Genomic DNA, 277,208 nt, shown 5'->3' on the forward strand with positions numbered 1-277,208 from the left:
GCTGGAAGTAGCCTTCAGAAGATGGGCACACTGTAGTTGTAAAGGCATAGACATGGTTTGCAACAATACTCAGGTAGGTCGTGGTGTTTAAACAATGCTCAACTGGTACTAAGGGACCCACAAAGTGTGCCAAGAAAATATCCCCCACCTCATTACACCACCACCTTGAACCGTTGATACAAGGCAGGATGGATCCATGCTTTCATGTCGTTTACTCCAAATCCTGACTCTACCGTTTGAAAGTTGCAGCTGAAAATCGAGACTCTTCAGACCAGGCGTTTTTCCAATCTTCTATTGTCCACTTTTGGTGAGCTTGTGTGAATTGTAACCTCGGTTTTCTGTTCTTAGCCGACAAGAGTAGGTGGTCTTCTGCTGCTGTAGCCCATCTGGTTCAACGTGCATTCAGAGACAGTATTCTGCATACCTTGGCTGTAATGAGTGGTTATTTGAGTTACTGTTGCCTTTCTATCACCTCAAACCAGTCTGCCCATTCTCCTCTGACATCAAGGCATTTTCCTCATCACAACTGCCACTCACTGGATATTTTGTCTTTTTCTGACCATTCTCTGTGAAACCTTAGAGATGGTTGTGTTTGAAAATCCCACTAGATTAGCAGTTTTTGAACTACTTAGTTTTTGGCACCAACAACCATGCCACATTCAAAGTCACTTAAATTCTCTTTCTTCCCCATTCTTTTGAACTTCAGCAAATCATCTTCGCCATGTCTAAATGCATTGAGTTTCTGTCTTGTGATTGGCTGATTAGCAATTTGTGTTACCAAGCAACTGCACAGGTGTACCTAATAAAGCGGCTGGCGTGTATGTATGGGGGGGACCAATAGGCAGAGTTAGGAATCACTGAAAAATGACTGGCTCATGAAGGCTCAAAATGTGACAATCCAATTATACCAGGTAAAACCAGAGCAGGGGAGTTTTAATTAGCTTTATAGCCTATGTTCACTGCTTTGCCGGGTACTTCTACTTTCACTAGAAGATACTTTTTTCAAGGTTAGAATAACAGTTCATAACCGGTTGTTTTTTAAAGTTCCTAGTAAAAGATAAAATAGGATAATATGAGTACTGTACTAATGGTGACAATCACCGCAGAACAGGTGTATGCAAATAAAACCTCATTTGCATAAGCCATATACAAATACAGTTGAGTCTTTCAATTATTAGACTAGATACTGTTTTCTTTTATACTGGATGGAATTTGAGGGCATTTCTTATGCTATACTAAAGATGCAAATATAGGTAAGTGAACTTCAACCTCAAACCTAGCAACAGCAATGTCTAAACAGATTTCTGTTATTTCCTATCTTATAAAACCAGCGAGTGTTAAGTGTTCTATTCTTTTCTCTGTTGGAGAGTTTCTATTGATTCTTCCACTCCCATTTACAGAACTCCCAAGAGATAAATAAAACTGAACAGCTACTTGCCAAACATAACTTGACAGAATCCTAGTACATCTGATTTCTGAACAAGTTTACTTTTAGAAAAAGATAAGGGCCTGTGGTGGAAACAGACTGGTGACTATGGTTATGAATAAAATGGTTATGGTATATACGTTTACTTTGAAAGAGAAGTTGTGTCCACAAAACATTACTCACTCTCATACTATAAACTCTGGTCATACATCTCATTACATGAATGGTCACAATACTACAAGAGTCACCAATATTAAAGCATCTCTATGGATAAAAATGGTCTTCCCATGGAAGAGGAGAATCAGAAACAGTTTACTGAGGGACCGAAGAAAGGTCAATGGTTGTAATGCTGCAGAACGAGAGACATCGGCCCTGACAGACCAAGTTTTATTAACATATAAGACATTCTAACATGCACTTAAATGGGCTGTAAACCCTCACATATTCGCCAGTAAGGCCATGGGCTTCAGGTGATACACAGAGATGAAACAAATCCTCCTACATAAGTTGTACCTTTGTATCAGCTGTCTTCTCTTCGCTACATCTGTTCAAAGTCCAGAGTTTACAAAGTTTGTCTGAGATTTCAGAAAAAAGGGGACGGAGAGCTGAAACTACACACTGCAGAGCCAGTGATGAGAGTGCCAAGAGCTGATTGGAGGAAAGAGACACACCCCCCTCCATACAGCACACAGGAACAAAGCTGAGGCAGTCAATCTGTTGGAGATCCCTTTCCTGTCTCTTGGTGTCATGAAAGCTTGTCAGAAGTGACTCATGCTGATAGAGGAACAAAGTAGTAGACATTAATGACACAGTGCTCTTAATTGAGACAAGTACACACTGTAGAAGGATATGCTTTGCTCATATTTCATGTCTGAGGTTTATAAACACTTTAAAGGTGTGCCAAAGGGACCTTAGTCATTAAAATAGATTGTAATTTTAGCATGGCTTAAGTGGTTGATATGACTGAAGAAACCCAATCACAAAGCCTGGAGGGAGGGGCCGAGCCCGTGATACCACACCGCCTGTCCACTTAGGTGGCTAGTAGGCGTTTGACTATTTTGCACTGTGATCTTGGATTTAATGTAAGTGTGCTACTGTGTGGGGTAATAAAGTTGTTAAAGCCGACTACACTATGTTGGTACCTTTATCTTTTATGACCCATGTGTGGGAGCATAATTAGATTGGAGAAAGTGGAGGAGGTGGCTTCCTGCCAGCAGACTGAAGGAATAGGAAGCCGGTTCCTGAGAAGTCTATGACAAATGCAGGTCTCCTATACCTTTGAGGTGAGCAGGTTTTTCACTAGATAAACACAGGAGAGAAGTAATACAGAACGTACTGTGGTGTTTTTGAACACTGGATAATATATTGGACTTTGCGAGTTATATTGATTTTTGCATTAAAGATTATTATTGCGAATTAATTGGTTTACTGTATTTTTATAAATTGTGATGCAGGTGGGAATTAGAGTGCTGAGCTTCACTAATTCTACTCCAATCATCTATTTGTATTGGGATGTTAAACACACCTTTTAAGTGTTATAGCCAATTGCCGACGCTTGACGGCGTCAGAACGGCTCCCTTGCGCGAATCGCCGTAGCTGTACGGCGGCTGCTTCAAGGGGTATAGGGGGCACGCGCACTGCACTGAGGAGCCGCCGGGCACACGCGATCACTCCTGATAGGGCCAGAATGAGGATCTGTATGTGAAAAACACAAATCCACACTCTGACGGGTGAGAGGAGACAGAACGTGTGTTCCTGGTATATAGGAACAGCAATCAGTCTCCTCCCCCAGGTAGTCCCATTCCCCCCCCCCAGTTAGAACACACTGAGGGAACACGTTTAACCCCTTGATCGCCCCCTAGTGTTAACCCCTTCCCTGACAGTGACATTTATACAGTAATCAGTGTCTTTTTTTTTTAGCTCTGATCACTGTATAAACGTCAGTGGTCCCAAAAAATAAATAAAAAAAGTGTCTGATCTGTCCGCCGCAATCCCAATAAAATGGGAGAATATACGTGGTCTGGTAAGCTGAAGCAGAGAGATTGGAGTATAACAAATATCTGTTGTGAGGATTAGGATTACCAATCACTCCCTTTTCTCCACAGATAACTAAAAAGTTGTTTACTTTTGTAAGGAGCTGTGTGCAGGTAGCTATGCAAGTAAATGCAGATGCAGCAGCTACACAGACACAGCCACACATTCTAATTTGGAAGGCATGCAGGGGCTCTTGCATGGCCTTGAATGCAGGCAGTCTGCATTTGGGGGCCCACACTCACCCATGTCAAATTAAGACATGAGACTGTGTTCATATAGCTGCTATATCTGAATTCCCTTACATTGACTGCCTGTGCACAGAACCAGGCACAAACAAATGCCTCATTCACACTGTAAGGTTCTCAGTGCCCATGTGAACGAGGCTTTTGGCTAAGCTAGGCTACATAAGTTATTTTGAGTCAAACTAACCACCCATATCCATTGTTAAGAGCTGTAACAATTGACTTGGCACTGGTTACATACTAGAGTTGCACAATAGATGTAGCTATAAATGTGAAAGAAATCAAATGGACCTGAATTTAGGACACTGCTGCCTCTGCTAGTCTCAGGAGATTAAGAGTAAGATTTTGTGAAACCACTACATTGCTGCTTAAAGTTCTCCTTGTTGGAGTCAAGAAAAGCTCTACCTCTACCAATATGGTTGCCTTCATACAGAGAAACAGTGCAGAACAATGTATGGTTAATAATGCTCTCTGCACTGTTTCTCTGTTTTAGGTCATTTTCTTAGCCTTAGCAAAGACTTAAAAGCCTTATCCATTTGGTAATCCGACAATGTATCAAATAAACAAATAGCAGGATTTCATCTATTAGGTATATCACATTTTTTTATTTTTTTATTTGTTTTGATTTGTGCCCCAAATGGTCCACATGTGAAGCCCAACCCTGAGCAAATAAAAAACGATTCCCTGACGTGCAGCTGTGGAAGGGTAATCACTTGTTTATTTCTAAGGGTACATAAAAGGTCATTTACTTACCCGATCCTCCCTGCAGCGTCTGCACCACCACAGTTCACTGGCCTAGGATCCCGACATCAAGACCAATGCAGAACCACTACAGGGGATCGTTTTTTATTTCCCTGAACTTAGGTTTAACCATTTGTCTGCCAAAGAACATCTATAAATGTCATAGTAGACAAGTGGATAAAAGCTCTCCTGTACCACCGGGGAGCCCTGGGCCACGGGAAAGAAAGAAATTAAAAACATAAAGCACCCTGTCACACACACACACACACACACACACCTCATATAAAAAGCACAGCATCGGGCAAACACCTTTATGTAAACATCAATTGTGCCACATATGTAAGGTATCATCATGAACATTGGAGCAATTCTCGGGCCATAGTTAATGGTTAATAAACGAATGACCTGTAAAGTCTTTAAATGGAGAATTTTGGGATACCATTTGTCTTTGCAATTCCATGGGCACATGCAATTTTAAAGACTTTTAACACGTTTGGCATTTATTTACATGATGCAAGTTCATTTTAGTGTATTTTTTTCAAAAAATATGCATTTGATAAATAACTGCTGAAAATTTTTGAAACATAAAATTGAAACGACCGCCCTTTTATTCACTATGGTCTCCTTTATCTACCCATATTATGAGGGATGAGACACAGCAGCACACTGGTCTTCCCCGTGATAGGCTTTGCAGGTGGGGTGTGTGAGCAGAAGTCATTGGAAGAGAGCAGGCTGAGTTCCCAGCACAGCTAGAGAACTGACCATGCTTTGCTCTCATCCTTAGTGTAGCAGAGGTACTGGCAGGAACACCAGGGATTTCACACAAAGGAAGCAATACAAAGAGAACAGGATACTTTTTCATATAAGTACATGGTACAACAGGCACATATTAGGAATATGAAATGTTGGGCTTACATATTCTTTAAGTACCCTGTGACCATTTCAGTCCATTCTTGATCTGTAAAACATGACAATCTAGACCAGTAGTAGCGTTAGAGGGTCAAGATTTCAGCGTGGAAGTAAACCTGTACTTTTTCCAAAAGGGAAGAGCTAGGGGCCTCCTTGAAACCTTTTACTACAACTATGCATAATACCATGTGCAACTGTGTGCACCCCCGCTGACACTTAGATGGAACCATTGTGGCCATCATGGGACATGCAGAGGAATCATACAGGCAGCTGTAACAGGTTAAAGCGGTTCTTCACCCTAAAGGGGAAGTTTCGCTAATCTGATCCCTCCCCCCCTCCGGTGCCACAATCGGCACCTTTCAGGGGGGAGGGGGGTGCAGTTACCTGGATAATCCAGGTAACTGCACCCACTTCCGGCCAGACCGCCGCAGACCCCCGCAGATGCCCCGCCCCCCCCATTGTGTTCTGGGAAACACACAGTTCCCAGGACACAGCGGGGGACCAGAAGAGACGCGCAGCGCGACTCGCGCATGCGCAGTAGGGAATCGGGCAGTGAACCATCATGCGTCACTTCCCAATTCCCTGACAGAGGATGGCGGCGGTGGCAGCAGCGAGACGAGCGATCGCTCGTCATCTGCCGCTGACATCGCTGGACCCTGGGAAAGGTAAGTGTGATTTTATTAAAAGTCAGCAGCTGCAATATTAGTAGCTGCTGGCTTTTAATATTTGTTTTTTTTTTAGGTGCAGCTCCTCTTTAAATACTTGCAAAAAGCAATCTTGTTGCTTCCATCTTTGAACTAGAACTTCCCTGCAAAAGAAGAAAATGAATACATGATGAAAGTCTTCTCTGCCCTATGTGCCACTCCTACAAAAGGTACAACTTATGTAGGAGGAATTGTTTTATCTCTGTATCCCCGGAGGCCAGTCACTTCACTGGGTATCAGTGAGGGTTTACAACTAGTTTGAAGTCATACTAAACACTAATAAAATAAAAAAAATAAAAAAAAATAAAAATCAATCAAGTATGTACTTACTCAAAAAAAGTACCTTCTATTTCTCACAGCCCACTCCCAATTCCTTCCCCCCCCCCCTTTTTTTGCTGCTACGATCCAACTTTCTGTTAAATGGGGACTATGTTCATTCTACATGAGGCATGGCGAGCGAAGCGACCCCACGAGGGGCCCTGTTACTAAGTGCTACCATATGGCCACTTGCATGGTGGGATTTGAACCTGGACTCAGGGCAGAAGGTACTAGCAAGTGCGCAGGCGCCATTCATCTACGGAGACTTTCGGAGTCTCCTTGTCCTCAGTACTGTGCCAGCGCAGTACAAGGCCGACACTATCCGATGGGGGGGACAGTTTTTGGCAGAACACCAATAACCAGGCAGCGTCCATAAATATGAATCCTTTAATGACTCCATGGTGAGTATACAGCAGGGCTCAACAAAACCCGGGCGCCAGGTCGCATTTGCGACTAGAATTAGCGACCTGGCGCCTGGGGCAGCACAGCTGGGGGTATCCTGTCTCTGTGGACACCCCCGGCGTGATCGCGTCAAGCCGTTCCGCTGGCAGCCGGTAATTGAGGCCGCGGCTTTGAGGTCTTCTGCGGTCCCATGATTCCTTCTGGAATCTGGCGCCCTCTTATGGTGGCCGTTGGTATGACAACTAACAATGCTTCCTCTGCCTGCTTTTTTATTACCTGCCTACATTATATATATTTGTTGTTCCAACACCCTAGAGAATAAAATGGTGGTTGTTGCAATACTGTCTGTCACACCGTATTTGTGCAGCGGACTTACAAGCGCACTTTTTTGGGGAAAAATTATTTATTTAATAAAAAAAAATAAGACAACAGTAAAGTTAGCCCAATTTTTTTTATATAGTGAAAGATAGATAATGTTACGCCGAGTAAATTGATACCCAACATGCCACGCTTCAAAATTGCGCCCGCTTATGGAATGGCGACAAATTTTTACCCTTTAAAATCTCCATTTAAAAAAAAAAATTCTACAGGTTGCATGTTTTGAGTTACAGAGGAGATCTAGGGCTAGAATTATTGCTCTCGCTCTACCGATTACGGTGATACCTCCTATGTGTGGTTTGAACACAGCTTTCATATGCGGGCGGGACAGGGCGCGTTTAAAAAAAATTATTTATTTTTTCTTACTTTAACTTTTTTTTTTTTTTTCACTGTTCTTTAAAAAAAAAAATAATAATTTGTGTCACTTTTATTCTTATTACAAGGAATGTAAAAATCCCTCGTTATAGAAAAAGCATGACAGGTCCTCTTAAATACGAGATCTGGGGTCAGAGAGACCTCAGATCTCATATTTACACTAAAATGCAATAAAAAAAAAAGAAAAAAGTCATTTGAAAAAATAAATAAAAATAAATGTCCCTCTAAGAGCTAGGGACAGGTCCGGATCGCCGTTACCGACCTGGCTCCTAACATTTTAAGCTGGCTCCTAGATTTCAAGAAAATTTGTCAAGCCCTGGTATACAGCACAGAATTCCAACGCATTTTGGCTACACAGCCTTTCGGAACAAATAGAAGGTAGAAAAGGAGAGCTTCCATAGCTCACAGAGAATGTTACAAGGAGGCAGAAAAACACAGCAAGAAATAATTTCATGCAAATTATATTACAGGGCCAATAGGCAGGTGATGTGTATGGATTTTAGGAGAATAACTGCACCAAAAAAAAAAAAAAATAGAAACTAAAATTAAGGACTTTGACAGTACCACCTTAAATATAATGACATATCAAATGTTTATTATACAAGAATCAAAAACCTGTGAAAAGACTCATACCGATACAAACTTTACACATGTACAGAGTTGTATGATACTGTATGGTAGTTTCCTCATCATCCCTGCTAAAATTGGGCAATGGGTTGCTTGCATACAAGGATAAACGCAATAGTATTACGGCCAGACATTTTCCATTATCAAGGCCTGTTATTGAGCCTCGTACCGTGGCCTATGGTGACACAGTGGACATATGGCTGACGAACTGCACTATCTCTTATGAAAGTTGGCAACAACTGGTCGTAACTTATAAGATAGTGCTTGACTGTAGCTTCTTCCTGACGAAGCGTGCAGTGACATGTGAAACGCGTCAAAGTCATAGCAAGCAACCCATCGCCCAATTTTAGCAGGGATGATGGGGAAACCCACATCCAAATCGCATAAGCGTGAACCCAGCCTAAAGTGATATTAAAACAATTTTTAAGGAGATGTTTCTAGCAAGAATTACATGCCCTTGTTCCATAATGGCTGTCTCCAAGCATGTAGGTGTCCCTTGTTCCTGCCAGGACCTATGAATTCCTACTGGAAATCTCTGCTTTGTGCACGCTCCCATTTAGAACTACTGCAGCCATTCTCAATGCAGCACACACAGGCATGCAGAGAAAGATGCAAAACCTAAGCTACATCTCTCCCCTACGGCGGGGATAACCAGAGGCTACCGAGTCAGCGATTTTGCGTAGGGCACTGGTAGCAGCTGTACTTAGGTCTGTAGTTCTAAACAGTAGCATGCAAGAAGTAGAGAATCCACATTCATGCACTTAAAGAGGAAGTAAACCCTGATGAGTTTACTTCCTCTTTCATTCCCTGCAAAGGTAAAGCATAATGGACTACTATGCATCGCATAGTAGCCCATTATGTGTCACTTACCTGACACAGGAGCCAGCGAAGTCACCGCTGTCCCCTGTAGTCCGCCGCATCCATCTTCTCGGTGGGTCTCGCAGCTCCGCCGCTGTCATTCGGCGAAGCCGCGATGACGTCACTCCCGCGCATGTGCACGGGAGCCGAGACACGCGGCATCTTCGTCATCGACGATGCCACGCTCAGTGCGCCTGCGCGCCGCTGTCTACGGCGCATGCGCCGTAGACAGTGGTGCCCGTCTTCGGGCAAATATCTCCTAAACCGTATAGGTTTGGGAGATATTTCTTGGACCTACAGGTAAGCCTTAATCTAGGCTTACCTGTAGGTCAAAGTGGTTTGTAAGGGTTTACAACCACTTTAAAGGAACATACTTGGAGTCCGCCAGCATGGTCAGGGCACAGAGCAGAAAACGTGAAAAAGAATAGCAAGAGCATGCAAGTCCTGATAGGAGCATTACATTAAAACAATTGTTTTAAAGTCGGAGTTCACTCAAGAAAAAAAAAAAAATGCACATGTGCACATTTTGTGCAAAAAAAAAAAAAAAAAAGAAGAAATTGCATTTATTATTATTCCACAGGACCCTGCTCTGCGGTGGGAAGCAGATGCTTAGGAATATGTTAAACTTTTAATATTGCTTTCATTTAAATAATGAAATACATATTTTTTTTTAGCACATTGCTATAATCAGGGGGAAAAAAAACAACTCTCCAAAACGCTATTAATTATGCCTGAGCTCTATTAACCTTATATTAAAGTGGTTGTAAACCTCAGATGAAAAATTAATAAAGCACATCCTTTTATGGTGTGTACTAGCCTGAATCCAAAGCACTGAGTTTGGGATCCTCTCTGAGCTTAGTACGATTCATTTCTGACAGGGTTTCCCCACACAGCAGCTTAGAGGGAGACAGCCAACCGTGAACCCCACCCCTCCCCTTTTCCAACACTCTGCAGGCATAGCCTTAGCTCTGTGTATTTTTCTATGAGTCTGTAAGTCTGTGTAGAGGGGGATTGTCCCTTTCCTCCAATCATCTGTCAGATATCAGGGAACTCTGTGCTTCAAGCTTTGCCCTGAACTTGTATTGCATACACACAGCAGGACTTTTTCAGCCAACTTTCACCAAACCACGTGGTTTTTCTGCTCTTTACCGCCACCTTTGGTCAACTTCTGTATTGTTGTCTGATCTTTTGCATTGGTTCTGAACATGCCTGTTTGTACTTCGTACAAAAGTCCTATGGTTTTCTGTATACACGATCAGACTTTGCTCCATCGGACTTTTGTTGCCAGAAAGTTTGTCCGTTCGCACAGCCAACAAAAGTCAGATGAAAACCAAAAAAAAGTTTGTCCGATGGAGCGTACACACAGTCGGATGTTGCTCCAAAACAGCTAATTTGCATGTTTGTTGTCAAAAAGTCAGATCGTGTGTATGGGCCTTAAGAATGTACCTTTTATTTCTCGCAGCCCTTCCAAAATCCTTTTTTTGCTGCTGTAATATGCCTTTCCTGTTAAAGGGTGACTGTTCATTCTGCATGGTCCCAACGTATGTAGAAATGTAGCCACCCTCTCTTGCTCACTCCTGACATAAACTATAGGCTATGGGATGTGTAGTGCTGTACATAGGAATGAGCAGTGCACTGCACCAACAAACAGAAGTGGAAAGGGGAGGTTCAGGAGTTCATGGAGAACTTCACAAGGAGACATAAAAACACAGCAAGAAATTAGTTTTATGACAAATGGATTACAAGACCATTAGGAAGTGGTCGTGTTATTTTTGAAAAATATTTTTTAGTGCTGCTTTAACCACTTGCAGACCAGCCACAGTACATATACCGTGGCAGGTCGGCTCTATTCAAGCAAAACAACGTACCTGTTCGTCGTTTCATGCAATAGATACTGTGGGCACGTGCGCGGGTCTGGCAGACTCGATGTCCGCCGGCCACCTGTGATTGCAGTACAGAGAGTAAAACAAGGCAGATCCCAGGTCTAATAGGGGCAACATAGGAGATCCGATGTTCCTAGTGATCAGGAACAGCAAACTCTGTGTTGTCCCAGTGAGTCCACCCTCCACACAGTTAGAACACAGTTAACCCCTTGATCGTCCCCTAGTGTTAAGCCCTTCCCTGCCAGTGTCATTAATACAGTGATCAATATATTTTATTTTTTTTAGCACTGATCACTGTAATAATGTCACTGATCCCCAAAAAGTGTCACTTGGGGTCAGATTTGTCTGCCACAATCCCGCATCACAGGGGGTTTTTTCCCCATAATGCATTAAGGTGAGAAATAGGGGTGCAACGGATGGTCACCGGTCCATGATACGAACGGGTCACCCCGCTCGGATCGGCACATGCTGCACTCGGCGGAGCGCTCCGCGATCTCGGCCTTAGGAAAGGCCGCGGCTTCAGCCTAGCTCCGAAGCGGCGGCCATCTTTCTGGTGCGACAGAGTGATCACTTGTAAACAAACCGGCATCATGACATGAGCGGGGAGAGATCGGATGGAAGCAGCCATCCCTCCATACCCTGCCAATACCCAGCCATACTCTGCCAATACCCAGCCAATATTACAGTGGGGGAGATTGTGGATATTACATTGGGGACTATATGGTGGTGTAATTTTCACAGGTTTTTGCAAATTAACTTATTTGCTGATCCGAAAAATTATCCGATCCGTGACTCTGATCCGACCCGTGAGTTTTTTGATCCGTTGCACCCCTAGTGAGAAACCTTGAGGGTTTACAACCCCTTTAAGCCCAAAACCAAAAACCATCATATATTACAGTTTACCAATCATTGTATGTGGTGGCTGCATTAGTTTTCTTTTTTAGGCTTTTCTCACGGTTTTCGCCTGGTAATCTGGCCAGTTACACACCTCCTGTATTAGGCCTCTTTCACACAGAGGACTCTGAATAGATGCCCTGCTGACCAGAGCAGAGTGAGAGGATGTTCGCTCAGTTTATACACAGACCGAGCCGGCTCTACTCTATAGACCGGTGGGTGTAAGCCGACTCCGCTGTCCGGATCCCCTTCCATTTTTTGATTTTCTTTTAGCAGACCGGATTGAAGGTTGACAGGTGTAAACGGACACAAGTCAGGTTACACCCGCAGTCCATAGTGTTTACGATTGTTGGCAGGGGATTGTCTGTTGACAGACTGTTGTCCTAAAATCTTACCATTAGTACGCTCCTTTTGACCTGTTGTCCTACTTACGACCAACAAATGTTGGATGACAGGCTAGTAAATTTTCGGCGGACAACGGTCTGACAGCAGATTTTTGTGTAGTCAGTACACAAATCTGTCACACAAATTTCTAAAGTACAAACAGGCATGCTCGGAATCAATGCTCACCAAACACAAAATTAGCAGAAGGGGCACAAAGGGTGGCGCTCAAGATCTGAAATTCCTTGTAGTACTACGTCCGTGTTTGTGGCACAATTGTGTAACGTTAGTATGCAAGACAAGATCCTGGCACACGCCCCTTTGACAAAAGTCAGACGCTCGGTTGGCCAACGATCATATCGTGGGTATGAGGCTTTCGTGTGAAAAGGGCCTTGGATTGCCCTCATTCTGGATGAAGCAGAAACAGAGACAGCAGCATTGTCAGTCTAGGGGGATGGGAATGTTAGATGGACTAACAGATTTAGATACACAAAAAAAAATTAAATTGAAGCCAGCAGTTTTTCCTATTGGGGTAAAGTTTTTACATAAAAAAAAAAAAAAAGCGGATACACAGTGGGAGCCTGTCAGCACACGCGTCATAGCAGAACCCGATTAGCGGGCACCAGTCAATGGATGACAGTGGGCACCCGCTGATCGGCAAGGAGACTCATGAGACTGAGCTCTGCATACGTAAACAAGGCATTGCTCTGTCCTGTCAGCGGGGATGTGCTGGATTTTAAAAGCCAGCACATTCTTAAGGCCCCTTTCACATTAGGGCATTATTTTTGCGCGGGGGGGGGGGGGGGGTTAACCTCCGCTAGCGCCCGGAAAAAGGTTAAAACGACCTGCAAAGCACCACTGCAGCGGCGCAGGAGTGGTGTATACACCGCTCCAAAGATGCTGCTTGCAGGAGTTTATTTAATGTCCTGCAAGCGCATTCAGGCTTTCACACTGCAGAGACAGGAGAGGCTCTTTACAGGCGCTATTTTTAGTGCTTTAGCACCTGTAAAACGCCTCAGTGTGAAAGGGGTCTTAGTAAAAGCATCTGAAAGTAAACACAAAAACACTGGCTAGGCACACAGTTAACGTTTTGATTGCCCTCAATGTTAACCCCTTCCCAATCAGTAACAGTGCATATTTTTATCACTGTAATAGTGCCGGTTCACACAGGAGCTACGTGTCAGGCGCGCTCTGTTCCTTACTATGGAACCGTTCTAACAGGAGCGACTCAAGTCGCTCCAACTTAGAAAAAGGTTCCTGTACTATTTTTGCGGCGACTTCAGGCGACTTGCATTGACTTCTATACAGAAGTCGTTTTGCAAGTCGCTGCGGAAGTCGTGTGCAGGTCACGCTGCAAGTCGTGTCGCCCCTGTGTGAACCGGCACTTAGTCTCACTGGTTCCCACAAAGTGGCAGAAGTCACTGATCGCCGTAATTACTAGTATTAAAAAAAAATAATCGTGTGTGTGTGTGTGTGTGTGTGTGTGTGTGTGTGTGTGTGTGTGTGTGTGTGTGTGTGTGTGTGTGTGTGTGTGTGTGATATAGAGATATATATATATAGAGATATATATATATATATATATATATATATATATATATATATATATATATTTACACACACACACACACACACACACCATAGTTTGTAGACGCTATAACTTTTCAGTATATGCTTATTGTTTGTTTGTTTTTTACCAAAATGATGTAGTAGAATACATACTGGCCTACATTTATGAAAGCATTTGAATTTTTTTTTCTTTACATTTTTTATGGGATGTTTTATAGCAGAAAGTAAAAAAATATATTTTTTTTAATAGCACAAAAACTATAAAACCCAGTGGTGATTAAATACCACCAAGAGAAAACTATTTATGGGGGGGGGTGTGACATAAATGTAATGTATGTACAGTGTGACACGACAGCGCAATCATCAAAGTAACGCAGTGCAGAATTGCAAAAAATGGCCTGGTCAGGAAGGGGGGGGGGGGGGGGTAAAGTGGTGAATATTGCTTTAACTTCCAAGCTGATTACAAAGTGAAGTGTACACCCAACCAGCCAGTCAGTCACACCTGAGCAAAGCCAAGGAATCCTACAGGAGCTCAGGAAAACATGGCATGCATTGGAGGAATAGAACAATGTGAATAGCTGGCTTCAGCTCCAAACCCATCTTTTCTTAATGAATACATCCCACAAAACACATGAGAAGTCAACAAACTGCACATTAATTCAGTCAGTGGAAATAATGAGATATTAATTGCATGAAGTCCTGTACAGAGAAGTTTGTAAACAAGCAGAAGGTTAGTGCAGTGTTGGAGTGAGCTGACTAATACCAGATATGGAGAGGAGAGGAGAGGAGAAGAGATTCCCGGGTGTAATGTGTGAGGAGACAACTTACCGTGTGCAGTCCCCTCCGCTCCTCACAGATGGATGAAGTGACTACACAGCCGCCCGCTGACATTTACCTTCTCTTCGCCTCCCGCTGGACGGTCTGCGAACTGCACGACTCGGGCTGTATTTTTTTTCTCCTGTGTTCCCATCTTGGATTGTTTGTGAGCATCCTGTATATATCACAAACCAAAATGGGAATTCTTTCTGGAATGGGAAATGAGAAACTTATCTCAAGAGTGTTAGTTTTACTAGTAAACATTCATTGGTCATCTTATTTACTGCACTACTTTCACACACATGAATGCGTGAAAAGAAGAATAGACAATACTGAAGTCATTGCAGAAATATGGATGCCAGGAAATTGGTATTTTCAGGAAGAGACAGTAGTTATACTTCTTACTATAGGTGACCCTTAGGGCTCGTTTACACTTGCTTCAAAAGCATTGTTCGGACGCGCTTTTTTAAAGCTCTCTGAACTAGATATATGCAGTTTGTTTCACTCTGAATTTTCGTTATTCAGAGATTCGGATATATCTGAATACCAAATTACAATATAAACAAATTTTACCGATTGCTTTGAATACCAAAATTAAATTTGTCCGAATTTCAGAAATTCGGAATGAAATTCTAATCAAATTCTAACTGTACACATATTGCTGAATTCAAAGACTGTGTGTTATTTAGAGTACCATTTTGAAATAATGCCGTTTTAGTTAAAGCGAAAGTAAACCCTGGTGGGTTTTTCTTCCTTTCTAATTCCCTGCAAATTAAAAGGCATAATATGCTAGTACGATGTACATTGGCAGAATGGCATGGGCAGGAAGATGGGCGTACCTGTACGTCCCCGCTTCGCAGCAGGCGCCCCCCCCCCCCCTCCCGGTGCCTGCGGCGGTTGGAATCGCTTCAGGAATGATCCGTGCTGAGGGGGAGGCCACTAATTCACGCCCTTGGTGTCATTTGTGACTGTTATAAGTGGGCAGTTACTGGTAGGCCCCGTTAGGTCTAGGGTACCACCATAACCTAATAAAGTTTTAACCCATTGATCACCCCATCGCTGGTGTCACTAAGCGATCTTTTTTCTGATCACTCTATTTGTGTCACAGGTGACACTAGTTAGCCAGGTAAGTATTTAGGTTCAGCGTCAGCTTTTTATAGCATCAAGTACCCCCATATACTACCTAGTAAAGGTTTAACCCCCTGATTTTCCCCTAGTTAACCCTTTCATCATTGATCTCTGTATAACTGTTACAGGTGACGCTGGTTAGTTTGTTTTTTATAGTGTCAGGGCACCCGTCGTTTATTACCTAATAAAGGTTTAACCCCCTGATCGCCCAGCGGGTGATATAAGTTCGGTTTTAGGGTCAGATAGGGTCTGCATCGTCCCAGGCAGCGTCAGGTTAGTGCCAGTACCACTAACACCCACGCGCAAAGCAAACACCTCCCTTAGTGGTATAGTGTCTGAACGGATCAATAGCTGATCTGATCAGGTCTATACTAGCGTCCCAAGCAGATTAGGGTTCCCAAAAATGCAGTATTAGCGGGATCAGCCCAGATACCTGCTGACACCTGCATTTTCCACCACTCTGCCCAGCCCACCCAAGTTAAGTATCGATTAATCACTGTCACTTACAAAACACTAAACACATAACTGCAGCGTTTGCAGAGTCAGGCCTGATCCCTGCGATCGCTAACAGTTTTTTTGGTAGCGTTTTGATACAGTCGCTGACAGTCAGGAGCTTTTTTACCTGTGACTCTCACTAGTGTACCAGTAAATTTAGAGCCCAAAATGGCAAATCGAAGGTACACTAGTGAAGAGGCCTACACGTTTCTGAGCTTGACAGATAGTGAAGAGGAAGTCACTCATCTGTCAGATTCAGGTTCAGAATAGGATCCTGTAGACGACAGGGGCTCCATGACAGATAGCTCTGATGACAGAGTGGGGGTCCCTGGCAAGGTCAGGCATACCAGACCCCGATCTTCTTCTGCTGTGGAGGTGCACCACTTCTGCAGCACCCGTACTTCCCCCATTCACTGGCCAACCTGACATTCAGATGGAAACAGTTGATTTTATGTCACTTGATTTTTACTTGCTGTTTTTCACCAAAGATCTCTATAGATCTATTGCGGACCAAAGCAATTTGTATGCTGGGCAATACATTGCCACTACTCTCCAGTCCTCCCTTGCCAGAGATTGGAAACCAATTACGGTTTCTGAATTTAAGACCTTTCTGGGCCTATCCCTTGACATGGGCATAGTTAAAATGAGTACATTGTGGTCATATTGGTCCACTGACCCAATTTACCATATGCCCATGTTCTCTGCTTCCATGGCCAGGGCATGATACGAGCAGATCTTGCGGTTCATGCAATTCAACAACAATGAACTCTGTCGTCCTCATGGAGACCCTGGATACAATCGGCTCTACAAAATTCGGCCCCTCGTAAACCACTTCAACCAACTTTTGCAGACTTGTTTACTCCCCATCAAGTCTGCATTTATGAGTCCCTGATTACGTTTTCTGGCTGCTTGTCATTCAAGCAGTATCTTCCCAGCAAGCGTGCCAGATATGGGATCAAGATGTATAAGCTCTGTGATGGGGCCACAGGCTATACATGTAGTTTTAAGGTTTACGAGGGAAGAGATAGTTACGTAGAGCCAACAAACTGCCATGACTACATAGGAAGTGCTGGCAAGATTGTGTGGGATTTGGTGTCACCCTTATTCGGAAAGGGGTACCACTTGTACGTGGACAATTATTACAGGAGCGTGCCACTTTTTAGTCACTTGTTTGATCATCAGATTGGAGCATGTGGCACCGTGTGACCTAATCACCAAGGCTTTCCCCATTGGCTTGTAGATACCCATCTTAGGCTGGGGGAGAGAGCCTGCTTGAAGTGTAAGATCTTGCTCGCCATGAAGTGGAGGGATAATAAGAATGTTTTGGTTCTTACCTCCCTTCATGCAGACACGATGGTCCAAATTACTACGGCGATTGGTGTTGTGGGTGGGGGCTTATTGGAATCCGGGAGCCCCCTTTAATAAGGGGGCCCCCAGATCCCAGCCCCCCACCCTATGTGAATGAGTATGGGGTACATCATACCCCTATCCATTCACCTGAGGGAAAAAAAAGTGTCAATAAATAAAAAAAACACTACACAGGTTTTTAAAGTAATTTATTAGACAGCTCTGGGGGTCTTCTTCATACTTCGGGGGTCTTTTCCACTTGTCAACCTACCACTAATGCCCCCAGGGTTTACAGAGAATGGTCAGAAAAAGAGAAAATATCCAGTAAGCAGCAGTTATGTGGACGAAAGACTAAGTTAGACTTACCGGTGACGGTATTTCTAAGAGCCTTTCAGGACAACCCCGGAGAGAGTGTAGCTCCACCTTGTCATTAGGAAACACATGCCCACTTTAAAAACACCTCCTCTTCCTCCATGGCTTCAGTTATTGTGGCCTTTCGACACTGGAAAACAAAGCACAGAAAGCACAACACCATGGTAGAACTTAATACATTTACTAAGCATAACCTAGGGAGGGAAGTAACGGTTGTCCTGAAAGGCTCTTAGAAATACCGTCACCAGTAAGTCTAACTTAGTCTTTCTCAAATCGCCTTTCAGGACAACCCCGGAGAGGATAACCGAGAAACTTACCCTAGGGCGGGACTACTGCCTGCAGTTCCTTCCTGCCGAAGGCCTGATCTGCTGCAGACAGTAGATCTAACCGGTAGTGCTGGAGAAATGTCGAATAACTGGACCAAGTGGCAGCCTTGCAGATTTGTTCAGGCGTTGCACCGGCCCTTTCAGCCCAGGAAACTGCCGTGGATCTAGTAGAGTGGGCAGCAATACCTGAGGGAGGTATTTCTCCTTTTGCTTTATAGGCTTCTGTTATAGCCAACTTAAGCCACCTACCCAGCGTACTTTTAGAAGCTTTCTCCCCCTTGCGTGATCCAGAAAATATCACAAAAAGGGCGTTTGATTTTCTAAAATCTTTAGTCATTTTCAGAAACTGTAATAGACACCTTCTCACATCCAATGTGTGAAAAACTTCCTCTCCTGCATTCGCTGGGGTTGCAGAGAATGTAGGTAACACTATTTCCTGCGATCGATGGAAAGCTGAGGATACTTTCGGTAGGAATGCTGGATCCGTCCTCAGTACCACCCTGTCCTGATGAACTCTAAGGAAGGGTTCTGTAATAGCTAGAGCTTGGAGCTCGCTGACTCTCCTGGCCGAGGTGATGGCCACCAAAAAGATTGTTTTTAAAACCACCTTCTGTAAAGAAGCTTCTTGTAAGGGTTCAAACGGTGCTCCCGAGAGACCCTGTAAAACTGTAGACAAATCCCAACTGGGAAAGTCTTTAAGGGCTACTGGTCTACTTCGAGCAAGAGCCCTAAAAAATCTAGAAATTAAAGTTTCTTTAGATAAAGTCTTTTCAAAGAAAACTGATAAGGCAGCCAACTGAGTCTTCAGGGTACTGGCTGCGAGACCCTTCTCCATTCCCTCATGGAGAAACTCCAATACGGACACCGTGCTCTTGACCTTGAGTTCTCTAGAACTACACCAGGAGTTGAACTTTTTCCAGACTTTCATGTAAATTGCCTGTGTAACTGCCTTCCTGCTAGACAGCAGGGTCTTTACTACTTTATCTGAAAGACCTTTGGCTTTTAATAGGTCCTCCTCAGAAACCAGGCGGTTAGCTGTAGAAGTTCCACCTCTGGATGATTTACTGTCCACTGGGATAACAAATCTTTTCTGAGTGGTAACCTCTATGGGGGCTTCGAGGCTAGGTTTCGAAGACCCGCGAACCAAGGCCTTTTTGGCCAAAAAGGAGTGACTAGTATTAAGTCTGTCCCTTCTTCTCTGAATTTCCTCAGTACTAGTGGAATTAGAGGAAAGGGGGGAAAGGCGTAGCACAGCTGGTAATGCCAGGGGTGAGCAAATGCATCCAACCCTATTGCTGCATCTCCTCGGTGAAGAGAAAAGAATCTGTCCACCTTTGAGTTCTGCTGGCTGGCAAAAAGGTCTACCTGTGGAACCCCCCAGGCCTCGGAGATCATCAGGAACACTTCCTGATTCAGACTCCATTCTGCCTCTAGCAATTTGCGCCTGCTTAGGAGGTCCGCAAACAAATTCTGAGAGCCCTTCAGATGCACTGCCGATAGTGAGGCTGTGTTCTGCTCTGCCCAGGCTAACAACAGATTGGCCAGCTCCATCAAGCTCCTGCTTCTGGTTCCCCCTTGCTTCATAATGTAGGTAACCGCTGTTGTGTTGTCTGACAACACCTGGACATGGTGGCCTCTCAAACTCTGCTGAAAGGCCACTAATCCCAGAAAGATCGCCTTCAACTCCCTCCAGTTGGATGATCTTTGAGCTTCCTGTTTGGACCAAACCTCCTGAGATGTCTGACCATCCAGGTGGGCTCCCCAGCCCCAGGCACTTGCGTCCGTAGTAAGGCGCTTGTCCACAGGAAAGGTCCACACCAGGCCCCTTGAGAGGTTTGCCTGGTCTCTCCACCACCAAAGAGCCCTTTTCGTCCCTGACGAAATTTTTAGCTGTCTTTCCAAAGGAACCTGATGGGACCAGCTTGACAGAACCTCCCTCTGAAGGGGTCTGGAATGGAACCTGGCCCATTGAACAGCCGGGATTGCTGCCGTAAGCAGGCCCAGAACTGCCATAGCCGTCCTGACTGAGACTGTCTGGTTGCTCTGTATCCGCTGTACAGCTAGCTGCAACTTTTCCTGTTTCTCCAGCGGCAGGAAAACTTTCTAGAGAATCGAATTTAACGTATACCCCAGAAATTTCATTTCCTGTGAGGGGGTCAGGATTGACTTCTCCAGATTTAGAAGCCATCCCAGGCCCTCGAGGTGAGACTGGGCCCACTGGAGATTGATTAGGACCTGCTCCCTGGAGTCTGCAAAAAACAAAAGGTCATCCAAATAAGGGACGACTGGAATCCCCTTCAACTTCAGGGGCTCCAAAGCCTCTGCCATAATCTTCGTAAAGACCCTGGGAGAGGACGAGAGTCCGAATGGCAGAGCCCTGAATTGGAGGTGCCATACCGAACTCCCCACCTTCAATGCCAGGCGCAGGAACTGCTGCGATGCCTGATGAATGGGTATATGAAGGTAGGCATCCCTTAGATCCAGGGATGCCATGAAGCATTCTGGGGTCAACAACTTTGTGATGGAGAAAATTGTATCCATCCTGAAATGTTTGTACCGAATGAACCTGTTCAGAACTTTCAGATTCAGGATTAAACGGTACTTCCCTGAGGGTTTTTTCACCAGAAAAATATGTGAGTAAAAACCCCTGCCCTGCTGGTTTACTGGGACTTGAATCAGAACCTCTTGCTGTATCAGCTCCTGTAACAAAAGCTTCATTGCAGAGGCCTTCTCCTGATCCCTTGGCAATGTTGTCACATAAAACCTGCTCGGGGGTGGTTCTGAAAATTCCAACCTGTACCCCTGATCGACAATACCCTTCACGAACAGATTTGGAGACAGCCTGTCCCATTGTTCGCGAAAAGCTGACAGTCTCCCCCCCACTGGGGAGATATTGTCACTTGCTCTTAGGGGACTGCTCTGGGGGAGATCTAAAGAGGACTCCACCCTTGCCTTTGCCCTTCTGTGAACCCCATCTGCTCTTGCGATCCTGGTCTTTTTTATGGGACTGCTGAAAAGCACGAAAATTCTTTTTGGCAACCTGCTTTTTCTTAGCCGGAAAAGCCTTCTTTTTATCGGCTGTCCTATCCAGCACAGACTCTAAATCGGGTCCAAAGAGCAAGTCACCCGAGAAGGGGAGACCACACAGTTTGACCTTAGAAGCAGTGTCCCCAGACCATGTTTTCAGCCAAACTGCTCTCCTGGCTGAATTTACAAGAGCCGAAGACCTAGCGGCCAGTTTAACCGATTCTGCTGATGCATCCGCCATATATTTGACTGCATTCAGGATCAGTGGAAAGGACTCTAAGAGATCCTTGCGGGGAGTCCCCGCTTCAATATGGCTCTTCAGCTTCTCTACCCAACATTCCAGATTCCTGGCCACTACCGTAGCTGCCATAGCTGGTTTTAGACTGACTGACGCAGCATCCCAAGCCTTTTTAAGGATGGAGTCAGTTTTTTTGTCCATTGGGTCTTTAAGGATCCCCATATCCTCAAAGGCTAGATCCGTTCGTCTGGATACCTGCGAGAAAGCTGCATCGACTCTGGGTTTTTTGTTGAAAACCTCTGAGTCTTTATCTTCGAAGGGAAACCTTCTTTTGAGAGCTTTAGAGAAGAAAGGGGCTTTTTCTGGGTCCTTCCACTCTTTTCTCACCGAATCTGAGAGGACCCTGTGGACTGGAAAAACTCTCCGTTTTGTTTCGTCCAACCCCTGGTACATTTTCTCATGAATTGACAGTTGTACTTTTTCTTCTTGAATTTCTAGAGTAGTGTAGATTGCTTTAAGAATGTCATCTACTTCCTCTAGTGATAGCTTGTATTTAGAGCCCCTGCTATCTTCTTCCTCTTCCTCCTCCTCAGAATCCCTGAAGGAGATGAGAGTACTACCCCCTTCGTCTCCAGAATCCTCGGTATCCACCTGTCTGGACGACGACGCGCTGGGGCTGGGCGGTAAGTTCTGAGGCTCGGTCTGTGCGGGAGGGTTTTGTATCAGGATGGACCTGACTGAACTCAAGGAGTTTGTCAGTTCTTTAACCGAAGAAAACAAATCCTTATATTGCTGGGATGTTTCCTCTTCCACCAATTCTCTGATACAATTTCTGCACATTGCCTTCTGCCATGAATCTCTGAGGAGGGTCTTGCAAGAAGGACATTTTCTCTGACCTGGTCTAGCTTTTCCTAGTGATTTTTCCTGAAACGACATGCAGGTTTAACTCACTAAAAGCTCTCAACAACCAGTTGCTTAACACCAAGCCAGTGCAGAGACCCACCACCAAACAGACCATTAGTGAGACCCCAGAACCAGGCTGCAAAAGGTCAGAGCGAAGTCACCTCTGACCTGCAGCGACAGGCCCCCAAGAGGGGGGAACAGACAAAGACATAGCCCAACAGCGAAGCAGAGGGTGCCAGTGCACCTTACGTACCTGGGCTGGACCGGTGCTAGGGGCGCCTGTCTCCGCCATAGCTGGCTTACACTCCTCCATCGCTTGAGTAAGGCAGCTATCACAAACAGCTCCGTCATTTTTTAAATTTTCCCGGCCGCCGCGTCATCAGGGCCGGCCGGAAGCGGAAGCACACGGTCACCTGACCCGCCCCATGATCCCTGCGTTCCAGGCGCTTGAACCACGGCGCCACGCCCCCTCAGAGCGCCTGCGCGTCACCGTAAACGACGCTGTCGCCGCCCGGGACCCGGCGCCGAAAACGGAGCCACGCCGCTGACCTGCAGCGACCTCCGCCAGCGACAGAGCCCTCCCTGTGCTAAATCAGCGGACACCGGGCACCCGACGCCGGCACTCTGAGGGTCCTTACTCCCGTGAGACGGCGAGACCAGGAGCTCCAGGAGTCCTCCCCCCTTGGAGATGCTGCTGGGGGTCAAAAGAAGAAACAACCTGTAACGAAAGGTAAGCCTTACTCCCCTGCAGAGAGTGTAGCTCTCCCCTGGTTCAGGCACATGCTTCCTCCAAGGAGGAAACACAATAACTGCAGCCATGGAGGAAGAGGAGGTGTTTTTAAAGTGGGCATGTGTTTCCTAATGACAAGGTGGAGCTACACTCTCTCCGGGGTTGTCCTGAAAGGCGATTTGAGAAAATGCCTTGTTGATGTCAGAGGAAAATAGGCAGACTGGTTCGAGATATTAAAAAAAAGGCAATAGTAACTCAAACACTCCTTACAACAAAGGAATGCAGAATGCCATCTCTAAACACACAAAACATTGAACCTTGAAGCAGATAGGTGACAGGAGTGGCACTCAGAGTGGTCTTCTGCTGCTGTAGCCTAAGAACAGGAAACTAAGGTTACAATTTGCACAGGCTCACCAAAATTGGACAAAAGAAGATTGGAAAAATGATGCCTGGTCTGATGAGTCTCGAGAGCTGTGATATTCAGTTGGTAGGGTCAGATTTTGGTGTAAACAACATGTAAACTTGGATCCATCCTGCCTTGTATCAACGGTTCAGGCTAGCGGAGTAATGTTGTGGGGGATATTTTCTTTGCACACTTTGGGCCCCTTAGTACCAACTGAGCATTTGTTTAAACAGCTGGCCACAGCCTGGGGTGTGGCCTGATGAGGCATGTGAGCAGACCTGCTGCACGGAGCTCCCGCTGGTGATCCTGTGAAAAATCCTTTCCTCTCAATCGAATCTGTCCAGATTTTGCCACAAATACTGCCTGCTGACACCCTGACCCATCCGGACCCGCTGGCTACTCGAACTGAGCTGATGATAACCCGGGGAAACCGTGGAGACACACATGACTGCAGCACCCCAAGCTGGCCAAGATGGTGCCTGGCAGTCACAGCCTCCTAAAGCACCACAAGGCATAGAGAAGAAAACCGAGAAGGGGGGCAAGTTAAACAAACCCCCGAAGCCCAAGGAGCAGCTCAGGGACATGCTTTACTATACCTAGAAGCTGTCGGGTATTGCTGATTCATCCTTGAATGCTTCACAATTGCACACACACTCCCCTGAGCCTGCAGACGGGGAGGATGCAGGCCTGGTAGATGACACTGTGCCATTAGACTTCTATAATGACCCTATGCCTGATATATTTGATCTACCTTCAGAGGACAGTGCTCAACGCACACTTAGTGAGATCCTGCATGCAGTCGACAAGTGCGCTTCCTCTGTGGATGACCCGAAAGAGAAGTTTGGAGGGCTGAGGGAAACAGAGTCTCTCCTCCGCCAAGACCTGCAGAAAATCAGGGAAACCACAGCAGTGGAGGGTCGGGTGAGTGATGTGGAAGATCAGTTGCCCCCTCTGAATAGGGATGTTTGGCTACTCAGCAGGCATTCCAAGCCCTTAACAAAACAGATGAGATTGAGAACAGCCTGAGACCCAATAATGTTTGCGTAGTAGGGCTCCCAGAAAAGGTGGAGGTCAGGGACCCCATGGCATTTGTTGAAGGCTTCTCACCTATCTACACTGTGGAAGGTCACACAGGGTACCCCCGAGGTCCCTGCCACCTGGCAACCCTCCCGCTCAGTACTAGCCAGGCTTCTGAATTACAAGGATCAGGAGGGAGTGCTGCGCCTGGCCAGAGAGAAGGGAGCCTTTCACTACAACGTCACCAAAATCTCATTCTACCCGGATTTCTCAGCAGAGGTGCAATGCAGAGGATCGCAGTTTGCGAATGTCAAGAAGAGGTTACAAAGGCTGCAGTTATCCTGTGCTATGTTATTCCCAGCCAAGCTAAAGGGGAACAGCCAAAGGTCAGAATCAGTTTTTTGGAGCTAGACTCGCTGGTAGATGCCTCTGGCAGATTTGTATTTTTATACTGCAAACTGTTCACCATAACCCTGCTTCTAGCGTTTGTATACATTCCACCCCCGTTCTCACAGGTCGTGTTGCAGTTCCTGCTGTTGTACCTGGCAAACAAGCCTGATGTTCCAGTGTTGATTATGGGGGACATTAATTGCTACCTAGACCCTAGATTGGATAGACACCCACTGAATTACCCCCCCCCCCTCCAGGGGTGGCAGGGGTACAGCTCTCAGCCGCCTGCTCTCTGAGGTGGGCTGGACGGATATATGGCATATGCGCAACCCAGACACAAAACAATTTTCAGGTTTGTGCAAAACCCATGGCTCCCTGTCACGTATTGATCGGTGTGTAGGCACACCTAATATAGTTGACTATAAATGTAAAAAAATCAATAAATGGTGTTGCGCTACCAAATATAAATTTAAACTAAAGTGCCTAGTGCATGAATATAAGTAAATCACGTGTGATTATGCAAAACTATATTGCAGAGGTGCAAACCCCACTGAAATAAATGATGTCATAAATATGACAGTCCCTCAAAAAAGAAGTAAACACAAGTATACAAAAGTGCCTAGTGTCTAAACACAATAAAATAATAACACATTCACATATTCAAATCTGCAGATAAATAACAAACTCCATATGTGCAATGGTAAAGTGCAACAAAGTTTTAAATAGGCAAATCCAATCAAGTGCATTAAAGAACAAGTGAAATCAAATAGGAAATAGTAGATGAATAAAAAACGTGAGTCACACAGTGCAAACAAGCAAATAGATAGAGTCCATAAACAAACTGAAGTTTGCTGATATTCAGTGACTTGTTTGGTGCTTCTCCAGTAAAAGTATAGGTGAAGAAATAGTTAACCCTCCTGTGCCTCTCCAGTGTTCACAGCACACCAGGTGAAATAGCCCCTTACATTACTGCTGTAAGGTAAACAGCAGATTTAAAAAATCCAGGGAATATATCCCTATTCCTGGCAGATAGTAATATCCCACACGACTGGTGCTAATTCCTCGTTAATTTTCATAGAGATCTCAAAGAAAAAAAGGGGGCTCCAATGGTGAAGTACATAGATGCATTTATTTAAATTAAAATTGGTAAAAGGTACTCACAAATAGTGATGGACGAACTTCCGACGGGACGTTTCGCGAACGCGAAATGCGAACGGACCCAAACGTTCGCGAAACCGACCGTTCGCCGCGGGCCCCATTGACTTCAATGGGAGGCGAACTTTGCAAACCTTCATGTCGAATTTGCGGCCACGTGGTAATTATTAGGGGGTAAAACGTAGTCCCACCATCTGGACAATGACATAATACATGTATGAGGTGAATTTGGGATCGATAACTACAAGCATTTTTATTTTATTTGGGAAATTGTTCTAACAATTCAGGACTATGGAGCTAATGAAGGCAATGGAGGAGAGGGAAGGTCAGGGACCAGGGTAGGCAAAGAAGAGGGTGCAGGAGATGATCACCAGCAGCGTGACATACCGGAATGACACATGCACCGTGATAGAGGCATCTGACAGCAGCACCGTAATACAGAGCACTGACAGCAGCACCGTGACATACAGCGCTGACAGCAGCACCGTGACATACAGCGCTGACAGCAGCACCGTGACATACAGCGCTGACAGCAGCACCGTGACATACAGCGCTGACAGCAGCACCGTGACATACAGCGCTGACAGCAGCACCGTGACATACAGCGCTGACAGCAGCACCGTGACATACAGCGCTGACAGCAGCACCGTGACATACAGCGCTGACAGCAGCACCGTGACATACAGCGCTGACAGCAGCACCGTGACATACAGCGCTGACAGCAGCACCGTGACATACAGCGCTGACAGCAGCACCGTGACATACAGCGCTGACAGCAGCACCGTGACATACAGCACTGACAGCAGCACCGTAAGCAGCCCCAGGAGGAAGTCAGCACAGCACAGGGATGGTGTGATCCCCTCATAATAAGAACCCCCAGGAGGAAGTCAGCACAGCACAGGGATAGTGTGATCCCTTCATAATAAGAACCCCCAGGAGGAAGTCAGCACAGCACAGGGATATCATAAGCAGCCCCAGTAGAAATATGACACCGCTCAACCTCTTCAAAGAGGAGGGTAGGGGCATATAGTACGGTGTGCTTTTTTGGGTCAAGGAAGTGAGCCAAATGAATTAAGAAGGTCTGTGTGCTTGATTAAAAAAATAGTTTATAGACATATACATGGTCTACTGGTCACATGTGTTGAATTCCTCCGAGATCCATGCCTCATTCATTTTTAGAAATGTGAGGTAGTTAACACTGTGGTGAGCTAGGCGAGTACGCTTATCGGTCACAATCCCCCCTGCTGCGCTGAACGTCCTTTCGGACAGGACACTGGATGAGGGGCAAGCCAACAGTTCGATTGCAAATTGGGCAAGCTCTGGCCAGAGGTCAAGCCTGCCCACCCAGTAGTCTAGGGGTTCATCACTCCTCAGAGCGTCCACATCGGCCGTTAACCCAATGTAGTCGGACACCTGACGGTCTAGGCGTTCCCTGATGCTGGATCCGGATGACACCTGTCGATGGGTCGGCTGAAAGAATGACCTCATATCCGAAGTCACCAACACATCTTCAAACCGGCCTCTTCTTGCAGGCGCTGTTGGATTGGTACCCGCAAATCCTTCTCTGGGAGTGGGAATTGCTCCTCTGCCAGCGCACGCAAAAGCAGAATGCAGCATTTCTCGAAGCAAGGCCTGGAAGTGCTGCATTCTGACAGCCCTCTGCGACGGCGGTAACATTTCCGCCATTTTGTGTTTGTACCGGGGGTCTAAGTACGTTGCCACCCAGTACTGGTCCTTGACCCTCATGCTTTTTATACGGGGGTCCCTATTAAAACACTGGAGCATGAAGGCCCCCATTTGCACTAAAGTGGAAGCGGTGTGGTGGCCTGGCTCCTGCTCATCATCCAGGATAATGTCGTCCTCTTCATTCTCCTCTCCCCATCCTCGCACAACAGGGATCCCAGAAAGGTTTAAAGCATGCTCTTCTTGCTCCTGCTCATCCGCCCCGGCACCATCCTCCTCTGACTCCTCATCAGACTCCTGTTGTTGACTTGTCTCAGATAGAGTAGCCCCCCCTGGGAATTCATCCAGCATTGCGACTTCCTCATCTTCCCGCTCCTGCTCCTCCACAGCCTGATCAATGACACGACGCAATGCACGCTCCAGAAAGAAGGCATAAGGTACCATGTCACTGATGGCGCCATGGCTGCGACTGACCAGTTTGGTGATCTCCTCAAATGGCCGCAGAAGTCTGCATGTGTCGCGCATGAGCAGCCACTGGCGCGGTGAAAAAAAACCCAGCTCCCCAGAACCGTTTCTTTCGCAGAGTTCATACAGGTAGACGTTAACTGCACGTTTCTGCTGGAGCAGCCTATCAAGCATATAGAAGGTTGAGTTCCATCGCGTCGGGCAATCGCAAATAAGACGTCTGACCGGCAGATGGTGTCGCCGCTGAATGTCAGCAAGGCGAGCCATGGCCGTGTAAGATCTTCTGAAATGGGCCGAGATTTTCCTTGCCTGCCGCAAGATGTCCTGGACCCCAGGGTATTTGACAAGGAATCGCTGCACGACCAAGTTTAAGACGTGTGCCATGCACGGCACGTGCGTGATTTTGCCCTGTTTCAATGCGCTAAGCAGATTGGCACCGTTGTCACACACCACTTTACCAACTGTCAAATTGAGCGGTGTTAGCCACTCATCTGCCTGTGAACGCAAAGCTGAAAGGAGTGCCGGGCCAGTGTGGCTCTTTGCTTCCAGGCACAACAGACGCAGCACGGCATGGCAACGTCTCACCTGGCATGTGGAATAGGTTCTGGGGAGCTTGGGCGGTGCAGTGGAAGAGACGCTAGCAGCGGAAAAGGAGGAGGCAGCTGAGGAGGAGAGGGAGGAGGATGGAGTAGGAGGAGGAGAAGAAGAGTCAGGCCTGCATGCAATCCGTGGCGGTAAAACCAAATCTACACGGGTGCCACGGGTTACATGCTTGACGGCCGTCAGAAGGTTCACCCAGTGGGCAGTAAAACTGATATACCTTCCCTGCCCGTGTTTGCTAGACCACGTGTCTGTGGTCAGATGTATCTTGGCACCGACACTGTGTGCCAGAGATACATTCACTTGCCGCTGAACATGGCCATATAGCTCTGGGATGCCCTTCTCTGAGAAATACTTCCTTCCTGGGACCTTCCATTGTGGTGTTCCAATGGCCACAAATTTGCGAAAGGCCTCCGAGTCCACCAGTTTATATGGCAGTAGTTGGCGGGCTATGAGTTCTGACAAGCCAGCCGCCAACCGTTGGGCAAGAGGGTTATCCGGCATCATCATTTTTTTACGCTCAAACATTAGGCCCACGGAAGCCTGCCTTTTTGCAGAAAAATGTGAGCTTGGCGTGATGGAAGGTGGAGTGGAGGACAATTGTGAGGAGAGAGGAGAAGGAGAAGTAGAAGACGAGGCTGGACGGTGAGAGCCTGCAGTGTGGCTTTGTGTGTTCCGTTGCTCCCACTGGGCTCGGTGATGGCTGCTCATGTGCCTTCTTAAGGCGGTCGTCCCTAGGTGAGTATTGGGCTTACCGCGACTAACGCGTTGACTGCAAAGATTGCAGATGGCAACGCTATTGTCAGCAGCGGACACGTTAAAAAAAGCCCACACTGCGGAGCCATGTGCCGGTGTCCTGGGAGCGCCAGATGTGACCGTACATGGTCGATGACTCGCTCCTGATACATTTGCAGTCTGCTTTGTCCCTGCTGTGCAATGTAAGTCATTGCTGCTTCTCCTCCCTATCTGCTGGTCCATATCTCCCTCTGAACTCCCCTCCTCTTCCTCTCTTGTGGGCACCCACGTGACATCACTAGACACGTCATCATCAACGTCACCTTCCCCACCGCTATAAGTAGAGATCTCGGAGTAGGCAGCAACACCGGGGACCAACCTCCTCCTTGGGCTGATCTGGGTACTGGCGTCAGACTGCTGAGTAGCGCTTGTTGCTACCTCCTCTTCCTGATCCAATACCAAGAGTGGCTGCGCATCAGAAATGTCCTCTTGATATGGATCGGAAAATAATTCCAGTGACTCAAGCGGAAGGTATGTGGTGGTGGTGGTGGTGGTCGTGTTGTTGGTGGTAGTGTCTTTGGGGGTGCACATAGCAGAGAGTGAAGAAGAGGGTGCAGATCGAGAGGATGAGGAGGGTGCAGAAGAGTAAGGCTGAGCGAGCCACTCAACCAAGTCTGGTGCATCCTTTAAAGTAATTGAACGCACCTTCTGCAACTTCCCACTTTGGCTCAAGCCTGTTGCTCCTGCCCTACCCCTACCACCCCTGCGGAAGGGCCTGCCTCTTCCTCTGCATGTCATTTTTTAAATGACCCTGTGACAAAACTCTTAGTCCCTATACCGCTGAAGGACTGCTGCAGTATAGGTGAGCGGTCAGCAGTGGTGCACGTCAACCCTATCTATTGTGGACCTATAGCGGTCCTTACAGAACAGCAGACTGTACCGCACTCAAGCCTATGTACCGTAGCACCCTATACCAAGTTACCAGTCCTTATAAGAACTTTTGTGGACCAAGCAGGTTGTGTATTAGTGTTTAGCAGACTGTACGTCAGTCCCTATACCGCTGAAGGACTGCTGCAGTATAGGGCAGCGGTCAGCAGTGGTGCACGTCAACCCTATCTATTGTGGACCGATAGCGGTCCTTACAGAACAGCAGACTGTACCGCACTCAAGCCTATGTACCGTAGCACCCTATACCAAGTTACCAGTCCTTATAAGAACTTTTGTGGAACAAGCAGGTTGTGTGTTAGTGATTAGCAGACTGTACGTCAGTCCCTATACCGCTGAAGGACTGCTGCAGTATAGGTGAGCGGTCAGCAGTGGTGCACGTCAACCCTATCTATTGTGGACCGATAGCGGTCCTTACAGAACAGCAGACTGTACCGCACTCAAGCCTATGTACCGTAGCACCCTATACCAAGTTACCAGTCCTTATAAGAACTTTTGTGGACCAAGCAGGTTGTGTATTAGTGTTTAGCAGACTGTACGTCAGTCCCTATACCGCTGAAGGACTGCTGCAGTATAGGGCAGCGGTCAGCAGTGGTGCACGTCAACCCTATCTATTGTGGACCGATAGCGGTCCTTACAGAACAGCAGACTGTACCGCACTCAAGCCTATGTACCGTAGCACCCTATACCAAGTTACCAGTCCTTATAAGAACTTTTGTGGAACAAGCAGGTTGTGTGTTAGTGATTAGCAGACTGTACGTCAGTCCCTATACCGCTGAAGGACTGCTGCAGTATAGGGCAGCGGTCAGCAGTGGTGCACGTCAACCCTATCTATTGTGGACCGATAGCGGTCCTTACAGAACAGCAGACTGTACCGCACTCAAGCCTATGTACCGTAGCACCCTATACCAAGTTACCAGTCCTTATAAGAACTTTTGTGGAACAAGCAGGTTGTGTGTTAGTGATTAGCAGACTGTACGTCAGTCCCTATACCGCTGAAGGACTGCTGCAGTATAGGGCAGCGGTCAGCAGTGGTGCACGTCAACCCTATCTATTGTGGACCGATAGCGGTCCTTACAGAACAGCAGACTGTACCGCACTCAAGCCTATGTACCGTAGCACCCTATACCAAGTTACCAGTCCTTATAAGAACTTTTGTGGACCAAGCAGGTTGTGTATTAGTGTTTAGCAGACTGTACGTCAGTCCCTATACCGCTGAAGGACTGCTGCAGTATAGGTGAGCGGTCAGCAGTGGTGCACGTCAACCCTATCTATTGTGGACCGATAGCGGTCCTTACAGAACAGCAGACTGTACCGCACTCAAGCCTATGTACCGTAGCACCCTATACCAAGTTACCAGTCCTTATAAGAACTTTTGTGGACCAAGCAGGTTGTGTATTAGTGTTTAGCAGACTGTACGTCAGTCCCTATACCGCTGAAGGACTGCTGCAGTATAGGTGAGCGGTCAGCAGTGGTGCACGTCAACCCTATCTATTGTGGACCGATAGCGGTCCTTACAGAACAGCAGACTGTACCGCACTCAAGCCTATGTACCGTAGCACCCTATACCAAGTTACCAGTCCTTATAAGAACTTTTGTGGACCAAGCAGGTTGTGTATTAGTGTTTAGCAGACTGTACGTCAGTCCCTATACCGCTGAAGGACTGCTGCAGTATAGGGCAGCGGTCAGCAGTGGTGCACGTCAACCCTATCTATTGTGGACCGATAGCGGTCCTTACAGAACAGCAGACTGTACCGCACTCAAGCCTATGTACCGTAGCACCCTATACCAAGTTACCAGTCCTTATAAGAACTTTTGTGGAACAAGCAGGTTGTGTGTTAGTGATTAGCAGACTGTACGTCAGTCCCTATACCGCTGAAGGACTGCTGCAGTATAGGGCAGCGGTCAGCAGTGGTGCACGTCAACCCTATCTATTGTGGACCGATAGCGGTCCTTACAGAACAGCAGACTGTACCGCACTCAAGCCTATGTACCGTAGCACCCTATACCAAGTTACCAGTCCTTATAAGAACTTTTGTGGAACAAGTGAGTTGTGAATGTTTAGCAGACTGCAGCAGAAGGGCAGCAGTCAAGTATAATATCCTTTCTATATTTGGAAGAAAGAATATTATACATGTACAAGCCTATTACTGTACCACTGATACCAGTCCTGAAAAGAACCTTTGTGGAACTAATAATAACAGCAAGTCTTTAAAATTACCCTCACTGCCTGACAACACTGCTTCCTTCCTGTCCCTATACAAATTGGCAAAAAAAGAGAACGATTAGTGGTTACTGGAACAGCTCTTTTGTGGACCTTGATAGTAACAGCTAATGATGATGATGATGATGATGATGATGAAAGACTAATCTGGCTGTCCCTGTAGCATACACCGTCCTTTCCCTTTCTCTAAACTAACAAAAGACACTCAGGCTGCTGCAAGAATCAGCAGCACAGCAAACCTATCAACACCTAACACCTATACCAGTCCTGAAAAGAACTTTTGTGTACCAAATAGCTAGTGGTTTATCTCTCCCTACTCCACACAGGAACCTGTCCCTATCTTAACAGAAGAAAGAATGTAAAATGGCCACCGGATCGGGTGTATTTATAGGTTAGGGGGAATGTACAAGTGTCCATGTGCTGTCATGTCTCAATTGGCTGTCCTGTATCACATGATAAACGTGTCACCAAAGGTTAAAGTTCTTGTATACATTAAACACGTAAGTCCGCCGCGGCGAACGACGGAAAAAGGCGTTCGAACGTGCGGACCGCGAATGTCGGAAATTCGCCGCGAAACGACCGCCGGGCGAACCGTTCGGCCATCACTACTCACAAACAGCAGAAATAAGCATGCATAGAACAAACGAGCGCACCGCTCGTATTGCGAACGTCACTTCCGGTGTCCTAATTTCCTCGTATTCTTACGCGTATCGTCACCTAACTTCATCAGGGAATGGAATGCGGACATACGGAAGTGTCTTTTATACTGTAATGAGCGGCGGCCATTTTCCCAAAGCCGCCCATAGAATAACATTACCGCGGTCATTTTGCTGTGGATTGGACTACACCTGCGGCCATTTTTTATGTGTCCAAATATATTTATAGGTAATAACCTAAACACCACTCCTCCGCTGGCATACCCCATTACTGCTACGGTTTTTATAAAACAAAAGGGGGCCCTGCTATACCAACACGGCATACAGCAGAAATCTAAATTAAAAAACTAAAATTAATCATAATACCGCAAACGAACAGATAATTAAATCATACACACAGAAGAAAGGGGAAAAAAAACTTCCTTCAATTCTAATGACATAAATGCCCAAACTATAAAGGCATAAAAGCCACAGAACAGTCCTCATTGTAAACAACGTGGACCAATGGACTCCATGTCACCACTTGGTACCTAATACTTACGGTAACCAATATAATGGTAGACTCAAAATATATATGTATATACACTTGTTATGTAAAATTATATAAATTAAAAAAAAATGTATATATATATATATATATATATATATATATATATATATATATATAAAATGTAAAGATTTAGAAAGTTTAAAAAAATTTTTTTTTTTTTTTTATAGTTGACTATACCTCCAGGGTGGATTGCTTCCTGCGCGAGGAGTGTCTGACCACTCCCCCATGGCCCTATGGCTGATTACCCAGCCCCGCACTTCACTACCAAAGACCCTTTGGAAGCTTAACCCTTTCTGGCTCAAACTGTTCACCTCACCAGAATAGATAGCAGCCCAAATCAAAGGCATTTTCCAATCCCATAGCCAATACACCAATACAATACAAAAGTGGGAAACTTTCAAAGCATACCTCGGGGGGGTGGGTGTTCATTGCAGAAACCACAAATGTCAAACGTAACTCTTCCGCTCTGCTTGAGCTGGTGGGAGACCAGGTATGACAGCTGGAACTATCCTATGTTAAGACCCAACAGACTCTGCAAGGGAGGCATGGATGTCGGCCCAGGACTCCTTGGATCGCCTGAGATCCTCCACTGCAGAACACAAGAGGATCTTCACTAATCTTGCTTTCTACGAGGAGGGGGAAAAAAATGGGTTGCCTACTGGCAAGAATTTCTAAATCTCAGCAACAATCCCGGCTATCGGGGCAATCCGCTCTGCCAGTAGCCGAGTGGTTAATGATCCGGAACAAATCATATCTGAGCTGGCATCCTTCTACAGACCTTTAGTAATTCTCAAGATACGGATCTTGAGAATTGCCTCTCTGGTGTGAGTGCACGTTGGTGAGCAAGTACCTGTGTATTGTCTGGTTGAGTACCTGTGTATTGTCTTGCTGAGTATTAAATGTCAGGAAGCTAGTTGTTAGGTAATTTGGACAGGGTATAATCCCCAATCCTCATTAAATTAGTAGGTATGATGCCTGGTGGGTGTGGAGATGCGACTCGGGGTACATCTTGCAGCATGTATGCGTTCCTTAATCATCTGATCAAGTGCGAATACTGTGATGCAAAATGTAAGCACATAGAGGTTATTTACTAAAGGAAAATCCACTTTGTACTGCAAATGCACTTGGAAGTAAAGTCGCTGTAGATGCAAGGGGGACATGCAAGAAAAATAAAAAACAGCATTTTAGCTTGCACATGATTGGATGATAAAAACAGCAGAGCTTCCCCTCATTTCAGATCTACCCCTTAGATTTAGAGCGACTGCACTTCCAAGTGCACTTTCAGTGCAAAGTGGATTTGCCTTCTGTAAATAACCCCCATTGTTTCCCTGGAAGCCCAGGTTCTGAATCTGGGGAAGCAACTGCCAGTACTGAGACTACTAAAAGAGCCAGCAACGTTCACGGCAGGTGTCGGCAGGGGCCAGCACAAAGGCGATTGGAGACAAAGAGGTGCAGGCTCTAAGAAAGATTAGATGGGTGACAGTCAGGATAGGTAGAGGGGGAAGTGCCAGGGAGGCCAATCCAGGTCTGGAGCATCCCAATAAGTACGCTCCATTGAGTGACATTGGTTAAACCAGTTAGGGACCAGTACTGCTGGAGCTGAGGGGGAAGAACTCCTCCAGTGAGAATTGAGGGGAAACGGAGAAAAAGGAAAGACAGATTCTGGTGGTAGGGGACTCAATTCTTATAAGGACAGAGAGGGAAATCTGTAATAAAGACCTGAAGCACCGAACTGTATGTTGTCTATGGGGCGATCAGGTTCGTCACATCACGGATCTGGTGGAAAGACCACTGGGAGGGGCTGGGGAAAACCCAGCTGTCATTGTACACGTTGGCACCAATGACAAAGTCAGAGGCAGATGGAGTGTCCTAAAGAACGATTTTAGGATCTTTGGAGCTAAATTAAGGAAAAGTACCTCCAAGGTAGTATTCTCAGCAATACTACTGGTACATCGAGCCACATCAGAAAGGCAGAGGGAGATTAGGGAACAAGTGGCTGAAAAGCTGGTGTAGTAAGGAGGGTTCCTGGAGGACTTGACCGACTTTTCAGTCACTCACCAGTACTATAGAAGGGACAGACTACACCTAAATGAGGATGGTGCAGATCAGCTGGGAGTAAAGATGGCCAAAAAGTTAGAGGGGTTTTTAAATGGGGGAGGGCCCAGAGGTAGAGATAGTCAGCGCGGAACATATTCCAAAGGGTAGTATTGGGGGCATTAGTGGTAGGTTGACTAAAGCACATGAACCCAAGGTATAGTAACCAGTTGCAATCTCGAAACACACTTAATAAGAGGATAGTATGCGACCGGTCTAAACTACATGCCTTGTTCACCAATGCCAGGAGCCTGCCGGACAAGATGGGTGAACTAGAGATACTGTACAAGAAGAATTTGGGTTTTGTGGGAATTTCAGAGACTTGGTTCAACAGCTCTAATGATTGGTTGGCAACCATTCAAGGGTATACCCTTTATCGCAGGGATAGAGAGGGTAAAAAAGGGGGAGAGGTATGCCTATATATCAAGAATATTGTACCATTGAATGTGAGAGATGACATCACTAAGGGAGCTAGAGAGGAGGTGGAATCCTTATGGGTAGAGCTTCAAAGGGATGAAACCAAGGGGGAAATATTACTGGGAGTATGCCATCGTCCCCCTAACTTGAGGGAGAAGGGGGAGACAGATCTATCACATGTTGGATTAGCAGCAAGGATGGGAAGTGTTATAATGGGGGATTTTAATTATCCAGACAGACTGGACGCAGGGAAACAGACATTCGTCTAAGGCTCGCCAATTCCTAAATGTCTTGCAGGACAATTTCATGGTTCAGATGGTAGATGCACCAACTAGAAATAAAGCGTTACTGGACCTACTGATTACCAACAATACAGACCTGATCACGGATGTGGAAATACAGGGCAATTTAGGAAAATAGCGATCATAGGTCAATTGGCTTCAGTATAAATCACACAAATAGGAAACATAAGGGGAATACAAAGACACTGAATTTCAAGTTCCCTAAAATACGATCCTTGTTAGAAGGTATAAATTGGGATAAAATCTTAGGAATAAAGAACACGGAGGAGAGATGGGTTTGCTTTAAGAGCCTATTAAATAAGGGCATTAGCCAATGCATCCCATTGGGTAATAAATTTAAAAGAGCGAACAAGAGTCCTGGATGGCTTAACTCCAATGTAAAAACGCATATAAAAGCAAAGGAGAAGGCCTTCAAAAAATACAAGGTTGAAGGATCATCATCAGCATTCAGACTTTATAAAGAATGCAACAAGAAATGTAAGGTTGTAATTAGGGCAGCTAAGATAGAACACGAAAGACACATAGCGGAGGAAGGCAGAAAAAAACCCAAGAAATTCTTTAAGTATGTAAACAGTAAAAAAGTGAAGACAGACCATATTGGCCCCATAGAGAATGAGGAAGGACATCTGGTTATAAAGGATGGGGAGATCGAAAAGGTATTGAATTTATTCTTCTCCTCAGTCTTCATTAGGGAATCGGGGGGCTTCAGTAACCAAAACTGCAGTGTTTAGCCTTATGACACATCACAGAAAGCACCGCCATGGTTAACAGAGGACAGAATTAAAATTAGACTGGAGAATCTTAACATTAATAAATCACCGGGACCAGATGGCTTGCAAGTCAGTCAAATAAATGCCAGACCATAGTTCTTAATTTTTACTTTTAATTGTACCAGGTGATTGGAGAAAAGCCAATGTAGCACCAGTATTTAAAAAAGGCCCAAAATACATCCCTGGGAATTACAGACCAGTTAGCCTAAGGCCGCGTACACACGCGCGGACTGTTCGCCCAACCTTGTTCGGCAAACAGTTTGTCAAACAGTCCGCTCAAAATTTGCATGAGCGGACTTGCCCACACACGAGCGGACTGTTTGACGAACAAGGTTGGGCAAACAGTTCGCTCAACTTTTGAAATGAGCGGACTCGCCCACGTAAGGAGGAGGCAAATCCGCCCATTTCGAGCGCGTGTACAGGTAGGCGGGGCCCGCGAAGGAGACGTCGCGGGCTCCGCCGCCTGGAATGGGCTTAAAGGGGAACCCCAACGCCGAAAAAAATCGGCGTGGGGGTTCCCCCAAAGTCCACACCAGACCCTTGTCCGAGCACGCTACCCGGCCGGCCAGGAAAGGGGGGCGAGCGAGCGCGCCCCCCCTCCTGAGCCGTACCAGGCCGCGTGCCCTCAACATGGGGGGTGCCTTGGGGAAGGGGGGGGCCGCGCGGCCCCCCCACCCCAAAGCACCTTGTCCCCATGTTGATGAGGACAAGGGCCTCTTCCCGACAACCCTGGCCGTTGGTTGTCGGGGTCTGCGGGCGGGGGGCTTATCGGAATCCGGGAGCCCCCTTTAAGAAGGGGGCCCCCGGATACCGGCCCCCCACCCTATGTGAATGAGTATGGGGTACAATGTACCCCTACCCATTCACCTGTGAAATAAAGTACAAATAAAAACACAACACAGGGGGAAAAAATATTTTATTGCACAGCCGGGGGTCTTCCGTCTTCGGGGGTCTTCTCGCCGGACTCCTCCGCTATGTGTGTGTAGCTCTTTTGCCAGCGGAGGAGTCCGGCTTTCTTCCTCCCCGCCGCCGGCCTCTTCTCCCGACTTCGGGGGTCTTGTCCCCCTCTTCGGTTCTTCTGCCGGGCCACCGCGCCTGGTCCGGTGGCCCGGTCTTCTGTCGCCGTCTTCCGTTCTTCTGTCGCCGCCTTCGGTTCTTCTGCCGGGCCACCGCGCCTTCTTGTAGCTCTTTTACAGGCGGTGGCCCGGTCTTCTGTCGCCGTCGCCGCCTTCCGTTCGTGTTCTTCTTCTTGTTCTTCTTGTTCTTCTCCAGGCGATGTTGACACGTCGCTCCCTCCGGCCGGAATGCCAGAGCCGCCCTGCGCTGTGACTTATATAGTGACAATGGGGCGGGGTCACATGGTATATGTCACATGGGTTGATGTCACGTGGTGACCCCGCCCCCTTACGATGTCAGTCCCCATGTGACATCAACCCATGTGACCAACCCATGTGACATATACCATGTGACCCCGCCCCATTGTCACTATATAAGTGACCGCACAGCGCGTCCCCGGCATTCCGGCCGGAGAGCTCGTCGAGTCAACATCTCCAGGAGAAGAACAAGAAGAACAAGAAGAAGAACACGAACGGAAGGCGGCGACGGCGACAGAAGACCGGGCCACCGCCTGTAAAAGAGCTACAAGAAGGCGCGGTGGCCCGGCAGAAGAACCGAAGGCGGCGACAGAAGAACGGAAGACGGCGACAGAAGACCGGGCCACCGGACCAGGCGCGGTGGCCCGGCAGAAGAACCGAAGAGGGGGACAAGACCCCCGAAGTCGGGAGAAGAGGCCGGCGGCGGGGAGGAAGAAAGCCGGACTCCTCCGCTGGCAAAAGAGCTACACACACATAGCGGAGGAGTCCGGCGAGAAGACCCCCGAAGACGGAAGACCCCCGGCTGTGCAATAAAATATTTTTTCCCCCTGTGTTGTGTTTTTATTTGTACTTTATTTCACAGGTGAATGGGTAGGGGTACATTGTACCCCATACTCATTCACATAGGGTGGGGGGCCGGTATCCGGGGGCCCCCTTCTTAAAGGGGGCTCCCGGATTCCGATAAGCCCCCCGCCCGCAGACCCCGACAACCAACGGCCAGGGTTGTCGGGAAGAGGCCCTTGTCCTCATCAACATGGGGACAAGGTGCTTTGGGGTGGGGGGGCCGCGCGGCCCCCCCCTTCCCCAAGGCACCCCCCATGTTGAGGGCACGCGGCCTGGTACGGCTCAGGAGGGGGGGCGCGCTCGCTCGCCCCCCTTTCCTGGCCGGCCGGGTAGCGTGCTCGGACAAGGGTCTGGTGTGGACTTGGGGGGAACCCCCACGCCGATTTTTTTCGGCGTTGGGGTTCCCCTTTAAGCCCATTCCAGGCGGCGGAGCCCGCGACGTCTCCTTCGCGGGCCCCGCCTACCTGTACACGCGCTCGAAATGGGCGGACTTTCCGAGCGGGAACAGTCCGCTCATTTCGAAAGTACAGCGGACAGGCCCACACACGGGCGGACTGTTCGCTCAAACACAGTTTCAGCGGACAGTTTTTCGGAATTTCCGAAAGACTTTGTCCGTCCAACTGTCCGCTGAAACTGTCCGCTGAAAGCCCACACACGAGCGGACTGTCCGCCCAAACACTGTTCAGCGGACAAGGTTGGGCGAACAGTCCGCCCGTGTGTACGCGGCCTAACATAAATAGTATGCAAGCTCTTGGAGGGGATGATACAGTGCCTTGCGAAAGTATTCGGCCCCCTTGAACTTTTCAACCTTTTGCCACATTTCAGGCTTCAAACATAAAGATATAAAATTTTTATTTTTTGTGAAGAATCACCAACAAGTGGGACACAATTGTGAAGTGGAACAAAATCTATTGGATTTTTGAAACTTTTTTAACTAATAAAAAAATGAAAAGTGGGGCGTGCAAAATTATTCGGCCCCCTTGCGTTAATACTTTGTAGAGCCACCTTTTGCTGCGATTACAGCTGCAAGTCGCTTGGGGTATGTCTCTATCAGTTTTGCACATCGAGAGACTGAAATTCTTGCCCATTCTTCCTTGCAAAACAGCTCGAGCTCAGTGAGGTTGGATGGAGAGCGTTTGTGAACAGCAGTTTTCAGCTCTTTCCACAGATTCTCGATTGGATTCAGGTCTGGACTTTGACTTGGCCATTCTAACACCTGTAAGGCACTGTAAGGGGCTATATACAAGATGTTAGTAACGAGAACGCCGGTATCATTAGCAGTGATCAGCATGGATTCATAAAGAATCGTTATTACCAAACCAATCTATTAACCTTCTATGAGGTGGTGAGTTGCCATCTAGATAAAGGAAGGCCCATAGATGTGGTGTATCTGGATTTTGCAAAAGCATTTGACACAGTTCCCCATAAACATTTACTGTACAAAATAAGGTCCATTGGCATGGACCATAGGGTGAGTACATGGATTGAAACCTGGCTACAAGGGTGAGTTCAGAAGGTGGTGATAAATGGGGAGTACTCGGAATGATCAGAGGTGGGTAGTGGGGTCCCCCAGAGTTCTGCGCTGGCACCAATCCTATTTATTTTGTTCATAAACGACCTGGAGGATGGGGTAAACAGTTCAATCTCTGTATTTGCGGATGATACTAAGCTAAGCAGGAAATAACTTCTATGCAGGATGTGGAAACCTTGCAAAAAGATCTGAACATTAATGGGGTGGGCAACTACATGGCAAATGAGGTTTAATGTAGAAAAATGTAATAGTGTGTTTTTACGTGGCAAAAATATGACTGCAATCTATACACTGGGGGAGAACCTCTGGGGGAATCTAGGGTGGAAAGGGACCTGGGGGTCCTAGTAGATAATGCCAAGCTGCTGCTAACAAGGCAAACAGAATATTGGCATGCATTAAAAAGGGGATCAACTCCAGAGATAAAACGATAATTCTCCCGCTCTACAAGACTCTGGTCCAGCCACACCTAGAGTATGCTGTCCAGTTCTGTGCACCAGTCCTCAGGGAGGATGTACTGGAAATGGAGCGAGTACAAAGAAGGGCAACTAAGCTAATAAAGTGTCTAGAGGATATTAGTTATGAAGAAAGGTTGCAAGCACTGAACTTACTCTCTCTGAAGAAGAGAAGCTTGAGAGGGGATAGGATTTCAATTCATAAATACTGTACTGGTGACCCCACAATAGGGATAAAACTTTTTTGCGGAAGGGAGTTTAACAAGACACGTGGCCCCTCATTAAAATTAGAAGAAAAGAAGTTTAACCTTAAAGTAAGTAAAACGTTCTTCACTGTAAGAGTGGCAAGGATGTGGAATTCCCTTCCACAGGTGGTAGTCCCAGTGGGAAGCATCGATAATTTCACAAAACTATTAGGTAAGCACCTGAACGACCTCAACATACAGGGATATAAAATGTAATACTGACATACAATCACACACATAGTTTGGACTTGATGGACTTGTGTCTTTTTTCAACCTCACCTACTATGTAAATATGGTATTGACTTACCCTCCTTGCCTGAGGGGGCCAGACAACTGTTAGAAGCACCTCTAACTCTAACTTTGCAGGAGCTACAGGGGGCAGCAAGCTCCTTTCCCACATGCAAGGTCCCCGGTGAGGATGGTCTCCCTATGGAGGTCTTCATCCAATACAGTTAACAGGTACTGCCAAGGTTGCTGGAGGTGTTCAGTGCCTCCATTGGGAAGGGGCACGTCCCACCCTCAATGGACAGAGCTAATGTGATACTATTGCTTAAGCCTGGGAAGGATCCGGTTGACCTGGGTTCCTATAAGCCCCTCTCCTTCCTCCAGAGCGATGTTAAGATCCTGGCCAAGGTCTTGGTGCTCCAGGTCAATAGGATCATAGCCTCTATAAAACATCCTGACCAGGCTGGATTTATGCCATAAAAGTCCACAGCCACTAATCTCGGATACCTTTTTCTGAACATGCAAATACAGGCAGACAATGGGGGACACAGGGCTCTGCTGTCCCTTGACGCCAACAAGGCGATCAACAGTATTGGCTGGTTACACCTGTGGGTGGTGCTATCCAAATTTAGATTCGGACAGAGCTCATAGATTGGGTCAGACTGCTATATGCATCCCCACAAGCGACAATTAGGATGTCGGGCAGAATGTCTCACGCATTTGCTCTGGGCAGGGGTACAAGGCAGAGTTGCCCCTGTCTCTCCTGCTCTTTGCTCTCACCATAGATCCGCTGGCGGCACTGGTGGGGGCCAGCCCGAGGATTATGGTTGAGATTTGGTGATCTTCATGAGAAGATGATGTTGTATGCTGAGGATGTGATGCTATTCTTGGGGGACACCACTATCCTCTTTAACCAAAGTGATGGCTGTAATTTCAAGCTTTGGGCACTACTCCAGTCTGACCATAAACTGTTCCAAATCAGCCTTAATGGTGGTTGACGGGGATCGGGAGGTAGATCTGCCTGATTCTTGTCCAATCCCTGTAGTGACCTCATTCAAATACCTAGGAATAAAAATATCACCTAGACATGGAAAGGTATATCTATGAACCCAGGAGAAGCCCAGGTAGATAATCTGGTCACCATAGCTGAATACCCCTGGGCTAAGTCCCAGGGAACTGGTGATGTCCAGAATTTTACAGTGCCCTACAGGAGGACCCTAATGAGCTAGGGTTGTTCAACACCAGATGTAATGTATATGTGCTTCAGCATATTGTGGACTTGAAGGTCATGATGATTGGATTAAAGTTAAAGGCTCTAGGATAACCACAAAATGTAACTATAGATATTTGCAAATGCATTGTTTGTACATTGGAAACTGTCTAAACTTGTTCAATAAACACCTTTTTGAGTAAAAAAAAACAAAACAAAAAACAAAACAAAAAACACCACAGTCTACCTAAGTATTGTTGCTGACCATGTCCATCCCTTTATGACTACAGTGTACTTCTGATGGCTACTTTCAGAAGGATAATGCACCATGTCACAAATAGACATGTGCATTTCGTTTCGTTCCGAATCGAAATTCGGACGAATTTTCATTATTCGGACATTCGGATGCATCCGAATTATAATGCTAACGAATTTGAATCAAATTCGAAAAATGACCCGAATTTGGGGCCACGTATCTCGGCGCCACTTGTAGCTAGAAACACCAAATTTGGTATGCAAACACAGTAGAACTAGCACTACAACATCTCCAAATGTGTGGTTTCTAGCTCCATAATGACAATGACAATGAGTTCACTGTACTTCAATAGCCTCTAAAGTAACCAGATTTCAATCCAATAGAGCACCTTTGGAAAGTGGTGGAACGGGAGATTTGCATCATGGATGTGCAGCCGATAAATCTGCAGCAATTACACTTTTTGACAGCCCACATCACAAAAGCCAAGTAGTGAAAATCCCCCCGGATACCGTTTGACCTATTTAAGGCCAAGCTATCCTGGATAATGATCAATGAGAAATTCTCAGCCATCCTCAATGATTAATTCCACAGTTCGAAAAGATTTGGGAGCCTTGGATTAGCTACCTGTTTGGAGTATAATTTTTTTGCTCCAAATACCTTACTTACCCTTTACTTTTCCCTTTTTCTTTTTTCTTCTTCCTTGACTACACCCCAGACTGGTTATCTGGAGCCTGAGAATTCCCTTTATTTCAGAGGGGGGTAGGCGTAAAGACCTACTTTCCTGTTTTGAATGTTATCATTGGTTGATCTTGATGGATATTTGTATTTGTTTGATACGCACTACCTGAAATTTACCAATAAAAACTATTGAAAACTAAATTAAAAGTAAAAGAAAATCTTAAAATGTTGGGTTGTGCCCAGAAAAGTAAAAACGTAAAGGGGAGTACATTTTCTAATGGGGACAATAGTTCTGGTGACCTGGGGGTCCCCAAGGAATTCCATCAATTTGCACAGATTTCCTCTCCCTTCCCGTTTGGCTATGGGATAGTAAGTGAAGGGAAATCTCCGCATTGGGAAAAATATCTGATAGGGGTTCTAAACCTCCCTCGCTCTATCCAAAATGGATAAAAAAAAAAGGTCTGCCTATAATTCTACTTTAACCCAGCAAAGCCGGCACCTCCCGGCCTTTTAAGGAGTTTAAGATGACAGGAGGTGGGGGGTTTATGATCATGTGACCGTCGTGATTGGAGGTCATGACAGTCACAAGATCGGAAAGCTCCCGATAGGGAACTTGGATCATGGACACTAGGCCTCTGAATCTCTATATATGATTATCTGTCAGTTATCTGCCAGTTAAACCAGTGTTTCTCAACTGGGTGGTGCAGTCAACTCGCACCATAGGGTGCAGTTTTAGGTTCCCCCGGGATGCTGCAAGCACTGGACCTAATTAGTCCTGGATCAGCGTCATGAGTTGCCATGGTGTAGGCAGACCAGCTGCCAGCACCATAGCAATCAATGACAATCTAAGGCAGGACTCACAGCATAATATGTTGCTATGGTGTTAGTGACCGGCCTGGCTGTTCCATGGCAATGTTGGACGCTGATCCAAGGTTGGCAAAATTCACCTCCTCCAGAGCTGCTCCCACCCTCTGTCTTGCTGCTGGAACCAAAGGGTAGGGCTCTGATGTGAAAAGGGTACTGTGTGATTGGGGGACTCTGTATTTGATGGAGGGCCTTTGATGGGAAGAGGGTGACTCACATGAATGAGAGGATCTCTGATGTGAAGTTAATTTCATCAAAAAGGTTTTGTTCCTTGGCTCAGGTATCCCTTTGATAAATAACATTTATATTTTTTACAATTTAACCTAGGGTGCCTTAAGATGTTGTATACTTTTAAAGGGTGCCAAGACTGAAAAAATGATCTAAAGTTCAGATTACCTTGCTTGGGCTACAGCTAATTGCAGGTTTAATTTCACATATTAACAGCCTTCCTCCTTCAGCACTGCCTTCAGGGATATATGCTGCGCATGAACATTATAGCTTTTTTAAAGGCTTTGTCATGTACCATGCTACACAGTAAGTTTGACAAACTGTGGTGCCCTAAAAGATGATTGATTAGTTATTGCAATATATAGCATGCACCTTCGGATTCATATATTATCAGTGTATTTCAAGAGCAGCTTGGCAGCTGCATAGTTGCCAACATTGTCAAAAAGATTATAGGGACACTTTTTTATCTGTAGGTGGAGTCTTATAATTAGAGGGTGGGGCATTCATTTTTAGGTATGGTGTAGTGGGGAAAAGGAAAAAGTGGCGCCGAAAAATGGGCGTGGTTTGAACTAAATAATGGGTGTGGCTTACATGGAGCATGGCTCAAAGGGGGTGTGGTTTGAGTCTGATATGAACAAGGAATGGAGGGAGAAAGAAAGAAGTAGAGAGGGAAGGAGAGAGACGGAAGGAAAGAAAGAGGGATTTAGGGACAGCAGGCCCAGATTTTACACCACAATAGAAATATGTGTATGACATAAAGTTTAACAATCAGCAGATCAAGATACTCCAAAAACTTGGTGTTGGTGCTACAATCATCCTGGCACCATGGTTGTTATGGTGTCAGGATGATTGAAGCGCATTATTTATATTACACTGTGAAATAAATATTGGGTGGTTATGGATTCCCCCTATTAGAAATATGGATTAACTTGTCTATTCCTATAGTTGTCTAGTCTGGCAAAACTATGATAATGTTACTGGTGATAATAATAAGCTTAGCTATTAAAAATAAACTGCTTATATAAAAAAGGGTCTTATTTATTTTCCAAAAAAATAGGAATGCTAACATAAAAACACTAAAGGAAAATATTACAGAGCATATAAAAAGACAATATCAATGATACGTTATATAAGGTCTTCATTGAAATGTCTCGTCAGCTGGGCTCGCTGGCATGAGAGCCATGAGGCAAGAGAGATTTTCCATTCAGTGAGCACTTTTAAAATGCATTCAGACCCCACCCATACACAACACCCATCTAGTCTTCTGTCCAATGGAAAATTGATAAGAGGCAGTTCTTCTTAACCACTTGACCACTGGGCACTTAAACCCCTTTCCTAACCAGACCAATTTTCAGCTTTCAGTGCTTGATTCACACGAATGCATTTTTTGATGCATTTTTCAGAAATGCAGGGACATTTTTTAACATGAGTTCCTATGGAACATGTTCACATCAATGCATTTTAGTGCCTCTGCGTTTTTGGAAAAGGTCGCCGATTTTTTTTCCCTGCAAAATGCAGCGTTTTGCATGTAATAGAATTTAATGGACCCGCATCAAAAACACAAGTACTGCTTTTTTACCACGATTTGCATTTTTTTATTTCTTTTTTTTACATTGTATATATCTGGTTGCTAAGGAGAGGGCCGCCGCGTCCTTATCAGCCGATGAGTCAGCTGTCTTCCTGCTGAATGTAACATCGAGAAAAAAAAAAAATGGTGTGGGCCCCCACCCCAGAGCCATACCAGGCCTTTGGGTCTAGTATGGATTCGAAGGGGAATGTTCTGTTCAATCTGTTCACAAGGGATCAAGGAAAAATTATAGCTAGGGTTCACACTGATGTGATGCAGGAAATGCATAGGAATCACTGCATTTTCCACACCGCATAGCAATTGTACCGTGTTCACGTAATGTGCTGCAGGAGTCAATTAAAAGTTAACGACACCCCAAAAGTAGGTCACAGAACGCAGTGACTTTGTCTGAATTGGATTGCATGGGTATGAACACCCATGTGATCCAATTCCAGTGCAGCAAACAAAAAGGTGCCTCCATCTATTTTGTGCAGATGTGGTGTGATTTGAGGCATATAAAATGATGGTCTCAAAATGCACCGCACAGAATCGCATGCGATTTGCACAGGAATATGGTACGATTCCGGTGTGAATCACATGCAATGTGACAGTGCGAATTAGGGCTAAAGCTTACTTTTATATTTTGCACATAAAAGTTCATATTATATGACAAAAATAGCAGGGGTCATCTGGATTTACGCTCACAGAATGCAGTTCTGACTGTGTTTGTAATGCTATTCTAGAGCTGCTGTTTCGGATTAACTTGCTTAACAAAACTAGAACTCAAATTTCTTTCCTGTACTTGTTTATACAAAAAGGAAGCAAGCAACATAATGAACTGAACGATATTTGATAAATGGGGTCCTTCCAGGAAAACAAAAACCTTTTTGAGGTTAGGAAGTTGATGTGTACAAAGTGGAGTTGTTGGTCTCTTAGCTCAATATAGACTATACATTCCTGTCTGAGCTCAAGATTACTGCATCACCTTTGAAGATCAGAAGGAAATGCTTAAATATTGAGTCAGATATATGCTGTATTTTAGAAGAGCCACATTTTTAAAAGGTTTGAAGGCACAAGTAGCTGATCTCAGTAATCAAATTCATGCTTTAAAGTGAAGTGTTTTTTTGTTTTTTACTGAACGGTATTATTTATCACATACTGCATTGAATTTTACAGAAAATAACAGTAGTTGTAGATTGAAACGGAAAGGTAATTTGTAATAACAATAAATTATAATATGGCTTGTGTAGCAATTGTGTATGCTATATTTTTTATTGGTTACATTTTTTTTTTACCATGAAAGTGAAGTTATCCTTTAAAATAGTTGGGGACTGTGCAGCACTGCTTAGCAGCCAGCAACTGTTGTGCATTTTAATGCAAAGTATGTAATGCACGATGCCCAGAGGTAAAGAGTTTTAAAGCACAAAAGAGCAGGAGACAGTAGTATGTAATGCACAGAATGCAGGGGACAGAAATATGTAATGCACAGAGTGAAGAGAGCACAAGGTCTAAGAGTGTGTAATAAACAGATTGCAAAGATCAGAGTCATAATACACAGAGTGCAGAGGTCAGGAGTAAGCAATGCACAGAACACAGGGGTCAAGTCAATAGAAAGTAATGCACAATGTTCAGGGACAAAAAATGAGTAACGCACAGAGTGAAGGTGTCAGGAGTATGTAGGGCACACAGTTTAGGGATCAGGAGTACTTAATGCACAAAGGGCAAGTTTCATAGTTAGTCGAAAAAAGACAAAAGGCCCATCCAGTTCAACCAACAAAGGAAAAAAAAAAAAACATACTCTAATAGAAAACCTCCATATATACTGCCCAATACCCACAGCTGAGAAAGGGGAAAAAAACCAATACAGCATGATCCAATATGCTCCGGAGGGGGAAAAAATTCCTTCATGATTGCCACTTGGGCAATCTGATATTCCCTGGATCAAATTTACATATAAATATTAGCATCCAGTTATATTATGTGCATTTAGGAAAGAATCCAGTTCTTTAATTAGTATGTAACTTATAGATTGCAGGGGTCAAGAGTATGTAATGCACAGTCCATAGATAAAAGGAGTACAATGTGCACAAATTGCAGGGAATAGGATTATTTAATGAACAGAGTGCAGCTGACAAAAGAACAAAGCACTCAGAGCTCAGGGTCAGGAGTATGTAAGGCACAAGTGCATGAGTAAGGACTTTGGAGCACTTGACGATTCAGAAGTTGGACCCCATTATGTACAATGGAACCGTTCTAATTGGTGCAACTTGAGTATCTCCAACAGAAAAAGATTCCTGCACTACTTTTGGTCCGACTTGCATTGACTTCTGTTAAAGAAGTTGCATGCAAGCCGCGGTGAAGTTGCGCTGGGGTATGACTTTAAAGTCGCTTGACTTTGAAGTCATGTGCAGTGTGAACCCGGGCTTAGGAGTATGTACAGCACAGAGTGTAGGGGCCAGTAATGCTAATATTCAAAGGGCAAGGGTTAAAGCGGAGGTCCACCCTAAAGTGGACCTTCCGCTCATTGGAATCCTCCCCCCCCTCCGGCGCCACAATTGGCACCTTTTAGGGGGGAGGGGGGTGCAGATACCTGTACAGTACAGGTATCTGCACCCACTTCCGGGATGGCTCTCTGCGGAAAGGGGCGTAGATTACGCCCCTTTCCGAAAGTCCCCCGCTGCCTGCTGGGAAACACAAAGATCCCAGAGGCAGCGGGTCCATCCTTATTGCGCAGCGCGACTCGCGCATGCGCAGTAGGGAACCGGGAAATGAAGCCGAAAGGCTCCACTTCCTGATTCCCATACCCAAGATGGCGGCGGCAGCACCCGAATGACGATCGAGAGATCGGCTTCGGGTGCCGACATCGCGGGCGCGCTGGACAGGTAAGTGTCACTATTTTAAAAGTCAGCAGCTGCAGTATTTGTAGCTGCTGGCTTTTAAAAAAAAAACGCGGACTCCCGCTTTAAGGGTACATAGTGCACAAGCAAAGAGTCATGAGTATGACGCATAAAGTGCAGGGATCTGGCGTACATAACACACAAAACACAGGGGGTCAGGAGTAAATACGCACAGAGGACTAGGGCCAGCATTGCATAATGAAGGGTCAGAAGTGCATATTGCTCAGAGAGCATGAGTCAGGAGTATGTATTATACAGAACATGGGGACAGGAGTAAGTAACAAAGAATACAAAAGCACAGGTGTCAATGCATAACACACAAAACACGACGCAAAAAAATAAGTGACACACAGAACATAAGGGTCAAAAAAATGTAATGCACTAAACGCAGGAGACAAAATTATTTTCCCAAGCAAAACCCCCCTCCTCACAGGACAAAACAATCCCCAGCACAAATTTCTCCCTCCCTTAAATATACTCACTTTGGCATTGCTTTGTATCTGTTGCTGAGTGGCCAGGGTGACCGCCTGCAATCTTTTCTTTGTAACCCAATGATCATAACTTTATAAACTGGCAAATTTGCAGTCATTGCAGTAAAATTCCTTTTAGGTTTAATGTAGGAAAAGCATATCCTATTCTAAACCTCCCTGTTCGGTTTGCACCAGAACTCCCGAACAGAGAAAAATTTCTGACCCGAATGGTGAACCCTATTAAAGACTCATAGAAAGATTAAAGTCTATGGGACCCGAACTTGAAAAATCAAAAGTCACCATTTTGAAAGCTTGTATGCAAGTGACTGCCCATAAAAAGAGTATTGGGGTCTGGGTACTGCCCTGGGGGACATGTATCAATGCAAAGATTTTTATTTTTTTAACAAGATTGTTTTTTTACAGGAGCAGTGATTTTAATGATGTTTATAGTACAACAATAAAAATCAAAAATTACTTTAAATATAGTGCCTTGGAGGCCCCCTTAGTCTTCCTGTTAAGTGGTGCATCTGTAGCATGTATAGAACACGCTGCAGCAAAAATTACATTTCTAAAAGGAAAAAAAAATAAATTAAAGAATTGACATTTACATTTCCAGCAATACAATGCCATTGCCAGCAATAGAAAAATGTTAAACATTTTTTTTTTAAAAGGGCGTGATTCCCCCCCACCTCCAGTCCATACCAGGCCCGTCAGGATTTTATGGATTACGCGAAAAAGAAAAAAAAAACATGACGTGGGTTCCCTCTGAAAATCCATACGCGACCCTTATCCGAGCACAAAACCTGGCAGGCAGGAAGGGGGGGGGGGGGTGTTCAGGAGGGGACCTGGTATGGTCCCCTCCTGAACCATACCAGGCTACATGCCCTCAACATGGGGTCTGCAGGCAGAGGGCTTATTGGTATCTGGAAGCCCCCTTTAAGAAGGGGGCCCCTAGATTCTGTCCTCCCCTGTGTAAGTATGGGGTATATAGTACCCTACTCATCCACCAAAAAAGTGTTTGTTTTTTATTCAGCTGGCAGCGTGGAAGCCAATTGACAGCTGATGACTCATCGGTTAAGGATGCTGCGGCCAGCTTCCCGACCCGCTCCTTAACCTATTCACTGCAGACCAATCAGGGCTCAGAATGCACTGTGCAGCGCACAGTGCATTGTGGGGCAAACACCCGCTAAGCGCCCTGCAAAGTTGGGTGTTCGCCGAACGGGCAATGTTCAGGCCGAACTTTAGCTCAGCCCAAACCATAACTCTATGCCGTGGATTTGAGCCAGCTATACAAATCTTTATAGCAGACATATGAAGAGGGGTTGAGCTACAGTTCTTGACATCACCATGCACCAGCTGGTTGGCCTGAGCCACGGCTGTTTGGATGTACTGATCACCGTTTTTCTTGGATGTTAATGAATATGAATTTTAATACATTTTCAAGTGGATTACTGCACCGTGAAGCCTCTTCTTTTTACCTTATGATTTATTCCACTGTTGGAGATCACTTGGAGAAGGTTATTGCTGTCTCCTTGAGGAATATCATTGTATAGCCCGCTGCAGGAGAGAGGATCACTTTACTGGATGAGCCCATGGAGGTGGTTTCCTTAGCTGATGTAAACAAGCATTTCCCCATTCTTCCTAGTGACAGGACACTGATCACAGCTCCCTGCAGTGATCAGTTTCGTGTCACACGTAGCCTATCCCCCCTACAGTTAGAACACATCCCTAAGACACACTTAACCCCTGCAGTGCCCCCTACTGGTAAACCCCTTCACTGCCAGTCACATTTACACAGTAATCAGTGCATTTTTAATCGCACAGATAACTGTATAAATGTGAATGGTCCCAAAATAACACCAAAAGTGTCCCATCTGTCCGCCATAATGTTGCAGTCACGATAAAAAAAAAAAATAAATAAATAAAAAAAATCGCAGGCTTGCCACCTTTACTAGTAAAAAAAAAAAAATATATTAATAAAAATGCTATCCCCTATTTTGTAGACGCTATAACTTTTGCGCAAACAAATCAATAAACGCTTATTGCGATTTTTTTAACCAAAAATATATAGAATAATATGTATTGGCCCAAACTGAGGAAAAACTATTTTTTATATATTTTTGGGGGATATTTATTATAGTAAAAAATATTGCTTTTTTTTCAAAATTATTGCACTTTTTTGTTTATAGTGCAAAAAATAAAAGCCACAGAAGTGATCAAATAACACCAAAAGAAAGCTTTATTTGTGAGGAAAAAAAGGACGTCAATTTTGTTTGGAAGCCACGTCACACGACCTCGCAATTTTCAGTTAAATCGATGCAGTGCCGAATTGCAAAAAAACGCTCTGGTCTTTGGCCAGCCAAATGGTCCGGGGCTGTGGTTAATCATATGGTTTTCATCACTTTGTGTATAATCCTCCTTTTTTGCAATAAGGGAGTTATATCGTTTGGTTGCACACATTTCTATACACATATGAAGAGGCTAAACTGTGCAACATGAGGCATTCTACAGTCAGCAAATAATGGATTTAATTTAACTGCAGCTGCAGGAGTACTTCTTTCTCCCATTATGAAAGCATTCCACCCACTGCAGTCGGTCAAACCTGTAGCACAGAACCAAGGAGTAGTTCCAGAGCACTTGACTTGGCTCTGTGCTACAGGTCTGACTGGTGGCAGGCCAACAGGCAGGGAAGGAAGCCAGTAGCTGTCAAAGTAAACAACTATAGGAAAAAATGCAGGCAGTCACAACATAAGCACCCAGAGCACTTGCTAAAAGATGCTGGGGCACATGCTCTGGGTGCCTGACACTAGCAACACCCATGAAGGTAATGTAGATTAGAGAGGCCAGATGGACAGCTTAAATTGGTTGTAAACCCTTACAAACCACTTTGACCTACGGGTAAGCCTAGATTAAGGCTTACCTGTAGGTCGAAGAAAAATCTCCTAAACCTATACGGTTTAGGAGATATTTGCCCGAAGACAGGCACCGCTGTCTACGGCGCATGCGCCGTAGACAGCGGCGCGCAGGCGCACTGAGCGCGGCATCGTCAACGAGTCGGCTCCCGTGCGCATGCGCGGGAGTGACGTCATCGCAGCTTCGCCGAATGACAGCGACGGAGCTGCGAGAACCCACCGAGAAGATGGATGCGCCGGACTACAGGGGACAGCGGTGACTTCGCTGGCTCCTGTGTCAGGTAAGTGACACATAATGGACTACTATGCGATGCATAGTAGTCCATTATGCTTTACCTTTGCAGGGAATGAAAGAGGAAGTATACCCATCAGGGTTTACTTCCTCTTCAAAGCAGACCTTCAGTAATTTTTTTTCAACTTTCCATTTACTGAATTTCTTGTTATTTTAACTTTGGTTAGTAAAACATTTTTTTTCTGCCAGTAAATACATTATACAGTCCACTTCCTGTTTGTCTGGTAAAAAGCCTAGGCTTATGACATCATGCACAGCTCTCTCTCTCTCGTGAGAGTTGGCCAGGAAGGAAGGCGGATGAGTCATAAAAGGGCCGATGAGAGCTGCAGGGCTGCAGAGGTGTGAGTGTGTGTGCGTGTGTGTGTGTGTGTGTGTGTGTGTGTGTGTGTGTGTGTGTGTGTGTATCCAAGAAGTAAACAGGCAGCAGCTTCAGCTGTCCACAGTTAAAATTGATGCAGCCAGACTTAGTGGAAGGAGATTTCGCCAGCATATTTGGCAAGTACAGAATCAGAGTATATATAAAATATAATCCAAAGTGTTTGGAGGGAAACTTCAGAATGGCAAAGATGTTTTTATTACAAATTATGTGAGCAGACTGCAGTTCCTCTTTAACCAGTTGCCAACCAATGCACGCTGATTTACGTTGGCAGAATAGCAAAAGGGCGTACCTATACATCCCTTTAAACTTGTCGCCTAGCAGGCACGCGCCTGCTGCGTGCCCGCTGGTCCCACAAATTCGATGTTCACTGGTGGCCTGCGATTGCAGCGAGAAGTGGCAGAACAGGAAGATGCCTGTGTAAACAAGGCATTTCCCTGTTCTGCCTAGCAACATGACAAGGATCTACTACAATGATTGGGAGCAGTGATCTCTGTCATGTTGTGGTGAGCCCATCCCCCCCTACAGCTAGAAAATATCCAGAGAACACACTTAACCCCTTGATAGCCCCCTAGTGTTTAACCTCTTCCATGCCTTGATCGCTGTATACATGTCAATGGTCCCAAAATAGTGTCAAAAGTGTCCGATCTGTCCGCCATTACTAGTAAAAAAAAAAAAAAAAGACATAAATCTATTCCCTATTTTGTAGATGCTATAACTTTTGCGTAAACCAATATACACTTATTGCAATTTGTTTTACGAAAAATATGTAGAATACATATCGGCCTAAACTATGGAAGAATTTATTTTTTTTATATATTTTTTGGGGGGATATTATAGCAAAAAGTTAAAAATAGTTTTTTTTCAAAATTGTCACTTTTTTTTGTTTATAGTGCAAAAAATAAAAAACGCAGAGGTGATCAAATACCACCAAAAGAAAGCTGTATTTGTGGGAAAAATTGTTTGGGTACAACGTTGCACGTCCACGCAATTGTCAGCTAAAGCAACGCAGTGCTGAATTGCAAAAAATACTCTGGTCAGGAAGAGGGTAAATCCTTCCGAGGCTGATGTGGTTAAGTATCATTGGCCCTCTCACAGGCCAGTTGTAGACCTTTAAGCCCAGATGGGCAATTTGTTGTTGTAATTGACCAAGCAAGACTCTTTGGACTCGTCTTCAGTTTCAGCTTCTTTTCCCAGGCAGCAGTCCTGCGAAGCATGAACTGGAACTTTTTATTGTTGGAAAGAACATCATCATGGTTGCTACTAAACTGACAATACTATAGGCATTATACCTATCTGTGCAGCAGGTGGCGCTGCAGCATTATAGTGTGTGTTCTTTGGTAAGGTAGAGGAAATGTCATCCTTATTGTGTTATATGCACTTGTATGTGTTCTCTTCCTGTTTCATGTTTCTAATGCTGTAAGACATGTTCTGTAATCCTCTATAAAAGCAAAGCTATTGCTGCAAACAAGAAGCTTCCAGTGCATAATTTTAATAGCTAATATTTATAACTATACTCGAGCAGTTTTTACAGTCAAAAACCTGTGCACTTACACTATTCCCAGGGCACATATTTTCTGGGAGGCCAAGACTTGACCCTTCACACAACCACACATACTCTGCAAAGCATGGGAGAGAAAGACCTTTCTAGAAAATCTATAAAAAAATTTATCTCCCTTCCCAGTCCACATCACTGGCATAAGTTGTAAAGTGCTGAGCAAACTGTTGGCGCTATATAAAACCTGTATAATAATAATAATAAACCCCTGAGTGATAAGGCAGAATAAATATTTGGAACTCCATACATTTTATTTCCTTGCTCTATTTACTGGAGAACACCCCCCTGGAAGTAGACAAAAGCAAACAATGTCACTGGACTTAGGAGAAAGCCAACATACACAGAAAAGATAAAACAAGCCTCAGGCTGGCTATAACCTAGCTGTAAATACTAAAATTTAGACTAGGGGCACTCCAACTCATGGCAAGGTACCTGCATAGTCTTATCGTCACCTGACTAGAAATGTGCAAATTAGGTAAATCCCCACAAAGATTAGCCTGTGTATATCCACCCTAAATCGCCATGACTGTGCAGCACTACGAAGCAGAAAGCAAAGCAAAAATGGCTGCCCCAAATAAAAATATACAAATAATACACTGGAAAAAAAAAATATATTGTACACTTTAACAATCATTAAGAATATTACATTAAGCGATAACATTAGGAAAGACTGGGAAAGCTCCCTTTGAAGCAGTGGTAATGCAACACCATGATGGACGCAAGCTTAGATCCTTAAGAACAATGAGAGCTAATGGGCTTGGACCCCTTCTATGCTCTATCGATACCTCCACCCTGTATCAGCTAATAGCCTCCCATGACTTCCAATACTGTCTGTCTACTGACGACACTCAAATAAATCTTTCTACTCCTCAGTTCACTTCTGTCTTTGTGTGCATTGCTAATTTACTAACTGACATATCAGTATAAATGTCACACCACCACTTTAAACTCAACTTTACAAAACTGAGCTCATATTTCAGCCCTCCACCCCAACTTAAATCTGGACTCGGACCTCTCCCTTCAACCCCAAATCCAATCAGTGTCCACATCTTGCCTTCTTCACCGTCGTAGTCCTCAGGTACATGAAATAACTGCACCATTTGGAGACAGAGGTGAATGCCACACTATGCTGCTTCTCCAAGGGCTCCCTCGTCACTCATGTTCTCCAGCTGCCTTTTTTCCCTTGCATATAATCTGGCACACACAAGTATGCCCCCACACCAAATACTCTGTCCTCTGACATAGGTGGTCTTATATTGTTAGTCAGTGGTGAAGACACCCTTATAATTGTGGTCTGTGCAAGTCTCCCTCACACTGGTGCTCAATTAAAAAGGTGCCCCTTTACATTTATGGTATGTTGGAGAGGCCCTTCATTACATTGGTGATGGGTGGGGGGGAAGAATACCCCTTACTTTGATGTTCAATAGAAATAATATGGTTGCGTGGATGATCAGTTAGAAAAATGCCCTTACACATTGGTGGGCAGTGGAAGGAATGTTAAGTTACACCATTGGTCAGTGTGATTAATACCTCATACATTGGCGACTAGTGGGAGTAATGCCCCATACACTTCGGCCACCCTTACACACAGCTAAAAAGATCATTGAGACCAGTGGTTACTTATTTGTGAGACAAAGGGAGAAGTTCCTGTGGTTCAACTAAGTGATATTGGCCCAAAAAAAAACTATGCACACATCAGAAGGGAATCCACCCCAGCTCAAAGAATCCTTAGCAACCTCTGGAGGAACCCTAGCTGAGGAAGGCTACCTAGACACCAACAGTGATATCATGTTTTACAGTTTGCATTGTTTGCCTTTATCCACTTGCCTCTCTACAGATTTGTTTACATCACCCTCATATATACTTTAGAAATTATGCCAGTAGCATCCTGTGTTCTCCATTACATCAGCCTAAAAGCATTGGGTTCATATTTCTCCAAATAAGAACATGTCTCTTTCCTATTCTCTCCCAGGGTTTCTTCTGAATTTGCTTTGTGTTATCCTGGTGCTCATTAAACACTTGGCCTGTGCATAAAAACAGACTAGCAGCAATAGCAACAGACAGGGCAAGGGAGGTGATCAAACACGTGATAAATGTACTGTAGCTGTTAATCCAAATAAAGTGTGAAAAAAATAATTATGGTGTTTCCTTAAATCAGTATATATTGTTGCTATGCAGCAGTGTATGCTTTGAGGTGAGCTCTGCAAACAGACCTAGATCATAAAACTTCTCTATATATGGCAGAATTCAAGGCCAGTAAACTTAAGACAGAAATACAGTGCAGACAAAAAAAGTAACTTGATTGGAAACACAGATTGTCACTGTGAACATTTAAGACTAGGTTCACACTGCAGTGCAGAGCGCCTCACAGCAGGGGTCCAGTGCATCCCCATTCACTGTTTCAGGTTCGATTTCGGTCCGAATTCGACTCGAACATTGCCTGTTCTCCTGTTCGGTGAACAGTGAACAATTTGGGGTGTTCACTGCAAATTCGAAAAGCCGTGGAGCACCCTGTGCAAGTCTAAAAATCGAAAGTGCTAATTTTAAAGGCTAATATAATATAAGTTATTTTCCTAAAAAGTGTTTGGGGACCTGGCTCCTACCCCAGGGGACATGTATCAATGCAAAAAAAAGTTTTAAAAACTACAGTTTTTTCGGGAGCAGTGATTTTAATAATGCTTAAAGTGAAACAATAAAAGTGTAATATTCCTTTAAATTTCATACCTGGGGGGTGTCTATAGTATGCCTGTAAAGGGGCGCATTTTTCCCGTGCTTAGAACTGTCCCTGCACAAAGTGTAATTTCTGCAGGAAAAAAAGTCATTTAAAATCACTCGCGGCTATAATGAATTGTCGGCTCCCCGTAATACAGAGAACAGTCATTGAAAGTCATTGATAAAAAAAAAAGCCCAAAACCCCGAATTCAATTACCAGGCCCTTCAGGTCTGGTATGGATATTAAGGGGAACCCCGTGTCAAATTTTAAAAAAAAGTGACGTGGGGTTCCCCTTAAATATCCATATCAGACCCTTCAGGTCTGGTATGGATTTTAAGGGGAACTCCACGCCAAATGTAAAAAAAAAAAAAATGCATGGATTTCCCCCTAAAAATCCATACCGGACCCTTTATCCGAACACGCATCCTGGCAGGCCGCAGGAAAAGAGGGGGGGACGAGAGAGCGCCCTCCCTCCTGATCCGTACCAGGCCACATGCCCTCAACATTGGGAGGATGCTTTGGGGGTCTGTGACCCCTCAAAGCACCTTGTCCCCATGTTGATGAGGACAAGGGCCTCATCCCCACAACCCTGGCCGGTGGTTGTGGGGGTCTGCGGGCGGGGGGCTTATCAGAATCTGGAAGCCCCCTTTAACAAGGGGACCCCCAGATCCCCAGATCCCGCCCCCCCCGTTTGAAATGGTAAGGGGGTACAAAAATACCCCTACCATTTCACAAAGAAAGTGTAAAAGAATGTTAAAAAAGAAACACACACCTCCTTTATTAAAAATAAAAAAAATTAAAAAAGATTCCAACGGTGGTAATCCACTCTTGCTATCCAGCGATGGATGATCATCTCTCCAGGGTCCAGCGATAGAATCTTTTTTTAATTTTTTGTATTTTTAATAAAGGACTTTTGCAACAGTGTGTGTGTCTTTTTTTAACATTCTTTTACACTTTCTTTGTGAAATGCTAGGGGTATTTTTTTACCCCCCTTACCATTTCAAACGGGGGGCCAGGATCTGGGGGTCCCCTTGTTAAAGAAGGCTTCCAGATTCTGATAAGCCCCCCGCCCGCAGACCCCCACAACCACCAGCCATGGTTGCGGGGATGAGGCCCTTGTCCCCATCAACATGGGGACAAGGTGCTTTGAGGGGTCACAGACCCCTAAAGCATCCTCCCAATGTTGAGGGCATGTGGGCCTGGTACGGTTCGGGGGCCCCCCCCCCGTCTGCCAGGTTGCGTGCTCGGATAAAGGGTCTGGTATGGATTTTTAGGTGGAACTCCACGTAATTTTTTTTTTTAATTTGACAGGGGGTTCCCATTAATATCCATACTAGACCTGAAGGGCCTGGTAATTGAATTTGGGGGAACCCCAAACTTTTTTTTATAAATGACTTTCAATGACTGTTCTCTGTATTACGGGGAGCCGACAATTCATTATAGCCGCGAGTGATTTTAAATTACTTTTTTCCTGCAGAAATGACACTTTGTACAGGGACAGTTCTAAGCATGGGAAACATGCGCCCATTTACAGGCTTATTATAGACACCCCCCCCCCCCAGGTACGAAATTTAAAGGAATATTACACTTTTATTGTTTCACTTTAAGCATTATTAAAATCATTGCTCCTGAAAAAACGTCCGTTTTTAAAACTTTTTTTTACATTGATACCTGTCCCCTGGGCCAGGACCCAGGTCCCCAAACACTTTTTAGGACAATAACTTGCATATTAGCCTTACAAATTAGCACTTTAGATTTTGAACGTTCGAGTCCCATAGACTTTAATAGGGTTCTAAAGTTCACACGAAGTTTAGATCTGTTCTCAGGTTCTGGTGCGAACCGAACCGGGGGATGTTCGGCTCATCCTTATTTGTTGCTAAACAAATAAAAAAAAGATCGGAACTTTTAAAGAAAAATGTTTGTTATAAAATTTTGTAAAGAAGTACGTTTCCTCCTTCAATGATGGGCACTGATAAGGTGGCACTGATGGGGGGCACCAATGAGGTGGCACTGATAGCTGGCACTGGTATGCAGCACTGAAGGGCATTGATAGGTGACACTGAAAGGCTGCACTGATGGGTACTTATGGGTGGCACTGATTTATGGCACTGATAGGCATCACCGAGGAGGCACTTGCAGGCATTTATGATGGGCAATGATTGTCATCATTTACAGGAACTAATAGGCATAATTTATGGGCACTGATTGGCATCCCTGGTGGTCATGGGTGGGAATACTTGGTGGGCATCCCCGGTGGTCCTGGGTGGACATCCTTGGAGGGGAGGCTGCACGGATAATCAGTACAGACCCCATCAGGAGAGCAGCCTCCTATATTTCTGTCTGTCAGACACGATAGAGTAAAAGCCGATACATGGCTTTTGCTGTTTACACTTTGATCAGCTGTAATTGAACACAACTGATCATGTGGGTAAAGAGCCTGCGTCAGAGGCTCTTTACCTAGATCGGAGTTGCGGTGTGTCAGACTGACACACGTCCGGTCGCCGCGCGCCCCTGTGGGCGCATACTAGCTTATTATCTTGCTGTAAATCATATGAGGCCCAGTAAGGATAACTGAACCCCTTCCTGGCCATCATTCTCCTATAGGCCAGGCAGGAAGTGGTTAACCAATTCAATACAGGGCATTTTCACCCCCTTCCTGCCAAGGCCAATTTTCAGCTTTCAGCACTAACATTTTGAATGACAATTGCATGGTCATGCAACACTGTACCCAAATGAAATTATTTTTTTCCCCACAAATAGAACTTTCTTTGGTGGTATTTGATCACCTCTGCGTTTTTTATATTTTGCGCTATAAACAAAGAAAGAGTGACAATTTTGAAAAAAAAAAACACAATATCTTGCTATAATAAATATCCCAAATTTAAAAAGAATTTTTTTTTCTTCAGTTTAGGCTATGTATTCTTCTACATATTTTTGGTAAAATAAAAAACGCAATTCACGTATATTGATTGGTTTGCACAAAAGTTATAGCATCTAGTTTTTTTTTTTTTTTACTAGTAATGGCGGTGATCTGAGATTTTTATCTTTTATCTTTATATTGCGGCAGACTGATGGGACACTTCTGACACTATTTTGGGACCAGTGACACTTATACATTGATCAGTACTATAAATATGCACTGATTACTGTAGAAATGTCACTGGCAGGGAAGGAGTTAACACTAGGGAGAGATCAAGGGGTTAGCTGTGTTACCTAGGGAGTGATTCTAACTGTGGGGGGAGGGGACTGACTAGGGAATTAGACTGATAGATTTTACTATATACTAGGAACACAGGATCTGTCTCCTCTCCCCTGACAGGACATGGATCTGTGTGTTTACACACACAGATCCACATTCCTGTTCTGTCCCCAGCAATCGCGGGTGCCCGGCGGACATCACATGTGCCCCCTATACCACCAGGAAGCCAAGGACATCATATGACGCCTGCCTGGAGGGACAGTGTGTCCCCGTGGACGTCATATGCCAATGGGCGGGAAGGGAAGTGGTTAAAGAAGAACTATAGGCAACACTTTTTTTTTTTTGGGATAGAGCAAAGGGTTATAAAATTTGTCAGATTTTTCTTTTTGCCATCTGTATCCAATTTTTGAGATCTTGCTTCACTTCCTGTCCCATAGCCAAACAGGAAGTGAGATGAAATCCCTGCAAATTAAGGGTATCCCTCCCCAGGTCACCAGTACTAGTGTCCCCATTGGAAAATTTCCCCTCTAGTACTTTTCTTCATTTATCTTCCACAAATCTCTTTTTCACTCCTCTGATATCACCTGTTTGCAGGGAGATGGGCTTCCTCTATGCTGTTTAGTCTCTAACAACAACAAGAAACATCTTACTGCATTTACTGGCGACTGGGCCTATAAGAGGAGGCACACTATTTAAAACCATCAGATTTGATTTCAATAATCTTAATGAAAATGGTTATGACTTACCGGTACTTATCAGAACTCCAGGATCTGCAAAAAATCCCCTATTAGTACACCCCCCTACACAAAACACTAAAGTTATTACATTTGTGAAATTCCTTACCATTGAAGAGAAAAGTCCAATTGAATTTTCAGAAAGTCAGCTCTGTAGTTCAAAAAATGCATCATGTATTCTGCTAAGGAGGAGCTGTTAGAACAGTGATTACATCATATCCTCTCCTCTCTAACTACATTTCCCATGAATCCTTGGGGTTGGAGTGAATGTGGGAGGGTACATTAGGCCTGTAAATGTGAAGAAGCCCACGTAAACATAAATTACACCCCTCATGCTGCAGCCAGCCAGCCACACTACTCAGTAACACACAGAATAGATAGGTTATAGTCTTATAAATGCAAAGCATGTCTGTGCCCCTCCCCCCCCCCCCCCCCCAACCATTACATGCTTTATGTAATCATTACTGAACATGCCCATAATTATATATTATACACACTCTACTCTGCTGTAATTGAGTATTAAAAATACTCCTCCTCCTGCAGCTTTGAGATCTTTCTAACAGCAATCGGTGCTTGTATGGTGTAGGTGAGAACATCCCTAGCCACAACACAGAAAGAGCCGCGCCATGATGCTTTACATCAGCATGTGGTACAAGTAAATGTCGGCACTGGGAAAAACAGAAGCAAAAAACAGTTCAGCACTAACTTACTCAATAACCCAATAATGGTAGAACCCTCTAATGTATGAAAATTTCAATAAACTACATCAGTGCAGTCTCATCAGCGCCCATAAGTGCGGTCCCATCAAAGCCCATCAGTGCGGTCCCATCGGAGCCCATCAGTGCGGTCTCATCGGAGCCCATCAGTGTGGTCTCATCAGAGCCCATCAGTGCGATCTCATCTGTGCCCATAAGTGCGATCTCATCTGTGCCCATAAGTGCAGTATCATGACTCTGCAGTAGTGTTCATGACTGTTTGCCCACCTTTCTGTGGTATTCAGCTTAGATTCCAGTCGCTGTTCACCTGTAATCTTCCCTCAAGCATGGCTCCACCCCAGCCTCTGATTAGGAACACTATATTAACCTGTGCACTACAAGCCTTGCTGATCAATATTGTGTGTTTGGTCTCCGTATGCTCATTGCTGTGTGTCCTACATCTGATCCTGTTTACTGACCTTGGCTTGTTCATGACTGTCCTCGTCTGCTTCATATCCCAACCTTCGGGATGCCTTTGACTATCCCCATCTACTTGTTGCCCTGACCTTTTGGCTCAAATCCCGACTATCCTTATTGTCCCGGTCTGCTGCTTCCTTTCTATCCTTCAGTAGTCTACCTTGAGCGTGAGCTAGAAAACCCTGGGGGCCACGACCTGGAGCCAGACTGCAGTGAAGTCCATCCCCACCAGCAGGGGCCCTGGTGTACACCTGCTGGCTCTGATTCCACGTCCTGGGAAATCTCATGCTATAGCTCCCAGTGTGATCCTTGTTGGTGCTCCAGAGTACCTTTTCATGAACCACCTAGAGCTCCATACATAGCAGTCAGCTGTATGGTCCACTACCTCAGCGGTGCACTCTAATGGGATGTATCTGTCCCTTGGCCTCAGGTGACCTGTCTGTTTGATCAGCCATGGACCATGCTGATGTGTCGCTACCCGCAGATGATCCATTGCAGGGCATAGTCCATAGACTTGAGACCCAGGAATCTAATCAGACCCAGGTGATGCAATTCATCCAGGATCTGGCTTCCTGCTTCAGGCAGCTTCAGGCTTCCTTAGGAACCCTGATTCAGCAACCGGAATCGGCGGCTGTACCTATTCCGGTTGCAGTCGCAGCCACACACTCACCACAGGTGCCAGCTCCATACCATTTCTCTGGGGACTCCAAGGCCTGTAGGGGTTTCCTCTGCCAGTGAACCGTTCACTTTGAACTCCAGCCTTTAAACTTCTCGTCTGATCGGGCAAAGATAGCCTGTATTTCTCCCCTCGCCAGTGAGGCTTTAGCCTGGGCTGCCTCCCTATGGGAGAAGAATGATCCAGTGGTTTCTAGCCTGCCTGACTTCCTGAAGCTCTTTGAGGAACCAGGTCTGGTACTTCAGTGGCCAGTGCTCTTTTAAGTCTTAGCTAAGAGTCTTCTTCTGCGGGACAGTATGCTCTTCAGTTTCGCATACTAACAGCTGTGTTGAGCTGGAATAATGAGGCCTTAGTTGCAACCTTTTTACATGGCCTCTCTGAGCGAGTGAAGGATGAATTAGTGGGAAGAACCATCCGCGCCGGTCTGGACGATATCATCTCCTTATGTAACCAGATCAATATTTACCTTCAGGAGAGGTCCCTACAGAAAATATGCCAGCACTCACTTTTCCCTAGTCAGCCTGAGCTCCCCTCCCTTCGTCCCATGGAGCATCTTCTGCCAGCTGAGGAATCTATGCAGCTGGGCTGGACCAGGCTAACCCCTGAGGAACGTGCTAGGTGCAGAACTCCGGTGCCTCTATTGTGGGGGCAAGGGGCATTTTCATCGGGGAAACGCTTGGGTCTAATACATCTGGAAAGTGGAATATTGGACCCAGAAATATCACCTTCTCGTCTTCTTCTTTCAGTGTCCCTTCATTCCTCTCAATCGGTCTTGACATATCTGGATTCCGGTGCTGCTGGCAATTTTATGGACTGGAGAACTGCATCTTCTATGAAGCTTACCCTTTTCGCCCCTCACTACACCACTGGTGGTCTCGGTAATTGATGGCACTGTTCTTCCAGGGGACTCTCCCTGTTGTCGGTAGGGATACTCCACAAGGAGTGGATATCCTTCCTTATCCTACCTAAGGCCTCAGATCCCCATCGTAGTGGGCCTTCCGTGGCTACAGCTCCACTCGCCACATGAGGACTGGACATCTGGGCAGATCCTGGCTTGGGTTCCCTCCTGTTTCTCATCCTGCCTACTTAAGGTTGCCCCCAAGGAGAGACTTCCAGTTGCAACCGCATCTGTATCTTCTGCTCTTCCCGCTCTGCATATAGTGATTTCCGGTATGTGTTCTGAAAAAAATCATCAGAGGTGCTTCCTCCTCACAGGCCCTTTGACTGCCATCAACCTTGTTCCTGGAGCAACTTGGCCAAGGGGCCGTACCTACCCTTTGTCCATTCCAGAGACCCAGTCCATGTCAGAGTATGTCGCTGAGAATCTAGCGAGGGGGTTCATCTGGAAATCATCATCGCCTGTGGGAGCAGGGATTTTTTTCTTAAGACCCTACATTGACTATCGAAGGTTAAACACAGTGACCATCAAAAATCAATACCTCTTACCCTTAATATCTGAACTATTCGACAGGTTGACATTTTTACCAAATTGGATCTCAGAGGATACAATCTGATCCGGATACAGGAAGGTGATGAATGGAAAACCTCATTTAACACTAAGGATGGGCATTACGAATACTTGGTTATGCCTTTTGGTTTGTGTAATGCCCCAGCTGTGTTCCAAAACTTTGTCAACAACATTTTCAGGGATCTAATGTATCAATTTGTTGTAATCTATCTGGATGACAGATTTTTCAGAAAATCTGCTGGTCCACAGAATCCATGTCCGGATTGTACTTCAGCACCTTAGAGAGAACAATCTGTATGCCAAGCTGGAGAAATGTTCTTTTGAATGTTCTGAGGTCCTATTTTTGGGATACTTTGTCTCTAGTTTGGTTCTTCATATGGATCCTGGAAAGGTCTCAGCCAATACCAACTGGCCTCTTACTGCCAGCCTCAAGGTCACACAGCACTTTATTTGGTTCACAAATTATTATAGGTAGTTCATTAGGAATTTCTCTTCCACTGATGCGCCTATTATCGCCTTGACCAAGAAGGGTGCAAATGCCAAGGAGTGGTCCCCTGAAGCTGTCTCTGCATTTCACAATTTGAAACAGGGCTTTGTTTCTGGACCTCTCAGGGAGACCTAATCCTGGGGATCCATTTTTTGTTGAAGTGAACGCTTCATCAATGGGGGTGGGAGCTGTGCTCCTTCAGTCCTTTCAGTTCAGAAACGTCAACCATGTGCTTTCTTCTCCAAAGAATTCTCAGGCAGAGAAAAATGCTATTGATGATCGGAAACTTCTTGCAATTAAATTGGTGTTAGAGGAGTGACGTCATCTCTTGGCGGGTTCCCCTCACCCCATAACGATTTTCACGGATCATAAAATCTGAGGTAGTTACAGAATGCCAAACGTCTTAATTCCAGACAGGCCATGTGGAGTATTTTCTTCTTCCATTTAAATTTTACGATTACGTACAAACCTGGTTCCTGCAACAGTCGGGGTCATGCTCTTTCAAGGTCATTTGACACTTTGGATGAGGAGCCCAGGTGGCAGGTCATATTGGGTTCTTCTGATCCTTCCTGCTCATCAGTCACCACTACTGGTGGCCTACTCTCCGCTTGGATGCCAAGGACTACGTTAAGGCTTGTCATGTCTGTGCTCAGTCTAAATCCTTCACACAAGCTCCTGCTGGTCTTCTCATGCCCTTGCCCAAGGAGCCCTGGTCTCACATTGCCATGGATTTTATCACCGAAGTTCCACTGTCTGAGAATAAAATGGTCATTTGGGTGGTAATAGATTTAGGTTCTCCAGGATGGCCCATTTTGTTCCCCTTCCTGGTCTCCCTTCTGCTGCTTTGGTTCCCATTTTAATTCAAGGAATCATCCGCCTCCATGGGGTTCCTTCTCCTATTGTTTCCAACAGGGGTGTTCAATTTACTTCTCGTTTTTTGGAGAGTCTTTTGCAAATCCCTCAATAGTGTCTTGGATTTCTCCTCTTCTTACCACCCTCAGTCCAATGGACAGACAGAGGGTTAATCAGGAGTTAGAGGCCTTTCTCCGCACCTTAGTCTCTGCTCATCATGATGATTGGTCCTCTCTACTCCCATGGGCAGAATTCTCTCACAACAATCATACAAACACCAGTTTTCAGAAGACTCAAAAAATCTGAATATCATCCAAAAGTTAATTTACTTCAGTAATTTAATTCAAAAAGTGAAATTCATATTATATAGATTCATTACACACAGAGTGATATATTTGATGAGTAAGCAATTTTGATGATTATGGCTAACAGCTAGTAAAAACACAAAATGCAGTATCTCAGAAAAATTAGATTACATAAGACCAATAATAAAAAATAAAAAATAAAATTGAATATAGAAAAGTTGACTCAGGCGTTTTAGCACTAGAATTAGCCCCTAATGCCAGAAAACCTCCCCATTCATTTTAGTGTGACTTTGCACACTGGGGCGGTGCACTTGCGGGACATTCTAAAAAGTCCTGAAAGCAGCATCTTTGGGGCGGATTGGGGGCGGTGTATACAGTGCTCCCAAAATGCCCTGCCCATTGAAATAAATGGGCAGCGCTGCCGAAACGCCTGCAAAGTGCTTCAGCAGTGCCGCAATTTGGGCGCTTTTAACCCTTTCTATGGCCATTAGTGAGGGTTAAAAGAGCAGTGCTAGTTTTAGTGGTGCATTACCATAATTTTAGCTGCGCTTACCGCCGATGCCCGGCATTTTCAGTGCGAAAGTAGCCTTACTGAAAAGTATGTCCATGTACAGTATAGTATGCACTCAATACTTACTGGGTTCCTTTTGCATGAATTACTGCATAAACGCAGCGTGGCATAAAGGCGATTAGGCTGTGGTACTACTGAGGTGTTATGGAAGCCCGGGTTGCTTTGATAGTGGCCTTCAGTTCATCTGCATTGTTGGGTCTGATGTTTCTTATCTTCCTCTTGACAATACTCCACAGAAGCATAAAATGCTCTAGAATTTCATGGTAGAGGGCTGAACTGACTTTGGATTTGATAAAATACAGTGGACCAACACCAGCAGATGACATGGCTCCCCAAATCATCACTGACTGTGGAAAATTCTCACTGGGCCTCATGCAACTTGGATTCTGTGCCTCTCCACTTCCTCTAGACTCTGGGACCTTGATTTCCAAATAAAAATGCAGAATTTACTTTCATCTGAAAAGAGGACTTTGAGCAACAGTCCAATCCTTTTTCTCCTTAGCCCAGGTAAGACACTTCTGACGTCTCTGGTTCAGGTGTGGCTTGACACAAGGAATGTGAAAGTTGTAGCCCATGTCCAGGATACGTCTGTGTGTTGTGGCTCTTGAAGCACTGACATCAGCCGTAGTCCAAGCCTTGTGAATCTTCTCCAAATTCCTGAATGGCCTTTGCACCTTTTTCTACTACACTTTTTCCTTATGCCCCGTACACACGAGCGGACTTTTCGACATCCAAACTCCGACGGACTGAGTCCGGCGGACTATCCGATCGTGTGTGGGCTGCAACGGACTTTAGCGAAGCTAAAGTCTGACGGACTTTAGAAATGAAGCATGCTTTAAATTTTCCCGACGGAACTCCGCCGGACCCGGTCCCCTTTGAAAAATCCGCTCGTGTGTGTGCTACTCCGACGGACTAAAACCGACGCTAGGGCAGCTATTGGCTACTGTCTAGGAACTTCCTACGTCGAATCCAGTCGTACGTCATCACGTTCGACTCCGTCGGAGTTTGGTGTGATGGTGTGTGGTCAAGTCCGTTCGGTCGAAAAGTCCGCCAGAACTCCGTCGGAACTCCGGCGGAACTCCGGCGGAACTCCTTTGGAGGTCTGTCAGACTTAATCCCTCTCGTGTGTACGGGGCATTACACTCAACTTTCCATTAATATGCTTGGATACAGCACTCTGATCAGCCATCTTCTTTAGCAATCAACTTTTGTGACTTACCCTCCTTATGGAGGGTGTCAAAGACTGTCTTCTGAACAGCTGTCAAGTCAGCAGTCTTCCCCACGATTGTGTAACCTATTGAACCAGACAGAGACTATTTAAAGGCTCAGGAAACCTTTACAGGTGTTTTTCATTAATTAGCACATTAAAGTGTGATACAATGAGTCTACAATATTGAACTTTCACAATATTCAGATTTTCTGAGATACAGAATTTTGGGTTCTCACTAGCTGTAAGCCATAATCATCAGAATTAAAAGAAAGAAATGCTTGAAATATATCACTCTGTGTGTAATTAATCTGTATAAAATATGAGTTTCACTTTTTAAATTCAATTACTGAAATAAAATTAACTTTTTAATGATATTCACATTTTTTGAGATGCACCTGTATATGTAATGATATACTGTGGAAAAGGTACATACACCCTTGGCCTCAGAAGCTGGGTTTACCCTCCTTATCAGTAATGACTTCTTGTAGGTGTTTTGCATAATTGTTGACCAGTCTCTGACATTAAAGGTTTTTACCACTCTTCCATGTAAAATGTCTTCAATTGCAAGATGTTTGTGGGTTTCCTTACATTCATTGCTTTCATGGTCTACCTAAAGTTAAGCTTTAAAGAGACCGCACCATCTGCTTATTCTGGGCAGAGTGACAGCACATCCTGAGAGCCCACATTCCACAGCAAGGTATATTTACAGACTGTATATAAAACATAAAAATACATGGGACCCCCAGTCACCATTGAAAGCACACTGTGTTGTTGGGGTCAGGGGAACTGCGGACTCTGTCGTAAAAGGTGGCTGTGAGGAATTTGAGGTGAAAGGGAGCACTTAGGACTCTCGTGAAAGATGAGGGGAATTGAGGGATATGATGGGAAGGGGACTGACCACTTTTGGAGGGAACTGATTCTGAGTGAAAGGGGTGCACAGATATTGATTTGCTGGGGGGGGGGGCTCTGTTGTAAAAGGGGAGGGGACAATTCAGAGCTTTGATAGAAAAGAGGATAGGACTGATGTACTGAGAAATCTGATGTGAAAGGGGGGGGGAAATTGGGTCTCCAATGTGAAAGGGGGAAACTGAGTACTCTGACATAGGGGCCTGAGATCTAATGTGAAAAGGGGGACTGGAGTACCCTGATGTGAAGGAGGTGCAGGGGGCTCTGAAAAAGAGGAGGGCAAACTGATGTGAAGGGGGGGGGGGGGGCACTGATGACTCTGATGTGAAAAGGAGGGGGGGGGGTGGGCTGCGGACTAATTGAGAAACACTGCCCCAGAAGCTATCAATATGTCAGACTCTGAGCATTATTGCATGAAATTGTATGAACAGTCTTCAGATTCTGCAGACAAGCCCTGGCTTACCAATTTAAAGAGAAAAACTAACTGGGCAGATGATAGGCTAGTGCTAGGGATGTCTACTTAGTATAAACACCATCGCTTGATACAAATGCGCGCGTGCATGTTTAAGTTCCAGTCATTCTAAAGCCGCGTACACACGGGCGGACTGTCTGGCCTACTTAGTCCGCCGAAACACATTTCAGCGGACAGTCCGCTCGTGTGTGGGCTTCAGCGGACTTTTTCAGCGTGCAGTCTGGCGGACTAAGTATTTCGGAATGTTGGAAATACTGTCCGCTGGACTCGCATTTCGGCGGACAATCCGCCCGTGTGTGTGCCAGTCCGCCGTACTTTTGAAATGAGCGGACTTTTCCCGCCCGGAGAAAAGTCCGCTCATTTTGAGCGGGTATCCAGGTAGGCGGGGCCCGCGACGCAGACGTCGCTGGCCCCGCCGCCTGGTATGGACTTAAAGGGGAACCCCAACGCCGAAAAAAAATCGGCATGGGGGTCCCCCCCAAGTCCACAACAGACCCTTGTCCGAGCACGCTACCCGGCCGGCCAGGAAAGGGGGGCGAGCGAGCGCCCCCCCCTCCTGAGCCGTACCAGGCCGCAACATGGCTCTCAACATGGGGGGGTGCCTTGGGGAAGGGGGGGCCGCGCGGCCCCCCACCCCAAAGCACCTTGTCCCTATGTTGATGAGGACAAGGGCCTCTTCCCGACAACCCTGGCCGTTGGTTGTCGGGGTCTGCGGGCGGGGGGCTTATCGGAATCCGGGAGCCCCCTTTAATAAGGGGGCCCCCGGATACCGGCCCCCCACCCTATGTGAATGAGTATGGGGTACAATGTACCCCTACCCATTCACCTGTGAAAAAAAGTACAACAAAAAAACACAACACAGGGTTAAAATATTTTATTGCACAGCTCCGGGGGTCTTCCGTCTTCGGGGGTCTTCTCGCCGGACTCCTCCGCTATCTTCTTGTAGCTCTTTTGCTAGCGGAGGAGTCCGGCTTTCTTCCTCGCCGCCGGCCTCTTCTCCCGACTTCGGGGGTCTTGTCCCCCTCTTCGGTTCTTCTGCCGGGCCACCGCGCCTTCTTATAGCTCTTTTACAGGCGGTGGCCCGGTCTTCTGTCGCCGCCGCCTTCCGTTCTTCTTCTTCTTCTTCTTCTTCTCCAGGAGATGTTGCCTCGACGCTCTCTCCGGCCGGAATGCCAGGGACGCGCTCCGCTGCCACTTATATAGGGACAATGGGGCGGTGTCACATGGCTTTATGTCACATGGGTTGGTCACATGGTGACCCCGCCCCCTTACGATGTCATAGTCCCCATGTGACATCAACCCATGTGACATAAAGCCATGTGACACCACCCCATTGTCCCTATATAAGTGGCAGTGGAGCGCGTCCCTGGCATTCCGGCCGGAGAGATCGTCGAGGCAACATCTCCTGGAGAAGAAGAAGAAGAAGAAGAAGAACGGAAGGCGGCGGCGGCGACGGCGGCGACAGAAGACCGGGCCACCGCCTGTAAAAGAGCTATAAGAAGGCACGGTGGCCCGGCAGAAGAACCGAAGAGGGGGACAAGACCCCCGAAGTCGGGAGAAGAGGCCGGCGGCGAGGAAGAAAGCCGGACTCCTCCGCTAGCAAAAGAGCTACAAGAAGATAGCGGAGGAGTCCGGCGAGAAGACCCCCGAAGACGGAAGACCCCCGGAGCTGTGCAATAAAATATTTTAACCCTGTGTTGTGTTTTTTTTGTACTTTTTTTCACAGGTGAATGGGTAGGGGTACATTGTACCCCATACTCATTCACATAGGGTGGGGGGCCGGTATCCGGGGGCCCCCTTATTAAAGGGGGCTCCCGGATTCCGATAAGCCCCCCGCCCGCAGACCCCGACAACCAACGGCCAGGGTTGTCGGGAAGAGGCCCTTGTCCTCATCAACATGGGGACAAGGTGCTTTGGGGTGGGGGGGCCGCGCGGCCCCCCCTTCCCCAAGGCACCCCCCCCATGTTGAGGGCACGCGGCCTGGTACGGTTTAGGAGGGGGGGCGCTCGCTCGCCCCCCTTTCCTGGTCGGCCGGGTAGCGTGCTCGGACAAGGGTCTGTTGTGGACTTGGGGGGGACCCCCACGCCGATTTTTTTTCGGCGTTGGGGTTCCCCTTTAAGTCCATACCAGGCGGCGGGGTCAGCGACGTCTCCTTCGCGGGCCCCGCCTACCTGGAGACGCGCTCGAAATGAGCGGACTTTCCTCCGCGTGTGTGGGCGAGTCCGTTCATTTCAAAAGTAGGGCGGATAGTATGGCGGACTTAGTCCGCCGTATTAGTCCGCTCAAAAAGTGCCGTGTGTGGGCAAGTCCGTTCATTCGAAAGTATGACGGACTGTCCGTCGGATTGTCTGACGGACTAAGTTGCCCAGACAGTCCGCCACATGTGTACGCGGCTTAACTCTCCATTTTTACAACCTCCAACTCACATATGTGGGATCCTTAACCACTTCCCGACCGGCACGCGCCAATGTACGTCGGCAGAATGGCCCGGGCAGGCATATTGGCGTACAGGTACGTCCAGTTTTTAATGCCGCCCTGCCAACGCAAGTGCGCCACCGGCAGCGCCCTCGCATGCCGGTAGGGAGCTTAGTGACTTCATCGCCGCGGCCATACCCGCGATCATCTCACAGGGCTGCTGAACAAGGAGATGCTGCTGTAAAAAGCATCTCCCCATTCTGCCTAGCAACAAGTGACGCTGATCACGCTGAGCAGAGATCAGTGTTCATTAAAACAAAGCTCAGCCCCCCACAGTTAGTAACACACTCCTAGGAAGACTTAACCCCTACACTGCCACCCACTGGTTAACCCCTTCACTGCCAGTGTCATTTACACAGGAATCACTGCATTTGTATAGCAGTGATTGCTGTATAAATGACAATGGTCCAAAAAAGGTGTCAAAAATGTCCGATGTGTCCACCATAATGTCACAGTCACAATAAAAATTGCTGATTGCCGCCATTAATAGTAAAAAATAAATAATAAAAATGCCATAAAACTATCCCCTATTTTGTAAACGCTATAACTTTTACGCAAACCAATCAATCGCTTATTGCGATTTTTTTACCAAAAATATGTAGAAGAATACGTATCGCCCTAAACTGAGGGAAAAAATATGTTTTCTTTATATATTTTTGGGGATATTTATTATAACAAAAAGTAAAAAATTTGTTTTTTTTCAAAATTGTCGCTCTTTTTTTGTTTATAGCGCAAAAAATAAAAAACGCAGGGGTGATCAAATACCTCCAAAAGAAAGCTCTATTTGTGGGAAAAAAAAGTACGTCAATTTTGTTTGGGAGCCACATTGCACGACTGCGCAATTGTCAGTTAAAGCGTCGCAGTGCCGAATCACAAAAAGTGGTCTGCTCTTAAGCCAGCAAAATTGGTCGGTCTGAAAGTGGTTAATATTGCTCTATTGCCCACAGGCAGGAAATCTGAATCTGAAATAAGTAGAAAGATTAATGTTCAAGTTTTCCTATCAACAGCGAGGTGACAAATGCAAAACACACACATTTAAACCCACCACACCAAGCAGTTTTTGTTTGCATTCCCACTGGTCTCTGGTTACTTCATTTGATCAAAATGGATAAAATATTTTTCAGTTGGCTCTGGCCAAAAATGTATGCGCGAGCTTGCCAGAAGAGACAAATCAGTCCAAACTTGGACTCCAGCAGCTCAGTATAACGGAATGGAAAACCGTGTCTGCTGCAACAGAAAGCAGCTGTAGACACAATAGCTAGAAATGAACTGTTCCACCATGAATATGAATCGCAACTGTGACTCGGTTTAAAAGATAATTACATTATCTAAGTCAATAGTTAAAAACTAGATTTGCTCCTGGATTTCTAGTGGGGTCTAGGAGAATAGCAAGGATTTAGAAAAAGAGAGAAAAGTACTTTAAAGTATAACTAAAAGGCAAAACTTTTTTTTTAGTTTTGGATAGTTTTTTTTTTTTTTGTCTGTGCCACCGTTGAGATTCACTCTCTAGATGTCCTGTTTAACATCATCATTGAAAGTGAAAGAGAAAGACAATCCCACATTTTGGGCTGTCTACAAAAAAGTAATAGAGGGGAAATTTTCCAATGAAGACACCAGTTCTGGTGATCTGGGGGTCTCCAAGGAATTCTCTTAATTTGCACAGATTTCTTCTCACTTCTTGTTTTGGATATGGGACAGGAAGTGAAGGGAAATCTTCCGAATGGGACATATAGATTAAAAGTTTTGCCCATAGTTCTACTTTGAGCACAATCATCCATAGTTCATACTATATAGGGAAGAATAGCAGTAGTTCACATGCACAAAAGGGTAACAGTTCAAAACCAATTTGATAGAGAAGCAGATAAAATACATGTTCCAATGCAGAGGGGTAAAGGGAGGGAAGCTCCTTTATTCAGAACATTTTTCCTCTCCTGTTTGAAATTGAAGGCTCGCTTACAGTCCATTAGCATGATCATTAAGCTGCAGATAACACAAATAAACTAATCAATGTAGCATTCCCAATGAATTTACTATCCAAAAGATGATCATTTGTTACCACTCCATTGCTTATACAACAAAATTATTTTCAGAACTAATTATAGAGAGTGTAGATGAATGCATAAGGGATACAGACAGGGACTTCAGACAATGGTTAGTGGAAAGAAAGTCTCTTTCATTTGGCCACCAGGATTGCGATTCCCCAGGCCTTAACTTTAGTCTTACATATTTCTACCAGCTCCTGATTTCGCCACACACAGCAAGAATCTCAGTGTGCATTAGAAGCTGCAGCATGTCAGACAGTGCACCTCATTTTCTGCCTGGAGAATGTCCATCATCTAGCCATTCTCTCCCCAACCTTTAGTCATCCTGGCTGGCCCCTTTCATTCACTGGATTTCAGTTCTTACAGTCATGGAGGTTCAGCATCACATGTGGGTGCTATACAAGCTTCTTGATTTCAGGGTGCCTGAGATGGCTGTTTTTGCTGCACCCAACCCCACTCAGAGCAAAAAATGTTGCTTCAGGTGGTGGTAACACTACCTGTATGCATGTTTGTATGTGCTCTGTGGATGTTGAGTCTTCTATAAGTGCAGGTTCAGCATCACGGAGTAAAAGAGCCAGCCACTATGCTAATCACAAAGGCATGTGCAATGGCCAGCACAGGTGCAGCAACTGGCAAGGTAGCTCAGTAATGCTGAGCCTGTGGTTTTATTATGGTCAGCCTTACTACAGTAAACAGCGCTGGGATCAGAGTGTATCAGAGTGTATGGGTTGGCACTGCGACCTTAGTGCCCCCCCAGTTCTTCTACCACGGGTGCTGCCTAATCTAGCCTTACGGGATAATAGTAGGAACACTTATGTTTATTATCATGTTGATGAAGGGAAAAGGAAGAACCAGGCAAGGCAAAATACAAGCAGGTTAAGTATCAGCATTAAACATCTTAACTAACCTAACTTTTGAATAAGTGAATTACACAACTTATTACATTAACTTTCTGTGCATTTCCAGGGAGGTTCAGGATCCGAGTTATCAAGCTGTGATATTATTTATTACATGCTAAAATTGTAATCAGGTAAAAGTATTCATGTGATGCATGTATTTCATTAAAGTGGGGGGAATAACACTGCCTGGAATTTTTTTCCAATGCGTTTTTAATACCCAATTCAAAGCCTTTGTACTGCAAAAATAGTAATACATGAGAAGGGAATTCTACAGTGAGGATTCACAGAATTCACCACAAACATCACTCATTCTGATACATGTCTATTTTCACAAAGAAAGCTTTAGATATACTCTACTTCAGACGATGAGATTCACAAGTGCAGGTGTTAAAAAATAAAGCTGAACTCCAGCCAGATATCACAAAAACATAACATTAAATAAATAGATGTATTTTTTAATAGGTTTATAGAAAAGTGATACAAAGCCATGAGCAGCTACAAAGTGAACGTTAACATCCAGGATGCAAACATGTTTACAGAGTATTGAGCAACAGTAAAATCTGTAAATAAAATTTCAGAGGTGCTACTAAATACTATCCAGGGCAGCAAAGTAAGGGTCGAAGACTAGAGAGATAAACAGGAGCGTCAGATCGTTAAAGGTCATAATGTGGGATAACAGATAAATGCACAATAACTAAAAGGGAAAAGCAGTTTGTTGCTAAAATACAGTAGCAGATGGCTCCACTGGGCATAGGGTCTGTGGGTCCAAATAAAGGGAGGGTACATCTAGAAGCCACAACTCCCATTGTTTAAGACATTTGCAGACAGTCAGATGAGCTTTGGCAAACATGCGCTCCATGGCACAGTATTTATTAAGGGCATTGAGTACTAGTTGAAAGGAAGGGAGGTAGGGTTCTTCCAACAGCAGGCTATTGACAGCCTAGTGGCGTTTAAGAAGTGTGTAATCAGCAGGTGCAATGGCATGGGCCAGGTTTCTAGTCCCATACCCAGAAGGGCCATCCGCGGGGTTAGTGCAACAGCAATGCCATTGAGTGATTTAAGGCAGGCCTCCAATTGACCATAGAGGAATACAGGGCAGTCCCAAAAGATGTGAGGTGGGGATCCCTCCAAGGAGCAATTCCTCCAACAATTGGGCTAAAGTGTAGGGAAAAAATAATGGCCAACTTTGTAGGGGTGGAGTACCACCTGTGATGAATTTTCATGACAGTTTTCGAATGCCTAATGTTCTTGGGAAAAATTCAAGGTTTCTGAAAAGCTCTATGCCACAGAGCACGGGGGGGGGGGGGGGGGGGGGCGGAGAAGGGGAGAGAGGTTTCCCAATATATACATCAGATCAGATGAACTCTTAAGATGTCAGCATACCAAGACATTTTGGACAATTTCATGCTCCCAACTTTGTGGGAACAGTTTGGGGATGGCCCCTTCCTGTTTCAACATGACTGCGCACCAGTGCACAAAGCAAGGTCCATAAAGACACGGATGAGAGTTTGGGGTGGAGGGACTTGACTGGCCTGCACAGAGGCCTGATCTCAACCCAACAGAACAACTTTGGGATGAATTAGAGCAGAGATTGCAAGCCAGGCCTTCTCATCCAACATCAGTATCCGATCTCACAAAAATACTTCTGGAAGAATGGTCAAATATTCCCATAGACACACTCCTAAACCTTGTGGGCAGCCTTCCCAGAAGAGTTGAAGCTGTTATAGCTGCAAAGGGTGGGCCAATTCAATGTGTAGAGACAAGACAGGCGTCCCAATACTTTTGGCAATATAGTGTATATAAAAGTCTGTTAGGAATGTTGAAAGTCACAGATAGGTTCTTGAATGAGTCAAGCAGTATATAGACATCCAATATTGCGCACACCTACTTCACTCCAATGTCTTAGAGATGGGTCCTGAGTGAGCCACTCTAGGGTGGCTAGATGTAGATATGATAGAGTTTGATGTGATTGGCCTGAGTTCAGTTGCGGGATAGAGCAGCAAACTCTTATGCCGCGTACACACGAGCGGACTTTTCAACATCCAAAGTCCGAAGGACCGAGTCCGTCAGACTATCCGATCGTGTGTGGGCTGCAACGGACTTTTGATTCACCAAAGTCTGACGGACTTTAGAATATGGAACATGCTTCAAATTTTCCCGAAGGAACTCCGCCGGACCCGGTCCCCTTCGAAAACTCCGCTCGTGTGTATGCTACTCTGACGGACTAAAACCGACGCTAGGGCAGCTATTGGCTACTGGCTATGAACTTCCTTATTCGAGTCGGGTCGTACGTCATCACGTTCGAATCCGTCGGAGTTTAGTGTGATTGTGTGTGGCCAAGTCCGTTCGGCCGAAAAGTCTGTCAGAACTCCGTCGGAATTCCAGCAGAACTCCGACGGAACTCCTTTGGAAGTCTGTCGGACTTAAGTCCGCTCGTGTGTACGGGGCATTAGAGTTGCATTAGCAGTGGCTAGAAAAGATCTAGGGGGGCAATAGCGCAGCTAGGAGAAACACAGTACCAGGCCGAGGTCCTAAGCCAATATGTACCGCTTAATTTGCTGCCAGGCAGAGGTGATGTGAGGCAGCCACCAGGATTTAGCTTAGGTACATGCATTTTTAACTACCGCTAGTGGAAGTACTTAAATTGTCTTTACAGTCTCCTATACCTACTTGCACAACAGCCCTCAGCCTCTTGTGAAGCTCTCACAGGGGGTCACTAGCTCTCCACCTTGTCCACTTGTATTCTTTTCACAGAGAAAAATAGGACATAGGGAAACAATTATTAGGAGGTACGGTATTATTACAAAGCAATGGTAAAGATTTTTTTTTTGTGGAATTCACCTATAGGGCTGCTACCAGTACTTTCAGTGTGACTGGTATCAGGCCTTTATCCAGGCCAGCTTGTAGGAAGTCTAGAACCCTAGGAATATCCAGTGGTTTCAAAGAGTCAATTTGCTTTTCAGTCTGAAAAGTCCCCTAGGTATGAAGTCAATTCTGGAGGTATTCAGCTTTTTGCTGGGTCGCATAATGTAGTATATTGTAGATGTAATTTTATATTTACATACAGCCCCTGGGGCATTTTATAAACATTGGATAGTATAATTATAATTCATCAATACTGTGAGGGAGTACCCTCTGATGTATATTGTTAATCAGTTATATCACATGGTATGATCCACTGTTTGCTTCCCCTTCTTAGGTTCGATTCACACCTATGCATATTGCTTTTGAGCGTTTTTGCAGTGCATTTTGCGGTGCTTGCCGTGTTTATGGCCTCCCTTTTTTCCGCGTTTTTGCCGCGTTTTGCATTTTTTAAAAGACCAATTGTAAAACATTACTGCTTATATCACAGAATGTCAGATGACATTTGTACTTCCTGCTTCCTCCTTAGTCTTCTTGTGTTTTGGTGCTTAGATTATCATGGCTTCAATATCCTTTTTTCTAGCAGCAGCCACAGCTACTGCTGCAGTTTTGATGGAAGAGAAAGCCGAAGAAGAGGAACAAAGGAGAAAACGTAGATTTTGGGTGCATCCGGTGATTGCCAATAGGGAGCAGAGAGGGCAATTCTGGATCATTTACAACGACCTCCGAACCCATGAAGACAAGTTTATGGATTACACACGGATGTCTATTAAAAGGTGAGTTCAAGATTTTGTACCATTAACTACCCCTACTCTGGTTTAGAGTTAGGTTAGTTTTAAAAGTTGGGTTAGGGTTAGAAGTAAAAGTCGGATTAGGGTTAGAAGTAAAAGTCGGGTTAGGGTTAAAAGTCGGGATAGAAGTAAAAGTAGGGTTAGGGTTAAACATAACCCAAAATTTAAACCTAAAACTAATATTTAAAGTGAAATCTCCTGACTAAATAGGCTCAATGTAGGTCCTTGTATAGGTGATATTGTGCTTATGGTTTTATCAATGCGCTTTTTTCCCCACACAGTTTTGATGCTTTGCTTGGTTTACTCAGCACCAAGCTGCAACTACAGAACACATCCTTCAGGGACTGCATTCCACCAGTTGAAAGGCTAATTATTACATTGAGGTAATTGGTTACTTTTTATTTTATAATTTAACACACAAAGCGTTAATCAATTGAACAGGCACACGTGGTAAGTGTGCATTTTAACAAAAATATTTGTTATTTTCAGTTAGAATTTTGCAACAAACAGATAATATGTAGAACGGCTTCATTCTTACAAAAAAATGTTCATATCACAAAATAAGTAACTAAGTATTAGGCTCATCCCTATTTCAATATAAATTATTTTAGTTACGTTTCCAACATATTTTTAAAAATTCAAAACAAAAAAATAGGATTTTTAATTATAAAGTATCATAAGTAAATGGATTTTGAGATTGCTCACATTTGGTGCTCCAAAACTGGATCCTGGTGGCCCAAGTGCAGATGTTAGAGGAGGTTGTTGGTGATCAAGCCAAGTTGTGCTCTAGATGGGTATTGATTTCCTGGTCTGTAACTTTGTTGCATAGGCATCTGGTAATATAATGGGGGATTTGGGAAAGAAGCATAACTGGCTGTCTGCGTTGGTTGCAGTGGAAGATTTCTGTCCGTCTGGAAACTGGTTTGGGGACTGGGGAGATAGGATTTGATGCACTGCATCACTGAAATTTGCATCTCCAGGGCATCGGGCACCTGGTCAAAATAGGGCACAAGGGTGTTTGCAAATTGTTGGGAGAGAGACAATTGCCCGGTAAAACAATCAGTCAGATCCTTTAATAAAGTGTACATTTTCTCAGACTCTTTTTCATTTGCCCGTTTGGTGGCACCCCCCTTCTTAGTTGTGCGCCAATTGTGCACTGGTGCAGCAGCCCCCCCCCCTCCTGTTCCTCTTCTCCAGCTTGCTCAGCCATTTGCTTATTTAGAGATCCTGAGTTTGGCGGCTCCTGTGTTGGCGCTGATGAGTCTTCTGCAGCTTCATCATCCCAGCAGGTGTCTGTGCTGCAAATCACAAAACAAACCAGACCATTATTTTTAGGGGGCGGGTAACAGAAACGCAGATTAATTTTATCCTTTTTCTAAAAATTACTTTCGTATCTCCAGAATGGGTCTCAAAAATTCAAGGTCTTTGGAATAGGAGTATGGTGTGAAGGACTTTGTAGCCGAACCACTTCTCTGACTCCTTTCTTTTTTAACTGACTGTTAAAGCTATCCTTGGCGCTACGCCATCTGGTTTGCAAAGCTTTTACTAAAAAATAATGAAAACATCTTTTTGTTATAATTTCAGATACCTGGCAACTGGACACTCCATTTCTAGCCTGCATTTTCAGTTCTTGATTGGGAAATCAACTGCTAGCTACATAATCCGGGACACGTGCTCCATCATTTGGGACGTTCTTAAAGAGGTGGTCTTCCCAAAACCTACAACTGATGAATGGGCAAAGATAGCAGATATCTTCTGGCAGCACTGCAATTTCCCAAATTGTGTGGGTGCTATTGACGGAAAGCATATACACATCCAGAAGCCAGTGGCAGCAACTTTTAGAACTATAAAAAATATTTTTCATTTGTGCTTTTTGCAATGGCAGATGGCAATTACCGTTTTTTTAATGTTGATATCGGGTCCTACGGCAGAAGTTCAGACTCGAGTATATTTAGCCATTCAACCTTAGGGCATCTTATTCTTGACAATAGGCTGGGACTACCAGCCAATAGACCACTCCCTGGAACTAGTGGGCCTGCAATGCCATATGTCTTTGTGGCTGATGAAGCATTTGCACTAGGGGAACACCTTCTCAGACCGTATTCAAGCCACTCTTTGAGCCCCGAAAAAAGTTGTTCAATTATAGACTCACTAGGGCCAGGAGAGTTGTGGAATGTGCTTTTGGCATACTGGCAAACAAATGGCCTTTGTTGCACACACCACTCTATCTCAAAATGGAACATGGTATACAGGCTGTGAAAGCTGCTTGTGCTCTTCATAATTTTATTTGAGAGCATGATGGGTTCCAAATTGAGGACACCCTTGCCAATCAGGCTATGCCAAGAGCTGAAATAAGATCAACTCGAGGCAGCAGGAGTAGTGCTGCTTTCCGAGAACATTTCTGCTCATATTTTATATGTTCCACTAACGAGGAGGAGGGTGAGGAAAGCCCGGAGCCTGAAACGTCCTGATGCAGGAAGAGAAGATTTAAGGCCTCAAATATGTGTTTTGGAGAGATGTTGGAGATGGTGGACATATTGAACAGGACCGACTATTATGGGAAGTATGGACCTTACCCAAACCCAAATATCAGAAAGGCCAAGATCATGATTAAAGTTGTGAAGAGTCTTCAGAAGAATTTTGGGGTACGCCGATCCAAGGATCAACTGAGAAAACGCTGGTCAGACCTGAAACTGAGGGAGCACGATCAGTACAGAAGGATCAAGCGTGTTCTTCAAAAAAGTAAGTAGTTGTCGTGTGTTCATATCATTATTCTTGCTTGCATACTGCTCCATGTGCTTTGATTTCATGTTGTGCATTTTAAAATGGCCACTTTCAAAGTTCATGGTTTCATTCGTTCGTAAGAAACATCGTTCTGCAGGGAAGTATTCCAGCTTAACAAAGTGTCCCCAATAATGTTCTCACCTTGGAGCTTGGTCAAAAAAAAAAAAAAAATTGAACAACACTTCCAAGCAATGTTTCATATTCCTAATTCTGCCCTCTGTGTGCCAATTATTCTTTTTTTACATTCTCATAGGGGAGAGAAGACTCGGCAAGTATGAGGACACCAGGGACCACACCCCTCCCAAAGAAGGCCAAATACCAAAACCAGAAGCAGAGGAGCAGGAAGAGGAGGAGGAGGAAGGAGAGATTGTTGAAGTTGGACAAATTGTCACCACAACAGGTGAGTGTCGGAGAACACAGCTTCCGGTAAGCTCATCAATGTATATCACCATATTTTTACGAAATGTTGTGTTTTTTGGATTTTTTTTGTAGGTGACGTGGAAGAAGAATCGCATTTTACCAGTGAAAGTGCCCAGATCCTGATTGGGGAGATAATGGGGTGCAATCGGGATTTGGAAAATATACAGCAAAACATCAATGATGTTAAAAATAAAATGAAGAACATCATTGATGCTTTGGGGAGAGTGTGAAACAGCCCAAACTAGCTAGGGTTTTAGTTTTTGTATTTTAAACCACAACTTTTGTATTTTTCGAAAATCCAAATTTGGAAGATGCACAGAGTGTGTCAACATGCGCTATCTCACATCATGGGGGATCAATGTACGTGTTTTGTGTAAAGTGGCTGAGATGAAGGGGTTGCAGCCCCAAAACATGTACATTGATCCCCCATGATGGGAGATAGCACATGTTGACACACTGTGCGCATCTTCCAAATTTGGATTTTCCAGGAGTGACACCCCATGTGATGAAGGCAATATCAGCCCAGTTTGTACATACTCATGTCTGATATTGTCTTCACTTTTCAAAGTTGAACTTTGTAAGTTCCTGTGTTCTGTATGTTACGCTTTGATACATGCCTGTTTACACAAAAACACCAAGTAAACAAAAATTACCTGAAAGACTGTTTTTGATACACACAATTTGTTGGTTTGTTGTAAAAACCTTTTCTAAACACACATGTGAATGTGCTTGGATTAAAAAGTTAAATTATCATCAATGTATGGCTTCCTTTTTCATTGCGCCAAAGATGTATTTGGAGTAAAATTTTTGATTGCGGTGAGAATGGGTGTTATTTACTAAAGGAAAATCCACTTTGCACTCCAAGTGCAATTTCAGGTGTACTTTTGCAGTGCACTTGTAGTGCATAGTGGATGTGCCTTTAGAAAAAAACACCCACAGTGATGTGTTAATTTGGACAATCATGCCATTTTCCTGCCATGGTGCTGAAAATGAGCACGATTTTGGTCAGTAATGCACTACATACATTAGTTCCCAAAAAGGTGTGTGTGTAGCAGACCCACAACATAATAAGATTATCTGAAGAAGAGACTGTCCCCTCATCTCGCTCAGAACTTGGGTTTGCACTGTTGGTGAAAAAGGCACAACAAGAAAAAACCTAAATTTACCTAGGAGACACCTAAAAGCAAGCCAAGCAGTAAATGAAGGAGTTTAAAAAAAAAATGTATTGTGAAAATGCCGCTCAGACATAGTCTGGCATATCAATGGCCCCCCTACCCACAAAGTAGTCCATGTATTGGGTTCGAACCTCACGGGCGCTTTGGGGGGGGGGGGGCAAGCCAGGATGAGCAGGTTCAAGGCCCGTGAGGTTATTATAATTTTCCAGCAAGTCTGCTTCTTGTTGGCCAACTGAGACCGCATAGTTTGCAGAAACTCTTTTTAGAAAATTATGCAGAACACAGCACGCCAGCACTATGTGATTGAGTTTGTATTCCGCCCTGTGGATAGGCGTTAAAAAGGCGGAACCGGCTGGCCAGTATTCCAAAGGTGTTCACCACTCTTCGGGCTCTTGACAGGCGGAAATTAAAAATCCTCTGGTCTGGGGTGAGGGTCCTCATCGGGAAAGGCTGCAACAGATGGTTTTGCCAGGGCAAACGCCTCATCCGCGACGAATACAAACGGGAGTCCTTCCCGATTCTCCTCTGGGGGTGGCAAGCCCAGACTGCCACTCTGGAGACGCTAGTAGAACTCTGTCCGTGCGAACACTCCACCATCCGACATCCGTCCATTTTGCTCCACGTCCACATACAAAAACTCATAGGTTGCAGACACCACCGCCAACATCACGATACTATGAAACCCCTTATAATTATAATAGTACGACCCCGAGTTGGGTGGTGGGACGATGCGGACGTGCTTCCCATCAATTGCTCCTCCACAATTGGGAAAGTCCCAACAACTGGCAAAGTGGGAAGCCACAGTGTGCCATTCCTGTGGCGTTGAAGGACACTGTGGAGTGAAACAAGACCAAAAATTTGTAATTTTACAAATCAACATTGCTAGCAGATTAGACACAAACATTTTTGGCCAAGATTAGTATAACATTTTGGGAACTGAGTATTTAAAGCCTAAAGTATAAGGTCCCCTTATCAGAGTCATCACCCCCCCATCCCGCCCCATCTGATGGGCCCTTGCTAAAAAAATGAGGGGGGGATGTTTTGGACAGGTAACCCTCTCCAGTTGATTGAGAGCTGAATGTCTAAATAATGTGCGATACTTTGGGAAGCCCCTCCTTAATTACACTATTGGCAGCCCACCGAACAGGTAAGAAGTGTCATAATACCAAAAAGCAACCAAAATGGAAGCACATTTGGACATTCTGCTATTACATATCAAGATAATAATAGGAGAAAAAAAAAAAAAAAAACATTTGAAAGTATTGAGGCAAGCCCTTGCACTACATGCTTAGGTGAATTCATCCATAAATGTGACCATCAAAAAGGTAGGTATAGTGTGTATTGGGTTGGGTAAAGTCAGCAGATAGAGGATTGCTATCAGCTGAGCTAGCAGTTGGGGGGAGGGGGGTTCCTAATGAGTTTGGCACAACCAAAAAATAGAAATAAAATTTCACTCTGCACGAATTGAAGCACACGCATAACATTTGTATACATTATAGGGGGTGTTTAGGGGAAAGCAATACTATGGAGCTGACAAAAGACATTGCTAAGTGACTAGACTATAGTTTTATGAGCCAAGAAGAGCATGGTGGGGAAGTTAGTGAGGCAAATATGCCCGAGGACAAAGGGGCAGAGTATATGAATTAGAGCATATTGCAATGATGGTAATTAGGGAATGAGGAAAGAAATGCAAGACATTAGCAATCATTAAATACATATAATGTGATGTTAAAGGAGAAAACTTACCTTCATATAGTCCTTCTGCAGGACCTGAATGATGGCAGAACAGGTCTCTGGAATAATGATCCCCAGAGCCTGGGGGAGATGCCTGTAGAGAACTTGAGGTCCTGAAGGCTTCTCCCTGTCGCCAAGTAGCACAACGTGGCGATGAGCCTCTGCTCCGGAGTGATGGCTTACCGCATGCAGGTAACCTGCCTGCTGATATAAGGGGTCAGCAAAGCCAGCAGATGGTGAAAAACGGGGTATGTCATCCAGAGATAATTCCTGAAATCATCAGGATTATTCTCCTGGATCTCACGGAGCAAAGGCATGTGCGAGAACTGGTCACGCTGGCGCAACCAATTCTTGGTCCACAAACGCCTCCCCTCCTTGTTCATGGACTGGGCTTGTGTCCAAGATATAGTCCACAATGAGAAACAAATACTTACTGACTGCATGCACTGATTATCAGATTTGCAAAGACAAGCAGAAACTGAAGAGCAGTAGCGATCTGAATCACTAATCTAAAAAGCGCAAATCGTCTCTCACCAAACTTCTACTAACACGCGATAGACACGAGATCAGCAGGAGCCCAAAGGGTGCCGGATGTGGTGCTGAACTTCCCTTTTGTAGGCCCGCCATACACGGCTTACGTCACCGCGTTCTTGGCAACCAGAAATTCCGACAACTTGGTCCGACCATGTGTATACAACATCACTTCCGGACCTTGTCCGGAATTAATCAGTCAGAATAACTCAGATGGATTTGGTCGTGGGAATCTCCGACCGTGTGTACAAGGGCTTAGGGTTCCAGACACAGATGAAACACTGTGCCCTGTTGGAGGAGATCCCATTGTAGGTACAGGGTTCTGCCAACAGGCATTTTAGAAGTATGAACCAGGCTCATTTTGGCAAGTGAGGTGCTAGTAGAAGCGGGTATGCACTTTCTACCCAGATTTTCTTTACCACCCAAGGTAGCTAAGGTTGCAAAGGCATAATTTAGTTCCAAAAACTAGAAGAGAGCTTCTACTACAGAGATGGAGAAGCTCAGATTCAGTTAACTCCAAGGTTAACTCCACGATGAATATAGATTTGTTATTTTAATATTTAAGTTTCCAGCAGAAAATAGACACTTTCCACATCAATTGTCTTTGTGCAACGTATGCACTGTAAGACATCTGCAGGGATCACTGCATGAAAATAGGTTGTTTTCCAACTGTGCTGCAGACATTACAAGTACAAATAATAGGATTTTTAAAACAGCTTACCTGTAAAATCCTTTTCTTTGATGTACATCAGGAGACACAGAGCCATAGTAATAACTATGTGGGTTATATCGGACCATCAGGTGCTGGACACTGGCATGCCCCTTAAGGCGTGAACTTCCCCCATATAACCCCTTCCATTACTGGGAGTCCTCAGTTTTTTAGCCAAGCAATGAAAGTGTATAAGAAGAAGGGAGGGAGGGACCTCTGTGTCCCCCGATGTACATCAAAGAGAAGGATTTTACAGGTATGCCGTTTTAAAAATCCTTTTTTCTTTCTTTACATCAGGGGACATAGAGCCATAGTAACTCTGTGGAATGTCCCATAGCAATGGCAACTAAAGAGGGGGGGGGAGACAGAATCAAGGAAACAGGAGGCCAGAGGACTCATACTGCAGCCTGCAGTGTATGCTGTGCCCAAAGGCAATCTCCTCAAAAGCAATCTTGCTTTTTGCATCTTGCAGATTTGCACTACAGAATTTGTTCCATAGGACACCCTGTTGAATGGACTCCCAGGTGGGGGAGGTTCAAATGAACCCTATTAGAGGTAGATACCTCAAGAGCCTGTGGCAGGCAACAAAAAGGGTTAAGTAAGGGAGTAGACTAACACCTGACTTGTGCGGCTACTCCCTCCCCGTTAGGATCCTCTGAAGAGGAAAATAAGTATCTTCCAATATTTGGGAAGATCTACCTGATCCCAGCCTCCTGCACCTCAACAAAAGAGCCCAGAGGACTAGATGGGAATCTGCTATGTTTAGTCCTACTATGGAGAGACATCATAGCAATAATCTTTTAAATGGTAGAAGAAAAACCTGTTTGTATGAAATACAGGGACAGAAGTGTTCTACCTTTGACGGCTTCATCTGACTGGCCGTATTTTTCTTTTTACCTCCCAGGGAGGAAGACAGACATTCTTTTGGGAGGGTTTTTAGTTTGTTGTATACCATTAACCCCTTAGAACCATTAGAGGGGTTCCTGGTCCCTTTGTCAGTCATAGCTTACAGTACAAAGCAGAGGCAGTACCAGAAAAAGAATGTTTCACTTGCTAGGCAATAGTACAGCACAATAACTGCTATTAATCCTAGCTATACAATACAATATTGTCAATCAAAAGGGAGATCCCTGTGTCACCAAACCTGTCAGCAACCACTCTGCTCTGTCCCTCCACCGCCAGACTTCAGCTTTTCCTGTATAGCTTAAAATACTTCCTCCACGTGTGGCCAGCATCTGACGCCATTTAGCCATGCCCCCCCGCACAAAAACACCCCCCCTTCTCCTTTCAACTAGGGAAGTGTACGAGTGCTGGCAACATGGAGGCCAGCAGCGGGGGGGGGGGGGGTAAAACGTCCGTGATTTTCCCCAAAAACAAAACTTTTTTTCCTAAAAAAAAAAAAAAAAAAAAAAAAAAAAAAAAAAAAAAGGCAGCGGGCTGGCATCCAAAGGAACAAAAAACTGCCACTCTGGGGCCCCAGAAAGTGATCAGACCCCCCTTCATACCTGAGGGCCTGAGCTGGCTTGAACGGAGAGGAGAGTGAAAGCTTCTACTGTTTCCAATGTCAGAATGGTGAGTGCTCAATACAGCTCCCAGTGGTGACACAGACATGACAACATAAATACATGGAAGGAGAGATTCCTTTCAGAAAATCTCCCCTACCTTTCCGCCGCAGGGCTTTATCAGAGATAAAAAGCCCAATCTTCGCCCTTCACGGTAGGCTCTGAGACCTTGAAAGGAAACCTTCAGGAACAGGGGTACATCCAGGTAATCCCGCAATCCTGGACCTGCGAGAAGACCCTGCCAGTAAACTTTTATTTGCCTTACTACCAAAAAGTACTGGTTCCCAGGGCCCAGCTTAAAGCATTTACAAGCAAAACCTTGTGTCTTCGAATGACGAGGCCCGGGTACCATTCATTTAGTCCATTATGGAGACATCAGAACGGATCTGGTCAGGATGGCTGGCTCACATCAAAGGATTACTGCCCGTGGAGCTCAGTACACACATCCTTACACGTGCCCAACACCTTAGACACTGGCAAAAAAAACTGATGACTCCTAGTAATGGGAGGGGTTATGTGGGGAAAGTTCACGCCTTAAGGGGCGTGTCAGTGTCCAGCACCCGATGGTCCGATATAACCCACATAGTTATTACTATGGCTCTGTGTCCCCTGATGTAAGAAAAGAAAATAATATTCTTGGCTATGTGCACCATAACATACTAGGCTTCTCATCCAAACATCTTTTAATTGCCATTTTGTCTTCCATTAGAAACTCTCGCAATGCATACCACAGACAATATGTCTACTTGACATTTGTTGTCCACCTTTTTTGGGTTAATTCACACAGACGCAGCGCTTGCCACCCTTTGAAAAGCAATCTGCGGTGGATCACATTACAGAGAGCAGCTGAGAGGTGGTATGGGAGGTGTTCTGTTGTCTTATCACAACCATGCATTGCATACAGTTATGATGTAGCCTCATTGACTTTAATGAGTTGTGTTCAGTAGCGGTACTGCCCACCAAATACCGGGATTATAATTTTTGCCGCGGCATGTGCACACTTCTTTCTGGCTATTATTTTTACCACTCCCTGGGTGCAAGGATGAATGAGCACTTCAGCTGGGATGTCCCTTCTAATTCGAATAACAACCTTTACTATTTAGTCCATCCTGCTCACTTCAAGTCAATAAAAGGCAACAAAGCATGAAATTCATTGGCTGCAGTTATTGCTGTGGGATCCTGCAGAGGTATGTTGCGTAACAAAATGCCTGGTTGGAAACTGGTTGATTTCAGGTGCACAGGGGAATGAACCAATTTAAAGTTTGATGTTCCTATTGTGTAAGAGCCACATAAAACACAGGCTTAGGTATTTTGTCACATGACCCCCAAGCAGCAGCATTTTCTGCAGTTAATGTATTTCATGCCTTCCGTTTCTTTTAATGTCTATACTGGGGGTGTCCTGCACTCTGTATACAGAATGATTTTCCTGCTGATGTGACTGGCACACTACCAAAGCTGGCTATACACTAGTAGAACAATGATGGTAAGAAACACCCCTTTCAGGTGTCTTGTACACTCCTCAGAATTCTATATCTTTCTCTCCTCAATATCCATCATAAAATGCTGATCTCAAAAGAAAAAGAAAGCTCATCGCTCAACGCTATCTTATACCAAACTGTGCATGTAAGCTCACAATATGCATTCACATATACCCAGCTTCAAACCAGCGTGTGTCAGCAGTCAGGCTCGTAGGCTCACTGCCTTGCTTCTCCTCACTTCACCTCTGTGTCTCCGAACACTGGGGTGACGTCACTGGCTCCTCCTCCTGACGCGTTGTGTCACAGGTCACGTGACTTTCACGCGAATCTGGCCATGTGATGAGCGCGGAGGATTTTATAGACCCGTAGTGCATGCGGGTTGCCATAGTGACAAAGGATATATAATGTACACCATGAGCACAATGATCGTTACTTATTATGGTTTATACATAAAACCTTCATGTTCACGATTTTCCTTGTTATAAATACATGTAGGAATACATAGCCATAAACTGTTACATAAATAACATTAATAATGCTACTTTAAAATCAAATAAAAATATCAGATAAAATTAAATAAAAATTATTGTAATATTATTATTATACAGGATTTATATAGCACCAACAGTTTTTCGCAGCGCTTTACAATGAGGGCAGACACTTATAATACAAAACAATACAGGAGAGATCAGAAGGCCCTGCCTGTTAGAGCTTACAATCTAGAAGGGAGGGTCAAGTTGAAACAAAAAGGTAATAACTGTGGGGGATGAGCTGATGGAGAAAATAAAAATACAGTTGTTAGGTGTGGGTAGGGTAGGCTTCTCTGAAGAGAAGGGTTTTCAGGGATCGTCTAAAAGCTAATAAAGTAGGAGATAGGCAGACAAATTGGGGTAGGGCATTCCATAGGATCAGAGATCGGAGGCTTTGGAAAAGTCCTGGAGGTGAGCATGGGAGGAGGTAATGAGGGAGCTAGAGAGCAGGAGTTCTTGAGAGGAACAAAGAGAACGAGTAGTATTTAGAGACTAAGCTAGTGATGTAGCTGGGGGCAGAGTTGTGGATGGCTTTGTACGTAGTGGTTAGTATTTTGAATTTAATTCTTTGGCTGAGCGGAAGCCAGTGGAGGGATTGACAGAGAGGAATAGCAGACACAGAGCGCTTGGTAAGGTAGATGAGTCTGGCAGCAGCATTCATGATGGATTGAAGAGGTGATAGACTATGTAGAGATAAGAAGGGAGTTGCAGTAGTCGAGGCGGGAGATGACCAGCGAGTGAATTAAGAGCTTTGTTGTGTCATTGGTTAGAAAGGGGCGTATTTTGGAGATGTTGAGGCAGCAGGATTTGGACAGTGATTGGATGTGCTTGAAGGAGAGTTGAGTCCAGGACTACACCTAGAACCTTGGCATGTGGGGATGGGCTTATGGTTGTGCCATCGAATTTGACAGTGAGATCAGGAGAAGGGGCATATGGAGGAGGAAAAATTATAAGTTCAGTTTTGGATAGATTGAGTTTGAGGAAGTGGTGCGACATGCAGACTGATATATCTGATAGTAAATTAGTGATATGTGAGGAGACACAGGGAGTGAGCTGAGGGGTAGAGAAATAGATTTGGGTGTCGTCAGCATAGAGTTGGTATTGGAAGCCATGGGAGGCCATCAGTTGACCCAGGGAGGAGGTGTATATTGAAAATAGGAGCGGTCCAAGAACAGAACCTTGGGGGACCACAACAGAGAAAGGAAGAGGAGAGGAGGAAGTAGAGTTGTAAGAAATGCTAAAGGTGCAGTTAGATAAGTAGGAAGAGAACCAGCGAAGAGTACAGACCAAAAGGTGTGGAGTTTTTTGAGGAGAAGGGGGTGGTCAAACGTATCAGAGGCAGCAGAGAGGTCCAGGAGGAGGACAGAATAATGCAGATTTTGGCCGTTAGTAGATCGTTTGTTAGTTTTAGGAGAGCAGTTTCTGTTGAGTGTTGAGGATGAAATCCAGACAGAAGGGAATCAAGAAGGCTATTATCATGCGAGGTGGACGCTTAGTCGGTTGCAGACCAGATGTTCAAGGAGTTTGGATAAGAAGGGGAGCAAGGAGATGGGGTGCAGGTTGTTAGGATTGGATGGGTCCAGTGAGGGTTTTTTTTAAGTATGGGTCTGACAAGTGCATGTTTTAGAGAGTTGGGGAAGATGCCAGAAGAGAGGGAGAGATTGAAGATGTGGGTTAGAGTGTGTAGCATAGAGCCAGAGGGCGAACGTAGCATTTGTGAGGGAACAGGATCCAGAGGGCAGGTGGTAAGGTGGACATTACCAAGTAGTTTAGCAACTTCATCTATAGTATAAAATAGGTATGGAATTAAAGAACACCATTAAAAAATTTTTTTACGATCCCTCACAAAATATATGTATATAAAATTATATATAAACCACTCACTATATATAAAAATTGATGATGTATTTAAAACTCAGGAGTGGATAAAATCACCTGAAGCTACAAGACCCCCCCCCCCCCCCCCCCCCCCCAGTAATACTTAAAAAATCCAATATAAAACAATTCAAATCAATATTTAATCCTGCTGGCGCAAAACTATTAGCTTTGTATATCCATCTGGATTCACTTTTACTTACCGGCGTATAACGTGCACCCCAAGTTTAGGAGGGAATTTTAAAGAAAAAAACTTTAGGAGGGAAGTTTAAGGGAAAAAAATTACATTTAAATGCCCATTAATGCAGCCTTGTTCGTGTCATTTGCAGCCTTCCATTGCAGCTTTGTCAGTCATTTGCAGCCTTGTCAGTGTCTTCGCTGGCTTGCCGTTTAAAAATGGCGCCGATGAGATATAGAGCGGATTGTCCTGTGTATCTCGGTGGCGCTCGGTAGCTTTCGGCTGTTCCCGAACGAAAGCCGCCGAGAACGGCCAAAAATAGCCGAAAGCCACCGAGAATGGCAGAAAAGCCCAGAGAAGCTGACAGTCGACAGGGGATCTGTGTATAACACGCACCCACGATTTCCCCCTGATTTTAAGGGGAAAAAAGTGCGTGTGATAAGGCGATAAATACAGTAATTCCCTCGACTTATGACTTCCCCTCCAGTGTGGCTTATATTTCTCAATAGCCCAAAATTTATGCTTGGGGAAGCCAGTTTTTCCATAATGGCCATTTTGTTCTTCCAATACATTAAAAGAAGCAGGAGCACTCCAGCATGTATACCACCCCTTCTATTCGACTCGTTTTTTATGTTGAATAGTATAGTTAAAAATTATAGGAATATCTCCACTATCTACTGATATCTTCTTTTTGTCCTGTACAAGATACTACCTTGGCATTTGCAGTACTTCCTGTATCTTTCATTGTATAAAATCCTCCTCATTGCACCCCTTTTCCACAAACTTCTTTCCAATAGAATTTGCCTGTTCCAAAAACAAACTGACGTATTTGTAACAAGGAAAATCATGAACATGAAGGTTTTTGTTTACAAACTATTGTTATTTGGTACAAAAATGCAGTACAGAGAGAATGCATAGATATAACATAATAGTTACAAAAAATAACAAGTCATACATAGAAAATTTTCATAAAAATCGTGTGCAAAATCGATGCATATATATATATTGCCATAGTTAGGGACTAGATTTAGTGTAAGATTTGGATGAGAACTATAATAGTGCAATAAATGAGATTTGGACAGCCCATTATGAGACATACATTTTCAGACAGGATTAAAAAAGGAGGTGGAATGGGTAATCCATGGGTCCCATTTTTTATTATATAAATGGGTGGTATTCTGTGTGATATGGAATATCTTTTCCATAAGATTAATGTTGTTAATTCTGGTTTTTAGATGTTCCAAAGGAGTGGATTGGGATTTCCAATAAAATGCTATTAACCAATGAATTGTGACACAAATTGCATGTATCAATCTCATATTATAAGTGGAAAGACCGGAGACGGGGACAAATAAGAGACAGTTGTGTAAGGTTAGCTGTATATTACTATTTGAGATCTCAGAGGCAAAATTCTCTAAAGCCCCGTACACACGAGAGGACTTATGTCCGACAGACTTCCGAAGGAGTTCAGTCGGAGTTCTGCCGGAGTTCCGACTGACTTTTCGGCTGAGCGGACTTGGCCACACACAATCACACTAAACTCCGACGGATTCGAACGTGATGACGTACGACTGGATTCGAATAAGGAAGTCCATAGCCAGTAGCCAATAGCTGCCCTAGCGTCGGTTTTAGTCCGTCGGAATAGCATACACACGAGCGAATTTTTCGAAGGGACCGGGTCCGGCGGAGTTCCTTCGGAAAAATTTGAAGCATGTTCCATATTGTAAAGTCCTTCGGACTTTGGCGAGTCAAAAGTCCGTTGCAGCCCACACACGATCGAATAGTCTGACGGAATCAGTCCGTCGGACTTTGGATGTTGAAAAGTCCGCTCGTGTGTACGGGGCTTAACTGTTTCCATATATGTGTGATCTTTGTACAGTCCCAGAAGATATGTGAGAATGAACCTGGGGAGTTACAGCCTCTGAAGCATATTTGAAGTTTTGTGGGGAATATGGAATGTAATTTGACTGGGGTGTAGTACCATCTGGTAAATAATTTTAATGCAGGTTTTATGTATAAACCATAATAAGTAGCAATCATTGTGCTCAGCAATTGCAGTGTGTAGCAGAATGATGTGCATTATGTATCCTTTGTCACTATGGCAATGCACATGCACTACGGGCTATAAAATCCTCCGCGCTCGTCACATGGCCAGATTTCCAGAAAGTCCCGTGACCTGTGACGCAACGCGTCGGGAGAAGGTGCCAGTGACGTCACCCTAGTGTTCGGAGACACGGAGGTGAAGTGAGACGCAAGGCTGTGAGCCTACGAGCCGGACTGTTGACACACGCTGGTTTGAAGCTGGGTATATGTGAGTGCATATTGTGAGCTTCCATACACAGTTTGGTATAAGATAGTGTTGCGTGATGAGCTTTTTTCTTTTGAGATCGGAAATTTTATGATGGATATTGAGGACAGAAAGATATAGAATTCTGTGGAGTGTGAAGGACACCTGGAGCGTTTGTGCGCTTCTTACCATCATTGTCTCCATCCATTGAAGGAAATTAATCAACATATGTGGACTTTCTACGCAGAGATCGCAAGTTGAGTGTTTTTTTGTAGTGCCCATATTGCATGCAACATATTGTAACACATACATTGTTTGATTTATTTTACGGATTGCACATATACAATTGTTTTTGGATTTAGATTGTTATAGGAGTCAGCACTTATTGATTTATTTAACGGAGAACTGTGCATTTAATTAAGGTTGATAATAGCGCACCAATTCTCAACAAGTAATTGTTTACATTTTATCAATGCACTTAGTGTGAGAGCACTTTATATTGGTTGCAGCTGTAATCATTTATATATATAAAATGATTATATTATATTGATTATTCTTTTATATATATATATATATATATATATATATATATATATATAATTTGAATCATATCAGCGCTTTAGTATTCATCAATTTATTAATGTGTTTGTGAAACAGGTGAAAGGTCAAACCTGTTGCTTTTCTTTGGATGGGTAAAACACAGGTTCAGTTTATCCCCCATGATAGCATCCTAAGAATGTTCAAGTAGTAATGTTTTCCACCCTAACATTTAACCACTTGACCTCCAGAAGGTTTTACCCCCTTCATGAACAAGGCATTTTTTTTCTATTCAGCACTGCGCTACTTTAACCACATGTCGACTAACTTTCGCATACTGTGGCAAGGCGGTTCGGGTGCGCAAACCGACATACCTGTACGTTGGTCTGTGCATGTGGTAGTACTGCACATGCCGATGTCCGCCGGCCACCAGCGATCGTGATGATGAGGCAGAACGGGAATCTGCCAATGTAAACAAGGTGGATCCACGTTCTGACAGGGGAGGAGAGAGAGATCAGCGGTTCCTAGTGGTCAGGAACAGTGCTCTCTCTCCACTTGCAGTCAGTCCGTCCCCCGCGACAGTTAGAAAAACCTGCCTAGGGAACACTTAACCTCTTGATCACCAGCTAGTGTTAACCCCTTCTCTGGCAGTACATTTTTATAGCACTGATCACTGTATTGGTGTCATTGGTCACCAAAAATTGTCACAGGGTCAGATTTGTCTGCCGCAATGTCACAATCCTGCTAAAAATAGACAATTTCCGTCATTACTAGTAAAAATTAAAAAAAATTTAAAAAATAAATAAAAAGTCCCTAAAATCTTTCCCCTATTTTCTAGATGCTATAACTTTTGTGCAAACCAATCAGTATACGCCCATTGCGATTTTTTTTTTTTTTTACCAAAAATATGTAGCAGAATACATATTGGTTTAAACTGATGAAGACATTCGTTTTTTTAAATATATATTTTTGGATATGCAAGTAAAAAAATTTTTTTTTTTCAAAATTGTCAGTCATTTTTGTTTATAGCGCAAAAAATAAAAACCATAGAGGTGATCAAATACCACCAAAAGAAAGCTCAATTTGTGGGGGGAAAAAGAAAAAAGCACATCAGTTTTGTTTTGGTAAGTCACATGACCACGCAATTGTCAAAGCGACGAAGTGCCATATCGCATTTTTGTACTCACTGTAAAATCCTTTTCTCTGTAATTCACCAACCGACACAGCTCCTCTCTGTAACAAATGGGTTGTTGGCCTCATCACTAGGAGAATACTAGGCATAGTTGGAATACAACACTCAGAACTCTTATGCCGTGTACACACGACCGGACTTTCGACGGAGTTCTGACAGAGTTCTGACAGAGTTCTGACAGAGTTCTGACAGAGTTCTGACAGAGTTCTGACAGAGTTCTGACAGAGTTCTGACAGAGTTCTGACAGAGTTCTGACAGAGTTCTGACAGAGTTCTGACAGAGTTCTGACAGAGTTCTGACAGAGTTCTGACAGAGTTCTGACAGAGTTCTGAATGAACGGACTTGGCCAGACACAATCACACCAAAGTCCGACGAATTCGAACGTGATGACGTACGACTGGACTAGAATAAGGAAGTTCATAGCCAGTAGCCAATAGCTGCCCTCGCGTCGGTTTTTGTCCGTCGGACTAGCATACACATGAGCGGATTTCTCGGTAGGAACTGGGTCCGGCGGAGTTCTGGCGGAAAAATTTGAAACATGTTCCATTTCTAAAGTCTGTCAGACTTTTGCAAATCAAATGTCCGCTGCAGCCCACACACAATCGAATGGTCTGCCAGAATCATTCCGTCGGACTTTTGATGTTGAAAAGTCCGGTCGTGTGTACGCGGCATTAGTTCCACCCAGGGGGCCGATCCCTTGGTTAACAACACTACCATCTGCAGACAGACCTCAGTAAGTCAACAAGCAGTATAACGTAAAGATAAAATGAGGGGCAGGTGCTGTGTCAGTCAGTGAATTACAGAGAAAAGGATTTTACGGTGAGTACAAAAAATCCTATTTTCTCTTATATTCACCGACCGGCACAGCTCCTCTCTAACAAATGGGACGCCCCCAAGCAGTGCCAAACGAGGATTGGGAAAACAGCACAAAATTTCATCCACCATGGCAAGTGGGAACTAGTGAATCTTTACCCACAAAAAACAACAGTGCGTGGAAAAACCACCACAAAAGACAGGGTATCCTCAACGGGAGTGATCACCCAAAACCGCACCAAACTGTGGAAGTAATGCAACAGTGCATTAACATAACAGTACTGTGTTTTTACCGAAAAACCAGGAAAAACAGAAAATATATATTGCATATTCAATTGCAACTACCCGGCCGCCTGCAAAACTTTGCAGCCAAAACAAGTATCAGCCGATGCACTGACATCTACCTTGTAGAACTTGGTAAACGTGTGGACAGATGACCAGGTCGCCGCTTTACACACCTGAGTGGCGGACGCTTGGTGTCGGAAGGCCCAAGACGTTCCGATTGCCCTTGTGGAGTGGGCTGTGACCGGAAAGGGGGTCACCTGCCCCTTAAAGGCTTAGGCTTGTACTACGATCTGTCTGATCCACCTGGAAATGGTGGCCAACAAGACCGCCATGCCTTTATTTGGACCAGCCACTGAAACGAACAGCGAGTCTGACTTCTGAAAGGGAGCCGTGGCAGACAAATACACCTTAAGAGCCCAAACCACATACAGATCGTGAAGGGCCACCTCCTTAGGGTGCTTCGGCTTAGGACACAGAGATGGCAATACAATGTCCTTATTGATATGAAAAGCCGAGACCACTTTCGGTAGAAAAGATGGTTGCCGACGCACCATCACCTTATCCTTGTGGATAACCAGATAGGGCGACTTGCAAGACAAGGCCGCCAGTTCCGAAACCCTCCTGGAAGATGTGATGGCCACTAGGAAGACCACTTTCTGGGAAAGAGTCAACAAGGGAATCTCCCTGATGTTTTCAAATGGCGATTTTTGAAGCGCCGACAACACCAGGTTTAGATCCCAAGGGGGTAACGGTGGACGCACCGGAGGGACTACATTTCGTACCCCCTGAACGATGATACTCACCAAGGAGTGAGATTCCAGGGGTCGCTGAAAAAAAAAGACAGCCAAGTTTGCCCTTTAATGGTGCTTAATGCCAATTTCTGGTCTACTCCTTGCAGAAGAAAGAGCAGGATCCTGGATATGGAAAAGGAGCGCGGATGCCATCCTTTCTCATCACACATGGAGATGTAGGCCTTCCAGGTACAATGGTACATCTTCCGAGAAGAAGATTTCCGTGCTCTCAACATAGTTGGAATCACAGAGTCCGACAGACCCCGGTTCCTCAACACCTGACTCTCAATAGCCATGCCGTTAAAGCCAGCGATCATAAAGCAGGATGGAGAATCGGACCTTGAGACAGAAGGTCCTCTCGCAGCGGTAGTGCCCAGGGAGCGTCTGCCACCACTCTGCCACCGTCTGCTGAGTCCAATCTAGGGCAACCAGTATCACTGGGATCCCCTCGGCTTCCACTCTACGAAGCAGACGTGGTAACAGTTATAGTGGAAGAAAGGCGTAGATCAGCTGGTACTGATCATACGGAGCCACCAGGGCATCTGACGCGTCGGCCCACGGATCTCTTGTCCTGGACACGAATCTTGGCACCTTCCGATTGATACAGGAGGCCAGCAGATCCACGTCTGGTGTCTCCGGATGCAATGCCCATTCTCCTGGGTCCAGCATCTGTCGACTCAAATAGTCCGCCTGCCAGATCTCCACTCCCGGGATGTAAATTGCTGAAAGGGCCGGTACGTGTCGCTCTGCCCACCGAAGTATGTGAGCGACCTCCCGTGTAGCGGCTGAGCTTTTTGTTCCCCCTTGGTGATTGACGTATGCCACAGCCGTGGTGTTGTCTGACTGGAACCTGATCAGCCGCCCTTGCAGTCTCATCAACCATGTGGAGAGGCACAGCCTGATCGCTCTCAATTCAAGCAGATTGATCGGCAACTTGGATTCTTCCGTCGACCAGAGGCCCTGAGCTGACTGAGAACCCCCATCACGCCACCCCAGCCAGATAGACTGGCGTCCGTTGTGATCACTGTCCATTTCAGAGGAAGGAACGATTTCCCGGACTGAATCACCGGGGACCTCAACCACCATATCAGTGAGTCTCTGACTGACTGTCTCACCTGGATCTGTCGATCCAGGGACAGAGATTTGTCCCATTTTGTCAAAATCTTTCTGCAGGACTCTGGTGTGGAACTGGGCATAAGGTACTACCTCGAAGGAGGCTACCATGAGTCCCAGTACTCACATGCAAAAGCGGAGCGACGACCACTTGCGGTTCAGCAGCAGTTTTACTGCGGATCTGAGAGTCTGCAACTTGTCTGAAGGGAGAAAGCAGCAGCAAGCCTAGGTACTCCAGATGCTGAGTCGGCACAATCACAGACTTCTTAAGGTTCAACAGCCACCCAAATTCTTGCAGGGTCTGCATGGTGATTGCCATATCCTCCTCTAATTCTGAGGCGGAAGATGCCCTCAGGAGGAGATAGTCTAGGTATCCCACGATCGCGATCCCACATTGCCGTAGCAACACCAAAACTGGAGCAAATACCTTGGTAAAGACTCATGGACATTTCGCCGAAGCTCCGGGCGGACGAAAAACCCGTTTGTGAGCAGAAAAAGAGGGCCCTTGCCTGCGGCGTGGCTCCTTAACCTTCCTGGTCTGTGGGAGTAAGGTACCACCGATGGCATTTTTAACAATGTCATCTAATGCAGCTCCAAAGAGCCGGTTGCGAAGGAAGGGAAGATCCGTCAGGACTTTTTTGGATGCCTGGTCAGCAGACCAGCATTTTAGCCAAATTAGGCGCCTCAGCACCGCAGCTGACACTGAATCCCTGGATAACAGAGGGAGAGTATCCAGAGCCACATCACAGGCGTACTTGAGGCCTTGCATTAGTTGGTCTGCTAGTTCCACACAGACAGGAGAAGCCTGTTGCTGGAGAAGCCTGTTGCTCTCCCAATTCGCAGTGCAAAAGTTTTGCCCACTCAGTCAGTGTCTGCAACACAAGTACAGATGCCAGTACTGGTCAAACCGCTGACCCCACAACCGTAAACAAGGAACGAGCCACTGCCTTTGCCTTCATGTCCGTGGGATCCTTGAATGCAGGAGTCCCCTCAATCGGGATCGATGTTACTTTATTTAACCTGGATACTGGGGGGTCCACGACTAGAGGAGCCGACCATTTTTTGAGAAGGCTCTCCTCAAAAAAGGGTAACGCATCGCCATGTATTTGGGGACTGAAAAGGTCTGTTGTGGGTGACCCCATTCCTTGTAAACAAACTTGTCAAAATAAGTCAGATACAGGAACACCTTAGGTGAACGTGCTGGCTTGCGGGACCCAAAAAAGGGACCGGTACATTAGCAGAGAGATCGGCTGGCTCCTGAATCTTCAGGGTATCACGCACAGCTGTGACAAGTGCTCCAACATGCGCTTTGTCACACCCGGACCCAGACGGGGACTCATCCTCACTGTCCGTACGGTCCTGATCAGCGTCTGACAAGACAAAGCAGGGCTCCCCAGCCTCAACAGGACCCGAGTCTGTGTCAGAGCTCTCCCCAGAGGACGGGGGGGGGGGCAGGGGCCTCTTTAATGCACCTTTCTTCCCACGCTTCACCTCCATCTTGGCAACGAACAAATTGAGGATCGCCATCAGGGTGTCCATGGGCACTGCGCAGTCCACAGGTGACCCAGTTGCAATTACCTGGATTTCGGGGGAATAAACACCAGTTTCTGAAGCCATGCTGACACTACCCTGTCTGCCACCCGAAGGGGACTTAGGACAGTGACAGTCCCACCCTCCTTGCTGCCGCTGACTGAGGGGCTCTTTCTCGCCGGACTCACCAACCTGAGGAGTTCTGCGCTGTTCACAAGTAGTGCCTGTAGTCCCTGAGTGCTCCCAAGTGCAGAGGAAACAGCTGTGTCGGTGGCAGCCGCCAGAATAAGCGCTAAAACATTCAAGAAAAGGGCTCAGGCTTCAAAATAAATGGCCGCCCAGCGTCCAGTACACAGACAGGAAACACAGGGAAAATGGCTGTGAGAGCACATGAGCCATGCTGCTGCTTGTGAACACTGAAAAACGTGTTCAGGCTTCCAGAAAATGGCCGCCAGTGTCTTGAATAGGAGATCCCTTGGAAAATGGCCACTGAAGCCCAGGAAGGCATGCTGCCCTCGCCCACACCTAAAATGGCCACCAGAAGCTCCATGAGGTACAGAAAGAAAGAATGATAACAGACACAGGGCCGCACCAGACCACAGCAAGCCCTCACAGGCACCTTCCGGGAGCTTAACACACAGGACCCAGGATGCCGCTAGCCAGCCAGCCCCCCAATCTCAGGTGAGAGCCCACAGAGGTCTCCTGTATATGCACACATACACCGATCAGCAGCCACATGCAGCAACCCCCGGGGGGAGGGAAGATAGGGACAGGAAAGATAAGAGAGGGAGGTGAGGGACCCCTGAATTGACCTCCCAGGGAATGCCCAGCCGCTCAGCCCCGCCGAGGAAGGGAGAGCTGTACTTACCAGTCCTGAAGAGCTGGGAGACATTCCATTGCAGAACTACTTACTGATCAGTACAGGGTAGCTGCTGGCCCGGCATACTGTGATGCAGACATCAGTAGCCCGTCATATGTATGCCCCGGAGCATAAAAGTTCACCGACCACCTCTGGAGCTGAGGTTTCCCCGTGGCCTGCCGAGCCGTAGCTGCGACCTGCTCACACTCGATGGCCGGACTAGGGAGACTACAAGGATAAGGGTATCCAGCCTGTCACCCAGCCGGCTGTTGATAGCTGATCACAGGATCATTCATCTTGCGCAAAAAGCCAAGCTTCTGCATAAAAAAGCACGGACCGATGGGCCCGCAGGGTTCCTAGGTCCTTCTCCTACACTAGGCAAAATAAAACTGAGGTCTGTCTGCAGACGGGAGGGTTGTTAACCAAAGGACCGCCCCCCTGGGCAGAACTAAGAGTTCTGAGTGTTGTATTACAACTATGCCTAGTATTCTCCTAGTGATAAGGCTAACAACCCATTTGTTACAGAGAGGAGCTGTGTCGGTCGTGAATATAAGAGAAAATGGCCTGGTCATTAAGGGAGTAAATCCTTCCGGGGCTGAAGTGGTTAACTGACAATTGCTTGGTCATACAACATTGTACGCAAATAAAATATATATAATTTTTTTTCACAGAGCTTTATTTTGGTGGTATTTTAGCACCAATGGGTGTTTTTTTTCTCTTTTGCTATAGAAAATAAAAAAACACAAAGTTTTGAAAAAAAAAAAAAATGGACGTAGATTGTGTTGATCTTTTATCTCAGAAGGTGGCTTCTTTGGTGGCTATCACTTCCTCTAGGTGGAGTGTCAGAGTTGATGGCTCTTTCATGCAAGAAGCCATTCTTGGTCTCATATCTTAATAAGGTGATGTTGTGTCCTCATCCGTTTTTTGCCTAGAGTGGTGTCTAGTATTCACTTGAATCAAGAGAATGTCTTGCCTTATTTTCTGATGCCCAGTTGGCAGGAGTAAGATCACTGCATACTCTGAAGGTAGTCAGGCAGTTAGAATTACTTGAATTGTCAGCGCAGGCCAGAAATCCTGGTTTGTGCTGCCGGTAGAGCCCAGGATGGGCGGGAGTCATCCAAGTTATTATTTTCATTGGATTCGCCAGTTAATTATTTGAGCCTATGGCTTGAAAGGGCAAGGTCCCCCATACTTTTTTTGGTAAAAGCGCTCAATACCAGGTGTGTGGGGGCATCTTGGGCCATCTAACATCAGGTGCCAGTGGCTTAGGATTTTAAGGCCAGTACATGTTTTTTTGTTCATACATTCACAGAATTTTACCAGAGGGATATTAAAGCCATGGAGGATCCTGCTTTGGCCACAGTATGTTTTGGGCAGCAGAAAAAGTCCTTCTCAGATGGCAGTTTCTGTGATTGTGTCTCCCTCCCCTCAAGTGCATTGCTTTAAGATATCCCATATAGTCATTATTATGGTTGTTCTGTGTTCCGGGATGTATAATAAAGAAAATAGGATTTTTCATCATACGGGTAAAATCCACACAGAGGTTCCTCCCATACTTTTTGGGATATTCATTGCTTTGCTACAAAACTGAGGTACTTCCATTGTAGGAGTGATTATATAGCGGAGGACTTCCCGTTTGACTATTTGCCAGTGTCCATTCACTGATTAGTGGTGTATAACCCATATAGTCATTATGGTTGCTCTGTGTCCCGTGATGAACTCAAAGAAAAAAATTATATTTCTTCATCAATTTCAGCATTATGTATCTGCATTTCTTCGGTAAAAATTACCCAAATCAGTGTATATAATTTTGTCTGTGTGAAAGATATAGAGTCTACAAACTATTTGAAAATTGCTCAGTCCTGATGCACTGATGGCCTATCAATTCTTGAAGCCCTAAAATGGTAGAACAGTACACCCCCCCCCCCCCACCATGACACCTTTTTGAAAAGTAGACAGTCCAAGGTATTTAGTAAGAGGCATGGGGAGTTTTTTTTCCCCCAATTGTAATTTTTGTCACAATCTTTTGAAAAAGAAGACATAAAAAACCTTTTTTTTTACATACTGTTAACCAGTGCAGTACAGCACAGCCTCATATGACTGGGGTGGCAGTGATCAAGGATTCTGAATGGTGACAGTCAACTATTTTATTTTTTTCCCCTTTTTGTTACATTCTGTCACCACAGTAGTTCGGTGTCATCATAGTGACACTAACAGTAAAGGTCAGCTTACTGATATCCCTGGCATCTCTGTTATCTGCAACATTGGTTCCAAGATTGCTAGAGTGCTCCAAAATGCACCAACCTTTTTTGGGCTCATCTACTCCATTTTGGGAAATCCATGGTTTTCGAAAGGTTAAGGAAACTGAAGTGAAAAAAACACATCTTTTACCACTGAATAAAAAACAGCAGTAAATTACTGTTGCTTCAGTAATAAGCAAACCCACAAATCCAACTGCCAAGAGTAATGAATCATTTATTAAACAATTTGCTGAACTCAGCCACTGTACACGATACATCAAAACACAATTGAAGACTTTTTACATCTTAAGAAACGGTTGTAAAAATTAAAATGATTTCACAGACAGAAAAACAAAATTTCATAAGTATTGCAGACAAAATGCACAGAAGCACTTAGTGGCAGCATTGATGCAAGGATTGACCACCTGATGGCATTTACAAAAAAACAAAAAAAAAAAAAACAGGAATTTTGACATAAATGTAAATTCTATATTGTGCAGTACAGGACAGGACACTGGAGTGGCTTCTTAAACCATATGTTATAGGACACTACCTTCAGGTAATTGGGCGCTAGTAAAAGCTTTGCTGGGACTCCACCCCAGTGAACCCATAAAACCCCATCAACTTCCGAGGGTCCAGTTTTTTGGCATGCAGTAAGGAGATCACAGAAAAAGATATGGGATTTATGGGTATGTCAAAACGTCTTTGATATTAATTATATAGTACAGGAAGCAAGAATTAAGAAATAAGATGTAACAAAAGCAATAATACATGAAGTGGACAACAGCAGCAACAGGCCCACAGGAAAAGCAAAGGCTCAAACCACCTGTTAAAAAAATGTTTTTTGAAAACGTGAACGAAGAAACAGGTGGTGGCTCAGGAAATTAGCAGAAAAAAAATACTAGATGCTGTAAAAAAGCCCATGAACCCCAAGACTATTGGCAGAATGAGCTTAACTAATGAGGGGAGAGTTGCATGCCCTAGGGGAAGAAAAAAACACCCAGCTGGGTGAAAAAGATAGTTGTTCCACAAGGGAACCGCCAGATGAGGAAATAGAAGAGGGATCAATTTCAAACAGAAGACATGGCAGGCAACCATAGTTAAAAGTCCACCTACAAGGTGAATCACAAATTGCCTTAAGGCAGGACATGTGGAAGTAGAATGACCTTCTCACAGAAGGCAATAGAAAGAGCATCAGGAAAGCAAGAAGGAAGGGCTTCCAGGATACTTTGTCCTCATACTGTAAGAAAAAAAAAAAGGGTGTTCCCAAGAAAAAAATAGGGAGAGCCAAGGCAGAACTACGGCTGCCAGGGGCAACAGAGAAAAGCAGGTTCCATTTCTACAAAGGACTTTTGAGGAGAATAATCCCCATGAACAAAGGGTGAGGGCTTTGCCTGGGCAAGAACATCCAAAGAAGGCCCCAGAAGGTTGCAGCAGGCGAGAAAGAAAGGCAACTTCAAGGATCAGAGCATGTACAGGGAGATAGCAAAGGAGTTAGAAAGAAGATAAATCAGGCTTTCTCTGGGGGCACTTAAAGTGATAAAGTCTTTTTTTTTTTGTTAAAAATAAAAAACATGTTATACTTACCTGCCCTGTGCAGTGGATTTGCACAGAGCAGCCCTGATCCTCCTCTTCTAGAGTCCCTCTTTGGTGCTCCGGGCCTCTCCCTCCTGTTGAGTGCCCCGACAGCAAGCAGCTTGCTATGGGTGCACCCGAGCCGAGCTACAGCTCCCTATGACCATTCAGACATGGAGCTGCAGCCCGACCCCTTTCTCTCCTCATTGGCTGACTGACAGCAGCGGGAGCCAATAGTACTGCACTGCTATCTCAGCCAATGAGGAGGGGAGTGCCGGACAGCCGTGACACTCCTGCAACATCACTGGATCTAGGTGGGCTCAGGTAAATATTGGGGGAGAGGGGGCTGGGGGCGGCTGCACACAGAAGGCTTTTTATCTTAATGCATTAAGATAAAATACCTTCTGCCGTTACAACCCTTTAGGGCTTTACAATCACTCCAGGGTGATACTAAAATAGGGAAGTGTTAAATCTATATCTATCTCATGCCACTAAGAGAAAAAAAAAAAAAAAGTTTTAGAAGAGCAAATGTGTATTTTTTGTGCATTCATATAGTGCAGACAGAGTCAGAGATGATTGACACTAGCTTTCATTTTGTTCAGATGGCATCTGCATCCAAGGCTCCAAGCCACACGTGTGGCATCCAAGCCACATGTGTGACTCTATAGTCATGTGGGCTGCAGAGATAAGAAAAAGGAGGGGGTATCTGGCAAAATGTGAGATCGTAAACAATCAGCTTGCGTCAGCTGAAAGTGCACAGTTAGGAGTCACTATGTTACTAGCCAGAGGGGAACTTCCAGTATTGAGGTGGAATAAAATTTAAAATAGTTAGAGACTGTAATAGTTGTACCTATAAGTCTGAAAGACGATAAAAGCTAGGGGAAAAACAAAACAAAAAAAACACTGAAAATGTAGATTTTAGGCTGGCCATACACTATGCAATTTTCTTGTACCATTTTCCTTTAGATTTAGCAAAACCATATAATAGGAGGTCAAACCTAAAAACACTCTCAATTTGTATGCAACCAAATAGGCCATTGCACTATATAGTTGAAGGTACCTCTAAAGGAAATTGAACAAGAAAATTGTATATTGTAAAGGATACATTGTAGTGTGAACTACGGATCCAAGTAAGGATTCAATAATACGTGTATAGCCAGCAAGTACAAGCAAACCCTGTCTTAACTTCTCCACATCGCTGGTCCAGGCTTCGACCCATCACAGTAGGCATAGCCCAAAAGGGGTCCTCAGGGTCTGGGTACCATAAGAATGAACCATGACCCTGGACCTGTATAGCACCCTGAAGCTAACTCATTACACCACATGCAAAGGTGAGCAATGACTACAGGATCCAGTGGCCAGAGGCCGCCCCTGCTGCTGCTGGGCCCAGTTCCCCCGATATACACGAATCTGGAAACCACTAGTGAGCCAATCTGGAAACCACTAGTGAGCCATAGGGCAATAAAGCAGTCCAATCTTGACTGACGTGTCAAACAAAGAAAGAAAGGAAAAAAAAAAAGTTCAACAGCAGGTGTCGTCCATCACCTATGGGGTATACTAGGGGCCAGCCCCAAAAAAGCTTTTGCCAGTATCAAATCACATGAAAGTAGCAGTTTATAACCAAGGTCTAGGAACCAAATCTTGTGTCCTGTACTGTACAATTAAGATATTTAAATTATAGGCACCACACCTAGTAGAGGTTACTGAACTGGGAGAAGTGGACACAGAGGAAAAATTGCCCTCATTTTAGCTGTAACTATACAATGGCACACTATAAATTTAAATCTAAATGCACAGAAAACAAGCCAATATTACATCAGGGATATAAATACAGTAAGCAGGAAAAAAAGTACGTGATATTAAGCAAAAAGGTTGCAGCAATTGATTTTTTTAAAGTGTCAGGTCCTACAGTAGGTATGTTAGGTACCTAAAGAAAAAGTCTCAAGCATTATCTGATTTGTTCCTATCCTCAAAACAAAGTGTATTTGTCAGCCACTCTAGGCAGAATTTCTGAGATGGTGTGATCAACACACGCCCTCTTCCCCCTGCCCTACTGCTGTCCAACTACACATCTAGCAAGGAGACAAATATTTAATGAGCACTGAGTGTCACTGCATGTCTTGTGCACAAGGTGCCCCTCCGAGATGAGTGTCGGTATTAAACATGCTGTGGGAGGGGGCTTGTCAGCTACATGACTCGCACCCAGGTTCCCTGTTCGACCCATCAATCTTTTCAAGCAGTGATGGGCTCAGCTAGATCTGCCATTTCACTATCCAGATTCTTTAGTTGCTAGGAAGCAGGCAGTAAGGTTGCAGAAGTTCAAGGTTTTTTTTTTTTTTTAATATGGTGTGGGAGTTCCAGCTGCCTGTGCCATAACAAAGGATGCTGTGTGGCCTGGCCACCTGCATCCTAGCAGCCAAAGAAACTGGATCCCTGGGCAGTGGATCAAGTTGAGTCTGATTGAGAAGACTTTAAAATGTACCATTACAATACTTATGGCAAATTAAGTCACTGGCTTAATTGGATTTGTTCTGCGGACCCTTATTTATTGTGGTGGGTCCTTCACCTTGAATTTGCACGCTAAATGATATGATGTAGCAATAGATTCAATACAAACAAATGGTCATTAACTAATAATAAAATAAACATATACACAAGTTCAGCTATTGATGCCTTACTCTGTAATAAAAAAAAAAAAAACACACTTAAATTTGGCACTGCTATTGAGCACTTAAAAATGGGACGGAATAAAATTTAGGGTCACATTATTTAGCTCATAGAAAGGCAAGACATTTAAACAAATGATTTAGAAAGAGAAGACATTTAACAAAAAACCCCACAGGTGCCTATTTAGTAAATGCATAGATTTACAGCAAACTTTTTAATCACCTTTTATCAGTTTAGAGCAGTCAGAAAGAAGAGAAACTGGAAAATTGTATACTTACCTTTCCGTAATTTTCCTTTCCTGTCGCATCTTCATGGCAGCATACACTCTGGGTTGTGACTCCGCCCCTACAACCTGATAGGACCACATAGCTATAAGATGAGGATACAGCCCCCGCCCAGGTATTCTCTGTATATATGATCACCTTCCATGGGTGGGACATAGTATGCTGCCATAAAGATGCGACAGGAAAGGAAAATTATGGAAAGATAAGTATACAATTTTCCAGTTTCCTGTCGCATCATGGCAGCATATACTCTGGGGAGTAACTCGCAGACTGGGTGGGAGATGCAACGTAAGGGTTAATTAGCAAGGAATAGAAGAACTGGCTTGGATAACGGATTTTCCAAATTCCACAGTTGATAGCCGTGCTGAGTCCACCTTGTAGTGAGATATGAAGGTGTTCATAGAGGACCACATGGCTGCCCTGCAGATGGTTTCCGCCAAGACCCTACAATAGGCTGCCCAAGAGGTGGCCACTGCCCAGGTGGAATGGGCCCTTAGGTCCTCAGGAATTTGCAAAGCACTTGACGAATAGGCTTTAATGGTTTTTACCAGCCATGATGCAATGGTGCGGGCTGACGCTGCTTGACCTTTCCTAAAGCTGTGTGGAATGATGTAGAGGTTTTCTAACTTCCTAATGGATTTGGATACTGAGAGGTATTCCAGTATGTTGCCTTTGACATCTAGAGGGTGAGGATCGCCTTGGTCCGTGACAAGAGGTGGTAGGTTGATTTCCTGGTTAAAGTGGAACGAGGATGCTACTTTAGGGATAAAGCGATCCTCACTCTGGGCTCTTGCTCCTTTTCTCTGGTGGCTTCATCATAGCACCTGCGACAAGCCAGTTTGTCCGGAAGAGCCAAGGCCCCGCATATCCAGCAGACATTTCCGGATGGACGGGAGTGCTGTGCTGGCGACCGATGCCTGTGTGCAGGAGATCTTCTGGGGTGGGAGTGGCTACGTCCTGAACGGGACCTGGAGCGACTCCTCCTGCGACTCCCTTTGCGGCCTGAATGACTCCTTCCGTGGCATGAGTGTCTGTATCTGTGACCAGAATGACTCCTCCTACGGGAGGACTCTCTGCGCCTTTCTGCCGGGGCTAATCATTTATGTAGCGTTAGTGGTATCCTGCTCTCTTTTTCAATCGTCTTACTAACCAGTCAATCCACCCCTCTTACCTATCAAGCTGATGGTGATCTGCTGAGGCAGTGGTCTCCATGAACAGGGAATAGAGGAAGCCTAAGAAAGATAGGTAATATGAGAGTAAGAGGAGGAGATTAGGCAGAAAGAAAAGAAGCATGAAGCGAAAAAAAAAAACATTTCTGCTACAGGAGAAGGCAGTGACAGGTAAAGAAACAGTTTTCCCCTTTAAATTTTGCGCCGGAATCACTTCCTGCTCGTGCATGCGCAGTAGCCCCGTGATGCGGCCGGCGCCATCTTGGAAGCTGGACAAAAACAAAGATGCCCAAACTGCGTACTGCGCATGCCAGGAGGCACCAGGATGCGTGGTAAGCGGCGGCAGAGCTGTGGGACTACAGGGCCCAGACAAACTTTCAAGAAAGTAGGGGAAGAAAAAAAAACAACACAGGGATACCGAAAAAAGGCTAGAGACCACTGCAGGTAACAAAGCCTGTTTAAGGCTTATAAGTTAAAGTACTGACATGCCTTCAGCCTGTTTAAGGCTTACTTATGCGGTTGCAGTAACAATGCTTGAGCCTAGTAACGCTTTAAAAGTGCTGTGGAGAAAAAGTAAAAATACCCCTGAGATCACCAGAGTGGGGTTCCTTCCATTTAGCTTCCTTTAGAGGCTGTACCGGCAAGGACTTCCACTCAGGAGAGGCTAGAACTTGGCTGGGGCGAAGCGGTAAGAGGGCGATGATCCCTGCGGTCCAACAGGTGAGGAAAAGTAATAGAATACCTGGGCGGGGGCCGTATCGTCATCTTATAGCTATGTGATCCTATCGGGTTGTGGGGGCGGAGTCACAACCCAGAGTGTATGCTGCCATGAAGATGCGACAGGAAATTATTATGTGGCGGCTGTCAGTTTACACCCTGTATTAATAAAGGCTAAAAAAAATACAATTAAAATAAAAACAGTTTCAAAGATGAAACTTTTGCATTTTTGGGGAAGCTGGGTGAATTAATCACTCAGTTTCTGATACCTCTTGGATACCTCTGCAAGATACCAGCAACTTAACTCCTAGCAATATCCACTTTCTGAAACAAGCAGTGGGTTTCTGTGGATGAATCCTAAATCCATCTTACATTAGATAAATGTAATTGATTGAAAAAGACCAGAGATGAAAGTACTCATTCCTAATGAGATGTAGGAACATAGGGTTTAAGTGCACTAACTAGTATCTACCCAAAATAATTATAATATAAAAATTGTGAACTGACACTTTAGGGTACATGCACACCAACAGTGTTGGGAAGACAGACAGGACAAAGGGTATTACTTCCTATTTCAGTTTTTGCAAATGCCCTGCTTTGGTAAGATCATAAAAAAAAAAAAAAAAAAGTAGCACAGGTATTCTTGTGCAGAGCATGGAGGCAAAACGTTAATGCATTGCAACATGCTGCTGCACATAGAAAACATACAGGTTAAAAAAAAAAAAAAAAAAAAAAAAAAAAAAACTGCAGTGCAAGGAATTTAAAAAATGCATTGCAGTTTTATTGAAAAAAAAATGCATGCCAACACATATACATTACGCACACATGATCTATGTAATCAACAAACCCTTAATGTGTTTAAGGAACTAAAAACCAGCCCATTCCAATTCCAACATGGACGACAAAAAATTCAGAAAAAGCTCATGGATAACATTCTTTCTGCATGTCTATATTTGTTCGGTAGCTGGCAATTGCAGCTAGTAAAGAAATATATATATATATATATATATATATATATATATATATATATATATATATATATACACACACATTTTTAGTTGAATGATAATAAAAACGTAGTTTAAGTAGGGTAAACAAAAGCAAAATACATTTTCTAGTTATAAAGCACATAAAAAGCAATTCTAAATTTGAAAAACAGGTGCTAGATAAATACAGGATTATACATGTACGTACAGAGTCAGTAAATATACAAATAAAATAAACACACACATACACAAGCAATTGGCAGTGTATTGTAAGGTAGTGTATGAAAAAACAGACAAAACAAAATGTAAGATCATCATACATCTGACATACATATTTGCAGATTTCAGATAGTGCACAGCATGGCTAATGTGGGAAAGAATACTGAAGTTCAAAGCCAAACTCAAAACGGAATAGGTTATAAAAATAATAATAAAAAAAAATCAATGAATCGAGTTTATCCATTATAAATTATTATACACATAATAAATACAATTTCTCAAGTACCTAAATTTGGCCCAATTGCCTCCTGCAGTCTACTCCATAGAAGCACCCTGACTGAAAAAGGCAGGGCCAGGACTAGGGGCCAATCAGTTTCTGCTGCATGTACATGTGCTGACAGGGAACACAAACAGGAGGAGAGCAGAATGAGCCAAGGAAAGCCCTCGTCAGAATGCTGTTGCTCTTTCCTTGTCCAAACAGTAGTCCAGAGTATGTTAGGGAACAGTGTTCATTACCAACCTAATGAGCAGGGTCCAGTAGCTGTGGCTTTGCTGTATAGCAGGTGTGCCTGGGTCACAAAACTGACTGCACAGGATTACAAATCCTTTGTTGGACAGTTTCTATATGCAATATTTCTTTCAACTCTCTATTTAGTGGTTAGCCTTATTTCAGCTTTGCACAGCTACAAGCATTTACATTTACAATCTAAAAAGTGTACCTAAAAGGACATTGCCACACTGAACAGTCTCTAAAGAAGATATGGCCATGATGCCCTAAGTTTCTAAATTCTACATTTATTTCTTCCAGAACAGTATGAAAAAAGTAAAAGGAATAAATCGAATCTGTAAATGCAACACAGATGGTTGTAGTTTCAGAAAACTGGATACAAAAGCCCTTTGAAAAAGTAAGATTAAATCCCATTTGCTAAAATACAAACTACAACTCTGGTCTATCAAAGACTTTAGACAACAGAACAAGTATGTGAAGTAAGAAATGGCACTTTAAAAATTGTAGGCACAGCATGACTACATATGGACTACTAAATAAAAGTAACCAAGCTTTATATTAAACATCTTAAAAGGTGCCCGCTCCTACCTGCACATCACTCTGCTCCCTCAAATGTCAAGTAAAAAAAAAAAAAAAAAAAAAAAATGAAGAAATCTCTGGGTATAGGACAACCACTCCCCTGTAGCCCTTGGTGCCTTTGTGTTTGCATGGAGCTAGGCATGCATGCCACAGGAGTACTGACTTTCAGAAACTCAGAATTTTGAGGACTGAAGTATCAGATCAAGCAGTGTTGCAAGTTGGAGGAGCCCAAACTCTGGTTAAATTTGAACACCACCCTTCCTCACCATTTTTGTTTTTTAAAAACCCTTTTGAAACCCTGTTTTAAACACCTGGATCCTCTGGTCACATGATCTTCACTAGCGCCCCGCCTCTGGGAGCGAAGATGGGTTATTCATCACTACAGTCCATCAGTGCAACTGACTGGTTTGGTCTCATTGCGACATCAGCACCCTGCTTGAATCTTCAAAACCCTGATGGGCAGCCAAACGTAAATGACCAGGGAGTGACAAGGAAACCTGAAGGACCCTCCCAATTGAAATTCCAAAAGACAGAAGACTTGTGGCATGTGACCATGGAGAGATTTTAATTTTTAATTTAAATATAAAATTGGGCGATTAGCTAGGAAAGGGGTTAAACTTTTAGAGTGGCCCCGATTGAATTTGTGGTGGGATGGCGCTTATTGAAGTAAAACTTTAACGGTTCTTTTATTTAGAAGTTACCACCTGGAGATGCAGTCACTGTTTAGTTTGTAATCTAAAGCCGCGTACACACGGGCGGACTGTCTGGCCAACTTAGTCCGTCTAAACACATTTCAGCAGACAGTCCGCTCGTGTGTGGGGTTCAGCGGACTTTTTCAGCGTGCAGTCTGGCGGACTAAGTATTTCGGAATTTCCGTAATATTGTCCGTCGTACTTTGGTTTCAGCGGACAATCCGCTCGTGAGTAGGCTAGTTCGACGGACTAAGTATGGCGCATGCTCAGAAAGGATTTACACGGCGAAAGGTTGCATTGCTGTGTATTGGACTTCCTATTTCTAGTCCCGTCGTACGTGCTGTACACGTCATCGCGCAAACTTTCGACGGACTGTTTGTGCATCCGTGTGTGGTCAAGTCCGTTCATTCAAAAGTAGGACGGACTGTCCGTCGGATTGTCTGACGGACTAAGTTGGCCATACAGTCCGCCCGTGTGTACGCGGCTTAACTGATCAGATAACATGCAAACATGTTTACTGCTATCAGTTTAAAAACAGACCTGCAGCAAAAAACTTGGAGAATAGACTAGGAAGAGGTTAGAACTTCTGTCCAGGTTTAAAGGATAAGTGCACCTTTACAAGAAAATGATAAATGCAAATTTTTTTTGTAGGTAAAAAAAAAAGCATTTTTTTTATTAGGAGCCTGTAAAGCATTGCACCTACAATCAGCAGATGGTGGGTGTAATGCTAGGGTCCTGCAGACTATCTGTGCAGCTGTGTCCGATTGGTACAGGCAGGCAGTTACAGTCTGACAGGAAGCTCAATGAACTACCTACAGTGCTCAATAGCACTCTGGTATTTTTTTTTGAGAACTACAAGCCAACAGCCAAAAAGGCTGTCAATACTTGTAGTTTACACTGTTTCTTCTAGATTGCAACAGCGAGTGGGAGGAGAAGATCCCCCACTCACTGTGAAAACAAGGGATTTGGGGGTGCAGGGGCTGGTGCATCTGTAGCATGTTACACCCTGAATATGGGTGTAACGTGTTACAAAAAGTGAACATATCCTTTAAAGTGGTTATAAACCCTAAAAAATAAAAAGAAAAAAGAAACAAAACAAACCCTGCAAGGTAATGCCATAATGAGCTAATATGCATCGCATACTAGCTCATTATGAAATACTTACCTTGGATCAAAATTGTTGTAGTGGCCCCGCACACTGATGTGACCGGCGACATGTCTCCCTGAGTTATTTCTGGGTTCGCAGACTCCAGCGCTGGTTTTGGCCAGAGCCGCAATGGTGTCATGGCATGGCTGCTGAAGAAACAGCACAAGCAGGCCGGTTTAAAAGTGATTTCCAGTACCTACAGGTAAGCCTTTATTACAGGCTTACCTGTAGGTACAATTGGTGCAACTAGGTTTACAACCACTTTAACTAATGTCTGATTCTTTGTTGTGGGACTCCTGTCCTTGTGATAGCTATCCTTACAAGACAAAAATTCTCAGTATTCTCAAGTGTTGTTCAAAAGTAGTTTGTTTTTAACATTAAATTTTGTAATGAATGGACTTTACCGAACAAAAACTACATACACTGTTAACCGCTTTAGCCCCGGAAGATTTGGCTGCTGAATGACCAGGACATTTGAGATTTGGCACTGCGTCGCTTTAACTGACAATTGCGCGGTCGAGCGACGTTGTATTCAAACAAAATTTAAATTTTTCCGACAAATAGAGCTTTCTTTTGGTGGTATTTGATGATCTCTGCGGTTTTTATTTTTTGCGCTATAAACAAAAAAGAGGAGCGACAATTTTGAAAAAAAAAAAACACACAATATTTTGTACTTTTTGCTATAATAAACATCCACCCAAAAAAGCTAATTTCTCAGTTTAGTCAGATATGTAGTCTTCCGCATATTTTTGGTAACAAAAGCTATAGTGTCTACAAAATAAGGGATAGATTTATAGCATTTTTATTATTTTTTTTACTAGCAATGGCTGCGATCTGCAATTTTTATTGTGACTGACATTATGGCAGACACATCGGACAATTTTGACACTTTTTTTTTTTTTTTTTTAGGGGACCATTGGTGTTTATCAGTGCTATAAAAATGCATAAATTACTGTAAAAAGGTCACTGGCAGTGAAGGGGTCAACACTAGGGGGCGATTAAGGGGTTAACTGCGTTCCCTGCTACGTGTTCTAACTGAAGGGGGGGATGGGACTTGCTAGGGGAAGAGATAGTGTGTTCCTACAAAGTATGAACACGATCTATGTGTCCTCTCTCCTCAGAGAACAGGAATCTCTGTGTTTACACACAGAGATAGCGGTTCTTGCCGTATCACGAGCGTTCGCGACCGCCAGGCAATCGCATCGGCTCTGGGGGCGATCGACAGGTGCAAAAAGAAGCCACATAACATGACAGCGATTCGCTCAGCCGAGCCATGTTGCCGCAACTGCAAGCGGTTAATTCGTACAGTGGAGAAAAATATTCCATTATGCTCCTTCCAATTTCTTCAACACTATGGTCAAAAACAAGTCGATTTAGTCCCCAATAATGATTAGAAAAATGAACATTCTTACAGCGTTCTTAAAATTAAAAATGTTGAATGAAATTCTACTAGTGTAGACCCCACTTTAGAGAGGGTCTCTCTAATTAGGACAGACAAATACAAAATACTGTAAAATACTTTAGTGAAGTGCTAGAAACATTTAGATTTCAGATCATTAAAAGCATATTAGTGCATGGCATCATGCACCACTGCACTACACACATTGCAGCACATTCTATTCATAAAACTTGGACAACGTGTGTAGCTGGTGAAGCCCCATGGAGTGCTTTCTGCTTAACAGAGCAGAGAGCTAGTTATGTGACTTTTTGTTCACAGAGCTTGCCGCTGGCTATAGAGTCCCAAAGCTAGTGGAGCTCGAGCAAATCTGTAAAGCACACCGATGTGCTTTATAAAATGTGCAGTACATTTTTTTTTTCCTTTAAGCAGTGCTATAGCCATGGTGCAGCCAAAAAGTGAACCTTTACCCAAGGCCATGTACATTCAAGTTTTTTCTTTATGAGAATATATATTTCTATATTCTAAATAAGCAGCATATAAGCTATAAAGCAAGATTTTGCTGACTTATTTAGCTGCAAGCTCTCCCCTCTGAGAACCTGTTGTATATGTAGGCTATATTGCTCATTTAGCCTATGTGGGCTCGAAAAGAGGATTACTTAACTTACTCTATAGTCCTGCAGGCTTCTTTCCCATTAGTTTCAGTGGTGATGACTCGTCCCATATAGTCATTCCATGTCACTGATCTTTCTGATGTTGTCATGTACAATGCAGGACCAACAGCCACCACAATTCCTGCACTGAACATGATCATGTCTAGGGCTTGTCCACATTCTGCAATGGAAGCATAGAAGACCGGAGTGCCGGCTGCTGAAGAACCAGGGCACAAGGCAAGTTTTACATACCTGTTGACTAAACTATTAATATATCTTGTGTAGAAGTAGGCGGGGAGCCAGATTTTACTTTATTCGGAGTTCAGCTATATGAATGCTTAAATACTTGAATGCTCATAGCCTGCATATAGGTTTACTGTTCAGAGGTTTAAAATGGCCATAATTTGACAGGCTTGTTACTATGAACTGTTTTGGCTTATGTCACTTTCAGGATCATAGCACTATTGATGCTATTGCGATGCATATTTTAGTATTAGATTTAAAATGAATCTGTTGTTAGGACAGAAACAAGGGAGCTGCCACTACCGATTTGTTTAATGGTGCAACTTTCCAGGGCTTTCATCCCAATTTCAGCTTCATTACCTAGCAAGTAACTATCACGAGTATATCAGGTACTAGGAAACCTGATAAGTAAATAACTGTTTTAGGTCGGTGACTAATGCCATATGGTACTGGATCTTTGAAATTTTTAGTTTTAGGAATGTTTGTTTGATTTTCTAATGGCTATTGAGCTCAAATCAATACAGGTTAGGCAGCAGAGGTAGCAGGAAGGAAGGAGGGGACATTTTTAAAGGCAAGTAAGCAGCCCATGCATTACTTTTTTTTTTTTTCATTCAACCAGTGGGTTGAATGAAAAAAAACAAAAAATTATCCGATTTCCCCATTCACACATTTGATGTGGATGGGGATTCACTCCCCCTGTGCTATTGTTTTCTGACAGTAGGGAGACTTCCCCCACCATCAGAATACAATAATCAGTGCTGCCGGCTACAACCAGTGGAACTGATCAATTGGGAAAAACCTGACAGGTTAGTTGTACAGAAGTCAATTCGTAGATCAACTTCTGTACAACCAGAGTGCCCATACATGGATCAAAATTTGGCCAGTCCCTGCTGAGCTTTAGTGTTAGGTTGGAATTATAGTTTAAGTAACTTGTGGCTACTTCTCTTTAGAAGAGAATAGGGCCTGTTATTGTAACAATACATAATCTGATATCAATTCAGATTGTAAGAGTAATACAGTACAACTCTGAAAAGCAAACAAAGTCTTAGGGGGGAAAAAAAGGGAGTTTGGAAGTGGTTATGTGATGTCGCAACATTTGTCTGTGGAATGCACACTTAAAAATAAACTCTGGCTTTGAAAGCATCTTATAACTTTTGGCTCCAAATATTAAAATATACGTGTCCTTTCTACTGACACAGACTTTTATTTTTTTTTTAAGAAACAAAAATCACACATAAATCCTGACTTGATTATTGACAAGGAACAAGTCAATGAACAACATTTTAAAAGAGAATTTCAGAGAATTATTTGAAGGCTGCCCAAAAATAGCATGCATTTGGTCTGGTGCCTGCTGAATCATAAGAAACTTGAGCCTTGGGAGGCCCTGCAAACAACACCCAGCTTGTCAAAAGTCAATTTAAAGATCAACTGAGGTGGGTGAAAAATTAACAGCCGAACAAGGACTGCATCCTCTCAGATTAAGTCACTGTTTGGCAGTGCCACTGTATTTAGAGGCAGATATATCTTTATTGATTTTACAAAATGAGGGAGAAACAAAAATAATGCCATTTCAGTGTAAGAAAATGGACGTGAACATGGGATAGAATCATAGTTAACATTACACTTTTAAGGGTAGAAAAATTACTGGTTAGAACATATGCTTCTCAAGTAGTTTAATGAATAAGCAATTGGTGGTTTAATAATTGAAGCCAAGGCCTAAGATAACAGAAGGCAATGTGGCACAATAAAAAAAAGGAGGCGGCAGGAAAAAGGATACAAAGAGGAGAACGAAGTGACCAATAGTGAGAAAAAATAAAGTAGAAGACAAAAATAATTTAAAAAAGGAGGCTACCAAACAGTGCCACTGCATTCAAACAGCCGAGGGTGCCACAGCTTCTGAATAAAATAGCTGAAAGTGGAGATTCCGCCATCCATGCTGTTTTTTTTGGGGTTTGATTTTTTTTAACAGAAAATTTTTTATTTATTTATCCATCCACGCTGTTTAGTGTGGATGGGGGATTTCAGGCCATGTATGCCAAGCTTAATCTGCCATCCTACCCCCCAATTCGGCCATCTAAACATCCTTTATTGAGTAGTTCTACTCATGTTTCCAGTACACAGACTTCCTTACAGAGGTTTATGAGAAATCATCTGATAAGGAGGCCAGAGTATAGACTGTAGACTGCAGGAGAACTTGGAGTATGCAGTATGTGATTAGTGCTAGACATTTCAGTTCCACAACTGAAAAAAATTAAATTTTAACAATCTGTACCCACCAAAAATGAGTACACGCAGACTAAGGCGGGGGCATGCTATTATACTTTCATGTATGTGCATGCCCTCTCACCATGGTGCCACCCAGTCTGTTAACATCATAGGCTCACAGAACACCACTCCATTTATTTCAAATCTGTTGTCACTTACTAGCACAACTGGAACTAATATCATGCCAACACATTTAAACATGCCTATTGAGAGCTAGCATCTCCATACCTAAGCCCAAATAATCAACAGTGATCCACCATAAAGACAATTATATGGCTTCTGTACTGCAGAGTGGTACCTTTTTATTTTAGTATGCACCGAAGCAGCCCAGGCTTCACTTATAACATGTTTGCCCTTGCACCACATGCTGGATGAAACTTTCCTTTTATCGGCTAGATTACCTGTGAAACTGCTGCAGAAAAAAGGAGAAGCAAAACCTTGCTCTTCAAAACAATGCTGAAATAGAAGTGAAGATTATAATAAAAGTATAAAACAAATTCCTTCAATTAACAGTCAAAAGTTGACATATAAATTAAATCCAAGTAATATTTCAAGTAACAGAATAAAACCTTGGTGATTCTTTTCACATAACAAGCTGGGAGGGTTGTGATATCCGCCCATACAGCATTGTGTGGGATCGCTACACTTTGTTGAACGGCTTCACTTAAAGTGAAATCAGACGAGTTTCCCAAAACAAAATGTGATCTTCAGAAGCAGCATCAAAATAGGATTCATTTTTGATGCTATTTAAATAGAGTTTATGCAGCTCAGACAATCGGAGCCATGCAGTAGGTAGTACAACATACTGGCAGAATAAAAAAAAAAAAAAACACACAAAAATGTTACAGTACAACCCTTCCCCCATGAAAAATGCAAAAAACAAAATCTACATTGGACTTGGCCTCCTGGTAACTTGCAGGTTTCCTGGCACTTCACACTCATCCATGACCAGACGTGTTCCTCTTAAGACAAGTTCATGATCCCCACAGGTTAACTCTCGATCTATTCCATCTTCTGTGCTGTTCCCAACACCTCGTCTTGAAGCTGTAGATTCTGTGCTCACTGTTGTGTCGCCGTACGTTAAGCTTATGTCACCATCATTTAATATGAGGTCAGAGTCGTCATCCTTTAACTGTTCTTGGTTCTACAAGAGATATGGAAATTATCTTAAGTTTAGAACTTAACCACTTGCCCACTGGGCACTTAAATTCCCTTCCTAACCAGACCAATTTTTCAGTGCTCTCACATTTTGAATGACATTTACTCAGTCATGCAACACTGTACACATTCAGTTGCTGTCCTTTTTTCCATACAAATAGAGCTTTCTTTTGGTGGTATTTAATCAACACTGGGTTATTTTTTGTGCTATAAATAAAAAAAAGACTGAAAATTTGGTAAAAAAATACATTTTAGTAAATTTTTCTTCATAAATTTTGGCCAACATTTATACTGCTACATATCTTTGGTAAAAAATAACCCAAATCAGTGTATATTATTTGGTCTTTGTGAAAGTTAGAGTCTACAAGCTATGGTGCCAATCACTGAAAATTGATCACACATGATGTACCGATGGTCTATCTAATTTTTTGAGACACTAACAAGCCAGGGAAGTACAAGCACCCCCCAAATGACCCCTTTTTGGAAAGTATACATTCCAAGGTATTTGGTAAGAGGCATGGTCAGTTTTTTGAATTGTAATTTTCTCCCACAATTCTTTGCAAAAATGAAAAAAAATCCCCCCCCCCACAAAATTGTCATATTAACAGGTAATTTCTTCCACACAGCATATGCATACCACGTATTACACCCCAAAATACATTCTGCTACTCCTCCTGAGTATGACGATACCACATGCAAGACTTTTACAGCCTAAACACATACAGAGGCCCAACATGCAGGGAGCAAGGCCCTGGAGCACCATGAATGGAAATGGCCAAAAAAACTACCCCATTTTGTAAAGAAACGTATATTCTGTGAGGCATAATGAGTCTTTTGAACAGGTCATTTTTTTTCCCCACAAGTTTTTGGAAAATGTGGAAAGAAAATGAAAACGCTTTTTTTTTTATTTTATTTTTTTAATACACACAAAGTTGTCAATTTATACATTTCTAACACATAGCAAAAATGATACCCCAAAACACATTCTGTTACTCCTTTAGAGTATGGTGATACCACATGTGAGACTTTTACACAGCCTGGACACATACAGAGTCCCAATATGCAGGAAGCACCATCAGGTGTTCTAAGGGCATACATTTCAAATTTAATTTGACTACCCATTACACACCACTCTACACTGTAGTGGCACTGATGTGGCACGGATGAGGCATAAATGAGCTATGGATGGGGATGGATGAGGCAGGAATTGGCACAGATCAGCACTGTGGGCACTTCAGATCAAGCCCACATCGCTGCTGCACTCTATCGCCCCCTCTCCTCGTACACTGTACTGATCGGTACAGAGAAGGGGGAAGAGCTGAACTGGGCATAAGCCGGCTTGTTGACAATTGATCATTCCGTCATTGGACGGAGCGATCCCATGGTAAAGGGCCGCTGTCATTGGCCACCTGGCAATGTTCGTGCTGGAGCACGAATCTGGGAGGACGTTATAGCACTCCCAGAATTATCCGACCATGCTGTAGCCGTCATTCCGGCTAAGGATTGGTAAGCAGCAATGGCTCATTTCTTTATTTTTACGATAACATCAGGAAATTATTTAATGCATGTCAAAGAAGAGGTCCATGGCAAATAATGTCAGATCAATGTTGAGCAAAGCTATAGGTCTGTAATTGAAGCAGTGTTGAGAGTCTTTCCCTCCCTAATATTTTCAAAACGGCAGTTTCTGAAGCACTGAGATCACCAGATTCAGATCTCACGGGGCCAGCAGAGGGCGTACCGGAGGAGCCACATCCCGAACCCCCTGAACAAACGTACGCACCAATGAGTGAGTCGCCAAGGGTCGCTGGAAAAAAAAAAAAAAAAAAAAGACAGCCAAAGCTGATATCTGCCCCTTACTGGTACTTAATACAAGCTTCTGATCCACTCCTCACTGCAAAAACAGCAGGATGCTGGAAACTGAATATGTATGTGAACGCCACACACAGGGAGATGTAGGCCTTCCACATGCAAAGATAAATCTTCCAGGAAGAAGACTTCCACGCACTCAGCATAGTGGAAATTGCCAAAGCAGACAATCCTCGGTCCCTCAGCACCTGGCTTTCAACAGCCATGCCGTTAAAACCAGCGACAGCAAAGCAGGGTGGAGTATCGGACCTTGCGACAGAAGGTCCTCCTGCATCGGCAGCCACCAAGGAACATCCGCCACCATTCGTACTATGTCGGCGTACCAAGGACGTCGAGGCCAGTCTGGGGCAATCAGAATCACCGGAATCCCCACAGCCTCCACTCTGCGTAGCAGACGAGAGAGGAGCCTGAGAGGGGGAACGGCATAAATCAGCCCATAATGCCCCCATCGGGCCACCAATGCATCTGACGTGTCCACCCAGGGATCCTTTGACCTGGCCACAAACCCCTGCACCTTCCGACTGAACCGAGAGGCCAGGAGATCCACATTTGCTATGCCCCACCTTAGGCATATGAGCCGAAACACTTCCGAATGCAGTGACCATTCCCCCTGGTCCAGCAACTGACGACTGAGGCAATCTGCCTGCCAGTTTTATACTCCCAGAATGTATACGTTTGACAGAGCCGGCACGGGCCGCTCTGCCCACTGTAGGAAGCGAGACCTCCAGCACAGCCGCTGAGCTGCTTGTCCCTCACTGATGATTGACATACACCACCGCCATGGCGATGTCTGACTGGATCCTGACCGGATGCCCCTGAAGCCTCTGCGACCATGTGGAGAGGCACCGCCTGATCGCCCGAAGCGCCAGAACATTGATTCTTCCTGCGTCCAGCGACCCTGGGCTGACTGGATGCCCAAAATTCCCCCCCACAGCCAGTCAGGATGGTGTCCGTCGTGATCAATGGACTAATGATGAGGAGCAGCGAAGGGCAGGGCACCTCAGCCACCAAAAAAGCAAAGCCCTAGTTAGCTGGCTCACCCGGATTTGACAATCCAGGGGTGTCGAAGATTTTTCCCATTTGGACAGGATCTCTTTCTGCAAGACTCGAGTGTGGAATTGAGCATATGGTACCACCTCGAAAGTGGCTACCATGAGGCCCAGAACTCGTATGCAAAAACGCAGCGATGACCCCCTGTGGGACATCAGTAATCGCACCGTGAATTGAAGAGTCTGCAGTTTGTTTCAAGGCAGAAAGACTCTCGCCTCTGAGGAGTCCAAAATCAACCCCAAGTACTCCAGACGCTGGGTCAGCAGCAACACTTCTGGAGATTCAACACCCAGCCAAACTCCTGAAGAGTCTGTATGGGGATCGCCACATCCTCCCTTAGTTCTGATGCAGAAGCTGCTCTCAGGAGGAGGTCGTCCAGGTAACCTACAATTGCGATCCCTCGTTGTCACAGCAACGCCAGAATTGGGGCTAGCACCTTGGTGAAGGCCCTTGGAGCCATCGCTAAGCCAAAGGGAAGAGCTACAAATTGGTAGTGCTCGTCCCGACCGAAAATTGCAGGAACCTCTGGTGTCTGATGCATACATGCAAGTATGTGTCCTTGATGTCCAAAGATGCCAGGAAATCCCCCTGATGAAGTGCAGCGACAATTCCTCAATAACAAACCAATTCCATCCTGAACCTTCACAAAACAATTGAGGGCCTTGAGATCCAGGACTGGACGGACCCCTTCCTTCTTCGGGATTACAAACAGATTGGAGTAGAATCCCTGAAACCTTTCTGACGTCGGTACAGGCACTATCACCCCGCGCAGTAGTAAGTCCTGTACTGCCCCAAACAGGGCCTCCAGACGAGGCCGGAAAGGAGATGCAGGTTGGAGGGAAAAAATCTGTCTGGCGGACAAGAAAAACTCTTGTAGCCTGACAAAACCAGCTGGCAGACCCACTGGTCGGAAAGAAGAGAGGTCCACTGGACTGCAAACTCCCGAAGACGACCTCAGACCCGAGAGTCAGGCGGGGGTGAACCTTCATGCAGCAGCTGATTTGTTTGCAGGTTTGTTCGGCTTGCCATACCAGGGACGCTTTTGTCCCCAAGCGGGCCCCTTGTCGGACTGGGAATGCTTACTTGCCAACTCGGGCAGACAAAAAAGCTGCCTCTGAGCAGAAAGAAAAGGCCCCTGCCTACGGCGTGGCTCCTTACCCTTTCTGGACTGTGGGAGCAAAGCACTCTTTCCCCCAGTAACATTCTTAATAATGTCATCCAGCGAGGCACCAAACTGCCTCTCACCTTGGACTACTGCTGATACTCAGGCGCTAGAAAGCAAAGGGGCCGTATCCAAGGCCGCATCACAGGCCATACACCAACTGGTCTGCCAGTTGCACACAAACTGGGGAAACCTGTTCCTTCCCCAACTCGTGGTGCAACAACTTAGCCCATTCAGTAAGCATCTGTGACACCAGAGCCATGGCTAATAGTGGCCGAAGCACTGACCCCACCACCGTAAACATGGACCGGGCAATTACCTCAGCCCTTCTGTCAGCAGGGTCCTTGAAAGAGGGGGGCCCTTCCACCGGAATCGTGGTCACCTTATTTAACCTAGAATCCGGAGGGTCAATGACCGGAGATGTCCATTTTTTCAGGAAGCTCTCCTCAAAGGATTAATGCACCGCCATTGGTCTCGGGCCTAAAAAGGCCCACTGGACACAAATGATTCCAGGACAGCTGACAGAGCCTCCATGGGCACTGCAGGTGCGGGGGAACCAGTTGCTATCACAGGGGTGTCTGGGGAGGAAGCGCCAGCCTCTGATGCCATGCTGACCCACTCTCGCCTGTCACCCGGGACCTCAGGCAAGAAACAAAAAATTGCCTACACTCCTAGCTGCCACAGACTGAGGGTCCTCTGCAGGACTCACCACCCTGACCCAGGTGCTGCGCTGTGCCGCTGTCCGCTCTACCTGCTTCCAAACCATGAGATGTTCTGTGTCCGTTTTCGCGCTGTTCCTGGCTTAAACAGCCGCCCTTACAGATTAACAGAAACCATCCCGCGTGGCTACAAGAAAATGGCCGCCAAAACAGCAAAAAAAATTTTTTTTTTAAAGACCACTGGTCCCACAGGGAGCCAGGTCCTTCTAGACTAGGCAGAAATAAAAAACTGAGCTGCTGGGATTAGAGTGAGGGGTTACAGCCAGTAGGACTGCCCCTGGGTGGTACTGTGCTTGTTTTTTGTTGTGTTCTACCTAGTCCTCTCCTAAAGGTGGCGATATAACCCTAAGGTCAAGATTAAGCTGTGTGTCAATGAACGAAAGAGAAACACTTGTTTCACCATTTGTACATAATGCGCTAATGACAAATAACATTTTCTTGTACAGTGTAGGTACAGTGAAAAAAGCAAGTACTGAAAATGCCTTACCTCATAGGCCTGTGGACTTGTTAGGCATCTTGCAATTGGACCACAGCAACTTGGAAGTGTTGCAGTGAGGGGTGGTCCACTGTGCGTTAACAGAGGTTTGAGATAGCTACACATGATAAGGAAAAAACCTACATAACATCCGCATCACTAAAAAGAAAAAGTACATACACTAATATTTGGCAATTCTTAAAGTGGTCCTGGCAAATTACACTCTAAAAACAAGCTTATTTGTTTATTACTTTACTTTGTTATAAAACAGTTACTGCTTCCCCTTTTAAAATCGGTATCTTTCTTTTTAATGTCCAACTATTTTGTGAATATCGATCTAATGTATCCCCCGCTGCAGTCAGCACAGTGGGCACAGTGGTGATGTAAAGGTCACTGGGAGAAACCATACAGTGCAGTTTCATGGGTACCTTTTATTAGGAGATTAATTTAGTATCAGAGTTGTTTTATGTAAAATTAATTTAGAAGCACACAAGTTAACTGAAAGATGTATAAAAAAAAAAAAAAAAAAAAAAAAAAAAAACTTCCATGCTTTTCATTATCTAAAGATGCACAGCAGAGTCTTTCAAGGGCCTTTTTCTATGCGCAAGCTGCATTATGCATTTTTAATGACTGCATGCATTATTGCACATTTTTGTTTATTTTATCTGCTGCTGTCCTTAGGCCACTGCAGCTATGCTGTTGGTATTTATTTTTTAGACCCCTTTCACACCACACCGCCTAAAGCGTGGGTGGTTAAACGCTCTATTTTTAGCAGCGTTTTACCGCCGGATTTGTGGTGCATTTCGGCCGCTAGCGAGGCGCTTTTACCCCCCCTAGCAGCCGAGAAAGGGTTAAAACCGCTGGCAATACGCCGCAATAGCAGAGTTTTGCCAGCGGTATTACAGCGCTGCCCCATTGATTTCAATGGGGAGCAGCGATGGAGGAGCGGTAAACACACCGCTCCTTCACTGCTCCAAAGAAGCTCCTGGCAGGACTTTTTCCCGACGTCCTGCCAGCGCACCACTGTCGTGTGAAAGCCCTCGGGCTTTCACACTACAAACAATGGTGCAGATTTTTTAGGGCGGATTGCAGCCACTATTTTTAATGCTATAACGCCCTGGTGTGAAAGGGGTCTTATTGTATAGGGTATACAGCCACTCTATCACTTTTACAAGGTTCAGAAAGGGGCCCTCCCACTCCCACCATCATTCCAGGGCTCTACTGTTCCACTGGGGAGCCCAGGATTGCTGTAAACAGTCAGACCAGCTGCCCACAAAGTAGGTAGAGGAACATTTGTTCCCTTATTACTATTATAATCAAAAAACATTTAAAAGCATCCCATTCCACTGCAATTTCAAACACACAAAGGGCCTGCATGAATATGCAGACCGTGATTACACCACACATGTGAGGTAGGTTTTGCTGCCAGCGTCAGAGTGGGAGCAATAATTTTATCGCCAGAGCTCATATTTAACTATAAACTAGCAACTTGTAAAGACTTTTAAAGTGTTACCTATGAATACGTCTGGGTACTGTAGTTTGTTGCCATTTCACAAGCATGTACAGTTTTAAACATGTCTGGTATCTATTTACTTGGCGCAATATTATCTCTTCCAATTTATCACAAAATTGGGTATTATATGGTGTTTGCATTAACTGAAATGTATTTAAAGCGGTTGTATACCCGCTGAATTTTTTATTTTATTTTTTAACTCACCTGCAAAGGAAAAGGTATAATGAGCTAGTATACTAGCTCATTATGAAATACTTGCCTTAGAACGAGGCCCCGACATCTGGCCTGATCCACGCCGAGGGAGCCGACATGTTCCCTCTGCGTTACTTCCGGGTATCGCAGCTCCGGCGATGTGAGGGGCCAGAGCCGCCATATCGTCACTCCCGCGCAAGGGAGATTTCTTCCCGGCAGGGTTCGGCGTCTGCCGGACCTTCAGCCGAGAATCCCCTGTGCGCATGCGTCGCTGCAGTCAGCGGCGCATTGCGAGGGGAATATCTCCTAAACGGTACAGGTTTAGGAAAAAAATTTCTTACCTACAGGTAAGCCTTATTATAGGCTTTCCTGTAGGTAAAAGTACCTAAATTGACTATACAACCACTTTAAGTATATATTTTTCTGAAAATTAGTATTTGATAAACAACTGCACAATTATCACAGGATATAAAAAATTGCAATAGCCACCCTTTTATTCTCCAGGGCCTTTGTTTTTAGAAAATATGTAATGCTTGGGGGTTCCAAGTAATTTTCTAGCAAAAAAAAAAAAAGGGTAATTTTAACATATATGAGATAAATGTCAAAAATGCCCTGGCTGATAAGTGGTTAAAAGGTGATTGTTTACATTGTACAAAATGATAGAGAAACAAACATTGATAATTCCCTGGTGAATGATACCTAAAGATCATGTTTGTTCCTTTACTCATACAGCATTTCATCTTTAGGACTGTATAAGAAAAAAAAAAATAATAATAATAAAACAAGCAATTCAGATCATGAAACTCTGAAGTGCATAGCTCAAAGTTCAACAAAACAAAAGTTCAAGGATACTTGTGATCAAAGTTGTACCACAGTCTGAAAAGCCAGGCACTCTCTGCTTTTGTACTCCTTCGTTCACTCTCAGGAATTCCCTAAAACAAGCACAAAGGCATCCATTACTACACAATGTTACATCATCATCCTTAACCCTTAAATAGCAGTCTACAGTACTAAAGAATGCCATGGCATAAAAGAAAAGATAACCGTGACTTTCATAATCTGTTCTATCAGCCGACTATGAAAACAGATTCTCAGGAATTTCAGAGATAAAATAGATGCAAACTATTCTAATCCATATCAGGTGACAAGACCTGGCTGGTGTTCAGTCATTTGATCCCACAGAAACATGGGGGCACATGCTATGCTCAGACAGACTAACACCCACGCATACCCATCCAGACATGCTGTTTACATCAATTGGTTAAATTGTTGCAGAATTACATCACTAATTATGTTAATCCTTTTTAACAGTCAATTTTTTGAATCTGGATTTAATGTTCGAAAGCAACAACCGTTTTACTGCACATGTCTTTGCTGCTGTACTATAGTTGCTTTTTTGGCACTTTGCAAATAATATAACAATAGATATTAATAATAACTGACCATAACCCTCTGTCTGGATCTATCCCTTAAGAAAAATATGGAGACAAACCTTGATTATTGGGTGACAAGCCCTCAATCTATTTTCATAAAATAGATGTGTTCTATCTACATATCCATTTCAGAAAATAGATATGTTCCAGATAAGGAGTCCTCAAACTTTACAAAAGGGCACCCATCAACATTATTTGTATGAAAGAATACTAGTTCTACAATCAAACTCATTACCCATCTTCGAGAAAGCATGGAAACCTTGGCTTACGTATAATGCCTGAATTACATCTACCCATTATGGTGTTTTTTATTCCACCTTTCTATGACCGTAACGCTAGTCTATATTTTACTATGTACTGTAGAAAATACTTGGACATACGCATACCTTGACTTATTGTCTTGTTGAGGCCTGTGAATTATCGGTCTTCCTTTTGTTTTATTTTGTCTTAATATCCTATTGTATTGTGCCTTATGTAACAAGATACAAAAGGCATCATAGATGCCCATGGCGGCCATGTCCGCATTTACTTGTATTTTGAGCTCTGTACGGTTTATATTTTCAATACAAATATTGTATTAAAAAAAAAAATGAAGAGTAAAAAATGGCCATTTTACTGTCCCTCCGACTTTAGGACTGTGGTCACTGAGAGAAGAAAAACCATTAGAGTAAGAACCCTTTCACACTGAGCTGCCCTGGGCGTCAGCGGTAAAGCATTGCTATTTTTAGCGCCGCTTTACCGTCATTTTAGCTGCGTTATTTGGCTGCTAGCGGGGCGTTTTTAACCCCTTGCTAGAGGCCAAGAAGGGGTTAAATCTGCCCTAAAAATGCCGCAGTGGCGCTTTGCCGGCAGTATAGCATTGTTTTTAATGGGGAGGAGCGGTGTATTCACCGCTGCAAAAAAGCTGCTAGCAGGACTTTTTGTGATGCCCTGCCAGCGCAGCGCCCCAGTGTAAAGGGACTTGTGCTTTCACTCTGGGTTTGCAGCTGAGGCTTTTTCCAGTCGCTTTACAGGTGCTATTTTTCAGCGCTGTAGCGCCTCAAAAATGCCTCAGTGTGAAAGGGGTCTTAATGTCTCAAGCTTGGTGGTCAGTAGGAGGAATCGTGCCCCATCGTTGGCAGTGGGAGGAATCGTGCCTCATCGTTGGCAGTGGGAGGAATCATGCCCGTTTAGGTCAGTGGGGGCAGTTATGCCCCATTGTTGGCGTCAGTAGAAGGAAAAGTGCCCCATCACTGGTGTCAATGGAAGGAAAAATGTCCCATTGGTGAAAGTGTGTGGCATAGTCCCCCACAGTGTCAGTAGGAGGAACTGAGCCTCGCATCAATGGGAGGAATAGTACCTCATATCAGTAGGAGGAACTGTGCCCCAGGGGCTGCATACAGGCAAGAAAAGGGCTGTATCTGGCCCACAGTTTAGAGACCACTGTTCTAGATCTTTTTAGTTTTTTTTCACAATAACTATTTATTGGCGAAATGACATAAAATCGGAGGTTAGTTGCACTTTACATAAGATAAATACTGCATTTATTGGCGTATAACACGCAGTTTTTAACCTTGAAATCGGGTGCAAATAGTGTGTGCGTCTCATACACCAATACTTCAATTTAAGCTGCCTCGGAAGGGACAGGAATCTCCTGTTTACTTGACCACCTCTGTAATAGGAAGTCCCATCTCCTGGGAAGCCACTGGACCACTGTTCTGTCTATCATAGGAGATTCTCACTGTATGTAATCTGTTGGCGCTCATCCCACCCCCTCTAGGCTGCAGATGGGCATCGATCAGACTGCTTTGACGGCAATGGTGAGGCTGCTGCATTGATGTGGACTGATGAGGCGGAATTAGTGGCACTTGTGAGGCTGCAAATGGGCACTGAACCTTATTTTTCTTCAAAGTTCCTTATTTAAAAAGTAAGTTTTTTTCCTGAAATGTCCCACTTAAAATGAATGTGCGTGTCGTACGCCTATGCGTGTTATACACCGATAAATGCGGTATGTAAGCTTCCATTTTACACCACTGAAAATTCTAGCTGCTTACTGACCTATAACCAGAATAATTACAAGGAACTGCAATACTTTTATGATGTATGTATGCTGCATGCTTTTTTGGTGTCTGACTCAATAAGTACCCATGCCAGACACCACCAGGTAGGCAGAATTCGTCTCCTGACAGATATATAGTATTTAAATTTATAACCTCACCTGCTGACAGCTTCCCACTAATTATAAACTGGGACATTCTTAAGGCTAGGTTCACACATGCCCGCCTGCATTTTCATGAATTCTTAATGAATTTTTTATGCATTTTCCATTGGCCTACTTTTAACTCTGTGTGACCAAAAATGTGCATTGTCATACAAAAAAACAACAGCCCTACTTTTGCCTTTTTATTTTTAACCTGTGAGGGAGGATTCTAAAATCGTCGTATTTGACAACTTTTTCCAAGTACAGTACACCGATAAATGAGGGCTAGAGTCCTTTGATCAAGCAATGTTTCCAAATCATGCATTCATTAAAACCTACAAAAACAGACAACAGGGCCCATTTACCTAAATAGATGCTGAACATTTTCGGATTGTAAAGCTCTACAGAATATAATAGTCTTGCACAAAAAGTATATTTAGAAAAAAAGAATATATATTTAGAGAAAAACTTGGATATACACATGCGGTCACTTAAAAGGGGATATGCACAGCTCTGAAACAAGTGAACGTAGTTGAAAGCAGCCTATAGCTTGAAAAAATTCTCAAGTAAGCAACATTGATACTTACCAAATGGTCAATGTCTGAATCCACCCCAACTCTACAGAGCAAATGATAAAAACAGGTAATGTAAATGCATTGAAGACTGTATGTTAAATGTCATAAAACCAAAAACAACAACAGAAGAATACACCCCTGGAATATTATTCCTAAACACTGGATGTCTTTTAGAGCAACCAGTTTCAAGATTGGTCTGCGCCTGAGACCGTCTGATGTTATGAAACGAGTCGGATGGGGCTAGCCAATAGGGATGGGCTAAACACCCCCCCCATTTGGAGCAGAACATACCGAACAGTCAAAAAATTTGTCAGAACACACGAACACCATTAAACTCTATGGGATACGAACACAAATAATCAAAAGTGCTCATTTTAAAGGCTTATATGCAAGTTATTGTCATAAAAAGTGTTTGGGGACTCGGGTCCTGCCCCAGGAGACATGTATCAATGCAAAAGACTGTTTTAAAAAATTATATTTCACTTTTATTGTTTCACTTTAAGCATTATTAAAATCACTGCTCCCAAAAAACAGCCTTTTTAAAACAGTTTTTTGCATTGATACAGGTCTCCTGGGGCAGGACCCCGGTCCCCAAACACTTTTTATGACAATAACTTGCATATAAGCCTTTAAAATGAACACTTGATTTTTCATGTTAATGTCCCATAGACTTTAATGGTGTTCCGGCGGCTTTCAAATTTGCCCCGAACACTGCATATTGTTCGGTGTTCGCAGAATATCCGAACAACCGAAGTTTGGCCCGTACTTATGCTCGGGCCGAACCGTTCGCCCATCCCTACTAGCCAATGTACACCGAATACACACATGAAAAGGGTCTGCAAACACTGGATTTGTGATATGGCAGCTTTTGAAGTAGTGCAGCACTTGAGAAACATTTAGTGCAAAATGTTTATCCTGAGTGCTGGATTAAGCACTTGTTTTGCGAGTATGATTTGTCTAGAGGTCTCATGAACAGGGGGCATCTGCAAAATCACCTGAATGTCAGAGCGCCTGGCAGGAAAATCCTTGCCCTAAAAGTTGCGCATTGCACACACATTTACGCACATTCATATGTCTGAGTGTAAATGCATTCTACTGGCCACAATATGAATATATTCTGGCCTTTGGAATGCATTAACGCTCCTAGCATGTATGTGCGTTTTGGGCTTTCACTTCTGTTTTTCTGCTGAAACACAGGGACAGAGAAAGGTAATGCAGACTTTAGAACCACTTTAACATTCTGTTTTAATAAACTTATATTGTTGACCTATGAGCCTTTTTTTCTCCGTTCTTTACTTAAGGGATCCATGAGGGAATAATAAAGGAATCAGGAAGCCATGCACCTCCACGCCTATCTAGCATCATTACAAAACTCTGACCATCTTGTAATGAGAGGTCAAACATATCGGGTGAGTGACCCTGAATCACTGGTGTTATCACGTTTTTGGTCCCCATCAACCAGTAATGTATGTTTAAAGGTCTAAAGAGCCAGCAATTTATAAAAGAGTGGATTTTTTTGCACATTTCTACTACAAAATTGTATTTTCTATTTTCTACTACTAAATTATAATCATTTTTTATTTCTGCTTTTTATTTATATGGATTTTGTTATGCACCAGCACTTTATATCACTAAAAGAGGTTATACAAATATGATTTTTGCCTTTAGCTAGTCACTGAACAATTATGTAGTGTATATGTAGTGTTTTACTGATCCGATATGCATTTTATGTATTTACATGTAGTGAGAGGGTTAGGCATTTAACTAAATTGTGCTGTACATCTGTTATAAAAAAGACTCCAATATAACATTTGTCTAGCACAGGCTTAAAAAACAAAACAAAAAAAAACCTGGGAACAGGACATCAGTGAGATGCTGGATATGGAAGAATGGTACAAGCTGGCACAATATACAACTAAAACATTTATTAGCACCTCATGATCGAAGCCAACTACATTTTCTTAGGTGGTACATGTTGTCAGTGAGAGTGGCACCTTGTGTCCTGGGGACCTCCCTGCTGTGCTTTAAGAGGATGTGCCCTGGAGGGCATGATGTTCCACACCTTGACCTGCCTAAAAGTCAGGAGATTTTGGATCCATACTTAGAACTTCATTTACTCACTCCAGTAAACCTCATCAAGTCACCTTTACAGGCGCTGTTGGGGCATCCAGTGGAGGGGACTCCAGGACAAACGAGGAGGCTGATGGCGTTCATTATCCTCGCAGTGAGAATTTCCGTAGCTAGGTCATGGAGATCCCCTACAAGTCAGTTTGATTTAGTAAAGTCTAAATTATCTTGGATCATGGTCAATGAACACTTGTCAGCAATCTTGAATGATAAAATTGCCTTTAACAAAATGGGACTCTTTCGGATGCCTTATAGGATGTTTATATTACTTCTCCTGGCGGGAGTGCATTTCTTTCCTTGTTCTCTTTTCTTAATCCCCCTTACCTCTCTTTATTTTCTTCATTTCTTCCTTTTCCTTTAAGGCTCTCAGGCCGTGTGTGTTAACGCAATGTCATTTGGGAGTCGATTTCTGACTTGCACCCTGGAGATGAACTGTGGGCTGAAGGTAGCTGAAGGCATTGTCTGGCCCATCAGCCCCTTACTCAATAAGCTCTAGTGGACAGGATGACTAGTGTGACAAACACTGCAATGTCATCCCTATTTCTTATTGGCAATAGTGGAGGGACGGGACATGACTGGACCTGAGAGAGTATATCTTCAGGGATTATCATTATGGTTTCTCACAAAGGAAATAGTTTTTACTGAATATATGTCATGTCTTATGTTACCTTGCTAAGACAATTTTGTTCACTGGTATGTAACCAACTTACACTATTTGCTCTTTAATCGTTTTTTGTACATTTGTGGAAATTGCAATGAAAATTGGAAAATAAAAACCTACAGTTCACAGACAAGTACAGTGGAATCTTGGAGCAAGTAAGCCAATCCTAGGTGGAAGCAAGATATTGTAACCAGGAGTGTGAGGAAAAAGGGATAATCTACCCAATTGAACCCTTGTGTACAATAAAGCGATACTAAACTCTGGTTTAAAAATAACGCAAGTATGTATTCTTAACAAAGAAAAGTACCTTCTATTGCTCTCAGCCTTCTTCATTTTTTTTATTTTGCTGCTGTGATCAGACTTCCTGTTAGAGGGTGGCTAAATTTGTTCTCCATGGTCAGATAGTATGTGGAAACATAGCCACCCTCTCTTGCTCACTCCTGAGATGAACTAGGGACTATGGGATGAGTAGCATGCATAGATTTGAATTATTTTCGGAGACTAAGGATATTGTTTGATATCCCTTTAAGAGGTCTCCGAAAACCCTTGCAATTAAAAGTTAATCTGCATTCACATACACTGGTTTAAAGCACTTTAGAGTCTAAAGCCTGACTACTGTAATAAAAAATCCCTAATAAAGCGTTTGTTAACCCAAAAAAAAATTAAAAAAATTAAAAAAAAAAAAAAAAAAAAGGATCCCGCTCCTTTAAAGCTTTTTATAAAGCACAGTGTTTGTGCTGTGTCATTTGGCCCCCTGTAAGACCTAAAAAACCTGGCTGATCCTGCCAGTTCCTGCCCTCCCCTATGTAAATTGACCACAGTGTATAATGGTTGCTGAGCCCTGACACCATGGTCAGTTTATGTACCTTCATCACATCATCCGCAGCTTGGCTGTCTCCTCTCATGTTCCCCCCCCCCACCTGTCAGCTCGTAACAGTGCCCCCCCCCCCGCTGCTTTCATAACCAAAATGTATGCACTATCAACATGGTCTCCTATTGTAGTGTCCCCCTGTGTGTGTGATTAAAAAAAAAAAAGATGCTGTAAATACTTTAAGAGCGGCGATCCACGATCACATGACTGGCCGGCTCTCTGCTCCAGTCCCCCCCCCCCCCCCCCAACTGACGTCAGCAGGGGAATCTCGGCCCCTCCCGCTGCATCTGTCAGAGAAGGAAAGGAGAGAGTTGGCCGGTCATGCGATCGCAGATCTCAGCTCTGAAATTAGGTACTTGCAGCATCTTTTTTTTTTATAAATCACACACAGAGGGGGACAATACAATAAGAGACAGTGCCGATGGTACATACAGGTTACAGTGGTTTAACAACTAACCACTCTAATGTTGAACTCCAAGATATATAAAAGACAAATTGATACAGCTCTCTAAATAATAATACATCATTACATTTTCTTTTTCGTTAAACACAAGCAATGTAAACACCTAAATTTAACTTTGTATTAAACTCTTGAAGTCCCTATAGAGCAGAGCTCAGAGTGGGAGAGGGAGAAACAGCAAATAAAAGCCAAAATTAGGTGTGCTGCTGAGCTGCCGAGCATGCTGGTCAGAGGAGATCAAGAGATGAGCTCATAAGTGTGCTGCTTTGTATTTTACTGCTCAGTCACAGAATGGAGGTTGGGAGGAGACCTGCAAGTAAAAGTGAAAATACAGCAGAGAAAGATCAGGTCTTCTTAACTGCCATACAGGGCTGTGCTGTGTGGCACAGCTGTGTAAATCTCTGGACCAGAACAGAATACCAGATCATTTTTCAGTTAAGCAGCTCCATCTGTATTTAGAGGTTTGTCTTCAGTTCAGCCTTAAAGACGTTTTTATTTTATTTTATAGTGCATCCTGTTGTGCATTTCTACTGTATATACAAAACATCTGCAACGTTCCAAAGCTAACTAGCACTTTGTTTAGCCACAGATGATTTATATTTTGTGCATTATGCCATATGGGACAAGAGACACAGACTCTGTGCAACTTTCATACTCATGCCCAGCTGTGTTTTATAGTCCCGATATTCAGATTTCAATGCAAAAAAGGACCCTTCTGCACAGGAATCGGTTTATGAAGATTTACACCATAGTGTTAAACACAAAGTACATACATTTTTCAAATCAAGTTGCGCAAACTACGGTAACAGTTTCCACTCAGAAGTGTGGGCAACACTTGTTTCATTAAAGCACAGAATGCTAATAGAAATTAAGTGACATCTAGTGGACATAAAGGAGAATACATTTGTTGATGGAAACAAATGTTTAGATGGTTTTCAAAATAAACAGATCATGAACAGGAATAAGGCTGGCCGAAGCCGGAGTGAATTTCTTTCCTGCAACCATAGGTTGCAGAAAAGATATTCTCAATAATCCCCCCCCATCAACACAGACTGACTTCCCCACCCGGAGAAAACAGTGATTGTTGATAGCGGCTATAACAGCCGCTAGCTATAATCGCATATAAAATATGACAGGCTGGTTGTACCCAAGTTGATCACTTGATCAACTTGGGTACATTCAGCCTGCCCATACATGACTCGAATCTTGGCTGGCTCCTACTGAATCAGCTGAGATTCTAACAGCCTATGGGCAGCTTAAGTCATCTGGACAGTACAAACTACTACTGTGCAATAGGTAGAGGACAGCAGTACTTTCACAGTTGTGTTTAATTTACTAATCAAATTATATTTCCAAAATTCTTCTAACCCTATAGCGAATGGAATGCAACAAGGTACCATTAATGGTTTCAGCATCAGTTGGCCTTTACCTAATATGTAAGCAGGAGAGCATAGCGGTGGTGCCACCTCCAAATACCCAGACTGTGAAAAACACTATGAGAAGTGTGGTAGTAAACATCATCTGCCGGGCGTATGTTGCAGTGTCTCGAATAGACAAAGCAAATGCCATTGCTCCACGTAAACCTGAAACCATACAAGTGTCACTAGTTAAATAAAAAACAATTAGGCACACAGATATCACACAACTGGCATTTAGTTTTGAATGGTAGAAAAAAAAAAATTGTAAAGACAGAAATACCCAGCACTTCTTGGTATGGGTAAGCATGTCACACAAGCACCCTCTCCTATGCAACATTGCTAGGTGACTCCTGATCGGCTCAGCTCTGTTACATAGAACCATGGAAGAAATCTATAATCCTGTCTAAGCAAGTCAGTTTGGCGCTTACATGAGGCTCTCTTTTCTTTCCCAGATCACAGAGGCTGAATGGAGCTGCGTGGAAGTGAGGCACGAAGGGTAAGGCAGGTAGATATTTGCTGGGGGAAGTGGAAACTAAGGCCCGATTCACACTTATGCAGGTTGCAGTTTGCGTTTAATACACATTTTTGATCCATTGAAGTCTATGGAACCAAAAACCAGAAAAACTAAAAAATCCTCTCCATAAAATGCACAGATGTGAACTACACTGATAGGAAACCATGTTAAATGGACTGTAGTGTTTCTGCGAAACTGAAAACGCACAAAAAAAAAAAAAATAGTATTTTTAATACAGTTTACCTGTAAAATCCTTTTCTTGGACACAGAGCCTTAAGTAATTACTTAATGGGTTATAGGCTACCTTTAGGTGTTGACACTGGTAAACCCAATCAAAGAAGTTTACACCCTATATAACCCCTCCTTCTTCCAGTAACACATCAGTTTTTGTAGCAAAGCAATATACTTAATCCCAAAGGAGGGATGGGACCTCTGTGTCCCATGATGTACACCAAGAAAGGGATTTTACAGGTAAGCTCTAAAAAAATCCTATTTTCTTTATCGTACATGATGGGACACAGAGTCTTAAGTAATTACTTAATGGAACGTCTCATAGCAATGATACTTGAGGGGGAAGGAGAAACAACTCGCAGGGTACCCACAGACTTGAGGATTTATACTGCTGCCTGCAGCACACTGCGTCTGAAGGCGATATCCTCATACCTCCTTACATCCACCTGATAAAATCTTATGAATGTATGCCCTGAAGACCAAGTTGTGGCCTTACAGATCAGAGCCATTGTCATGAAAAGGTCCACCTGTTGGTGGCGCTGTTGGTCCCTTGTATTGCAGTACCAGTGTCCACCAGCAGGTGTCTTCTAATACCCAGGGCCTGTAATAAGAGGACTTGTCTCTTGGTGGCACTGTTGGATCCTTGGGCTGTAGTATCGGTGTCCACCAGCGGGTGTACTCCGGCAGTGTGGCGCAGCACCTTCTGCGTTCAGCTGTTACGTGAGGTTAATCACTGGCAGCCTTATAAATACCCGGCAAGCCCTCACATGCTTACCTTGGTATCACTCTCTCCATGTGCCCTGACCTTGTTGCCTGTACTCTGACCTTGAGCCTGCATCTGACCCAACCTGATCTCTCCCGATCCTGAGCCCATCCTGGACCTGTCCCTCTTGTCTTCTGTTACCTTAGGATCCCTGCTCTGCACCCCATCCATCCATCCTCTCCCTCTCCTGCTGGTTCCCCATCCTTACCCATCTACTGATTCCCATGTGTATGACCTAGGCCTGGCTTTTTTTAACGACTCTAGTATTTCCCATTTATTGTATATATTACTTGTTGTTTGTGGTTGGTAGTGCACGGTTTGTTTTCACTTTCTGGTCACTTATTATAATAAACACTATTGTTACTTTACCTACATGCGTTTTGGGTTTCCTCTGTGCAGTCCACACAGTCTGGTTTACCAATTCCCTGATAGTCATGGAGGCCTAATGACACACTGCCCAAGAAGCACTAACCGGCCTGCGCCTTAACTTGAAAAGGGGGAATTTTATCCCTTAAATCATACGTTTGAATTATCACTTGTCGAATCCACTTAGCAACAGTGGATTTTGACGCTACCTGTCCTTTCAAAGGATAATCTGGCAGAATAAATAAGACATCAGTCTTACGAATCTGAGCAGTTGCCTTAAAATAGATTTTCACTGCTCTCACCACATTAAGACAACGTAGTGACTCTTCTTCCCAGGAACATTATTTTGGAAGAAATGATGGCGGGACAATAACTTTTGATAAAGTCTGGATGAGGGAGTAAGGCTAGGTTCACACAGGGGCGACTTGTCCAGGCGACTTCGCCGCCTGACAAGTCGCGCTCCGTTCTGTACTATGGAACCGTTCTAATAGGAGCGAGTCAAGTCGCTCCGACTTAGAAAAAAGGTTCCTGTACTACTTTTGCGGCGACTTCGGGCGACTTGCATTGACTTCTATACAGAAGTAGTTTTGCAAGTCGCCGCTGATCGTGTGCAGGTCGCGGCGCTGCAAGTCGTGCCGCCCGCTGTGTGAACCGAGCCTAACACCACTCTGTCCCCATGACAAATCAAATGTAGCTCTTTACAAGATAGATCAGCCAATTCTGAAACCCTCCTTGGTGAGGATATAGCAACCAAAAATAGCAACTTCCTTGTAAGAAGGACTAGGGGAATATGTTGTATTGGTTCAAATGGCTGTTTTTTTGTAACACAGACAAATCCAAGTTCAAGTCCCAAGGGTTCAAGGGAAGTTTGATGGGCGAAATTTGCCACCTCACCCCTTGCATAAAACCCCGGACTAAGAATGAGTAGCAAGTGATCTTTTGAAATAAGACTGATAAAGCTGAGACTTGGCCTTTAATAGTACTCAAGGCCAATTTAATTTCTACCCCCAATTGTAGAAAGGCAAGAATTCCGCCTATGATATATCTCAGAGGGTGCTAACCCTTGGATTCACACCAGGAAACATAAGCCCTCCAGACTCTATAGTTCTGGAAGCTGGCTTCTTTGCACTAATCAGGGTAGAGATAACCTGAGGAAACGTGGGCTTTCTGGGTTGAATGTGGGTTTCAATAGCCAAGCCATTAAATTTAGAGACTGTAAGGTAAGATGGAATATCGGTCCCTGTGAGAGCAGATCTGGCCGTAGTGGGAGGGATCATGGCCCTCCACTGCCATCTTTACGATTTCTGCATACCATGACCTTCTGGGCCATGCTGGTGCCACTAGAATTACCTGCTTTCTTTCCAGCTTGATCCTGCAAAGTCGTTGAGGCTTCAACTGCATAGATCAGTGAGCACTGATCCCATGGGGTCACCAACGCATCCGTTCCACATGCAAATGGATTCCCTGTTCTGGCCATAAAGTTGATTTCATGTTGAGTCTGGACGCTAGAAGATTTATGTCTTAGTCCCCCATCTTTGGCAAACAGCCCGAAATATGTCAGGGTGAAGAGACCATTCCGCTGGGAATAACTGCTGGTGACTCAAGTAGTACCCCTGTCAATTCTCTACTCCCGGAATGAAGACTGCCGATGGGCACGGAACATTTCTTTCTGTCCAAGTTAGAATATGGTTCACCTCTCTCTGCACCGAGAGACCTTCGGTGCCCCCTTGGTGATTGATATAGGCCACAGCTGTGACATTGTTGGATTAAATCCTGACAGGACAATCCCGTAACCTGAAAGTCCAGGTCTTTAGAACCAGACGTACTGCTCAAATCTCTAGGATATTGATGGAGAAGGTTCTTTTCAGTTCTTGACCACTGTCCTTGGACAGTTGTCTTTTCTAGTACTGTTCCCCAGCCTGAAAGGCTGGCATCGTCGTTACCACTTTCCAGATGACCGGTCTGAAGGATTTTCCTTTTAGCAGACTCTGGGTAAGTAATCACCAAGTGAGGCTTTGAGACACTATTGGGGACAGCTGCATTGGCAAGTCTAAAGCTTGAATTGTTTTGTTCCAAGCAGACAGTCTTAAATGAAACTGGGCATAGGTAACTGCTTTGAATGAAGCCACCATGGTTCTTAGCAACCTCATGCAAAGGCGAATGGAGGGATCGCCATTTGACCTAACCATCTGCACCAACTCTCTTATGGAGTTGATCTTTGCCTGAGGCAAGAACACCTTTTCCTGGGCTGTGTCTATGATCAGACCTAAGTGCTCCAGCTTTTTTTAGCGGTATTAAAGGAAGATTTCTCTAGGTTGAGACAAATAACCAACACAACTCTTCAGATAGTTGGTTGTAGTGTGTACGCTTTGCTCCAAATGAGCCACCGACTGATCTATTAGTACTAGATCGTCTAGGTACGCTATGACTGTTATGCCCTGTGCCCTTATTGCAACGACTACAGACTGAGTAATGGCACCTGCCATAGAAAAAGTAGATCTTAACAGGGTTTCCAACTCCTTATCTCTTGGATCCTTAAGCATCTGTGTCTTCTGGACAAGTTAGGCCTTTATTCACACTGGAAATCGCAGAGTCAACTGCTGATATTTTCCATCTTTTGGAGAATGTCTCCTGCAGGGGATAGAGAATTGCAAATCTCTCAGGAGGGAGAAATGCTTATCCGGGTGATCCCACTCAGCAAAAATAAGCTGTTCTAGTAATGCATGTGCAGGAAACGCATGCAACGGTTGAAAGGGTTTTAAGGACTCAAGGAAGAAACTGAACTTTCAGGAGACTCCGTTAGGGGCAGCATGAAAGTAGAACGAACCATCTCCGTAAGAGATTGCATCAGCAATTTCTCAGATTTGAGAGGTTCGGAAGTGGGGGAGGGGGCTCTAGCACGCTTCCTATCCATCTGAATGGAGGATGTGATTAAAGCCACTAATCTTTCTTCCAGCCCCTTTAGGGAGGAGGAAAGGACATCTTCAGTCACGTATACAGGGGCTGAGATGTAAGAAGCTGTTGCACCTACAATTTGTTCCAAATGGCTCACCCTGGCTTGCCTTAACTGGTAATTCAGGCAAGGATGACGACATGGAAATGCGACTCGGGATCCCAGCGCCTGGTGGTGAAACCTGTGTGTGTAGTCTTTTTTGGTAGGCATAATCCTAAGTACAAAAACAGAGGCACTATACAAATTGCACTTAATTGCTGAAAATAGTCATGACATTTAAAGCTGCTATAAAATTCAGCCTAGTGCTGGGAAAAAGTTGTGGTTCCTGCATCAGGAATGCCAGTTTGCAAACCTCACATGTCCCACAGCTTGTGTGTCCATGTATTGCAGGCTGCTTGTTTTCTCCTCATCAGCCGAGGAGAGACTGTCACAGCTGTGTTGTACTTTGCTTTTAGCCTGCCCTGTGCCCTCGTGGACGTTCACGGAATCACGCTTAGGCCCCTCCCCCTCTGAGAAAAAGTCTGCCCCTTTTTACCTTTTAAGGCCCAATGGGGGGGGGGGGGGGCAGGGACCCATCCAGCAGCAGGCACAAACAATGAAATCAGCTACAGTAAAAACAATTAGCGGTATTAGCGGGACCTCCCGCACCTCCAATGTAAGGGGGTACAGCGCTGCTGTCCCCCTAACCCTCTGGTCCCATCAGGGGGGAGAATAAAAAAACATTCAGCTTTCTTTTACCTTGCAGAGTCTCACTCCACAAGATGCTGAAACCAGACACAGACTGAGCATACAGTGAAGACAACAGAGTAAGGTATGTGCATAGACTCCCTCTAGTGGGGAATTAAGGCATGACAACATTTTTTCCCTAATGGAGGAAATACATAGATGTTTTTAATACCCAAGTTTCTTCCCTTACCTTATCCCCGCCGCAGGATTTGCTGAAGTAACAAGACAATCCAACCTTCACCCATCACGGTGGGCTGCGTAGCAAACCTTCAAGGACTGGGTCCCTAAAATGGGGTTCCAACTGCCTTGGACCTATAAAAAGCACCCCATCAGGAAGTTTAGGTAATGTAACAAGACCTAAGCCCTGGGTTCCTGGGGTCCTGCCCTACAAAAAGAGGCGTTACAGGCAAAACCTTATGCTTTGGATACAAAGCCCCAGGTACCATCCCTTTAGGTCTCAATGGCACTTTGGATGAATCTGGTCTATGGAGGCTATTTAAATCCAGCATGGATACCTCCTGGAGCTCCTCAGAGCACATCTTCACTCATGACCAACACCTTTAGACACTGGCGAAAAAACTGATGTGCTCCTGGGAGGAGGAGGAGTTATATAGGGAGTAAACGTCCTTGATTGGGTTTACCAGTGTCAACACCTCAAGGTAGCCTATAACCCATTAAGTAATTACTTAAGGCTCTGTGTCCCATGATGTACAATAAAGAAATGCATAGGTGTTAAGCAGGCCTAAGAACCTTTTCCTTTGCCCTGAGGAAAGGCTTACATAGAGTGCAACTTCAGGCAAAAAAAAAATAAAAAAAAAATTATATTATATATATATATATATATATATATATATATATATATATATATATATATATATATATACATACACACACACACACACACACACACACACACACACACCATAGTTTTGGGTAGAGTGGGTGGGGGTCAGAAGTTCTCAGTACAGTTTTCCTTTAACCATTAAGAATTATTAAGGTAGGAGGAAGTCGATTTACTGCACTTTTCTACAGGAAAAAGTTAATGATCTTTTGCTGGCTGCATAGATATCTATCAGGTAGAGGGCACTGTGATCCTTTAATATACACACGTTAACTCCCGCACAACCTTACACTTGTTGGTGAAACTTGGAATGGTTACATAGCTTACAGAAGATGACTCATGTAAAGACAACCTCCAAGTAGAAAGCAGGAAAAGCCCCTAGCTTTCAGGAGTTACTTCTGTAATGTATACATATAACTAGTCACAGCTTTTAAATCTTAACAAGCACATTTAAATACACAGTAATGCTATAAGTAGGTGCACCAGACTATAAAAAAGCAGACATACCTGCAAACATCATCATGTGCTGGAAGTTTGAGCCAATCTTATTCCTTCTCCCCAGATTAAGCAAGAATGAGAGAGGATAAATATTAGCAGCTCTGCCAAGAAAGACTGCAAGCTGTGAGGAAGTGTTAAGGAAACAAATTGCGTACACAGAATATTGTTAGGATTCATTGTAGAAATAACATAAAACTTTTACAACTTGCAACTGCAAATCCAAATAGAATATAGTTGTAATGGCTCATGGAAACAGATGAATGCACACAGCTTCAACAGATCCACCTTTATGCCTAGTTTTTAGATGGCGTTCGAGCATCCATAACTGCAACTACAACATGCATTCAGTGTGGGTCACTGCTACAGCTCATTTCTTGAGCACAGGCACAATGATATACACAGACCACAGGAGATGTGTTGTAGTGCTGATCCATAATGCATATGCATTATAACCTGTTGTATCCAGAAAGCAGCCAAACTACTTAACCTGAGAACATTAAAAAAGGTATTGTTTTCTTTACCTTGTAATTATTGGCTCACATGTTTTGGCTGCAGTTCGTAGCATTATCATCAATTTATTCCCCTATGTCCATGTGTTCCTTCACCAAGCTTGCCCCGGTTTGCTAAAGGGACAAGGTAACTTCCTGTTCCAGGTCACACAGCATCCAATGCAAGCTTTGCCACCCGCCCTGTGTCGCATCACAAATTAGGAATCGCTAATATAACAAAAAAATAAATTTTTCCAGCTGCATAACAGAGCGCTCTGTGAACGATCTGCCTGCTTACATGGCACAGAATTAGAGCATTTTATCTGATATTGGAATATTATGCCTAGGAAATGTTGTGGATAAACAATCAAAGTGGCTTCACAGAGCTACCAATAATAATTATATAATATATATATATATATATATATATATATATATATATATATATATATATATATATATATATATATATATATATATATATATATATATATATATATATATATATATACACACACACACATACACACACATACACATATAATATTATATACATAATTTTTTTTCCTTAATATAATATTTGTTATTTTAAGAAAAATAATGTGTGATATTTACCTGTTCCGTGTAATGGTTTTGCACAGAGCAGCCCCAATTCACATCTTATCGGGTCCTCCGCCAGCACTCCTGGCCCCTCCCCCTTCAATGCTGCGGTGTATCAGCCAATGAAGAGAGAGGCACCCAGTACAGCCGAGGCTCCTGTGCACATTACTGGATCGAGAGGGGGCTCAGGTGAGTATTGGGGGACTGTGGGGGAGAGCCGCGCACATAAGGTTTTTTTTTTTTACCTTCATGCAAAGAATGCACAAAGTTAAAAAAACCTACAACCTTTACAACCACTTTAAACATCCAAAAGGCACTGCATGTCACAGACATGTGACATACAAACTAATTGCTGACTTTTTTGACTGTCTTGATATCCAAAGTAAGCTTAAGAGACTAGAGCTTTGAACTCAGTCTACCAAATACATTACAGATAAGTACCAAAAAAGGATACGAAAGCAAAAACAATGAAGGTGGCATTGAAGACATGATTCTGGAAAGTAAACAGAGCCAGACCCATGTAGGAGAAGATGAAGTTTTCTGCCAAAAAATTCAAGAGCTCAAACAGCTGAGAGGAGAAACAAGGGAAAATAATTAGTCTGGAGACATCAAAAACAAACTTCTCTGTACATGATGTAAGAGATCAGTTAAGTTTATAGCAGGTCACAAGAATTCATCTGGCTGCTTGGTACCAAAAATAGCAACTGGGCAAGGTGGGTGGGGAGCTGCAGGTATGTGCAACCATTCCTGCAAGCCACCTAACCTCACCAGAGGCGAAGTTAGGTGTTAGAGCGATGTCAAGAGTCACACCTAGAGGAGGATTTCTAGTTTCAGTATGAATGTTTGGTTGATAATAAACTCCAGCCAAAACAATCTATTCTGGAAAGAACAGGGGATGGTCAGAGCTTCTGTGAGTTTTTTTTGTTTTTTTTTAGCCGTCTCCTACTGTGTCGATTTCCTCTCCCTTCCTATTAGGACAGAAAGTACTGAGGATTCTCTCCAATAATTTTCCTGTACCATCTAGTATCATGTTTAAAATTACCTATGCATACAATTTACCATTACAGTGCATGTCCAAGTTACGTAATGTGTCAGCTTTTCCATTCTATTTTTTACTGACACTAAGCTAATGCTGTGTTACTCTACCTAATGATACAAATCCACAATTTGTTTTCTAGATCCAAAGTTCTAACAAATTGAGGGTTAACCATCTTTTTGTGTGCTAATTTTTTTAGTCCTCTGCAACCTCCAATAGACTTCTTTCGGGCAGTTTGTAATATTGTGATAAATCATCTCATTTAGACATGACAGTGTGTTCCAATATTTTTATTGCATCATTGCAGATATGCCTCCCACAGAAACATGTTGAGATTCAATCCTTACTCCACAGATTCTCAGCTTTCAGCCTAACTGAATGAAACGACTACTATATGTTGATAGTGGCATGAGCAGATTACATATATATTTATGTAAATTCCCTAACTCTTTACTTCTGTATAAATTACAGTGATATAGATTTTATGTATTTTTACTATGTCCTGCAGTAAATAATATAACACTTAAAGCGGAGGTCCACCCTAAAGTGGACCTTCCGCTCATCGGAACCCTCCCCCCCTCCGGCGCCACAATTGGCACCTTTCAGGGGGGAGGGGGGTGCAGATACCTGTACAGTACAGGTATCTGCACCCACTTCCGGGATAGCTCTACGCCCCTTTCCGCAAGTGCCCGCCCCTTTCCGCAAGTGCCCCGCTGCCTGCTGGGAAACACACAGATCCCAGAGGCAGCGGGGACCGTCCTTATTGCGCAGCGCGACTCACGCATGCGCAGTAGGGAACCAGGAAATGAAGCCGAAAGGCTCCATTTCCCGATTCCCATACCCAAGATGGCGGCGGCAGCACCCGAGAGACGATCTAGAGATCGGCTTCGGGTGCCGACATCGCGGGCGCGCTGGACAGGTAAGTGTCACTATTTTAAAAGTCAGCAGCTGCAGTATTTGTAGCTGCTGGCTTTATAAAAAAAAAAAAAAAAAAAAAAAAAAACGCGGAGTCCCGGCGGACTCCCGCTTTAATCTAAAACACAAAAAAAAAAAAGCAGAGTTAGGCTTTAACCAATTCAATACTGGCCAAGGCCAAGTTTCAGCACGGTCAAAGTTTGAATGACAATTTTTTATCATTTAATTTTCTTCCCACAAATAGAACTTTCTTTTGATGGTATTTAATCAGCACTTTTTTTTTTTTGCCAAAAAAAAAAACAAAGTGTTTCTTAGGGTCAGAAAATTTGGTAAATAAGTAATTTTTCTCCTTCACTGATGTGCGCTGATGAGGCAGCACTAATGAGGAGATACTAAAATGCAGAACTAATGGGCACCGATAGGTGGTACAGATAGGTGGCACTGAAAGGACTCACAGATGGGCACTGTAATCAGTGCCCTGATTACCTATACAGGTCTCCCCTGTGATGAGATGCTTCTGATTGGCTCTCCTCCCTTCTCACACTGTCAGTGTGAGACGAGGAGTGCTGATAAACGGCATCTCCTTGTTTACATGTGATCAGCTGTGATTGGACGCATGATCGTAGCGAACCTGGGCGATTTCATCTGACGTTAGCCCAGAACAAGAAAGCATCCCGCCCGTCGTTTGTCTATACAGCGAGCGGGAGGAGGTTAAAAAGGTAAGAGGTCATGGAATATGGAGAAATACTTTTTTTTTTTATAATCAGTGTCCAAATCCCTATAATGAGAACCACTGCCATGTTCTTGGAGCCAAAAACAAAACGTACTGTAGAAACATGTTTAAAATATTGTCTACACTTGGAGACCACTGGGCCTCATGTCTAAAGCAACAACTGCTAGTGAAGTTAATAGCATTAATAGAATAATCTTTCCCTAACCTATAGTAGATGAGTTATCTAATCAACTGCTGTGGGCAAAGCAGAGGATAATTAGTTTGTTCAAATCATGTTTTAAACATAAGTAACAGTATCTCTCTAATGAAAAGGGATGTTTTTTTTTGTTTTTTTTTAACAATTAAAAAAAATTGTTATTTTATATTGGGAGAAAGGAAAGAAAAAAGAGAAAAAGAAACAAAAAATTAAATAAAATTAGGGAGATCCATTCATATAGAAAATGTACGTATTCCTTCAGCTCATTAAATGCATGGATGTCAAAAAAAATACAGCCTTGACTATTTAATTTTGGTCCTTGAATTTTGTGTGAACTCTTTGCTCTGGACTAAACATACCTGTTTTGTTCGAATTTGGGACTCTGTAGACAGATTGTTGTAGGTATAATGTGCCTGAGTAATGCCGCAAAACAAGACTGCAACAACGCCTGCATATAAATAAAGGACATTAAGTTATAGCCAACCAGTCATAAATCATCTTCTAACCAACTGTAAACAGTAGTAATTTTAAACGCTTTGTGTTCAAGTGCTTACAAACAAACCAACCATACACGCAATCTGACCAATATTCCAATTAAAGTGGTTGTGACCCTAAAAAAAAAAAAAATGCTCCTGTCCCTATAAAGGCACAAGATATAGCACAGTGCTTTTGCCATGTCACTTTCTATGTTGTAAAATACCTGACTGATCCTGCCTGTTCCGGCCATTCCCTCTGTAAACTTAATACGTTTAATATGATAGGGGGTCAGTTTACATGCCTACATCATCCAGCTCTCACCTCAGCATCTCTGCATATTCCCCTCTCTCTCCCTGTCTCTTCCATAGCCTGTGTGAGAGCTGACCCTCCCCTCCCCTCTCATGCCTGTGTAGTTCTATTCCCTACAGTTGCTCCAGTGTTTGTAAATGTAAAAAAAACATGTATTAATTACTTTGATCCTCTCTGTTTAAGGTCCCTGTTCAGTGCAGAGTGTGTGTTTTCCTACAACTATAAGCTAAATACCTTCTTTGCAGAGCCCTGCTGTGTCGTCATGTAACCTCCCTCTGCTAGCTTGCATTCATCAGAGGGAAATCTCAGCCCCTCCCATTGTACTCACATACTCAGGAAGGTCACATGACTGCACAGTGGGGCTCTTCAAAGATGGCATTTAGCATTATAATTTTAGGAAAACACACGCACTGTACTGAACAGGGACCTAAAACAGAGAGGATCAAAGTAATACATGTAATTTTACAACCACTTTAAATATATAGAAATTTGTGTCTTTTTTTTCTCTCTTTTTTCCATAATCATTTCTGCTCGTTTTTTCAGATCAAAATAAAACACTCCAACCTGCAGGTGAGAAGCTCTCAACATTGCACATTTCAAAGCGATCTATCAAATCATTTTGGCTTCTTATTGAGTCATTCAAAATTTGAATCAAAGCTTAAAAGAAAAGTAACTTTTTTTATTTTTATTTTTTTAGTCATACTTACCTAGGTGGATGCAGCATTGGTCCGATGTTGCATCTGTCCCCCAGTGCCTCTACACTGAGAAGCAAGCGATCAAACAGTCAATCGCTTGGTTCTCACAGTTTCCCGAGCAGAGAGCTGGTGACTGTCAGTCACAGCTCTCTGCTCTGCCCCCTCCTCGCTCACTGGAGCGCTAAGCTGTGGAGCGGGCTGGGGCGGCTGACTCAGGTTCTCAAACAGGTGGAGCCAGGTGTGGGTCCAGGTATCTAGGTGGATCCTGACTCCGTGGTTGTGATGACATCGAGCCGGGACCGACTCTGACATCACTCCTGTGATCCACAGGAGAAGTATAGCCAAACAAGCTTTGGGTGTACATCTCCTTTAAGTCAAACAGATATTTAGATAACATTTCTAATTTTTTCCCCCTTTATATTTTTCCTTTAGTGTATAGTATTTAAATAAGGGAATAACTGGGCCGTGAATTTCAACAGCCAGTTTGGGGAACATTAAAGCAATAGATATGGCACTTTTATGCCTGAAATGATGATCTACCAAAAAAACTGGGATCCCATGTGCTTATATATAAAATAGGGCTGCAACTAACGATTATTTTCATAATCGATTAGTTGGCCGATTATTGTTTCGATTAATCGGTTAATAACCTTAAAAAAAAAAAAAAAAAAAGTGGGTCAAATTGACATTCATTTTCAACCACAGTGATGGGAAAATTTAGAAATAATAGAAAACTTCGTCAAGGGACTTTTCAGACAGTGGATGTGGTTTTTGTTCAGATATTACATTCATTTTAAAAACAAGTGGAAATTTCAAACAAAATTCTTTCATTCAGCGAATGTACAAAGATTTTTTTGTCTGAATATTCTAATCCGAAAATTGATCCGTGTGGCCAGCATAAGGCTCGGTACACACCTATGCAGTTTGCTTTTGATCTGTTTCTGCAGTGCCTTTTGCTGTGTTTTGATTTCTGCGCACGCAATTTTACTGCAGTTTGCATTTTTGCAATTTTTTGGGCAGATTAAAAAACAAAAATTGCTGCAAAAACGCATTACATGCTTTTCTGCAGCTTCTCCATTGAACAACATTTTGCGTTAAAAGTCCCTGACCCTTTCAGATGTGAACGTGTCCCATAGGAAACCATGTAAATGAACTAGTGCATTTCTGCAAAAAGCACCAAAAAAACACATAGATGTGAACCAGGTCCAACACGTTTAGTAATGTAATGGGGTTAAAAAAAAACTAAAATTGGACCTTTATAGTAGAAAAAGCAGATAATCACTACTATAAGGGGTTAATATTTTTTTACTGTAGAACAGTGAGAGTAATATTTACAGTAGCGATTATTTGCTTTTTTTGTACTATAAAGGGCTCATTTTAGTGTTTTTTTTTTAACCCATTATGTTACTGGGCGATTAATCGATTATGACAATAGTAATCTATTAATTTCATAATCGATTAGTTGTCGATTAATCGATTCGTTGTTTCAGCCCTAATATAAAATTAAAAAAACAAACACCCCAAACAAATTTCAAACATGGTGATACTCCTAATGAAAGATTAAAGTAGGACTATAGGCAAAACTCCCCCCCCCCCCATTTTGGAGAGTAAGCAAGGATTATACTGTAACCCTTGTAAGGTTTTATTTTTGCCATCTGTGTCCCAATGGGGAGATTTTCCTTCACTTCCTGTCAAAAACAGGAAGAGGAAATCCCTGCAAAATAAGTGAATCTCTTGCAGCCCCCAGGTCACCAGAATTAGTGTCCCCATTGGAAGATTTCCCCTTGTTACTTTTCTGGAGAAAACCAAAATTTGAGATTTTCTTTAGCTTCCACTTTCAAGGTCTGCAGGGTAAAAAACAAATAGGGAAGAAAACTTGCCACAGGATCTAATCCCTTCGCCCAATCAAAACTAAAAAAAAAAAAAGGTTTTGCCTAGAAAATTACTTTAAAATTTATTTCTAGGCAAAACCTTTTTTTTTTTTAGTTTTGATTGGGGAAGGGTTAGATCCTCTGGCAAGTTTTTTTATTTTTTATTTTTTTTACACTGCTGTGACACACTGGAAAGGTCTCCATAACATGAGGGAAGGGGAAATCTTGCATTTAGGACATCTATTCTGGGGACAAGTATCGACTAGAGTAATCCCTTTTGGGAGATTCTCTAACTTCCTGTTGCATCTCGGATAGGAAATAAAGAGAAATATCCCCAACAGTCTGCAAAAATGACAACAGGGGTTTTACCCTTCCTTACTCCATCTAAAAAATAAATAAATAAAATAAAATAAAAGATTTTTATAAGCAGAAATACCATTTTGTCTGGTGGCAACCTATAGCTAAGATGTAGTCTATAATTGCACATATAAGAGTGGAGCATGTAGACATCACTCAGCATACCTGTGTAACCACATGCTTCAGCCAGAAGAAATGTGCTCCAAGACATCAAGAAAAACAGGCCGGTCTCCAGCAACTGGAACTCGCGCAGTTTGGTGAACTTTGTGACGTAAAGGGGTGTTAAGGAGCAGTCAATGTAATGTTTTTGGAAAACTTACAATATGCTTCAAATTACAAAAGAAAATATAAATAAAAAAAGTACATCTGCAGCATCTGTTGTAATCTATAAATATATCAAATATATCACACGTATACATATATGCAGCAACATAAAACATATTTGTTATACCACATTATGGAAACAAACACAGTAACATAGTGGAGGATATCAATGCTGTGACCACTCCAGTGGCTGCTCCCATTGCAAAGGATCCACTAAATATACCCAGGAATATCCCTATTGACTTAAACATAGCTGTGATGTCGAATGTGTGACTGTTGTCTCCAGCTGGTTGATAAGCAACAATTGACCTGCAAAAGAAAAAAAAAAAAAAAAGGAAAAAACTTTTTTCCCTCAAACCTGTTCCTAAAATACAATATAACTTTCACATTTTATTATCAAGCTCAGATATGGCCAGGGCCGAGCAGGGGAAGCAGCCCTCGCCAGGAGAAGACAGTGATTATATCTAGCGGCTATAGCAGCCGATTGCGGTAATTGCAAGCGAATCCAGCAGGCTGGTTGTACCCAAATTGATCGATCAACTTGGTACATTCAGCCTGCCCATTAATGGTTCAGCAGGAATTTGAACCTTGTATGGCCGGCTTAAACCAGCTGGTTGAAAGAAAAAAAAAAAAAAAGAAAAAACTGACAGATCCCCACATCAACACAAATGATGTGTGATGCAGGGATCGCACCTGCCACGCTAATGTATTCTGACGCCTCCAGATGACGTCTGAATGACGAAACGCGTAGGGCGTGGCCAGACAACGTACACCTCTAGCTTAGATGGCGAGGCAGCCGAGCAGGACTTTTAAAAACCGAGCAACATAAGCAAACTAAATTATACTGAATGCTTGTGAGTAATTTTAAGTTCATTTAAATAAAACCTCAATTTATAAACGTACTACACCATGGATATGCCTCTTCCTTGTTGCATATAACGTGGCACGCTATACCAACGGAGGAACGAGGGACTCCCAGGACCACAGCAGAGGAAAGCCAGAAAGCAACACAGTGGCTTATACTGTGGAGGCTGATCCACCCCGGATGGGGCTATACCTCTGGTGAGAGCAATTACATAAGCAGTCACCGAGCACCGGGAGCAACAGTCGAAGTCACCCCCTCTTCCCCCCCCTCCCCCCCCCCCTTTTCAACGACACTCACAGAAGAATTTTTTCACTGTTCTTTCACGGTTTTTATTACCAATTTTCTAATCAATTTTTATCACATTTTTTCTTCCGTTTTAATACTTATTAATTCTTATAACTTCCCAGATTTGTTCACCTTTTTTATTTATATTTATTTTTTATTCCATTTATTCACTGACTTTTTGCCACATGGTATTTAATATGTGCACTAAATTGATATATGATATGCAAAATGGATAATTGATTGGATATTTATTTTTTTTGTAATTGAATCTGCGCATTCATACACTGGCACATGCTTTTTTCACTGGCACTTGCACTTTAATATTTTATTTTAGGCATTGCATGTTCTATATGTTTTTATGGCTTATTGATATTTATTGAGAAGCATATATATATATATAAGGATAATTACTAGAGATTACTGTTAGGCATAACACAGATAGTTGTTCATTTTCACCATTAATTTTTATTTATTAATTTTTTTACTTACCAGCAAGCTGGAAAATTTATACAAACTATAATTATTTATTTATTTTGACTCTAAAACGGTATAGCGCCAAGTCTATTTTTCCTCTTATTTCATTTCATTGTTCCACCCATATTGGGTGGAAATTTAATAGAGGCCGCTCATACCAGAACTATATCAAACTGCTCCATAGCGCGACCTTACCCCCTCTTCTTGCTCCTAATATGTGGATATGTGTTGGGTACGACCAGAGGAATCTGGCCCTGACTGACACTGGAATAGTGGTGGCAGTGCCTATATTGGCAAATACCAATGCTGCACACATAGATTAGTGTACAAACTTGACCGAAACCCAAGGACATGTGTAAGCCAATATAACATTAATACTGATCAGTGGAAAGGTTTATTTATAAAATGTCTTAGGACAGGTTTTCTTTTTAGAAGTTAATCTGAAAAATATATATGGCCAACCCACTTGAACAAGGATGATCTCACAGCTGTCCTTCATTGCATGTCAGTCTGGATTATGCACTATACGTTGAGCTAATTACAGAACACCAACAATAAACCTTTAGAACATGTACCAGAGGACTTACGAGGACAATACTATGGCAACTGCATCATTCAGGACACTTTCACCAAATAGAAGGGCGTAGAGCTCAACATCAACTTGCAACTCATGAAATATGGCAAGGACAGTCACTAGAACAAAAAAAGGAAGCATAATACATTTTATGTGTGGCACAATATAGAAATTGTAATCATGAAAAAAAAAAAATTAACTTGTACAGCCCCAAAGAGATTTATTTTTTCGCAAAGCACAGACAGACAATATACAGTGGTGTGAAAAAGTGTTTGCCCCCTTCCTCATTTCCTGTTCCTTTGCATGTTTGTCACACTTAAGTGTTTCGGAACATCAAACCAATTTAAACAATAGTCAAGGACAACACAAGTAAACACAAAATGCAATTTGTAAATGAAGGTGTTTATTATTAAAGGTGAAAAAAAATCCAAACCATCATGGCCCTGTGTGAAAAAGTGATTGCCCCCCTTGTTAAAACATACTATAACTGTGGTTGTCCACACCTGAGTTCAATTTCTTTAGCCACACCCAGGCCTGATTATTGCCACACCTGTTCACAATCAAGGCATCACTTAAATAGGAGCTGCTTGACACAGTAAGGTCCACCAGAAGATCCTTAAAAGCTACACATCATGCCGATAAAGTAAATGTAATATGGCTCCTGGAAGCGTTCTGTACACAGCTGGTGTACAGAACACCCCCAGAATTATCAGTACTTGTTCCTCTTTAACTGATAAGAGGTTTTGAAACAAAATGTAAAGTATAAGCCTAATCATACAAGCTGAATTCAAACCTTTGGTATATATCCTGTTAATATCTTATTCCTGGATAACTGGAACTACTATACAATGACAATGTATAAAATCTTAAAAGTATCATTAAACCCTTCAGAGCCATTTACATTTTTCAATTTAGGTTCACAAAATGAAAGTGCCACAAGAATATTTCCTCAATGTGCCCCAAATCCCTTACTTTTTTCAAGTTCCCTGCTATGCATCTCTCAGCATTGCTTCCCCGAACCGCTAGTCAGGGAATGCACACCACTTGCGCCACATAATGAAAGCACGCCTTCATATATCAGAACTACAAGTCTCATCACTTTTACACAAATCATGTCTGCTTCATCTGTTTAAGCGCTGTGTTGGGAGCTGCTGTTAATCTACACCCTTAGAGGAGGAGCAGGGGAAAAGCTTTAAGGCTAAAGTCCAGGGATGATATAATTTGCATATTTACATTGGCCAGCTTGGTCCAATCTAAACATGCATGTGTGATATCCGACCAGCCTCTGTGTATACTATATACCACGGGTATATAAAAACTGCCCCGCTAGCAGCCGAATAGCGCAGCAAATCCAACGTTAAAGCGCCGCTAAAAATATCAGCGCTTTACCGCCGACCCACCTCCTGTCCCAGTGTGAAAGGGGCCTTAGAGGAGATATCTACTGTATATACTATTAGAGGTTGAATCTGGTAAATATCATCAGACTCAGAGCGCAATTTTTTTTATTTAAAGGGAAAAAAAAAAAAACGTTAAAGACTGTTTTGCAGATTTTCAAACAGAACTGTAATATACTATATGCTGGCCATACAAAAGCAATGTCTTCCTTCAAAAAAAATTTCATTTTGAGAACGTTCGTTTGATTTTCTAATCGTAAGTGGGGTCATATCGGCATTAGTTTTCAACCACAGTGATGGTAAAATAAAAAAAAATAAAAAAATTTGGTCAAAGGAATTTTCAGACAGTATGTGGTTTTCGTTCAAAAAATACATTCATTTTAAAACAGAATGTTAAAAGCAAGTGAAAATGTCAAACAACATTCTTTCATTCAGCGAATGTACATTTTTTCGTATGAATATTCTGGTCTGAAAATTGATCCGTGTGGCCAGCATAAGTCACAAATCTATGCAGTTTGCTTTTAATCTGTTTCTACAATGCTTTTTGCTGTGCGTTGGATTTGTGCTCATGGAATTTTGCTGTAATTTGTGTTTTTATATTTTTTTATATGCTTTTTTTTGGCCAATTTGTTGGGCAGGTTAAAAAACACAAATTGCTCCAAAAACACATTATATTTTCTGCAGCTTCTCCACTGAAGTATATTTACTAAAAAAAGAACAGTTTTGCGTTGAAAAAATCCTTGACCCTTTCCAAATACGCAGCAGCTGAAAAAAGCATAGATGTGAACGTGTCCCATAGGAAACCATGAACTGTAGTGCATTTCTGCAAATGGCACCAAAAAACACATATATGTGAACCACGTCTAAGAGGTTTAGTTAAACTAAAGTATTGTTCTAGGAGGGGAAATTTGGGGGGTATGCTAAAATTTAAGGGGAGAAGGGGTGGGGGGGGAGAAGAGGATTTGTGCTAGGAGGGATGATTGGGGCGCTTTGTGCTGGAAGGAGGATTTGCAGTGGGGTTATTGGGAGGGACAATTTTAGGGATAGACAATATGTGCTAGGAGGAGTGATTTTTTTTTCTTTTCTGGGGGGGGCAAAATTTGTGCTGGGAGGGGGGATTTCAGCAGGGGAACAGATTTGCACTGGGAGGAGGGGGAATTTATGCTTAGGGGGTGAAAAAGATTAGTGCTCAGTTTTGTTTTGTTTTTTGGGGGGGGGGAATTTTGGTGACACATAATGCTCATACACATTGGGGACAGGGGGGCACAGTTTGGCGTGTTTGCCCTGGATGACCTTGTCCCGGCACTGCCCGCTATAGCAAGGTAAAGAAAACTTCTGCCTTTAGAACCACTCACTTCCTGCCCAGGACTACATGTCCCATGACGCATTGCTCCTCCCACATTCACAAGTTATCAGGCACTTACTGACATGTATGGAGGGCGTACTGAGCTGTATGTGTGCTGCACTGTAATACCTGATATGTAAACAAATAATGCATTCCGTATGCAGGCCAACTAATTGGCTGGCCGATTAATGGATTATGAAAATAGTAATCGATTAATTTCATAATCGATTGTTTCGGCCCTACTCTATTGGACTAGCCACCATTCAGAAAATACCTTGCATTTTCCTCAATGAATGAAACGCGCTTTCTGAATGGATGAGGTGGAGATCATATCAATGTCCTAATCTCCACCTCATTCAGTGAGAGAATACTTTGCATTTATCGAGAAAAATGCAAGGCCCATCCAGAAATGGAAGTATGTTTACATCTGCACTCTATAGTCTGCCAATGTCCACCCATGGCCAATGACATGTTGCTGGAACAAGCTTGTTAAAAAAAAAAAAAAAAAAAAAAACACCTACCATTAAAATTCAACATAATATGAACCACATGTACATTTACCAGGATCAGTAGCAGAAAGAATGGCTCCAAAAAATAGGCAGTCAGTAAAGTAAAAATCACCACCAAGTGTTCCAGTGACCTTCATTAGCATCACACACCCATATATAAGAGATCTAGGGAAAAAAGAAAAACTAAATTGTTCATCATCATTTTTTGATGTTCAAATTCCTGTAGATTGATTTCCCGGTAGGACTTTACATTCCTACAGCAATTCTACCACTGTATTGATTTTGTAAAGAGACATTCACTGTGATATCACATAATACTAGAGTGAAAATACAACATAGTATAATTCTGCATGCAAAGGAAGCTGTTCTCTGCTACAAGGGAACACAAGCCTTTCTTCAGACTGATCCCTACTTGGATTCTCACAGAGTGCCATAGTGGTCACATGTTCCTTGAGTGAGCATCACAGCCTCACATAACTCAAAGCAGACAGAGGACAGCAGGCAAGTGAAGCAGACTGTGGCATGCAATATAGGGAATTTATTAAAAGGAAAAAAATATGGTAACAACCAATCAGCACCTCAAATACTCTAAGCTAAAGCGGGAAATAAGAATTCTGATTGGGTCCTGTTGGAAAACCCTTCATTATTTGCTGCCCTGGTTTTCACAGATTACCCTTCCTATAACTCATTTAAGCATTTGAGGACTTAAAAGTACACAGGACATATATAGCATGTCCTGTCCTTCTACCTCACTATTGCAAAGCCCCAAAATATGTCTGGTCCTTTGTTATCTTAAACCCCTTTAACACTGATGCGGTTTTCATGCTGGAAATAGCCTCTAAATAGCGCCTGAAAACCGCTTCCCATTCATTTCAGTGTGACTTTTTCACACTGGGGCAGTGCTCTGTGTGGGACATTAGGAAAAGTCCTGCAAGCATGATCTTTGGGGTAGTTTGGGAGTGCTGTATACAGCGCTCCCAAAACGCCCTGCTCATTAAAATGTGCAAGGATCTTATGTCACACACTGCAAAGAACATAGATGATAGCTGAGTGTAACTTGAGACCTGAGTGGAGGGAAAAGACACCCCCCCCTTCTACAGAGTCTCATAAAGACACATGCACAGCTGAGGCTGTCAATCACCTTCTGTGTTATGGAGGTAGGCAGGGCCGTCCCCCAAGATTCTGCGATGTCTGGATAACCTGTCAGAAGTGACTAATGCAGATAGCAGAGGGAAGATACAGGAGACAGAAGTCACACTTCGTACTACTGATTGAGGCTAGTACACACTATAGAGGGATATGCTCTCTTCATTTCAGGAGTTTACAAGCACTTTAAATAATGACAAACTTTTTGCTGGGAAAAAAAACCAGTCCATAGCAAAAATGTAAAAATTGTTCTGGTTCAAACTTTGTGTACAGGTGTGAGAGCAGAAGTACTTAAGGAAGTGTCTGGGAGATAAAATGTCTGTTCTGTCCCTTGACAGTATAGGAAAATCGGTGCAATAGAAACTGTGATTATCGTCATTTGTAGAAAAGGGGAGTGTTAGATGCATTTTCCCTCATATTTTCAGAAATAAGGCCCATGGTCTCTGCAATTTAACACCAGCATTCATGAAACTAAAGGGGTCACCAAAACCCTTACATATACCCAGTAAAAAAGTGACTGGCCTAAGGTGATACACAGAGATGAAACAAATCCTCCTACATTCATTAGGTTGTGCCTGCAGTGCGCTCTTCTCTACAGTCAAAGTGCAGAATTTATACAGTTATTTGACCTTTCAGAAATCAGGGGGCAGGAAGCTGAAGTTGCACTCTGCAGAGCTCAATGGGGGGAGCTCTGACAGCTGATTGGAGGGAAGCTACACACCCCACCTTCACCCAACACTCAGAAAATAGCTGAAGTTGTTCATCAAGAGCTGTGCTGGAGCTCCCTTCCCTGTCGCCCTTTTACCTCTTGGTATCAGAAAAAACTGTAAGAAGTGACTCAGGCAGATAGAAGAGGAATGAGGCAGCAGAGAGAAATGACACTTAGTGAGACAACTACACACTATAGAGGCATATGCTTTGTTCATATTTCATGGCAGGGGCTAACAACAATTTTTTGAGCGACTAAACTACTCAACTACTCAACTACTCTCAAATATCTACAACATAAGGGCTAACCATTCTAAAGACCAATATAACAACTATGAAGGGCTAGTAAGATAACACATGGAAGCTCTACATATCTGACAGGATCAACAGTTTATGCACTAATCAAACAGATATCACAAAATACTTTCAACTGTATACCAACTCAGATTCCAATGCAAAAAGTTCATTGTTAGGGTTTAGATAAGCAACAGCAGAGAATAATTAGAAGAAAATAAGTTATAGACTGCAACTTTTTCTATAGAAAAATTTAGAAAGTTACCTTATTAAGGCCAAACTGTCTAAATCATTAGTAGCTAAACTAAGCCATGGGCCAAATTGCAAAATCAGCTAGAATTATAAAAAAAATTAAATTGCCTTTTTAAAGTGGTTAACTATTACACGGTGACCAAAATGCAAAACATTTCATATACTGCAGGTAGAATTCTAGAAAACACATTTTAAACCATATGAAGAAGGGATTTGAGATTTTGGAGAAAAAATCCAAAACAAAGCATTTTAAAGCATCTTAAAAATCTGGAGATGTGAAAACGAGAGAGCGGGCACCAATCGGCGAGCAGTGTGAAGTAAGGATCTGTCCAGCCAATGCTGCCAAACCACGAAACGTATCTGTGTTAGACCCCTTTCACACTGGGGCTCTTTGCAGGCGCTACTGAGCTAAAAATAGTGCATGCAAAGCGCTGCTTCTGTGTCTCCAGTGTGAAAGCCCTTCACACTGGAGCAGTGCGCTGACAGGACACAAAAAAAAAAAAAAAAAAGTCCTGCTAGCAGCATCTTTGGGTGTATACGCCGCTCCATCCCGTTGAAACGAATGGGTCAGCGTGGCTATACCGCCGGCACAGCGTTGCATTGGTGTTTTTTTTTTTTTCACTTTCTCGGCTGCTAGAGGAGGGGAAAGTGTGCCGTGCAATTGGCAGTAAAGCGACGCTAAAAATAGTGGCGTTATACCGCCGATGCACCCACCGCCTCAGTGTGAAAGGGGCCTTAGAGCAGCAATTCAAAGATCTGGTGGATCCAGGGAAACTAAGGGCCAAAGGGGACCCAATCTGCACAAGGGTGCCAGCTGTATGATCAGGTCCTCAGTGCTGGGCTGGTAGTGTTATAAGATGGATCAGCAGTATACTTTGTGTGTGTGTGTGTACTTTGACCCTTAGACTCTGCGCTACCTGCTTCTGACCACTAGACTCCTCAAACATTCCTTACCTTATAAACTCTTATCTCCTTGAAGAAAGGGTCAATACACCTTTGCAATCTTAATTGTTTAGTTAGATCTCCATCTCTCCAAGGTTGCCTACCCCTGGTTAACATCCTATCATTCACAGTACTGGCAGTGTCCGCATCGGTGCTTCAAACATCAGAGACACTAAAACATCACAGGCAAAAATTCATGCTAAATTATGAGTCGATATTTCACAATGTCATACTGGTATTACAGCCAGACAAGAAATACTTACCCTATGACAAAACAAGAAATTGCAGTTCCTAGGAAGGCATAGGCCAAGATAGAGCCCAGATTTCGGAAGAAATGCCTCTGAAAAATATATAATGTCAGAATGGTTTATTACATGATTTCCCACAGTGAATAGGAATACTTTACTAGCAGAGGAACGAATCAGCAGACAGAAATGCAACTTGGTGCTCTTAATTGAGATGCTGTGTTCATATTTCATGTCTGAGGTTTACAACCACTTTAAGATGGCAATACATTTATGTTTTGGTTTTTGGATTTAGATAGACTTTGTTGACTGTGTGAAAACTTCTATACCTTACCCGCTTTAGGCTATATCCTGCGTAAAATATGATTGGCGGAAGAAGAATGTTGAAAAAAACTTCAGGATCAAATGTAACCTGTAAAATAAGAGAAAATGCTCAATCATTCACCCTGCCAAAAAGAAGTTATATATTTTTTACGAATATTGACACTGCATACTGGCACCTTTATGTTTACCATTTTCCTATGGTAATTACAATCATCTCTAAAACTTGTTTAATTTGAATTTAAAGTTGAATTCCATGTTTGCCGAAACATTAAATAGTTTGTTTGGGACACGCTGTCCAATGTGAACTATTTCCATTACTAAGAGATGCGGCCACGGTGTGTGCTGTATCATGCTGTAGTAGAATTAACTACATATGTTATGTGGCTGCTGTTCCACAGCAGTACAGGTAACTTCCTATCTGCAGTCGAAACAAAATTGGAGAGGCAGGTGGATGATATCACAATCTCCACCTCAAACAATCAAAAAAGCTTGGAATTACTGATAAAAATGCAAGACTTCTCCAGAATGGCTAAAAAGCAGTCAGGCCAACTTGATATTGTTTCAGCATGAGACGGGAAGCCGTCCACACTGCTTCGGAACACAGTGTAGCTGATGCCACATCACTTAGTAATCTAAATTGTTTGGGCCACCTTGGCCGAAACAAACTACTTAAAAAAGGTATTAGAAACCACCCTGTCCCCCTTTTTTTTTTTTTTTTTTTTTTTTTTTTTTTTTTTTTTATTAATAAAGATGTTATACTTACTCGTTATGTGGAATGAGGTCCCCTGAGAGCTCCTCCTCAGAAAGCATCAGTGACCTCTCCTGAAGACGTCAGTGTGCCAAAATGTGTTGGGCGGATCTTGACATCACTTCCGCTTTCCTATTTCCGGCCATTGGAACACAGATTGATATAGGGAGTACTATGGAGTAGCCCTCTTGGCTTGTGTAATGCAAGCATTGATACTCTTGAATAGTTTTAGTGTTCATGGTTCAAATAAAACTGAATTATATTTGCACAACGCGGATTGCTCCTTGCGGGCTGCTCTGGTGCTTTTCAATGAGTTTGGGCGCTTCTCGGGTGTCCGAATGAATTGATCAACATCTATACTTTTTTCTCTAGACCCTTTACCACAAGTTACCACAGCAAATACTCCCTTACAGTGGGTAAATAAATGTAAAATATTTAGGTATTCAAATACAGCGTGACCCTAACAAATTCTATGACCAAAATATATATCCCACATTTCTGTTTTTATTGTGTAAAATCTACTATTTGGTTGACCATTTATACCATACTTCTTTTCACAATAAAGTGAAATTCTTGACCGTGAATTATGCTATTGGAGGCTGCCTTGGGTTTCATCTCCCCATACATACACACATAACGGAGAGTACCAGCGGAGGATTCTTCCGCACAGAACAGGAACACGAGGCTGCATTTTTTTCTTTTTTAAAGTGCTTGTAGACCCACTTTTATAAAGGGGGTCATCATATTCTGGTGAGTGTGGTGGCAAAGGAGGGGAGCATCGAGAGGTTTCATCAATGAACACTGAATGCTATGAAGTCTGAGCACTGGCCACTTTAAATTTTCACATAGTGGACTTTATATTTTGGGATTTTCCATGTTTACCACAAATAATTGTGTATCAGAACCTGGTATGGAGTATAATGTTATGCATTAGAGGGGGTTTTAGGTGTAAATAAAATTACATTTATTGAGACGGATTTATAGCCATTTGAGTATGAAACCCACTTATGAGATTTAAGGCACCGTTTGTACTTTACATTTTTAAGAAGTAGTTTTGCATATATTAGAGTGCTGCACTAGTTTAAACAGACAAAAACATAGGTCAATAATGTATATCAGTGGAGCCTGTTCAAATTAATAGCAGTGCATCCTATTTACAAACTGTTGTTGTGGAAAACATATCTTCAATGCAGGAGAATAAAAAACATGTTAACGTGCTAAAAAACAAAAACAAAAACACACACACACACACACACACACACACACACTAGTTTAGTACAGCCTTTTTCAATCAGGGTACCTTCCGGTTTCTTCCAGGATGCCTTGCCAAAATGCCTCAAAATTACCCAAAAATTGTATAAAAGCCAGCAGGCGGATCAAGCCTGCCCTTTAGTTATATAAAGTCACTTTTCATTGAGCTTCACTACAACCTTCTAGCCACCAGCGTACTCACAACCAAAAACGTCATTGGTTGATGAGGAGGATGTCAGACATCTGTATGGCATCTTTGTTTGCCCTTCGGCTGCACTGGGATCATGTTAGTTGAGTGAGAGGGAAGAAAAAGATTGGAATACCAGAGTGCAAAGGTGTATTTGCTTTGGAAGAATAAATCATGTTGGGCGTCCTATATGTGTGGATATTGCTGTGTTATGTAAAAACATTCGTTCACTTTTCTACATTTCAGAATGGGGTGCCTTGGGTTTGTGCAGAATGTGTGCCTTGATTGAAAAAAGGCTGAGAGATACTGTCTTCTTCATGAACCCTGCTATTTTTTGGACTCTCAGGAATCTGTACTCTTCAAATGCATATTCAATCGTCCCTGCGCACGTTTGTAACCAAGGATTGTTTGTTGCTGCACTCCCTGTATCTTGTATTTGGATCCCCTGCACGAATCGCTGTAGTTGTACGGCGGCCGCTTTAAGGGGTATAGGGAGCGCGCGCTCGCCGTGGCACTGAGGAACCGATGCGTGTGCAGGCATCTGCGATTGCTCCTGACAGAGCCAGAATGAGCATCTGTGTGTGTAAACACACAAATCTACGTTCTGGCAGGGGAGAGAGGAGACAGATCGTGTGTTGTGTGAAAGAACACATTTAACCCCTTGATCGCCCCCTAGTGTTAACCCCTTCCCTGCCAGTGACATTTATATAGTAGTCAGTGGCTATTTTTAGCTCTGATCGCTGTATAAATGGCAGTGGTCCCATAAAAAGTGTCAATAATGTTCGATCTGCAATGTCGCAGTAAAAAAATAAATAAATCGCAGATCGCCACCATTACTGGCAAAAAACTATATTACATATAATATATATTTAATACATATTGTGTTATTTCAAAAAATTGACGCTTTTTGTTTATAGCGCAAAAAATAAAAAAACGGCAGAGGTGATCAAATACCAAAGGAAAGTTCTATTTTTGGGGAAAAAAGGGACGGCAATTTTTGATTGGGTACAGTGTCGCATGACTACTCAATTGTCCGCTAAAGCGACGCAGTGCCTTATCACAAAAAGGGGCCCAGTCAGGAAGGGGGGTAAATCCTTCCGGGCCTGAAGTGGTTAATTCTGCCAAACCTTTTTGTACCAGGGAAGCATAGCATACCTGTAGGGATGAGTGGCAGCACATGAAAAGCGCAGTCCAGTATGTTTTAACATGCACAGCCGCACACAAAAAGCTAGCTTCTAGCTTTTTCAGTAAAAGGATTTTACCAACATGCAAAACACAACTAAAATGTAATACTTCACATTGAAACCACACATGCGCTATACAGTGCCTTGAAAAAGTATTCATACCCCTTGAAATTTTACACATTTAGTCATGCTACAACCAAAAACGTAAATGTATTTTATTGGGATTTTATGTGATAGACCAACACAAAGTGGAAGGAAAATTATAAATGGTTTTCACTTTTTATTTTTTACAAATAATTATCTGAAATGTGTGGCCTGCATGTGATACACCTAACTATAAGGAATAAAAAAAGCTGCGCTACAAAATTTCATAAAATTGAGTCCATAAAAACCCACATGCCAGGAAGATCAAGGAAATATAAATGCTGTAGTCACTGGTTAATAAACACCACAGTGTGCATGCACAAACATAAAAAAGTGCCCGATAACCATAGCTGTAGATTCTGCTTACCAAATGGCAAGCATTAAAGGCAAGTGGTTTGAACCCAGCCTGGGCCTTTAAGCTTGCAGGTGACCACAGCACAGATGTTAATTGGGTGAAGCCGTCTACTTCATCCGTCCCAATGTCTGTGCGCGCTCATTGAATGCTCAGGAAAAAGAGGACTACCATGGTGTAGTATATTCAAAAATGTATGAATTAATTAAAAGTTGCACTTACAATTCAGTAGTAAATTGAATGCATATAAAAGAAAATGCCGGCCAGCATACACAAACGGAGCCTGTCCTCCTAGTCGAAAAGTGTGGTGACGTCACTACGCGTCCTCCTCCAGGCGCATTTTGTCATCAACAGACGTTATCAATGGGGAACAGGCAGCGTAGTGACTCACCATCTTAAATACAGAATCCAAGCCTCGTTCTGAGTCACAAGTAACTGGATCCGGGGACGCCATATTGGATATGGGCAAATTTTCCCTTACTGCTAAAAACGGGGACAATTACGTCCACAACGCTTTAGCAAATCAAGCGTAAATAAAAAATACAACTTTTTTTTCGTAAAAATTTAACTATAGCATTCAGGATAACTACCGTTCCGCTATTTAAGGTCTAAATCTAGAATAATGTTACAAACATGTGGAAGAAGGTGCTATGGTCAGATGAACCCAAAATGTAACTTTGTGGCCTAAAAGCAAAAACGCCATGTGTGGTGGAAAACTAACACTGCACATCACCCTGAACACACCATCCCCACCATGAAACATGGTGGTGGCAGCATCATGTTGTGAGATGCTTTTCTTCAGTAGGGACAGGGAAGCTGGTCAGAGTTGATGGGAAGATGGATGGGACCAAATACAGGGCAATCTTAGAAGAAAACCTGTTAGAGTCTGCAAAAGACTGGGGCGGATGTTCATCTTCCAGCAGGACAATGCTGGAAGCAGCCAGGGCTACAATGGAATTGTTTAGATCAAAGCTTATTCATGTGTTAGAATGGCCCAGTCAAAGTCCAGACCCAAATCCAATTGAGATTCTGTGGCAAGACTTGAAAATTGCTGATCACAGATGCTCTCCATCCAATCTGACAGATCTTTAGCAAAATTTTCTAAAAAAGAATGCCCGAAAAATTTACTCTAGATGTGCAAAGCTGGTAGATGCATACAGCTGTAAGTCTTTTGGGGTAATTGCAACGAAAGGTGGTTCTACAAAAGTATTGACTCAGGGGTGCTGAATACAAATGCACACCACACTTTTCACATATTTGTAAAAAAAAATTGAAAACCATTTATCTTTTTTCTTCCACTTCACAATTATGTGCCACTTTGTGTTGGTACTTCACATAAAATCCCAATTAAAATACATTTACGTTTTTGGTTGCAACATGACAAAATGAAAAATGTCAAGGGGTATGAATACTTTTTCAAGGCACTGTAAACAAAAAAACACATTCAATTAAACGGTATTTCAACACACCAGACAGATTTTACATTTTAAATATTTAAAAAGCACAACAATATAATCACACAGCTGAGAATATTAACATCTTCCCACCGAGCATACGCAGATGTGCATACTCGGCTTTCGAGGGTTATATTTGGATGATGCCTGCAACTGCAGGCATCATCCCGGTACCTTTTTTTTTTTAAGAGCGGGCAATCGGCTATCCAAGGATAACAACCGATGCAGCTAAAAGCTGCTCGGCTGTTATCCCGGAGGAGCGTCCCACCGGGAGGCCCGATCGACAATCCACTGCTTCTGGCATCTAGTGACAGACTGTCGCGAAGCCGGAAATGGCTTCATTCCAGTCTCCTGGATGTAAACACGGAAGCGACGTCACTTCCTGTTTACTCAGCTGCCAATGGTGCGGGATTTAAAAAAAAATATACAGTATTCAGATACACTGGTTTCGGTGATCTGAATACTTTGAAGTTGCTGCTGCCATGTCTGAGTCAATAAGGAGCGAGAGAGCCTCTTGTGCACATCGCTGGAATGAGATCAGGCTCAAGTATGTATTTAGGGGAGCTGCGGGGGGAATCTGCATACAGAAGTTTTTTTTTACCTTACTTTGAAACCACTAACACATTTAGTTCTGTTTTCACATTTCTACTACTTGACAAACATGTATACTAATAAAGATATTACCTTTATCTAGGCACACTGAAGAAAGTCAGTGTATTCATCTATAGCTCAACATTAACAAGTAAAATATGTAACTAGGTTACTTTTCTGAACAAAATTAGACATCTCTAAACAGGTTGCAGCCAGACAGATCCTGCCGGTGCTACCTATGAACCTAATCACATGGGAAACAAGGTAGTAAAATTATTAGAATTACTGACCTACTACATAAAATGAAGTTATTAATACTGCAGAATGTATAGCGACTAACCAGTTTTTACACGTGAAGTGCGTGCTGCACAAGGTTCATTAATACATGCCCACACATGATACTGTACCCACCATCCACCCATTCTCACCTTCCGCAGCATTTCATCATCCTGGACGTTGTTCAGCTCCTGAGAGCTGATCTCCCCTTTCAGGGTGTACTCGTAGAACTTGCCGCTCACGTTCACTACCAGTGTGGCCGTGCTCATTTCCTGCTCACAGCTCATGGTTACATTGTTGACATCACTAGAAACATGGATACCATATCGCAGCACCACTCCAACGATGAGGCCTGGAAATCAAGAAATTTGAAAATTACAAGCAGCATTAGGATTACCGATTTTCAAACATATTAAAATGAACACTATAGGTCTTCTCCGATAACATTTACTGTACCAGTAGGACATGTGCAACTCTGGCCATACAAAGTACTAAACCAGGAATCTCTGTGGCCGTCTTTTCTGTTGCAGCACACAGAAACCAGTGGGGAATAAATCAACACATGTGGAAACACTTCATACATAGTCATAGTAGCTCATTGACTAAAATGTATAAAAAAAAAAAAAATAAGAAGGAGGTTGTCTATTCAGCCAATACCCAGGTATAGAGAGATGCATCAACGGGGCATGCACGTCACCCCTAATTACTACCTACTCGAGAACCATCGGCTGCTGCGCGCTCCAGTATGGTGTATCCTGAATGAAGCCGGTATCGTTCTCATCAGTGACCGAGATTGATCTCACGGGGATTCAAGTCCATTACCATCTGTCTGACCCCATTGTGGCCCCTGGATGAGAGCTGCAGTCTGATTCCAACTGGTGATTAAAGGCCCAGGCTGGGTTATTAGCCGCAAGCGCTATACAGCTTACTGTCTGGTATGTGGTGGAGAGATTGTCGTGTTTGCGAGTCAGTGTCACACTGTGAAGATTCTGAGAAGTGATCTATTCAGTTTGAAGACTGACTGAACACAATTGTGTTATTTTTCCTTGTGGGGACTTTGAAAAGTGTTACACACTCATGCCACAATTTTTGCAAATAATTGTGACAATTATATTTGAGTGGAATCTGAATTGCGGTTTACATATTACAAAGAGCAATTCATTTTTTTGATTAGGGTTTCTCACATTACAAAATTAAATACAGATGATAAATTGTGCAATTACATGCAATTGTGTTATTGTCACCAGATGACTCCGAAAAGCGATTCACACACTTGGAAGAGCGATTCCCAAATTTCACAAATTTTTGCCCTTTGGTGTCTTGGTTTCCGTTTTATTTTTGTAATTGTTCGCATGATTATGAGCACAGCTCATTTTTATTCTTATAGTTCTGTATGTATCTTACAGCTGAGCCGCTGCTGCTCTTCCACTTATTTTATTTAGCATAATAGTTTATTTAGTGCGGTTTACTTTTTTTATAGAGAGACTTATCTTGGAGGAGTAACACATTATTGTGCATATACTTTGGTTACCATAGAAGGACATGCTCAAACATTTGGTATCTCAGAGTAGTACATCCACCCCCTCCAGAGGTCTCTACATTTTTCTTGTTGCTCCCCAACAGTGTGTATCAGCCTCTATAATGGTATGTACTTCCCTTTTCAAATCAGATAGTATAGGGCAATCTCCTGATTGGCTAACTGACTTTGATTGACAGCAGTGGGAGCCAATGCTGCCGCCACAGGAGGGAGAATCCTGGATGGCTGAGGCACTCATGGACAATCGCTGGATAGAGAGAAGGCTCAGGTAAGTATTAGGGGGGCTGCTACACACAGAACGCTTTTCATATTAATGCATAAATTAGGATAAAAAAATAAATAAAAAAAAAACCTTCTGAGTTTACATCCACTTTAATGGGGGGGGGGGGGGGTGTGGACTTCTCTTGAAGATGGTATTCCATGAAAAAGAAGGTGAAATGGAGAATTTGAGATTGGTCTAAGCCTCCAAGCAGAGGCTTCCCCACCACCTCACCCATGGTACGTAGGAGAAAGGCAGCGCCACATTACTAGTGAGCAAGGAGTGGGTGGGGCCTATGAGTTCTGACACTCTGACCCCACCCCATGTCATGCTGCCTGTACACCAGGAGTCGGAAGGCCGTGGAGGGAGAGCAGTGATACTAGTGAGTCTGCGGATGGTGAGCAGAGCTCGGGTGGCAAGGAGCAGGTAGGTCAATATGGGGAAAAAATGAAGTTGAAACCCTGCACCTTGGTTGCTATGAAGAATATGCGAATTATACAGAGTCAGCTTCAGTAACAATGCACACACATCAGCAATACAAATGAATGAGAAAAAAAATATATAAAAACCACGTGCTAGATACTATAGTAACATATCACCTGTCAAATTAAATAAACAAACCTATTAAAAATCTGTTAATAAAATTATTTCTGAAATCAGACTTGCACCCATAGACAATCCACAATGTAAAAACATATATACAAACTGCTTATGATCTTTGTAACAACAAAGTTATATGTAGTTAAAAAATCCTGTTTGTATTGTAATAATCAAATCTGGAATGATAAACGTGTTAATGTTTTAACCACTTACCGACCAGCCGCCGTCATTATACGGCAGCAGGTTGGCTCTATTGCGAGAATCGCCGTAGCTGTACGTTGATGCGTGCAATAGATACAGTGGGCGCACGCCCGGAGCCGATGCACGTGACTGGCAGCCGCAATGTCTGCTGGCCACCCCCGCGATTGCTCCACAGAGAGCCAGAACGAGGATCTGTGATGTAAACAAACCCATTCTGACAGGGGAGTAGAAAGATCTGCTGTTCCTAGTGACCAGGAACAGCGATCTCTCGCCTCCTCCAGTCAGTACACTCCCCCTACAGTTAGAAACACCTCCCAGGGAACACATTTAACCTCTTGATCCCCACTAGTGTTAACCCTTCCCTGCCAGTGCCATCTATTCAGTAATCGGTGCATTTTTATAGCACTGATCACTGTTTTACATGTAACTGATCCCCCCCAAAAAAGTTAAAAAATAATAATAATAAAAAAAAAAAAAAAAAAAAAAAAAAAAAAAAGTGTCTGATCTGTCTGCTACAATGTCGAAGTCCCGCAAAAAATAAATAAATAATAGCAGCTCATCACTGCCATTACTAGTAAAAAAAATGAAATAATAATAATAAAAATGCTATAAATCTATCCCTATTTTGTAGACGCTATAACTTTTGCACAAACCAATCAATGTATACTTATCGTGATTTTTCTTTTACCAAAAATATGAAGAATACATATTGGCCTAAACTGAGGAAGAAAAATGATTTTTTTGTGTTTTTGGGATATTATAGGAAAAATTTAAAAATCTAGCTTTTTTCTTTTTTCAAAATTGTCACTCTATTTTTGTTTATAGCGCAAAAAAAAAAAAAAATTAGGCGCAGAGGGGATCGAATACTACAAAAAGAAAGCTCTATTTTTTGGGGGGGGGAAATGAAGTCACGACCGATCACAGATGGTCACACCCACACTGTGCATGCGCGCAATCTCGGTGCGCGTCGGTGGCGGCGTGTTGCCCCGGGAACACTGCTCGTCACCGACGCTGGTAAACAGCCATTGGCCGGCTGTTTATCCACGTGATTGGCTGTGATCCTTTCACATCCGATCACTAAAATGTAAACAAACCGCGGTAACGAGATGCTACCGGCTTCTCCTCCTCACACACCGATCGTGTGTGACGAGGAGATTGCGGTAACATCTCGTTACCGCTCAGTGTACGTACACCAATCATACTGATTGCCCCCCCCCCCCAATAAAGAGGACCTTTCACCACCCCTCATAGTACCTGTCAATCACAGTCCATCAGAGTATTTTAGTACCAGTCACAGTCCATCAGGGTACCCGAGTACCCATCACGGTCCATCAGGGTACCCGTCACGGTCCATCAGGGTACCCGAGTACCCGTCACGGTCCATCAGGGTACCCGAGTACCCGTCACGGTCCATCAGGGTACCCGAGTACCCGTCACGGTCCATCAGGGTACCCGAGTACCCGTCACGGTCCATCAGGGTACCCGAGTACCCGTCACGGTCCATCAGGGTACTCGAGCACCCGTCACGGTCCATCAGGGTACTCGAGCACCCGTCACGGTCCATCAGGGTACTCGAGCACCCGTCACGGTCCATCAGGGTACCCGAGCACCCGTCACGGTCCATCAGGGTACCCGAGTACCCGTCACGGTCCATCAGGGTACCCGAGTACCCGTCACGGTCCATCAGGGTACCCGAGTACCCGTCACGGTCCATCAGGGTACCCGAGTACCTGTCACGGTCCATCAGAGTACCTGTCACGGTCCATCAGAGTACCAGAGTACCTGTCACGGTCCATCAGAGTACCAGAGTACCTGTCACGGTCCATCAGAGTACCAGAGTACCTGTCACGGTCCATCAAAGTACCAGAGTACCTGTCACGGTCCATCAAAGTACCAGAGTACCTGTCACAGTTCATCCGAGTACCTGTCACAGCCCATCAGAGTACCCGAGTACTTGTCCCAGCCCATCAGAGTACCAGAGTACCCGTCACAGTTCATCTTAGTACCCGAGTACCTGTCACCAGGCCATCAGAGTACCCGAGTACCTGTCACCAGGCCATCAGAGTACCAGAGTACCTATTTCCAGCCCATCAGAGTACCTAATTGCAGCCCATGTCTCATAGAATATACGTTGGGGTGTTTGCTTTCCAAAATGGGTCATTTTGTGGGTAATTTCACTGTCCTGGTGCTCCAGGACCTTCAAAAGTGTGATGGGTAGGAATGAAATGAGATGTGTCATTTATGCTCCTAGAACGCCTGAACGTACTACTTCAATGTTCGGCCTCTCTATGTGACCAGGCTGTGTAAAAGTCCTACACATGTGGTATCGCCATACTCGGGAGGAGTAGCAGAATGTGTTTTGGGGTGTAATTTTTGCTATATACATGCTATGTGTTAGAAATATCTTATAAATTGACAACTTTGTGTACATATTCCAAAAACTTCTGGAAAAAAAATGAACCCTTCAAAAGACTCATTATGCCTCACAGTTTATACGTTGGGGTGTTTGCTTTCCAAAATGGGGTCATTTTATGGAAAATTCCATTGTCCTGGTACTCCAGGGCCTTTAAAACTGTAATAGGTGGTTGAGAAATGAGATGCGTCATTTTTGCTCGTAGAACGTCTGAAGGTACTAACATCAATGTTGGTGCTCTGTATGTGGCCAGGCTGTGTAAAAGTCTCACACATGTGGTATCGCCGTACTCGGGAAGAGTAGCAGAATGTATTTTGGGGTGTAATTTGTTGTATGCATATGCTGTGTGTGAGAAATAACCTGATAATATGCCAATTTTGTAAAAAAAAAATTATATATTTTATATATATATATATATATATATATATATATATATATATATATTAAAAATAAAAAATCTTCATATTGCAAAGACTTGTGGGAAAAAAATTACAACTTAAAAAAACTCACCATGCTACTTACTTAACACCTTGGAATGTCTACTTCTGTAAAAAGGGGTCATTTGGGGGGTATTTGTACTTTCCTGACTTGTTAGTGTCTCAAGAAATTAGATACAACTGATGTACTGAAGCCTGATCAGATGTGATCAATTTTCAGCGATTGGCACCATAGTTTGTAGACTTTATAACTTTCACAAAGACCAAATAATATACACTAATATGGGTTATTTTTACCAAAGATATGTAGCAGTATATATTTTGGCCAAAATCTATGAAAAAAAATTACTAATTAGCAAAAATTTATGACAGAAACAAAGAAAAAGGCATTTTTTTCACAAATAATGTATTTTATTTATAGCACAAAAAATAAAAAACCCACTAGTGATTAAATACCACTAAAAGAAAGCTCTATTTGTGGGAAAAAAGGACGCAAGTTTCATATGGGTACAGTGTTGCATGATTGAGTAATTGTCATTCAAACGGAGAGCGCTGAAAGCTGAAAATTGGTCTGGTCAGGAAGGGGAGTAAGTGCACTGCATTGAGGTGGTTAAGGGGGTAAATCCTTCCAGTCCTTAAGTGTTTAACCACTACAATACAGGGCACTTTCGCCCCCTTCCTTCCCAGCCCAATTTTCAGCTTTCATCGCTCTAGCGCTTTCAGTGACAATTGCGCGGTCGTGCTACACTGTACCCAATGAAATTTTTATCATTTTGTTCGCACAATAGAGCTTTATTTTGGTGGTATTTATTCACGACTCCGTTTTTTATTTTTTTGTGATATAAGCGCAAAAAAGCGGAAAATTTGGAAAAAAAAACAATATTTTCTTTTTTCTATTTTAAAAGAAATCCAATAAAATCAAATTTTGTCATAAATTTAAGCCAAAATGTATTCTAATTTCTGCTACATGTTTTTGGTAAAAAAAAATTCCGTTAAGTGTATAATAATTGGTTTGTGTGATCACGGACATACAGTGGTGTGAAAAGTGTTTGCCCCTTCCTCATTTCCTGTTCCTTTGCATGTTTGTCACACTAAGTGTTTCGGAACATCAAACCAATTAAACAATAGTCAAGGACAACACAAGTAAACACAAAATGCAATTTGTAAATGAAGGTGTTTATTATTAAAGGTGAAAAAAAATCCAAACCATCTTGGCCCTGTGTGAAAAAGTGATTGCCCCCTAAACCTAATAACTGGTTGGGCCACCCTTAGCAGCAACAACTGCAACCAAGCGTTTGCGATAACTTGCAATGAGGCTTTTACAGCGTCCTGGAGGAATTTTGGCCCACTCATCTTTGCAGAATTGTCCTAATTCAGTTACATTAGAGGGTTTTCGAGCATGAACGGCCTTTTTAAGGTCATACCACAACATTTCAATAGGATTCAGGTCAGGACTTTGGCTAGGCCACTCCAAAGTCTTAATTTTGTTTTTCTTCAGCCATTCGGTGGTGGACTTGCTGGTGTGTTTAGGATCATTGTCCTGCTGCAGAACCCAAGTTCGTTTCAGCTTGAGTACACGAACAGATGGTCGGACATTCTCCTTCAGGATCTCTTGGTAGACAGCAGAATTCATAGTTCCTTTTATCACGGCAAGTCTTCCAGGTCCTGAAGCAGCAAAACAGCCCCAGACCATCACACTACCACCACCATATTTTACTGTTGGTATAATGTTCTTTTTATGAGATGCAGTGTTCCTTCTACGCCAGATATACTTGGACACACACCTTCCAAAGAGTTCCACTTTTGTCTCATCGGTCCACAGAATGTTGTCCCAAAAGTCTTGGGGATCATCAAGATGTGTTGTGGAGAAATTGAGACGAGCTTTGATGTTCTTTTTGCTCAGCAGTGGTTTTCTCCTTGGAACTCTGCCATGCAGGCCATTTTTGCCCAGTCTTTTCCTGATGGTGGAGGCATGAACGCTGACCTTAACTGAGGCAAGTGAGGCCTGCAGTTCCTTGGACGTTGTTGTGGGGTCTTTTGTGACCTCTTGGATGAGTCGTCGCTGCGCTCTTGGGGTAATTTTGGGCGGCCGGCCACTCCTGGGAAGGTTCACCACTGTTCCATGTCTTCGCCATTTGTGGATAATGGCTCTCACTGTGGTTCGCTGGATTCCCAAAGCTTTGGAAATGGCTTTATAACCCTTTCCAGACTGATAGATCTCAATTACTTTCTTTCTCAATTGTTCCTGAATTTCTTTGGGTCTCGGCATGATGTGTAGCTTTTAAGGATCTTCTGGTGGACCTTACTGTGTCAAGCAGCTCCTATTTAAGTGATGCCTTGATTGTGAACAGGTGTGGCAATAATCAGGCCTGGGTGTGGCTAGAGAAATTGAACTCAGGTGTGGACAACCACAGTTATAGTATGTTTTAACAAGGGGGGCAATCACTTTTTCACACAGGGCCATGATGGTTTGGATTTTTTTTCACCTTTAATAATAAACACCTTCATTTACAAATTGCATTTTGTGTTTACTTGTGTTGTCCTTGACTATTGTTTAAATTGGTTTGATGTTCCGAAACACTTAAGTGTGACAAACATGCAAAGGAACAGGAAATGAGGAAGGGGGCAAACACTTTTTCACACCACTGTATGTACGCAAATGATCATGTACATATGTGTGCAGATAATCATTGGGACATGTGATTTTAGTGGGACATATGTGGGGGACATGTTTTTATTATTAGGGACATGTATGTTTTGGGGACATGTGTGGGGACATTGTGTTTATACTGTGTGGTGTGTTATGTGTTTACACTAGACTGGTGATCAGTGAGTAAAAAGCTGTAAAAAAACAGCTCATACTCACTGATCATCAGCCGGCTGCAGCGATCTGCTCTCCTCTCCTCAGCGATGACTTCTGTGTGAGGAGAGGAGGAGCCGATTGCCTAGCAACTGGCTGTTTGTTTACATCACATGACGGCCGTGATTGGACACGGCCGTCATGTGATCAGGAGGGCCAATCACAGAGCCCTCCTGCCAATCTGAGATGCGCCGTGTCTGGGTGACACGAGCACATCGGGATCGCGCCGCTGTGCGGGCGCGCGCGATCCCGCTCCTTCTGATGGACGTTCCTGAACGTCCTATCAGGAGTAGAAGGCTCCCACCCGGCCGTATATGTGCATTGGCCGGGTGGGAAGTGGTTAAAACAAGGTTAGTCCTAACCTGTAATATACGTTAAATACAGTTCTGTAAGCAACGCCTTATTTTCTGGCAGTGCCCCTCCCGAGACTAGACGCTGGATCCGTCCTTGCCTCTAAGGGATTTTTTTTAATCCAAGGAGTGATAGCTTCCCAAAATAAACATATTTTAAGGTAGGACCACCCGATGCAGAGGAATGTACCTTGCTGATCACATCCCCTCTAACAGCGGTCGCTGGCAGTAGGAAATATCTGGGCAAGGCGTGAGGGAGTCTTGTACCATCTGGTGAAAAATTTATATGAGGATTCTTGCATTTGGGAACTAATAGTTGAGGTATGGGGGAGGGGTGAACTCCAGTCCAAGTTCCCTCTTCCATTCCCTGATGTAATAAGGATCCGTCGGTGAGCAAGTACCTAAAACTAATTTATACATTTGGGACAATAAAAGTCTGGAGTTAGGGAGCTGTCAGCACATAGATTCAAACGCTGTAAGGTTTTTCCCCAGATGCAGTTTATATTCTAATTTGGAAATAAAGTTAGTCAATTGGCGATGCCTCCAGTTCGCGAATGGGAAGGTGCCATAGGAGGATTGTAAGACTTGAAGGGGTAATGGAATCCTTGAGGAGCAATTTTCGCATATGATGTATCCCCTGGCAAAAACCATGGATATCTCCCTAGTGGAGATGTCAGAGGAGGATAACGATTAGTACTATTTAACCTATCCCAGACAGTCAATATTTATCTTGTTGGGGGGGTTTGGGGGAAGAGGTCTGCAGCTACCATTTTTACCTAAAAATGGATCCAAGCACAGATGTTATTGCAATGCTATAACAGCCTACTGGGTTGGACAGATAAGTAAAGAACAAGAAAGGCTGAGGCAGTTTTTCCCAGAAATATTGCAACTAAAAATGCATGTGACATTGAAGAAACCTGGGCATTTTCAGATGTGAAGAAACATTCTCTGAACCTCCTCTTCAGCACTGAAGTCACAAGATGCCCCTGTACTGAGGTCACAAGATGCCCCTGTACGGAGGTCACAAGATGCCCCTGTACGGAGGTCACAAGATGCCCCTGTACGGAGGTCACAAGATGCCCCTGTACGGAGGTCACAAGATGCCCCTGTACTGAAGTCACAAGATGCCCCTGTACTGAAGTCACAAGATGCCCCTGTACGGAGGTCACAAGATGCCCCTGTACGGAGGTCACAAGATGCCCCTGTACTGAAGTCACAAGATGCCCCTGTACTGAAGTCACAAGATGCCCCTGTACTGAAGTCACAAGATGCCCCTGTACTGAAGTCACAAGATGCCCCTGTACTGAAGTCACAAGATGCCCCTGTACTGAAGTCACAAGATGCCCCTGTACTTGCTTCCTGTACTGTGGTACATACATACAGTATCTCACAAAAGTGAGTAAACCCCTCACATTTTTGTAAATCTTTTATTGTATATCTTTTCATGTGACAACACTGAAGAAATGGCACTTTGCTACAATGTAAAGTAGTGAGTGTACAGCTTGTATAACAGTGTAAATTTGCTGTCCCCTCAAAAATACCTCAACAAACAGCCATTAATGTCTAAACCACTGGCAACAATAGAGAGTACACCCCTAAGTGAAAATGTCCAAATTGGGCCCAATTAGCCATTTTCCCTCCCCGGTGTCATGGAATTCATTCGTTTTACAAGGTCTCAGGTGTGAATGGGGAGCAGGTATGTTAAATTTGGTTTTATCGCTCTCACTCCCTAATACTGGTCACTGGAAGTTCAACAAGTCACCTCATGGCAAAGAACTCTGAGGAGCTGAAAAAAAAAAAAAAAAAGAATTGTTGCTGAATTGTTGCTCTACATAAAGATGGCCTAGGCCAGTGATGGTGAACCTTGGCACCCCAGATGTTTTGGAACTACATTTCCCATGATGCTCAACTACACTACAGAGTGCATGAGCATCATGGGTAATGTAGTTCCAAAACATCTGGGGTGCCAAGGTTCGCCATCACTGGCCTAGGCTATAAGAAGATTGCTAAGACCCTGAAACTGAGCTGCAGCACATTAGCCAAGACCATACAGTGGTTTGACAGGACAGGTTCCACTCAAAACAGGCCTTGCCATGGTCGACCAAAGAAGTTGAGTGCACATGTTCAGCATTATATCCAGAGGATGTCTTTGGGAAATAGACGTATGAGTGCTGCCAGCATTGCTGCAGAGGTTGAAGGGGTGGGGGGCTCAGCCTGTCAGTTCTCAGACCATACGCCGTACACTGCATCAAATTTGGTCTGCATGGCTGTTCTCCCAGAAGGAAGCCTCTTCTAAAGATGATTCACAGCCTGCAAACAGTTTGCTCAAGACAAGCAGATTAAGGACATGGATTACTGGAACCATGTCCTGTGGTCTGATGAGACCAAGATAAACTTATTTGGTTCAGAAGGTGTCAAGCATGTGTGGCGGCAACCAGGTGAGGAGTACAAAGACAAGTGTGTCTTGCCTACAGTCAAGCACGGTGGTGGGAGTGTCATGGTCTGGGGCTGCATGAGTGCTGCCGGCACTGGAGAGCTACAGTTCATTGAGGGAACCATGAATGCCAACATGTACTCCGACATACTGAAACATAGCATTACCCCTCCCTTAGTAGACTGGGCTGCAGGGCAGTATTCTAGCATGATAACGACCCAAACACACCTCCAAGACGACCACTGCCTTGCTAAAGAATCTGAGGGTAAAGGTGATTGACTGGCCAAGATTATCTCCAGACCTAAACCCTATTGAGCATCCTCAAATGGAAGGTGGAGGAGTGAAAGGTCTCTAACATATACCAACTCCAGGATGTTGTCATGGATGAGTGGAAGAGGACTCCAGTGGCAACCGGTGAAGCACTGGTGAACTCCTTACGCAAGAGGGTTAAGGCAATGCTGGAAAATAATGGTGGCCACACAAAATATTAACACTTTGGACATTTTCACTAAGGAGTGTACTCACTTTTGTTGCTAGTAGTCTAGACATTAATGGCTGTGTGTTGAGTTTACACTGTTATACAAGCTGTACACTCACTACCTTACATTGTAGCAAAGTGTAATTTCTTCAGTGTTGTCACATGAAAAGATGTAATAAAATATTTACAAAAATTTGAGGGGTGTAATCACTTTTGTGAGATATAATAATAAATTATATATACCGTATATACTCGAGTATAAGCCGAGATTTTCAGCCTCTTTTTTGAGGCTGAAAGTGCCCCCTCGGCTTATACTCGAGTCGCCGCTGTCTGACTGCTCGATCAGCGTATCGAGCAGACAGACGGCGGACATTAATTTTCAAAAGCCGCGCCTCCTTCTCCGCCTCCGCCTGTGATAGGCGGAACACTGAATTTCCCAGCAGTCAGTGTTCCGCCTATCACGGACATCCGCTCATTCTCATACTACGGACGAGTATGAGAGGATGTCTGTGATAGGCGGAACACAGGCTGCTGGGAAATTGAGTGTTCCGCCTATCACAGGCGGAGGCGGAATTTTGAATTGTAGAATGGCCGCCGAGAAGAGCGGCGATCCATCGGCACGGGACGGAGGAGGCACGGGACGGAGGAGACACGGGACGGAGGAGGCACGGCACGGGGGAGGCACGGCACGGGGGAGGCACGGCACGGGACGGAGGAGGCTCGGGACGACGGCGGCTCGGGACGGAGGCTTGGGACACAGGTAGGCTGGACACACACACAAGGCTGCACGGACACACACACACACACACACACACACACACACACACACACACAGGGATGGATGGATGGATGGATACACACACACACACACACACACACACACAGGGATGGATGGATGGATACACACACACACACACACACACAGGGATGGATGGATGGATACACACACACACACACACACACACACACACAGGGATGGATGGATGGATGGATACACACACAGGGATGGATGGATGGATGGACACACACACAGGGATGGATGGACGGACACACACACAGGGATGGACGGACACACAGGGATGGACAGCCATGTCTCACCCTCGGCTTATACACGAGTCAATAAGTTTTCCAGTTTTTTGGGGGTAAATTGGGGGCCTCGGCTTATACTCGGGTCGGCCTATACTCGAGTATATACGGTATATATATTTATATTTATACAGTATCTCACACACACATATACATTTTTAGAAGAGAAGAGACCCTGGATAACAAAATGATGAGTTGATTTTTTTTTTTTTGTCACATGATATTTGTGCAGAGGATTTTCTTCTATTAATTTTAATGCACACAAACAAAAGAGGTTACTCCCCTCACAGTTCGGTTTGTTCTTTCCATTAGCTGGTCTTTTCCATTTGAAAACCCCTCCCTTACTGGCATTCATTAGGTACTTTCTATTACGCGTCTCTTTCTTGTATAACATTTAACCTGTTATGGGAAGTTGCTGTTTTCTCATGCACTGCTTTGTTTAATACTTACTTGCATAAAAAAAAAATGTATATATTATCACACACCAATTTTTGGTAAAATATAAAAGAAGGCTTTGCACCAAGTACCCAACATGTGACACTTTAAAATTGCGCACGCACGCGGAATGGTGCCAAATGACAGTATTTAACCAGTTCTTTTCAGGAGCTGTCTTATTTTGGGTGGACACCATATGAGGTCTTCCCAGGATGGGCTGCGCCACCAGACATAGCAGATGACAGATCAGTGTGCCGACCTGCCGCCTGTACTAGGTGATCACAGTGATCACAGTGACCATTTACAGCAGATCACACGACAAATGTATACAATGGATGGCTTCCATTCATTGTGTACATCTTTATTGCATGATATGATTGGTCACAGTGCTCACATGGTACAGACCAGGCCAATTACAGCCCATCTGTGGCCAATCACAGCTAATCACAATAGTAAACACAAAATGAACCAATTTCATTTAGTAAAAAATGGTTTGCTTATAGCAGAGAATTTCACTGTTATAAACAATCGGTGTGTAAAAAAAAAATAAAAAAAAAAATGATGTAGCAGTATACTTTTTGGCCTAAATTTTTTAAAGAACGATTTATTTGCAAAATTGTATAACAAATGGAAAAAAACAAAAACAAAAACATCTTTCATTTATTTTTCAAAAAATAAAAAACCCAGCGGTGATTAAATACCACTGAAGGAAAGCTCTATTGGTGCGAAAAAAATACAATTTTATATGGGTAGTGTTGTATAACCGCAGTACTGTCAAAGTCTGACAGGGCTAAAAGCTGAAAATTGGCCTGGGCAGGAAGGAGGTAAAAATGCCTAGTATTGAAGTGGTTAAATATCTCCATAGGCGATGCTTCAAACATCTTTACAGGTTACCAGTTTAGAGTTATTTATACAGGAGGTTAGGAGCTAGACTGTAATGTACAATATAAAGACTATGCTGCAGTATACCGTTTGGCTTACCAGATGTGCAAACCACCAAAAACTTGCACTCAGGACTTTTCCCAACTCGGCATGCAATTTGGTGGGAGTAAATAATACTGAAAGCTGTGCAATTTGTCGCATTAATGTATTTATTTTGCCTGTGTTGAAAAATACAGCAAAATGGCGAGAAAGAAACTGGCGACACCACGGTAAATAATCTAGGAAGTTTTAATACAAACAGCACAACTCTTTTCAAAGATAACTGTAAAACATGCTTGGCTGCAATATGTTGCCACTATGCTAAAATTATATACACGTGTGTTGGGAAGAAACCGTTCTCTCCATTTCCTGGCCCATATGAGGCTGGCACAGTGTTTAGAAGACTCTGGAACTCCTGAGCCGAATTTCTATCAGGTGCAGACAGAGTATGAATGCTGAAATATACCAATACAATACAATACAATACAATAATCAATCCCCTACAGTGTCGTTTTGGGTTTCCCACTGTATTATAAAAGAGAGAACCACGGAAAGGGGTGACTGCGACACCACAATTTTCACATCACATAAAAAAAAAAAAAATCAAAAAAAAAAAAAAAATAAAAAAAAATCATAAAAGTCACAAGTGAACGGAAAAAATAACTGCATTTATGTACAAAGTAACACTGCAGATGGGAGAAAATGGAAAAACAACACCGTTCCGGCACTTGAGAAAAGACAGTGAAACTAGCTGTCACCGGGTACAGCCATGGAAAATAGGACTTGGCTTCTATTGGCTGCCTGATGATAGATAAAGTCAATTCTCTGCAGACAAAAATACTAAAGCTTCAAACCAACAAGAGAAAATTAAATTACAGTCTTAGAAACCACACAAGAAAATCTATATTTAAGTTTGCTGTATCCGCTATAATTACGCCCAACTCTCCCTTGTGGCCTTGAATGTATACTTCAATAAGTACAGTAGTGAAACGGGTTCATTGATGCAGCAAAACATGAACAAGGAACTCCTGAAAATGAAAGAATAAACTGGAGCAGAAGGGGAAGAAGACGAGTTCTAAATAAGGTTATACTTCTAGAGCTGACCTTAAAGCCCCATATACACGATCAGAAATTCTTCCAGCAAAAGTCGGATTTGAGCTTTTGGTCAGAAATTCCGACTGTGTGTATGCTCCATCGGACTTTTGCTGGCAGAATTCCAGCCAGCAAAAGATTGAGCGCACTTTCTCTATTTTTCGGTCGGAAAAAGTTTCAATCGGAAATTCCGATTATCTGCACAAATTTCGACGTGCAAAATTCCTACGCATGCTTGGAAATAACTTGCCGCATGCACGGAAGCATTGAACTTAATTTTCTCGGCTCATCATAGTGTTGTACTTTACTGCGTTCTTGACTGTCGAAAGTTCAGAGAACTTTTGTGTGACCGTGTGTATGCAAGCCAAGCTTGAGCAAAATTCCGTCGGAAAAACCATCCATCCAAGTTTTTTCCGGCGGAAAATCCGCTCGTGTGTACAGGTATTAGAGATCATTAGAGAATTTTGAGTAAAAATGTTCGCTTTAAAGCCTAGTACACATAACTAGTTTTTTTTTTCGTTCAACCCAGTAGGGCTGAAAAACAAAAAACAAAAAAGAATAAATAAAAAATAAAATAAAAAAAAATAAAAAAAAAGGAGGAGCTCGGGAGGACCCACTGTACTAACTCTCCAATGTTCATACAGCAATCTCCCCTGCTTAGCTATCGTGTTTTGACAGGGGGATGGCCCGCCGCCAGAACACTCCGGTCAGCGCTCTCAGTCATTGGCTGAGAGAGCCGATTGGCAGACCTTTTTTGGTCACGCCCCTTTGACAGAAACCGGTCGAGTGCAGTACACACAGGCCGAATGTCGGCCGGTTTCTATTGAACCGGCCAATGCCATCCGACATTCGGTCCGTGTGTACTAGGCTTAACCACTTTAGACCCGCGCTATAGCCGAATGACGGCTACAGCACGGACCTCCTTTGCCGGGGCTACGTCTATTGACGTCGTCCCGTGCACGAGCAGCCTGCGCGCCCCCTGAGGGGTGCGCGCGGCGCGCTCTGTGATCGGCGGGTCTATGAGACTCGCCTGATCACTGATCCGAGCAAGGGGTCGATCCCGACCCCTTACCATGTGATCAGCTGTCAGCCAATGACAGCTGATCATGTGATACAACAGAGCCGGTAATCGGCTATTATTCCTCCTCACGCTGACAGCTCGAGGAGAAAAAAAAAAAGAGCCGATCACTGGCGGCCGTGATCGGGACATCAGTCCCGATCACGGCCAGCCCTGCCAGTGCCCACCTGCCCCCTGCCAGTGCCACCTCATTAAAAAATAAGTGCCCCCCGTCAGTGCCACCCAGCAGTGCCCACAGTGCCACCCAGCAGTGCCCACAATCTGCCTCAACAACGGTGCTGCACCCCAGTGCCACATATCTGTGCCCATCAGTGTCATCTACCAGTGCCCATCAGAGCCACCTATCAGTGCCACCTATCAGTGCCCATCGGTCCCATCTATCAGTGGTACCTATCAGTGCCCCTTAGTGCCACCCATCCGTGCCATCTTATCTGTGCCCATCTTTGCCCATCAGTGTCGCCTTATCTGTGCCTATTAGTGCCGCCTTAACTATGCCTATCAGTGCCCACCAATGCAGCCTATCAGTGCCCACCAATGCAGCCTATCAGTGCCCACCAATGCAGCCTATCAGTGCCCACCAATGCAGCCTATCAGTGCCCCCCAGTGCAGCCTACCAGTGCCCCCCAGTGCAGCCTACCAGTGCCGCCTCATCAGCGCACTTCAATGAAGGAGAAAAATGACCTGTTTGCAAAATTTTATAACAAACTATTAAACATGATTTATTTTTTTGCATCTTTTTTTGTTTATTTAGCAAAAAATAAAACTCCGAGCTGTAATTAAATACCACCAAAAGAAAGCTCTATTTGTGGGAAAAAAATGATAAAAATTTTATTTGGGTACAGTGTTGTATGCCCGCGCAATTGTCATTCAAAGTGCATCAGCGCTGAAAGCTGAAAATTGGTCTGGGCATGAGGGGGGTTTAAGTGCCCAGTAAGCAAGTGGTTAAAGAATGTTTGTTCTATTTTCTAATTGTTAGTGGGGTCAAATCGACATTCATTTTCGACTGTAGTACATGCATACCCCACTTTTAAGTACACAATGGAATTTACTAAAGCTGAAAAGTGCAAAATCAGGCTCACTTCTGCATAGAAACCAATGAGCTGCCAGGTTTTATTACCAAAGCTTAATTGAACAAGCTGGGGTTAGAAGCTCATTGGTTTCTATGCAGAAGTGAGCCTGATTTTGCACTTTTCAACTTTAGTAAATAAACCCCATTGTGTACTTAAAAGTGGGGTATGCCTTTAAAACTCGAACAAAAAGGGCAGAACGTTTTTCTCAAATGAATTTCTAACAGTAAATGTGTTTTTGTTTAAGAGAAGTTCATTACCTCTAAAATTGAATGTTAAAGCGGATCTTCACTCAAAAGGGGAAGTTCTGCTTTAAGTCCTCCTCCCTTCCTCTCCTGCCACATCTGGCAGGTCATTTTTTTATTTCTGTTGTTGGGGGGGTACCAGCTCCCACTTCCACTCAGATCGTTTAGGTCAGGAGTGCCTAACCAGTGGCCCGCGGAGCCCTCTGATGTGGTCTGCAACCTCCTGCTCTGGGATAGAATAGACAGAATACTGTTATTAAAGGTCAGTTTATTACTAAAATCACAGTGTATATATGGGCATATCATTTCTGCAGTGGTTACTGGGCTGCTTTCATACTGATCCGCAGGTGCAGAGCAGTTTACCTGCAGGTTACCTGCACTGAGCCACAAACTTCTATTATTACCTGTGAGTTTGGTGAGCTTTCTGAAAGTGCACCAAACCTGCAGAATATAATAGAAATCTATTGCAAACTGCAGGAAAGCCAAAAGGTACACTACGTTGCACACATGATGCGGGTAAACTGCAGCGCATCAGTGTGAAAGCAGCCTTGGACCCCTTTCACACGGTCAGTCCGACAGTCCGAACAATTGGACCCTCTATTCACCTCTAAGTAGTGGCAGACATAAACTGACTTGTACTCTACCTCCAATACCATCCGCTAAAAAGTATTGCTCTCCAAATGCAGAGTGGACACGGACATGCCATCCACTGCTCAGCTCATTGTGGCCAGCGACCTGTTATCGAGTCGCTTAAGTGGCCCTCGCTCTTAAAAAGGTTGGGCACCCCTGGCTTAGGTGATCCAAGCAGAGGTGCTCCTGTCCCCCTCCCTGCAGTCTTCTCAGACACGTCACATGTTCCAGAAGACTGTGAGACCAAAGTGCAGAGCGGCTTGCACATGTGCAGTTGGCAGCCAGCTGTGGAGCCATAAGCAGTACAGTTAAGATACCAGCGCAGGGGACGCAGAAGGCTAGTGAACTAGCTCAGGTGGGGATAGTGCTGGACCCTTGGTGTCTTGTTATTAAAGTCAACAGCTACAAGATTTGAAGCTGCTGACTTGACTTTTTTTTACAAAGTGGAAAACCTCTTAAAAACGGTAGTAAACCACGCCAAGTAAAAAAAAAAAAAAAAAAGCCACAAAAAAAAAAAAAAAAAAAAACACACACAAGCAAAAAAAATCCCCTGCAAGGCAATGGCATTATGTGCTAGTATGCATTGCATCTCTTACTAGTACATTATGAAATACCTTGGAATTAAGCCCTGGTCTTGCTTCTGGGTTTGCGAGCTCTGGCTGTGTGAGTGGCCGAGACCGCGATAACGTTACTCCTGCACTTGCGCACGGAGGCCCTCAACTTAGGCACTAAGCTATGAAGATCCGGCACGGTGTGCCAGACCTTCAGAGCGCATGCACCGGTGATGTCACCAATGTCACCAGCTGCATCCAGTGTGAATATCTCCTAAACACTGCAAGTTTAGGAGATATTCACTGTACCTAGAGGTAAGCCTTATTAGGTAGCTGTACGTACAGTTTAGAAAAACTATTTACCGTATATACTCGAGTATAAGCCGAGATTTTCAGCCTCTTTTTTGAGGCTGAAAGTGCCCCCTCGGCTTATACTCGAGTCACCGCTGTCTGACTGCTCGATCAGCGTATCGAGCAGACAGACGGCGGACATTAAAATTCAAAAGCCGCGCCTCCTTCTCCGCCTCCGCCTGTGATAGGCGGAACACTGAATTTCCCAGCAGTCAGTGTTCCGCCTATCACGGACATCCGTTCATTCTCATACTACGGACGAGTATGAGAGGATGTCCGTGATAGGCGGAACACAGGCTGCTGGGAAATTGAGTGTTCCGCCTATCACAGGCGGAGGACGGAGGCGCGGCTTTTGAATTGTAGAATGGCCGCCGAGAAGAGCGGCGATCCTGGAGCGGCGATCCATCGGCACGACACGGGACGGAGGAGGCACGGGACGGAGGAGGCACGGGACAGAGGAGGCACGGGACAGAGGAGGCACGGGACAGAGGAGGCACGGGACAGAGGAGGCACGGGACAGAGGAGACACGGGACAGAGGAGGCACGGGACAGAGGAGGCACGGGACAGAGGAGGCACGGGACAGAGGAGGCACGGGACAGAGGAGGCACGGGACAGAGGAGGCACGGGACAGAGGAGGCACGGGACAGAGGAGGCACGGGACAGAGGAGGCACGGGACAGAGGAGGCACGGGACAGAGGAGGCACGGGACAGAGGAGGCACGGGACAGAGGAGGCACGGGACAGAGGAGGCACGGGACGACGGCGGCTCGGGACGGAGGCTTGGGACACAGGTAGGCTGGACACACACACAAGGCTGCACGGACACACACACACACACACACACACACACAGGGATGGATGGATGGATGGATGGATACACACACACACACACACACACACACACACACACACACGGATGGATGGATGGATGGATGGATGGATACACACACACACACACACAGGGATGGATGGATGGATGAATACACACACACACACACACAGGGATGGATGGATGGATGGATACACACACAGGGATGGATGGACGGACACACACACAGGGATGGATGGATGGATGGATGGATGGACACACACACAGGGATGGATGGACGGACACACACACAGGGATGGACGGACACACAGGGATGGACAGCCATGTCTCACCCTCGGCTTATACACGAGTCAATAAGTTTTCCAGTTTTTTGGGGGTAAATTGGGGGCCTCGGCTTATATTCGGGTCGGCCTATACTCGAGTATATACGGTAGGTCCAATTTAAAATAACAGTAAAAAAAGTTTACTACAGCTTAAAGAGGTTAACATTTGTCAGTTCCTCAAAACATATGAGAAATGTACGAGAATGTCCATTCAAAAATCACTAGTGTATGGCCAGTTTGACTCCAGGGAAAACGAAAATCACCCCATGCAGTGGGCTGCCCCCCACTGTGAACCTGCATAGGAAAAAAACTTTGTATGCTGCTAAAGATTTCAATATCCAGGTGTGATGGCTTACACTGAAGGGTGCTGGCTTGGGAAGAGCCTGTCCCAGTTCAATATACACAGTAGCAGAGGAGAAACCCTCCCCCATCACCGCACACAGCAAAACCCGACAATCATAGAAATCAAAGCAGCCTCAGTCCAGCTCCATCCAGGTCATGCCACAAACGCATTACTAATGCCCCATACACACCATGAGACTAACTGGACGAATGATCGTCTGTTCTTTTCTTTTGCATGCTAATCTCAGATCGAATCTGGCAAGTTTACTTAAGTCATGAAAATTCCTGCACGACAGAAAATAAATAAATATTTCGGAAGTGATGACATGTGTTGTAATGTATTTGTATTGCATTTTCAAATGATAGCTGTACTGATTAAAAAACGAAAACTGTACGATCTGGCATCATACGAATTTTTTTTTCGTGCTTGTCCGATAGAATAATATTGGATGAACTGTCATGATCGGCTCTCAAAAGCTCTTTACCAACGATCCGATTATCGTACGATCGCTTCGAAAGTGGTATTTTCCGTGCGATTTTCTGATCGTGTGTACGGGGCTTAAGCCCTGGGGGTGGCTTCCACACTGCAAATCTTAACTGCTTGTTTGGTCTAGAGGACTGAGGGAGAAAAGAAAATAAATAAAAAGTTTCCCTGCTCCCTTACGCTTCAGTAGTGAACTGCCCCTTGGCATCCTCGCATCCAATGCAGGGATATAGTCACTGCATTGGTCTTGATAACATCAGAGGTTAAAGAAAGTGTAATTCTTTGCATTCATTTGCATACCAGGCACCCCTTTGTTCAAGTGCTGCAGCCCCTGTAATGCCGTGTACACACGGTTGGACTTTCTGGCAGAAAAAGTCAGATGGAATCATTTCACCGGATAGTGCGATTGTGTGTGGGCTTCAGGGGACTTTTTTTTTTCCAAAAATTCTGATGGACCTAGAAATAGAACATGTTTAAATCTTTCAGAGGGAATCAATTAACATCTGGAAAACCATTTGTCTGTATGCTGTTCCGATGGACCAAAAACGACACAATTGAACTTCCTTTTTCTAGTCCCGTTGTACGTGTTGTATGTCACCGTGTTCTAAACGATCAGACTTTTGTGATCATGTGTAGGCAAGTCAGTTTCAGCAGAACTCCGTCGGAAAAACCATCCGAGGTTATTCTGATGGAAAAACCGGTCCTGTGTCTTCAGCATTCAATGCTTCTGGAAGGTCTGAATGTGTGTCCGACACCATGCAAAGTGGTTCCATCCTCTGATCCTTATGTCACTGCTAAGTCTTGTAGTGGGTTGGAGTCTGGAGGAAGGAATCATGGAGGCACAAGCATCTGACAGGATATCATTAAAGTGGATCTTCACTGCTTCTGAGCACCACAAACCAAAAACACCATTCAATTCATTTTCATTATTCAAAGTAAACTCAGCCATCCATCCATCCATGTCTCCGTGCTTCATTTTGCTGAAAAATCACTTTGAAAAACACCCCTTAGCAGGTTTGGCCATGGCCATCTATGATTAATGAAGCATTTACTTCCTGGAATCTATCTGACCTTGGCTCAGGAATGCAGGAAGGTGGGTGTGCTTAGCTGAGAAAACCCCCTCCTCTCCTGAAGACTCCTGGGATGTAGGACATCATTTGCCTAAGCCTGGAAACCAGGAAGTAACCGAAGAAATGTAAAAAAACAAAAAAACAAACAGGTAAATATGATAGATAGGAAAGTATATTTACTAATGGCAGCAGCGGAAGGATTACAAATAGTTAAAAAAACCTTCTGCCTTTACAACTTCTTTATCTTAATACATGCTATGCATTAACCACTTACAGACCGGAAGATTTTCCCCCTTAGGCTGGGTTCACACTGCTGCGGGGGGGGAGATCCGGATGTGATTCGCACAGCAAATCACATCCGATCTCCGTAGCAATGCGAGTTCAGCCATACAGATAGTATGGCTGAATTCGCAGCGCTCCCGCAGCAAACTCGCACGGGACCCTTTTTTGGGTCCGCAACAGAATCGGATCGCATGGGGGTTCACACCATGCGATCCGATTCCTGTGCGAGTCAGCAGATCGCACTGCGATATGCCGACGGATCTGGGGGTGTCATTAACATAACATTGACACTCCCAGCCATCCGCATAGGGCAGTGTGAACTGCCGGCGGGAGGTGTGCGATGCGGGAAAACGCCGCGAATTCGCGGCGTTCCCGCATCGCAGCGGTGTGAACCCGGCCTTAATGAACAGGCCATTTTTTGCAGTACAGCACTGCTTCACACCTGCTGACAATTGTGCTGTCGTGCAACGCTGTACCCAAACAAAATTGACAACCCTTTTTCCCCCCCACTTTCTTTTGGTGGTATTTGACCACCTCTGCAGTTTTTATTTTTTGCGCTATAAAAAAAAAAAAAGGGAGAAGACTAACGATTTTGAAAAAAAAAAAATTCAATCATTTTTAACTTTTTCCTATAATAAATATCGAAACAAAAAAAAGTGTAAAAAAAAAAAAATTTCTTCATCAGTTTAGGCCAATATGTATTCTACATATTGTTGGAAAAATAAATAAAATTGCAATAAACAAACTGATTTGTAGACGCTATAACTTTTGCGCAAACCAAAGTGTGATTTTTTGTACACCCTTTCTCTGTAATTCACCAACTGACACATCTCCTCTCTTTAGACCATTGGGTTGTTACGCCACCTTCAGGAGAGGACTAGGCATAACATGTTAACATGTAATAATAAATTAAACTAGAACTTTCTAGTGCCGCCCAAGGGGCGGTCCCTTAGGTAACAACCCCTCAGCTTGCTACTGCAGCCTCAGTACATCAACAAGCAGCATAACGTAAAGAAAAATATGAGGGGCGAGTTATGTGTCAGTCAGTGAATTGCAGAGAAAAGGATTTTATGTCGAGTACAAAAAAAAAATCCCACTCTCTCTTATATTCGCCGACTGACACAGCTCCTCTCTTTAGACCATTTGGCACTGCTTGGGAACGTCCCAAACGAGGGGTGGGAAAAACAGCATAATACTTCATCCACCATGGCATGTGGGAACTAGTGTAAACTTTACCCACAAAAAAACAGGGTGCTCCTCAACAGAGACACACTACCCTCAAACTGCACCAGAACTGCGGTAACAAATGCAACAGTGCATTTACTTAAAAGTACTGCATTTTTACCCCAAAAAAATAAATTAAAAAAAATGTATGTGCCATTGCAATTATACAGCCGCCTGCAAAACTTTGTGGCCAAAACAGGCAGCCAATGCACTGACCTCTACCTTGTAAAATTTAGTACAAATACGAACAGACGAACAAGTCACCGCTTTACTCACTTGAGCAACAGAGGCTTGATGTCGGAAGGCCCAAAACGTTCCGATTGCCCTTGTGGAGTGGGCCGTGACCGGAAAGGGGGGCACCTGCCCCTCCAAGGCCTAGGCATGTACTACAATCTGTCTGATCTACCTGGAAATGGTGGCCGACAAGACCGCCATCACTTTGTTCGGACCAGCCACCGAAGCAAACAAGGAGTCTGGCTTCTGAAAGGGAGCCATTGCAGACAAATACACCCTCAGAGCCGAACCACGTCCAAGGCATGAAGGACCATCTCCTTAGAATGTGTTGGCTTAGGACAGAGAGATGGTAACACAATGTCTTCATTGATGTGGAAAGCCGAAACCACCTTCGGCAGAAAAGAAGGTTGCGGACGCAACACCACCTTATCCTGTGGATAACCAGATAGGGCGACTTGCAAGACAAGGCTGCCAGTTCCGATACCCTCCTGGCTGATGTGATGGCCACAAAAAAGACCTTCTGAGAAAGAGTCAACAGGTGATCTCTTATATTTTCAAATAGCGGTTTTTGAAGCGCCGATAACATCAGGTTCATATCCCACAGGGGTAACGATGGACGCACCAGAGGCACTACATGTCGGACCCCTTGAACAAAAGTGCTCACTAGAGAGTGAGACGCCAGGGGTCGCTGAAAAAAATAAATAAAAAGAATAGCCAAAGCTGATATTCGTCCTTTAATGGTGCTTAAACCCAATTTCTGGTCTACTCCTTGCTGTAGAAAGAGCACGATCCTCGATATAGAAAAGGAACGCGGACGCCATCCTTTCTCCTCACACATGAAGATGTAGGCCTTCCAGGTATGATGATATATCTTCCGCAAAGATTTCCGTGCTCTCAGCATAGTAGGATTCACCGAGTCCGAAAGACCCCGGCTCCTCAACACCTGGCTCTCAATAGCCATCCCGTTAAAACCAAAAGATAGTAAAGCAGGATGGAGAATTGGACCTTGAGACAGAAGGTCCTCTCGTAACGGCAGTGGCCATGGGGTGTTTGCCACCAGGCACACTAGGTCTGCGTACCAGTGATGCTGGGGCCAATCTGGGGCAATCAGTATTACTGGAATCCCCTTGGCCTCCACTCTGCGGAGCAGACATGGTAACAGTTTCAACGGAGGAAAGGCATAAGATCAGCTGGTACTGATCTCACGGAGCCACCAGCGCGTCTGACGCGTCTGCCCAAGGATCTCTTGTCCTGGACACAAATCTCGGCACCTTCCGAATGGGACGGGAGGCCAGAAGATCCATGTCTGGAGTGCCCCATCGCAGGCACAGTAGCCGTGAAACACCTCCGGATGCAACGCCCAATCTCCTGGGTCCAGCATCTGGCGACTTAGATAGTACGCCTGCCAGTTCTCCACTCCCGGGATGTAAATGGTCGACAGGGCCGGTATATGTCGCTCTGCCCACCGAAGTATGTGAGCGACTTCCCGTGCGGCGGCCGAGCTTCTTTTTTCCTCCTTGGCGATTGACGTATGCCACAGTCGTGGCATTGTCTGACTGGATCCTGATTGGACGCCCTCAAAGTCTTATCGACCATGTGGAGAGGCATAGCCTGATAGCTCTCAGTTCGAGCAAATTGATCGGCAACTTGGATTCCTCCACCGACCAGAGGTCCTGGAGTGACCGAACACCCATTACTCCACCCCAGTCCGATAGGCTGGTGTCCGTTGTGATCACTTTCCATTTCAGAGGAAGGAACGACTTCCCGGACCGAAGTTCCGGGGACTTCAGCCACCAGAGCAGGGAATCCCTGACTAACTGGCTCACTTGTATCTGTCGATCCAGGGACAACGGAGCTTTGTCCCATTTTGTCAAAATCTCCTTCTGCAGGACTCTGGTGTGAAACTGGACATACGGTACTGCCTCGAAGGCGGCCACCATGAGGCCAAGGACGCGCATGCAGAAGCGTAGCGACGACCACTTGCGGTTCATCAGCAGTTTTACAGTGGCTCTGAGAGTCTGCAGCTTGTCTGAAGAGAGAAACACTCTCACTTCCGTGGAGTCCAGCAGTAAGCCTAGGTACTCCAAACGCTGAGTCGGTACAATCACTGACTTTTTTAGGTTCAACAGCCACCCAAATTCCTGCAGGGTCTGCATGGTGATCGCCACATCCTCCTCTAACTCTGAGGTGGACAATGTTCTCAGGAGGAGATAGTCTAGGTAACTCACAATTGCAATCCCGCAGCAATGCCAAAACAGGAGCCAATACCTTGGTAAAGACTCGGGGGGCTGATGTCAAACCAAAGGGGAGAGCCACAAACTGATAGTGGGCTTCCCCAACTGCAAATCGCAGAAACCTCTGATGCCGAAGGCATATGGGTATGTGCAGGTTTGCATCCTGGATGTCCAAAGACACCAGGGAGTCCCCTTGATGGATTGCAGTGACTACTGAGCGAACTGATTCCATTCTGAACCTCTGTACTTTTAAGAAGTAATTGAGGGCTTTTAGGTCCAAGATTGTAGTCCCCCAAAAAGGAAGGGGTACGTTCAAACAGGTTTGAGTAGAACCCCTGGAACGTTCCGATTCCGGAACAGGTACTATCACCTTGCGACTCAGCAGGTCCCTTACCGCCCCCAATAGGGCCTGTACGAGTATGCTGGAGGGGAAGAATCTGTTTTGCGGCCAAGAGAGAAACTATCTTGTAGCCTGAGGAAATCAGATCGCAGACCCATTGGTCGGACAGCCGAGAGGCCCACCGGGCTGCAAACTCCCGAAGGCGACCCCCCCACCCATGTTGCAGGCGGGGGCAACCTTCATGTGTTAGCTCTTTTGCTTGCAGGCTTGTTAGGCTTACGGTTTCAGGGACGCTTTGGTCCTTCAGAGGTTGTCCTGTCGGCCTGGGGACGCTTGGTCGAAGCCCTGGGTGGACGAAAAAGCCATTTGTGATCGGAGAAAGAGGGCCCTTGCCTATGGCGTGGCTCCTTAGCCTTCCTGGCCTGTGGGAGTAGTGTACTCTTACCACCTGTGGCATTTTTAATAATCTCATCCAAAGAGGCTCCAAAGAGCCTGTCGCCAAGGAAGAGAAGGTCCGTCAGGGCTTTTTTGGATGCCTGGTCGGCAGACCAGCATTTTAACCAAATCAGGCGCCCCAGCACCACTGCTGACACTGAAGTCCTGGATAAGAGAGGGAGAGTATCCAGGGCTGCGTCACAATGTACTTCAGGCCTTTCACTAGTTGGTCTGCTAGTTCTACGCAGACAGGAGAAGCCTGTTCTCCAAATTCGTGGTGCAACAGTTTTGCCCACTCAGTTAGTGTCTGTCACACAAGTGCGGATGCCAGGGCTGGTCGCATGGTTGACCCCACAATCGTAAACAAGGAACGAGCCACTGCCTCGGCCTTCCTGTCCGTGGGATCCTTAAATGCAGGAGTCCCCTCTACCGGGATTGTGGTTACTTTGTTTAACCCGGATACTGGGGGGGTCCCACGACCGGAGGAGCCGACCATTTTCTGAGAAGGCTCCCCTCAAAAGGGTAACGCACCGCCATGTATTTGTGGACCGAAAAGGTCAGTTGCGGTCGACCCCATTCCTTGTAAATGAACTTATGAAAATAAGTCAGATACGGGAACACCTTAGGTGAACGGGCTGGCTTACGGGACCCAAAAGGGGCCACTACATCAGCAGAGGGATCTGCTGGCTCCTGAAATTTTTAGGGCATCACGCACAGCTGTGATAAATGCTCCAACAAGCGATTGTTGCGCACAGACCCGGACATGGACACATCCTCACTGTCCGATCGGTCCTGGTCAGCGTCATCTGAAACGACAGAGCTGGAGTCACCAGCCTCAGCAGGGCCCGAGTCTGCATCAGAGCTCTCCCCGAAGGACGGGGTCGGGCGCTTCTTACCACTTGCGCCCACACGCCGCCTAAATTCCTGCCAACGATCGAATTGAGGACCGCCGACAAGGCGTCCAAAGGCACTGCACAGTCTGCAGGCGAAACGGTTGCAATTGCCTGGATTTCGGGGGAAGAAACACCAGTTTCTGAAGCCATGCTAACCCTACCCTGTCTGCCACCTGATGGGGACTTAGGACAGTGATGGTCCCACCCTCCTAACTGCTGCTGGCTGAGAGGCTCTTTCCTGCAGGACTCACCACCGTGACTGGTTCTGCGCTGTCCAGCTAGTAGTGCCTGTGTCCCTTGTCAGCTCCCAGGTGCATAGGAGATCACACTGCGCTGTCCAGAGCTGCTGCCTATGGCGCTGAAACTGATCCAAAACATGTTCAGGCTCCAAGAAATTGGCCGCCGAGCATCCAGTATAAAGGACATAAACACAGGGAAAATGGCCGCCGAGCTACAGGAAAGCATGCGGCTCCTTGCCCTACCCAAGATGGCCGCCAAAAACTGTATACCATGAGGGACAGTGGCAGAGAAATGGCGATGAACAGCGCTGCAGCAATCGACAGGTACAGCCTACAGACACCCCCAGGGAGAGATCCACACACATCAGGGCACAGCCAGCCAGTGCTGTCCCCCCCCCCCGTAGAGCCCCTGCATATGACACACACACACCACTCAGCAGCCTCATGCCGCATCTCCCATGGGGGGGGGGGGAGGGGGGGAGGGAAAATAGGGACAGGGAGAGAAGAGGGAGGTGAGGGACCCCCAAATCGACCCCAGGGAATTCCCAGCCCCACTGAGGCAGGGAGAGCTGTACTTACCAGTCCCGCAGAGCTGGGAGACATTCCATCACAGACCCACTCTCTGATTAGTACAGGGTAGCTGTTAGCCCGACACACTGACGCAGACATCAGTAGCCCAGTCATATGTGTGCCCCTGAGCATTAACACTCACCGACCACCTCTGGAGCTGAGGCACGACGTGGCCAACCCAGCGCATAGCTCTGGTCTGCACACACTCGCTGGCCAGGCTGGGGAGACAAGAATAAGAGTATGCAGTCTGTTACCCAGCCGACTGTTGATAGCAGATCACAGGATATTTAGTCTTGTGCAAAAAGCAAAAGCTTCTGCAGAAAAAATATGGGCCGATGGGCCCACAGGGTTCCTAGGTCCTTCTCCTTCACTAGGCAAAATAAAACTGAGGCTGCAGTAGCAAGCTGAGGGGTTGTTACCCAAGGGACCGCCCCTTGGGCAGAACTAGAAAGTTCTAGTTTAATTATCACACGTTAACATGTTATGCCTAGTCCTCTCCTGAAGGTGGCGTAACAACCCAATGGTCTAAAGAGGAGCTGTGTCAGTCGGTGAATATAAAAGAAATAGGGAATAGATTTATGGCATTTTTATATTTTTTTTATACTGGTAATGGCGGCAATCTGCATTTTTTAGCGGGACTGCAACATTGCGGCGGACAGATCGGACACTTGACACTTTTTTGGGACCATTGACATTTATACAGGGATCAGTGCTTTAAAAATGCACCAATTACTGTGTAAATGTCACTGTCAGGGAAGGGATTAACACTAGGGGGCAATCAAGTGGTTAAATTGGTTCCCTGGGAGGCCTTTCTAACTGTGGGGGGATGGGACTGACTGAAGGAGGAAGAGAGAGATCGCTGTTACTAATCACTAGGTACAGCAGTGATTGCCTCCCCTGTCCGACAGATCCTCATTCTGGCTCTCTTTCCCACGATCGCGGGTGGCCACATGCATCGGGTCCCCTGCCTTGCAGCGCACGCCTGCTATGACTCTTAAAAAAGGAGCCGACGTACACATATGGCAATTTGTGGGAACGAGTCGACCTGCCGCTGTAGGCTGGTCAGCAAGTGGTTCAGATAAAAAAAATAATATCTTTTCTGTGTGTAGCAGCCTCCTCAGCACCCCCAAATACTTGCCCAAGCCCCATCTTTGTCCAGTGATGTCCACGAGTCCCTGGCCATCCGGGACTCCCCTTCTGATTGGCTGAGACACAGTAGGAGCGCCATTGGTTTCCTTGGCTGTCAATTAAAGTCAGTGAGCCAATTAGGAGAAAGAAGGGGCAGATTTGAACAGCAGCTTTATGTCTGAATGGACACAAGGAGCTGCAACTCAGCTCGGGTGCTCCCATAGCAAGGTGCTTGTTGTGGGGACACTCGACAGGAGGGAGGGGCCAGGAGCACAGAAGAAGGACCGGAGAAGAGGAGGATCCAGGCTGCTCTGTGCAAATCCACTGCGACAGAGCAGGCAAGTATGACATGTTTGTTATTTAACAACTTGCTGCCCGCCATATAGCAAAACGATGTTGGCAAGTGGTTACGTTATCCTGACCAGACGTCATATGATGTGGTCAGGATAACAAGCCGCTACTCACCCCCGGGGGCGTGCGCAGTAATCGTTGTTCATCGGCTTTTCCTCACTCGCGCCTGACAGATACACGTAGAGGAGAGCTGATCCGCTACTCCTCTGACGATGGGGAGGGGAGGGTCTGCGCAGATTATCAGCGCAGCCCCCCCTCGGATGCCCACCCAGGACCACCAGGGCTGGCATCCCTGCTGGCCATGGGTGGCAATGTGTGCCCACCAGCAATACCTGTCAGTGCCATCTATCAGTACCCATTCATGCCCAGAGCCGCCTATCAGTGCCCAGTGCCACCCAAAAGTACCCATCACCGCAGCCTTTCAGTGCCCATCTGTGCCAGCTATGAGTGCCACCTGTCAGTGCCCATCAGTATTGCATATCGGTGCCCGGTGTCGTATATTCGTGCCACCTCATTGGTGCTCATCATTGCCACCTTATCAGTGCAGGAGAAAATGTACTTATTTACAAAATTTTATAACAAACGGAAAAAAAAAAAAAAACAAAAAAAAAAAAACACATTTTATGTCTTTTTTTATTTATTTAGCAAAATAAAATAAAAAAAAACTGCAGAGGTGATCAAATACCACCAAAAGAAAGCTTTATTTGTGGGAACAAAATGATAAAAATATGAATTGGGTACAGCATAGCATGACCGCGCAATTGTCATTTAAACAGTGACTGTGCTGAAAGCTGAAAGTTGGCTTGGGCAGGAAGGGGGGAAAGTGCCAAGTATTGAAGTGGTTAATAAAATAAAATGAACCCACGAGACTTTACTCTCAATAAACTTTAAAGTGATTGCAAAGTTCCATTTTAACACACTGCATATCAGAGATCAAAGGTGCTCTGTGTGCTTTCCTTATGTTCGCCAAGATCTCTGCAAGTGCCAGGCTGAATGACCGCTGAATTGAAACGGGGCCTCAATACAGGACTGATAAGAGCCGTCACCCGTCAGAGGGAGCCGTCACCCGTCAGAGGGAGCCGTCACCCGTCAGAGGGAGCCGTCACCCGCCAGAGGGAGCCGTCACCCGTCAGAGGGAGCTGCAACAAGCCATGGCAGAGCAGGCTGTGTTGTGGACAAGCTGTTGTCTCTCTGTATTCCACTTACACTGAAACATCCGCCTGTCCATATGGTTTGATAATTCTGGTTCAAATATCTTTTGCCAGGCAGTCCATAAACAGATGATGCATCAAGGACTGTCATTCATTCAGTGAGATTTATTGCCAGAAAATTACTTTGTGACCAGTTTAATGGTGTCCTCTTTTAACACAATCACTGCATTTACCCATCGTCTAACCTGGGAAAGTAATCAGTGGGTTCCACGTGTATGCGCGTTACTTGAGGTCTTAAGCTGGCCATACACAAGTAAACTTGTGTTAGAAAACTTATTTTCAGAACGTGTGATCGATTTTCCAATTGTTCGTGGGGCCAAATTGACATTTATGTTTTATGAAATTTGGAGGAGCAGGGTGGAAAGTTCCAAATTTGAATTTTTCAACAGTGAATAGGGTTTTCTTTCAGGAAAATCCATTTGTTTCAAAGTTGAATGTTAAAAGAAAACAAAAATGGTAACGTTGATAGATATAAGTCGGCTCTTTCGACTCAAACATTGAATATCTTTATTGACTACACAAGTACATCCTGTAAAACAATGCCAATGCGTTTTGGTAACTGTGGCCCTATTTATAGCATAATTATTATGCTATGAATAGGGCCACAGTGGCCAAAAACTCAGCATTGTTTTACTGGATGTATTTGTGTAGCCAATAAAGATTTTCAATGTTTGAGTCCAAATCAATTAATGTTATAAGTATTGAGGGACAGAACATCTCAGTCACGAGCATTGGTTTTCAGCTTTGGATAGCATCACCAGCAGTAGAGCTTGGGTATTATATTCAGGGATGCTAAACAAAAAAAGTTAAGTGCTTTTAAAATGACATTCATCAAGTCACTAAATGTACTGATCAGAAGTTGTATCTGAACGTTCGTACAATGTCCCTTTGGAAGCCTACTACTGTAAATAAAGGACAAATGTGATCTTTCAGTTTAGCAGTTAACAGTTCAATAAACAGAGCAAAACCTCTGGATATTTTTTTTAATATACTGTACATCCCATTAGTACAACAGAGGCTGGAGACTAGTCATTACAAGGGTACAGTATATGACTGTCATCCATGTTCTCCTGAGCTCTGTAGTTCCTCTAATAGCCTGATGATTTTGAAGAAAAACTGTTACCGCCCTGTGATATCCCGTTTGTAAGACTGCTGGCTGCTATTCCTCCTGTACTCCCAGCCAGTGGTCCTGGCACTTCCCAGTTGTAGTTCTCTATAGCAAGCAGGGACTTCTACTTCCGTCCCCACTTGCTGTAGTGGGGGGGGGGGTCTCACATCCCTCCATGGGTGGTACGAGACACCGGCTGGATGTCAGAGCGGGGATCTCTGGCTGCAACAGATCTTGTATATCAAACACCGCTCGTCGTAACGTCCCGCCTCCTGGATCGGCATTGTGATAGACAGCACACTGTTCCAATGCCAGTCTAGGATGCGGGACGCAGCCCAAGATTGCTGCTCTGTCATCTGCCCGCTGTCTAGTAATGATCCCTGCTCTGAACCTATGGGCTCAGGGGAGAACGCACCTACCGGCACAGTGAAACCACACTGACATTGAAGTTTATTGAGATTTCCATACATTAAGGGGTGCCACCATTATTGTGTTATTGATTAGTAAGTTAGGGCTGCACTTTTTTTTTTTCTCATGCCAAAATTTTCTTTACTGATGTAAAGCAATATAGCCCAGTTCTTTATTTCTGTATTGTGGTAGGGATGTTCTCACATACACCATACAAGCACTGATTGCTGTTAGAAATAAACCTCCTGCTGCAGCTTTGAGATCTTTCTAATACTGAATTACAGCAGAGTACAGGGTGTATAATATCATTGTGGGCATGTGTCTACAGTTCTGTAAGGGATAGTTTTATGGCATTTTCATTAATTATTTTTTTTACTAGTAATGGAGATCAGCGATTTTTATCGTGACTGCGACATTATGGCGGACACATCGGACATTTTTGGGACCATTGTCATTTATACAGCAATCAGTGCTATACAAATGCATTGATTACTGTGTAAATGACACTGGCAGTGATGGGGTTAACCACTAGGTGGCAGTGTAGGGGTTAAGAGTGTCCTGGGGCGTCGTGGCTATGTGTGACACATCACTGGTCTCAGTAACACTGTCACTAGGCAGAACGGAGAGATGCTTGTTTACATTAGCATCTCGGTATTCTTCCCCCCTATGAGACGATCGCAGGTATCCGAGTCCGCAGAAACCGCAATCCGACTCAGAGAGGTCCCGCGATGGCACGGAGGCAAATTTAAAGGGACGTACAGGTACGCCCATTTGCGTGTCCGTGCCATTCTGCCAACATACATCGGCATGCACCGGTTGGGAAGTGGTTAAACAAGCAAGGGAAATATGTTCATCTGCAGTTGTGGCTGGAGGGGGAGAGCACAAACATGCTTTGCATTTTTGCATGGCTGGCTGCCTGCAGAATGAGGGATGCAATTTAGGTTGAAATGGGCTTGTTCACATTTAACATGTGCAGGCCTAGTGTACCCTCCCACAGTCACTGCAATTCCCAAAGCATGATGGGAAGTGTAGTTTGATTATAGTGTAAAGAGAGAGGAGAGGATATGATGTAATCCCTGTTGTAACCGCTCCCTCTCAGAATAGATGATGCCTTTTTTGAACTACAGAGCTGACTTCCTGAAAATTCAATTAGACTTTTCTCTTCAATGGCAAGGAATGTAACAAATGTAATAACAGTTTAGTGTTTTGTGTAGGGGGTGTAGTAATGGGGGATTTTTGGCCGATCCAGGAGTTCTGCTTTAAGGGCTGGCTCACACCACAAGTTTTGCATTGCAAGTGCGTTTATGCATGTGCATTTTGATGAGTTCCAGTGCAACCATCTCAAATTAAGACAACTGAGGACATGTGCGTTCCGATGTGTTTTTCCTCATTCCAGGGGTGTTCCAAACAAAAAAAAAAATGTTCTACTTTTGCTGTCTGCACTGGAACGCATGGCACTGGTGTGAACTAGGGCCATTGGAATCCATGTTCAATATGGTCCATGCATTTTTTGATGCAGAACAAAATTGCACTGGACTGCATCTGTTCTGAAGCAGCCCAAACGTATGAAATGCCCAGGTGGCTAAAACTACTATTATTCACATAAACAGATTAGGCAGAGAATGATTACATCAATTTTGCATGTAGGCCTCAAACACTGTCATGAGAAAATCTACGTACCTACGTTTAGGCGTGTCAAGCATTCATGGATTCCACTGGCCAGAATATTCACTTATTCTGGCCATTGGAATGTATTAAGGCTCAAACACTATACACCTCTAGCATTAAGCCCTGGTTCAGATTGGTACGATTTGATACAGTGGTGTGAAAAAGTGTTTGCCCCCTTCCTCATTTCCTGTTCCTTTGCATGTTTGTCACACTTAAGTGTTTCGGAACATCAAACCAATTTAAACAATAGTCAAGGACAACACAAGTAAACACAAAATGCAATTTGTAAATGAAGGTGTTTATTATTAAAGGTGAAAAAAAATCCAAACCATCATGGCCCTGTGTGAAAAAGTGATTGCCCCCCTTGTTAAAACATACTATAACTGTGGTTGTCCACACCTGAGTTCAATTTCTCTAGCCACACCCAGGCCTGATTATTGCCACACCTGTTCACAATCAAGGCATCACTTAAATAGGAGCTGCTTGACACAGTAAGGTCCACCAGAAGATCTTTAAAGCTACACATCATGCCGAGACCCAAAGAAATTCAGGAACAATTGAGAAAGAAAGTAATTGAGATCTATCAGTCTGGAAAGGGTTATAAAGCCATTTCCAAAGCTTTGGGAATCCAGCAAACCACAGTGAGAGCCATTATCCACAAATGGCGAAGACATGGAACAGTGGTGAACCTTCCCAGGAGTGGCCGGCCGCCCAAAATTACCCCAAGAGCGCAGCGACGACTCATCCAAGAGGTCACAAAAGACCCCACAACAACGTCCAAGGAACTGCAGGCCTCACTTGCCTCAGTTAAGGTCAGCGTTCATGCCTCCACCATCAGGAAAAGACTGGGCAAAAATGGCCTGCATGGCAGAGTTCCAAGGAGAAAACCACTGCTGAGCAAAAAGAACATCAAAGCTCGTCTCAATTTCTCCACAACACATCTTGATGATCCCCAAGACTTTTGGGACAACATTCTGTGGACCGATGAGACAAAAGTGGAACTCTTTGGAAGGTGTGTGTCCAAGTATATCTGGCGTAGAAGGAACACTGCATTTCATAAAAAGAACATTATACCAACAGTAAAATATGGTGGTGGTAGTGTGATGGTCTGGGGCTGTTTTGCTGCTTCAGGACCTGGAAGACTTGCCGTGATAAAAGGAACTATGAATTCTGCTGTCTACCAAGAGATCCTGAAGGAGAATGTCCGACCATCTGTTCGTGTACTCAAGCTGAAACAAACTTGGGTTCTGCAGCAGGACAATGATCCTAAACACACCAGCAAGTCCACCACCGAATGGCTGAAGAAAAACAAAATGAAGACTTTGGAGTGGCCTAGCCAAAGTCCTGACCTGAATCTTATTGAGATGTTGTGGTATGACCTTAAAAAGGCCGTTCATGCTCGAAAACCCTCTAATGTAACTGAATTAGGACAATTCTGCAAAGATGAGTGGGCCAAAATTCCTCCAGGACGCTGTAAAAGCCTCATTGCACGTTATCGCAAACGCTTGGTTGCAGTTGTTGCTGCTAAGGGTGGCCCAACCAGTTATTAGGTTTAGGGGGCAATCACTTTTTCACACAGGGCCATGATGGTTTGGATTTTTTTTCACCTTTAATAATAAACACCTTCATTTACAAATTGCATTTTGTGTTTACTTGTGTTGTCCTTGACTATTGTTTAAATTGGTTTGATGTTCCGAAACACTTAAGTGTGACAAACATGCAAAGGAACAGGAAATGAGGAAGGGGGCAAACACTTTTTCACACCACTGTATATCAAACCACATGTCAAATCGGCAGCAATTGCACCATCCTAATTGGTGCAGCGCCGCAAATGCAGTTTCTGTACTACTTTTTGTGATTTCGGGCTGCGATTTACATTGACATCTGTGCAGAAACCTGCACAGATGTCTCTGAAATTGCCGCCGACATTGGGACTGACATGGAGCAAAATTGTGCGAGTTCAGCTGAACTCGCAGTTTGATTTCCGCAGCTCAGTGTGAATCTGGGCTTAGGGGTGTTTACACACACACACACACACACACACACACATTTAGGCAAATCTAGTTTTTTTTTTTTGCTCCTCTCCTGAACATCGTTTTGGTGGGTTTTTTCAGCCTGTAAATGCTCCTCTCCTAATACGCCTGTAAAACGTGTGCATAGACGCATAGGAGGTTGATTTACTAAAGGCAAATAGACTTTGCAAGAGCAGTTGCTCCAGAGCTTAGTAAATGAGGTAATGTAAAAAAAAAAAAAAAGGGGGGGGGGGGCATCATTTGAGTCTACTTTCTTGGGACGGTGGCCACCCACCCCTGTTTTGTTTAAATGGGTAATGAAGATATATGGTATGTTAATGGTGGTGTACTGTCCCTTTAAATAGGTACCCAGGTCAGATCAATGGGATTTCAGGGAAAGTTCTGCAGTTTCCCTTAGGAGGTGTTAAAAGGGGCTGCAGAGGGTCTTCTTTACCTCTTGCAGCTGCCGGGACCACGAGTGAAAGAGCTTCCTCCCTGTCACGTGCATTTTGTGTGATTGGGTCACCCCAGAATCAAGCTGCCTGAGTTCTGAAAACTGGGCAAAAGTTTGGATTAATATTGTTGTGGTTATGAAAATGTAAACCAATAAAGTGCCGCAGCGATTTTCTGCCAAACACTGTTTGTTTGTGTTATTAGTCTGATTGGTTGTATTGGGGGAATAACGCAGGGGACGGGTGTGGTCTGCGGTCCAAAGAATACCCAATCACGTGCAAGGAAATCATTTAAAAAAAAAAAAAAAAAAACCCACACACAGCACTTTTGCTTGCACAGGATTGGATGATGGAAGTCAGCAGATCTTCTGCTCATTTGCAAAATGCAGTTGCTCCAGAGCTTAGTAAAGTGCAGTGTCTCTGCCTTTATTAAACTCAACCCCATGCACTTACATAGAAATGCTTTTACAGGCTCAAAAGAAAGAAGAAAAAAATTAAAATAAATAAAAAATAAAAATCCAAAATGTAAAAGCTGCGTAATTTTTTTTAAAGCCCAGGTGCATGAGGCCTTACAGAGATTGACATTTAAACAATGGAAAAACAGGCAGTTACATTTCACTCTATTCTAAACTATAATAATATTGGTTTGACTAGGATGGGTTTTTAACCCCTTCCCACCCGGCCTATTGTAAAATGACAGCCAGGCAGGAACACTGTTCTGGGAGGACATCCGGATCGGGACGTGCTCCAGCGCAATCTGTCACCAACCATGTCCACCAGAGACGGGGATGACAGATCACTGTACCAGCCCCTTGTAGGTACCATGTGATCGCTGTTGTCAATCACAGCAGGTCACATGACATTTGTGCACACCAAATGGCTTTTATTCATGCCTTTCACTGTGTACTATTGTGATGAGCTCTGATTGGTAAGAGTCATCATAGCACAGACAGGGAAAATCACAGCCCACCTGTGCCATGTGATTAACTGTGGACAATCACAGCTAACAACAATAGTAAATGCTGAATGAGTAGTTTTCATTCAAAAAGAATGGTTTTAATCAAGAAAATCAGATTTTTTTTTAATTTATTTTAATAAAATGCTTTTGGAATAAAAATCTATTTAAAGATAATTTTCTTTTTAAGATATATAAATCATTTAGTTTAGTTTATTGAGCATGAAAATTGAGCTTAGGTAGCATGAGGCTGTATATTCTGCAATATTTACATTTTTGGTAAACTCATTCAATGAATCCAAGCTCTGCAAGCTGACATAACATGCACTGAATTGATGCATTCACACAATTCCACAGTAACCATGAGATAAAATAAAGTTCAGGAATATTCCTTTATCCTATTGTATTGCAAATCTACATACACTGCAATCTGTATGATTGTTGGAAGAAAATGCCTCTGTATCAGGCTCTAAGTGTGAGGAGGAAGGGCAAGATGTAAAACTTAAATTGAAACCTTCTAAGCAGCTTATAAACCTTGTGATCTTTCTGCACATAGCTTGAAGAGCTTTATTCCTCCCTTGAGGAGCAAAATGGTAGCAGGCCATAAAAGAGACACAGATTGGGAATATTTACTAACCTGACAGTTTATTATTCTAAATAGGAAACCTTCATTTTGTCTGCAAATATTAAAAGATTCTAACTACCAGCAAGAATCAGTCCTTACATTTAAAGAGCATCTGTCAGTGGGCATCCACTCACCTGCGGCCGCCACGTTCCTCATCTTGTTGCGTCATTGCCGCATCACCAGGCATCCCATTAAAGTGAATGGGACTGTCGGTGATTCAACAGCAGGTCAGAGGAGGAGCCGCTGCGGGACAGAGATGACATTTGCTCTTTAAAAATGACGATTTAAAAATCAAGTTGATTGAAAGCAATCCTTTTTACTAGCGATTTAAAAAAAATCCACCCCGTTTATAAGCAACCATAGTGTGTAAAATAAAAAATAAAAAACATGTTTTTTTGTAAAAATTTAAAATAATTTATATATACATACATACACACACATACATATACATATATATATACATACATACATACATACATACACACACACACACGCACATACATACATATATATATACACACACACACATACACATACACACACTTTTTTTTTTTATACACGGTCATCAGTGTCCCTGATCACTGCCACAGCAGTTATATTATGACACTGTACTGCACTTGTCACAGTGTGTAAAAACATTTAAAAAAAAATAAAAAAAAAACTCACCATGTCTCTTACCAAGTACCTTGGACTGCACTTTGGGGGATATTTGTACTGTCCTGGCATTTTCATGCCTCAAGAAATGGGATAGGCCGTCAGTATATTAGGGTTGATCAATTTTCAGATATATACTATAGTTTGTGGACTCTATAACTTTCCTACAGACTAAATCAAACATTGATTTGGGCCATTTTCACCAAAGAAATGTAGCAGAATACATTTTGGCCGAAATTTACGAGGAAATATTTATTTGCAAAATTTATAAAACAGAAACAAAAGAAAAATGCATTTTTAAAATGTTCAGTATTTTTCGTTTGTTTTGCAAAACAAACTAAAAAAAAACAGCAGTGATTAGGTACCACCAAAAGAAAGCTCTCATTGTGTAAAAAAAAAAAAAAAAAAAGAAGATTAAAAAAAGGTTGCATGACCACACAACTGTCATTCAAATGCGACGGCGCTAAAAGTGGAAAAGTTGCCTGGGCAGGAAGGGGGTAAAAGTGTCCAGTATTGAAGCGGTTAAAGGATAAGTTCATCTGAAAAGGTAAAAAAAATAAATAAATAAATATGCATGCATTTTATTTTTTAAGAAGCCTACAAAGCATCAGCAGATTGTGGGTTCAATTTCAGGCTCCTGCAGACTTCTCGTATGGCCAGACAGTTACTTGAGAGTAGAAAGATCAACAGACTATGAGAGTGCTCACTAGTGCCCTTGTAAGGGGGGGAATCAGGGACAACAAACCCTCCTCTAGATGTTTAAGTTTACAGGGATGAGACAAACCATTTAACACTGGCAGTTGAGCTCACAATGATTTATTTACCTTCATTTCACAAAGAAAAAAATAAATAAATAAAGTCTGCTGTAACCGATTATATATTTGTTTGTGTATTTAAATGTGTTAGTACCTTTAACACTACCCCCCCCCCCCCTCAGACTGACTATGCTGCGGCCTGCTGTACCCCCTGTGCTCATTGATCCAGAGTGGGAGAACTCCAATACAGGGAGGTGTGTTACTGGCCTGATCACCAGGTGAAAACAGAGGGTAACAAACTCTAAAAAAAGAAAAGAAAATGAATGCTGCCACCACAGCTAATGATTGGTAAGCTGCAATATATTACATTTTTGGCTTTGGGTTTAATACCGCTTTAGGTGCCAGGGAACCGCAATGCAACAGGATAAAGAAGTTTATACACAGAATTTTAGAATTACAAAATGGGGCCTCATTTATCACATTATCTATAAATAATTTCTGTTTAGTTGTTGGTCTATTGCAGTGATGGCGAACCTTGGCACCCCAGATGTTTTGGAACTACATTTCCCATGATGCTCATGCACACCGCAGTGTAGTGGAGCATCATGGGAAATGTAGTTGCAAAACATCTGGAGTGCCAAGGTTCGCCATCACTGGTCTATTGTAACAATTTATGTGATTGTATCTGTTTATTAGACATTGTAGGTTTGCATGTCTCTTTTTATCCTTTTGTTAACCATTAATAAAATATAAATATGTTTTAATTGTATTTTGGTGTTGGTGGTCTTTTAAAGTCCCATCTAAGGGGGATTTCCTTTCTGATTATCTAAAATAAGGACTGGATTCACCGGATTCCAACCTGAAAGTTTAATCCTATTGGTTGCTGTGAAGTGATACTGACAGTTCTGATTTGAGAACCTTTATAAATAAATAAATAAATAAATAAAAAAATAAATAAAAAGTAAAAAAGGGGGAGAGGCCAGTTTTGTATGGCTAAAGATTATGGTACTTTATTAGTTGGGAGATTTGCTGCAGGCCTGTTTCCTGTCACACAATCTAGTTCTGTTTAGCTGCATCACACGAGTTGGATTTCACTTCATGGCACCCTAAAATGGACCTTCCGCTCATCGGAACCCTCCCCCCCTCCGGCGCCACAATTGGCACCTTTCAGGGGGGAGGGGGGTGCAGATACCTGTACAGTACAGGTATCTGCACCCACTTCCGGGATAGCTCTCTGCAGAAAGGGGCGTAGATTACGCCCCTTTCCGCAAGTGCCCCGCTGCCTGCTGGGAAACACACAGATCCCAGAGGCAGCGGGGACCGTCCTTATTGCGCAGCGCGACTCGCGCATGCGCAGTAGGGAACCGGGAAATGAAGCCGAAAGGCTCCATTTCCTGATTCCCATACCCAAGATGGCGGCGGCAGCACCCGAGAGACAATCTAGAGATCGGCTTCGGGTGCCGACATCGCGGGTGCGCTGGACAGGTAAGTGTCACTATTTTAAAAGTCAGCAGCTGCAGTATTTGTAGCTGCTGGCTTTAAAAAAAAAAAAAAAAAAAAAACGCGGAGTCCCGGCGGACTCCCGCTTTAATCATGCAGGCCAACCACTGCTCCTTTTAGGAATTTTCTGATTTAGAAAAGGACTTTACTACAGAAAACGTATCCCCTATACACATACTTGTAAATCTTTTAGGGCTCATTCACACATGCTGCAACTGTCATTTTTTTCAGATTTACGTTAAAGTGTATGTAAACCTAAGAAAAAAATATTCAATCTATTTTAGCTTACCAGCCCTTAGATGTGACTGCATTAGTTTTCTTCTTTTTTTTATTTATTTTTTATTTTTTAAGGCTTTTTCCATTATTCTATCTGGATGACCCTGCAAATAACATTCCTGTCCTAGAATGACAAAGATCTTTCACTGTACTATATGCAAGGAGGAGCAGTGTTACCCTGTGACAGAAGTATTAGTACTACGGGACACCTCCCCCTCTAGAACAGGGACAGGGATTATAAGCCTGCTTTAAATAACACTGCAGGGTGCCCTGGTCACTTTATTTCAGACACAATTCGGTATATTTTGGTACTTCTTAAACAGATTACAAAATGCTTACAATGACAATTTACAGACCAAAATGGATCTAATAAGAGAAGTTCACTGTTAAGGTTTGTCAAGCGCATTGGAATGTATACAGCAGACAGATTTCTGCCATACCTTTCAACTGTTGATAAGCAATCTCTGCTCTCCCCCATGTTTACAGATCTGAGCTAACTGCTATTTCTAGAATGACATCATGCTCGTATGTTATGTATTATGCCGCGTACACGCGATCAAACAATCGGGTGGACAATCCCCCCGTGTGTAGCCTCCGGCATACTTTTTTGAACCGAAAGTACGGCGGACTTAGAAAGTAGTTTTGCACTCCTTAGGCACACTCCAAGCTATCACACAAAAACGGATGACTGACACACAGTTGTGCTCAGAAGTTTGCATACCCCAACTAAAATTGTGACATTTTGGCATGGATATTGAAAATATGACTGATCATAATAATAAAAAAAAAAAAAACCTGTCTTTTAAAGTGGAGGGCCACAAAAAAAAAAAAAAGAAAAAAAAATATTGCCCAAAAATAATCCTAAAAAAAAATTGGAGGGAAAAAAAAAAAAAAAAAAAAAATAATAATTACCAGAAATGCCTGTTGCTAGACAGATCGTCCAAATCTGCCTCTTCCTATTCCGCGGTGATCTTCGGTCTTCTCCTCCTCACGTCGTCTTCTAGGAACTGTTCGCGTCCCAGAACACAGCACGCCCCATTCACAAACCGATACGCGACCTGCGCATGCGCAGTAGGAAATGGGCCGTGAAGCCGCAAGGCTCCACTGCCTGTTTCCCTTAGTTGGAATGGTGGCGCCGGGACCCGAGAGTCGAGGGATGGCCGACATCGCGGGCACCCAGGACAGGAAAGTATGCTTATTAAAAGTCAGCAGCTACAGTGTTTGTAGCTGCTGACTTTTACATTTTTTTTTCCCGGCTGCCCCCCCCCCCCCCCCCCCCCCCCCCCGTTTAAGTTAAGGATATTGATCATATGAAGCCATGAATCACATAGTGGTTTAGCTCCTTTTTATATTAGAATGATAACAGAAATCATCCAAATGGCCCTGGTCAAAACTTTCCATCCCCCAAAATGTTTTGCCTTTGTACAGATACACAAAAGGTCTCACACACACACACACACTAAAATGACAATTAAAAGGTTAATTTCCCACATCTGTGGCTTTAAATTGCAAGTAGTGTCTGTGTATAAATTAAATAGCCAATGAGTTTATTAGCTCTCACGTGGCTGTACCGAGTAGGCTAGATACTGGGATATGGGGAGCAGAAAATAACTGTCATAAGACCTGCGTAACAAGGTAATGGACTTTTATAAAAGATGGAAAAAGTAGAAAACAAATAAATTGTTATCCAAAAGCAGGAGTAAACTTGTCCAGATATACATATAATCCCGGTGGCTGCAACCACTGGGAATGTGTGTCACGATCAGGGGTCAGGCTCGAAGACCAATTGCTATAGCAGTTGCAGGACTACCACTAACCAGCAGGATAGGAACACAGGCAGTCACCCTGGCAGATGACACAGGCTCACCTGAGGTGCGGAGTCTAAGTACTAACTGGTCTTCACCAGAGCTCCAGATGTTGGAGATGGATTTAGCTGCGTGTTAGTACCAGGTCGCGGTCCTCAGGTTCGCCCCACCAGGAGGTGAGCAAGCCGGGGTTCAGTAGCGGATGAGCAGGTAAGGATCAAACAGAAGCGTGGTCAGTAAGCAAGCCAAAAGGTCGGTAACGAGTTGTTGCAGATTGGGATCAGGCAGAAGCGTAGTCGTGGAACAAGCCAAGGGTCGATAACGAGCAGTAGCAAATATAAGCGGCAGCAGAGAAGACGGGAGCGAGATACAGGCTAGAGATAGCACAATATTCTTGCAAGGAGGAAGTGCAGAGACATGGCTTACATCAGGAAGTTCGTGGGAGGAGCAAAGAGTTCAAGGTTCAGCTGAAATCAAGGTACAAGGCAGGGTTGTCAAAAGGATCCGACAAGGAACTGTCCAGCATCTCAGATAGCTCAGAGAGAAGATTCATTGCCAGACACAGCTGAGGTCCCAGGTTCAAGTCCAGGTCCTGACAGTGTGTAAAACCTCCCCACTGTCAGATCCATACGACATACGGACCTGGCAGCTAAGGGATTAAAAGGCCAATTTCCCACATCAAAGAACACTATAGTAAATGCAAAAAATTTATTTTTACACGGTTTAGGAGATATTTACAAAAAACACAGGCACTGCTGTCTACGGCGCATGCACCATAGACAGCAGCGCGCAGGCGCAATGGGCATGCCGCTGCCAACAGCGATATGCCATTAGTGGCGGCTCCTGTGCACATGCGCGGGAGTGACATCGCTTATCCGGCGTTGTGAGTGGCCAGAGCAGTGATACCCAGGAGAGGATAGACGCTCCGTGCTACAGGGGACATCGTTGACATCGCTGGCTCCTGTGTCCTGCGATGCATAGTAGTCCATTATGCTTTACCTTTGCAGGGAGACAAAGAGGAAGTAAACCCATCAGGATTTACTTCCTCTTTAAATATACAACACTAGTTGATGGTCAAGCAAAAGGAGGTAGTCGAGCAACAGCTTGTTGTAAAATATTCAAACGTCCATCCTTCAGACATTCCTCTACCCCTAGGCGCTTCAAAAACTAAAGCTGCTGCCCGTGCTGTTCATGTCGCCAAATGCCCGTTTACAAACAGGAAAGAAATTTTCGTGCTGTAATGACGAGTCTTTGCGGGTCGGCGTATCGTCCTCCAGTAAAAATGTCAACCACCCATTGTTTAGACTACAGCAAACACTACAAGTCAAACAGCGCGCGGTCCCGATGTGACGTGCCAACGTCACACTGCTGACGCGTTTTACCAACCAATAGCCGTTGGTTTCTTCAGAGCAAGAAGAAACCAACAGCTATTGTTGGTGAAACGCGTCAACATTGACGTCAGCACATCACAGCGGAGGTAGTGAGAGTATCAATTTTCCTCCAGACATTGTTTCATATTGAAAATGTTCTCTCCATTCTAAGTACTCCTCCGATTACAAACTGTTCACATAGTAGTGGTGATGCCATTTACTTATATGCACTACAACAAGCTGTTATTTGATTACCTCCTTTTGCTTGACCATCAACTAGTGTTGTATATTTAAACATCATACTAGTAAAGAGTCTGCTGAAGCGAGGATGTACTCACCCCCATGATTAACACTCAATCATCTACTCACCCACCCAGTACACCATGTGTATGACCTTTACTGATTGACTGGACTTACTGGGAATTGTTCCTGTGGGCATTATACTATCAATTCAGTATTAGACGTCTGTTGATGGTGACTGTGGTGTGAATGTGATGTGTGCAGCCGTGACCTTGTTTGTTTTTAATATTGTTTTGACAACGTTGTCATACTTTTAATGAGTCTGTGTTCTTTATACATATGTAAACCCCCTTTCCCCAATGTCTCATTAATTAAAGTAGTTGGTAATTTTTGTAATTAATAAAAAATGTATTATTTACATTTACTATAGTGTTCTTTGGTGACCTTCTTTGGAGATCTTTAGTCTCCTGTTTTTTCTTTAAGCCCATAGGGTCACCTGAACTACATCCTACTTTATGGTGTGGATGGAAGTACTTGCACTACTCTTAAATTTAAATTAATTAATTTTCAGGTTGATCCAGGTAATTCTTGTTATTTTGCAATTTCCTACATCTGTGGCTTTTTAAATTCCAATTAATGCCTGTGTATAAATAGTCAATAAGTTTGTTAGCTCTCACGTGGACACTGAGCCATGGGGAGCAGAAAACTGTCAAAAAGGACTGAGTAACAAGGTAATGGAAATTTATAAAGATGGAAAAGATTATAAAAATTATATCTAAAGTAGAGCTGCATGATTCTGGCCAAAACGAGAATCAAGTTTTTTTTGCTTAGAATAAAAAGATTATGATTCTCACAACGTAGAATCTTTCACATTATACAAAAAAATTGCATTTGAAAGAACCCTGCGCAAATACAGTGTGACATAAAATATTGCAACAACCACCATTTTATTATCTATGGTCTCTACTAAAAAGAAAAAAAAAAAAAAATATGATGTCTGGGGGTTCTAAGTAATTTTCTAGCAAAAAAAGATTTTAACTTGAAAACTAACAAATGTCAGAAAAAGGTTAAACTTTCATCATTTACACACACGTCTATTCCATTGACAAACTGTTACAATGTTTACACTTAGTTCCACTAAAGAATGCTGCCATTCTTGGCAGTCTGCCCGTTTTTTTCCTTCCTTTCTTTTGACAGCTGTGGCTTCAGAAGAGCAGAGAGAATTATTTGCATAGACAGAATCGTCAAGCACTTTTGTCAAGATCGTGATAACTTTTCTTGATGATTAATCGTGCAGCTCTAATCTAAAGATTGACATTTTCAGTACTATTTAATCACTTATTAAGAAGTGGAAAATTTGGAGATCTTGATACCAAGCCAAGGCCAGGTAGATCAAGAAAGATTGCAGCCACAACTGCAAGAAGAATTCTTCAGGATACAAAGAATAACCCACAGGTGACCTAAGCATTGTAATGCATTAGTTAACATTTCTCTACAAATTTCCAAACTCATTATATACTGCTGGAGTGAAAAATGTCATGTGTTATTATTTAAGATTTTGAGGTATGAACATGCACTAAAGGCCAGTGTTAATTTTGAAGTCAAATTTCAGTTTAGTCTTAGTCTTTTGACAAAAATGCCATTTTAGTTTTAGTCGTATTTTAGTCATCTCAATTGTTTTAGTTTTAGTACCATTTTAGTCAACTAAAATAGTATTAAAATTTAGTCGACTAAAATGTTTTAGTCATTTTAGTCTACGAAATTAACACTGGAAGCATGATGGCGGCTCAGTGATGTTTTGGGGTGTGTGAGCTCTAAAAGGCACGGGGAAATCTTGTGAAAATTGATAGCAAAAAGAATGTAGCAGTGATCAGGAAATACTGGCAGAAAATTAGCATTCTTCTGCACGAAAGCTGTGCATTGGACACTCCTGGACTTTCTAGCATGACAATGACCCCAAGCGTAAGGCCGAGTTAACCCTTCAGTGGTTACAGCAGAAAAAGGTGACAGTTCTGTTGTGGTCATCACAGTCTCCTGACCTTGATTATCATCAAGCCACTTTGGAGATCTCAAATGTACGGATCATGCAAGACGAACAAAGACACTACATGACCTGCAGCTATATCACCTGAAAGAATTTGGGGCCTCAGACAACCATTAATTACAAAAGACTGCACTCAGTCATTGATGCTAAAGGGGGCGATATACAGTATTAGGAACTAAGGGTATGCAGACTTTTAAACAGGCGTCATTTCACTTGTTCTCATGTTTGGTTTTATGATTTTGCCATTCTGTTATCACCTACAGTTAAACAGAATATGAATCCTATAAGAAATAAAAGAAATGCGTTTTGCCTGCTCAGTCATGTTTTCTAGTACCAATTCTCCAAGGGCATGCAAATGTTTGCTCACAAGTGTAAAATGGATTAAAGAAGAGGAAATCTTGTTGTTATCGCTAGACGCTACAAAAGCGTTTGACAGCATAGACTGGGAATACCTATGGTCGATGGTGCTAAAATTTTGGTTTGGTCCAAACTACATTTCCTGGACCAACCTCATTTTCAGCCAGCCACAGGCAGCTGTGAGGGTCTCTTGCTTCCTGTCCCGGGGCTTTGCATTGAGGAGGGGCACAAGGCAGGGTTGTCCTGTCTCCCCTCCTCTTTGCGATAGCTATTGAGCCGCTGGCAAATCGGGATCAGGGCTAATCAGCGCATCACTGGTTTCTGCTATGGTCACATGCAGGAAAAAGTCATGTTGTATGCTGAGGATACCACGCTCCTGCTTGGAGACACTGACCTTTCCTTTCGAGGGGCCATGTCGACCATATCCAGATTCGGGAGATTTTCAGGTCTGCTCATAAATTGGTCAAAGTCTGCTTTGCTCCTCTTGGATGGAGATGACACACAGACAGTGAACTCCTCCTGTCCTATACCTATTACCACCTCCTTCTGGGATTCAGATCATGTCTCGGTAGAGCTGCACGATTCTGGCCAAAATGAGAACCGCAATTTTTTTTGCTTAGGCCCCTTTCACACCGAGGTGGTTTTCAGGCGTTAAAGCACTAAAAATAGCGCCTGAAAAAACCAACCCCTTTCACTCCAGTGTGAAAGCCGGAGGGCTTTTACACTGGATCGGTGCGCTAGCTGGACGGTGAAAAAAGTCCTGTTAGCCGCATCTTTGGAGCGGAGAAGCAGCGGTGTATTCACCGCTCCTATACCGCTCCTACCCATTGAAATCAAATTGTTTTAATCTGTCTAGTTGTACATGTATGCATTTACATAAAAAAAAAAAAAAAAAAAAAAACAAACACACACACACACACACACACCTCAAAATCCTGACTTAAAAGGGGTTGTTACATAAGCACTGCCAGACCCATTGCTAGTATAACCTGTAGTATCCAGCGTATGACTTTTTTGGAAAGCTCTTCTAAATACCTTATTCCTTCTCCCTGATCAGCAGTCACATGACCGCCCGTCGCTCTCTACCGCCGATGTATGTACTAGGGAGGGTGGGGCCGAGCTCTCAGTCTGCCGGGCGGTCACGAGACCTCACTCTGTAGTGTTTGCATTGGAGGAAGAGAGCGACATGTGGTCACATGTCTGCTGATTGGGGAGAAGGAAAAAAGGGTATTTAGAAGAATTTTACAAAAAAGGCATACAGTATATACTACAGGTCATACTAGCATTGAGGCTGCAGTGCTTGTGTGCAGTAATGTGTGCACTGCTTGGAGCGGTGCTACAACAAGGAGAGGGGAGGGGCGGCTTACACGCAGACTAGCTGACAGGCAGGGAGGGGAGGGGGTCGGGGGGCGACAGAGCAGACACAGGAGAGCAGAGAGCAGGGCTGCGGATGATGGAGGCATGTAAACTGACCAAGGTGTCAGGGCTCAGCAGCCATGACATACCGTGGTCATTTTAAAGGGGAGGGGGGGGGGGGGTGGCAGAAACTGACAGGATCAACTAGGTATTACAGGGGGCCAAATTACATAGTACAAGCACTATGCTGCTGTTATTCATGTTTTAAAGGAATGGGATTCTTTTTCTTTTAGGTTAACAAACACTTTAAAATACTGCAATGGACCCTGTGCATTTCTAAACATCAACCAAATAAATAACATACAGTATATAAAATGTGTGCAAAGAACTATCTTTTTAATTGTTTTTACTGCGATACATAGAAAACATACCTTCCCCTTTATGAAAGAAGTGAGATCTCAGTTATGCAGCAATAAGACTATGCTGATATCATTCCCCAGTGAGTTTATGGCACTGATAAGATGCTGATATTGTCCACGTGATACAAGCACACCAGAATTATACTGTTTAAGGTCATCAGTGAACAACAGAACATCAGTCATTCCACACAGAAGATAATAATCACATTGCATAATATGAAGAAATACCGTGACCCAAGACATTGGTTCTAGTCATATGTTTATGTATCTACCTGGGACTATTGGGTAGGATACATTGTGGCTTATATGGAGTTACAAGAATATGAATCTGTGAAATGTATTTAAATTCCCTACTTGGAGTACTGAGTATTCTGATATCATAGAAAAGTATATTGGGTGGATGCCACTGTCCAATCATAGTGGAGCTGTATTTAATATACTTATACAAAGTCAATTAGGTTCATCCCATGGGCATTTATTGTACTGTTCAGATACCAGTGTTCGATCACCGTGTGTGTATACTGATCTTTGAGAACATCAAATACTTTGGTCACTTTTATGCCACGTACAAATTGTCTGGCGTACTTAGACCGGCAAACAATCTGGCGGATAGTCCGGCGGACTTTCTACCGAACTGACTTGGCCACACACGAACAGTCTGACGATTGCTAGCGTGATGACGTACAGCACTAGGACTAGAAAAAGGAAGTTCAATAGCCAGTAGCCAACAGCTTCCTTTTCGTACTTGCTTCTGAGCATGCATCATTCTTAGTCCGCCGGACTAGCATACCCACGAACGTATTGTCCGCTGAAACCCAAGTCCGGCGGAAAGATTGGGCTGCAAAACTACTTTCTAAGTCCGACAGACTTTACGCTGAAAAAGTCCGCTGAAGCCCACACACGATCGGATTGTCCGGTGAAATGTGGTCCAGCGGACTAAGTACGCCGGACAATTTGATTGTGTGTACGTGGCATTAGACAACTTGTCTGGTTTTATTGCTAGTAAGCAGTGGAGTTAGCCTAGGTTCACACTGAACCACACAAGAATCACACCCCATTCCTGTGTAAAATCACATTCAAATCTGTGCGGTGCAATTTGAACCCATTCATTTAGGATGGCTAAAAATCGCACTGTATTAAAAAGGTGCATGCAGCTTTTATTATTTTCACTGGAACCAGATCGCTTTGGAGTTTACACCGATGTGATCCACTTCAGGCAAATGCACTGCGTTTGTGACGTGCGTTTGGGGCATTAACTTTCCATTGACACCCACAGTAGATCGCACAACATTGCGATTGCTATGCGGTGCAGGAAATGCACAGGAATCGTTGCATTTTGCACTGCATTTGTGTGAACCAGAGCTAGGCTACACACATGGATCGAAATCTGGCAAATTCAGCAGGGACCTGCTCAATTTTGATCCATCCATGTCTATTCTTAGCCGACAGAAGTCCATCTAAAGAGAATAAAGATATTGTTTAGTGTCATTTTAGGGCAGGTTTTTACTGTTTTTCTTAATTAAAAAAAAGAATGTATATGTATCTGTCTACACATACTGTAGCTGCTGGTCTTTAATAAACAGGTAATCAGCAGTCCATTTGCCCAGCGCATTCTTCACCCTGGCCACTTGTTCACCAGTCTTTGAGTCATCTTAGCTGTGAGAACCTGGCTGCGACTTCCCAGCGGCACCCGATTGTGCATACACGAGTATCGCTGCACTTGCAGACTGGTTCTGCAGCCTCCTGGGACATGTGCCCTTTTCAAAGAGATTGTAGTTGGATGTGGGAGTGGGCACCTGTGAGAAATAGGTACCCACTCCCAGAAAAAAAAAAAAAAAAAACAAAAAAAAACACTTTTCAATGATGGCAGAGGAGGGAGGGGGAGGATGAGCAGAAATTCCTTTAAGCCATGTGCCGCTAAATTTATAGCGTGTGCATACACATACAGATACAGATTCGTCCAGACTGCACAGAAGCATACAATTCAGAAATAATAATTGCTTGGGTTCCCAAACTACAATTCACCGCAGATCAAACAGATCAACATGCAGATCTTCAGACAAGCAGCCATATTCTGTGTTTTTTTGTTTGTTTGTCTGTTCTATTTCTATGTGTAATAAAGCACAGCACTCCAAGCACATACCGATCAGTAAATTTTTCCAGTAAATGTAAATCAGTTATTAGAGTTTGTTACACAGAAATTGTAACAATACCAGAACATCAAACAGACTTGCTTGTCCTACAGCGATTGCAGATAACGTTTCAATTACACCACGGTGCCTGCCAGTACTAGAGTTATCCTGGCAGTGTAAAGAAGTCATTTTGGGCACACAGTGTTGTAAAGCGCAGGTTCAGATAAGTGGACAATGTATAAAATATCTGATCTTGACCTCCGGCTTCGTAAGGTGGAGGACATCAGGAAAATGGGGGACCTTATCCTCACAGCACAAAATAGAGAGGAGACCTTCACTAAAACCTGGCAGGGCTGGAATGGGTTTATATACTCGGTTGAGGGCCAGGCCCTGAGAGGATCTGACACGGTCTGTGCCGCCGTGGTTCCAATGTAGATACTAAGTTAGTTAAAAAGAAACTGGGAAGTGAGACCACGAGATGACGAGAATTCACGTCTCCACATGCTGATGTTTTTTCTTTTTACTCTTAAGGATAAGGCTAGCAGAGAATTGATGATGTATTACCTGTACTGCCTTTCTCTCTGTAGGATATGTGGAAAGTATGTAACCTGTTGGTCTATGTGGACCCATTTCCTGCTATAAATAAACAATAAAAAAAAAAAATTATATATATATATATATATATATATATATATAATCTTTATGGAATATATGTACTACAGAAATCCTTGAGTGATCTTGTGTAAAAGGTTTTGTCTCTATGCTTTGTAGAAATATCACCTACACCAATCGTAATCCATATTTATCAGGGTCATTTGTTCACCAAATCATTCATATTCAGAAATATATGTTCTGATTATGGATCCAGAGCCTCAGTTTTTCTCTCTAAGTTCTATCATACTGGACTTGATGTCAGGGCTGTACAAGTCTGTACTTAAAGCACCCAGGTACCCGTCACCCACTTCCAGGAGACTGAGCCGTGGCGACCTCTGCCCCCCTCCTCCTTCCTCCACGCCAGTTGGAAAATGCAGCACGCATGCACAGGAGAGAACCTTACCACAAATGGCGGCGGCACCCAAGAGTCGATCGGAAAAATCGGCTGGGGGGGCTTACATCGTGGGATAGATGAACAGGTAAGTGTCCTAATATTAAAAGGTAGAGGTCGACCGATATATCGGCCGATATTTGCCGTTTTTTAATTAATCGGCATCGGCCGATTGTTCTGATAAAAAGCCGATTTAGAACTACAGAGGGACTGTGAAATGACTTCTGTATAGAAGTCAGTGTAAGTTGCTGAGTCGTCATAGCAACCCTTTCCTCCTCTCTGGGCAGACTGCCAAGAAAAGAACTAAATGATACAATGTTTACACTTCTGAATGAAGTCATCTCTGTGTGTAGAAGTTCTCAGTTTAACCATTTAAAGACTAAATCTTTTCTGACACTTGTTGCTTACAAGTAAAAATCCTGTATTTTCTGCCAGAAAATCACTTAGACCCCCCAAAAATTATATATATATTTTTTAGCAGAGATCCTAGGGAATAAAATAGCGGTTGTTGCAATATTTTATGTCACACGGCATTTGCACAGAGGTCTTTCAAATGCATTTTTTTGGGAAAAAAATACACTATTTAAAAATAAAATAAAAACAGTAAAGTTAGCCCATTTTTTTTTTCGTCCAAAAGTTTTGACTACCTGTTTTTATTTAATACATAGTTTTTTTTTTTATCTAAATCATACATACAAGTAAACTGATTGGAGGTTTGTTTTGTTTAATAAATGTTTAAATGTAAGAAATTTTCTGTATCACTTATGAAGGCTGCTTTCACACTGGAGCGGGCAGGCATTGATGGTAAAACGCAAGTTTTAGCGGCTCTTTACCATCATTTTAGCGGTGCTATTTGGCTGCTAGTGGGGCACATATAACCCAGCTAGCGGCAAAGGAAGAGGTTAAATGCGCCCATGAAGCACTGCTGCCAAATCGCATTGCATGCGCTTCGGCAGTGGTGCCCATTCATATCAATGGGCAGGAGTGGTGGAGGAGCGGTATACACCACTCCAAACGTGCTGCTTGCAGGACTTTTTTTTAAGATCCTGCCAGCGCATCGCCTCAGTGTGAAAGCACTCTGTCTTTCACACAGACTGCAGGGGAGCCATTTTGCAGGCACTTTACAGGCGCTATTTTTAGCCCAAAAGCGCCTGAAAAACGCCCCAATGGGAAAGGTGTGTTAGATCAAGGGGGATTAAAAATAAATAAATAAATAAATAAGGAAAAAAATAAATAAATAAAATCGGCCTAACATATCAGCCCAAAAAAATAAAAAAATAAAAATAAAAAAAATCGGCATCATATATCGGCTATCAGCCGCCATTTTTTCTAAATATCGGCATCGGCCAGAGAAAAACCCATATCGGTCGACCTCTATTAAAAGGTCAGCAGCTACTGTATTTGTAGCTGCTGACTTTAAATTGGTGGTGGGGAACAGAAGTCCACTTTAACGCAGTAGTAAACCACACTTTTTATTTGAATCCCTGCAAGACAATGGCATAATGTCATATTAGCACATTATGAAATACTTACCTTAGAATGAAGCCCACCACTGACAGGGCTTCCATCTTCCCCCGGTCTTCCTTCTGGGTTTGCGTCCTCTGGTCTTCAGATTTGTCATGCCACAATAACGTCAATCCCGCGCATGCGAGCGGGAGTCACAGACTGCGGAATGGAGCTCTGAAGGGATGGCATGAGTATGCCGTCCCTTTAGAGTGTATGCGCTGGTGACATCACCAGCTGCATATTTATAAGGAAAAACAAATGCGAAAACCACAGGGATAATTAAAAAACCAAAGGAGTGGCAGCCAACATTAAAAATGTGTCCCCATAAAATAAATTATAAAAATAAATGTGGAGCCAACACAAAACAATAAATATATGTGCAAATAAGTGTTGACAAACAACAAGTGCAAATGCAAACAATTGAAGATCGCACTAAAAATAAATAATTTCAAGTCTATATAAATAGTCCAATCGATAAAAGTATATAATGTGCAAAAGACGCAGTACACTGATTACATGACAGTCAGAGGATGGAACCACAATGCAGCATTAATCCCTGGTAACAGTGGGCCACACAGCTAAAACAGCCTTAAAAAAAGCAAAATAAACCTAATGTGACTGTCACTGAGATTTAGAATATTTAAAAAAAAAAAAAAAAAAAAAAAAAAAAAAAGAAAAAATGTCCCTCTATTGAGTACGTCCTGTAAACAGCCCTAGTATACAATGTGAGATCAATTAAGTAAATATAACAGTATATAATAAACCAAAGCTATAAAACACCTCCCTCATTCGGTAATTCTCCCAAGATGTGCGATTAAATATGTGACAAAAAGTAACAAACAAAAACTTCTCCTAATTACATGTCCCCTTCCTTAGGGGTTACCACCAATACTGACAAGCGCATGCAGTGAATATTGTTGCCTAGTGCCAAAAAGGCATAAAATTCATTCATACATAAAGAATGCAATATAAAATACACACTTTAGTAAACATACATAATCCATATTAAAATGTACAACATTAGGAAAAAAAAAAAAAAAACAACACACAAGTCCACATGAGAAGTCCTCAAACTGGTGCTCTTTACTAGTGCATATAAAACATGCTATATCCTTATGGTAGGTATCCTTATAAGTGCCTCCGCTCGTGCGGACCTAGAGGGGGGGAGCACAGGGGAAGCACTTTTTCACCACAGTTTCAGGCTCCGCCCACCCGGCGACACAGTTATGGGAGTTTCAATATCTGGGTAATGACATCACCTGTATCCCTGGGCCCTTTTTTTTTTTACTTTCAGCATTGGGCTGGGGATTCTCCCAGCTGCCAGATGAATTGGACTGGCGATCCAGTGCCCACTAACAGGCCAGGTTTTATGTATTACCTTGGGGACATGCAGACTAGAATACTGCAATCACTGAGCAGCAAATGATATCACCTGTGATGTATTTCAGTTATCTTGTAAACCTGGCCTGTTGGTGGGCCCCGAGAACAGGGTTGATGACCACTGCTGTAAGGGAACATATCACATACATGACAGCTTCCTAGCACTACCATACCCACTCTGAGCACTGGACTACCTCCATATGTCAGCTCAGATCTGGTCTTAAAATGTAACTTTATGTAAAAAATATATATATATTTAAAATTAGTGAACATGCTTGGTCTCTGCTGCATTAAACTTAGCTACATGCCTGCCTGGCCCAGTAAAGCAAGCTGCGCATGCACAGCTCACTGGAGAAATTTGGCGACTCCAAAGCCGGCTGAACTCCTGCGCACGCGCAGAAGTTCCAGCACATCACCTCGACCAATGGAAGCAGACAGTGAAGGATACCCAAGAGCTTGAAGATGTCAGCAGGGAGCTCCAGGATATCACATAGCTGGAGCCAAGGTATAGTTTCATTTTAATTACCACCAGAAGAACAGGTTCTTATTGGCAGTATAGACAGCTACAGGATTATGTCCTCTGCACCGCCAAAAATTTTTTACGGGAGACAACATGGTTTGAACAACTATGCATTACAGGAACCCCAGTTGGAAAAGCAACCTTCCTGGTTACAACCCAACAAAAGCGGGTCACCATGTAGGCATAAGAGAGTGGGAAATAGCCCTTAGAAAGGACTTTACGGACGAACAATGGCTTAACGCCTGTATACTCACACATGAATGCTCTATCAGCTCCAGTACCCAAGAAACATCATATAAAATTGGTATTTTACCCCAGCCAGGCTGCAACATGGTACCCAGAAACAGACGTATGTTGGCGTGGTGGTACTCATAAAAGGTACCATGCTGCACATCTGGTGGGACTGTCCGCTTTCACGTAGGTTCTGAGATGCAGTCTGCACTCAGATCTACTGCATAATAGAGACTAAACTAAAACTCACACCAGAATGCTGCCTATTGCATTAAGCAAATATAAAAAAAATCTGTCATGTGCCATATGTTAAATGCGGCGAAAACAATTATCCTCAGACACTGGAAAACACCACATGTACCCACGGTAACAGAATGGCTGCCGTGGACTCCCTGGCCAACATGGAGGAGACCGTGGCCATGGCTTCGGAAAATACTGAAAAAATTCCACAATCTATGGAAATCATGGTTCCTCTTTAAGTACTCTGATTATTTTGCCAAGAAGCAAAATGGCTGACTTAGTGAGGTGTGATCATTGATATTTGACTTATGTACACAGTTCTTGAATAATGAAGGTCCTTAGGGTATACAGCGGTGAAATAACCTAAACACCTCCCCCCCCCCCCCTTTTGTTTTGTTTTTTGCCGCCCCCTACTGCCATTTCATTTCTTAGTTCTTCTCTATCCCCTTTAGGTTCTAATACTAATCCTTACGACACTCAAGAAAAAACAACCCTCAACTACCGAGTCTATTGGTACACAAAATGCAAAGGGTTATTCATACTCTAAATTGTTATATGGGATGTCTGCACAAACAAACTTTTATTGTTCGAGAACAAAGGCAACATAGCACACACTGGATGTATTGTGTGACAGGAAAGGAAAACAGTTTTTGTATACTTTATACACTTGGTTATGACTATGTGTTTTTGCGCAATAAAATTTTATTTTTAATTTTCTCCCAATAAAAGAACAGGTTCACCACTTCCCTACTGCACATAGTCAAACAACGTTCTTGACTTTGTGTGGGGATATCTGAATGATGCCTGTAGCTACAGGCATCATTCAGATATCATTCTTTCCAGCCAGCGATTCTGTGCACGATAAGAATGATCATAGCGGCAGTTCCGCAGCTTGATCGTTCTTATAGGCGATGGGAGGGGACTCCCCCTCCCATCTGGTGCTTCTCCGGGCTCTCCCCCGTGCCATCAGGGACCCGGAGAAAGAATCGGCCAGCACTGGATGACGGCGATAGAGATTTCCGGTGACCAGATGGTCACCAGTCATCTCTATGACCATCGGAGGCCCAGGCGCGACGTTATGACGTCTCACCCGGGTTCCTGGATGTAAACAAAGCCACGATCACGGCTGCCAGCATGAGATCAGTGACTTTTTTTTCTCTCATTCTCATGCTTTCCAGCCTGGAGGAGAGATGTGGAGTCTTATTGACCCCGCATCTCTCCATAAAGAGGACCGGTCACAATAGATTCCTATTACAAAGGATGTTTACATTCCTTCTAATAGGAATAAAAGTGATCAAAAAAAAAATATAAAAAAAAAATAAAAAAATTTAAAAACGTCCCTGTCCCGGCAGCTTGCACTCAGAATGGAACGCACACGCAAGTCCCGCCCATGTAAACGCCGTTCAAACCACACATGTGAGGCATCGCCGCATGCGTTAGAGCATGTGCAACAATTCTAGCACTAGTTCAAAACAAAAAACCACGGGGGACTTATGGATTTACAGGCACAAGTAAGGAGAAGTAATTCATTAATTTAGTACATTTTTTTTATTTATACAAAAACATACAAAAATTAAAAACCAAGAATGGAGAAGTACATTTGCTAGTATGACCAATCTCAGCATAGGATGTAAAATAATACATATATATATATATATATATATATATATATATATATATATATATATATATATATATATAAAAATATATAAAAAACACATTACAAAAACTTGACTTAATGTCCATAAGTATTGTCTCACAGACTGGAGCATGGTATACATCCAAGATGGCAAGATGCTGATATTTTCAATCTTGGAAATGTACTTCTCCATTCTTGGTTTTTAATTTTTGTATAAATAATAAAAAAATAAATAAAAAAATTTACTAAATTAATGAATTGCTTCTCCTTACTTGTGCCTGTAAAGTCCATAAGTCCCCCATGGTTTTTTGTTTTGAACATATTCTAACTAGGATGTGGCACTTTTTACTAGTATTTACTTTGGGTTATCCACTTTACCACTAAGTGTTTGATACCCCTACTTGAGTTTTTTTTGTTTGAATTCTACCATTAGACCTCCTCTGTAACTCTAAACTGGTAACCGATTTTTAAGTACCGAAGTTTGGCGCCCTTCTATGAGTGTGTGCAATTTTAAAGCGTGACATGTTAGTGAACTATTTACTCAGCATAACATCATCTTTCACATCATACAAAAAAATTGGGCTAACTTTACTGTTTTGTTATTTCTTAATTCATGAAACCGTTTCCCCCCCCCCCAAAAAAAAAATAAGCGTTTGAAAAATGATTGCGCAAATACCAAGCGAGATAAAAAGTTGCAATTACCGCTATTTTATTCCCTAGGGTGTCTGCTAAAAATATCATATATAATGTTTGGGGGTTCTGAGTAATTTTCTAGCAAAAAAAAAAAGATGATTTTTACATGTAGAAAAGAAGTGCCAGAATAGGCCCGGTATGGAAGTGGTTAAAGTAGAGGTAATACTTGAATTCATCCCGTGCATTGTGAGCTCACGGGCATAAAACCCACGCCCCCCCCCCCCCCTCGACACCTCCGCCACTCTCCCTATTCATGTGCCCGGCCCCTTTCAGGACGCCGGACACATGAATACTAAGGCCGTTATAGGCGGGGGGTTTATTTTGAAGCATGTGATTAGAGCCAGAGGCTCCAATAGGCTTCAAAATAGGGTGGGCTCAGGGGGCAGACCACTGCGTCCTGATCCCACCTTGTTGTGTGGCATAGTGAATAGAGGTCGACCGATATATCGGCTGGCCGATATATCGGCCGATATTTGCCGTTTTTTAAATAATCGGCATCGGCCGATTTGAGCTGATAAAAAGACGATTTAGAACTACAGGGGGACTTTTCTATTACAGAAGTCATTTCAGTCAGTGTAAGTTGCCCGAGTCGTCATAGAAACCCTTTCCTCCTCTCTGGGCAGACTGCCAAGAAAAGAACAGAAAGATACAATGTTTACACTTGAATGAATGAAGTCATCTCAGTGTGTAGAAGTTCTCAGTTTAACCATTTAAAGACTAAATCTTTTCTGACACTTGTTGCTTACAAGTAAAAATCCTGTATTTTCTGCCAGAAAATCACTTAGACCCCCCAAAAATTATATATATTTTTTTAGCAGAGATTCTAGGGAATAAAAAAGCGGTTGTTGCAATATTTTATGTCACACGGCATTTGCACAGAGGTCTTTAAAATGCATTTTTTTTTAAGGAAAAAAATACACTATTTAAAAAATAAAAATAAAATAAAAACAGTAAAGTTAGCCCATTTTTTTTTTTTCGTCCAAAAGTTTTGACTACCTGTTTTTATTTAATATATAGTTTTTTTTTATCTAAATCATACATACAAGTAAACTGATTGGAGGTTTGTTTTGTTTAATAAATGTTTAAATGTAAGAAATTTTCTGTATCACTTATGAAGGCTGCTTTCACAGTGGAGCGGGCAGGCATTGATGGTAAAACGCAAGTTTTAGCGGCTCTTTACCATCATTTTAGCGGTGCTATTTGGCTGCTAGTGGGGCACATATAACCCAGCTAGCGGCCAAGGAAGAGGTTAAATGCGCCCATGAAGCACTGCTGCCAAATCTTCGCTTCGGCAGTGGTGCCCATTCATATCAATGGGCAGGAGTGGTGGAGGAGCGGTATACACCACTCCAAACGTGCTGCTTGCAGGACTTTTTTTTTTAAGATCCTGCCAGCGCATCGCCTCCGTGTGAAAGCACTCTGTCTTTCACACAGACTGCAGGGGAGCCATTTTACAGGCGCTATTTTTAGCCCAAAAGCGCCTGAAAAACGCCCCAGTGGGAAAGGTGTTTTAGATCAAGGGGGATTAAAAAATAAAATAAAAAAGGAAAAAAATAAATAAATAAATAAAATAAAATCGGCATCACATATCGGCCCAAAAAAAATCGGCATCATATATCGGCTATCGGCCGCCATGATTTCTAAATATCGGCATCGGCATCGGCCAGAGAAAAACCCATATCGGTCGACCTCTAATAGTGAATACATTTTTGCTATTTTCACACTAACGTACCTCCCTGCCAATTAGCAGGAAGGTCAGTGAGACCTGTCTCCCGATTGTCCAAAGCATTAAGCGATCATATTGGATGCGTAACGCACTTGTGGAAGAGAAGAGCCCCGCCACACTAGTGGTAAGTGCCGCGAGTCCGGCAGCGGGGAGGGGGTTACTGAAGTGACAGCCGAGCCTGGCTGCATACGACAGGGCACAGGGAGGCGGCATATGACGGGGCACAGGGAGGAAAAGGGGAGGGGGTTCAGTATTTTTCAGTGTGTTTGCTCCCCCCCAAAAAAAATTTGAGCACCCGCTGCCACTGTCCCCTAGGTCAGTAATGTTACCAAACTGGCACAAACACTTGCCTGAACTGGGCACAAGCACTTCACACCTGCCTATACTGGGTGCATGCATCTGCCCCAACTGGGCTCACACACTTCTAAAGGGGAACACCGCCAGAAAAGTGGCAATAACTCTTTATTGAATCCCTGATAGTACAACAAGCCCCCCACTCCACACATTTCCAATTCTTAGTCACAGCTCCACATTCCCAGGTGTCTCCCCTCCATCAATGGATGATAATAGATATGGGCAGATCCCCCATATGCTGCTGGATCACCCCCGATTCTCATAAGCGGGGAGACAATGAGAACCCCCCCCCCACATGTCACAATCTACATCTGACAGACAACCTGTGACCTGATAACCCCAATAAAGTTTCCTGACACCTGTCACAATATTAGTGCAGAGATAACACTGCCCTCCCCAAGTGCCATGTGGGGCTCCTGGGGGCCACACATACTAACCGTAGATCATGGCCAGGCCGGTCTCATGGAGGAAGCGGAACCTGCGATGCTTGAAGAGCCAGATGGTGAGGATGGTGAGGGTGAGGAGCAGGATGAAGATCAGAAGGTTGGCACTGTCCTGCCGGTGACTGGCCTCCGCCTGCTTCTCGGTGACTATCTCCTCCATGGCGCTGTCCTCCGCCCGGCTCAGGCCTACCGCTATTATCACCAGCACCGACGCCCCGAGTCCCCTGCCCCGGGAGCCCGGCATTACCGCACCGAACGGCGCCATGACAGGGGCCGATCTGAGAGCCAGAGTCCTCCCTGGGAATGAGGCAGTGAGCCCGGACTGCCCGCCCCCGGGAGGAGGAACCCGGCCACCAATACAATGCCACAGTATAGGTCTGCCACACGCCGACTCACCGGGACTCCTCACATCATGTGTTATACAACATGCGATATACTCCACACTATGTGTCATACAATATACTCCTCACTATGTGTAATACAATATACTCCTCACATGTGTCATACAATATACTCCTCACATGTGTCATACAATATACTCCTCACATGTGTCATACAATATACTCCTCACATGTGTCATACAATATACTCCTCACATGTGTCATACAATATACTCCTCACTATGTGTCATACAATATACTCCTCACATGTGTCATACAATATACTCCTCACATGTGTCATACAATATACTCCTCACATGTGTCATACAATATACTCCTCACTATGTGTCATACAATATACTCCTCACTATGTGTCATACAATATACTCCTCACATGTGTCATACAATATACTCCTCACATGTGTCATACAATATACTCCTCACATGTGTCATACAATATACTCCTCACATGTGTCATACAATATACTCCTCACATGTGTCATACAATATACTCCTCACATGTGTCATACAATATACTCCTCACATGTGTCATACAATATACTCCTCACATGAGTCATACAATATACTCCTCATATGTGTCATACAATATACTCCTCACATGTGTCATACAATATACTCCTCACATGTGTCATAAAATATACTCCTCATATGTGTCATACAATATACTCCTCACATGTGTCATACAATATACTCCTCACATGAGTCATACAATATACTCCTCATATGTGTCATACAATATACTCCTCACTATGTGGTCATACAATATACTCCTCACATGTGTCATACAATATACTCCTCACATGTGTCATACAATATACTCCTCACATGTGTCATACAATATACTCCTCACATGTGTCATACAATATACTCCTCACTATGTGTCATACAATATACTCCTCACTATGTGTCATACAATATACTCCTCACATGTGTCATACAATATACTCCTCACATGTGTCATACAATATACTCCTCACTATGTGTCATACAATATACTCCTCACTATGTGTCATACAATATACTCCTCACATGTGTCATACAATATACTCCTCACTATGTGTCATACAATATACTCCTCACATGTGTCATACAATATACTCCTCACATGTGTCATACAATATACTCCTCACATGTGTCATACAATATACTCCTCACATGTGTCATACAATATACTCCTCACTATGTGTCATACAATATACTCCTCACTATGTGTCATACAATATACTCCTCACTATGTGTCATACAATATACTCCTCACATGTGTCATACAATATACTCCTCACATGTGTCATACAATATACTCCTCACTATGTGTCATACAATATACTCCTCACATGTGTCATACAATATACTCCTCACATGTGTCATACAATATACTCCTCATATGTGTCATACAATATACTCCTCACTATGTGGTCATACAATATACTCCTCACATGTGTCATACAATATACTCCTCACATGTGTCATACAATATACTCCTCACATGTGTCATACAATATACTCCTCACTATGTGTCATACAATATACTCCTCACTATGTGTCATACAATATACTCCTCACATGTGTCATACAATATACTCCTCATATGTGTCATACAATATACTCCTCATATGTGTCATACAATATACTCCTCACTATGTGGTCATACAATATACTCCTCACATGTGTCATACAATATACTCCTCACATGTGTCATACAATATACTCCTCACATGTGTCATACAATATACTCCTCATATGTGTCATACAATATACTCCTCACATGTGTCATACAATATACTCCTCACATGAGTCATACAATATACTCCTCATATGTGTCATACAATATACTCCTCACTATGTGGTCATACAATATAATCCTCACATGTGTCATACAATATACTCCTCACATGTGTCATACAATATACTCCTCACTATGTGGTCATACAATATACTCCTCACATGTGTCATACAATATACTCCTCACATGTGTCATACAATATACTCCTCACTATGTGGTCATACAATATACTCCTCACATGTGTCATACAATATACTCCTCACATGTGTCATACAATATACTCCTCACTATGTGTTCATACAATATACTCCTCACTATGTGGTCATACAATATACTCCTCACATGTGTCATACAATATACTCCTCACATGTGTCATACAATATACTCCTCGTATTTGTCGTACAATATACTCCTCACTATGTGGTCATACAATATACTCCTCATATGTGTCATACAAAAATCCTCACTATGTGTCATACAATATACTCCTCACTAGGGATGAGCCGAACACCCCCCGGTTCGGTTCGCACCAGAACTTGCGAACGACCCCCGCGTTCGGTACGAACGTTAGAACCCCATTGAAGTCTATGGGACTCGAACGTTCGAATTGGAAAGTGCTAATTTTAACGGCTAATATGCAAGATACTGTCCTAAAAAGGGTTTGGGGACCTGACTCCTGCCTCAGGGGACATGGGTCACTGCAAAATTTTTTTTTTAAAACTACCGTTTTGGCGGGAGAACTGATTTTAATGACGATTAAAGTGAAAAAAAAAGTGAAATATTCCTTTAAATATGGTGCCTGGGGGGTGTCTATAGTATGCCTGTGAAGTGCCACGTGTTTCCCGTGTTTAGAACAGTCCCTGCACAAAATGACATTAAACGGAAATAACACCATTTAAAGCTGCTTGCGGTTTTAATGTTATATCTGGTTCCTGCAATATGGTTGAAAATCATTGAGAAAAATGGCATGGGTAGCCCCCCCTGCCCATTACCAGCCTATTTGGGTCTTGTACGCATATTAAGGGGAACCCCGTACCCATATTAAAAAAAGGAAATGCGTGTGGCCCCCAGGCCCTATATACTCAGAACAGCAGTATACAGGCGGTGCAAACAAGACAGGGACTGTGTAGGTTTGTTGTGTTAAGTTGAATCTGTTTGTCATTTTCAACTGGTACATTTTTAAAGTGTAGCTCCAGTCAAAAAAACTATCTTTAAGCTTTTTGGAAAACATAGGGAAGGGTTATCACCCCTGTATAATTTGTTTTGTCGTCCATCTTTTTTCATCTCACTTGCTGCTGTCTCCTTGCGTTTGCAAGTAGGAGATGTTTGTAAGTTGGATGTTTGAAAGTAGGGGCCTGCCCTATATTATAGCGGTATGTACTGGGTACAGAGCACGCAGACAGCACGCACTATCTCCTAACACTACTGACTGCAAGCTCTATTATTAACCACTTGTTAGCCCAATGTTTGCATAAAGTGAAAGATGAAGTTATGCTGAGTAAATAGATATCAAACATGTCACTCTTCAAAATTGCACATGCCCGTGGAATGGCGCCAAACGTCGCTACTTAAAAAATCCCCATAGGCGACGCTTTAATTTTTTTTTTACTGGTTACATGTTTTGAGTTGCAGAGGAGGTCTAGGACTAGAATTATTGCTCTCGCTCTAACATTCTCGGCGATACCTCACATGTGTGGCACATGCGAGCACATGGGGACAGGGGCGCTTTAATTTTTATTTTATTTTTTTATTGTTCAGTTTACTTTATTTATGTTAGTTTGACATTTTTTTCCCCAAAAATATATTTTTGATCACTTTTATTCCTATTACAAGAAATGTAAACATCCCTTGTAATAGGAATATGGGGTGACAGGTCCTCTTTACAGTGAAATCTGGGGGGTCAATATGACCCCACATCTCACCTCTAGGCTGGGAAGCCTGAAATAAAAAATAAAAAAAAGATTCTGGCTTTGATCGTACTGGCGAGTTGGTAGAAGCACCGGAGGGCGGTGAGGGGTGGGGGCGTCTATGGCTGGGTATTTCAGGGTATCACCGAGTATGGCTGGGTATCTCTGAGTATGGCTGGGTATGGCAATTTATGGCAGGGTATTACAGAGTATTGGCGGGGTATTGGCGGGGTACTACAGAGTAATAGCAGGGTACTGCAGAGTATTGGGGGGTACTACAGAGTAATGGCAGGGTACTGCAGAGTATTGGGGGTACTGCAGAGTAATGGCGGGTACTGCAGAGTAATGGCGGGTACTGCAGAGTATTGGGGGGTACTGCAGAGTAATGGGGGTTACTGCAGAGTAATGGGGGGTACTGCAGAGTAATGGCAGGGTACTGCAGAGTATTGGGGGTACTGCAGAGTAATGGCGGGTACTGCAGAATAATGGCGGGTACTGCAGAGTATTGGGGGGTACTGCAGAGTAATGGGGGTTACTGCAGAGTAATGGGGGGTACTGCAGAGTAATGGCAGGGTACTGCACTGCAGAGTAATGGCAGGGTACTGCAGAGTATTGGGGGTACTGCAGAGTAATGGCGGGTACTGCAGAGTAATGGCGGGTACTGCAGAGTATTGGGGGGTACTGCAGAGTAATGGCAGGGTACTGCACTGCAGAGTAATGGCGGGGTACTGCAGAGTAATGGCAGGGTACTGCACTGCAGAGTAATGGCAGGGTACTGCACTGCAGAGTAATGGCAGGGTACTGCAGAGTATGCACTGGTATTGCAGAGTATTGGCAGGGAATTGAGGGGTTAAATTCGGTGAGCAGCGATGTGGGCACTGCAGATGCAGCCCACATCGCTGCTGACACCGATCTCTTTCCCCTCCGCTGTACCGATCGGTACAGAGAGGGGAGGGAGGAACCGGCGTCATAACATGACGCCGGTTTGTTTCCAAGTGATCACTCCGTCATTTGACGGAGCAATCACGTGGTAAACGGTCGCTATGAGCGGCCGTTTACCGTGATCCGTGATGCGACCCGGCGGTCACGGATGCTCTCGAGTGCGCACACCTCGGGGCGCGCAAGAGCAGAATTCTGGGAGGCCGTTAATTAACAGCCTCTCAGAGTTAAACAACCGCCCTGAAGCCGTTAATCGGCAATGGGCAGTTGTTAAGTGGTTAAAGCTAGATCACTAGCTATATAGGTGAGGTGAATATAGTGGTGTATACTGCAGTCAGGGCACAGACAACAACCACTACACAGCAGCAAGATAGGAAATCAGTCAAAAACGATTGGTGTGTACTGTGTTGAAGGTACACAGAACACCCACTGCTTCAGATGCTAAGTAACACACTACACGAAGCCGCCTCAAAGGCGGCCTTATATAGTGTGGGGCGTGCACTACACAGCCTGAGCTATGATTGGCCACAGGCAGGATGCCTGTGGCCAATCATGGCTCTCCTCGCTGCCGGCGCTGCGATTGGCCAAGCATGCGGGGTCACAGTGCATGCTTGGCCAATCATGGGGCAGCAATGCACTGCGCCACCACACTGCATTGTGGTCCGCGCGCGCGTCACTCGAATTTTGACGCGAACGGCCCAAACGTTCGGAATTCGCCGAACGCCCGAACAGCCAATGTTCGAGTCGAACGTACGTTCGACTCGAACACGAAGCTCATCCCTACTCCTCACTATGTGTCATAAAATATACTCCTCACATGTGTTATACAATATACTCCTCACTATGTGTCATACAATATACTCCTCACATGTGTCATACAATACAATATACTCCTCACGTGTGTCATACAATATACTCCTCACTATGTGTCATACAATATACTACTCACACGTGTCATACAATATACTCCTCACGTGTCATATAATATACTCCTCACATGTGTCATACAATATACTCCTCACTATGTGTCATACAATATACTCCTCACATGTGTCACACAATATAATCCTCACATGTGTCATACAATATAATCATCAGTATGTGGTCATACACTATACTCCTCACATGTTTCATACAATATACCCCTCACTATGTGGTCATACAATATACTCCTCACGTGTCATACAATATACTCCTCACATGTGTCATACAATATACTTCTCACTATGTGTCATACAATATACTCCTCACATGTGTCATACAATATACTCATCATATGTGTCATACAATATACTCCTCATATGTGTCATACAATATACTCCTCACTATGTGGTCATACAATATACTCCTCACATGTGTCATACAATATACTCCTCACATGTGTCATACAATATACCCCTCACTATGTGGTCATACAATATACTCCTCACATGTGTCATACAATATACTCCTCACATGTGTCATACAATATACTCCTCACTATGTGGTCATACAATATACTCCTCACATGTGTCATACAATATACTCCTCACATGTGTCATACAATATACTCCTCACTATGTGGTCATACAATATACTCCTCATATGTGTCATACAATATACTCCTCGTATTTGTCGTACAATATACTCCTCACTATTTGGTCATACAATATACTCCTCATATGTGTCATACAAAAATCCTCACTATGTGTCATACAATATACTCCTCACTATGTGTCATAAAATATACTCCTCACATGTGTTATACAATATACTCCTCACTATGTGTCATACAATACAATATACTCCTCACGTGTGTCATACAATATACTCCTCACTATGTGTCATACAATACAATATACTCCTCACGTGTGTCATACAATATACTCCTCACATGTGTCATACAATACAATATACTCCTCACGTGTGTCATACAATATACTCCTCACTATGTGTCATACAATATACTACTCACATGTGTCATACAATATACTCCTCACGTGTCATACAATATACTCCTCACATGTGTCATACAATATACTCCTCACTATGTGTCATACAATATACTCCTCACATGTGTCACACAATATAATCCTCACATGTGTCATACAATATAATCATCAGTATGTGGTCATACACTATACTCCACACATGTTTCATACAATATACCCCTCACTATGTGGTCATACAATATACTCCTCACGTGTCATACAATATACTCCTCACATGTGTCATACAATATACTTCTCACTATGTGGCCATACAATATACTCCTCAAATGTGTCATACAATATACTCCTCAAATGTGTCATACAATATACTCCTCACATGTGTCATACAAAATTCCCCTTTACTATGTGTCATACAATATAACCCTCATGTGTCATACAATATACTCCTCACTATGAGCCCAGCTGTGGTCATATCCATATAATGTGTATATCTAAAAGCTTCTGCGCTCTATGGAAAAATGGGAAGTAACTAGTGGAAAAAAGCAGCAATCACTAAATGAGTTTTCTCTCACTACTGGAAAATAAAATAAAGAATGTGATGCGCTAATTTCAAACCATAAAATGATCGTAGTAAGCCACAAATATGCAATTATACAATACTACAAAGTGCAACTGTGCATAAATTAGTCAAATGATGCTTCTGTGCATATATAAAAGTGATAGCTAGTGCATAAACCATAAGGTGACTCTATGTGCAAACAAACGCAAATTTGTCATATAGACCAAAATACATATATGAAGTGTGTACACTTATTGCAAAATGTATATAGTGAAGCAAAGACAAGTTAGGGGTATACGTTGAAGTGATAGCTAGTGCAAGGACCATAAAGTGACTAAATGTGCAAAAAACGCAAATTTGTCATACAAAACCTAAAAAACGAAAACATATAAAGAGTGGATATACTTAAAAAGTGTATAAAATGAAGCAAAACCAGGTACTAAAATAACAGAAAAATATAAAATGTTCAATTCAAGTGACCAGCGTGATTGAAGATAAAATGTCCCATACACAGTCAGATAATGCAATTCGGTAAATGCACTAGGTAAAACGTGCAGCGTGCTGGGCAATCAATCCATCCGTGATGATCCGTGCAATAGAGTGCAAATATTATGCAATTACCTCACTGCTGTGAGTAAACAGCAATATAAATGATGAACACCAGGATGATTGCAGAAAACGGCTGGGTAACACAATCTTTAGGAGACTTCTCTAACTTCCTCGTGAATGGCAGGTAAACTCAAAGGAATAGATTAAAAGAGACCGCCATAGTGTAGCATTTAAAACATCTAAGTTTTATTAAACAAGTTTTAAAACTACTCACAAACGAAGCTGATATAAACACATCAGACAGACAGCATTAGAGTAAAACCGGATATGGACGTCACTTCCGGGTTCCTACGCGTTACGTCTTGGATCCCAGTTGAAGTCTCCAAGACGTAACGCGTAGGAACCCTCTATTCCTTTGAGTTTACCTGCCATTCACGAGGAAGTTAGAGAAGTCTCCTAAAGATTGTGTTACCCAGCCGTTTTCTGCAATCATCCTGGTGTTCATCATTTATATTGCTGTTTACTCACAGCAGTGAGGTAATTGCATAATATTTGCACTCTATTGCACGGATCATCACGGATGGATTGATTGCCCAGCACGCTGCACGTTTTACCTAGTGCATTTACCGAATTGCATGATCTGACTGTGTATGGGACATTTTATCTTCAATCACGCTGGTCACTTGAATTGAACATTTTATATTTTTCTGTTATTTTAGTACCTGGTTTTGCTTCATTTTATACACTTTTTAAGTATATCCACTCTTTATATGTTTTCGTTTTTTAGGTTTTGTATGACAAATTTGCGTTTTTTGCACATTTAGTCACTTTATGGTCCTTGCACTAGCTATCACTTCAACGTATACCCCTAACTTGTCTTTGCTTCACTATATACATTTTGCAATAAGTGTACACACTTCATATATGTATTTTGGTCTATATGACAAATTTGCGTTTGTTTGCACATAGAGTCACCTTATGGTTTATGCACTAGCTATCACTTTTATATATGCACAGAAGCATCATTTGACTAATTTATGCACAGTTGCACTTTGTAGTATTGTATAATTGCATATTTGTGGCTTACTACGATCATTTTATGGTTTGAAATTAGCGCATCACATTCTTTATTTCATATCCATATAATATACTCCTCACAATGTGGTCATACAATATACTCCTTACTATGTGGTCATACAATATACTCCTCACATGTGTCATACAATATACTCCTCACTATGTGGCCATACAATATACTCCTCACATGTGTCATACAATATACTCCTCACTATGAGCCTGGCTGTGGTCATATGCATACAATACATTGTACTACTTTTGGAAATGCATTGCAACTGGATCACATGGTGCTTTTGTTCCATGCAATCCGGTGCAGGTAAGCGCACTGCCTTTGGGGTGTCGTTAACTTATGACCTCTTGTACATTACTGCCTGAAAACTCCCAGTTTTTTTACTGATCTAAAATGCAGCCCATTGTTTACAATGTGCCTATGCACACAGATGAGTAAAGATGCTTACTTTCGATCAGTAATGAAAAAAACTGCAAAAATCGGGGGGTTTGCGGCCTGTATTTTGCGTCAATACACGCAAATACGCACCAAAACGCCTAAAATAATCACCAGAAAGTATGTCCAAAAATTCTGACATATGTTTACATGTGTTTAGAAGAGTAAAAATGTGCTTCCATTCCATTAAAACATAAGTTTACCCTATCATACAACCCTTTGTTGCCTCGGGTACACAGAGAGTCATCAGTGACGACATCTCCAATTACAACTCATGTTTTGCATGTCTGGAACCACATTAACAAAGTATTCTCTTTGGCTCCCTCTGTGTCCCCCGTTGACACCAATAGGGAGCTTCTTATATATTTTAATATATATATTAAAAATTGCTGTGGTTCATTAATCTAGTAATTTTGTTTCGTTAAATTCGGTTGATTCATTCAATTCTTATTCTGGATTCGTATTCAGAATTCTTTTTAGGTCTTTTTTTAATTTAAATTTTTTTCAATTGGAAACGTTTGAATCAATAAATTTTGACTCGGCCAAATTGAAAACTTTACAATTTTTGTTTTTCAATTCGAATGTGGCAAAGTGAACAAACAAAAGAAAAATCTTAACCACTTTCAGACCGGACCATTTTGCTGGTAAATGACCAGAGGTCTTTTTACAATTTGGCACTGCGCTGCTTTAACTGGTAATTGCGCGGTCATGCAATGTTGTACCCAAACAAAATTTGCGTCCTTTTCTTCCCACAAATAGAGCTTTCTTTTGATGGTATTTGATTGCCTCTGCGATTTTTATTTTTTGCGATATAAATGGAAAAAGACCGCAAATTTTGAAAAAAAATGATATTTTCTACTTTTTGTTATTAGAAAAATCCAAAAAATTAAATTTTAGTCATACATTTAGGCCAAAATGTATTCAGCCACATGTCTTTGGTAAAAAAAAAGTCAATAATTGTATATTTATTGGTTTGCGCAAAAGTTGTCACATCTACAAACTAAGGTACGTTTTCTGGAATTTACGCAGCTTTTAGTTTACGACTGCCTATCTCAGTTCTTGAGGTGCTAAAATGGCAGGGCAGTACAAAACCCCCCCAAATGACCCCATTTTGGAAAGTAGACCCCCTAAGGAAATTGATAAGTGGCATGTTGAGCCCATCGAATATTTTATTTTTTTGCCTCAAGCGATTGAATAATGACAAAAAAATAATTTTTTTTTTTTTTTACACAAAGTTGTCACTAAATGATATATTGCTCACACATGCTATGGGCATATGTGAAATGACACCCCAAAATAAATTCTGCTGCTTCTCCTGAGTACGGGGATACCACACGTGTGGGATTTTTTGGGAGCCTAGCCGCGTACGGGGCCCTGAAAGCCAAGAACCGCCTTCAGGTTTTCTAAGGGCGTAAATATTTGACTTCACTCCTCACTACCTATTACAGTTTTGAAGGCCATAAAATGCCAAGATGGCACAAAACCCCCACAAATGACCCCATTTTAGAAAGTAGACACCCCAAGCTATTTGCTGAGAGGCATTTTGAGTCCATGGAATATTTTATATTTTGCCACAAGTTGCGGGAAAATTACAAACTTTAATTTTTTTTTATTTTTTTTTCACAAAGTTGTCACTAAATGATATATTGCTCACACATGCTATGGGCATATGTGAAATGACACCCCAAAATAAATTCTGCTGCTTCTCCTGAGTACGGGGATACCACATATGTGGGACTTTTTGGGAGCCTAGCCACGTACGGGGCCCCGAAAACCAAGAACCGCCTTCAGGTTTTCTAAGGGCGTAAATATTTGACTTCACTCCTCACTACCTATTACAGTTTTGAAGGCCATAAAATGCCAAGATGGCACAAAACCCCCACAAATGATCCCATTTTAGAAAGTAGACACCCCAAGCTATTTGCTGAGAGGCATGTTGAGTCCATGGAATATTTTATATTTTGCCACAAGTTGCGGGAAAATTACAAACTTTTATTTATTTATTTATTTTTTTCACAAAGTTGTCACTAAATGATATATTGCTCACGCATGCCATGGGCATATGTGAAATGACACCCCAAAATAAATTCTGCTGCTTCTCCTGAGTACGGGGATACCACATATGTGGGACTTTTTGGGAGCCTAGCTGCGTACGGGGCCCCGAAAACCAAGCACCGCCTTCAGGCTTTCTAAGGGCGTTACAGTTTTGAAGGCCATAAAATGCCAAGATGGCACAAACCCCCCCCAAATGACCCCATTTTGGAAAGTAGACACCCCTAAATTTAGGGGTACACTAGTGAGACTAGGTAATAAATGGCGGGTGCCCTGAAACTATAAAAAAAATAACTAACCAACCAGCGTCACCTGTAACAGTTATATGGTGATCACTGGTGAAAGGGTTAACTAGGGGGCAATCAGGGGGCTTTATGCGGTAGTATATGGGGGTCCCTGGCGCTATAAAAAGCTGCGGCGAACCTAAATACCTACCTGCCTAACTAGCGTCACCTGTGACACTAATACAGTGATCAGAAAAACGATCGCTTATTAGGCTGGGTTCACACTGGAGCGATGTGGGAACGCCACGAATGCGCGGCGGGTTCCCGCATCACATGCCTCCCGGCGGCAGTTCACACTGCCCTATGCGAACTGCTGGGAGTGTCAGTGAAATGTTAATGACACCCCCAGATCAGTTCGCATATCGCAGTGCGATCTGCAAACTCGGATCGCATGGTGTGAACACCCATGCGATCCGATTCTGCTGCGGACCAAAAAAAGGGTCCCGTGCGAGTTTGCGGCGGGTGCGGCGGGTGCGACACGAATTCAGCCATACTATCTGTATGGCTGAACTCGAATCGCACAGAGATCGGATGTGATTTGCACTGCAGTGCGGTGCGAATCACATCCGTTCTCATAAACCGCTGCAATGTGAACCCAGCCTTAGTGATACTGGCGACGGGGGGTGATCACGGGGTTAAACCTTTATTGGGGGGGTTAGGGGGTACCTTAGAACTAAAGGGGGCTAACCCTAACTGCCCTAACAGTTATTACAGTCACAAATGACACCCGCCGGGTGATCAGGGGGTTAAACCTTTATTAGGTAATAAATGGCGGGTGCCCTGAAACTATAAAAAAATAACTAACCAACCAGCGTCACCTGTAACAGTTATATGGTGATCACTGGTGAAAGGGTTAACTAGGGGGCAATCAGGGGGCTTTATGCGGTAGTATATGGGGGTCCCTGGCGCTATAAAAAGTTGCGGCGAACCTAAATACCTACCTGCCTAACTAGCGTCACCTGTGACACTAATACAGCGATAAGAAAAATGATCGCTTATTAGGCTGGGTTCACACTGGAGCGATGCGGGAACGCCACGAATCCGCGGCGGGTTCCCGCATCGCATGCCTCCCGGCGGCAGTTCACACTGCCCTATGCAAACTGCTGGGAGTGTCAGTGAAATGTTACTGACACCCCCAGATCAGTTCGCATATCGCAGTGCGATCTGCAAACTCGGATCGCATGGTGTGAACACCCATGCGATCCGATTCTGCTGCGGGCCAAAAAAAGGGTCCCGTGCGAATTTGCAGCGGGTGCGGCGGGTGTGGCGGGTGCGGCGAATGGCTGAACTCGAATCGCACAGAGATCGGATGTGATTTGCACTGCAGTGCGGTGCGAATCACATTCGTTCTCATAAACCGCTGCAATGTGAACCCAGCCTTAGTGACACTGGCGACGGGGGGTGATCACGGGGTTAAACCTTTATTGGGGGGGTTAGAGGGGCACATTAGAACTAAAGGGGGCTAACCCTAACTGCCCTAACAGTTATTACAGTCACAAATGACACCAATGCAAAAAAAAAAAAAAAAGCAATTGGTGTCACTGTGACTGGGGGGGCAGGGGTAATTGGGGGGGTGATCGGGGGGTAAAGGGGGGGTGTGAGTGTGCCTGGCATGTTCTACTGTATGTGTGGTGTGTTGGTGCAACTCACCGAACCTCTCTCCTCGGTGCCGGAACGAAAAATACCGACACGGAGGAGACAATACATCACTTCCTCTCCTGTGTTTACATTACAGGAGAGGAAGTGATGTCACGGAGGATTTCCATTCGTCGAGAGCGATCGCGAGGGGGTGGCCATGAATGAATGGCCGCCCCCTCATCCCGGATCGCTCTCGAAGGAATGCCGACCGCCGCAGGCACCGGGGGGGGGCCCGATCGGGCCCCCCACCCGCGGGCAGGCAGGGACTTATATATACGCCCATATGCCTGCCCGTGCCATTCTGCCGACGTATATCGTCGTGCGGCGGTCGGCAAGTGGTTAATCAAATGATTACAATGACTCTTTAACCACTTAAAGAGGAAGTAAACCCTGATGAGTTTACTTCCTCTTTTTTTCCCTGCAAAGGTAAAGCATAATGGACTACTATGCATCTCATAGTAGCCCATTATGTGTCACTTACCTGACACAGGAGCCAGCGAAGTCGCCGCTGTCCCCTGTAGTCCGCCGCATCCATCTTGCTGGTGGCATCTCGCAGCTCCGCCGCTGTCATTCGGCGAAGCCGCGATGACGTCACTCCCGCGCATGCGCACGGGAGTCGACAAATGCGGCAGCTCCATTTTTGGAACTGCCGCGTTCAGTGCGCCTGCGCGCCGCTGTCTACGGCGCAAATATCTCCTAAACCATATAGGTTTAGGAGATATTGCTTGGACCTACAGGTTAGCCTTAATCTAGGCTTACCTGTAGGTCAAAGTGGTTTGTAAGGGTTTACAACCACTTTAAGCCCCGGCCCATTTGGCTGCCCAAAGACCAGAGCACTTTTTGCTATTCGGCACTGCGTCCCTTTAACTGACAATTGCGCGGTTGTGCGACGTGGCTCCCAAACAAAATTGATGACTTTTTTTCCCACAAATAGAGCTTTCTTTTGGTGGTATTTGATCACATCTGCGGTTTTTATTTTTTGTGCTACAAAAAAAAAGTAGTGACAATTTTGAAAAAAAAAAAAACGCATTATATTTTACTTTTTGCTATAATAAATATCCCCAAAAATGTATAAAAATATTTTTTTTTTCCTCAGTTTAGACCAATACGTATTAATCTACATATTTTTGGTAAAAATAATCTCAATAATCGTTATTGATTGGTTTGCGCAAAAGTTATAGCGTCTACAAAATAGGGCATAGTTTTATGGCATTTTTATTAATAATTTTTTTTTACTAGTAATGGCGGCGATCAGCGATTTTTATCGTGACTGCGACATTATGGCGGTCAGATTGGACAATTTTGGCGTGATTTTGGGACCATTCACGTTTATACAGTGATCAGTGCAATTAAAAATGCATTGATTACTGTGTAAATGTGACTGGCAGTGTGACGCTGTAGGGATTAAGTGTGTCCTAGGAAGTGATTCTAACTGTGAGGGGGAGGGGCTATGTGTGATACGACACTTATTACTGCTCCCGATTACAGGGAACGGTGATCAGTGTCAGTGTCACTAGGCAGAACAGGGAAATGCTTGTTTACATCAGCATTTCCCTGTTCTTCCTCTCCGTGAGTCCGCGGGACCCGCAGTCACACTCACGGAGGTCGCGCCCGCAAACCACTTCTTAAAGGGCAACGTACAGGTACGTTAATCTGCCTGTACATGCCCTCCTGCTGACGTATATCGGTGTGAGCCAGTCGAAAAGTGGTTAAATCACCTTTGGCTTAACTAAAAAAGCCATATTTCGAAATGGTACTCTAATAACACAGTTTTTGATTTCAGAAATATTTACACTTCGAATTCGGCTTGAATTTGATGTAAAATTCTATTCAAATTTAAATTCGAATTTCAGGAAATTTGGACAAATTACGTTTCGTTATTCAGAGCATTCGGTAAACTTAGTTTATACTGTAATTCGGGTATTCGGATATATCCAAATCTCCAAATAATGAAAATTGTGTCCGAATATTTATTCGGGACGAAACGAACTGCACATGTCTAGTGCCATGTGACCCTTTGTCACATATCTACCCTTCGGTCACAGACCTTTGTTGGTGGGGGCGTGGTCAGAGGGGCACGCTCCTGCACCTTTGGTGGGAGTGACCTGTGATTCGCCCTTTTTGGTTTTGACATTATCCACTTAACGCAAACCGATGTACATCAGTACTTTGATGTAGAATACCGGGGTTATGGCAGCAGACAGCTGCCATACCTCAGTATTTTCCACAATGGTGGCCAGTCCTCTTTAGGATAAAAGTGGTTTCTGTGGCGAATTCGCTGCAAGATCACTTTTATCGGCAGCGCGAGAGGTGAGCCTCCTCCCGTCACGCTCCATTCGTCTCTGCCGCTTATCGGAGCTGCCGGTAGCGATGGAAACGATCCGATGCTGTCCCCTCAGTAGCATGGAGCTGAGTGAGGGAAAGATGGCCTCCACTTGGCTCCATAACATTGGATGACGGAAGCGACGTCAAACGGGAAGGGGAGATCTTTTTTTTTAAGACATTTTTTTTATTGCATTTAAGTGTAAATGTGAGATATGAGGTCTTTTTGACCCCAGATTTCACATTAAAGAGGTGCTGTCATGCTTTATTTCTATAACAAGGCATGCTAGCCCAACATCAATAGTATGCAAGCTCTTGGAGGGGATGATAAGGGACTATATACAACATTTTAGTAATGAAAACAATATCATTAGCAGTAACCAGCATGGATTCATGAAAAATCGTTCTTGTCAAACCAATTTATTAACCTTCTATGAGGAGGTGAGTTACCTACAGGAAGGCCCGTAGACGTGGTGTATCTGGATTTTTTAAAAGCATTTGATACAGTTCTCCATAAATATTTACTGTACAAATTAAGGTCTGTTGGCATGGACCATAGGGTGAGTACATGGATTGAAAACTGGCTACAGGGGCGAGTTCAGAGGGTAGTAAAAAATGGGCAGTACTTGGAATGGTCTGGGGTGGAAAGTGAGGTTCCCAGGGTTCTGTTCTGGGACCTATCCTATTTAATTTATTCATAAACGACCTGGAAGTTGGGATAAACAGCTCATTCTCAGTATTTGTGGATGATACAAAGCTAAGCAGGTCAATAACTTCTCCACAGGATGTGGAAACCTTGCAAGAAGATCTGAACAATTTAATGGGGTGGGCAACTGCATGGCAAACAGTGGCGGAACTACTGCCATAGCGACCCACGCGGGCGCTATGGGGCCCACAGCCTAGTTGGGGCCTGGTAAGTGGCATTATTAGGCGGGTGCGGGCCGCACTGGGTGACATCCGCCAGAGGGGTGACACGATTGGGTAGCGGCAGCCACACCGCTCGCTGTGCCTCGCCTGCTGTGTCCCTCAGCGGCGTGGACCGAAGCCGCTTCCACTCTGTTTACATCCACAGAGGAGGAGGGGCCTGCGCTTGAGGGACACACACCGCTGTGTATCAGCCATGTTCTGAGGTATGTAAGGGGGGGGCATCTATACTGCTGGAGGCGTCTGCACTGAGAGGAAGTCTGCGCCACTGATGGCAAGCCTGCACTGAGGGGGGTGTCTACAATGCTGGGGGGGTGTCTGCACTGGGGGGATCCCCCACTACTGGGGGGGTCTGTAATGCTGGGGGGGTGTCTGCACTGGGGGGGTCTGCACTGAGGGGGTGTCTGCACTACTGGGGGGGTCCTGCACTGAGGGGGGGTCTGTAATGCTGGGGGGGGTCTGCACTGAGGGGGGTGTCTGTAATGCTGGGGGTGTCTGTAATGCTGGGGGGTCTGCACTGGGGGGTCAACACTATTGAGGGGAGGGTCTGCACTGAGGAGGAGTCTGCACTGAGGGGGTGTCCTGCACTGAGGGGGGTCTGTAATGCTGGGGGGTCTGCACGGGGGTGTCTGCACTGAGGGGGTGTCTGTAATGCTGGGGGTGTCTATAACACTGGGGGATCTGCATTGGTGGGTCTGCATGGGGGGTCTGCACTACTGAGGGGAGGGGTCTGCACTGAGGGGGGTGTCCTGCACTGAAGGGGGTGTCTGCAATACTGGGGGGTCTGTAATGCTGGGGGGTCTGCACTGAGGGAGATGTCTGTACCTCTGGGGGGTCTGCACTGGGGGGGTGGTCTGCACTGGGGAGTGTGGTCTGTACTGGGGAGGGTGTCTGCACTGAGGTGGGAGGTGTCTGTACTGATGGGGGTGTCTGCACTGAGGGGGGTCTGTAATGCTGGGGGGGTCTGCACTAGGTGGTGTCTGCACTGCTGGGGGGTCTGTACTGAGGGGGTCCTGCACTGAGGGGGGTGTCTGCACTGGGGGGATCCCGCACTACTGGGGGGTCTGCAATACTGGGGGGTCTGTAATGCTGGGGGGGTGTCTGCACTGGGGGGTCTGCACTGAGGGGGTGTCTGCACTACTGGGGGGGTCCTGCACTGAGGGGATCTTGCACTGAGGGGGGTCTGTAATGCTGGGGGGGTCTGCACTGAGGGGGATGTCTGTAACGCTGGGGGTGTCTGTAATGCTGGGGGGGTCTGCACTGGGGGGGAGTCTGCACTGAGGGGGTGTCCTGCACTGAGGGGGTTCTGTAATGCTGGGGGGTCTGCACGGGGGTGTCTGCACTGAGGGGGTGTCTGTAATGCTGGGGGTGTCTATAACACTGGGGGATCTGCACTGGGCGGGTCTGCATGGGGGGTCTGCACTACTGAGGGGAGGGGTCTGCACTGAGGGGGGGTGTCCTGCACTGAAGGGGGGGTCTGTAATGCTGGGGGGTCTGCACTGAGGGAGATGTCTGTACCGCTGGGGGGGTCTGCACTGGGGGGGGGGGGTGGTCTGCACTGGGGAGTGTGGTCTGTACTGGGGAGGGTGTCTGCACTGAGGTGGGGGGTGTCTGTACTGATGGGGGGGTCAGCACTGAGGGGGGTCTGTAATGCTGGGGGGGTCTGCACTAGGTGGTGTCTGCACTGCTGGGAGGTCTGTACTGAGGGGGTCCTGCACTGAGGGGGGTGTCCTGCACTGAGGGGGGTCTGTAATGCTGGGGGGTTCTGCACTGAGGGGGGTCTGTAATGCTGGGGGGTTCTGCACTAAGAGGGGTGTCTGTATTAAGGGGGTGTCTGTACTGCTGGGGGGTCTGCACTGAGGTAGGGGTGTCAGTTCTAAGTGGGGTGTCTGTACTGCAAACCACACACAGCGCTTCCTCCACTCCAATGTCTATGCGCGCGCCACCTCTTAGTTCCACAGTCAGCTCCAGTGCAACCTATTCCCAGTTGTATGCTGTATCCAGTTCTGGGCCCCAGTCCTCAGGAAGGATGTGCTGGAACTTGAGAGGGTCCAGAGAAGGGCAACAAAACAAATAAAGGGTCTGGAGGATATTAGTTATGAGGAAAGGTTACAAGCACTGAACTTATTCTCTCTGCAGAAGAAATGCTTGAGAGGGGATATGATTTCAATGTTCAACTCCTGTACTGTACTGTGTGACCCCACAATAGGGATAAAACTTTTCCACGAAAGTGAATTTAATAAGACGCGTTCATTAACTAAAATTAGAAGAAAAGCGGTTTTACCTTAAACTGTGTAGAGGGTTCTTGACTGTAAGAGCGGTGAGGATGTAGAATTCTCTTCCACAAAGTGTTTTCAGTGGGAAGCATCGATAATTTCCAAAAACTATTAGATAAGCATCTGAACGACCACAACATACAGGGATATGCAATGTAATACTGACATAAAATCATATACTTAGTTAGGACTTATCGGGCTCGTCTACTATGTAACTCTGGTAATAGGAATAAAAGTGACCCAAAACATTTTTTATAAAAGGACAGTATAAAGATAAAAAGTAAAACAAATAATGACATTTTTTTTTTTAAAGCGCCCTATTCCGCCGAGCTTGCGTGCAGAAGCGAACGCATACATAAGTCACACCCACGTGTGAAAACAGTGTTCAAACCACACATGTGAGGCGTTGCCGCAATCATTAGAGCAAGAGCAATAATTCTAGCACTAGACCTCCTAGTTTGTCGCCATTTTATAAGCGGGTGCGATTTTGCATGACATGTTTGGTATCAATTTACTCGGCATAATATTATCTTTCACAAAATAGAAGCAAATTGGGCTAGTTTTACTGTTGTCTTATTTTTTAATTCTAAAAAGTGTATTTTTTCCCCAAAAATTGCGCTTGTAAGACCGCTGCGCAAATACGTTGTGACATAAAATATTGCAAGGACTGCCATTTTATTCTCTAGGATGTCTGAAAAAATATATATATAATATGGGTTGTAAGTAATTTTCTAGCAAAAAAAACATGATTTTAACTTGTAAACAACAAATTTCAAAAAGAGGCTCGGTTCTTACATGGTTGAAAATCAGGTAAAAGATGCTCTGGGGTAGATATCCCACTGTCCCCAGCTCATTTCCTACTCCATGTTGCTACTCTTCTACTTAGCCATTAAACATAAGTGCTTTACCACATCTCCTGAATGCAGCTAAGAGACCGGAAACGAGCTCAGTTGCCGAATAAGGAGGAGTGGTTTAGGAAAGTGAAAGAGATCATGGAAGCTAAGGAGTGGGTGGCAACATGCATGGACAGACACGAGTGCTTCTCTAGTATTTGGGCAGCTTAGTGGGAATACACTTCTGACCCTGATCAAGTCACGTCTAGCCTTTACGTCACTTTGTTGGAGCTAGCAGAGCCCTTGTTGAAAGTACCTACTTGAACAATGCTGCCATTACCTGAACCTGGTCTTTATATTTCTGTTTAATATTTTTCATTTCCTTTCAGACGTGTGGATTGGTGTGGGCAATTATGGTGATGGTTTACTTCATATGAGTATCCTCCTAGTCCTGTAATATGTTCCTAAATTTTGTTCTTGTTCATGTCTCCTATTTGTTTTAATGTGTCATTCTTATTGTACTGGACTGACATTCTGACCTAATGTTCTGCTAAGTAAATGAGGTCTTCGTCCTGTATAGTTTCATACCTGGCCCCTGGTATGGCGACTTGTTGGAGGAGGTTTGATGGAGGTTTTAGGGATCCCTTCCTCCAACAGTGGATTCAGTGGGGCTACTAAGAAGCTATTTTAATATGGGGTCTCACTCGATCACTTAGGTTGGCTCTTGTACCTACTTTTCAGTACCACTATATGACTAGGTCATCATGCCTGCCTTAAAGGTTGCCTCTGGGTTAGGCTAGCCCTCGAGTTATGGTGTTTTATTCTGTTTTGTTTGATCTTGTATTTCTGTACACTGGTACATTTGCACTTGTTTTCATGCCCTCAAATACGCACAACTATGGCAATGTTTTTTATGGCGTACCCCCCCCCCCCCCCCCATGTCTTAGAAATAAAGATCACATTTGAAAAAAAAAAGGGTGTTTAGTGTTTATTTTGCATACGTTACATAGAGAGAAAGACAAATTAGCTTAGCTGAGCAGGTAACATGTACCGACTGGCTCACGCAGCACATATACTGTGGCACAATGGCACCTCTGCACGCAACCCCATAAGGGTACAGAGTTCACTTTAAGAGCCGCCAGAGGACGTGTCCACTGTATGGTGAGGGACCCAGTTAATGTGTCCGGCAGTCGCTCACAATCACGTGCACGAGAGTCAGCTTGGATTTGTGTGTGTAAACTGTTTTGTCAGGGGAGTGGAGACATGTTGTTTGTTCCTACTAAGCTCTTTTTTGTTTATAGCGCAAAAAATAAAACTGCAGTGGTGATCAAAGACCACCAAAAGAAAGCTCTATTTTTGGGGAAAGAATACGAAAGAATAGTGATACGCAATTGTGTGTTTGTTCCCTTCTATCACAATTTTTAAGCGATTCGCCCCCTGGTTAATGCTCACCTTCTTACCCATGCTTCTGGTACTCCTTTGACCATTTATCAGTTTAAAGCAGTGTTGCATAAGTGTCTGTTATATCTTAATTTAGGTAATTTGCGCATAACATTTCATTCATTCCGCATAGGTGCTGCTACTGCAGCAGCTCAATTAGGTTTTTTAAATGCAGGCATTAATAATATTGGTGGGTGGCAATCTGACTGTTTCAATTCATATGTTAGACCTAACTCTTGAGTTTAATTGCAGATTCCTATAAAATCGTGTGGATCATTGGCTACTCATTTGTCTTCTGGGCATGTCAAAGAGCTATTGCCAGATCATATAGAGCTAATTTAGGTCTTCCTACTAATGAATTTGGTTTATGGTGGTTCGGGGACAGAGGTATGTAATGGGGTGGTTTGAGAAATTCTTTGTCATCTTTATATGAATCTTGGCCCACACCTCAGATTATAGTTTTTCATTTGGCCGGCAATGATATCGGCCACATGAAAACTTTGGATATACTTGCCCAAATAAAGGTTGATTTAATGTGCAGACATTCTGTGCTGCCCAAAGCTATGCTGTTTTTTATTTTTAATTATTCCATGTTTATTGTGGCTGGAATTCTCTGCCTATCTGCATATCAATAGGTCAGTGGCAAAATGTATGTCTTATATAAATGGTTTTGCATTTCGCCATGTGGACATAGAAGGTGGGCTTCGTGGTTTTTATAGACCTGTTCATATCCATCTATCTGACATTGCGTTGGACATCTTTAAATTGGATCTTCAAATTATTATTGAATTGGCCGCGGTCCGGGTGTAGGTGCCAGATGCATTATGATGTGTTTGGCCTGTGGGCTGTATGAGTTATGGTGGTTGTTGTTGTATAACTCAAGCTTTTTATGGCTGAGTTAAGTCATGTATATGGTGTTATGTGAAATAAATAAAATGGTTTAATGTTATATAATAAATTGCCTATAATAAAGGCCATTGTATCCAATTTTTGGTTTAGTATTTTATTTATTAATAATTTTAATTTAGTTATATTATAATTAAACTATTTCTGCCTACGGTCCCATACAGGGCTGTCAGTTCTGACTTCAGTGAATACTAGTTGCCTGTCTGTCCCTGGCTTCAGTACTTTCTGAATCACAGTCAAACCTAGAAAAAGAAGTCAGATTGGAAAATCAGAGCAAAGTCAGAACTCTTGGTCTGCACAATTGTTTTGGATCAGTGCATGGTGGGAGGAATCTCTGTGCCCAACAGAAAACTTGCTATCCGACACACCTGGAAGTGTCAGATGGCAGCAGTACTGCTAACTCTGCAAGACAGCAAAGAATAGACCAACCTCCCACAAGGGAGGTACGTATTCATCCTCTTCTGCCACAGGTTGTAGCTTCCAAGTAAGAATGGCCATGGCCATTAGGCCAGGCTCACATCTATTCGTGTTTGCTTTTGTCCTCTTTTCATGCATTTTTAATGTGTGTTTTACACGTGTTTTCAAGCATTTTCCTTTTACTATTGGGAATCAGAGTGGATGAAAATACACAGAGTCAGACATGCCTCATTTTTATCAATGCAGCACAACACAGCACATACTGTAGATGTGAATGCCCATATTGGATTCAATGTATTTTTAAAGCACACCTGTTTTTGTGTGTTCTAAAATGCACATAAAAATGCAAAGCGTGTGTGTACCCCCCCCCCTTTTTTTTGTTGCACCTTTTAATAAAGGTTTATCTAGAAAAAAAAAAAAAGTGTGAATCAGGTCCTAGAGAGTGGTGATGTTCTAACCACGAGCCAGTTTCTTTCCTGATCAGGTTACATGAACACTCCAAGTTATAGAATGAAGAAGTAGATACAGTATATGTTGTGGGAGTGCTGCACTCCAAGGTAACCAGGATTTAATGATGGAAAAAGTAAGTGGCTGCTGCACTGTCACCCCATCTATATTATTCCTGAGGAAGAGAAAGTTTTGAGCCCCCAAAACATATTGGCTACCCACTTTTTTTATCCTGCTTAATGAACCTTCTATTGGATGTATGTTATTGTTGCATTGCTCTTGTATACAATACCCTATACAGAATGGAGAAGGGGAGAGCGAGACACAAACAGGCAGTCCTAGTGCAGCAGAAAACCATAGGGCTTAAGCAAGCACTTCCATCCTACTCTTATCTGCATATTTTTGTCCTCCAGTGAAGGCAGCTCAGTTCCATCCTGTCCATCCTGTCTCTGGGTCTCAAGCCTGTGTGTGATGTTGCCACTGCCTTTCTTAGCCAATCTTGCACCTTGGGACAGGCCGGGAGGTTAGGCTGCCTGGGTCTAAGGCTGCCATCAGGACCTTTAAAGGCTAGAGTGATGGATGAACTTCCGACGGGACGTTTCGCGAATGCGGACCGCGAATGCGGCCGATAGTTCGCGAACCGGAACGTTCGCGGCGGGCCCCATTGACTTCAATGGGAGGCGAACTTTGCCAAATTTGCAGCCACAAAATAATTAATAGCTGTGCAAACATAGTCCCACCACATGGCCAATGACATAACACATGTATGAGGTGAATCTGGGATCGACAACTACAAGCATTCTTTTTTTATATGGGAAATTGTTGTGACAATTTAGGACTGTGGAGCGCATGAAGGCAATGAAGGAGAGGGAAGGTCAGGGACCAGGGTAGGCAAAGAAGAGGGTGCAGGAGATGATCACCAGCAGCGTGACATACAGCAATGACACCTGCACCGTGATAGAGTCATCTGACAGCAGCACCGTGATAGAGAGAACTGACATCAGCAGCGTGACATACAGCAATGACACCTGCACCGTGATAGAGCGATCTGACAACAGCACCGTGATAGAGAGCACTGACATCAGCAGCGTGACATAAAGCACTCACACCAGCACCGTGATATACAGCACTGACAGCAGCACCGTGATAGAGAGCACTGACATCAGCAGCGTGACATAATTCACTCACACCAGCACCATGATATACAGCACTGACAGCAGCACCGTGACAGAGAGCACTGACATCAGCACCGTGATATACAGCACTGACAACTGCACTGTAAGCAGCCCCAGGAGGAAGTCAGCATAGCACAGGGATGGTGGGAGCCCCTCATAATGAGCATAGCACAGGGATGGTGGGAGCCCCTCATAATAAGCAGCCCCAGGAGGATGTCAGCATAGCACAGGGATGGTGGGAGCCCCTCATAATAAGCAGGTCCAGGAGGATGTCAGCATAGCACAGGGATGGTGGGAGTCCCTCATAATAAGCAGCCCCAGGAGGATGTCAGCATAGCACAGGGATGGTGGGAGCCCCTCATAATAAGCAGCCCCAGGAGGAAGTCAGCACAGCACAGGGATGGTGGGAGCCCCTCATAATGAGCATAGCACAGGGATGGTGGGAAGCACCTCAAAATATGCACAGCAGAGGTACAGCCCCAGGAGGAAGTCAGCACAGCACAGGGATGGTGGGAGCCCCTCATAATATGCACAGCAGAGGTACAGCCCCAGGAGGATGTCAGCACAGCACAGGGATGGTGGGAGCCCCTCATAATAAGCAGCCCCAGTAGAAATATGACACAGCTCAACCTCTTCAAAGAGGAGGGTACGGGCATATAGTACGGTGTGCTTTTTTTGGACAAGGAAGTGAGCCAAATGAAGAAAGAAGGTCTCTGTGCTCGATTAAAAAAATTGTTTATAGACATATACATGGTCTACTGGTCACATGTGTTGAATTCCTCCGAGATCCATGCCTCATTCATTTTTAGAAATGTTAGGTAGTTAACACTGTCGTGAGCTAGGCGAGTACGCTTATCGGTCACGATCCCCCCTGCTGCGCTGAACGTCCTTTCGGACAGGACACTGGATGAGGGGCAAGCTAACAGTTCGATTGCAAATTGGGCAAGCTCTGGCTAGAGGTCAAGCCTGCCCACCCAGTAGTCCAGGGGTTCATCACTCCTCAGAGCGTCCACATCGGCCGTTAACCCGATGTAGTCGGACACCTGGCGGTCTAGGCGCTTCCTGATGCTGGATCCGGATGACACCTGTCGATGGGTTGGCTGAAAGAATGACCTCATATCCGAAGTCACCAACACATCTTCAAACTGGCCTCTTCTTGCAGGCGCTGTTGGATTGGTACCCGCAACTCCTTCTCTGGGAGTGGGAATTGCTCCTCTGCCAGCGCACGCAAAAGCAGAATGCAGCATTTCTCGAAGCAAGGCCTGGAAGTGCTGCATTCTGACAGCCCTCTGTGACGGCGGTAACATTTCCGCCATTTTGTGTTTGTACCGGGGGTCTAAGTACGTTGCCACCCAGTACTGGTCCTTGACCCTTATGCTTTTTATACGGGGGTCCCTATTAAAACACTGGAGCATGAAGGCCCCCATTTGCACTAAAGTGGAATCGGTGTGGTGGCCTGGCTCCTGCTCATCATCCAGGATAATGTCGTCCTCTTCATTCTCCTTTCCCCATCCACGCACAACAGGGATCCCAGAAAGGTTTAAAGCATGCTCTTCTTGCTCCTCCTCATCCGCCCCGGCACCATCCTCCTCTGACTCCTCTTCAGACTCCTGTTGTTCACTTGTCTCAGATAGAGTAGCCCCCCCTGGGAATTCATCCAGCATTGCGACATCCTCATCTTCCCGCTCCTGCTCCTCCACAGCTTGATCAATGACACGACGCAATGCACGCTCCATAAAGAAGGCATAAGGTACCATGTCACTGATGGCGCCATGGCTGCGACTGACCAGTTTAGTGTTCTCCTCAAATGGGCGCAGAAGTCTGCATGCGTCGCGCATGAGCAGCCACTGGCGCGGTGAAAAAAAAACCAGCTCCCCAGAACCGGTTCTGCCGCAGAGTTCATACATGTAGACGTTAACTGCACGTTTCTGCTGGAGCAGCCTATCAAGCATATAGAAGGTTGAGTTCCATCACGTCGGGGAATCGCAAATAAGACGTCTGACCGGCAGATTGTGTCGCCGCTGAATGTCAGCAAGGCGAGCCATGGCCATGTAAGATCTTCTGAAATGGGCCGAGATTTTCCTTGCCTGACGCAAGATGTCCTGGACCCCAGGGTATTTGACAAGGAATCGCTGCACGACCAAGTTTAAGACGTGTGCCATGCATGGCACGTGCGTGATTTTGCCCTGTTTCAATGTGCTAAGCAGATTAGCACCGTTGTCACACACCACTTTACCAACTGTCAAATTGAGCGGTGTTAGCCACTGTTCTGCCTGTGAACGCAAAGCTGAAAGGAGTGCCGGGCCAGTGTGGCTCTTGGCTTCCAGGCACAACAGACGCAGCACGGCATGGCAACGTCTCACCTGGCATGTCGAATAGGTTCTGGGGAGCTTGGGCGGTGTAGCGGAAGAGGAGCTAGCAGCGGAAAAGGAAGAGTCAGCTGAGGAGAAGAGGGAGGAGGATGGAGTAGGAGGAGGAGGAGAAGAAGAGTCAGCCTTGCATGCAATCCGTGGCGGTAAAACCAAATCTACACGGGTGCCACGGGTTACATGCTTGACGGCCGTCAGAAGGTTCACCCAGTGGGCAGTAAAAGTGATATACCTTCCCTGCCCGTGTTTGCTAGACCACGTGTCTGTGGTCAGATGTATCTTGGCACCGACACTGTGTGCCAGAGATACATTCACTTGCCGCTGAACATGGCCATATAGCTCTGGGATGCCCTTCTCTGAGAAATACTTCCTTCCTGGGACCTTCCATTGTGGTGTTCCAATGGCCACAAATTTGCGAAAGGCCTCCGAGTCCACCAGTTTATATGGCAGTAGTTGGCGGGCTATGAGTTCTGATAAGCCAGCCGTCAACCGTTGGGCAAGAGGGTTATCCGGCGTCATCATTTTTTTACGATCGAACATTAGGCCCACGGAAGCCTGCCTTTTTGCAGAAAAATGTGAGGCTGGACGGTGAGAGCCTGCAGTGTGGCTTTGTGTGTTCCGTTGCTCCCACTCGGCTCGGTGATGGCTGCTCATGTGCCTTCTTAAGGCGGTCGTCCCTAGGTGAGTGTTGGGCTTACCGCGACTAATGCATTGACTGCAAAGATTGCAGATGGCAACGCTATTGTCAGCAGCGGACACGTTAAAAAAAGCCCACACTGCGGAGCCATGTGCCGGTGTCCTGGGAGTGCCATGGTCGATGACTCGCTCCTGATACATTTGCATTCTGCTTTGTCCCTCCTGTGCAATGTAAGTTATTCCTGCTTCTCCTCCCTATCTGCTGGTCCATATCTCCCTCTGAACTCCCCTCCTCTTCCTCTCTTGTGGGCACCCACGTGACATCACTAGACACGTCATCATCAACGTCACCTTCCCCACCGCTATAAGTAGAGATCTCGGAGTAGGCAGCAACACCGGGCACCAACCTCCTCCTTGGGCTGATCTGGGTACTGTCGTTAGACTGCTGAGTAGCGGTTGTTGCTGCCTCCTCTTCCTGATCCAATAGCAAGAGTGGCTGCGCATCAGAAATGTCTTGATATGGATCGGAAAATAATTCCTGTGACTCAAGCGGAAGGTATGTGGTGGTGCTGGTGGTGGTGTTGTTGGTGGTAGTGTCTTTGGGGGTGCACATAGCAGAGAGTGAAGAAGAGGGTGCAGATCGAGAAGATGAGGAGGGTGCATAAGAGTAAGTCTGAGCGAGCCACTCAACCAAGTCCGGTGCGTCCTTTAAAGTAATTGAACGCACCTTCTGCAACTTCCCACTTTGGCTCAAGCCTGTTGCTCCTGCCCAACCCCTACCACCCCTGCGGAAGGGCCTGCCTCTTCCTCTGCCTGTCATTTTTTAAATGACCCTGTGACAAAACTCTCAGTCCCTATACCGATGAAGGACTGCTGCAGTATAGGGCAGCGGTCAGCAGTAGTGCACCTCAACCCAATGTATTGTGGACCGATACCAGTCCTTAGAGAATGGCAGACTGTACCTCACTCAACCCTATGTACTGTAGTACCCTATACCTTACCAGTCCTTATAAGGACCTTAGTGGACCAAGTAGGTTGTGTGTGAGTGATTAACAGACTGTACGTCAGTCCCTATACCGATGAAGGACTGCTGCAGTATAGGGCAGCGGTCAGCAGTAGTGCACCTCAACCCTATGCATTGTGGACCTATACCAGTCCTTATAGAATGGCAGACTGTACCTCACTCAACCCTATGTACTGTAGCACCCTAGACAGACCAAGTTACCAGTCCTTATAAGGACTTTTGTGGACCAAGTAGGTTGTGTGTGAGTGATTAGCAGACTGTACGTCAGTCCCTATACCGATGAAGGACTGCTGCAGTATAGGGCAGCGGTCAGCAGTAGTGCACCGCAACCCTATGTACTGTGGACTTATACCAGTCCTTATAGAATGGCAGACTGTACCTCACTCAACCCTATGCACTGTAGCACCCTAGACAGACCAAGTTACCAGTCCTTATAAGGAGCTTTGTGGAACAAGTGGGTTGTGAATGATTAGCAGACTGCAGCAGTCAAGTATAATATTCTTTCTATATTTGGAAGAAAGAATATTATACGTGTACAAGCCTATTACCATACCACTGATACCAGTCCTGAAAAGAACCTTTGTGGAACTAATAGTAACAGCTACTGATTAAACTGACCCTCACTGCCTCACACACTGCTTCCTGCCTGTCCCTATATAAACTGACAAAACAGAGGCTACTGGAACAATAATTGAAATAGCACTTTTGTGGACCTGATAGTAACAGCTAATGACTAAACTGACAAAGGACACTCAGGCTGCTGCAACAATCACTAGCACAGCACTGCCTATCCTGAACTACACCTAACACCTATACCAGTCCTGAAAAGAACTTTTGTGTACCAAATAGCTAGCGATTTGGGTCACTGTAATCTCTCCCTGCTACACACAGCAACCTCTCCCTATAGTGACAGAAGAAAGAATGTAAAATGGCCGCCGGATCGGGTGTATTTATAAGTTAGGGGGAATGTCCAATTATCCATGTGCTGTAATGTCTCAATTGGGTGTCCTGTACCCCATGATGGATGTGTCATCATAGGTCAAAGTTCTTTTACACAGTAAACACGGAAGTCCGCCGGGCGAACGGCGCCGATAGTCCGCCGAACGGGCGGACCGCGAACAGCTGAAATTCACCTCGAAACGACCGCCGGGCGAACCGTTTGGCCATCACTATTAAAGGCATGGGTTTCCTGGAGTTCCGAAGCAGAAGTGTGCAACATGTGGTGACAACGCTACGGCAGCAGTAGGAGCCTCTGTTTAGCGTTGTCATCCTACAACAGCAAAGCCAAAAAGAGAGCAGAAACTGGCTGTCTTAAAGGCATCTTTTGATGAGGAAATGCATAGGATAGAGCTTTGGCATGTGATGTCATCATGTACCAGAGGGGAGTGTGGCCATTTTACTGGTTTGTAACTTTGGAACATTGCTATTGTGCTGTGTCTTATCTAGATTCATGTGAATGCATGCTTTTTATCTAATAGAAATATAGAGATATATCCTTGGAACATTATTGCCTTTTACCATCTGGCCACTGTGGTGCCACCAGTGTGGGAAGGTTCTAAGCTGGTAATATATAATGGTGGACTGGGTCCCTTGTGAACCATTCCAGTACTATTGCATGTCTTGATCACTTCTAATTAGGTGGTCAACTCCATCGGGTAAGAGGCTGTGTGTGCTTCCTGAGGTGGTGGAAGATTTCCTTCTCTTGGGGTCATATCTTTATTCACCATACTGTTATCACATGAGGACTAAAGATGGACATTGATTCACTTTGACCCCTTTCACACGGGTGCCTCCGCCTGACGGACTCTGCTCAGGTGGATGACAGGTCCGTCCTGCTCTTTGTGCAGAGCAGAGATGGACCCAGTCCCATTCTCCTCTATGGGAAAATTGGGAAAAAATGGACCGCCTTGTTTCATCCAATTCGCCAGATGAATGTAAAGTAGGACCACCACCCATCTGGATTTTTTGCGGACAGGACATCTGACATCGGCTGCTCCATAGGGGGGACTGGAGGGTCCACTCAGGTCTGTCTGAAAAAACGGACAGGTGGTCAGCCTGTGTGAAAGGGGCCACTGTATTATAGCTTAAGGAGCGCTACACTTCCCGTGTTTAATTTATGTATGTTTGCAGCCAGCAATTGCGTTAGCAGTTATCTCATACCTATTACGTCCGAGTGCAAAATATATATATTTTTTTACATTTCTTAACTATATCTTGATGGAGAGTTGAGCTATCCGCTGACACATATGATACTCTGCCCTCAAAATTAGTTTATTCTTTTTATTTATAATTTGTGTACATTGAAATCATTATCGGTTTCCTGCCACACCTTTATTATTGTGACACATGCCTGTCCAGAATTACCAATAGAAAGTAACAACAGTCAGCATAAGCTTCTATCTGGCAACCACTGCTAACAAAGAACTCTCAGAATGAATCCTGACAACCACAACATGGCGCCCGCACGCATGCGAGAGAACGGCCGGGCAATACGTCTGTCGTAATCAAACGTCGCCCGGGGTGTGTGACGTCACGGACAGCGACCGCCGGCTGTTTGTATTATCTGGGAGTGAAGGCGCTCCGGAGAAATGGCGTCCTCGATCTGGAAAGGGCTGGTGGGGGTCGGACTCTTTGCCTTGGCACATGCGGCCTTCTCAGCGGCTCAGCGTAAGTCGGGATGTGGGCACCGGTGCAGGAAAGGCGCTCAGGGCTGTGTGTGTAAGGCAGCTGTCGTGTGTTCGGCCTGTCAAGCCGGAGGGGGGTGAGGGCGACCGAGGAACCCCAACACAGCAATGGGAAGGAAAGGAAGCTATTGTACTGAGTTGGATTCATGAAATAGCAGGCTGGGGAAATTTCATGTACAGAGAACCGGTCACCATCAGGCCTGGGTAGAAGTCTGAACCGTTATTTGGTACACATGCCAGGTGTGCTAATGAGGGAGGTATTAAAGGGCACTTTACCATCCCCCACACACACTGTAGGACTTAGCAGGATATGTGTTGGAGAAGAGATGTACTACTCTTCTGCATCTTTCAGGTGGGTGGCCGGGGGCGATAAAAAAAGATGGTTAAGCCATAGTTTTAGGCCCACTCCCCAAGACCACCTACCTAAGATTTACCATACAGCCAAAGGGGGCTGTACACATGCTGCGATGCTTTGCACGAATGTAATGTGGCATATAGAGCTGACGGGTGGCACTGCCTGTCAAACTCACCCATTTAAGCAAATTTAGCCACACTGCATCTGCGGGTCAAAACATTGGGCACGTGCGTGCCAGAAAAATAACAGCATTCAGGAGGTGGCAGGATCACCTGATGAACACCTGGAAGCTTTGCTGCTGCTTAGCCACCCTCTGGATACCCGCCTGCTCTTCCCGACGATGTACACTAAGCGGTGCATGTGTACAGTGTTTTGGCGCATCCGAAGCGCTGCCCATTCATTGCAATGGGCAGGGGTGTTTTGGGAGCGCTCCCAAACCGCCCCAAAAATGCTGCTTGCAGGACTTTTTTTAATATCTCGCAAGAGTGCTGCCCCAGTGTGAAAGCACTCAGGCTTTCACATTTGGGCAGCATGGGAGGCAGTTTTCCGGTGCTTTACAGGTGCCATTTCTAGCGTTAAAATGCTTGAAAACTGCCACAAAGGGGTCTAAGGGCTTGTTGGGACAGTGGGCTGGGAAACTTCTCCCCGCATCAGCTGTCGCAGCGTATCAAAAAAAAACAAAAAAACCCATGTCCAAATAGGGCTCCTCCTACGCGGCCATGTCATTCATTCAGAGTTCTGTGCATGGGGTGAACTACAGCTACCGTCATGCAGTGTGGATGACAGTTTGTAGTTCTCAATGAACTACCAGGGCCCTAATGAGCACTCTAGGTAGTTCATTGATGCTTTCTGTCATTCAGTAACTGCCTACCTGTATGCGGTACGGGCAGACAGCTACACTGACAGTCTGCAAGAGTCTGAGTTTGATTGAGCCACAGCTCTTCACTTCTTTCATCATAGGGTTTTATAATGTCTCCTAACAGAGTAGGACACTAGGCCCTATCTGGTATAAACCACCTCTCTGCTATAGGCAGCTCAGTTAGTGTTTCAGGTGTAAAGACTGTTCCCTCCTAGTTTTTTCCTGTGGAGATCTTCAGTCAACAGCTGGGCAGGGTGATGGACTGGATAATCTAGATTCAGTGGTCTCCTCAGTGTGGCCAACGAGTGCACTTGGACCTTTAGCTACTCGCTAGGTCAGTTGCGACATCCCCATTCTGGACTGGAGCGGCAAGCAAGATAAACGTCTTGTGGGGGGACACATGTCCAGGCGCCTGCAGTCCATTTCACAATGGTACCCTGGCCAACAGCCTCTTTACTTCTGTGGTGAGATGGATCTGTCTCTAGAGTGTTACCTGCAATCTCCGTGGATCAATAAGTAGTTGCCCCCACTTCCCTCCTTGGACATGGCATGGGATGCAGGGTTCTTCTCCCCTCCAAGCCATAGGTTTATCCTGCTAGTCCCTTCAGTGGTCAGAGCTTCCCTCCCTCCCTCATCTACCTCCAGCCTTCCCCTTGATGGTTAGCTGGCCTGCTGTTTCTGCCCTTGGGCAAGGAGTTTATGCCTGTAAAAGAGGTTGGCTGGAGCCACAGCGTGGCCCCAGCCATTACACCCCCCCCCGGCTCACGCTGATGTACATATGTGATGCAAAAACTATGGTAGATACTGCTGAATTAAAGTCTATGTAGTCCTTGTAGTCCCACAGCTGTGCGCTGTGGCAAATGAGAGGGGAGAGTAAAGGAAGCCCAATATGTCAGGGTCAGCCTTAGGCAGGGAAGCAGAAGCAATCTCCCGGATATGCAAGAAGTATGTACTGTACACATTGTAAACCATAATAGTAAAAACTCACTTTTAATTACTCAATGACAGGCACATCTTAAATGTAAGGTTGGGTGATGCATCTGTGGCACTAGTCTGCATGAAGAGTCGTCCTGGCCAGCAAGATTGTGGTGTGTAGGAGGAAATACTCAGACGCCTGCATTAATTCTTTTCTATGACACTTACTGAATGGGCCAAGATGATACAAGGTCTGAATGTGGGACAGGTTTTCCCAGTAATTTTGGGACTGGCAGACCAGTCCATTTAGGGCCTGAAATACGCATGTGATGCACCCTTAATTGCAGCCGTAGCTTTTCAAGCCCTCCGTTTTGGCATTGGTGCTTCAGCGAGTACTTTGCTTTAAGTGTTGGTCTGCTGCCCAGACATCTTAAAATACCCTGGCAAATTGACCCTTTCGGGGTTAATGTCTCTTCTGTGCTACTTTGGCATTTTTAAGAACCTACAGGTGACATGAGTACCTTCCTCCCACTTGCCAGGAAGGGAAAGCACCTGGCAAGTCCGGTCTGTCCTTGCACACAAGGGTTTTTTTTCTCTTCTTCCTCCCCCCTGGCTTTTCAGACTAGCACTCCAAGGCCCCTGCAGGTGGTGCCAAGTTTTTCCAGTCTCATAAGGCCCTGAAGCCTGTGGACAAGTCCTCCTTGGCATGAAGGCTTGCCAAAATCGCAAAGGAAGGAATCCAAATCTGGACAGGGTGCGAACTCTCAAACGCTGAGTGAGTGTTCATTCTTTTTTTTTTTTTTTTTTTTTTTTTTGGGGGGGGGGGGGGGCACAAGAGTATAGTTTGCTATGCATTCATAGAACATGGTATAATGGTCAACAAAAATTTTTACTTGGAAATTCTGAAATTGTTATGGGAATATGTTCAGAGGAAAAGACTAACTCTGGCCTTTCAAGTGGATTCTCCACCATGACAACGTTCCTGCTCAATCAAACAGGTTTTTTTTTTTTTTGGGCCATTTCAGAAATTAAATTCTCACATCTTGTATATTTGTCTGTTACGACCTCCTTCCAGAGGTCAGATTCTTTTTGTGCTCAGGAAAGGTCTAGCAGCATCCTCTGCCTATTTCCCTATAGATTTGGTGGCTGATTGTTCAGGCATATGCTATTAACCTCCCTGGCGGTAATCCCGAGTCTGGCTCGGGTTGGGATTTTACTAACAGGAGCGGTAACCCCGAGCCAGACTCGGGATCGCATCGCTGGATGCAGGGAGGACACAGGGAGAGTTACTTACCTTGTCCCCTGGATCCAGCGATGACCTCCGCGCTGTGTGATCGAGCTGTCCTCTGCTCGATTCACAGTGCCAAATGCCGCCGAGCTCCGTTCCCTGCAACGTTACGGCGCACGGGAGCGGAGACCGGTGGCAAATTCAAAAAAGTAAAGACACAAAACACACACAGCACTGTAATCTTACAGATTACAGTACTGTATTAAAGCGGGAGTCCGCCGGGACTCCGCGTTTTTTTCTCAAATCGCCTTTCAGGACAACCCCGGAGAGAGTAGCTCCACCTTGCAATCAGGAAACACATGCCCACTTTAAAAACACCTCCTCCTCCTCCATGGCTTCAGTTATTGTGTTTCCTTCTTGGAGGAAGCATGTGCCTGAACCAGGGAGAGCTACACTCTCTGCAGGGGAGTAAGGCTTACCTTTTGTTGCAGGTTGTTTCTCTTTGACCCCCAGCAGCATCTCCACGGGGAGAGGACTCCTGGAGCTCCTGGTCCCGCCATCTCACGGGAGTAAGGACCCTCGGAGTGCCGGCGTCGGGTGCCCGGTGTCCGCTTGTTAGCGCAGGGAGGGCTCTGTTGCTGGCGGAGGCCGCTGCAGGTCAGCGGCATGGCTCCGTTTTCGGCGCCGGGTCCCGGGCGGCGACGGCGTCGTTCACGGTGACGCGCGGGCGCTCTGAGGGGGCGTGGCGCCGTGGTTCAGCGCCTGGAACGCAGGGGTCATGGGGCGGGTCAGGTGACCGTGTGCTTCCGCTTCCGGCCGGCCTTGATGACGCGGCGGCCGGGAAAATTTAAAATGAGAGCTGTTTGTAAAATAGCTGCCTCACTCAAACGATGGAAGAGTGCAAGCCAGCTATGGCGGAGACAGGCGCCCCCAGCACCGGTCCAGCCCAGGTACGTAAGGTGCACTGGCACCCTCTGCTTTACTGTGGGTATGTCTTTGTTTGTTCCCCCCTCTTGGGGGCCTGTCGCTGCAGGTCAGAGGTGGACTTCGCTCTGACCTTTTGCAGCCTAGTTCTGGGGTCTCACTAGTAGGTCTGTTTGGTGGGGGGTCTCTGCACTGGCTTGGTGTTAAGCAACTGGTTGTTGAGAGCTTTTAGTGAATTAAACCTGTATGTCGTTTCAGGAAAAATCACTAGGAAAAGCTAGACCAGGTCAGAGAAAATGTCCTTCCTGCAAAACCCCCCTCAGAGATTCATGGCAGAAGGCAATGTGCAGAAATTGTATCAGAGAATTGGTGGAAGAGGAAACATCTCAACAATATAAGGATTTGTTTTCTTTGGTTAAAGAGCTGACAAACTCTTTGAGTTCAGTCAAGTCCATCCTGATACAAAACCCTCCCGCACAGACCGAGCCTCAGAACTTACCGCCCAGCCCCAGGGCGTCGTCATCCAGACAGGTGGAAACTGAAGAGTCTGGAGACGAAGGGGGTAGTACTCTCATCTCCTTCAGGGATTCTGAGGAGGAGGAAGAGGAAGAAGATAGCAGGGGCTCCAAATTCAAGCTATCACTAGAGGAAGTAGATGATATTTTAAAAGCAATCTACACTACTCTAGAAATTCAGGAAGAAAGAGTACAACTGTCAGTTCATGATAAAATGTACCAGGGGTTGGACGAAACAAAACGGCGAGTTTTTCCTGTCCACAGGGTCCTCTCAGACTCAGTGAGAAAGGAGTGGAAGGACCCAGAAAAAGCCCCTTTCTTCTCTAAAGCTCTCAAAAGAAGGTTTCCCTTCGAAGATAAGGACTCAGAGGTTTGGAATAAGAAACCCAGAGTCGATGCAGCTTTCTCGCAGGTATCCAGACGAACGGATCTAGCCTTTGAAGATATGGGGATCCTTAAAGACCCAATGGACAAAAAAGCTGACTCCATCCTTAAAAAAGCTTGGGATGCTGCGTCAGTCAGTCTAAAACCAGCAATGGCAGCTACGGTGGTGGCCAGGAATCTGGAATGTTGGGTAGAGAAGCTGAAGAGCCATATTGAGGCGGGGACACCCCGCAAGGATCTCTTAGAGTCCTTTCCACTGATCCTGAATGCAGTCAAATACATGGCGGATGCATCAGCAGAATCAGTTAAACTGGCCGCTAGGTCTTCGGCTCTTGTAAATTCAGCCAGGAGAGCAGTTTGGCTGAAAACATGGTCTGGGGACACTGCCTCTAAGGTCAAGCTGTGTGGTCTTCCCTTCTCGGGTGACTTGCTCTTTGGTCCTGATTTAGAGTCTGTGCTGGATAGAACAGCCGATAAAAAGAAGGCTTTTCCAGTTAAGAAAAAGCAGATGGCTAAAAAGAATTTTCGTGCTTTTCAGCAGTCCCATAAAAAAGACCAGGAGCACAAGAGCAGATGGGGTTCACAGAAGGGCAAAGGCAGGGGTGGAGTCCTCTTTAGATCTCCCCCAGAGCAGTCCCCTAAGAACAAGTGACAATATCTCCCCAGTGGGGGGGAGACTGTCAGCTTTTCGCGAACAATGGGACAGGCTGTCTCCAAATCTGTTCGTGAAGAGCGTTGTCGATCAGGGGTACAGGTTGGAGTTTTCAGAACCACCCCCGAGCAGGTTTTATGTGACAACATTGCCAAGGGATCAGGAGAAGGCCTCTGCAATGAAGCTGTTGTTACAGGAGCTGATACAGCAAGAGGTTCTGATTCAAGTCCCAGTAAGCCAGCAGGGCGGGGGTTTTTATTCACATATTTTTCTGGTGAAAAAACCCTCAGGGAAGTACCGTCTAATCCTGAATCTGAAATTCCTGAACAGGTTCATTCGGTACAAACATTTCAGGATGGATACAATTTTCTCCATCACAAAGCTGTTGACCCCAGAATGCTTCATGGCATCCCTGGACCTAAGGGATGCCTACCTTCATATACCAATTCATCAGGCATCGCAGCAGTTCCTGCGCCTGGCATTGAAGGTAGGGAGTTCGGTATGGCACCTCCAATTCAGGGCTCTGCCGTTCGGACTCTCGTCCTCTCCCAGGGTCTTTACGAAGATTATGGCAGAGGCTTTGGAACCCCTGAAATTGAAGGGGATTCCAGTTGTTCCTTATCTGGACGACCTTTTGTTTTTTGCAGACTCCAGGGAGCAGGTCCTAGTCAATCTCCAGAGGGCCCAGTCTCACCTCGAGGGCCTGGGATGGCTTCTAAACCTAGAGAAGTCAATCCTGACCCCCTCACAGGAAATGAAATTTCTGGGGTATACATTAAATTCGATTCTCCAGAAAGTTTTCCTGCCGTTGGAAAAACAGGAAAAGTTACAGCTAGCTGTACAGCGGATACAGAGCAACCAGACAGTCTCAGTCAGGATGGCTATGGCAGTTCTGGGCCTGCTTACGGCAGCAATCCCGGCTGTTCAGTGGGCCAGGTTCCATTCCAGACCCCTTCAGAGGGAGGTTCTGTCAAGCTGGTCCCATCAGGATCCTTTGGAAAAACAGCTAAAAATTTCGTCAAAGACGAAAAGGGCTCTTTGGTGGTGGAGAGACCAGGCAAACCTCTCAAGGGGCCTGGTGTGGACCTTTCCTGTGGACAAGCGCCTTACTACAGACGCAAGTGCCTGGGGCTGGGGAGCCCATCTGGATGGTCAGACATCTCAGGGGGTCTGGTCCAAACAGGAAGCTCAAAGATCATCCAACTGGAGGGAGTTGAAGGCGATCTTTCTGGGTTTAGTGGCATTTCAGCAGAGTTTGAGAGGCCACCATGTTCAGGTGTTGTCAGACAACACAACAGCGGTTACCTACATTATGAAGCAAGGGGGAACCAGAAGCAGGAGCTTGATGGAGCTGGCCAATCTGTTGTTAGCCTGGGCAGAACAGAACACAGCCTCACTATCGGCAGTGCATCTGAAGGGCTCTCAGAATTTGTTTGCGGACCTCCTAAGCAGGCGCAAATTGCTAGAGGCAGAATGGAGTCTGAATCAGGAAGTGTTCCTGATGATCTCCGAGGCCTGGGGGGTTCCTCAGGTAGACCTTTTTGCCAGCCAGCAGAACTCAAAGGTGGACAGATTCTTTTCTCTTCACCGAGGAGATGCAGCAATAGGGTTGGATGCATTCGCTCACCCCTGGCATTACCAGCTGTGCTATGCCTTTCCCCCCTTTCCTCTAATTCCACTAGTACTGAGGAAATTCAGGGAAGAAAGGACAGACTTAATACTAGTCACTCCTTTTTGGCCAAAAAGACCCTGGTTCGCGGGTCTTCGAAACCTAGCCTCGAAGCCCCCATGGAGGTTACCACTCAGAAAAGATCTGTTATCCCAGGGGACAGTAAGTCATCCAGAAGTGGAACTCCTGCAGCTAACCGCCTGGTTTCTGAGGAGGACCTGTTAAAGGCTAAAGGTCTCTCAGATAAAGTAGTAAAGACCCTGCTGTCCAGTAGGAAGGCAGTTACACAGGCAATTTACATGAAGGTCTGGAAAAAGTTCAACTCCTGGTGCAGTTCTAGAGAACTCAAGGTCAAGAGCACGGTGTCCGTCTTGGAGTTTCTCCATGAAGGAATGGAGAAGGGTCTCGCAGCCAGTACCCTGAAGACTCAGGTGGCTGCCTTATCAGTTTTCTTTGAAAAGACTTTATCTAAAGAAACTTTAATTTCTAGATTTTTTAGGGCTCTTGCTCGAAATAGACCAGTAGCCCTTAAAGACTTTCCCAGTTGGGATTTGTCTACAATTTTAAAGGGTCTCTCGGGAGCACCGTTTGAACCCTTACAAGAAGCTTCTTTACAGAAGGTGGTTTTAAAAACAATCTTTTTGGTGGCCATCACCTCGGCCAGGAGAGTCAGCGAGCTCCAAGCTCTAGCTATTACAGAACCCTTCCTTAGAATTTATCAGGACAGGGTGGTACTGAGGACGGATCCAGCATTCCTACCGAAAGTATCCTCAACTTTCCATCGATCACAGGAAATAGTGTTACCTACATTCTCTGCAAGCCCAGCAAATGCAGGAGAGGAAGTTTTTCACACATTGGATGTGAGAAGATGTCTTTTACAGTTTCTGAAAGTTACTAAAGAATTTAGAAAATCAAACGCCCTCTTTGTGATATTTTCTGGATCACGCAAGGGGGAGAAAGCTTCTAAAAGTACGCTGGGTAGGTGGCTTAAGTTGGCTATAACAGAAGCCTATAAAGCAAAAGGAGAAATACCTCCCTCAGGTATTGCTGCCCACTCTACTAAATCCACGGCAGTTTCCTGGGCTGAAAGGGCCGGTGCCACGCCTGAACAAATCTGCAAGGCTGCCACTTGGTCCAGTTATTCGACATTTCTCCGGCATTACCGGTTAGATCTACTGTCTGCAGCAGATCAGGCCTTCGGCAGGAAGGTACTGCAGGCAGTAGTCCCGCCCTAGGGTAAGTTTCTCGGTTATCCTCTCCGGGGTTGTCCTGAAAGGCGATTTGAGAAAGACTCAGTTAGACTTACCGGTGACGGTATTTCTAAGAGCCTTTCAGGACAACCGTTACTTCCCTCCCTAGGTTATGCTTAGTAAATGTATTAAGTTCTACCATGGTGTTGTGCTTTCTGTGCTTTGTTTTCCAGCGTCGGAAGGCCACAATAACTGAAGCCATGGAGGAGGAGGAGGTGTTTTTAAAGTGGGCATGTGTTTCCTGATTGCAAGGTGGAGCTACTCTCTCCGGGGTTGTCCTGAAAGGCTCTTAGAAATACCGTCACCGGTAAGTCTAACTGAGTCTTTTTTTTTTTTTTAAGCCAGCAGCTACAAATACTGCAGCTGCTGACTTTTAAAATAGTGACACTTACCTGTCCAGCGCGCCCGCGATGTCGGCACCCGAAGCCGATCTCTAGATCGTCTCTCGGGTGCTGCCGCGCGACCATCTTGGGTATGGGAATCAGGAAATGGAGCCTTTCGGCTTCATTTCCCGATTCCCTACTGCGCATGCACGAGTCGCGCTGCGCAATAAGGACGGTCCCCACTGCCTCTGGGATCTGTGTGTTCCCAGCAGGCAGCGGGGCACTTGCGGAAAGGGGCGTAATCTACGTCCCTTTCCACAGAGAGCTATCCCGGAAGTGGGTGCAGATACCTGTACTGTACAGGTATCTGCACCCCCCTCCCCCCTGAAAGGTGCCAATTGTGGCGCCGGAGGGGGGGGAGGGTTCCGATGAGTGGAAGGTCCACTTTAGGGTGGACCTGCGCTTTAAAAAATTACACACCCCTTTGTCCCTAGTGGTCTGTGCAGTGCCCTGCATGCACTTTTACATTATAAATAGTTTTTTTTTTTATAGCTGGATTTTGGAGATTGTTCATAGCAACCAGAAAGTGTCCCTTTTTCAGTGTTTTAGGATTTGATTACATTATTGAATAATTTTTATTTATTATATTATAAACTTTATCATACCTGGGATGTCTACTAGACTCTGGTTTGAACAGATTTAAGAGAGTTATTCCTAAGAATTACAGGACTACAATATAAAACGCCAAATTTCCATGCAAAATAATTGTACCGCTTTCAGCACCTAAAACCAGACTGAATCATACTGCCAGAGAGGTTAAGGGTTGTGCTATCTCTTCCCCATTATGGCACGCTCCACCAGATTTCTAGTGCCTTTTGAGCATTCTGCAATTAGGAGTCTGTGTCTCAGATTTGCACGGCAGCTACCTATTCATCTGTGCATACCTTTTACAGGGTTGATATATTTGCATCCTTTGCGCTTGTTTTGGCTGCAATATTTTTCCTTACTCTCTTTTGGGGGGTGACTGCCTTTTTTACATTTGGTCCTTTCCCATCCCTCGTAGAGGAAATGCTTTGGGGCGTCTCTACGGTCAAGATTAAGAACTGTGTCCTTGTGTGAAGGCAAGAGAACTTTTTTTTTATTTTTTACGCCCTAATATCTTTTTCTGAGGTTAATAGCACCCACCCCTCCTTTTTTTTTATTTTTTTTTTTATTTTATTTTTTCTGGTACTCCTTTTGACGGAGCTGCCTTTAGAGCAGGGATATGCAATTAGCGGACCTCCAGCTGTTGCAGAACTACAAGTCCCATGAGGCATAGCAAGACTCTGACAGCCACAAGCATGACACCCAGAGGCAGAGGCATGATGGGACTTGTAGTTTTGTAACAGCTGGAGGTCCACTAATTGCAGATCCCTGCTTTAGAGGTTTATACCAGGTAGAAATTGCCCATAGGTGGTGCTGATTACTTTTTCTGCCTAGTGTCCTACTCCTATAGGTGGTGCTTTAAAAACACCTACGGTCAGGATTAAAGGAGCAGTATAGCCAAAGCAGTTCTGCACTCCTGTGACCTGTTTTCAGGTTACAGCGATCTGAAGCCTGCTGACCTCACAAAGCTGGTCTAGGCTCTGAAAAGACCCAGACTATATGGTCAAGATCCACCTAGAACCCTGGACTGGCAGCTTGCTCAGCTTCTCAGCCACTCCCCGCCCTTCCCTAACTCCATGCTCCAGTGAGTGCAGGGGGACCAGAGCAGAGAGCCGGATACTGATACTGATAGTCCCCGGCTTTCTACTCGCAGAATGCTAAGAACTGAGCGATCTGCGGTGTTTAGTCACATTTCAGAGCTGGTGGGGGACACATGCAGCATTCATCCATGCCTGCTGTTTGCTGTGTGATCATTTGTTTTCACTTTCATAAATTCCCTTTCTTCACTGTATGATTGTTCAGTTCCATTATTTCTCTCTCCACTGAACATTTTTCATCACTTTATTCATGCTTTTCTTCTCCCCTGTATAATCATCCTCCACTTCATCCATGTCCTTCTCCTTTTGTATGATCATTCTCCATTTCAGTCCATGCCCCTTTCCTCCCCATATCATTGTTCTCCTTCAGTTCCATTCATGCCCTCTCCTGCCTTGTCTGATCATTCTCCTTAATTTCTATTGTGCCCCCTCGGTATAGTCAATATTCGTTATTTCCGTCCATGCCCTTCTCCTCACCATTGATTGCTTTCCTTTGTTTACACACTCCCCCTCTCCTCCCATATATGAAGATTTCCATTCACTTTGTGTTCCTTTCCTTCCTTTCCATCCATGCCCCTCCCCTCCCCATGTAATTGTTCTCCTTCGTTTACAACCACTCTCCTCCCCTGTATTATTATTCTTCATCACTTCATTCATACTTCTTGAATCCTTGGTAATCACCCTCCAGTTCATCCATTCCCCCTATTCTCCTTTATATAATCCTTTCCCTTCAGTTCCATTTGCTATCCTCATCTGTATGACCATTCTCCTTCACATCGTTTGCACATTCTCTGGTCAATCACCTTCCCTACCATTCATGTCCACTCTTAAGCCTCATACACATGGTCGGACTTTGTACAAACTTTTCCGTGGACTTTTGTACAAAGGGCATGGTCCACAAGTTTGTATTGCATACACACGGTCGGACTTTTTGACAACAAACACGAACGTAGTGACGTCACAACGTACTGACGCCACTTCAAAAGAGGACGTTCAATGACTCCAGCGCCACCTTTGGTCAACTTCTGTATTGTAGTCTGATCTTTTGCATTGGTTCTGAGCATGCGTGTTTGTACCTTGTACAAAAGTCCGATGCTTTTGCGTACACATGGTTGGACTTTGCTCCATCGGACTTTTGTTGCCAGAAAGTTTGTCCGTTCGCACAGCCAACAAAAGTCCAATGAAAACAGAAAAAGTTTGTCCGATGGAGCGTACACACAGTCGGATGTTGCTCCAAAACAGCTAATTTGCATGTTTGTTGTCAAAAAGTCCGACCGTGTGTACGGGCCTTAACCCTGATCCCTCTCCTTTTTATTTCATCTACGCCCAATCTCCTTCCCTATATAATCAGTCTTCCACCTACACCCTTCACAAATTAAAGCTGGACTCTGGATAAGCAAATAATGTCTAAATACAAGAGGCATATGTATTCTTGAATATTAGTATGCTTTGTATATTTCTTCCAGAAATGTGCAGTAGTCCAATATGAAACTTTGCCTCTGTCCAGGAGCTTGTTGTAAGAAAGACTGGTCACTGCTGTTCTCTCTCCCCTTGTACGGGGTGACTGGTCTTGTCTCTGCCCCCTCCTGTAGTTTTCTGCAGACACCCTGTATTTGGTAGACCTGCTGGGTCCCTCTCGCAGCTCTGCTTTCTGCACAGGCTATGTACAGCACAGTAATGTCACTACTACTCTTAAATGGTAAAACCTTGGTTTACAAAGATGTTTTGTGCACACAGAATGGATTTATATCTTATGTGGTTATTGAGCAATACTGTGTATTTAAATTTTCTCAAATCGCCTTTCAGGACAACCCTGGAGAGAGCGCAGCCCTGCCCCTTTTTTCAGGAAACACTTGCAGACCTTTAAATCCCTCCTCTTCCACCATGGCTTCAGTTATTGTGTTTCCTCCGCCATGGTGGAAGCACTTGCGGGAACCATAGGGCTGCGTTCTCTCCAGGGTGGAGTTGATAGGCCTTACCTCGGGGATGTGCTGTGTGAACAGCGGTACGACTATCCCAGCTCCCTCCCTGTACGATCGGAGGGTGCTCCAGAGCCCCCAGCCTCTTCCAGCTCAGGGGAGCAGTGGCCGACGGGTCGAGGTGTCTGAACGTCTGGAGCCCCGATTTTGGTTTTTCGTGCACTGGCGGGTGGCGTGGCGGCCAGTGACGCGGCTTCCTGTTCAGACAGGGCGACGAGTGCTTCCGGTCGCCTGCAACGCAGGGGCCAGGGGGCGGGTCCATACTCCGGCTTTTCCGTTTCTGGGCAGCATAGTGATGTCAGACCTGGGAAGCTTAAAATTCGGCTGTTGGTTTTCAGTCCCCCACTACGCTCTCTGCATGATGGAGGGATTGTCAGCAACGGTGGAGGCAGGCACCGGTCAGGCCTAGGTAAGAGGGGCACAGCGGTCCTCTTTATTCTTCTTCTTCTTATGGGCTGTATGTTCTTGTTTCTATGCTACCTCCCTTATGGGAGCCTGCCGCTACAGTTTGAGGTAACTTCTCTTGGTCCTGTAGTCTATTGGTGGTGGCACTGGTAACTCTGAGGGTCTGATTTTTTTTTTCTGTCTGGTGGTGGTTGTCGGTGAGCACCATTGATGGCGTTAATCGGTCTTTGCAGTAGCAGTAAGACATCATCCATCTGTCTTTTAGGAAACTATCTCGGGAAAACCGAAACGTTCAAACCCGCCAGGTCAGAAGAAATGCCCCTCATGCAAGAATCCACTGCGAGAATCTTGGCAAAAAGCCTTGTGTAGATCATGTATTAACGATCTGGTTGAGGAGGAATCCTCTCAACAGTACAGGGATCTTTTTTTCCTCAGTTCGGGAGCTTTCAAGTTCCCTGAGCTCCATTAAGACACTGCTGGTCCAGAGCCCAGCAGGTCCAGGGCAGTAGTCAGCAACCATCACTAAGTCCCAGGACGTCTACCTCTAAATATGCAGAGGGTTTGGACTCCGAGGACGAGGGGGCAAGCACTCTTCCTTCCCTCAGGGATTCAGGGAAGAGGAAGATGACAGCCATAGTTCCAAGTATAAGTTGTCCTTGAAGGAAGTGGACGACCTTCTGAAAGCAATTTACCCAACATTGGATATTCAAGAAGAGAAGGTCCAGTTGTCAATTCATGATAAAATGTACCAGGGTCTGGACGACACCAAGTCTAGCGTCTTTCCAGTCCATAGGGTACTGTCGGATACAGCCAGGAGGGAGTGGAAGGATCTGGAAAGAGGTCCTTTCCAAGACCTTGAAAAGACGCTTTCCTTTTGACGACAAAGAATCAGAAGTTTGGAACAAAAAGCCACGGGTCGATGCCGCTTTTTCACAGGTGTCACGCCGTACATGGCCTTTGAGGACATGGGGGGGTTCTCAAGGATGCAATGGACAAAAGGGCAGAATCCCTCTTGAAAAAGGTGTGGGATTCCACATCGGCTAGCCTCAAACCAGCTATGGCGTCCACAGTGGTGGCAAGAAATCTTGAGTGCTGGGTGGAAAAACGAAAGACACGTTGAGGCAGGGACATCCCAGAAGGATCTTCTTTTCCGTTGCTCTTGAAGGCTGTAAAGTACATGGCTGACGCATCTGCCGAATCTATTAAGATGGCAGCCAGGTCTTCGGCCCTAGTAAATTCTGCTAGGCGGGCTGTCTGGCTAAAAACTTGGTCGGGCGATCCGGCCTACAAAATTAGGCTGTGCAGCTTACCTTTCTCGGGATCTTCTGTTTTGGTCCAGATCTAGAAACCATTCTGAATAGAATAGCGGATAAAAAGGCTTTCCCTGCCAAAAAGAAGCAAGCAGCTAGGAAAAATTTTCGTGCTGTTCAGCAGTCCCGAAAGGGTTGGGAGGACGGAAAAAGCCGCTGGGCCCCCCAAAAATGTAAGGGTAGAGGAGGGGGTTCTCTTTAGATCTCTGATGGATGCCTATCTACATGTCCCGATTTGCCCAGGCCTCCCAACGTTTCCTTCAGTTGGCAGTCAACCGGGGGACGTCGATCTGACACCTTCAGTTCAGGGCCCTGCCTTTCGGGCTCTTGTCTTCCCCCAGGATCTTTACATAGATCATGGCAGAAGCCCTGTAGCCGCTAAGGTTGAGAGGGATTCCTGTAATTCCGTATCTAGACGACCTGCTGTTTTTTGTGGACTCCAGGGAGCAGCTGTTAACAAATCTACAGGTAGCACAGGTACACCTCAGAGACTTGGGATGGCTCCTCAACATGAAGTCAAACCTAGATCCAAGTCAGGAAGTGACCTTTCTGGGCTATATAATCAATTCTGTCCTCCAGAAGGTCTTCTTACCGCAGGCAAAGTTGGAGAAAGTCCAGATGGCAGTGAAGCAAATTCAAACAAATTATTCAATATCAGTCTGCTCAGCCATGGCAGTATTAGGGCTTTTCATGGCCTCTATCCCAGCGGTACAGTGGTACAGTAGGTTTCGCTGGCGAAAGAGAATCAAGCTTACTTCAAAGATGAGACGAGCTCTGTGGTGGTGGAGGGATTCAGACAATCTAACGAGAGGCCTCCCTTGGGTTTTTCAGACGCAAGTGCCTGGGGTTGGGGAGCCCATCTGGATGGACTAATAGCCCAGGGCACTTGGTCCTGGAGGTCATCAAACTGGCGGGAACTCAGGGCCATATTCCTAGCCCTCCTAGCTTTCCACCATACAGTGAAGGGACATCATGTCCAGATCCTGTCGGACAATATGACTGCAGTAGCATATGTCCTAAAGCAGGGGGGAACCAGGAGCAAGGGTCTTATGGATCTAGCCAATCAACTTTTCTGTTGGGCAGAGCAGAATGTAGCCTCCCTGTCGGCAATTCACCTAAAGGGCTCCCAAAATCTGTTAGCCGATCTGCTCAGCAGAAGAAGACTGATAGAAGCAGAGTGGTGCTTGAATCAGGAGGTTTTTCTGATGATTACCAGAAAGTGGGGGTTCCCTCAGGTAGACCTACTTGCCAGTCAACAGAATTCCAAGGTCCACAGGTTCTTTTCTCTTCACGAGAAGACCAGGCCTTAGGCATAGATGCTCTAGCGCATCCATGGCACTACCACCTGTTATGCCTTTCCCCCTTCCCTCTAATTCCGATGGTCTTAAGAAAATTCAGGGAGATGGGGACCAATATGATCCTAATCGCGCCCTTCTGGCCAAAAAGGCCTTGGTTTGCAACACTACTAAACCTGGCGACTCCATGGAGACTACCGTTCAGAGAGGATCTTCTAACACGAGGATCAGTGGTTCATCCAGAGGCAGACCGTCTACACCTAACTGCTTGGCTTCTGAGGAAGATCTTCTAAAGGCTAAAGATTTATCCGACAAGCTAGTAAAAACCCTACTTTCCAGCAGAAAAGATGTGACTAGGGCCATATACCAGAAGGTATGGAAGAAGTTTTATTCCTACTGTACCTCCAAGGGCTTCCAGATGAAGTGTAATTTTGGTCCTCGAGTTTCTCCATGACGGAATGGAGAAAGGTTTGGCAGCCAGCACCTTAAAGACTCAGGTAACGGCTCTTTCAGTTTACTTTGAAAAGACTATCTAGAGAGACTCTAATTTCAAGATTTTTTTTTTTTTTTTTTTTTTTTTTTTTAGGGCATTGGCATGAAATAGGCCAGTGTCCCTCAAAAGTTTTCCCAGTTGGGATTGATCTATTGTTTTGCAGGGTCTTACGAGGTCCCCGTTTGAACCCTTACAAGAAGCTTGTTTGAAAAATTTAGTTTTAAAGAGAATCTTTTTGGTGGCCATTACGTCAGCAATGCGAATCTGAGCTTCAGGCCTTGGCAGTCACTGAGCCTTTTCTAAAAATCTTTCCAGACCGGGTAGTTCTCCAAACGGACCCAGCTTTCCTACCCAAAGTCTCCTCAAACTTTCATTGCTCTCAACAAATAGTGTTGCTTACATTCTCCTCTGCTCCTGCTAATGCAGGTGAGGAAGCTTTCCATGCCTTGGACGTAAGGAGGTACCTTCTTCAATTCTTGTCAGTCACTAAGGAATTCAGAAAATCAAACGCCCTCTTCATAATCTTTTCAGGCCCTCGTAAGGGAGAAAAAGCTTCTAAAAGCACTCTGGGTAGGTGGCTCAGAGGGGTAATTACAGAGGCCTACGGAGCTAAAGGAGAAATGCCTCCCTCAGGGATAGCGGCTCATTCCACGAGAGCAACGGCAGTGTCCTGGGCTGAAAGGGCCGGTGCTATGCCTGATCAAATTTGCAAGGCAGCCACGTGGTCAAGCTATTCAACCTTTCTCCGACACTACAGGTTGGACTTGTTGTCAGCTGCGGATCAGGCCTTCAGTGGGAAGGTGCTGCAGGCAGTAGTCCCACCCTAGGGTAAGCTTTTTCAGTTATCCTACCCAGGGTTGTCCTGAAAGGCGATTTGAGAAAGACATAGACTTACCGGTGACGGTATTTCTAAGAGCCTTTCAGTACAACCCCTAGTTTCCCTCCCTTTTTTATTTATTTTTTTTTTTTTTTCTAGCTTAGAAATTGGTATAAGTATCTATCATGGTTGTTTGTGGGTTCTTCTGTGCTTTTGTTTTCCAGTATGCCGGAGGCCACAATAACTGAAGCCATGGTGGAAGAGGAGGGATTTAAAGGTCTGCAAGTCTTTCCTGAAAGAGGGGCGCAGCTGCGCTCTCTCCAAGGTTGTCCTGAAAGGCTCTTAGGAATACCGGTAAGTCTAACCAAGTCTCTTTTTTGTACCTGGGAGTTGGGCTTGAAATAGGTTTTCAAAACATTTTGAGTTTTCTCTTTGACCATATTATAATACTGCATTTGAAAACAACATTCATATAAACATAGATGCATCTGGTGTCTTGCTGACATGAGTTCTCTAATAAATGTTTTTAACTTCAATCTTTCTGTGTGTGTGTGTGTGTATGTATGTAATATATATGTGTGTATTCTCTAGCTATATCCACATTTCCTGTAGTTTTTCTTTACCTTGTTACAATCTTCTGTTTTTATACATTTAATACATTTTAAGCATTTTTCTTAATTTAATTACATTCTGTTTCAGATCGTTCTTATATGCGGTTGACTGAAAAGGAAGACGAGACGTTACCAATAGATGTAAGCTGGCTTCAGTTTATCATGATTTTGGATTCATTAAGTGCAGATCTGAAAATAGGATTTTGTTCATCCAATTCTTTTATCCAGAAGTGAACAAATGTGTAGTTCAAGAGTCTGTC

The 277,208-nt window shown here is 44.2% G+C and overlaps 3 protein-coding genes across 3 annotated transcripts in view; 1 reads left to right on the forward strand and 2 right to left on the reverse strand.

The window, feature by feature from the left end:
• Positions 1-14,710, reverse strand: part of FHL1 (four and a half LIM domains 1) — a 131,007-nt gene extending 116,297 nt beyond the window's left edge. Inside the window, exon 1 of the mRNA XM_077490956.1 lies at positions 14,567-14,710. The gene's annotated coding sequence lies outside the window, so the exon portion shown is untranslated. The remainder of the gene's footprint in view (positions 1-14,566) is intronic.
• A 96,616-nt stretch (positions 14,711-111,326) lies between these two features.
• Positions 111,327-228,537, reverse strand: SLC9A6 (solute carrier family 9 member A6). The gene is made up of 16 exons (XM_077491081.1): positions 228,199-228,537; positions 167,230-167,429; positions 160,901-160,978; positions 160,585-160,661; positions 157,032-157,144; positions 153,745-153,850; positions 151,701-151,842; positions 151,375-151,480; positions 147,860-147,948; positions 145,075-145,188; positions 143,542-143,653; positions 136,652-136,805; positions 131,116-131,146; positions 127,769-127,848; positions 125,224-125,329; positions 111,327-119,925 (listed from the first exon to the last, which is right to left on the reverse strand). The coding sequence occupies exons 1-16, from the start codon at positions 228,467-228,469 to the stop codon at positions 119,668-119,670; spliced, it is 2,037 nt and encodes a 678-aa protein (XP_077347207.1). The 5' UTR covers positions 228,470-228,537; the 3' UTR covers positions 111,327-119,667.
• Positions 228,538-259,038: 30,501 nt separating this feature from the next.
• The window catches only part of MMGT1 (membrane magnesium transporter 1), a 23,899-nt gene continuing 5,729 nt past the window's right edge, over positions 259,039-277,208 (forward strand). Inside the window, exons 1-2 of the mRNA XM_077491197.1 lie at positions 259,039-259,205; positions 277,037-277,089. Of these exons, the coding sequence (XP_077347323.1) occupies positions 259,127-259,205; positions 277,037-277,089 (132 nt within the window). The 5' untranslated portion in view covers positions 259,039-259,126. The remainder of the gene's footprint in view (positions 259,206-277,036; positions 277,090-277,208) is intronic.

The sequence above is a fragment of the Lithobates pipiens genome, unplaced genomic scaffold (genome assembly GCF_037356315.1).
Source record: "Lithobates pipiens isolate NorthernLeopardFrog02 unplaced genomic scaffold, aLitPip1_a1.2 Scaffold_1, whole genome shotgun sequence".
NCBI lineage: Eukaryota > Metazoa > Chordata > Amphibia > Anura > Ranidae > Lithobates > Lithobates pipiens.

Coding starts and splice junctions, on each gene's coding strand:
- SLC9A6 (XM_077491081.1), bottom strand. CDS start 228,469: ATGGCGCCGTTCGGTGCGGTAATGCCGGGCTCCCGGGGCAGGGGACTC. Junction 167,430..228,198: donor CGGCCTGGCCATGATCTACG/GTTAGTATGTGT, acceptor CTTGATTTCCAG/GCCTCATCGTTGGAGTGGTG. Junction 160,662..160,900: donor CAGGATATAGCCTAAAGCGG/GTAAGGTATAGA, acceptor TATATTTTTCAG/AGGCATTTCTTCCGAAATCT.